Below are 288,358 nucleotides of genomic sequence, written 5' to 3' on the forward strand. Positions count from 1 at the left end.
TTCTTGATATATTTATTTCAAAACTGAACACAGTAGTTCTGTAGTGCTCACAGTCATCCCAGATACAGAAGAAATGTACTGTTCACTGGTAAAACAAAAACCTGTCTGGTTGGCTAGACCCAAGGATTGTTGTGAGTGGAGTTAAATCTGCCTGACGACCAGTCACAAGTTGTGTTCCCCAAGGCTCATTACTGGGGACAGTTTTGTTTAACATTTTTACCAGCAATCTTGATGAGAGGATTGAGTGCACCCTCAGTCACTATGCATAGGAGTATTGATCTTCTTGAGGGTAGGAAGACTCTGCAGAGGGATCTGGATAGGCTGTACTGATGAGGCATATCCAACTGTATGGCATTCAACAAGGCTAAATGCTGAGTGCTACATTTGGGTCACAACAACCCCATGCAGTGATATAGGTCTGGAGCAGAGTGGCTGGAAAGTTGCCCTGCAGAAAAAGGACCTGTGGGTGCTGGTCAACAACTGGCTGAACTTGAGCCAACGGTGTACCCTGGTGGCCAAGAAGGCTAATGCCACCCTAAGCTGCATCAGAAATAGTGTGGCCAGCAAGACTAGAGAAGTGATTCTCCCTATGTATGTGCCACTGAGGAGACCACACCTCAAATATTGTGTCATCTTTTGGACCCCTCACTGTAAGAAGGCTACCGAATTGCTTAAGCATTTGCAGAGAAGAGCAATGTATGTGTTTGTGATGCAGAGATGCCTGACAGGCTGCACCAGTGATACCATGGAATGAGTTCTGAGACAGCTGCTTGAGGTCTAGAACACCTCTGAGCCTGTGTGATACTGAATGTGAATTAAGGAACCCCCAAAGCTGTTACAAGGGTTGGGGCAGGGCTCTTATTTTGTGTTGTGTGAACATGGGTAGACTGCTTCCAGGCTTGAGCTGACCTATCTACCTACATCTAACGCATGCTCTTTGGACCCATGAGGCTGGGGACTTGGTATTTCAGTCCCAGCATGGATATGTGCATCAGTCTTTGCAGCACAGGATGAAGGCTGTCAGTATCACCCCCTGAAACAGGCTGTGGTGCAGCCTGAAATCACAGGCTCCAAGATTTCTTCTGAACACCTGAGGCCATGTTGCAGCAGCCCCAACACAGCTGTCTGTGGAGTGTCAGAGGGTGTGAAGAAGGGAGTGAAACTTCATGTTCCCCAAGGGAACTTGGATATCTTTTTAGAGGAAACACAGCAAACAGTGGTAACACCTGCTGTTGTTATGTCTCCATACAGAAAGAGATACCTACAAGGGGCTGAGCTGCTCTGGAGGTGTGGTGTGCTGTGCGTTCACTGTTCAGAACAGGATGTCCCAAGAGGCCCAATTCCAAATGAAATGGGGCTGACTCCTGGAGGCCTTCCTCACCTTTTCCTCCTTGGGTGTACAGGAAACACTCAGAGTCATTTCCTTCAGAAATGGGAACGAGCACTGGCTCGATACAGACCTGAGGACTTGGCACAGTTTGGTTTCAGTTGGATTTGAAAGTGGAAACATTGCGTTTGCTAACTCCTGTCTAAAACCTTAAATTAACATCTGTTATCTCAGTAGTGAAGTTCCTTCCCCTGCCATTTATGCAACATAAATGCATCCATCTCTCCTCTCATCTGTACTTTGTTGGTTTGTACAGTCATGCGACCACACGCAGAGCCTACAAGCGATCCCTACTCGCAGGGTTTCCACACAAAGGTAAAATGGGGAGAAAGAAAGGCTAACAAACGAATCCTGACAAGCACTCAATATGCCCTTATTGCTAGGACATATTGGCTGTTGTTATCTGGCACTTTTTTTGTCTGAGTCTCCTGAGCAGCTTTTCCAGTGGAGAAATGGAGACTCAAGGAAGCTAACTGGAAGCACGATAGATTGGGTGCTGTGGAGTAGCTCCACTGCTCTGTGGCTTGTATGGAAGTGGCCCAGAGCCTGCTTTTGTCCTAGCTAAATCCTACCCTTTACAGAGCAACTGCGAAGTGATTCATAGTTGCTCTAAGCATACCAGTCTCTGCTGGAGCAGCCTTAGTGCTCTTCAGACTGAGAGGCCATGCATGTCATGCAGTCCAGGAGTATCTGCCCCATTGCCTAAGTCCCTTAGGCTCTCCTGAAAAACCATGTCAGCGTGGGCATAAGGCAATGCCTGGATTTCTGTGTCCTCCTTATCTAAGGTATCAAAGCACATGTGTGGGACTGCTGTGAGGCTGCAAAGGAACATAAAAAAATAACCTAGAAAGGTTAGAAAGAGCACAGTGAATTTTATTAGAATATTCAAACAGATCTTGTCTTCCTGGAACCTTGCCTTCAATAAGGCATGAGTTGTTGCTTACCTAAAGGTGAGTTGCTGAAATTTAATAAACTAAATTATTAAACCCAAATGTTGCCTAAAATGATCTAAGGTACCAGCCCCTTCTGCCTTGAACAGCTGTTCGCTGAGATGGCCATCAAACATCCACAATTGCATTTTATACCTTATTGTAAAGCAAGCAAAGAGGAGAGCGAAAACTGTTCTTCAAATGCAGCATCCTAGCACTGAGCTTGGGGAGGTGATGGACTGGAAAATCTTCAGCTCATTCTGTCCAAACACCCCCAGGCCTCGGCCGTGTTGGAGCGTACATCCTGTTGGAGCCACGCGTGGTTAACCCTGCCAGACCTGTGGACTCCTCTTTGCCTGGGGTTGCTGGAGCAATGATTACATCTGCTCACCCGAGCCCCGGGCTCTTGGCGTGCCCCTGACAAGGGGCATAGCTTTCGTGGCACATCACCTGTGTGCTCATGCACATCTATTTTCTTCCGTTTCCTTTTGCCTTTGCTGCATTCCAGCCTGGAAGGATAAATTGCTATTATATAACCTTAATGGGAGAAAAATAAACAGGTGCTGATGCTTTCTATCGGGGGCAGATGACACATGAAATATGAACCGGTGTGTTGGCAGTTGTGCCAGTGCCTCAGCAGGTACTTGCCCTATGTTCAGAATCAGAAATGTCTTTGAAGTCCTCTAGGAGTCTGTGTTGTTTTCAGATAACTGGCAATTTCAGACATGGCTGGTTTTCCCTTGTCTTGGGGTTTTGACTGTCAGGTGGGTGTCCACTCAACATCGATTTCCCTATGGGATGTGTGGCACCCTTACTAGTTACAAAAGGGACAACAGCACTGGTTTATCTCAGCTGACATAAAACTCTGTGTTCTCCTAATTTTCTGGTTCTGCAAGGCATCTTAAGAGGAATCTAATTTGGAAGCCAATATTGAAACGAATCTAAAGCAGACTCCAACAGACGGTGTAGAAGACAGTTCTTACAGTGTTGCCTCAGAGGTTAAATGAGTGAGATATTATGACTTTAGAGGAGGAAGCAAGGTGTGTGACAAAGTGAGATTAAGTTCAGTAAACAGTGTCTGGGGCCTTTCCCTTAGGTTGTAAATTCTTGGATCCTCTCGAGCCCCTATAGGTTTGAATGCCAAGGAATGTATGTTGCTCTGAGCTTCCGTAGTGTAAATGATGGAGGGTGAGCTTCTGGAACTGTCTTACAGAAAGCCTCAGCAGAAACACCTTCAAACAGATAACTCATTGACCAGCCCAGGCAGTTCTGCCTGTGCTTATGTCAAACTGCAGTGAAAGATAACTCTTGGGCTGGCAATGCCTACCTCCTGCCAGAAATCCAAGCTTCTTCAGAAATGATCTGGAACATCTTGAAAACCTGAAGAGAGAACTGATTCGACTGTCCCTATCCTGTTTCCTCCTGTTTCCTCAGATGCTTAAAAAAAAAAAGAATGAAATATTGAAAAAAAAAAAAAAAAAGAAACATTCATCTTGAAAGGCAGGTGTAATCTGAAGACTGATGGGTGAACTCCCAGGTACCTTTACATTTCATAGAGTCAATATTTGTTCTTTCTCCATTTATAACCCCATTACTCTCTCAAGGTGGGCAGGAGCTTTCAAAGGGAGACCATTTGTTTCTCCTGATGAATGCATTAATGCAGCGGTTTGTCACAGTAAATTAAACCTACTATCACAACCTTCTCATGCAGGGGAAATAGGAAGCCAAAAATTTATGATCAAATAACAGCTTTTCATTATTTTAAACCAAGCCAACCTCTGCTCTTCATTACTGTGCAAGCAGTGAGCAAGCTTAGGAGAAAATTTGATACCAAATCCTTTGATTTGCAAAACTCCTTTAGAAATCATGACATTATTTTCCACTACGCTGGTTCAACTTCATGCCATGTTATTCCAGAAAGATAGGTGAGGAAGAGAAACTGAGACTTCATCTTACGTCTCACTTAGCATCCACTGAATTCGTAGAAAAGCTTCCACCTGAGAACTGTGCTTTACAAGCTTCACACCTCTGCCTCTTCCTCCATAAAGGTGGCAGCAACTATAGACACCGGCTTCCTAACCCAGCTGAAGAAGCCCTCCACTCTTCTAGGTGATTATAACACCATTTGTGGCAGTTGTTTTTCACTGAAAACTCCTCAAATCAGTGCTCAGGTCACCCTGGGACTCTTTGTATTGAACAGAGTTGTTTTCTTCTCATGTCAGAAGGTGCATTTTGTGGAGGGAGGGTTATGGGGATGCTAGCTGGTGTGCTGTCTCAGGGAAGATTTGGTGAGCTGAAAATAACTAATTCTACCTGTTGTTGCAGGAAAGAAGAAGAAGATGTTTTGGCTCGTGGGGCTAGCAGGTGAAGCAAGAAATTGTCAACAGTGTAGTAATGAATAGAAAAGATTCTCCTCTGCAAAGGGCTGGTCCAGCAAAAATTGAAAAGGGATTGGAAGCTCCAGTCCCTTTTTCCCTCACCTGCTACAAACAGACCAGTGCTTCCGTCATTCACCAGAGGATGAGTCTCTGTTTTTGAGGTATAATCTGCATATGGAAATGCCACCTTTTATACTAGTATTATGCAATTCCTTGTTGTTTACAAGCACTAATCATTAGCTTAGTGCTTGTGAGCAGCTCTGCACATAACAGTGCTGTCAGTCCAGGCAGCCCCTAACCAGGTGAACTCGGACATCTCCTGTAATCTCCCCAAATCTCCTGCAAGCCAGCTGCGTAGCCTGCTTCCTTCCTCTGTGCTCTTTGTAGCTGGTCCAGCAAGTAACGTTACTGCAGTAAGTACCAGGGAGGGCTCTTCCAGCCAGGTGTCCCGAGACAATGAAGGCAGCGATATTTTGGTATGGGATTTCTGCAGTGGGAAGTGTCTCTTGTTTAGAAGTTAACTAGAGTTCCCTAATGCCACTGTTGGGGCTACAGAGTGCAAAGGTTTGAATGGCCTGAACTTCCATGCCATTGTAAGCTCCTCGGTCTGTTTGAGATGACATAATCCAGCTCTGTCTGCAATGCCCAGCACACCTGGGCTTTGTCACTGGATAGTCTCCTGAGACCATTGTAAGATAAATAACTGGCAATAGGATTGTCCTGAGCACTTAAATGCACGTGGAAGTGTACAGTTACTTTTGAAACACTCCCTTCAAATAGAAAAAAATAAAATAAGGGAAAAGAAATTGTACTCTAAGTAATATTTCTCCTTTTAAGTACATGTGAAAGGAGAACATTTCTGTTCTGCTTCCTGCAAATGGCAGACCGAGTCTATTGTTGAATTTGCACTCACGCTAGTGAAATTACACTTGGGATTAATGTTGCCCATTCAGCAGAAAGGCATTTCCTTTATTTCCCTTTGATTTCTTACCAGTTTCTGATTTGTGAGCCAGCATTTTTTTTTGGTGAAATTTGCTATCTGCACGAAAACAGAGAAATACCCTGTGCCTGTAGGCAATGATAAGCCTGAGGCGAAAGTTGATGTCCAGGTTATGCAGGGAAGAGATTTGCTCCCTATACATTCCTCATGTGCTCTTGGGCTCTGCCTTCAACTAGACATGCCCTCCAATAAAGAGAATTTTAGAAAGTGATAAGCTTCAGTGAAACTGCTTTCCTGCAATCTGGAGTTGTTCAAATTTGCTGATGATCAAAGGACTTGAGGATGTGAGGGACTCAGAGAGCTGTATTGTCAGTTCACTCTCGTGCGAGAAGAAAGTCCTGGTGTTGAACCAGAAAAGTCTGTAAGGACTTTTTCACTGACTTCAGTCTTGAGCCCAGCCTCTGCTGAATGCCCCTGTAAGAATGATCTATCTATAAGGATGTTGGAGCATGGCAGGCAGCAGCCTGGGCTGTGTCTGTGCTGGAGGCTGGAGGTGCGATTGCAGAATGCAGCTTTTCCTGGGCAGCTCTGATCAGGCCTGCCTGAGGGACCAGGGATATTTGATCTGTTCTTAGCCCATGCCACTGCATCTTCATTGCAGAACTTCTGAAACACCAACCGGGGGTTTAGCACACACCTGGCTGTGCTCTTACAGTCTTTGAGCACAAGCTAGCTCACTTTAGATCTTTAGCTCATAAAAAAGAAAGGTCCCAATCCTATTAATACTGACACACATGCTGAACTCTCTGCATAATTTCACTGGCTTCTTTCAGACCTGTACACTAACCAGGATTAAGACTCATTCCTTGGCCCTGAACCAGCTGTCACCATCTGGCCACGTTCATACAATCAAACTCCAATGCAGGATTCCTCCCTGCCTGTTGGGAATGGATGAATTCCCTTTTAGGCCCCAAACCATGCTCAGGAGTTGCCTGGACGCTGGGTGGCTTGGGTCAAAAGCGTGCCAAGAAGAGGTCTAACAGGTAGCTGTAACCAGAAGAGCTGCAGTGCCTGTGTCCAGACCATTGCTTCCTTCAGCTTGTTGCTATAGATGTAGATGTGATGCAAGGGCTTCACGGTCATGTTTGGAAACAGTCATTTTGGTGGGAAAAAAGGTCTCTGGCAACTAAATGGCTTTCCCATGTAAGTGTCCTATGCAAGATATAACATTAGTTGTAATAAGGATGGGATGCAACCGTGTGTAGATGTGTTGGGACAGGAGGATCTGGGGGAGTACTGAAAGACTCTTCTGTTATTCTTGGTGCTACCACACTCACATGCCTTCAGGCAGAGTCCACAGTGCCCAAGAGGTTTGGGATAGGTGCTGGGGCATCATTTTAGGTGTCATTTGAAGGCTGAATGTTGAGATGATTCCTACTTTTTATCAATGGACATCATGGCATGTTTCTCCCACAAGACAAGCAGAGAACTTCCAGACAAGTAAATCTGAGGAAGAATTCTGGTGTCTATGGAAATTAATGACAATGTAAGTTATGTGGGAGGGTTGGTAGGAAATGTGTGAAAATGTTAACAAAATAAATATTTGGAGACTACAAAAGGATTCACAAAAAGAAAACAGAAAACTAAAACCTTTCTCCTCATGTCACACCCCTTATTTGAGTGTACATGGCTGCTTGAGAAAGCAGATACCATCAGGGGTAGATATTTTCAGGTGTAAAATTCATCCTTTTTCTATAATAAGCAGTTCAAGAGTGCTATTGAATATATTGAAGGAAAGATAGCGATAGTAGTGAAAAAGCCAATATGTACTATCATCCAAGTGACTGAGAAACCCTCACAGAAAAGCCATTAAGAGAGGACTAATGAGCCAGGTCAAGTGGGAGGAAAGTTTCATGTTAAAGGTATAAGGAAACAGTGTAAGTCGTCTTAGAGGTCTTGGAGGACTTCATGGTCTCAGCTGGGTGCCATATGCCCACATATCAAGAAATGTCAGGAAGCAACATCTAAAGAGTCAAGACAGATGAAGCATGGGGAAAAAGAAGAATTCATGTCTGAGAAACTCTGATCACTGAAATCCTTGTTTCTGGAAATCCTTATGTTACTTGTGATGGCGTACGAAGATGAAGTACGGAGATGACTCCAGTTCTCTGTAGTTCTAGTGTGGTGATTAATCTAAGAGCACCCCCCACACAAGGCAGCAACTGAGTCTAATTGGACATGCAGGTCCAAAATTGGACATGGGGTAATGGCTTTAAACTAATAAAGGGTAGATTTAGAGGATGTAAGGAGGAAATTCTTTACTGTGAGGGTGGTGAGGCACTGGCACAGGCTGCCCAGAGAAGCTGTGGATGCCCCATCCCTGGAGGTGCTCAAGGCCAGGTTGGATTGGGCTTCGGGCAGCCTGGGCTGGTGGTAGGTGTCCCTGCCCATGGCAGGGTCTTGAACTGGATGATCTTTAAAGTCCCTTCCAACCCAACCATCCTATGACTATGAAATAAAGCACCAGGCTGTACCGTATGCCGTACCATAGAACATGTCATTACTGTGAGGAAAATGCCAGTTGAGAGCAGTTTCAACAACATTTACTTAGGGCAGCCATGAGAAGAAAGGTTTTAGCTTTGTTGTGAATTCCTTTGTAGTCCCCAAATATTTATTTTTGCAACATTTTCACACATTTGAAAATTTTGCTTCACTCAGTATAACATTTCTCAATGTTTCTGTGAGATAAATGCATCCTTTGGGGCCTTTGCTATACACAGAATTAGCAACACTCCCACTCCAAACCTGTCCCAGCATGGAACAAGTCCCCCAGGATTTATATTTGTTTTGTAAACTGGGTTGATGGAGTGACACAAAGTGTGAAAACTTCCAAGGCTCATCGGTTTGAATATTCTGCATAGCTGTTTAATGTTGAATACAGAGACAGGAAAAGATTTTTACTCCTGAGATTCTTGGTGTTTTATTGCAAAACTGCAATATATGAACTCCTGTGCCTTCATACTGATGAAAGCAAACTGTGCTCACTTCCATGAGTAACCCCATCTGTTTCCATAAGACACTCCTAGGGGAAAGATCAAGGAAAAAAAAAAAAAAAAAAAAAGAGTACAAAGAGCCATACTATGCTGGCAAGCTTTGCTAGGTTATTTTTGATACTCTCTCCACCTAGTTTAGACAGTATTCTATAGGTATAAATGCATGTATATTTATGCATGTATATTTTGTTATTAATTGTTATTCATTTACAAGGAGGCAGTGTGGCAAGTGGACAGAGCTCTAACTGGGCTCAAGAATGTATTTAATCTTTTTTTGTGATACAGCTGCTCCTAGCTGACCCTGAAATATGGGTGACCTCTGAGAAATGACTGCTTTACTTCTACTGTGTGTGAAATGAAAGAATACAACAGTGCTCTCAAGGAGAATGTGTTGAGACATCATAGAAAACAGTAAGAAGTAAGTAATATTACTCTGGCTCAGAAAGCAAGATTAGTCCTAGCACATTTGGACAAATACACCTGTTTGTGACTGTGTAAATAAACACGACTTCAGCCTTACAGATGATTCTCTAGCTGAAACCTGAACCTGGTCCAGCACTTCTAATGACCAGCCCTTCTTCAAGCTGATGGTGCTTTAGCCTAGCAAAGCAGAGGTTCGCAGTGCAGGGTGAGAGAAAAATAGGAAAGCATTGCCAAATATCAGCCCTCAAGGCAGCAAGATCAGCACATACAGCATTAAACTAGGAATTCAGCTGTCTGGGGCCTGACTGTCATTCATAAACTGGGTGATACTGGGGTGAGCAAACTGGGTGATGAAGTTCTTAACTTCTCAGTGCCTCAGTTTTCCTAGTTGCAGTAGCAGTTAACTGCATTTAAAGCACACTGGGGACATGAACATTTCAGATATTACAGTTTTATGTAGCAGGAGAGGGATGGGACCTGCAAAAGAGCAGAAAGACCAATGCTCTTAAATTCATGGTGATAAAAGAGGACTGAGGTACAGTTGTTAAGCATGGAGGAGAGAAAGAATGCAATCTTTCCTCCAAGCTAAGACATAATGCTGAACTGCATCTCATTTCTGACCTATTCTCCCTTCTGTGTGGCCTTGGGGACAAGGGATCCAAGAGATTGTGCATGATCACATGCATTATTACCTATCCCCGGGAGACAACTTCGAAGGCATGGTTGGATTTCAAGGGCTGTTAACCCCAAAAACAAAGGCCCACACTGGCGTTCCCATGATTCATGTTTACCCCATAAGACTATCCATGAGAGAAAGACCTTCCTTTGTCTGTGCTGCTGTTGGGACAGGTGGCCTCTTCCCATTTGAAACACACAGCTGATGATCCCCTAAGGAATAAGGGTATTATGGAAATGGACTTTAACAGAATTGCCTGTTTCTCAAAGGATGATATATATATATATATATATGTATATAATTAATATTATTATTTTTAGCAAGAGCTATTTTCACCTTTGCTCTTGGAAGGCATCTTTACAGTCTTGTTTAAAAACAAAGTCCTCATGTGACATTGATGTAAGCTCCCAAACCTCTGGTTCATGTTATTAACAATAACATAAAGGGCTGCTCAAGCACACTTCCCATGTTTAGCCTTAAACCCCTTGTCATCAGAGTTCTTTTTCATTCCCGTATACTGAGTCAGCCAAACCTAATTACCCTTTAATCAGTAAAATCAACACCTGCTAACAGGGTGGGCTTTTTTCTGCAAATACAGCTTCCCTTTTCCAGAGTGCTGATAAATTTCCAGGGGCCCTATTACCACTTTATCCCACTGATAAGGAGCTTTGGCTGATAATCTGGTAATAGGCACAGTTATCTCACACCTCTGAGGCTGTAGTGGTGAATCTTCCTCTTGGCAAGGGCAGCAGAGCTAGGTGAGAGAGGTGTTATGTGCAGATGCAGGGAGCCAAATGTCCTGATCTTTTCTATTTAAAGCTTAGGCCGACTTTTGGCAGGTGGGATTAAAGTCTTGGGTGAAACAAAACAGCCTGCAGAGGTTCCTGATTGTTGATCTTGCTTAGGTGGCCCTCTGCAAAGTGCCACAGTGGCAGGGGCATCTGTGAGGAGCAGGAGTGTCGGGGTCACTGCTGTCCTTGGGAGCTGGCTCCTCTGTCCTCTTGCTGTAGATCCTTGGGGTGTGAGGAGCTGCTTGTGGGACAGAGGGTTGCTTTTAGGTGTCATTTAGACCAGACCAGCTCCTTGCTCATGTGGTCTCACGCTCAGGATATCCCACACTACCCTCATCCTCAGTGAAGCTGGGTGGAACTCAAGCAAGTGGTTGTATGGACAGAAGGCAAACAGGGCCACAGCCTGACAGCTCCCTTTCAGTTTGCTTTTAGTGCACAGGCCAGGGTGGGTTTCTGGTGGAAATAATGAATGTGGTATTCATGGTAGTGCTCTTGAAAATGTCTTTCACATATAACCTGACAGCCGGTCTGATTCTCGTCTGAGAACAGCCGAAACATTGTTTGAAACTTCAGCATAAGAAGCTCTTTACAAGGGCACTCAGCTTTGAAAAAAAAATAAAATAAAATAGAGGTGTTTGGGCTGAAGCCCCTTATGCTTTTCAGTTCTGAGGTGAAAGTTTTTGGAAAGTTTGGCTTATTTCCATGTGGGTGAGCAGGACAGAAGAGTAAAAACCAGTTGTGGCTTTTCCTTGGATGTTCCCACTCTGGTTATTTCTGGTGGGGAGAAGGTGCAGCTTTGTCCAGGAGCTGTGTGCCTGCCTCCACCTTCCCTGGCAGCCCCACACCGTGCTGCTCTTTGGGTTTGGGTGTGCACCCCCAGACTGCTAAGGGGTGTTGGCTTTGCCCGTCAAAACCATCCGCCTGTTCTCTGCACCATGACTCTGTTCTAGCCTAGATATATCAGTTATGTCCATTATTTATACACAAAGCCTGAAATGCTGCTAATGCTGATGAGCAAGGCCAGGATCTCTCTCCTGTACCCGAGGAGTACATGTGTATGGATGTATGTGTGTAGATCGTGTGTATGGATGGAGATCAGGTAAAATAAAGTACTGAATGTGCTTCCAGGTGATCTGAAGCCTTCTTTTGGCTCTGAAGTGTGAGCAGAGCTTGGGTTAGCAGCTAAGCCTGTGCTGGTTGGAGGTTAAAGCAATGGCTATAGCAGGAGACAGCTCTCCTGGTCTGAAGAGGTTATGAACTGCACGAAAATCCTCTGTTGAGCTTGGTGGAGGGAAGAGGTGTGCAGGGGGATAGATGAAGTCTGGCCTGGCTGGCTTCTTTCAAAAGGAAGGAGGATTTTGGATGTGTGGACTGACACCAGCCCCAGTCTGGCACTGAGATCCAGGAGGGTTTGATCCCAGTGATACTAGTCCAAAATCTCTTCCACTGTGAGATCAGCTGTAAGGCTGGGCATTGCTGAAGAGTTGTCCTGTCACCGGTCTGGCAGGACACCACTTCTCACCCTGACTGCAGCAGCAAGTGCCCATCCTTCCAAAAATCCACACAAATTCAGATGCTTTGTCCCGGGGTCCCTCCTTTGAAAACACTGCCCATCCTTCTGTCTGTCTGCACCAGAGAGGAAAGATCCCAGGGTGCCTGAAATAACAGCGACTTCTCTAAAACAACCCCCAGGGAGCCCCCCCATCTCTTTCACCCCCCTGCCCTGCCGGTGCTGGACAGCTGCACGCGAGGAGCCCGCAGCAAATTTGGGCGAAAAAGCGATGGCTTTTAGGACCCTGGGACCTCCGCCAAGGCTCAGGTAGGTCTGTCTCATTCGTCAGCCTCACTCAGTCGGATTCATTCACTCCAAGGGATGTGTGTGTGTGTGTGTGAGTGGTTTTCCTTCCTGGCTGCTGGCTGCGATCCTTCCAAGCTATGGGACTAAGAGTTTTCTCCGGGCGATGAGTGTCGGGCTGGGGCAGAGAGCGCTTTCCTTCTCTCTGGAAGAAAACAAGCCGTGAGGATACCTAAGGATGTGCTGCCCAGATGTGTTTCCTACCTCCGCCTTTCTCCTGGGACTGATGTGCTTGACAGCTTGCAGCAACTTTGCTAGGACTTCGGCAGACTTCTCAGGTAGGGGAGAAGTGCTGACCCAGCCGGGAGCTCTTTTTACGGTGTGCAGGGACGGCACAAGGAAAGTGGATGGGGAGCAGATCTGGGAGAGTTGCGCTGGGAGTGATTTTAATCCTTTTAAAGTAATCTGATGGAAAGGATCCTTCTGTAAGAGGATTTTGAGTTTGTTAAAAGCCTGCCTCAATAACCCTGAGCAAAACTGTTTCAGTGGAGTAGGATCTGAGTAACTTTGGGAACAGGGATGGGAAATGTTTTAACTTCTGTTTGTAGCTGGGTTTGTGCTGCCCTTCTCTGAGGAGTGAGTGAAAGGAGCTAGGTTAGGAGACTGGGATGGCTGAGGATGTAAGAGAAAGCTAACATAGAAATTTTAAGTGTTTTGTAATGGGCCAGATTCCTTTGCTCTTATATACATCTCCTGACTGTTTCAGAAGTCCCAAACTCAGATAAAGGAAGCATTAGGTGCAGATTATGAATTATACTCAGCCTGTGATTGCTTAAAGCAGGATAAGATGTGTCTCATTTCTAAATATGTTGTAAAATAGGAAACTAAAACTATTCACAGCACTTGTTTTGAGTTGTGCACAGCAGTTAAATACACAGTGCTTTGAAGGTGGGGAGTCCTGTATAAGTTTTATAACTATGTGCAGCTGCTTCAGCTACTTTAAAATTAGCTTTCTGCATCTGTTCTTTGTGGATATGTGTATGAGTCAATGAAAACATACCAGGTCTCCTTTTGCAGTTGGGCAGGGTGATTATTTTGCTCAGGAATGGCTAGTGGGGTCGCTTTGCTTTTGGGATATCTGCCCTAACTTTGTGACCTAATGTGAAGTCTAGCCTGGCATGTCTTTTAGGTGAGTGTTGCAAAAGGAGCAGATAAGAGCTGCCAATTGCAGTTTGCTAATGGAAAAAGCGTCCTTAGCAAGAGCTGAATCTCACTGGTTTCAACACATCACAACACTGCTGCTTGCTTTCTGGGAGTGTGTGTGTCTGTGTGCTGTGAGATTTGTGTTAGAAAGGAGGAGCTTGTGGCAGAGGGTGGGGGGAAGTATAGATAGTAGCTTGAAGTCTTTTAATGGGAAGCTGAAGGGGGCTGACTTGCTTGTGATTCAGTCTCCTTTGGAGGCAGGACAGTCCTGGGGGCTGCCATTCAAGGCAGATCTGCCTCTGAATGGGAAGAACTGAGAGTGTTTTATCTCCTCCCTTCTTGGCAATGAGCTTTCTCTGTGCTCCTCATTGCAACCACCTTAATGCAAAAGGGGTGCGTGGAGTGGGCACGACGGGGACAAGAGCTATGATGGGAAAAGCACTGGTCCTTCTACAGTGCAGATACAGTTCCTCCCAGCCAGGCCAACTGATAAGCATTAAAAAAACATGTACAGAGGTGTCCCATAGCAAGGATGCTTCACGCTGTGCCTACACCACACAGCCGGAGCAGCAGGCACAAATTCCTTAGGTTTGGTGATGCCGGCACTGGGGGCAGATGCTGTCATTTAAAAATAAAAACAAACCACTGAAAACAAAACCAAATTTTCTGCAGCATTCAACTGTTCTGCCATGCCCTGGGACAAGAGGGGTGGTTTATAACCCTGTGTACCTGCACTGCAAGGTTGTACAAAGTTGATGCAGGGTCTGTAACCCCAACAATGCAATCTTCTGTGTTCCCACAAGTACCAAAATCTTCCACCAGGTCCAAGCCGTGTTTCCTAACAGCAGGCTTGGCAAGTGTCCCCAGTCATGTTGGACTGACTGTACCTTATGGGACAGGAAACATAATTTGCTGCAGGAAAGGGCTGTGCCCACTGTGTAGCAGCTCTAATAACGTCTTGCACGCTCAGGAGCTGTGTAGCCACAAGAAGAAAGTGGGTAGGGAAAGGAACAGCATGTACCAAATCACACGTTATGCTTCCCCAAAATATTTTACAAATGTCGGTGCTGAGAGCTCACACAGTAGTGGTGGTACAGCCCTGTTAACTCTTCCTACATGGTAGAGCTTTTTTTTTGCTACTGTCACCCCTATAAATGAATTGTCAGCTGGTATAAGGAATAGAAAGGGGTAGCATACTTTGACCAGAATGGTTTCTAGCCATTTATTTGCTTTTTCTGTACTTTCGGATGTTCAGGGTTGTTCTCTGATATGGTTGGAGTTGAGCAGGTGAAGGTTTTGGGGGAACCTTATAACCTTACTTTATAACCTTACCATATGCCCACCTAAAGATGGAGCACATGAAACACAAATTGCATCCCAAGGAGATGAATGCATATCTATTGATTGCTGCTGAGGAACACAAGGCTTGATGTGATCCTTTGGAAGGTTTTGGCAGCAGTTTGGCTGCTGCCAACTTATGGGAAGGAAATGACACAGCTCATGGGGATGGAAGGGTTTTTTCAGGTTGCAAATAGCAGTGGTGTCCCCAAAGAGAAACTGATGCTCTCCGGAGAATAATGTTTTTTAAACCCTGTAGACCTCATTCAGCCACACAACTTCCCTGGCTTCTCAGCTTGGTTTGGCTCAGCATGGCTGGGAGCTGCTGCTGGGGTAGGAAGAGTCTACGTAGCTCCAGTCCTGGAAAGAAACAGTTTAGGGTCTTCAAGGTAAGCACCTCTTGGCTGCAGGAGGATTTCATAGGTCATGGACAGGCCTCCCAGGGGGGTACGCAGAGGCCCAGCAAGGTGAATTGTGTTGACCACAGGAAAGCACAAGCAGAAAAGGCAGAAATCTCCCTCACTGGGGCTCCCAGACCTGTGAGTGCATGGTCTCACTCTGCAGCTCCATCCCTCCTGTTTGCACAGCTCAAACACTGCAACGTGAACGCGAGTGCGTGTCGTGCTGGGGACTGCTGCAATCCGAGATGTAAGAATTAAAATTCCTTTTAAGTGAAGTATTTGAACTATGTGGAGAGTTTTGGAGTTGTTTTCTTTAATAGTTCTTTAAACATTGACGTTTGCAGGAGGTTGTGGGGGTAGGAAGCAGGTCTTCGGGGAGCGAGTGGAGTAACCAGGCACCTTGCAGTCACTTCTTAAAAAAAAAAATAATAAAGTAAAAGGCCTGGACTTTCTCTCTGTGGCTGCTTGTAGTATGGGCTCTTGATCTAATCTCATTGTGATTGCTTCTTGTGCTCAGGACTCAGTGTCATGGTGTGTCATGTACCCCTTATGTTCAAGGTGACGCTTGAAGACTCTGATGGGGTATGGGCAAGAGGCTGGTCTTTCAGCTCCCTGTGCTTTAACTGCAAAACACTTCATCCTAATCTCAGCCCTGGAAATGAACTCCCTGAAATCCCTGCTGGTTGATTAAACCTTTATTTTGGCCCTCTTCAATTCATGGTGGGAGTCCAAGACAAAGCAGTGGCTTCCTGTGCCATTGCCACTCTGCGTAGGCCCTGGGAGCTGGTAAGCACAAAGCTCACTCCTTAGACGTGTAGGATTAAAGAAAACAGGGCCCAAACTAGTCTTTGGTGCTAACTGAAAATGCAAGTGTTGAAAGTTTAGCCAACAGCTATTGCTCATACCCCATGTGCTGTCTCTAGCTCCAGCCATGGGGTTCCTTTTGCTGCCCTGCAGATAAATCATGCAAACACACGGTGACTTCTGCTCTGGCCACCACCAGCTACGGTGGCTGTTTAATTTCCAGTTGCATACCTGCAGGGATTTAGACATTATGGTGCCATGGCTGCTCCACTTCTTTCACCTCCTGCAGTAACTTTCCTGTTCATTAGCTAATTTCTGGATAGGACAGCAGTGGCATCAGATCTGTTCGATTGCCACGAATCTCATCGTAGTGGGGCCAGATCCTTTCACTACCACTGCAGAGCAGAAAAGGCTGTTCTGTGAACTCTACTCTTTGCAGATATCAGAGGATCCGCTGCAGGGAGCCACGCCAAAAACTTAGGGTTTCTAGGCATGGAAATAGCTTTGGTTGGGACTCGTGCCTTTTCTGACACAGGGGAACCCAGCTGCAGGACATAAAGCTGTAGGAAAAAACAGCCCCGGTAGAGTTGCTCCCCCCGGGCCCACTTTAATATTTATGTTCTTTGCATTATATTTGGCACGAGCAGGATCTGAGCAGCACTTTGCTTAAGGGAGCTGACCCGGCACAGAGCCAGATGAATCCTGATAACTCCATCCACGCCCTGCAGGTGAGCCCTGGGTAGCTTTCGGGAGCTTTCCCTGGAGGCTCTTCCTGGCTTTGAAAGCACAAAGATTTTTTTGTTGGTGATGTTTTTTTTTTTTTTTTTTTTTTCTTTTCTTTTCTTTTCCTTTTTTTTTTTTTTCCCCCCAAGAATGGCAGGTTTCAAGTGAAAGCTGCTTTTGCCACTTCCCTGCTAATTGGCTCAGGGTGTTTGTTGGAGCTGCTGAGGGCTGGAGTTGGGAGGGGAAAGGCTCTTCTCCCTGATTGCGTTTAATCAGCCCACAATAAAGGCAATTTGTTTGACAAGCCCATTCACCAAATTATCACCCAAATCTACATGCTAACAGCTTCTGAATGGCTTTAGTCAGACTTTGATATTGGTTTTGGAGTGCTGAATGGGTCGATAGTGTCAAGAGGGGGGGGCATGGGGACAGGATTTCCACGTGTTGAAAGCTGCACGCTGCAAACGGGGGATTTTCGAGAGAAAGGCAGATACAATTTCTCTTTCAGTGCAGTGGTGTAACTCAGTAATGAGGTCTGTGCTTTTGACCCTAAGGGCAAACAGACGCATTTTGGACTTTGTTTAAAGGCTGGGCTGAACCCAGACCACCTCTGTACCTTCTCCTTATGAAGGGCCCTGGAGAATGAGGTTGGAAGGACCTCAGGCTGCTGCTCGGAGAGGTTTTTGCCCCAGGCAATGTTTTCCTCCTCAGCTGGAGGCCCTATAATCCAGCCCATCCATCACAGCTGTGTGGGCTGAGGGAGGCCTGTGCTGGGACAAAGAAATTCTCCTTTTGCAGAGGTGACAAATTCCAAAACCTCATGGAAGCCACTTAAAAAACAGCTTGGGCCTCTTCTGATGACATCCTGAAGACATGGCTTCATGGTGCACTGTGTCAGCAAGGCCTGGGGAGCTGAAGGAGGGTGCCAGGCTCTGGCAGCAGGAGCTGAGCAGCTCTCCCGAGGGGAAGGTGCGTTGGGTTTTGTCTGCAGCTCTGCCTGTCAATGGGCAGAGAGCTGAGCAGTGCTGGAGGAGGAAATCAATGGGAGGATGTCAATTGGAAGCACAAACCTGGGGCTGTCTCAGTGCCTCAGGCTTGTCCCAGTTTGTCAGCAGGGATGCTGCTTTGTGAGCATCTACAGACTTTGTTAGGCCAGGGTTTATGTGCTCTGTGCCCCTGTCCTGAGGCACACTGTAGAAAACAGCAGGGATTTCCCAATGCTTATAATGTTGTGAGGGGGAACTGACTCTCACAATGTTCAGATTAGTTTTCCTCACAGCTAAAGGGGGCCAAACTGAATTTCGGGAATAGAAACGTGCTTCTGATTGTCTTTGTGGTCCTGGGCTGTGCTGAGAGGTGCAGCTGCCACACAGCAGTGGCAGATCTGTGTTTGTGCCCCCAGCAGGAGGAGGCACCACAGGGGAAAGGAAGATGGGGTTGCTGTGGGTGCCAGGGTGTCTCGTGAGGGGTCTGTGTGAAACCTCGTGTCTGCAATGACTTCCAGCCTTGGTGAGCCATATTCAAGAGCCACATGCATGCATCTGGCTCGCATCATGTGGAAATCCACGGTTCCTGCCATCAGGGCTGTCAGCAGGGGCCAAGGGTCCCCAGGGATCCCAAGTGGCAGTGTTTAAACAGCACCTGCTAAATGCTGTGGCCCAGAAACTGATCCACTGATGGAAACTTTTGTCAGTACTGGGAACACTTCAGTTAATTTGTATTATTAAAACAAACAAACAAACAAACAAACAAAAAACACAAATCACTATGGTAATTTTAACCATACACTTTTAATAAATGTCTCAGGTTATCTGTACCCAGGGGAAGCTGTTTTGTGTACAGTCTATTCCAGCAAAATGCCCTTGCAGCATTCATCCCACGTCTGTGTGTTGTTAGGGATACGAATGCTGAAGAATTAAAGAAAGCAAATGTTTATGTCCTCAGGTAAAATGTGTTCCCTGATTTAAGTCTCTGTGAAAGCAGATTTCATAAATCACAAATCGTTTGTTCAATTCAAAAAATAAATAGTGGGAATTTTAATGTATCACCTTCTCAACTGAGATACTTTGGTGCTAAAGTAATAATTTTAGCTGCGGGGGACAGAATAAGCTTGGTCTCTGGGCAGAGAACGTACATTTTTACATTTGGCACTTCTTCTGATCCTTTTGGTGATGCTAATTTAAGTCTGGCCTGCTCTCCCAAACTGCCTGGTGTTCAGAACTGAGAACTGAAGTGTGCTGCACTTAGGTGGCCAACACCAGGGCTGTTTACGTGCTGTACTTGCTGCTCGTGCTTGGCATGTATGTGCACGTAGAGATTGAACTTTCTGCTTTCTGATCCAAGACAGCAATCCCAGTCCCTGTGGGGGACTGTTTGAAGTAACTGCCCTGGTGTGGCGTGATGTGTGGTAGTGTTTTCTTTTTTTCCATTTTTTTTTTTTCTCCCTGTCATTCCTTTTTATTTAGGTGCCCAAGACCTTCACAGACTCAGTCCCTTTCTGACTTATGAGAAATATAAGGCTGTGTGCAGGAACAGACCCAATGTGCCGCTCAAAGTAGTGTAGAGTATTTTTGGTCAGGTTGGTTTGTGATACTACAAAGTTCCTTGTGCCCTTGCCAGTCTGTGCCTCATCGATAAGGTACTGCTGTTGTCCCTTGGAAAAAGCACAAAAATCCTAGACAAGCAAGGGCCAAATTCTGCTCGGCTGTGAGGCAACTTTGCTGACTTGCTTTGTAGGGTGCACAGAAGTTAATCCCAACTCATCTTCTTGCTGATTAAATCTGATATAGAGGTAATAATTGAGAAGATTTTTAAGAGAACTGCTTGACTTAAGAGAACTGCTTGGAAGACGTACGAAGAATGGCTGAGGTCACTGGGCCTGTTCAGCCTGGAGAAGAGGAGGCTGAGGGGAGACCTCATCACAGTCTACAACTTCCTCGTAAGGGGGTGTTGAGAGGCAGGAGACCTTTTCTCCATTAACGCCAGTGACAGGACCCGTGGGAACGGGGTTAAGCTGAGGCAGGGGAAATTTAGGCTTGACATCAGGAGGGGGTTCTTCACAGAGAGGGTGGTTGCACACTGGAACAGGCTCCCCAGGGAAGTGGTCACTGCACCGAGCCTGTCTGAATTTAAGAAGAGATTGGACTGTGAACTAAGGCACATGGTCTGAACTTTTGGGTAGACCTGTGCGGTGTCAAGAGTTGGACTTGATGATCCTTAAGGGTCCCTTCCAACTCAGGATATTCTATGATTCTATGATTCTATGACTTACCTGTTATTATTAGTTACCTAGCTGTTCTTTTTGCCTGAGGAAAGATAGAGAGTTGTGTCTCCCTCAGTTTGGGTTTGGGCTGATTCAAGTATGCCTAGCTCAGCTCACTAACAAGATATGAGCTTGTTCGTAGTAATTAATATATGTATATCTGCTCTTTCGGGGGTGCTTAATGTTTGGCTGCCTGGAACCCACTGCGTGTCTTTTCATGTCAGAAAGGCAATGATGGCTTGGCTGTTCTGAGATGCATGGTAAAATAAACCTTGAGTGGGGCTTTTCAAATATACCTTGTGCCCTTGAATGGAATTAATGGATGCTGTGGTATCGGTTTTGATGGGGTTCCCTTGGATGTTAAGGCTTGGTGTACAATAATCACTCTTGGCACCATCTGGATCCTGGCATGAAGACGGAGCAGCATGTATGGGATTTGCAGCTGGGGAACTCTGAGTGGTAGGGTTTCAGAAGTGAACATGAACTAACAGATGGATTTAGCATACTGCAGAAGAATTTGCAGTAGACGTTGTCCCAGTACTTTAGTTGTGGTGGGCAGGGACGATCACATACACCTGCGGGTGAAGTATCCCACATCAGTTGAAAGATTTAAGCAAAGACTCTCCTTTTTTAATAGCAATTTCAGAGAAAGCCTAGAGACCTGGAGCCCAAGAAGCTTTATCAGCCACCTACAACCTAAGAACTTCCATAACTACATTCGTGTGTCACCTTTTGACATGGTAGTGACATACTAGGTGCTAGCAGAAACACTCGTCACTCCTTCAGCAGCCCACAAAAGCATCAAAATGTCAAGGGTGTGAACGTGGGCTGTCTTCAGATGTGTTTTGCTGTCCTACGACAGACCAGGTACCTGATGGTGGTATTAAGGACCATTCAGACCACCTACTTGGAGACCCCCTATGTGATCATGTTTTATTTTCATCTGCTATCAGATTGTTTCTGCTTGTGGTTTTGCTGCTGGATTTTATCAACATGTGTTGTATCAGCCTTGAGGGTTTAAAATGGGCTTTTGCTCCTACAAGTAAATATAAAAACAAACATAGAAGTGGGGAGATTTTTCCTGTGTTTTTTTTTTTTTTTTTTTGGTATTGTTTTGTGGGCTGGGGTGACCTGCATCCTGTGCCTGGGACCTGTGAGCTCAGCTGTGATCCTTTATTGCTTGCTCCTCTGCATTGCTACTAAGGGTGCTCCATGGCAGATGCTATTTCTGGCATTAATTTCCCATGTTTGCTGTGTTTTTGCAAAGGCTTTTGGCTCGCGTGTTTTCCCTTGAAGCTGTGTTGGGGCCAAGAGCACAGACTGCCAGTGCAATTAGGCTGATAGGTGGTAACTTGAGCTGCTGTAGATGGATTGTGTTCAGTTTTGGGCCCCAGTCTTTGGGAAACCTCTTACCTCTGTGGTCTGTGTGGGGCCTGTGAGTGCAATGCTCCCGTGGCCCCGCCAATGTCTGTAAGATGCTACAGGACAAAAATCTCTCCTTTGGTTTTGGAAAAGTTTATCATTTCTGCTTAATATTCAAAAACTGCATTAAAGATGTAAGTTAAGAAATACTAAAATTAAGGTAGCTACTTGAACAACCTTTAGGTTGTTTGAATTTTATTATTTACACTGAGTTACTCTTTAATGAGTGTGTATTACTGTTCCTCCACTTCCTGTCCCCTGTGGACATCTTGCCCAGTGCACAATCCAGCTGCCTCCAACTTGATCATTTGTTTTACCTTCAGGTTTCTTATGGCCCCAGAGCCTTATTTACCATGTGCTATTTAAACCCGATTCTGCTTGCTGTGAGTGCTGGCAAACAGGGATGTAGTTACCTGTCCAGCCCTCCTGGAAGGAGAAGCTGGGGTGTTATCTGCATTGCACAGATGAGGCTCTAAGAGGTTAGCGTCAAGACCTCTAACTTCTCAATTTGGGGCACTAGGAACTGGCAAATTTTTCAGAGGTTGTTCAGGATCTATTTTTTTGCCTCCAGGAGCAGCCGGTGCCCCTTATCCACCCTCTCAAGCTGTGACAGGCAGGAAGAAATACATGGTTGCTGGTGCTTGATCCACAGTTCCATCTCCAGCACTGTAATGAGCATCTGCAAAAAACAAAAACAAAAAAAAAAAAAAAAAAAAAAAAAGCTTAAGATGAGCATTACGGTTGCACATACCTAAGTGTTTGGGTTTAGACCTGGTAGACATCTAAATGCCATGTAGCTCCTTGCCCACTTCCCCCTCCAGTGGGATGGGGAAGAGGAAAGGAAGAGTAAAAGACAGAAAGCTCATGTGCTATGATAAAAATAATTGAACAAGTGAAGGAGAAGTGGAAGAAGAGAGAAAGAAAACAAAATAAGTTTTTACAGAGGCAAAAGGCAGAGGCAATTTGTTGCTACCTCTCATGGGCAGACTGATGTCCCTGAGCAGTTCTTGAGCAAAATTTGGTTGACCTCCCTGAACTACCCTCCTATCCATTTATTGCTGAGTATGACATTATATGGCATGGGATATCTTTTTAGTAAGTTTGGGTCATTTACCTGGTTGTGTCCCCTCCCAGCATCTTGTGCATCCCCAGTCTATTCACTGGGGCATGGAACAAGGTGAGAAATGGGGGAGGCTTTAATGCAGTGCAAACACTGCTCAGCAACAGCTAAAACATTGGTGTGTTTGGGTCACTAATCAAAACCACAACACCATACAGGCAGCCATTTAAAAAACAAAACAAAACCAAATAAAAACAAACAAAAAACTTAATTCCATCCCAGCCCAACCCTGTACAGTAAGGAAGGGGCAACGTTACACCTAGGTTTCATAGGCAATATAAACTAGGGGTGGATATGATAACAAGCTTCTAGTTGTTGGTGGGTACAGTCTGAACCCATGAAGTGCAGTTGTAAGAAAGGTCTGGTTTTGAATAACTTTATTTATTTATTTATTTATTTATTTATTTACTTTTATTTTAGAGCAGTCGCACTTTGGGGGTTGCTTCATTTAGGATGAGCTAACAGTACTTAAAGTTGGGTAACAAATGTGGGGTCAGTCCCTAGAACATGCTCCTTCTAAATGAGGTTTGAAGACATTATCCCTCCATGTTTTTGTTTGTTTCTTTTCACAGGCGAAAAATGTAAATGTGCCTATTCAAAGGCACAAATACAGATCCTCTGGTGCAGGTGATATCGCTAAAATGGAGCCCCTGGGATTTGTCCGGTTTAATTTATCTCTGGATTTTCATTGTGTGGGTAACCCCTTGGAAAGTGAGGTTGTTTATCTGCCTGCTTCCAAAGCACGTCAATCTCTTCATGCATCCTTTGTAAAGGGGCTGCTTCTGTTGTGTTAACACTGTTTGCTTCCTGGTTTATGTGCTCAAGCTGAATTCCAGCTCAAAGAGGTTAAAGCTTTATAAAAGTGAGTTGAGCAGGGAAGTGGCTCCACAGTTGATGATGAAGCACACACATCTGTGACCCACGCTGTGCTCACATGTTAGTTTATTGTTAGCCTCACAATAATGGATAGTGCTGGGTTTTGTTCAGCTAAACAACTTTGATGGAATGAATTGTATAGAAAAAAAGAATAGATGAAGCCTGGCTGTTATTTGCCAAAACATTCTTTGTTTTAGCTGTGTTGTGTGGGACACAGAACTCCCAGAAGAGGACAGTCTCTCTTCTATTGCAGCCAAGGGAAGCTGGTTGGCTGAGCAGGGAGGCAGAGAAAGAAGTTCAGTAAGAAGGGGTGAAAATAAATAATGTGATTCTTCCTGCCCTTTGGGTTTGCTTGTCCCTAGCTGTTAGTCCAGTCTTTCTCTTTGGCTGTAGGAGTAGAGGCTCTGCTACACCACCGAGTTGCCCTGCAATGTGATTGGTGCCATTTGGCTGGGATTTGGTTCAGCTTTATGTACTCAGGTAGCTGTTGATACATTTTGGCAATAGAAAATGCCTCCTTCTAGCTGATGGAGTGTAAAGGTCTAGCAGGAAGCTGTATGTGTGGTGGCAGACAATCAATTTTTCTTGCTGGTTAAGTGCAAGTCACTTCTTACTTCTCTCTCTAACATCCATATATGTCCATATAATTGGAGGGCAGGGTTCAAGTTCAAACCGATAAGATTATTTTGCCTCCCTAAGCTGCATGACAATAGCAAATTAAGTCATGGACCTCCTTTTTCTGTAATGGGAAGCAATCTCATTAGAAACAGAGCTGGATTAATGGAGAGCCCAATCTACCGTACAGATACGCTTTCTGACCCCAGCAGGCCTGAAGTGCCTTTTGTTCACTCCAGGCTTCTCTACATTTTCCCATCGCCTACACATCACCGAGGTGGAGCTGGTGGTGATTGTTCCTCCTCAAGTAAAGCCTGCTGGGGGTGAAAAGGAAGATGATTGGCCAGCGCGGTATCACAATTTGAATGACAAAGTGATTTTTAAAAAATATTTCCCTTAATTTAAACTATTGGAGTACAAAACTGATGAAGGTGCCTGTTGCAGGGTATTGGAGATAAAGAGCTCTTCTTTGCTGGTTTGACCTGTGAGACAGAAGTTCCTCTTCTGCTTCTCAGCATTGCCCTCTACTACAGATCAAAACGTCTCGGACCCTTTTACATCAACCTCTCCAATATCTGGTCACAGGAAGCTAGCTCCTTCTATTGGGGGAAGAAAAAGACAAACTTTTCCACCCATGACCTGAGTTGCTTCTCTGTCCTTCCTGGTTCAGTTCCATGCTGGTGTAGCATGTGCTGCTGTTATTTGCTTGCTTCCCTTCTTTACATCCTTAAGTTCTTCTTTTGGGATCCACTCTGTCTGTCTGTCTATCTACTTATTTATATTACACATATTTATTCCCCTTCTGAGATCACTCTACTCTGGGGGATTAGATATACAGTCCTGGCTGGTTCCAGCTGCTCCCATGAAATGCAACCACATTACATATGCAGAGGGAATAATCCCAACAGCTTCCTGGGTTGAGAGCTTTTCCTGATCCTTAAGGAACTCCTTGTGCCCTGGCATCTCTCCTGCATCCTATTTCTTTGACTGATATTGGAGGTCTTGCCTGGAGCTTGACTCCTGGCTGGAAGTCCAAACCTTGCAGCACACTGGCAGGCTGGGCAGATTGGACAGTGTTGGAAAATGACACCAGGGAAAGAATGAGCCTGGCCAGATACTGTAATAATTTGCTGTTGATCAGCCTGGAGGCTAATGATTAATTTGTGAGGAGCCCTTACTTGTGTGTAATTCCATTTAAAGCAGCATGACTATTCACATAAGGCAGGGTTGACTTCTCTTTATGCCCACTCCTCATTAATCAGATTTATTTATTTATTTTAATGAGTCATTAGCAAAAACAAGGGTTAATCAGGATAATTAATACTTCTAAACTGTAGTATTTCACCAGCCAGTCTGCAAATAGGGCATTGCAGCTGAAGAAACCAATCTGTTTTCTGTGCATGTTAAAATTCTGGATGTATTTTAAGGTTTCTCAGAAAGGCCAGAACAATGCAACACCCTTTGACAATAGCAATCTCTTCATGGTGGAGTCTGAGCAAGCATTCAGTCCCTTTCCTTCTGGGATTACTCATTTCCTTTTTTTTTTCTTTCTCCTGAAATGAAAACAATGTTCCCCCAAAAGCACAACTTCTGCCGTGCTGACAGAGCCAGGCCCTGTCACTGTCAGTCAGGCGTTGGGTGGGACATTGTCTTCTCATTTCCCCCCTCTAAGCTGCAGCTCAGAGAGGAAAAAAAAAGAAATAGAAAGCAACAAAGAAACCCTTTTCAGACATTGTTTTATTGCTGTCAGAAATAACTAATGCCCACCCTGAATTTCACTCGGTGTTTTTTTTTTTTTTTTTTTTTCCAAAGGCTTCCATCCTTTATATGCACAGGGGAGAGCAAGACACATGAGAAAGAAATCATGTTCAATGAAATGAAATGCCATCAAGCAAACTAGAGGCACAAACCACGGGTCTCCTGGTGTCTGGGGCTGTAGCCCCAGGCCTGGTTCAAGTGTGAGGAGAGCCCGTGATTAAAGAGACTGTTCCAGGCCTCCTGTGTGTTCCGGCCCCAAAGCTTGCTGTGAGAGCCTGGCTGTAGGCCTGAGCCTCTGTTTTCCTGCCTGTCCCAATTGATTACTGCTCCCAAGTGTCTCCATGTGTTTTTTTGCTACAGCTTGATTCCTTGTAGTTATTTTCACTATGAGGGTGGATGCCCAGGCTGCCCCAATGAGCTGTGGGTGCCCCATCCCTGGCAGTGCCCGAGGCCAGGCTGGACGGGGCTGGGGGCAGCCTGGGCTGGTGGGAGGTGTCCCTGCCATGGCAGGGATTGGGACTGGATGGCCTTTAAGGTCCCTTCTAACCTAAACCATTCTGTGATCCTTTGATTTTTGGAGCTCAGCTCCCATAATTAGATTTTTGTGACTTCCAAGGAGCTTTGGTGCTGGGAAGTTGTGGAGCTACTACCCCATGTATGTTCTCCCACACTTCTCACAGTGCAAAAGTAGGACTATATATATAAAAAAAAAGTAAAAAAAAAGTGGATGAGCAGCTTAATAGGCCTGAACCTGCTTATTTCTCTTGTACGAGGGGGTTAACACAGCATGAGACAGCTCCAGCTTTGGGCTGGGGAGAGGCTGCAGGTGGAGCTGGCAGGGGGCAGGTGCAGCTGACAGGAGGCATTTGATAAGCAGTGGTAGCTCATGAAGGTTAAAAGCAAGCTCAAATGGAGCAGACAGTGGATTTATCCACATTTATGAGGTTTGCCAGCAAATGCTTTTGGTGAGACACTGCTTCAGCAAGTTGCTCACGTGTAAGACACCATGGTGGCTGCCTGAATATCTGGAGAAAAGTAAAAGTGCAGCTGGGGCTGGCGGGATCCTTTCCTTTGGCAGCTGGGCCTGATGACAGAGGTCTCTGATGTTACCTCCACTAGCATCCCTTCTTGCAGAGGTGATAGAGTGAAACACTTCTACTTCCTCACTGTGTCCAGTCCTGTCCTGTCCTCTCCTCTCCCCAGTAAGAAGTCAGGATGTGCTTGGTCCAAATTTTACCCGTTGTCTTTAAAAGCACCAAATCAGATGGACTCATCTTGATTATAAGAGATTTAAGATTTGTCTTTCAACTCAGGCCTGTCCCTTTGTTCAAAATTCTTCTGCTGGGTGAAAACTAGTTTTCTGCTGTGGGGTTAGTGAGGGCTGGAGGATGCTGTTAGTACCCTGAGAGGGATGCTGTCCAAGTATCCATGCCTGCTGGATGCAGAGTTGCCTTTTCAAGCCCCTCTCAGCTTTATCAGTGTTGGGGGATCAGTAAGGAAGAACATTTTGGGGTCTGCTTGCCAAAGGGGCCCAAGCAACGAAATGGTGGATATGGAAGGAGCCTGGCTAGATGCATGGCCCCTTGGGACTTTCTAGCCCATTTCCTAGCATTGCTTTCTTGCAGAGCCTGAAGCTGCCTCCATCCCAGCCCTATATCATTAGCTTAATGGCAGCACTGATGGATGTGGAGAGGGTCTGATGCTTTTTCCCTGAACACTTGGCCTGGTGGTGTTGGGGCGAGAGTGAGGTCAAAACCCTTTTCTGCTCTTGAAGGAGTGACTATCAAAGGGCAATAACTTTCCATTTAGGGCTTTTTCCATTGGTGACAATGGGCCTGATTTGCATTGTAGAAAAGCTGTCATGTAAATAGTGCCTGCTCATGCGATAACAAAGCTCAGCTGTGCTCAATCCCCCATGGGATGTGCAGTTTAGATATGAGGGATGTGGAAGGCACACATCACGAAACGTGGTGGGGAGAGGCATGGAAATGTCTGCCTGATGGTGTATTTAAACTGAGATTGAGCATACGGGAAATTGGTGGGTAGGGATGGAAATTTGCTCTTCCAGACTGCTGTCCATCTGAGTCTTGCTTGGGGAGCATCCAGCTTTCTGGATGCCCAGGCATGCGTAAAGCTCTGTGCAGTCTGAGTGCTCTGGTGAAGGCTGTCTTGTTCTCACTCTGATGGCTTGTTTGTGCTAGTGCTTCAGTGATAAATCATTACTGGTGTTTCTAACGAGGCTTTTCAGACAGCTCTGGAAACTTTAAAACGCGCAGTAGTAAGGTAGAGGTGGAGGTAAAACACCTCGGAGGCTTGGTTTGCCTCCAAGGCAGGAAGGGCCAGGTGCTTTTTTGTTCATGACTTAACTCTAAAGTTTCTAGCTTTATAGAAAGCCATTTCTATAAATGGCTTTCCTCCCATTTCTCCCTCTAGTTTTGAATTTACTACAGGTCTCCAAGTAACACGTTCAAGCACACTCAATAAATCTATCAAATAATTCACAGCTGCATGGCATTGATCATTCATAGCTGTACAGGCATTTCACCATAATAAATACCAACAGTATTTTGCAGATGGAGAAACTGAGTCTCAGACTGTGGGATTTGGTTTCATTTAACTGTACGAAAGACACCTTCATCCCACCTAAGCTTTTCCTTTGGACTTCTAGCACATACACCATCTGAGTTGCATTACATCTACATCTGGAGATGAGGGGCATCCCAGGATTTCTGGTTCCTCTCCATTGACCTACAGAAGGTCCAGACAGCTGGCTCAGACCAGACAGGTCCTGCTCAAAATCACTGAACTGGAGAGCAGCAAAGCTGAAATCCTAAATTCCAGACCATCTCCTGAGCCATAGTTAGTTAATAGCACTTTGCTGATATGCAGCAGACATTCAGTGATTTTTTAAGTCCTTCTTTCTGTCTTTTTATGACACTTTTTGAAGTGCCACCTACCAGGGTGGCAAGGTAGGGAGCTGGAATACCACTTTGTGTCCGTGTCCTTTCAAGTAATGCTTATGTAGTAGACTGCTATCCTCGCAACCATTCCCTTACTGTGAGGAACGCTAGATAGTACTCCTTGAGCTCTTCTGACAGCACCAAACAAACCCCAGGACTGAGGAGACTGACCTCAATGGTTTGAGATTACTGCATTTGTGTTTATATTTTCTGCATTTCACTTTGCTGCCTAAGTACATTCATTAATTGTTCTGATGTATGTGCCCATCTCCTGTTCTAAATGCAGTGCTTGTTCTAAGAGCAGAATTACATTCATTCGCTCTGAAACAACCTAGGGATTTGTTTTCTTGGGTGTTGTAAAACACACTAGGTATAAATGCTGCAATTAGGAGGTGATGGGCTAATCTCATTAGTCAATGGAAGGAAACATTGGGGTCAGTGGGTTGGATAATGAAATCTGAAGATAAATTTTGATGTGCCAGATGGCCTGGCATAGTGCTTCCACTCATGTGGGAGGAAGGAGAGCCAATAGTGGCTTGCAAGAACAAAAGCTTTAGCAAGAGGCATGGCATGTGATTTCTCTGAGCTAGAAACCTGCTTATATGATGTTTCAGTTGTGTGCAGGCCTGTGGGATTCTTTTTTTCTTTTTCTTTTTTGTTTTTGAGCCAATTTTGGACAGTGAGAGACAGGCCTCAAGCACAAGTTAATGAGACACCGGCAGTGTTTTGCTGTGTTTGTATGATCAGTGGTTCAGCAAGAAGAAATAACTCTTTCAGAAGGGGCTGATAATTTAAGTATGTTCATTCTGAAGGGCAGGTTGTCTTTATAGTGTCCCGTTTGCAGCAAATATTTAAGAGTTGATGTTTAAATCCTGAAATTTGTTTTGGGGAAAAGATTGTAGGCTCTTTCACTGTAACACTTTTCTCTGGGCTCAGCTCTTCATTTTCTGGGATCAGTTCTTTCATCATTAGTTATGTCAAGAAAAAAAAAAAAAAAAAAAAAAAAAGCAGGGCTGGAAAATATGTCTTAAAAAAAGGGCAGTTTTCAAGAATAACCCCTGAGATGGGAACACATCTGTTTTAGCTTGGTCCAACTGGAAAGCTGCCTGGTGGAAACCTGGGGGTATTGGTCAATAGTGAATGTGAGGCAGCAGAGTGCTCAGGTGTCCAAGAAGGCCAATAGCATCCTGGCTTGTATCAGAAATAGCGGGGCCAGCAGGACCAGGGAAGTGATTGTCCTACTGTACTCAGCTCTGGTGAGGCTGCACCTCAAGTACTGTGGTAGTTCTGGGACCCTCACTACAAGAAGGACATTGAGGTGCTGGAGTGAGTTCAGAAAAGGGCAGAAGCTGGTGAAAGGTCTGGAGAACACATCTTATGAGCTGAGGGAACTGGGGTTATTTAGCCTGGAGAAAAGGAGGCTCAGGGGAGACCTTATTGCTCTCTCCAACTACCTGAAAGGAGGCTGTAGCAGGGTAGGGGTCAGTCTCTTCTCCCAAGCAACAGGACAAGAAGAAATGACCTCAAGTTGTGCCAGGGGAGGTTGAGGTTGGAAATTAGGAGACATTTCTTCACAGAAGTGGTTGTGAGGCATCGGAACAGGCTGCCCAGGGCAGTGGTTGAGTCACTATCCCTGGGAGTATTTGAAGGCTGTGTGGATGTGGTGCTTAGGGACATGGCTTAGTGGTAGGCTTGGCAGTGATGGCTTACAGGTTAATGGTTGGGCTTGATGATCTTGGGGGTCTTTTCCAACTTACCACTTTCCAACTTTTCCAAATGATGTAATTCTGTGATTCTTCTTCTACCAGATTCTCCTTTTGACGAGGAACCCCCTGGCTCCTTTTCAATTCTAGTCTGCTGGTGCACACTGTAAGGTGCAATCAGGCCATTCCCATCCTTGGTTTCTCTGCAGGGTTGTAGCCCAGAAGTTTCCCCAAAGATGAATGGGAAGAAGTTGGGTGCAGTCCTCCTTCTTTCTGCCTAGCTCCACTCATTTCTTACCTGTCTTACCCACCCACACCACCATTTTCCCAGGAAACAGTGAGTAGGGTTTGCCAAGCTTGGCTGTATTGCCTAAAACAAGAGTGGAGGAAATCCAATTGCATGCTCTGGCCACCTTACCTGGCAGCACCCTAGTGCTATTTTCTTTTAGCGAGCATTAGGTGCAGGCAAAGGCTTATCCTGGGCTCTGGGCCATCACAGCAACTCTCCTGATTAGTGCCCAGGCTTGAAACAGTCTGATAAAAGCTCTTAGTCTTTAAAGCAGTGTCCAGAATGGTAGCCAGACTTCATCTGGCTGTGAAATAATGAAAAGTGTGTTTACAATAAGAAGCTTATTGAAAAATGTGCTTGTAACTGGGATGCAGCCAGTCAGCGCTCGGTGTCTCCTGGCAGAAGGGAAAGGAGGAACTTTTTCTTGGTAGTTTACTGTGTTTAGTATTATGAAAGTTAATGGACTGGATCTTCAAGGGTGAAGTAGCGTAGTTCTGACAGCAGTGAGGCTGCATTGATAACAATCTTTATACCACCTAGGAGTAGCCCACGAGCATAAATTGCTGCTTAAACATAGCTGGACTGTTCCCCTAGGAACCTTTACCATTCCCATACAGTAATATAGGATGTAGTTTCTTAGCCCTTATCTGGAGTCCTATTTATGTCAACATTATCATGGGTCAAAACCAACAGCATTTTTGCCCTTAAATGCTTTACACACTGCAGCACTTTGAAACAATAGACGTAGTTCAGCCACATCTAACCCGATGTCTTCCAGCTCAAAGTGTGCTCTTAGGAAATAAAATTTAATGTGAAAATGTCAGTCTGGCAAGTGTCCTCCTTCTCCTCCTGCAAAGAGGATAGATTCTGTCACTGAAATGGTCCCAAGAAGGAGACCCAAAGCCCAAAAAGTGGAGGCACTTAGTGGCAGAGAAAGTCCCAGAGGAGATGCAGCTGTGGGGGAGGCTGCTGTAAATCACGGTGGCCCCAGCTGTCAGGCAGGGCAGAGCTGAGATTGATGGGGTGGGTGGGGAAGCTGAGGCAAGGAGAGTTCAAGCATCACCCTGACCCGCATGAGGGGAAAATAACTCCAACCCTCGGCAACATTTGATTGAAGCCTGCTGTTCCTCTGAAGGGGAAAGGTCAGGCTCTGCTTTGTTGGGTGCCCTCAAACAAAAAACCTGTTTATACAGGACCCACCCTTGTACCTTGGGAGTTGGAGGGTGAATGGGCTTGGAGACATTCACCACTCTTCTCTCCGGTAACGTTTCTGTTGATCACCAGTAGAAATTCAGATTGGGCTGGCAGTAAAAGCCTGGAAGCAAGAGGGCAGGTTAAGATCCCACATAAACTAACTGGAGTCAGCCTCTGTAAGTGTTGTAGCAGTGATCCAGGGAAAATGCTGCTCAGTACCTTGAATTCTGCACCGAAGGGATGGGATGAATTGGCAGGTGATGGTTCTTGCCAGCAGGTCCTTGAAATTAAAGCTGAAGCAGGGCACCTCTGTACGTACCCCTGCACCAGGGTGCTGCTGGGGAGATGAGAGTTTCCAAACTTCATTGTTATCTCTGTGCTGCAAGTGCTCCCAATGACCTGACATAAGGTTTTACCAACCTCAGTGGTTCAGCTGGAAGTGAGGTTTAAATATGCTGTGTCTCTGGGGACCTGCAGTTAGGGGGGCAGTCTTACAGCATATTCCCAGTGCTGGAGGTGTCTGCCAGAAAAATTCACCTCCTCTGCTTCCAGGCATCCTCTTTTTGAAGCTCCCCAGCCTATGGACAGAAAACAATTTCTGGCCATCTGAATTGTTATGGTGACCTGCTTCCTGTCATGGGTTTTTGTTGAGACCTCCTTGGTCCCCTGTAATGCGATGGATGCTTGTCCGAGTATCCCATGATACAAACAAAAATTCCTCTGTCACAATTACATACATAACAGAAATATAGATTTGGGGATTGGTTTCCACATCCTGTGCTGCGTCTGGTTTCTGTCCATACTTCAAATAGAGCTGTTTGAGATGGGGGACTGAAGAGGGGAGCCCTGTGTGGTTTGCCCTACCCGAAGGCTGAGCACCCATTCTGTTAACCATAGTAAGAACTAGCAACTAAGGAGCTGATTTGTGTACAAATCAAGTGTTTCTATCAAAGGAGAGGAGGCATGAAAACAGCTTCAGCCATTTGATTTCAATGTACCACCATACTTCCAACAGCACCCTCCCAGCAGCTTTCCAACCTCTCCCTTTGCCTTCTGCCCTCACGTGGGAGAAGCTGAACCGAGTACAGCTCAGCCAAGCATGGGCAAACTGGCATCTCTGCTCCAGTCCTGCATGGCTTTTATCTATTTGAATGTTATCAGCATAGAATACATTGATTAATGGCCCAGGAAATTAATTGGCAGCCTCTGTGGGCTGCTTTGCAGCTAATGGCTGCAAAGAGCTGTTGGAGTAGAAAAGCACAGCAAAGTGCCAACTTATTAGGCTGTGACTGTGCCTGCTGTAGGCCAGGCATTTTCCTAACAGGAAAGGAAACAAAGGCAGCTCACTGAGGAATTTTGTGGGCAGAGAGTGACTCACAAGCAGGGTGGGGGAAAAGGATTGTTAAAAGTCCAAAACCAGGGGAGAAAATCCCAAATGTGTAGTTCAAGCATGAACTCAGTGCTCTTGAGATAAACAGCATCTTTGCCACAGGATTGTAGCTCTAATGGTGTTTGATTGGATATTACAACACTTGATAATATGGTATTTCATTTGTTGCAGTGAAGATCTGGTTCTGCCCAGATCTCAGCCTGTGAAGATCTCTCTTCTTTTTTCCCTTTCCAAGGCAGCATAGACATAAATGAAGAGCTAAGGCACCTGCATTTTCCAGCTCTCAGGAGTCACTTTTAGATTAGTAAGCAAAGCAACAATTGGCAAATATGGCTTAAAGTGCTCCCTATATATGCCAAACAAATTACTGATGTTAAATATCAAAAGCAAAAGGCTTCTTCTAAAAAGTCAAGGTTCTGGTCTGTGTGGGGAGCATGAAGTGCCATCAAGAAATAAATTGAATTAGATGAGTTGGTTACACATTGCATGAAATAGAAGAAACGACATGGTTTAAAATGTCACAAAGAGGATCCCCTCATCTTTCTGTGCATCCATTCATCTCTTTTATGTGAGACCAATTATTTTGTTTCTCCAGTTTTGTAAAAGAAATTTATCAGTGTTGTCTAGACATTACAAGAAATACAACAAAACACCTTGCTCTCCCCAGGTCTGAGGTTGCTGAATGTGTGAAAACCTGCAAACTCCTTTCCTTAGCTGGGGGACCAGAATTTGGTTCCCCCTACCTTCAAGTGCTGTTATGGTTCCCTTACAGGGATGGAGATGCAGCTCCATAAATCGGTTCTTCCGAATAGGCTTTGAAACACCAAGACTTAAGTAGAATTTAACTAAGTAGGATCTTAGTGCTTATTCAGACTCCTGGTCTCTCACTTGATTTCTGGTGGGAAGTAAGGATTTTAGGCACTACTCAAGCACTGAATATTTTATTGGATGTGGGTCTGAGCCCATGTAACTTAAAGTCACAGGATGTTTTCCTTCCAAATAACTAAGGATACAAAACTTTGTTGTGGGAGTCTAATTTTACCAAAAAGAAAACCTATTTTTAGGGCTTCTGTGATCAAAAATGCTGCAGCATTGTAATGCAAGAACTTCCTTGGCTGGTTCAAAGCTGTTAAAACAGAGTTAGATGTGTTTAATTTCATATTCACCCAAAGGCATGGTCTTGTTCTGCAGGCATGGGTAGGGGAACATGCATAGACGAGGTGTTGAATGGGCTGTAGCAGAGAGCAGATTTCCAGCTGCTTGCCTGCCTGGCACTGTGGCTATTTCCGCACCACTTAATTGTCATTCTGCCCACCATGGCATGGAGAGAATATCTGCCTTTGTGTGGAAAGGACAATTGATGGGGATGTAAGAGTGGTCTGATCAAAATTAGATGGAGTGGATGGTTTGGAGGTGACAGTCAGAGGCAGTAGGGCAAGTGCCTGCTTGCTTGCTTGATGTGAGGGATTCTTCAAAGAATGATGAAAGACCAGGCTTATTTCACCTGGAAGACCTCATTGTAACTTTCCACACACTTTATATCTCCATGGCTGTTGGTCCACAGAAAAATAATGTAAAATTTACTGTTATGTTTGGTGTGACAGGTTAGTGGCATCAGACTAGAGGATTTGCTTGGTTATCTGGCCCCAAAGAGCTTCAAGTGGAAGACTGGGAGTGTGTCAGCTCAGAGGTGGAGTGCGTTGGCAGGGCTGATAAAAGCTACTTGCTCTACCCATGGGCTTGCTTCCTCTGTACCCACACACTGTCCTAACAGCTAGTAAAAACTGCAGTGTGAATGCATTCAAACCCCAGTGGTTCCAGTAGAAAATAACTAACAGGAATCCTTCTCTCAGACTGGAGGAATGTTGAATTCAGCCCTCAGTTCATCGTCCCCATATGCTCAGTCCTTTAGCATTACCCCTAAAAGATTAAACACCACAATTATGCTTCTGAGGCTAGGGGAATGAAATACCCATGGAAAAAGGAGCACGTTAGTGCCTAACCCAGCAGATCTTTACTTAAACACACTCCTGCCTCACACCAGGTTGTGTGAATACAAGCCTGCAACTCTTGTGTTTTGCCTTGTCCTTGCATAATGAGACACCAAAGTATTGCTTGTCTTGGCTAAACAACAGAAATTGGCTGTGATGAATCACATTTTTGCCTGTTTCTGACTGGTTTAAGGTGCCTGTTTCAAGTGGCAAGGAAGAAAGATGAGTGTTTATGTTTCTTTTAAATGGCTGCTGCAGGCTCTGTGCCCCTAAGTAGTCCAGCTTAGCACATAGCCAAGAGTTCTGGCGTAGGGCCACGAGGACAGATTATTCACTGTACTCTGAAAGGGTGTAGGGTTTCTGTATCTGACCTTTGGGATGGATAAATGGGAGGATTAGCTGCTAAGGAAGCAATTATCCACTCTCTATAATTAATATCTCCTTCTTATTCTCTGGTGTTACTTGACCTGGAACCAGGACCTGTTTGTGTTGCCAGTTTTGTGTAATTACCACCTTAAAACAAGGACTCGAGTACCAGACCTTTAGAAGTCACTGCAGTGGAAGTGTGGAGTAAGAGCACAAGGCTGAAGTTATTGAGTCAAGCTCCCGTGTCCAAAGCAATGAAGAACAGGATGATTAAAGACTACTTTTGTCCCTGAGGTAACTTTCTGCCCTTTAATGCCACTGTGTCTTTTGACATGAAGATTAAATATACTTGCTATTCTTCTGAAACAAAGCCCGCCCTGTCAATAAAGCAAACAGGTGTCTAATGCTTCTGCACACGCCTTTTTAAAGGTTGCCTTTCCCATCAATTCTGCTGTGTTTTCAGCTGTCACTGTTTAAAATGCCACCATGATCAGGTGTAGCTAGAGATTGTCATTCTGCACTCACATCTCCCATTTACAAACCCAGAAAGATGTGTCTAGATGTTGACAGCATCTGACTGTTGTAGGAGAAGAACATATTCTTTTTACACTCTATTTTTAAAAGTAATCCCGAATTCCTTATTTATCTCTGTCTCTTTTGAGATATTTATACTCCCTGTTGTCATTGTAGAGGAGGATGAGACTAAAAATATTTAACGATTCTCTGGAGATGTCCAATTTGGGTGTGTGTCTGGATGTTTTTTAATGGGCTATGATTTTAAGATCAGAGCAGTAGTTTGGCCAAAACAAATTAGATTTCCATATTTGAGTTCATTTCTTGTTAAAATTTCACACATGAAAATCACTTCTGGAATCAAAGGAAGCCAAAGGAAACTAAACTTATAAAACTTGTAGATATAAAGTTAAATATTAACTTTTTAAGCTTCTAACAGGATTAAATGGAGCTTTTAAAGTGTTCTTGTAAATTAGACAGTTTTCTCCAGACACTGTTGCTGAAGTGGCACCACAGGTGGGAGTTGTTTCTCCCTTGCACCGTATTTTGAGATAAAGGGAAATCACAGTTAATAAATTTAGAACAATTAAACCTTTTATAGGATACATATTTGATAGCAAGCAGCAACAGACTTAGACTATGCTACTTGAATACCAGGGATTATCGGGGGGATTGTCAGTTGAGTGAAGAGTCTCTGGGGAAATGCCGCAGGCTTTCAGGGAGTGATGAGGTTTGAGCAGGGAAGGTGGGACTTTGTAGAGCACATAAGTAAATGGGGAAATCACACGAATAGAGAGTTAGATCATGCCCTACAACCCAGACAGAGGATTATTTTCCTGCCTACCACAAGCTCAAAGCAAAAACAAACAAGAAGGGTTAAGCACGTACCGTGAAGAACAGCAGCATTTTGCTCAGGGGAGAAGACCTCCGAAGTTGTTGGGGACAACATCTAACGAAGAGCTAATCTATCAAGTGGTCTTCTGTTGAGCGCCAGCTCCAGTAAAACAGCACCAAGGATCTCTTTACCAGGCCTTTAGTGGATAGATTTTTTTTACTGAATAGTCAAAAATATAGCAGAAATTTGCTGGTTGTGAACTGAGATCTGTCTTTGACTGAGCAAAGGAGGCTGAGTTCCTGGAGAAAAAACCTTCCATGGTTACTGCAGATACTAGAAAATGTCCTTTTTGTGATAGAAGAGGGTCTCAACTGCTACTAATACTATGGAGTCGTTCTCAGTTGAAGGTTTCCCCCTGCTTAGGAGGGATATGTGGGCTTGTTTGGCTGAGCTCAGTGGGAGACAGATTGAATTAGCCTGGCTTAACCCTGTGCAGTATGAGAACCTGGGGACTGCTGTATTATCCTTAGGGCAAACTGAACTTGGAGACAAACATTGACAGTGAAGATTAAGAAGTAGAAAAACATGTGGGGAATGTGAAAGCCGAACATCCTGTATGCTCTTGCAGATTAGTGTGGTGCTGCCTTTTATTAAAACAAGGAGGTCACTTTGTGTTATTGTAAAAGCTGTTTGTCTTGGTTTCACAATAGACGAGGACCAGTCTCCAGGAAAACTTCAATTAGTTCTCGGTTGTATTCAGTTAAACTTACTAATTCAATTCAAATAATACATTATAATAATACAGTAATACAATCTTAAATTAGCTAATCAGCACTGAACAACGGTAGTGGTAGTTCATATTAGTCATAATTTCTGAATTGCTGTGTAGACTGTGCAGGTCTTGGGCCAACAGTTGTTCTTTCATATCAGGACAACTCCAGGAGTCGCATCTACCATGGTGTGCTCAGATAAGGAGCATGATCCACAAGTGAGTTTTCTGTGTCTCAGTTCATATTATTTATATGTATCTTTGTAGGTCTTGGGCATAGACAATTTCTATTGGTAAAGAAAACTGGACTTTTCCAGTGATGAGAGTTGATACTTGATCTCTCAATGTTACCAGCAAAGCCGACATGAGCAACTTTGGTGCATGCACCGTTTCTGCTGGCGATGATTGTCCAAACCTCAAAGCTCATCTATTTTTCTCTCAGATCCCTGAGGAGGACTCTAGGATTTCTTTTGATGTTTTCGTACTTGTCTCAGAGCTAACTCTCCCATCAAATGTTCCCCAGTTGCAAGTCATGAAATCTGCAATAACAATAATAATTAATCTTAATGACAAGTAAGTAAAGTTAGAGTTATCACTCTGTTATAGTTTCTACCCATACATCTATTAGGGGTACTCAAGGCACTTATAGATTTTTGCACAGGGTCTAAAATGTACTTTTAAAGTAACTAAAGTAGGCATTCTCCCATAATCACCTGTCTCCAGGAGATGGAGCTCCAAGAAAAACACTAATTACTGTTGGGTTTGTAATTTAAATTATGAAGGTTAGCAACACAAATTCTATGTCCCTGGCTTGGAAGATTTGTCAATAGCTCAACTGCCAGTAGTGAATCTCATTTTGTATTCCAGAAGTGTAGTGAAAAGAACGGAGAGGAGAAAAATACGCTCATTTACCTCTGTTAGAGGCTGGGCGTGTATCCAGTTGTGAGTAATTCTTGCTGGAAACAAGACATGAGCATTTAACAAGGATGGTAATTAACTGTTAGTGTAGCTTATGAAGATATGCCATGGATTTTTGCTTGTTTGGAGCTTTTAAATGTGAGATGCAGGAGTTTACTCAGTGAATACTTCTTTTTGAAGTTATTGAGCTTTTGAGTTATTGAGTGAAAGCTTTGTCGTGTGAACACCTAAGACCTGTGTTATGGTGGAGATTTGGCTAAACAGGCTTAATAGCACCGCTCGGCTTTGAAATCTCAGTAATTGGGTTGCGCACATGGATGTGAGGCTCAAGTTTGGTCTTTATTGATTAAGAAAATTTACACTGAAGAGACCCTGTGCATTTGGGATTTGAATAGGCCATTCTCTTTTGGCTCTGACAGCTTTCAAAAGAAAGTTCTGAAAGAGATGAAGCCCTTCACGAGGCAAGGAGCTGCCATGCAGCTGTTCCACCAGCAGCAGAGCCTTTGCACCCTGCTGTTCCCCCTGCCCTGACTACTTCTCTTCCCTCCCTGGTTTGCTTGAATGTGTTCTCCTGCAGTGTTTGGGAAAGTGGGGATTTACAGGGAAAATGCTCTCCTTCCCAAGGGAGAGCTTGCTGTGCATGTATTCAGTTTAATGGATCCTGGGTGAGATTTGAGGAGGAGAAATTCAGCCAAAGTATGTGCATGCATACACTGACATCTTCCTTTCACTACTAGGAGGGAGGAAAGAAAATCAGTATGAGTGGTGCACTCTGAAATATCTCAGAATGGAAATACATCAGTGACAAATGCTGTACTTCTGGGTTGGTCTTCTTTGCAAAGGGATTCATGAAAAATGTTGTTTCTTGACACAGACTGTGACTTCACCTCAGCTTTAAGAATCTACCAAATGGTTCAAAGCTATTTAGCAAATGGCTAGTCAAAAATGTAAATTATTTTTTTCCTATGGTGGAGGTAAAACACCAAGAAACATCTACATGTTTATGTTAAAACGTAGCACCAAGAAACATCCACAGTTTTTATTTTACATAAAAATAAAAACCAGTTCTAGTACTTAGAACTCTAGTTGAGCAGAGTTAGTCTCTATTTCTTTTTCTATGAAATATTTTTATTTTCCCAGTTTTTAAACCTGGAAATTCCAAGTAAGATGAGAAGTTCCAAAGAAAAAACAACATGAATTGTTTTGTTCAAAAAGTTAAAAAAAAAAAAATCTGGAGGAAAAGCGATGAGAAAAATCAATAGTGAGGTACAAAGTTGTGTTTTTTCATTGCTTTCATTTCTAATAGTCTAAGACAGGTAGGGGCTTTTGGTCACATACAACTTTTAAGTCATTTAGGAGCTTTTTACCTGACACTAAAATCAATAGTGAAGATTATAGAAGATGGCATTTCAGGCTGAAAAATAACTGTTGCTTGTGCAGGCAGAAATGTTCAGATATATTCTGCTAGAGCCCTGAATTTGTTTTTATGAGTTTAGACCAAACAGCTACCTCAATAATAATCCATCTAGGGAATGAAATCATATTAACACACAGCTTCATGTTGTTGGAAGTGCTTAGAGTCCCCCCCTTTTTTTTTTTCTGAAGATGAGTAATACAGAAATCAAGATGTGCTTTTGCCTTCGGACAAAAGAGACCTGCTTTTGTTAGTGCCAATATCACTGTTTTTTAATGTTACTTTCTGACATGTGGGAATGCTTTAGTATGCAGGTGATGCTTTGAAGTTCTGAGTTCTGTCTTTCTAAGCTGTAACCCTCCCTGACTTTTATTATTCACCATAGTTTTTTTTTGGGAATAATATGCTCCCATGATTTTTAGGCTCTGCATGAAGTGCAACAGTGACTGAGTGTATCCCTGAGAGGTTGCTGGTGTGCCATGGTTTTTGTATGGGCTACATTCTTTCTCTGGCTTCTTTTTCCTTATGATTTATAGAAGGATTGTGATTATGGATAGTGGTTATAGTTGGATATTAAACAGCACCAGGGTGTTTTGATATTCTGTCATTGTGACAGACCAGTCCTCTGTCACTTTCCCAAAGAGTTTGTGCACAGTTCCTGGAGTTAGGGATGGGCACATGGGGTGCAGCAGTCTCACTGTGGAGGCTATGAGGGATTAACAGCATAGCCAAAGCCAGGCTATGCCAGGCCAGAGAACGGAATCTGCCACTAGTTATTATTTTTAAAGGTGTACCAGAAAAATGGGTGATCATGACAGCCCCTCTTGTCTTCTGATAAAATGGGTGAAGCCCAAAGAAGACAGAAAATCAGTTGGGTTTGCTGAGTCGCTGACATGGCCCATATATACCTGAGCTGGGTGACTGCATGGTGTGGCACCTGGAGTATGTGTTTCTGTGGTGGATATGCTGAAATCATGGTGACTACAGATCTCACCATTCTTGCAGGAGGCAGTGGCAGCTCCCTTTTAGGAAGGTCTCCTTCCAGGCATTATCAGCCATACGACATTACAGCAAAGGTAAAGGATAAAAGTGGCAGTAGATATCCCCTGGTGGTGTCACTCAGAGCCAGACTACTCAGGAGGCAATTCAGTGCCACACCAAAAGCATGGAACAGCAGTCTCCAGAGGGTTAGAGGCCCTAAGAGGTGCTGTCCTTAACCCCGTGGTGCCAATGCTTGCTAGTGCCAGCTTTTCTTTCTGTTCTTTTCATGGTTGGCAAAAAGGTGGCTTACTTTGTTCTAATTCAGCTAGTTCTTGGCTCCTCCTGAATCACTGGTCCACTGTTTATTACGGGGGAGGACTGTCAAAGGCTTGGGGATCTGGAAAATGTGGTTGAAGTGCCTTGCCTTTCTCCTTGATTTCAGGCTGGCTGTGCCTGAAGGAAATAGGAGATGTTTTTGCATGCAGATTTTCCTGGGATATTTCAGGGGTGATTCGATGAATCATGCAGGGGTTTCATTCCTCTCCCCACTGGACTCATTTCCCTATTACTCCTACCGAAGCAGCAGAGCTGCTGCTAATTGGCCTGACAAGTGGAACAGCTCTTTTCTGAGGGAACCCCATACTTCATCTCAGAGAGGAATTTCCTTTGAAGTCCCTTCCTTGCTTTGCTTTGTCTATACACCTTGCTTTGCAGGAGTGAGATAAATGGAAATCAAACAGTCCGAGACCTAGGAAACAACTGCTAAGTCCTGCCTGTCATTGTGAGGCATTTGACATGTTTATAATAAAGCTGTCAGGGTGGCAATGAGAAGCCAGAATCAAAGCTGCCAAATACTGCTTTTTTTTTTTTTTTTTTTTTTTTTTTTTTTTTTTTTTTCACATGCACACTTGATTCATTTCTTTTGGCTAAGAACATATTGAAGCTGATGGCAGTGGGTTGAGCTGAGCTTGTTATTACTACAGTCCATGCACGACATAGTGTCAGAAACATTGTGACACATCGTGGCCATGCCACTCCAGTAAAAAACCCAGTACAACTTTTGTAATTAGGATGCTCCAATGGATTATTCCCCCAGTGTTATTAGTGCTTGGAGCCCTAAACATTCCTCAGTCATGTAAAAGGTGGAGCACTTAAAAAAAAAAAAAAAAACAACAAAAAAAAAACAAAACAGAACAAATTGGTGCAGATTTTCAGCTGCTGCTCAAAACAGCTAAAGTCACTTTGTATGGTTTGAGAGGGAACCCGGGATGGAAGGGGAAAGACACCATTTTTCAAAGAAATAGGGCTGTTCCATGTTCCTCAGGCTGTGGGGCTAACCCTTGGCAGCTGTGTGGTTGAACCAGCCAAGGGAAAAGTAGAAGAACCTTTGCATCCTGGCTGTGCTCAGGGATGCTGGATTATTGCCAGAGTGATCGGGGGGATGGATCCCAGTGGATTCAACCACGCTGTGGTATTCTGGCTTCCTGTGCAAACCGTTTGCAAAGAAGGACTCGTGCCAGGATGACGTGCTTAGCAGTCTTAAAGATCTGGGGGAGACAGGGATTTATTAGTCTTTTAGTGATTACTTAGAGCAGCCTGAACCCAGTGCTTGTTGCAGGTGTTGATCAGCTCACGCATAGGGTGTGATTGCAACATGCTTCCTATGCAACGTGACATGAGGTGAGGGGAAACTAAAATTACTGTGAAGACCTCAGATTATCGTATATCAGGGACCATATACATAGCAGGTCCCTCTTCCCTATGGAAACACCCAAGGCTTGACTGCAATGCAAGGGGACTCTGCACCTCCACTGAGTGGCTGGCAGTTGTGAAATTCAACATGGCAAATAAGATATGCCAACCGAGCAAGGTTATACTTGTTTGGAAGAGTTTTAGCTGCTCACCCACAGGATTTCTCTTTCCCACTGCAGAAATAAAAGATGTAAGCGGGGCAGGGAAGGAGAACACGTAGCTGTTCAGTCTGTCCCACTCAGGAGGTGGCACTGGCTGGAGGGCTTTTCCCCACCGAAGAGCTGAGCTGCGTGGGGAGGGGTGCAGTGGCTCTGAATGCCAGCAGGAATAGCTGTGTAATCCAAACTTTCTTGTTTCCTGAATAACCCAGCCTCCAAGAACAATTGGGCTTCAGTAGTGTGGGGGGAATCTTATTAGGAGACTGCAATGAGGAGAGCAGACTGGCTTTTGTAAGTAGTAAATGAAGTAGTTATTAAAAAGAAAGGACAAAGCTACCAAAGGCCTCATTCATGTTACAGGTTCGGGCATGGGACAGAGGAGAAATCCACAAAAATCTGCCTTTCAGCTTTTTCTATTGCTTGTGTTTGAATGGGAAATTGAATATCCCCAGGATCCTGGGAGACAGCACAGATGAAAACAGAACCAAATTCCTTCAGGGGTGTGCAAAGAGGAAGTGACATCTGTTTTGCATCCAAACATTACTTGAAGTCTAGTTAAAACTGTTGTTGTGCTGGGGAGGAGAAAACACAGGGAAAATTCTCCTTCCCTTTTGGATGGGAATCTGTGCAGTCAGGCAGAGGGAATACTAATGGAGTTCTCTGATCTCTTCACTTACAAATCAATGCCATCCCCATTTCAAAAAAGCCACTTAGTCACCCTTGGTCAACTCTTCAGTAAATGTTACACAACTTGTTAGTGATAGGGTCATTCACATTGGGCTATCCTGGATTCTGCGTTTGTGCTGGTTTTACCCAGCTGGGCAGCCGAGCTCCACCACAGCCGCTCTCTCACTGCCCCTCCTCAAAGGGAAGGGAAGAAAATACGATGGAACAGGTTCAAGGGTTGAGATAAGGACAGGGAGATCACTCAATAATTATTGTCATGGCCAAAACAGATTCAGAGTAGGGAGATTAATGACATTTATTACCTATTACTAACAGGCTAGAGCAGTGAGAACTAAAGTCAAACTAAAATCAACTTCCCCCCATCCACCGTCTTCCACCTCCTCCCCCTGAGCAGTGCAGGGGAATGGGGAATGGGGGCTGTGGCTAGTCCCTGATGCTTTGTCTCCACTGCTCCTTCAGGGTCACTCTGCCCCTGCTCCACGTGGGGTCCCTCCCACGGGATGTCGTCCTTCCCCAGCTGAGCCTGTGGGGGCTCCCCACAGGCAGCAGCTCTTCAAGATCTGTTCCCACATGGCTCCATAGCATGGGGTCCATCCATCAGGCCTTGTGTTGGGCCTGGAAGATCTTCAGGCATTTTTCAGAATCAGAGACACCAACTCTTCCCCCTCCCTCCTCCATTTTCTAGAATACTCTTACTGTTTTTATGCCCACCTGGGAGCTGGAAGACCCATGTTCAAATATAGAGTCTGTCTCTCTCTGAATCCCCCAAAGTGAAGGTTTTCCATCCTCCGGAGTCTTCTTTAGGTGAATGAGATGCTAGCTTATCTCTACCATAGCAGTGCAGCTGTTAGGTGATTGCCTGAGACGGGGAATTCATGGGTAAGTATCTGTCCCATGTAGGGCAGCCCAGGGACTTCCCTAGCAGCTCATTTATCTGCCCCAACTTCTCAGCTTGTCCTTTCTCTGAGTCTTGCTCTGGGAGCTGGGAAACATCCCCACATAAAACTAAATCAAGATGGAAAGGAGTTTGAAAATGTGGAAATTTTGCATTTTTCTTTGGGTCCTTACCCCCAGAAACACCTTTCTTCTTCTTAAATTCATTCTGTGTCTCTCAGTTCATAGCCAGGCAGGTACGCTGCCCTGCCATACAAAATATCCCTGCATCTGGCTTGTGCCCTATGTTGTGGTTGCCTTTGAGCCTATGTGGAAGACTAGGGTGAAACAAGAGAACGGCCGAACTACTACATTTGAATGGCTCCCAAGTTAAATTGCACCAGAGATGACATTTTGTGGCAGCCAGGGCAGCCCATCTTTCACCCTGCTTGTGAGGGGGGACTTGGGCTGCTACTGTCTGAAGGCAGATGCTTTTAGGCACCCGTGTAAACAAGGCTGAAAGCTGAATTGTTTCATTTTGTTAGGCAGAAGGATCAGGCAGGCAAGTTTGGGCTAAAGATTGCTCTGCTTTATCGAGACCACACAGCCAATCTCACCTGCTCTCTGCTAGACAAAACACAGAGCCTGGAGGTGGGAATAAATGCTGGAGGAGGCCAGCATGGGGAGGAACTGCTGAGATTTAGGCAGGGAGATTTTACCTGTGTGGTGTGATAAGCAAGACAGCTGTGCTGGGTTTCTGCGTTTTCATATATGGATATGAATAATCAGCAAGTTGCTGTCTATCATTTTTCCTAGTTCATTTTCCCAGTTTTTTAATATGATTCTAGTTAGCAGAAGACTGAAACAACCTCAAACTATGTGTCTAATCATGGGAGCTGATGCAAATTCCCTGTTGGTCTGTGCCTAGGATGGTTTGTGGGTTTGTCTGGGTTTAATGGGTGACATTGGTGGTAGGGGGATGGTTGGACCAGATGATCTTGGAGGTCTTTTCCAACCTTAATGATTTCATGATTCTATGATTTTAAATGGACCTAACCGCTCTAGGTCCTGACTGAGATAGTGTTCAACGTCAGGAAAAACAGCAGGTCTTGAATTCAACACTTGATCAGTCTTTGAATGTCCCTTTAGTCCAGCTATTACTATTAGAATTGAATAGCTCTGTTCAGTTTTAGATCTCTGAGCTGCTGCTCTGCTGTGGTTTTGTTCTGCCAGGGTGACTGAGGGGGGCTGATGTACTCCAGCGGTTGCTCTTGCACAGGGCGGGATTACAAAAACATCTCTTGATTCTTCCCTTGTCAGAAGCTTGTGGTTTGTGAGGTTAGAAACCTTTCTGGATTAAGCTTTCACTTCGTGACGGTAAGCTGTTTTACAAGAGTGCAATGAATTTCTTTGAAGTTAATTTCAACTAAAGGGCTCTTTTCACTGCACCTATAGCAGAAGAGACCATCTTTGGGGTTTTGAAAGAAAACCTTGCAAGTCAACAAGTCAAATACAAAGAGTGGGTAGCTGTACCAGCATGAAAAAGCGGTGGAAGTTTACTGAAATGAGACTTCTCTGTTGGGCTGGAGAGACTGTTTGAACTAGGAATTCATTTTTTCCCCAGCTGGATGCCCTTACCTGAGAAAGAAATGCCTGACACAGCCTTCCTGCAAAGAGTGGATGGGTAGTGAGACTGGATTCCTTTGGGCAACTCCCTTAGCTCATGTATTGTCCAAAATCTACCTAATAACGTTCAGTATCTAAGTGTTGGTCTTTCATGTTTGTCCTACAGCCAGTAAGAGCAACTGCAGCTAACAGTGGGCTCAAAAGTGGTGGATATTGTTACTGAGGCATAGGTACTCCAAAGCTAAGGGTAAAATAGGGACTATAGGAGCTCTTGGTGACTGAGAGACTTCCAGCGACTAAATTTGGGGTGTACAGGGAGAGGACAAAAATGGAGAGAAAAGTGACATGTAATGAGGAAGATCGCCAGGCTCTACAGAGCAGTTCACTGACTTGGTTGGAACCCCAGCAATCCAGTCTAGTGCATTGCACTGTCATGGTTTTCTTAAGGTTGTAGTCGTTGTGTTTTACTTAACATAAAAGCACTATGTGTGATAAGGTGGGGAGTGAGCTGTGTCACAGGTGGAGCTGGGACAATGTGCCTTGTGCTCCCAGGGGCTCTCTGATGACCATATTTCAGGGCCCATGTCCACATCCCTGCACACAAGTTGTGCAGGCCTGTCTTCATTTCTTCCTTGGCCTCAAAGTTTTCTTACCCTGGGAGTGACCCAGAACTATTCCCTACCCTTTGGATTCCTGCCTAGATGGCTGCATGGGAACACTCACAGAGCATTTTTATTTTTTTCCCAGCCATGAGGTCCTGTTGGCTGCAGAAGGTCTGGCTTCTTACTTCTGTCTCTGTAGCATGCTCTAAAGTTTGACAGTGAAAGATATGAGCAATAGCAAGCCAAATAATTAGCTATCCCAGTCCTAATTCCCTGGGCAGAAGTTCACTTTTCAGTAACTGAGACTGGCTTAATCCTAATCCCCTGCAAATTCCCCTTCCTAAGAGTCTTTGTGAGGCTCTCTGGTGAAAGCTTCCAAAAAGACCAGTGCTACTGTTACAGTGATTTTTTTTCCTAAGGACAGGGGCTCTGAAGCCACAAGCCCCTTAACATATGAGTGGGATTATTAATGTATAAAACAAAGAGTGCTCATGTTGCAGCCACAAGTCTTTTCCCCTCCATTATCCATCTAAACCTCATTTCTTGCCTCTTATGCAAGTTGCCTGTTTTTGGGGAGAAGCCTCTGTCAGAAACAGCTTCCACTGCCTTTTCTGCTTTGTTGACTGGCAGTGGTGGGTCTGAAGACTTGCATGGGGAGTCTTTGCTGCCTAATTTAGCCAGTGGAGAGAAGTTGTCACAACTGATAAATTTGGCATTTGCTTCTGATGATCTGAGTAGTGGACTCTGCTTCTCTTTGTGTTGTCTGTGCAAGAAGTGAGAGCCTGATTGCCCACGTCAGCTCCCTGGGCTCTGGGCCTTAGATGACTCACTGAGTTAGATTGTCTGCAAGCAGGCCAATTTCCTATCTTCTCACATCCCTCGTTTACCTCTTAGTTCTCTTTTCTGTTTGCTGTTCCAGTTTTCATCCTGGAAAAGGCTTGGTTAAAAGTCTCTGCAGTTAGAGGTACAGGCACCTAACCTGAGGCAAAAAGGACAATTATTTATCATCACAACTTGGTTGGTAATATGAACTACAATTTTAAGGATTATAGATTAAAACTAATTCTCAGTTGTTCAACAGATCAGACTTTGAATGATTATTAGTCTTCTGGGCTGCATGAAGATGAGGAGATAACATGTTATCTTGTGTGCAGGGTGGAGAAATTACTCTAGTATTTAATTCTAAGGCTTTAATTCTCCAAATTATTCAAATGACACTTAATAAAACAGTCTGGTTTTGGACTGGAGAAACTTTAATCAGCATTGGTTGGGAAGGTAAAAGAATAGGATCCTGAGCCAGGTCACTGATTCTGTTCAGTGGAAGCAGTTGTGCTACATGCCTATATCTGTCCTAGAAAATTTCACACTTTAAAGGGACACCAAGGGACTGGAAGACAATCACAGAATCATAAATAGATTTAGGTTGAAAGGGACCATAGGAAATCTAGTTGCAAACCCCTGTTTAAAGCAAAGTGGACCTCAAGGTTGTGTCAGGCTTTTGTCACAAGTTTGCTTGTGACCTTGCCCAGCTGAGCCTGAAACTCTCAAGGACGGAGCTTCCGCAGGCTCTCTGTAACCTGTACTTAACCTCCCTCCCTGTGGGGGAAAATTAAGTTTGGTTGGATTTTCCCTTGTTGCCTCTTGGATGGGGGAAGAGGAGGAGTAGGAAGAAGAGTGTGGGTAAACTTTGTATCATCCACATTAGAAGTGGATAAATTCTGTTTTCCCATATTTACTCTGGAGTACACTGATTTTCTGATGTGTGGATGTTTCACCAGGTGACTGAAATTGTTTTAGAGGATTTTGAGGAGCGTAACACTATGCCACTGGCTGGGGATTTTTGTTTTTTTTCAAAGCTTAGGTTCACCTGAGAACCTCAAACTGGGTTTGAACTCTAAATGTCTCCTAGCATCAGGATTGAATTTAGGATAAAGAGAGCAAAAAGACAGCTATGCCATTTTGAGCACCCTGGTTGGTCAAAGTCCCCAGGCACTGGTTTTGTGAGAAGACACACTCCTCTTGGTTTTGTTTCTCCTGTGAAACCTGCTATATCTTTTCATCCTCTGTTCACAGGGTTAATGTGGACAGACACTCTTAAAGAAGCAAATGAGAACCAACCAAAAGGAATCAGATAATTCATCTCCTGTCCATGCAAATTTGTGTAAGACATACTTAGTAAGGAGACTGACCTTGCTTCTCCAGGTGCTTGGATCCATTCCCAAGGTGTGAAAAGCTCATGCTTAATGTGTAGACTCACTAGTGAAACCTGGACAGCATAAACCTTCCTTCTGCCTTTGGAAGGGTTGCTGTAGGCCACCTATCTCCAGTAGTCCTGTGGAAGACTGTGCCTTTTTATCATCCCTTATGATTTTGGTTGAGAATTAGGTGAGGGATTGACATGACCATGAGAACCTGATGGCAGATATGTGTCTTTTCTGCACAAGAGCTATGCTGAGACTGCCAAAACCCACTCATACCCGAATGTTAATCATCTCATCCACATCGCACTTGTGAAAAACATCTTGATATGCAGCTGTGTCAAGCATAAGCAAATTGTATCTCCATTGCACTGTTGGCAAGTCTAGTGCCTTGATAGAAAGAAACACACATAAAAATTTCTTCCAACTAGCCCTTTTGCCTGTGGTTGGACAGGCTGTTGAAAGACTCTTCAAATTACTTCAAATTTTGGAAGTCCCCAGATCAATGAGCTGTATATGAGGGTCAAAGCAGCAAATTGGTCTCTTTCAGCTGGATGAATCTGCTGAGTTAAATATTCCAGGAGCTGCCAATTTTTTCTTTTTCTGGTGGGGAACAAGAAGTGCTACTAGGAATTCTTGTGAGATCTTATAGCCACTAAGTTCTGAAAGCTGCTCCTTGGATTTTTATTTTATTTTATTTTTTATTTTTTTTTGCAATTTGTTCTTGCTACCCTACCCTACCCTATCCAGTCCTGTGGAACGTTTCTATCCTGCCTCGATGCTCTGTTTTTCTTTGGAGAATAATTCTGCTTGACCCCTCTGCCTTTACAAACAACATGTAGGAGACCATTGGTGTTGCTTCCCATTGCTTAGCCAAGATATAACAGATCTGTTGTTTCTGGGTGCAGGGAAAGTAATGTCTACGCTGAAATTGTATCCAAGAAATTTCTCTCCTTTCTAAGGTGCTGGTAGTGGAAACCCTAGCTTTATGCCCTTGTTTTATCCTCTGGGAGGGACAGTTCTGCTTCACAGAGCCCGAGGCATTCTGCCAATTCCCCACTGTTGTTATTATCCCCTGACCTTTCTCCTGGTTTACCCCCCTCCCACCTCTAGGGTGAAGGGAAGATGGAGTTACAGCTTCCTAGACATTTGTCTGTTTTCTCTTTTGTATATCACATTGTGGCTGACAGGACTTTTTTTTTTTTTTATCTTTTTATTTTTGGCAGAAAATACCTTGCATGCTAATCCCTGTGCATTAGCTGATCACAACCTAAATGCTTGTCCATTAATCCAATGCCTTCCTGTGTGTCTTTCATCTCTGTGCTCTCTAGTGCTCTCCCATTTCACTTCTCCCTCCTTTGTCTTTTACTCTGCTTAACACAGTCCACCTTAGGACCACGGCTCCAGGCTATGGAAACAGGGACAGATACTGTAAGGAGGGTGATAGGCTCAGTTAATAAACGTGCCACCTGATGCTGAAGGTTACATGTATGCTCTCTGCAAAGGCCAGTCATCGTGTGATTTTGATAGGCAAGTTCCCTTCCACTGTTTCTTTACCTGCTAGTAAGAGCAGCTTACTGACTTTTCTGCTCTACTAATGTGTTGCCTAAGATGCATCAGCATATTTCCAGATAATTCAAATACTATCTTTATTGGTGCTCTTTTGCCTTGTGACAAATTGAGTGGCTGTAGAGCCAAACACAGTACAGGAAGGGCTGAGATGACACTTTTCTATCTTCTGAGTTTACCATGCAGATTTCTAACCTGAGACACTCATCCCAGGCTCCTTTATAGTCCCTGCAGAGACGTAGGCACTCTGAAAATAACCCCAAAATACCTATATCAGCATGAACCAAAGGACAACCTTATGAGGTTTCTCTGTGACCAATTTTTGGAAGAATGAAGGATCAAGGCAAGCAGTATTGTTATTATCCCTACATCAGGGAAATACCAAATTGAGGGAAATTCCAGTATCAGGGAAATACCTAGTGATTTGCAGTTTAGAGAATCATGGAGGCTGGAAGACTCCTTTGCAGATTTTGTCACTGCTCAGAGCAGATTGCTGAGAACAACCATTTGGGTTTTGGGTGTTTCCAGTAACGGAGGCTCCATAATACCTCTGGGCAGCCCATTCTAGTTTGATCACCCTCACAGCTCAGGGACTTCTTCAATCAAGATTTGCGTGTGAGTTCACTGGTTCTTGATGGATTTGTCTCATATTCTTTGGTCTTGTGGCTTTTTTTTTTTTTTTTTTTTTTTTTTTTAACTCCATGTATATACATATCAGGGCAGGTGGCAGTAAGTGCCATTGCTCAGCTTCATAGGGTAACTTTTGTTTACCTCACTTGATTCCCCTACATTTTTTAAAATTTATTTTAAATTGAGAGGAACAATATTTTCTATCCCTTTGCCTCCCTTCCAGCTTCTGTATGATCTGTTGTACCTCTCAGCTCTCACTCTGCCAGCTAGAAGAGGGCTAGCTGCAAATTCCCACCTTTCTCTAAACTGTTTCTAATTCTACTGCATGATTTCTGATTTGGTGTGGGGAGAAAGAAAGGAGGAGGATCCTCTTCACTAACTTCTCTTCACTAGCTTCACTAGCAGAACATGTTCCTCACATACAGTTAGATTTTTTCAGCCAGTGTGTGAGGATAGGTCTCAAACTGCTTAGTTTGCTGCCAGCACAGCACGTGTACATGTTCAGAAGTCCTTAATTTTGGCATGTCCTGGGGAAAAAATGGGTGTCAGGATGACTTGCATCTGCCAGTATATTTTCTGTAACCCCATTGACATGGCCTTTTCTCCTGGACATGGAAAGCAGCTCCCTGTCTGGAGGGTGGTATTTCTGGTGGGAGCAGCAGCCAGTTTCCAGAGGCTGCTTCACCATCTCCTCACCTGCCGGGTGACCTCTTTGCTGAGAGATTGCTTGTGATCATCTGTGAATTGGAGAACAAACTTCAGAAAGAGCAATCAAGCAGGCTACGAGGGAGTGTTATTGGCTGTGTAAATCTAGAGACTGTCATTGCGTACAGTATATAATAAAATTTTCAAATGTCGTTACCTAAGTCTCTGTTCCTGCAGCACTTGCATTTTTTACATCACAGTAAATCAAATTAATAAACACAGATGTAAAGACCAAACAAATCCTGAAAGGTGATCTTGTTACAGCACTTACTCAGCAGATGCAGAGTGCCAAGTGCCATTTCCATTGTCTGAAGCAGCAGTTTTACTGAATGATAATGCTGTTTATAAAGGTCAGTGATGCTGCTCATCCAGGAGATGTTCCTGGGAATGCCTTTTCTTCGCTGAACTCTGTTGCAGTACAGTCTGAATCCAAATAAAAGGTGAACAGAGCTGAGATGATGCTGAAATGCTGCCTGGGGCCATAAGAAGCAGAGCTCCAAATATGAAGGTTTTCTTCCAGAATGTTTTAAAGGAGACCTGGGCTTGCCAATGTGTGCTGAGAAGTGGTTTGATATCACAGAATAGCTGAGGTTGGAAGGGACTTTTGAGATTTTCTAGTCCAACCTGTCTCCTTAGAGCAGTGTTACCTACATCATCTGACATGACATATAATTTTAGATTCAGCTAGAGAATACCTGGGTACAGTTCCATGTCCAGTCCCAAAGCAGAATAACATAGGAGGGGATATTCATCAAACTAAGTTTTCTGAGGATAATAATAAAAAAAGTCATGTTGGGGTGCCTCGTTTTAAACTATATATCTTAGGTTATCACCCCTTAGGAGGGATGGTGTGTTTATTTCCAGTTGGGATGCGCATTCATATACAGAGATTCGGAAATGCTCCCAGGTCTTGTGGTTTAATCACAGCCTTTGCCTGTAATGAGAAATGCTGCCCATATACGTGCACAATCCTCACTGAGTTTAGCAGCAGCTGATCCTGGAACTGTTTTGGCCTGCGATGTGTTTTGGTATGTAATACAATAGGCTCGAGGAAAACGTGTGGTGTGGATGTAGTTGCTGTTACAGCTGCGAGGCTAAGAGCCCTTCAAAGTGTTACTCTGCAAAAGAAATCCCCTTCTCCAGCCTATTAGTCAAAACAACTGCTCTGTGTCAAATCAACACAAATAGCTTTTAGCCAAAAAGCCTTTCCAACTGCTGTTGCTCTGAGGCCATTCTGCTCTGCCTGATTGCTGTCCCTATACAAGGGGTTAGTGTAGTATGCGGCTTAATAAATTCCACGGCTGGATTTCTATTGTCTCTTTGTTCTTCGTTGCCAGGGAAGCCAAATATTATTTCTGTCCTTGAAAGAAGCTGAAAATATGGGGAACGGCTTCAGTGAGAGGTGGGGGAGAAAAGGGACCCTGTGGAAAAATACCTTTTGTGTTTTCACTTATTGCCTTTTTAGAGATGATTGTGGTGATGTGGTAGAACGGGGCTGTTCTGTCTTTTCTCTGTTAGTCGGACGTCTTTATTAATGTTATTAACTTATATGCCAGGCTAAGTGATTCCCTTTCTTTACGTATCCTTTCATACCCTTTGGTGTGTCCTGAAGTGCTCCTGAGTGCTCCTGGTTAAAAACCAGTACACATTTCTATCTCTCTATCCCCAGTCTTTCTGCAGCCCCTGTTACTTCACTTTCATACGTCCTTGTTTTTCCCTGTCTTTGGATATAGAAATGGGGTCATCTCCAGTTAATATTTGGGAAACTGAGGTGCAGGGATGATACCAAATGAAGTGTACTGGGAACTTTTGTCTTGCTCTGAGTCTGGTGGCCAGAGTTGACCTTCGTTGTTGGTACAAGGGAGGAGATGGAAGCTGTCCGTGCCTTTTGGTCCCGAGAAGCTAAACTAGTATGGCTAAACCTCTGTACTAGTAAGAAAAACAGAGCTGGGGGAAGTGCTGACTGCTGCCACACAGTTGTCCTGCTTAAGCTTTTGCACACTCAAGGTCACTAATTTGACCTTCACTAGGCAGCAATTTCCCAGTCACTGCCAGAGCATGGCTCAAGGGAACACACAAGCTGTCTAAATAGAAAAGTTCACCTCATTTTGGGGGAAAGGATAAGAATTCCATCGTTCTAGCTGATCTGTCAAGCTAGTGGTGTTTGGTCCCTCTCCCTTAGGGATATGCATTGTCCCTGGGCTTATTTTATGTACATAAATGCAGTCTTCTTTGTTTGGTCTTCTGTAGGATTCACTTTAAGATGTAGGCACTAAAGACAAAAGTTATGGTGGAAGTGACTACAGGAATAGCAAAGGCTGAGAGCACCAGGGTCTCTCCAAAGACCATGTTCTAGCACTAACAACTGCTGTACTGCTGTAAGAGAAACCTCTGTAGGACCCCAAAGGGATCACCTCTGTAGTGTTGCCACCCTGCTGACCTTCCATACCCAAGAGGATCTCCACACTGGGGCAACCCTTGTTGGAAGAATGTCATGAAGCCATTGATCAGTGCTATGATGCATAATGACCACGTTAGCTCATCTTTCTTTTGATGCCTCTAATGAAAATATGCTTCAGCTAATTAGATGAGGCTCCCTTCACAGTCAGTGGTAAACTGGTCCAGACATGGTTTGTCTGACCTCTACTCCTGTTCTCTGTTGGACATCTACTTTAGAATAAAATGTTTTACATCTGATACTGCTTGCTTTCCTCTACTAACTGTATGGAGAGAGCTCAAATAGTAGCTAAACCCCATGCCAGGTGGCTAACAGGTCTTGATAATGAAGCTTAAACCAGAATAAACTAATTAGGCCAGTGATTTTAAAAGCCATACCAAGGAGACTACAAGTTCTGTTAGTGAGTGATGTGATTCTTCAGGAAAAAAATAAAACTACAGTTAAATTGGAGCAGTATTTTGAGACAGGCAAGGTTTTTCACTTGAGTACTGGGAAACTATGTCTTGTTTAGCAGGCAGATCACAATCTCCTGCTTCAGTTCTTGATCTTCAGCCCGAAGTATGGAGACCATCCTACCTTTACTCCCAGTGCTAATTACCTGTCCTTTCCTGCAATGCCTTTCCCAAGAGGAGTATGTGGGAAGTGGGGATTAGCTTTGAGCTGGTTGGGCAGCCTGACAGCTTGAACTAGTAATGCTCAGGATGCCTGTCTCTTGTTAGTGTTGTTTATATCAAACTAAAAAACCAGTTTACGTGTGAAATCATCCCTCCTGGTACCCTGACAGCATTTATTGTTGCTTGAAGTTGTCCAGTTACTGGTGAACAGTAAATCCCCTCTTGGCTGAAATTAATGACTAAAGCAGAAGATGCTGATTTGGCAGTTTTGCCTGGCTGTTGCATACACAACACACTGCACGTTGTATCAAGACAGTATTTGAGTTTGTAACCAAGCCATTGGAGATAGGACACATCAGAAATTAGATAACATTCATACAAACCTACTCTTCAATCTTATTTTTTTCTCTTTTCACAGCCACTCTGAGCTCCCTTTTCTCCTGGGTAATTTTTATCTCTGCATAACACAATCCTTTTTGCCAGCAGGTATGGTGTTGAGATCCAGAAGCTCAACCACAGGGTCACTTACAAATGGATATTCCTGCTCAAAATATTTCTCTTTTCCCCCTTTTTAGTATTTTAAAGCTGCTCCCTTTCTGTTTCTGTAGTTTCCCTACATTTCCCTACTTTGGCTCAAGTGATCTAGCACCCATGATGTTTTCCTGGGATCACACTTCTGACAAATTAGAAAGAGATTTTTTTGCCCTCCTCCTGCACCCTTTGTCTCCTTTTGTTTTCCCCTTTTCATTTCCTTCTTTATCCCTTACTCTGCTTCTTCCTTTCACTGTTTAGCCTTTTCTATCTTGTCTCAGTCTCTCCTCATTTCCTTTCCTCTCTTGGGGTTCATAAAGCTGCCAAGGCCTGGCCAAAGCAAAGAGAAATATGTATTTCACAGGCCAGGGTCATGCAGAGGGCAACTCATGGTTCTTATTGCAGGTCCTGGGGAAAAGGATGCAGGTTTGTGTCAGAGCTGTTGCTCTCATTAAGTTAGTCAAATCTACCATAAATACGAATAAATAAATAAAATAAGGAATGTAAAGCAGGAGGAAAAGGGAGATGTTAAAATACCAGTGATGGAAACAGGCTAAGTATTTATATTTTCTTATATATTTTCTATATTTTTTTTGCCTAACTGTTATATTTTCTCAGGTAGTGAGTTCTAGGAGAATTAAGCTCAAGGTCTCTGGTCTGGAGGGGAACCACAAGTGTGGGTTCTCTACTGTGTCTCAGCAGAGCTCACAATATTTGTCTGTGAGCTCTGTGCCTTCCACAGACACCAATCTGTCATTGTCCTGAAAAATTTCCTGCTTCTACAGTGGAAAAATTGTTAGGTGCAAAGCAATCTAGACTGATTTGACCTAGTTGAGCATGAAAATTGCCTATCCCCTAAGCTTATTACACAACATAAATGAGAGAGTTTCACAGTCAAAAAAAAAATCATAAAAATGACCATCACAGTGTTGAATTGCTCATTAAAACCAGTGAGAGGGACTAAAAGCTGATGGGAAATGTTTTTTTTGTAGCAGAACTTTGCCCTGCCAAGATGGTATTTGCACATGTAAGTCACGCTGTATTATTTCATGCAAGGTAACAGGATTTCAAATTTGCTCTCTAGGATCACAAGAATCGTTCAACATTTTGACCTGCTGGTTGAAATCTACATTTTTCAGGGATATGCAGGCTGCTCTGAGGGCCCCAGAGCTGCCTTCTGGTCCAGACTGCAAGGAGCATACGTCTGCTTGTGATCGCTTTAGCAGCAGCTCCTGCAGGGTTATGCACTTTTGCCTTCACTCCTGCCATTTGTCCTAGTCTGAACAAGGCTACCGTCTCTCTGTACTCATAGTCTTGACAGAAATAAGTTCTTCTGAATGGTCAGAAGGCTGTTTATTCAGTGTTGGTGTTTCTTAGCCCTTGTCAGATTGTCTTAGATCTTGATTTGCTTACAGAATTGGTCAGTGCACATATTTTGTCTGTCACTCGTGTGGTCCAATAGCAATTTTCATTGTCCCAGTGTGCTGTGCTGTGCAAAAGCTTTCTTTTAATTTGGGTGGTAACAGTGTTAAGTCACCAACTTTCCTGGGCTGATGCTCTGACATGCAGCAGCTGGTTTCATGACAGATGCTGGATATTTCCTATTGCCAGAATATTTAGGAAATAATTTTCTTTGGTATGTGGTGAACTGTCAAACTGGGGGCCTCCAAAATATTGGAATAAAAAACAAAAGGTGCATTTATCAGGTGTAAGGGTGCACCAGAAGACTGCTATTGCTCACTGTCCTCACCAGCCTTGACTACAGGTGACATGACTAAGAAGAGCCTAAGAAGGAATCTGATGGAGTGGCAGTGATGGTTTGCAGACTGGTTACACAAACCATGAAACTGCAGATCATGGCTTAGGTGGAGGTGAGCTAAGAGGTTGATCACCATAAAGTGTTCTTGGCCTGTTGAATAAGTAGTAAGACATTCAGTGAACGCAGAGCATGTCCCAAGGCAGGTGCACGAATCCATTCCCTGTTATATAAGCACTGTATTGGGTAATCGCTTTAGCAACACATGAATAAGCTGGCCCTTGAAAAACTGCACAAATTTGATTTCAGCAATTTTAGTGACTGGTCCAGAAGACACAAAAGGGCTGCCAGTCTCTTGCCATAAAGTTGAGCATCAGCATGCCCTGGGAGCAGGCTGATGTTTGGGGACTGGTCTTGTTTGGACACCTGAACTTAGCTGCAGTCAGTGCTGCCAAAAGACACCAAGCTTTGGGTTTGTTTTTTTAGCTGGCATTTTTCCTTTTGCATGTTAGATTTGTAATATTGATTTCCAAGTTCAAATACTGTTTTCCAAGGTTAAATTGTCAGAGGTTGGACTCTATGATCTTGAGGTCTCTTCCAACCTAGAAATTCTGTGATTCTGTGAAATTTGTTTTCTGTAAGAATTGTCACAGGAAGGGAAGGGATCAAGAGAACTTTATTGTGGAACTGGAAGTCAAAATGAACAGCAGTGGAACTTGTCTATGTGAGGTGGTTTACCAGCAAAGATGCACTGGTAGTTAAGCAAGTGTCCCCTCAGAATACATTTACTGTGGAAAGCTATACAGGTATCATCACAGCAGCCTAATTGTACCACTGCAGTTTTTCTGTTAAAAATCCCTTGTACATAAACCATCTAGAAAATCTTTCCTTTCCATAAAATAAACCAGTTGCAACTTAATTTAGAAGAGCTACATGACCCCTGTGGTGTGAGCTCTTTATCACTAGTTAGAATGCAGGACAAAAGGCACAGTGGGTGGTACTGTGATTTATTTGTGTGATGGTTGTGTTGGGAGGGGACTTGGTTGAAAGCCAAGAAGAAAGCCAACTTCTTCTTCAACAGGAAGCATCATCCATGTAGTTCCTTCACATATAAGGCAATAATCTTACTGTGGCTGTATCTCTAGAATGAAGTAATGACTACCTGGTCTACAGGGCACAGAGCTGTCCTTTTCAAGCTGTAGGAAGTATACACTGAATCTCTCCCCAAATTACAGCTCTCATTCTCTGAGTACTGAGCAAAACTCACGGAGCTTCTCAAGGTGACCTATTAACTATCTTTAGGTTATAGTAAAAGATATATCTTATAAATATGATGGTGTTATGTGCAATGTACTGTATATAACTATCACATAATACATACTAATGCATGTTAAGTTACAGTTTTTGCAATTAAAGTAATACATTACATATTAATATTTATAATATTATAACATTTTTTATGAAGTGTTCTGAGAAATTTTATGCTGCAAAAAATGAACTCCACAATTATACCAGAGTTCAAGATTCTCCTGTAAATATTCTGTAAGTTTTTTAAGGTAAAATATTCTGTAAGTTTTTTTTTTTTTTTTTTACATATGTGTATGTGTGTGTATGCATATAAATACATATATATGTATGCACCCATGGAATTTTAAGAATTTGAAGTGAAAAGTTTTAGGAGTTGCTAAATCTGGTAGCCTGATAGGGTCTAAACTGATACAACTTTCCATTTCATGTCCAGGCAGTAGTGAGGCTGAGCATCTACTCCTGATAGACATGTATGTGTCTCTGGCCACACAGATCTACACAGGCAGAAACACTCAGCATTCATGCAAACACAAACATCATAGAATCATAGAATCATAAAAGTTGGAAAAGCCCTCCAAGATCACCTGGTCCAACCATCCCACTACCACCAACATCACCCACTGAACCATGTCCCCAAGCACTACGTCCAACCTTTCCTTGAACACCCCCAGGGACGGTGACTCCATCACCTCCCTGGGAAACCCATCCCAATGCCTGCCTGCTCTTTCTGAGAAGAAATGTCTCCTCATTTCCAACCTGAACCTCCCCTGGTGCAGCTTGAGGCCATTCCCTCTGGTCCTATCACTGGTTACCTGTGAGAAGAGGCCGACCCCCAACTCCCCACACCTTCCTTTCAGGCAGTTGCAGAGAGCAATAAGGTCTGTCCTGAGTCTCCTCTTCTCCAGACCAAATACCCCCAGTGCCCTCAGCCGCTCTTCACAGGACTTGTGCTCCAGGCCCTTCACCAGCTCCATAGCCCTGCTCTGGACATGTTCCAGGGCCTCGATGTCCTTCTTGTAGTGAGGGGCCCAAAACTGAACACAGTACTCAAGGTGTCATCACAAACATCACCAACAGCCACATCCTGCTCTATTCTCTGGCTGATCAGGATAAAAGCCTGTCAGTAGAAAGTACTCATGTATGCATACAATGTGGATTCCCCCTTAGTAGGCCTGTGTGGCCTTAGTCTATGTAATAGCTGGCTCATGTATTCTCTTGCCTCCAGTTGAATCACACACAACCATGTTCTTTCAGGCAGGTCTTTCAGTGGACTTTCTGACCCAAAGTCTTCCCCTAGTTGTCCTGGACCTCCTGGTCCCTCCAGCAGCCATCTCACAGGCTCTTTGCTCTCAACACGGCCCAGACTTATGATCATCTACATCTGGATTCCAAAACTCTTAAAAACTTCACTGAGAGCTGTTGCCATGTAGTAATGTGCCATTTACCATTGCTCTTGACTAACCCAACTAAGTAGGGAACACCTTCATCTTCACTGTCTCATGCATGTTACTTGTACAGTATCTGTCATTGCCTGCTCCAAGTCTGGAGCATAGCCTTGCCACTTGTCACTTACAACATAAGTAGCATGGAAGGAAGTTTTTTCCTTCCTGCAAAATTTGATCTCATCAGCATTTATGTTTCTGGCTGTTACTGTGACTTTTTGTTTTCTGTCCAGGAGAATACTTGTTTCTTTCTGAATTAACATTTTGAAATGTTGGGAAGGTGCGGATAGGAGGCTGGAAGGCTGGGTGGTCAGCAGGCTGTCTTTCTTCAAGGTGAGTTTAATGCTCTGGAAAGACACAAAGATGTAAATACTGAAGAGAGAGTCCCTTCGGTTACAGGGTAGGTAGTAAGATGCATGGATCCTTGAAGTGCCCTTGCCATGGGTCTGGACTTCCATTTAGCGAACCACCCATGATTCATCTCTTCTGTCTCATCCTTGTGCTCTCTTTTGGTAGGATGTTGGTAGGGTAAGAAAGACAGTGTGGCAATCCTTGGAAATCAGATGGGACTGCCAGCTGATTGTTTTGCTGCAGGCTGTTGCAGAAACATAAATGGCATCACTTTTTTTTGTCCCTCACATAGATGAAAGGGTCTCAGCCTAGGACTGATGGGCTTCTACAGCTTAATCCAGAGCCCTAACTAGCAAAGGGATTCCAGCTGGATCCTCTCCTTCTGCAGGGAGTGTTTTGACGAACTGACTAAAGTCTGTATTTATTTCGTAGTAATCAACAGTATCATACTCATTTCTGCCTACAAATGAAGAGATGCGGCTTTGGTTGTTGGGTGGCTTAAATTTGGATTTAACTTTGGATTTGTTTCAAGATCTGTGCACTGCTTAATGAGCAACTTGTACACTTTCTAGGCAGGTTGGATGATGGTTGGCAAATGTTTCATCAGCTGTTCCATGCTAAACCAGTTCTTATTACTCCTTGGAGTTCTCTGTTTCTCAGAAACTGTAGAGCTGTGGTGACACATAGTGTTTGTAGGATGCAGTTCAGCAGATATATCTCATGCAGTGCTACTCTGTTATCTCAGGGAACAGTGCTCTTCATTGTCTGGCAAAAGTTTTTGTGGGATTCTGATGTGAACTAGATTGGTGAGCTACATTTGAGTTAAATCAACCTGAAGAAAAAGGAAGAAGACAAGTTTCTAAACCCATTTCAGTTCCATGATTTAGTTCATTGCATATCTCTCCAAATCTGTGTGTTGGCACAATAGACAAGGCTTTGATCTGAAATATAGGAGCAGGAATAAACAGCTGGAGAGGGTTGGAAGTTGGCAAAGTCCTCATACAGCTCTTTACATTCAAAGTCTCTGTACTATCAAATTTCCTTCAACATCATGGCTGCATGCCTGCACCCATTCAGCTAGTAAAATAAGAGTTTTTAAAGAAATACTGAAATGAAATGGAATTGGATGGACAACCCCTCAAATTAAAGATCATGATACTGGTGCAAGATTATAAAAGTGATAAATTGGATGGAGTCAAGTGGAGGGCCAGTAGGAAGGGGCTGGAGCACGTGGCATGGGAAGGGAGGCCAGAGAAGAGAAGGCTGAGTTCTTTCCTTCTGTTTCATAAAAATGGTTGTAGATAAGACAAAACTAGACTCCTAGAAGTGCACAATGAAAAGGCGACAGACAGGCACTGAGGAACCTGCTTTGGCAGGGGGGTTGGACCCGATGATCTTTCGAGGTCCCTTCCAACCCCTACAGTTCTGTGATTCTGTGATTCTGTGATTCTGTGATTCTGTGATTCTGTGATTCTGTGATTCTGTGATTCTGTGATATGAGTTAGAACAGGGTAAATTCTAAGCAGTTATATGAAAAAGTTTCTTATCACAAGGGTGGAGAGGCACTGGCATGGGTTCTTCAGAGGCTGGAGGATTCCTGTTCATAGTAGTTTTCAAAACTCAGCAGAAAAAGGCCATGAGCAACTTAATCTCCGTTTGAGATAGCCCCTACTCTGAGCAGAACTTTTGACTAAGATGACCCACAGAAGGCCCTTACAGCTTAAATTTCCCTATTATTCTAGAAAGATTAGAGTAAAAAATAATATATTTTTAACTCTATTTATTTGCCTTTACAACACTTAAAAGATTAGAAAATAATAATAATAAAAAACCTTCATAACCATATCTGCTTAAAAAGATATTTTTACAAAAGTAAGTTCTCAAACAACCATAGACTTGCAGGAGACTCAAAGAAAATAATCTAAGATGAAGTTCACATAGTAAACAAGATTTCTGCATTGAATTTTTAGAGGAATTCTTTAAAGTTCTAAACCCCAAAAGTTGCTTGTTAAATTGTCTGGAGTTCTTCCAAGAGCCTGTGAATGGGCTGTGTAGTACTTTATTAAATTCTATATGAGTTTTCAGTTAGAAAGTTTAAGGGAATAAATAGGAATAATATTTACTAGTATCTGTTTTAGATTCAAGCCTGTGGAGTTTAAAACCACGTTTTAATTCCAGTCACCCCTCGTCCTCCCCAATCTACTTTCCACTACCTTCTCATCCTTATGCAAACCCAAGGAGACCTATGAAATACTGTTCAGCATTTACAAAGTGTTACCTTGTTTAGCCTTGAAATACTGGCACTTAGCCGCGGTTCTAAATTCACTCTTGCTTTAAAGCAGTTTTTCTAAGTTAACACCGGATACTGTTTGGAGCTGCAGTTGCCATACAGAAGATCAGATAGTGTGCAAGGAAGTGTTGACTTCAAATGAAAATATTTTCCCAAGTATGCTTACAAGACGTTCAAACTTTTCTTGTGCTGTGTGGTATCTGAAAGGTGAAAGGGCTGGGGGAAGTAGCCGAAATGAAAGCAAATCTCTCTGTAGAAGGTTTGTAATAGCAAGTTTTAATCTCCAGTATTATGAACAAAGCAAAACAAACCCTACTTGTCCATACTAGGCTTCCCTGTGATTTGAGAGAGTTGCTGTTACTGCTGCAACGACGGGATTATCAGTAATGCCTGGTATGAAATGCACTCATTGAGTTACTCGTTCTGGCTTCAAACCTCGACAGGGGTCACATTTCAGCCCTGTTTGCCTATCCTAGTGGTGTGTTATTCTATTCCACTGGTTTCGCACTGTTTCAGTGAGATGTTAGCAGTATTGGTGTTCTGCATATAAAGAATAAGGTGAAATTCTACAGTCCATATTTATCTGAAAAAAGCCTGGTGTAGGGGCAGCCTGAGCTCCAGAAAGCTATCTGATTAAGGCTTCTGGAAGAAAGTTCTGTTTCATATTCAGTCACAAAAAGATCCACAGGGAAGCTGAGGAAACTAGAAGAAAATCACATTAGGTAGTTAAAAAGCAATATAGATATTAATAATAATGAAAAAGAAACTAAAATCACTGTACACCACAAACAAAGAAATATTTTGTTAATGAACACAGTTAATTGTGTCAACTTCATTTGTTTCAGATAATGGGAAATCACTTCTAAGGATAAAGATATTTGTTCATGTCATTTATTTTTCTTAATTATATGTATACAATTCTTTATTCATAACTACAAATGCTCAAAATTGGGTATTTTAAAAAGACATTATTGTAGCCGAGATATGGCTTGATGCACAAAGTTCTCTGGGTTGAATTATGTGTGATAGTTCATTTAGTCATTAAAATCCTTTAAATTTCCTTGTTATTTATTAAAAGATTTTAATCATATCAAAAGTGTACAAAGAATAAATTTTATTGTGGTTGGGTCCATTCCTGTGACACACACAGACTGAGATATTCCCTGGGGAAAGTGAAGTTTGTCTTTTGATGACTGGTGAGATGATGTGTTGCTATGGACCTTGTCAAGCAAAACTATTTTAGTAGAAGCAGCAGAAGAGGTCTTACCATTTTTAAACAACCATGGTTAATTAAGATATATGTATAAGTACATCTGGTTTGCAGGAAAGTTCTTGTATCTATGCTTTTGTGAACTGCTCCATCAGTTGCTTTGGTTTCAAAAAGGCAGGATTGTAGCTCTGTAAGAGTAAGTGAAGGATGATATTTAGATTTGCAGTACCTATATAATTCTTTATGAAACTGTTCTTCTGTAGTCCATATATGTATTAAGGCTTAGAAGTGGCTCTTGGATGAGAACTGAGCAACAATTCCCTGAAGAGGCAATGGTGAAAATGTTTCTTGGGAACTGACGTTACTGGGTGAGATAGAGTTACAGTCAGCGCTAAGGGCTGTGTTTGGTGAGTACTGGAGAGTAATTGCTGATGACTGATAGGAATCAAACTTTGGTCTTAGAAAAAACAAATTGCAAGCAGTGTTTGAAAGAAACATTTCCTTCTTGTCAGAGGAAAATATGATCTATCATTTTTGTGATATAAAACACACTGTCCTCAGAGTGTAAATCTCTGCTTTAGTAATGACATTGGCCTTTTAAATCGAGAAGTTTAGCACGACTCCTCCAGATTGCTTTACTTTGGGAGTATGAAAGCCTACCAGCAAAGATTCCATGTCCTCGTCACAGTCCTTAAAAAAAAAAAAGAGAAGTACTAAACCCAAAGGATTTTGACATCTGTTTTTCGTTATCTCAGATTTTAAAAATGTATAGCATTTTGGAAAGTTTTGTTTGGCCTAATGCTTTAGTTGTCTTCTATGTTTTTAGCATGCTTTCAGGATGAAATATATATTTTAAAGAAAAGTTCAAATTGCTGCCTGCTCTAACATTGTCCTCCCTAGACAGGCTAATGAGTGAATCACCAGAAAATTTCCTGATAAAATCATGAGAATTAATGTCACTTTCACCCCAAGACGAACCATGAAAAAAAAAACAGAGTAGATTTTACTGTGGCCATACAGCTGAAATGTTGCTTGCCTTCACGTCCTAGATACAGCAATGGTGATTTCACATCCCAGAATTTGAGGATGAAGAAAGGACCCATTTTCAGTAAAAGCCTGCTGTATCTGTGTCTGAAGTGGACACTTGGAAGGCTGTAGCTTCTATTCCAGATAATAATGCAGGGAAATTTACTTGATGGGGAATTATAACATCATTCAATAATACCTTTTTCATCTCAGTTTCTCGACTGTCATTCTGTGGTCTGTGAATAGCTGATTGGTGATCTGCTGTATCATTTTACTAAACAAAAATACGCTCTTGCAGCCATCAAAAAAGATTTTTTGCATGCTTGCCAGGAAAGAGTCAGAGCTCTGTAAGCTATTCCTTTTGTATTTATGAAGTGCTTCTTGCTTTGGTATACAAGTGCCATTGAAGTCTTCAAACACCTGCCCTTGGCTACATGTTTATGCACTTCACTCAGTAAAGAGCCTTCCTGTAGTTCCCTCCCTGGTACCACATGTTGGTCACTGGATACCTGTCACCTAAAACCCAGCAGGAATGCTGAAAACAACTTAGATTTTGGTTTACTGAAACATGAATCGATGGATAAAGAAATGCCAACATTTTCAAAAGAACTGCCAATGAATATAGTGCAAATTTGGCATTTAAAGAGAAAAACACAGAGCATTAACTCTCTACAGCCTGTTCCTTTTGCTCTTTGAAGGACATGGTGTCATCCCTGATCATGTCCGTTTCTAATCCAGTATCTTCTCATAGTGGTCAGTGCCAGATGTTTCAGGCATTGTCCTTTGTTTATCATTACTCAGTCACCATCAAAGCATTCAAGCCATTCAATATCTTGAGCCTGAATGAGCTCAAGTTATTTTGAGATTGCTGATGGAAAAGGAGAGGAAGGAGTTGTTTCAACAATTGATCTGCACTAATTGCAGGGGTTGAAACTTTCCCTGATCCTGAATTGGTACTATGAAAGGCGTGGTGTAGGATAGCACTTCTCACAGAATAATTGAATATTTAGAGGAGCCAGTGCTGTCTTGCCTGCGCTTTGGCTGTATTTCTAACAGGGAGGTCAGCTTTGGGGAAAAGTTCTAATGCACTGGAGTAATGTGAAAAGTGAGAGCTACTTTTATATATACATGTATATATATATATATATATATATATATATGTGTATATATATATATATATATATATATATATTTGTTTGCTTTTCCTGTTGCCCAACTTGTATGGTTACCTCACTTGTAAGGGAGCAGAGCTGATCTGACTCCAGGACTAGGTGTACAGCATCACACAGAGTTTGTATTCTACCAACTGGGAAAGGAAATGCATTCCAGTAGTTTATTTTATCCCCAGAGCACTTCTTTGATCAAATGATATAATTGCACTAAAGTAGTGCTTTTTCCTGATCTGATGCTGCTCTGTCACTTACTCTAATTATTAGGACTGTGTCAGTCTTCTTATAAGCAAATGCTGCCCTAGGGACTTTTAAATTAGTATGTGATTTGTATAAATAGCTATTTGGTACACACCTTAAGGCATTGCAGCAGCAAAATTGCTAAATGAGAACTACAGGCTAAAATTTAGAGAAAGCAGAGAATCTAGCCTTCATAAGCAAAACTTAAACGTCTCAGTTAAATTACTGTGTGTTGATTATCGCTAAGAACAATTATTATAGTTGCTCCAGGCAACTCAAAATTCCCTTGGACCAGTATTCTCTCACACGACTCCTAGGCAAGGTTTCAGTGTTTAGTATGAATAAAAAACTGTTCCTGATAAGAGATCTGGATGAGGTTATACTATTTTGGAACATTAGAGGAATTTGCTGGTTATGGCCTTGGGGCCAGAGAAAAGGCCCTGGGAGTGTTTAATTTAGTGAAGTAAAGATAGCCTTCAGATGCATATACAAGGATAGCTCAAGTTGACATTGAAATGATTCTCAGGAAGCCACGTGAATTCTCTCAAACCACATGAATTGTGCTTCCCTGTCTGCATAGTCATGACAGTCCTGGAGAACATGCTGGCAAACGTGAGTAAGCAGTGCACCTTACAGCAAGGAAAGGTAACTGCATACCAAGCTGGCCTCTTGGTATAACAAAGACATTGACAATCAGGAGAGAGTCTCTCTAGCTGCTAAGAAGGCTAGGGTACTGGAGCATGTGATAGGCAATAAGAGACTGAGGGAGTTCGTCTGTTCATCTTGGAGAACTAAAGCATAAAGAGAGTGGAATCTAATTACTGTTTGCCAAGATCTAAAGGGGTTGTAGAAGAAATGAAACCAGACTTTTCTCTGAAATGCATAATGACAGAACCAGAGGCAATAAGTAATCGTTATGACTGATTAATCTTGACTGTTAGGCGTTGGCACAGGTTACCCAGAGAGGCTGTGGAAGCCCCATCCTCGGAGATATTCAGAACTTCACTGGACTAGGCACTGGGCAGCCTGGTATAAAGTGGCCCTGCATTGAGCAGAAGGTAGGACAAAATTACTTGCAGAGGTACCAGCCCAAGTTATTGTATGGTTATGGGCCACCAAGATGAGAATCACATTTCTGCCATTTTCTTAGAAAACAAGTCTAAGATATATGTCAGGTTCCATTTTAGGACTCTGTCCAAGTATTATGTGTTTCTCTTGATGGCCTTGTCATTACTCTTTACTCTACCTTTGAAAAAAGAGGTACAGGAAGACAGAGACAGGGTATTGTGTGATTGCTGCTGGTAGACTTGTGTTAGTGGCCAGTGGTGGGAAGGGAATTCCAAACTCAGTGTAGAGAGGAAAAAACCTTTGGGGTTGAGGGGACTGTAGCTGGTGCTGCACTTGAACATGCTGCAGAGTTCCCTGCACAGATGTCTTTATATCAACACCACAGAGATTTCCCCTCAGGCTTGAGTGCGGCAAAATCAGGAGCTATTTGGCAGTTGCCATGGAAACCTGACAGTAATCAGCTTTTAGCTCATCATAACTTTAATGAGGCTTTGTCACCATGCTTTATTTTCATTAACAACTTTATTATTGTTGATAATGCCATCCTGTGCAAACAGAAGAGATTTGGTTCTGCGTAAGGTTTTTCTTCTAACTTTATTGTACTTTTGCAGAACTGGGGAGAAGGAAAAGGTTTTGTGTCAAAAGGCCTAGAATAGAAGATGTAACCAGAAAATTAAAACAGTATATTATGAAGAGAGATCAGAGGTATGACTGGTGTGCTGTGATGGCAATGGCCCTCATACAACCAACTGTAAGTGCTCACACCAAATGTTCCCCTTAGTGGCTCTAGGTCTGGGACTTTCTTGCCCATTGTCATAGGATCCCAGGAAAATCGAGGTTGGAAGAGACTTTGATTGTCTAACTTCCTACTCAAAGCAGGGTCAACTAAGAGGTCAGACCAATTTGCTCGGAGCTTTATCAAGTAAAGTCTTGAAAACCTCTAAGGAAGGAGACTGTGTAGCCTTTCTGGTAACCTGCTCCACTGATGGACTGTTCTGACAGTGAAAAAGTTGCTCTGTATACCCAGACTGAAACATTCTTGTTTTGATTTGTTCTTGATGTTCTTCCACCATATGCCCCTGTGGAGGGTTTGGCTCCATCTCCTTGCTAACCTCTCTGTAGATATTGGCAGGTTGCTATTAGTTTTCCTTCTTCAGAGGCTGAACCAGCTTCTTCTTACAGGGCTAGTGCTCCAGCTCCCGACCATCTCAGTGACCCATGGCTGAACTCCCTCTAGTTTATTGATGTCTGTCTTGCACTGGGGGACCAGAAATCACATGCAGTATCTAGATGTGGTCTAAATGATGAGTCTGGCTTAGCTGCATTTCCTGTAAACTTGATATCTGTATCAATATAAATAAGTAGTATGAGCAGGCGAAGAGTTTGGAGCATCTGAATATTTCTTCCTCTAAGGATATATAACATGGCTGAAGGCCAAATCATCCAGCCTCTCTCTTTCTCTCTCTGTGTCACTGTCTATCTTCTTTTCCCATGTGTGAGATGAGTAATAAATTCTACATCCCTCATGGGTTTAGTTGTGTGTTTGTTAGACTGCATTATTGTAAATCATCTAAAAATTAACTGTCACTAATGATGTTTTTTGTCATGTTCTTTTGCAGGTTACATATCACAAGTACTAAAGAATTACACTGACCATGCCTGTGATGGAGAATACATCTCCCTGAGATGTCCTCACAGAACCACCATCAGCATCCAGTCTTCTTTTTATGGCCGAATTGTACCAAGTCATCAGATGTGTCCCTCTCGCTATCCCCACTCCTATGCAACTTTAATTAAGGAAGACGTTGACTGTTCAGTTGGCACTTCCCTTCAGGTATTGCATGATAAATTGCATCTGTTCATTTTGGATTTTTTTTTTTTTTCTCAGGCCAGGCAGCAGCTGTCTCTGTTGGTCCTGCATAGCTCTGCATTGAGCAGTGCTACCCAGCACGGGAACAATGACATCCCACTGAGCTTGGTGGGTGATTCATCTTTGTAGTTTAGACAGAATTGAATTAGATTTTGTTGCTAATGCATTTCTTAATTTTCCGACAGTCCTAGTCAATAACAGTTCAGAAATGAGGTTGAAAAACAAATACACTGCAAGACCAAATTATGTTTGGACTGTGTTTAAAGATTTATTTTTTATAGTTCTCCTGCCCAATGGGTAGCTTTTTTAACATATTTAGATTTTTTTTTCTTAAGTTCAGAAATGATTCTGTTTCAAAAGGCTTTTACTTTAGTAACTTGAAACCCAGTGAGAGTCCTTAACTTTACTTCTTCTCCTGACTCATTTGGCTCTTAGGCCACCATAAGTGATCACACATCACTTAAGCTTGTAATCTCCCAAGCATCTGTAGTAGTTAATCACCTCTGTCCATTTGTGTAGGGGTTGTTGGCAATATGTATCCTCCCAAGAGCATACGTGACTTCAGCAATTCAAAGTATTATTTGGAAGGTGCCAGTGTTAGTCAACTGTCAATAAGGGCAACTAAAATTAGAAGCATAAACTGGCTGATGTTGAGATGAGTAGAGTCTGCTCCCAGATGTATAAGAAAGCCCAACTCTTTCCAAGTGCAGGACTTGGGACTGTGAAAATCTTTGGGCAAAGACCTCAACTTTTCTTAAGCACCCTGTGTGTTTATGGCTATGAATCAATAATAACTCATAATAAAAATTTACGGCAGAACTAGATTAGTGAACGTACAGGGCTAGTGAATCATTTCTTTTATAATTTGGCTAAAGGCCAGTGTTTCCCACATCACTTTTCCCTCTTGCATCCAGGACTTTTTAAGAAGAGTTTACAGCATTTTTTAAAGTAGATATGAGTGCTTTGGCTTCCAAATGTTGGTGGTAAATTCTTAAGAAATTGCACAGGGTTGGAGTTTGCCTGTAATGTAACCCTTGAGCTGACTGATTTGCAGCTGCCCTCTTAATAGTTCCACTGCACATCAAATGTCTGAGTTGTAGTATGGGAAGATGTCATCCTTATCAGTGGGAAGTTTTCCCAGATATGATAATGAAAGCTTTTAATACAACAGATGAGGCAGTCATGTTGTTTAAGGTGGGAGAACATGGACTGAAGACTTTGGCAGAGGCCAACCTTCCCTTCTTTCTTTTATTTATTTACTGATAAATTTGCTTGAAACATTTAATTTGATAGCATGATTGATACCTGTGTATATAGACTCATCCTTTGTGGGTGAGTGACCCACTTAAGACATCTGGAAGAACTAGAGAAAAAGGAAGATGTAGTCTTTGGCTTCTCATGCCATAGTTTTATATGCAGGAGGGATTTAAGCGACCTTTATCTACATAGCTTCTTATGTCCTCAGAGCTGTTACCCATTAGCTTTGCATAGGTTCTTAAGGTGCTTGTAAGTACAGCTCCCCCTATTTATCAGAGTGAGAGTTGTGTTTCCTGTAGGCATTCTTGCAGCAGATCTTTGTACGATAAGTTTGTTACTTGACTAAGACCAGGACATGCCTATTTGCCCATTTTGGGGGGATGCATACCTGCTAGAAGAACATTCTCTGCTCTGCCACAAGTTTGTTAGGGGACCACTGGCAACCTCCTGAGTCTCTTTGGAAAATATTCACAGTGCCTCTCTGGTGCTTCTAAATCCGGCTTTGATACCTCAGTATGCGGTGTCTGGCCAGGGTAGGATGAGTCCAAATGCCAGAGCTGGATCTTGTCTTCTTTCCTAGTCCTGGAGGGGGTGATGCCTCTCTGAATGTAAAGCCAAAAACTCCACAAGCTGAATGGCAAGCTGCCTGCAGCTAGCTGGTAGGAAATGCATGTATGTAGGAAAATTGGACATAGACAAGAAAATTGTAGACAAGAAAATTGCATGTATTCTTGTGGTTTTGAAACTCACTTATATGGCTGCTATAAAGAGGACCATTGTATATGTGTTCTGATTGGCACTAATTTAAAAAGCCAGCTAAACTAAACACTTCCAAAATTAAGTATATAAAATTACGATGTCTAATCGAGCCCATGACTGTATAAATTTATTGCTGTTCTGTATTGTTGGCCTGGGGGATTGTGAAGGACAGTTTCAAATACTATTCCCTGCAAGCACTACCTGTAAATAACAGTTAATTCTCATTTAGAAGCTCTGTCCCCTCTAAATGTCCAGTTCAGACATACTTTCTATGTTAAAAAGGGAAAAGAAAGAGTTGATTACTCTGAGACAACCACTGCTAATTCAGCCTTAGCAGGCTGGCTGCCAGGATCCCTTGCTTTAGTCACTTGTTTTTATTTGAAATGAAATGCAGACCACTTGGGAGAGTGTGTCCAAGACATGAAGGCAGTGACCCCAAACTGTGCATATTTCTATGATTCTAACACCATAATGTTGGATTCAGTGGGAGATTTTCAAACGCACAAAGAATTTGGACATTCAGTCTGGGGTTTCAGTTTTAATGTGGTTTGTCTCCTGTTAGCTTTTAGATCAAGTCACACATATGGAGAGATCAGAACAACAAAATAAAGTTGTGTTGAAAGTCAGACATTATTTGCTTTATAAACATCCTCCTAACCCTATTCCACTCTGTTAAACAGGGGAACCCAGAATTAGCACAAGTCACATGAGATATATTGCAGGAAGAAAAGAGAGATTTCTGCTGTATTAATGAAGCATCTTTGAGATAATTTAAAGATGGGAGTGTAGAAAACTCCTACACACCCTTTAATATTAGGAGCTTATTTTGTGCTCTAATGCTGTTATCTACAGTCTGGGCTGGTATGTTCTCTTCTGTACTTTGCCTGTAGAGTCCTGCTGAAGTTATTCGTCGCTGGGAGGCAAAAGAGAAAAGTGTCCTAATCCCAGCCAGGAGGGCAGGATGGGGTAACAGAAGAGGAACATCTGAAGCTCTGCCTTGGTGGATTTGAAAAAAGAGCTGCATTGACATGGTCCTATTTGTGTTGGTGTCATTGCAATGAGTTGTGACTCACACATACCTTGATCCCTTTTGAGCAATTGTGCAGGTGCAATTGGTCTGAGCATGCAACCTAATCAGAGAGCTTGAAGGTTTTTGGCAGATCAATGCATTGGGCTTTCACAGTGGAGTTTTCTCCTGCCCCGTAATCCCATGTCACACAGGTAGAGCTGAGCAAGCCCATTTTTAATCCATGAAATGTCTGATTTTTTGGTGTGTGAGGGTATAGAGAAGGAGCTACGTTAAATTGCTGCACAGCTGGGGAACATCTGGAGAGAGCTTTTATTCCAAGGAGATTTGGAGATCTGTGGTTTTCTCATCTGTCACACTACCACACGTATTTGCACTTTGCTTCTGTGGGGGCATCTGGCCCATAGATTAATTCTATGGGGATCCTATGAGATCTTGCCTTTTGCGTAAATCTGGAAGCTAATAAACAGATACAGTGGCAGTTATGTTTATTCAGACAAACACATAAAAGTTGGCACAGAGAAGAAAGAGGAGTGTTACTGCTCTGTATTCTGCATCGTCTGCTGATAAGTGTCTACTGATAAGTGAATCTGTTTGGTGAGATACCTAAACACAACTTGTGCCTGCAAACATACACGGGGCACAGGTATGTTTGAAGCTATATTTGAAGCTGCTCACCTGAAGAGGAGGAGGTTGGGAGTGCCTTGTTTATAAAGCTTTCCACAGCTTCTCATTTCTGGATTCATGTATCCTGGGTTTCAGCAATACACAACTCAGGGAGAATGTTTAATGATTGGCTTAAAATTATTGCTTATTACCAGAAAACTAGATTACACTTTGCAGCAGATTATCTGCAAGATTTTCATTTTGGTAAATTATCATAAAAGTACAACCAAAGCTTATGTAGAAGGAAAAGAGAAAGCCCTGGAGCAAAGCTTATTGAGGAGGAAAATAAAAAGCCGTGGAGATGCATTTTTCTATTGTTTCAGCTTCCAGATATTTATCAGAGACATTGAAAGTTAGCTTCTGCCTTCACAGATACATGTCCTGGAATCAGCAGGAAATGTTTTACCGTGCAACTTGTGTCTCCAAGAGGGCTGTGCTTAGAAGGTGCTCTGGAGCCAAGCCCTGCATCTTGTTATAAAGATTAAGTGGGCTGGGGAGGGAGTTTAGGCACAGCCTGTGGCCTGGGTCTCTTTCAACACTCTCCAGGACAACCAGCTGCTGGTGACAAGAATCACTAGTGCTGCTGATGTGGTATTTCCTTTTGTGCTTTAAGCCAGACACACGACACCTTTGCTGCCACCATCTCCCACTGTCACTCTAGCAGCCTGTGAGACAGCCCTACAAAAGGGAGCAGATTCCTTGCATGCTAACCACGAGTCCCGAAGCCCTTCTTACCCCTTCTTTTTTAAAGAATAGGGATGTTTCTGTTATAGAAATCAAAGGGAGCTGACCTCTTTGGTGATGAAAAGATGAGATAAACTTTCCAGTAGCTGCATGACTTTCAAAGCATGGGCCTGTTGTTGGTCACAAAGTGATGGAGCTGGAAGGTGTGTGAGTTACTGAAGAGGGTTTTATTTTCCTGTAGTATTCTGGCTTAACAGCATGGGAAATTAAAATACAAAGTGGAGGAAAATGATTTAAGTGCTCTGGCTTTTTTTGGAAGACAACAATGGTGTTGCTGGTCATGTCCTGCCCCAGGACACAGTACAGTCCCATGGATGTACCAGCCCTAAGAGTCCTTAACAGGAATCAGGGTCCTGCTGTAGCAGCACTACATAGACTCAGAGAAAGGGTCCTTCCCCATGTCTCTGAATCTATAAGATGACGATGGTCAAGGGGAAAGAGGAGGAAACGTAACAGAATAGAAGAATAATTTACACCAGACCACATGGCCATCAGTACCACTGGGAAGAAAACCCAGTGTTCCTCCTCATACTGCACATTAGAAGATCTCCAGGACTTACAGACAATCTGAAAAAATAAAGTTTCAGTTTTAGAAATACCAGAATTGAAGAGCAGTTTGGGCAACTCTAAATCAGACTATGCTGGTTGTTTTGCAGAGGCTCATGAGCAGTGAGTTTAGGGTCCAGAAGAAGTTAATGTGGTGCCAAAGTTGCTCTTAAAAATCACAGAATGAGTGAAGCTTCGTTCATGAAGCTTACACTGGCTGAAATACAGCTGTCTGGCAAGCATCCCCCCCAGCTAATTATTTGCAAACAGAAGACAAGCTTGATGCAGAGGTCATAGATAATCTCTAAATTGCTGTATCTTTGAAATCTTTGGCTTGACTGAAATAGCTCGTCAGAGCAGCGTGATTACGTGCCGCAGAAGGAGGGGCACTGAAGGCAGAGGTGGCCGATGCAGCCTGTCTCCCTGATGAGGCAGGACTGCTCCCTGGGGTGTAAGCCTCCTAATGCTTTGTTTACTCTAAATTTAAACTTTCCAAGTCACGGAGCTTCCATCATTGCTACTAAGACCCTGCTTGACAGTGTAATGGTTTGCTCTCAATGATTTTTCTCCACTCTGTTTTAAGCTTTCACTTTTTTTAATCCCGTGACTTTTGGTTATGCATCCTTTTGGATTTCTTAAACTTAGACCTCCTCTCCCTTTGAAGTTGACCCCACATACAGATTAAGTTTCCCACTGTTAGGAAATGTAGGTAGTGGTTAATTAGGTAATATTTGTAATGCAGCTTTTATCAGGTCATTTTATCTGCTAGACATAGTTCTGCTCCTTGTGAATTGCTATCTCTGGGCTCTTTCAAGGCTCTACCACAGGAAATCTGGTGAATCTTGAGGTTGTCTTTTGCCATCCCAATCCCACTGCTGCCTGTCCTACTGCCCTTGTTGGTGTTTACTACTGCCATAGCAGAGCTGGTGGAACAGAATGTGTGCCCAATTTTCAGCTCTGTTTCAGTCTGGTGTGTTAGAGTAAGTCACCAAATGCATGGGCATAGTTCCCTTCTGCTGACTCCCATGTAGGTGCTGGAAGGTCTATGGGAGAGTGATAAGAGATAGCTAGCAGAGCACTAAAACCACCCATAGGTCAGTGGTCAAGATTCAGGGCCTTTGTTATCTTCTTCATTTGGTGCACAGATTGAATGTGGTAATTTGGGTAAACCTGAATTACTTTCCAGTAGAGCAGGCTGGGAAATTGTTTGATAAAGCCATAGGCATATAACCTGTATATCATCAATTTCACTTCCTCACGTACTCTTTCTTCCCTGTTCCTGTTCCTTCAAAAACCCTCTTGCTCTATGGACTTCAATAATTTACACACATGAATAGAGATGAATGTGCAACCTGCAGATAATTAGAAGGCCCTGTAAATAAGTTTGCAACTTAAAAGTGCTAAGTTTGTAGTATGTTTTAAGGTAATATCAACATGCAGGGTTATATAGAACTGTATCAAAATTCAAAGAAAATGAGATATAAAGCAATCACAAACACATCATGCTGTGTGGCTTTGTAGGGACAACTAATGCTACTTTATTTGTTGTATTTACTTCTTCTTTTTGCAAAACTCACAGAGATGCACCAATATAAGTGTTGGTCTAGCTCCACCATAATAGTAATACCTGCACTAAACGTGACCTATAAATGCTTTATCATATATATATGATTACTGGTATCTCCTTGTGTAGAATTCTTCATACAAATCTCTGCCCATCTTCATTTGACTGCACACAGCTCTGATCCACTCATGCAGCTTGCTCCCTGAATTACTCTGCTCAGCAACATACAATTTGGGCAATCATTTAGTAGGGTTCCTCTGTGTAATTTCATGCCTGACTGACATGCCCTGAAGTCATCCTTATGTTCCTTTGATGATGGAGGCTGTACAGAGAGCAGCCCTCTGGCAAAATCCCAGCTCCCATTGAGTTTCACTGTTGGCTGCTATGGGTCCAAAGTTTCACCCTATGTGTGTTAAATCTATGAACTGCTACAAGGCACTAAGAACTGAGATAAGCTTAATTGCCTTGGGTGTTAAGCTCAGTTGTGGTTTATTTTAAGTGTGTAGGGGAAGCACTTCTTGAGTGATTTGAAGAGACAGAATAAAAATGAATGCACCCTTGGGAATGGCTGAGGACAGCCTTGTTGCAGAGTTCCCATCCAGTTCCAGATTTAAAGGGTTGTTATCTAATAAGAACAAGAAATTACTTAGCTAATGAGCACAACAGTATGAGCATGAGAAATGTGTTTCATCTGCAATGCCCACTAGTGGTTTTGAGCTTGAGGCTGCCCTTGCTTTAAGACCCGGGTCACTGCAGTGAGATTAATCCTGGGCATAAATCACAGGGGTTAGATTAGTGTTTGTTTTACTTGAATTCACATTTCTTTCTCTCTTATCTCCTCTAAATCTTGCAGATTCTTAGCTCAGTCATGAGCCATAGGATGGAATGGGTTTAAACAGCCACAGCTTCCCTCCTGAGCACTGGCTGTCAGCCCTCAGGCTTGATTTACCACTGAAATGTAATTATAAAACGGCATAATGCAATTAATGTGTCTTCCCTCCTCTCTCATGCCAGACAGGAATTCCTCCTCCACCTTCTCCCGTTGGAGTGATTTTTATAACATAATATCCAATGTGACTTTATTTTGTGTTACTCGGGTGTCTACCAGATGACATTGACCCAAACAGATGATTGTATATACCAGTTAGGGACAATTTTGTGTGTCTATAACTTCTTCTATGCAAGATCAGTTTGCTCATGGACCTCTTTTTATTTAGTTGTTTTTGTGGTTGTGTTTTCCCATCTCTACAACTGACAGTGAGAAAAGGATAAATTGCCAAATTTTTTCCAGCCATTCATCACACCCATGTGAGCTCAGGACATTCACTACCAAGAAAACCCACAGCCTTCCTGGTGTCAGCCTGGCTGATCAGCTGCAAATACTTCAGAAACGACATCTGGTATCTGCCAAAGCTCTGATCTTGCTTGGAAGTGTGGTTCTGTGAGTAGGACCAGAAAGCTAAAAGTCTTGGTTTGTAAGCTAGTGTGAATCTCATCTCGTCACACGTGTTCTGCAGGGTCGCTGTGTTGCATGGTGTTTAAGAAGACTGACAAAAGCAATGGGGAAGAAGTTTTCTGTGTATGCCAGGATAGGTGAAAATTGTATACACCAGTTTTTAGTTTAATGTTAGGGCTGGTGTAACTTGGTTTTTGATCCTTCCCTTCCCTTCCCTTCCCTTCCCTTCCCTTCCCTTCCCTTCCCTTCCCTTCCCTTCCCTTCCCTTCCCTTCCCTTCCCTTCCCTTCCCTTCCCTTCCCTTCCCTTCCCTTCCCTTCCCTTCCCTTCCCTTCCCTTCCCTTCCCTTCCCTTCCCTTCCCTTCCCTTCCCTTCCCTTCCCTTCCCTTCCCTTCCCTTCCCTTCCCTTCCCTTCCCTTCCCTTCCCTTCCCTTCCCTTCCCTTCCCTTCCCTTCCCTTCCCTTCCCTTCCCTTCCCTTTCTCCTTCTCTCTTTCTGATTAAAGAGGAACAAATGCTGCTTAGGCATTGGAGACAAAATTTGCAAAGAGGCTTCTTGTTGACCTCAGTCTCTGCTGAAATCTGGGGTGGTTTTCCCACAGGTTTTAGTGACACCTACTACATAATGTTGAAGTCTTTTGAAAATCCCAGCCACACAGTATGAAGAGGTTTGCTGACCAAAAACCTGAGTCTGCTGCCTTTAAGGAGAGAACGCTTCCCTGTGGGAAAGAAAACTTTCAGGATGTTCCTTCCTTCCCTTTGCTACATATTCATAGCAGTGCCTAGGTGTAAACACAGTCATGGCTGTGCGGTAGGAGCAAATCCTTCCGGGTCCGCAGTGATTTGGAGAGGATTTCTCGCCCTATATGAAGCACTCGAGAGTTGCTCCAATTGTTCCTTGCCTTGTGACATAAAAAGAGGTGTCTGCATAGAGATCTTACTTGAATTCTTTTGCAACTCATTGGCTTTTGCATTAAATTAAATTCCATATGCTGAGTGAGCAGTCAACCCTATGAGCCTAGAGGAAGGAATATGCTGGTTTTATGCATTCTAACATGGTGGTCAAGCTACGGCTAATGCTCCCAGGCGTCTCCTACACTGTTCACTTTTCAGCCTTTCCATTCTAAGCCCTGTATTTTGGAATGAGATGCTTGCATTTTATTAAATTTGTGAGTGAAAAATAACAGCACATGTTCTCTGCTCTCTAGAAAAGGCCTGAATCATCTTGGTTTCAACTTTAAAATAAAGGTCAGGCCTGAGGTAGGCACAAATTCTCGCATGTGTCAGTCCCAAAAGTGAAAGCTTTAGGAAGTTGCAAGGAACCGTGGAATAGGGCAATTTAAAATTGCACTTGAAACCGGAGCAGCTGTTGTTGAGAGGGTGACATTCAGAGTTATAATGCTAAAGATAATATAGTTATGTCCAGGGAGAACTCAAAAATGAATAGAGAGTCACTGAGGAAGATAGAAATTTGGGTGGCATGTGGTGGCATTTATGCAAATGGCACAGGGATGAGATTGTGGGAAAGTCCAAATACTGCGGTGGGTACAAGAAAGGGAAATAGGGAGGTGTCTGAGGGAGTTTCTGAGGGAGGATTTTCCAGCAACTCATTGCAAGTGAAGAATTAATTGTTTTGGGACTGGAATTCACTGCTCTGTATTGCAGGGACTTAGTGAGGCTGCTGGATTACCTCGCTCTGTGGTCTCAAAATGCTCTGACAGGTTCATGTGTGTCAGGCAAACATTATGGTAATTTTAGCGCTGTAGGGGCTCTACAGGAGTATACCTAAGTCATCCAGCTGAATTTAAAACTTAATTACTGCCCCACTTAACAATATTCCCTCCCCACACTTCTGCTCTGGAGGATCATAGGGTTAAAAAAAATCATTAATCTTTCTTAATGAAGCTATTTTCTAGCAGGAGACAGAATGTCTTGCCCCTGTGGATTCTGAGACAGAGTTTTTATGAGTGTTATGAATGGGCAAGTGGGAAGCGAGAGCCAGAGGAAAAGCAGTGTGAAAAAACAGGACCAGGGCCCAAAATACCGGTGGTGGGAGGACCCTCCAACTCACAGACCCTTGCTGAGTTGAGCTAAAAGGAAAGCAAAAGGCATGGGGAAGAGGAGCGAGCCTTATTAAAAACTGACTCAGTTGGCTATGTAACAGCATTCCCACCACAACGACTAATTATTGGAATACCAGCTATTGCCAGAACTTTCATATAACCAAGAAGAGAGCTCCTTTGAAACCTGTGGTTGAAACTGTGATTCTCTAGAGGAATCTAAAGCAGAACGGTGTGGGCAGAGCTTGGGCCTCTGTTTTTAATTGTCACGCTTTTCCTGGGACATGCTGCTGGTACTGCCTTAAACTACAATTAAATTGCATGCGAATGTTTCAAAATCTCTGTGACCGGCTCCTTTTGCATGCATTAAAGGAAAAGAAATGACAGTCATTAAAACAGTGCAAGCTTTACTCCTCTCTTTTATCGCTTGGTTCCGTTAGTACCCGTCACGTTAAACTGGGTAATACAATTATTGCTGGAGCCAGTTAAGGAGGCAGGGATTGCCATGCCCTTCTCCGGCTTGTCTGCATTTGACGATCCTTTTGGGAGATACTGAAGTGCTTTCATTTTTCTGTCTCTTGTGCGCATCTGTGTGCATCCCCTGCTGCAGAAGATGCTGGACGAGTGCCAGGACAGACGGAGCTGCCAGTTCCTTGTCAATAGCCGGCTGTTTGGCGCAGATCCGTGCCCTGGAACCGGCAAATACCTCCTCGTGTGGTACAAGTGCAGGCCAAGTGAGTATCTCTCCATCAAATCTGTTTGCTCTGGCAAGACCAAAACAATTTTGTGCTTCATCCTTGCCAGCGAGACCTTCTGGGACTTTTTGTTCCCTTCCACCTTTATTTTCAGTGTAACATAACCCCTGGGTGCTGTGCATTTCCCTTCTCCCCCTCACTTGTTGCACTGCTCTTATGCTACTGCTCCATCTCTTCCCATCCTGCTGGCAGCCTGTGGTGCAGATTGTTTTTGCAGGTGCCAGTGGAAACCTTTGCCAAGGCTTAGCTCATGCTGCCCTGCAACGCTGTCGGCAGTGAGGGGGCTGCTTCAGCTCCTATCCGGTTCCAGGCATAGGAACAGGCTGCCCAGAGAAGCTGTGGGTGCCCCTGGAAGTGTTCAAGGCCAAGTTGGATGGGATTTGGGCAACCTGGGCTGGTGGGAGGTGTCCCTGCCCATGGCAGGGGGCTGGAACTGGATGGGCTTTAAGGTCCTCTCCAACCCAAAGCATTCTGTGATCTGGGATGCCCCTCCTGTCCCACTGGGACTTATCCCCTCTCTGCCTGTAGTGGCAGCCTTGGTGGTTGAAGATTTTGGATTCAGGTGCCTGAGGCAGACAGTTAAGAGAGCTGAGCAATGAGAAACTCACCTGCCCACACCATGCCACAATCCAGCTTTTAATTGCTTCCAGATCAGGCTGGGTGACATTAACCTGTATTTTGTGGGATCTCATTAGCTGTGTTTAAATTAAATGGGGCCAGTGTCTGGGTACTGGGAGTGCAATTGTGCATGCTGCGGAGGAGTGTGGTTTCAGAGTGGGACAACCAACAGTTTCTTGGCCAATTCCTGGCTCTGCTGGGGGATTCAGCATGATTCCTTGAGCAATTTGGAAGCAGGCACATTAGTTTGGAGACAGATCGGGTCTATTGGTGAAAACTGATTTCATACAGAGAATAGACCCTGACACTATTATTAGTCCAGACATTTCAGACCAAGCCCTTTCAATGACATAAATAATGTGGTTCCAGCATCACATCAGCAAATTATTTTTTTTGGGGGGAAAAATATATAAAAAAAGTTTGCACAGGGAAGAAAAACATATCTGATTTCTGAAAGGCTTTGAAACAACAGCAAAAACGTCCAAAAACTGAGCTGCAGAGACTTTTTGCCCCAGCACGTAGAGACCTGTGCGAATGAAATGAAGGGATCTGGCAGGATCTGTGAGGAATTCAAATGAAAAGTAGGTAATGAAGCACCTGCACTTACTGTGGGGTTTTCGTGAGTGATTGGAACATCCCTTGTTAGTTGAGAAGCGCATCTCTGTGAAGCAGGAGCGATTAGCAGGGTGTTCTGACAAGTCCTCATAAACCTGGAGGTTTTGTATCAAAGCTCACTTGAGAAATCTGACTATTGAGGCCCATGCTGAACTTCTGAAGGCACTTCAGGATCCCATCTGTGCATAAATATTTATGGCTTGGCATTCTTTGCTAATTACAGCTATGCTAGAAAAGAAAGAGTTTGTGTGTGTGCTGGGTAAGTGATTTTCCTGAAAGAGAGCAGGGGAAGTTGCTTGAAAACATTTCCCCAAGACATTATTTTTTTCAGACAGCTCCAATTTTGTAGGGTAAAACAGGGTAACCTGACAGAAACTGTTATTCACTGAGCAAACTTTTAATCAGAACCCACTGGATTAATAACAAAGTTTGAAATACGTGAGGATTAGCCTTGCACAGAGATACCAGGACACATTCAACCTTTCCTTGATGATTCAGTGCTTTAATTTTAAGTCTCAGAAAAAGAGCCCAGTGCTTGTTTGAGTCTGATAATCATGTCTTTCCACCCTTCTGCTAGGAGAATGTTAATGAGAAGACTGGTAAGGATGGGTCCACAGAATGAAAAACACAGAGAGATTTTGGTTGTCTCTTTTGAGTATTGAGTACTTGAGTATTGTTTATGAGCTATAAATAAATTCAGTGGTAGGTCTTCATGCTTAAGAATTGATCCCCAAAGCTGTGGTCTCATGAAGCGTTGCTCCAGAAAGCCTGAGCACCCATAACTGTAACTGAAGACTACCTGAGGGTCATTTTCAGGAGCTCACTGCCTGCCACATGCTTTGATCCATTATTTTATCAAAAGATGTGTGCAATTTTTTGGACTATGCCTCTGTTCCTTGCTTTGTCATTCTTAACATTATACATGACTGAAGTGCTGTAATAAGAAGCCACTTCAAGTCTGAATTGTCCTCTAAATATATTTGTTTTCTTTGCCTATTGAGGGAGCCTGATGTGACCATGCTAATGAAGCATGGCAAAATGCCCACCTAGGAAGAAGGAATGTGAGTTTTCCTACATACAGGTATGAAAGACACTTTGGGAAGAGGCCTCCAGAGTTTGGACAGGACATCTTTAATATAAATAAAGGATGCCCAAGCCCTCCCAGTTTCAGATTCATTCTGGAGCCTCAAAAGGCCCCTGAATAGATTCAGTTACCTAAAAAGAAAGCCTTTCTTGAAAGAAAGCAAAATTGAAGTTAGTGGCCTTTACTTGTACCTTTGCTGAAGAATAACTACATGGTGCAGTTATCCCCTCCAGCCACTGTCACTGCAGTTATGCCTCTGATGTTACATTGCATTTGAAATTTAATGGTTTCAATGCTCACTGGCTGTATGGGGTTCATTCACAAGGCAAGGTGCTATTTTGGTTCCTCATGGGCAGAATTCCAAGGAGATGAAGAACAGTATATCATGCTGAAACGGAAAGCCACACATTTTCCAAATGGCGGAGACTGCTTTCCAAAGGTTGGAAACTTTAAGCGGTGCTTGCTTAACCAGAAACAGTAAGAAATTCAATAGCTTGTGTGTTTTGGGAAGTGTTGAGTTAATCCTGGTCCCTTGTGATCCAATGGCTGGAGCTGGGGTCTAGGGAGCACTCATCTGCATGTACAGGACTCAGATATGTGCCTGGGACTGCTTTTAAATGGCAGAAGTTTGGCAGTCCTGTGTATTCTCTCTGCTTGTAAATAAATACACTCTGTGTGTATACTTTTAACTCTAAGGTACAGGATTGTTAACGAGATCAGAAATGATCAATGCAATCCCCTGTCAGCTTGGGGTAAATGAGACGTATTTTTTGCTTCTATGTGGCTTGAGGGCCAAGGTTCAACAAAGTATATAGGGGCCTAGCTTTTTGTTTCTTTTCCCACTGCATGTGGGCTTTAGTTTCAAATGTGCACCAGCCTTTTGGGAAGATGCTCATAAGTACAGTACAGGTCTCAGCAGAGCACATCTATGACTTGTGCCTCTAATCTTGGAGGTTCCTTTGTAAATCATCCCGGTACCTACAGGCCCAACAGAGCCCTCCCAAGGAGTCCCTGCAGGACAAGGCTGGGAGATGTTACTGTCGGCAGCGAAACCTGAAGCTGTGCTTTGCTAGTGTTGACAGATCCTCAAAGAGTGCCAGAGAGCTGCTGCGGGCACAGGATTTCCATCACTCATGTTATTAAACCTCTGTTGAGGGCCAGACCAAGCAGGCCAACCCAACTCCCAGGCCCAATCTGGGCTTTAGCGCTGGCCAGGAATAGTTTCCAATTGAAAGTTTGGATGTGGCCACCTTGTTTTAGAGGCTAACAAAATTCGTGAGAATGGCTGCAGGCTCTTCCATGCCAGTTGGCCTTAGTGCCAGAGAGCTGGCACATTTAATTTATCAGGGCTGAGGCAGCCTGAGATCTATGTCCAAAGCACACCAAAGCCTAGGATCAGGCCCTGAGCACACAGAGGATTTCATTCTCCAGGGTACCTTTCAGGATCATTAAAAAATTGCACACAAATCCAATTATTTCTCAGGTAACATGCTGATTTGATTTAGACCCATTAAGTATAATTACCGGGCAGGCTGCAGGAACATATAATTAGAGGGAATTGACATACTATTTAATTGGTCTAACATGAATTCCCTCTAACTGAAATCTGGATTCACCAATATTATTTAAACAATTCAGTGCTTGTTCATCCCCCTACTTCAGAGACAGATTGCATGTTATTGTAAGCTAGGAAATATTTGCTATGTGCCTGATTTTCCAGAGGGACTGCAAGATCTGATTCTGGCTGGGAAGAGAATCATTGGGGCTGCCCAAATCATGCTAAAGAAATAATGTCATCTCACTGTGCCTCAGCAATGACATTGCAGCTTTTTACCAGGTTGGTTGCTGCTCTGGCTGTTGTAGGAGCAGGGATCAAACTGTCCCTGCAGAGCATCTGTTTGCCCATGGTGACTTTTGTGGTTGTTTCTTTTTGGCCTTCTATTTCAAAAGTGTCAGTGCTCCTGGACAAAATGAAGACATAAATGCATGCTTCTCTCTGCTAAAGGATTATTTAGGATGAGATCTGTTTGGGTGGCCATTCACTGACAATGCTACGGAGAGAAGAGAGGGCTTCAACGCTGCTTTTGTGACTTTCCCTCTGAGTTCCCCTCATGTTACCTTTTCCTGGTCTCCTTTGCACCCACGAGATGCCACTGCCACACTGTCCTTGATGCACTGTCCCCTTCTCAGCTCTGAATGGCCTGAGCTGCAGCCTCCTGTGACACTCTAGTGACATTTCCCTCTTTCCTATCAGGCGGTTACTATTTTAGCATATGAATTCAAGGACTCTGGTAGACAGACCCTCCATCCATTTATTCATTTATTTTTAATTATTATTGTCTTTATTTAATTTTAAAGTGCTGGCTGGAGCAGCTGGGTGTGATAATGGGAGGCCAATGGGTGTGAGGCTTCCCTGTGTTCATCGTCATGTAGCAAAGTGTAAATCCAAGCTTTGCTGCTCTCCCTTCTATTCACAAATACAAGCTTAAAACCTTTTGAAGTTTCAGAAAGCCTAGATTGTGACCCGGTCTCCAATTGCAGCTCAAATCCCTCTGTAACAATGCAAGAACATATTTGTGAAAGGCACAAGGCTCTGAGAAATGCATCTGGGAAGCCTGCATTTGTTGGCAAAGGGTAAAGTGCCAAAAGTTTTTATGGGGTAGGAGGAGGGAAGGGCTTGGGGGGAGGTCATTTTGTTCTAGTTCAGGGCATGTAGCTTTGATTTATGGGGAAACTTTTGTGCTGAAAATTGACCTGGGCAAACGTTTATAACAGAGCAGGCATTTATTCTCTCCACCATAGATTTAATTCTAATTTAAGAAGTCCAGTTAATTCTTGTGAACTGCAATGACTGTTTCAAACTTGGAAATGCCCATCCTGATGTTCTTGCCAAAATCTTACTCAGAAAACTCTTTTTTTTTTTTTAACAGCACGAGTCAATTCTAATTAGAAGGCAATTGAATTTTGAAATCGATTAGGAATTAATTCTAACTAGATCTTCTGATAAAAATTCTGATAAAAATAAATGTTGTCTTCAAGTTTGCAGCCTATCAGATGGGCTGTCCTCCATGGTGGTGATTCCCAGTTGCTGGTGAAGTTGAAGCTGCCTTTTATGTCCTGGCTAATTGGTTGGGTCTGCTCTCACCTTTCAAATGGATTAACTGAAAAGTTTGGGAAGGACGTTATGGGAGGAAGATGTAGGACTGCAGTGAATGCATCTTGTGTGCTTTTTAATTTCTGTGTGATCTTTTCCTACAATACTGACTTCAGTGTGAGCTTTGCCACTGACTTTTCTGGGCTGAGGATTATCTTTTCTGATAAATTCGGTGACTTCCTGGTCTTGTTACACATCCTTAAAGCTTTCACTCTCTGAGCAGAATTTGCAAATGCTGTGAGCAAGAACAGCATGCCATGGAAAGACAGAGTCTTTGTAGAAATTGCAGATGAGAGCAAAGAGGGACCTGAATACATCCTTGGTCCCTTTAACACTGGTGATTGATTTTAGTGCTGGCGTAGATTGGTAATTCAGTAGTTATCAACCCTTTCAGAAAAGCATTAATCTCCTTCATAAGACAGCTTTATTGGTGGCAGGAGAAGTTCACTGTATTGTTCGCTGCCTGGCTTTTTGGTGGGCCAGGCTTTCTAAAGCAGCGCGGCGGAGTGTGGGCTGTTAAAATGGCACATCCTTCTGGCCCAGCCACTGAGGCAGTAAAATAGGTCTTTTACCTCCTGCATTCATCAGCTTGCTCTCGCTTATTTGTATTAGTTCAAAACTGTTAAGGTGGTGCAGGGAGGGTAAATTTATAAGGGCAATAAAACTTCAGGCAGCAAACTCCGTAGTGATGAAAAGGTGTAAATAAAGGAATGCTATAAATAACAGCGGACAGATCCATCAGTGATCTGGGTCAGAGAAATGTTAATGCTAACGATTACTATTGTTTTAAGCCGTTGATGCACAGAGATTTTCAGTGGCTGTCCAATAGCCCTGTCTCTGTAGCACAGCAATCCTTTGACTGTCAGGAGCAGGAGTAAGAGGACCGTGTGATTTCATTGTCAGTGAGTGCTGAGATTATTGTCAGTTGCTGCCCCCAAAGTGTGTGAGTAGAGGAAAGAGAAGGAAACCGCTGCTGACCTGGGAGAGTTAAAAAAAATAAATAAAAAAAAATAAAGATCCTAGTTCTCCTTCAAACTCCTAAGTCAGGCCTGATAAAAACGAGAACAGAGAGGTGGTGATGAGCAGGATGTGAATATAAAGTTTGCTGGGTCAGGCCTCCAGTATCCAGATGTGGACCACTGAAAAATACATTCTCATGGCTCCCCCCTTGCATTCTGCCTGAACTGTATACATCATAGGCTGTGACTTTTACAGATGTCTTTTGTTCATTGGCATTGAAGTTTTCTGAGAGGTTGGAGGTGGAAAAAAGAAAAAAAAAGAAAGAAAAATGAAAACCCTTTAAACCCTTTTAAGCTGTGGATTTTCAGCGAAGGACAAGAAAAGGATACTCTGTCATTTTTCTTTGCAGAGATGGGTGAGTAGATGGCATTGCCAAAAGGACCTGGTAGCCTTTGCCCTGAGGCACAACAGGTTTCAGGAAATGCAGCCCATCCTTGGGCATTCTTACTGCCAGTGATACCTTCCTGGGCAGAGGATGGAGGCTGCGATGTGGACAGTGCTTCAGATGTGACATTGTGTGAAACAAAGTGATCTGGGAGCCTTCTCCTCACAAAAGCAAGGCTGGGCCCTTGGAGTGTTTAAACATGGGGGAACCAGGGCCCAGGTTTTTGAGAATGAAAGCCCTAAATCCAAGTCTCAGCACGGTCCAATTGTGATAGAAGTTGTCAAGCTTTGGATGGTAGATTTCAAGATTTTCTGGTGAGTTTTATGGCACACGGGACAAGGAAAGCATATCCCAGTAACAATATGCTTAATAAATCCAACTGAAATGCTGCAAACATTTACTTTTATGAAAGTCTGGATCTGTTATATTGAAGCCACAGTTTAAACCATGTGTTTTGGTCTCACAGAGCAAGAAGCAGAACAGAGAGGTAAATTCATGCAGGCCTTCTGCAGGGAGTCCTGTATATGGAGTTATTCAAGACAGAAAATATAAATCAGTTGCTCTACTCAAGTAAAAAAATGGAAAAAAATACAGGGAAAAGTAAATCTGAAAAATACTGGGATAGACACATGGTAATGAATTCTTTCCAATATTGTGAATATTTTTTCCATATCAGTCCCACATTTGGTTTTCAGATTTATGATACGTTTTTAAAACAGGAATTTACTGCTATTTTCAACTTTTTATCATACTACTGGCACATCAAGCTCTTCACAGTTACTTTTGCTTTTCTGACTACTTAAATAGCACCAGAGGTTGTCACCTAATCATGTCTCCAAGAGCTGGGATATCCAAGAGCTAAGATATCTGTGGCATTGAGACTTACAGGAATTTGGGAGATTTGGTAACTGTGCATTTCTTCCAGCTACATTTTTCCTTCTTAGACAAAGCCATTGAGGGAATGCTGTGTGTTTAATTATTTAGGAAACCAGCAGACCAGCTTTTAATCTAGTAGGCCTCATTTTCCCTTGTTTTATGCTCTAGGCAACCCCATGGATTTTATGCAAAAGTATAAATCAGTTATCCTTTTAATGTTCCCATGTTAGAATTATTAGCACCATTATTTTGACATTTGGAGAAGACTTTTTATGATATAAAAGACTAAATTCTCCCTTCCAGCTATTTTAATAGTAATATTTACACCATCACTGGAAAAGACGAACAAAAGTGCCGCAAGCAGTTGAACTAATGAAGTTTTTTTATTTACATATTCAAGTAATTTTTTTCCTTGGTGCATCCCTTCCATCTTTTCATTGCAGTAGCAAAAGTTTTCACAATGCTTTCTATTTTACCTCCTATGGTGTAGCTCTCCAGATCTATAGCCATGGGTATTACATACATACATGTACATAGCCAAGCTGAGTATTACATCCATGCAGGTTGTTTGGTGGGACAGTGCAACAATAACCAACAGCTTTGGCACTAATTAGGCTCTCCTCTGTATCTGTCTACCAGTTTTTACAAAACATATAGGGCCTTAAACTGCCTCTGTCACCTCATTTTTTTCTGGCACATTTTGCTGAAGTTTAGCCAGTGGGTTCTCAAGTCATTCGAATGGGGACTAATAAATGGCAGGACAGAGGGTCAGACAGAAGAAAAGCCATTTGACTGAATGCTTACTTCAGAGAATTAGCCCAAATTTATTAGTGGGAGAAGTGGGACAAGAATTAAATTCATCCCTGGCTCCCAAGGGTTTTGTTTAACTCTCATCTCGCAGCCTAGTGTATATACTTCAATAATGCTCTGTTCTTCTTTAGATAACCATACACTTCTGTCCAGCAGGAAAGTGCAGCTAGGTGCATCAGAACTCAACTTTGGAAATGAAATGTAGCAGTTAATTTGCAACACTGCCAGACTTTGTGGAGCAGAATACAAAAAGACAACTACTTCAGACTAATGAAAGTGACAGTGGGGAAAGGCTCCTCTTAAACACTGCAAATTGGATGGGTGCATCAGACTTGTAATTTTAAAGGAATCTGACAAGGTCGTTTACAAAGAACAATCTTCTTACTTGTCGAAACAGTTTCAGACCTCCAGAACTTAGCAGTTTTGAGTTTTCAGGATACTTCTGAAGTTGGCAAACAGCCTATTTGGTATAACTGGACTGTCATCCACGCTGCACCTTTCTGAGTTTCAGATTAGCTTCTGCAGAAGTAAGTGGTGTGCTCCAGGCCATTGAGGGCAGCAAACTTCAATATTTAAAAGTTATATTAGAGCATCTTCAAAACAAGTTTCTCAAAGGGAAGTTCAAACTTAAATGATGTTAAAAGATATTTATTTGAAAATGTATCAGTTTGTGATATTCTCACGTACTTATGCTCCAAATTAAAGGGTCCAAATAACAAAGACTGTGAATGTTGAAATGAGGGAATGACCAGATCATCCACAGTTTAAATGTTTGTGGGGGAGTCAGAGGAGAGTCTGTACCTGAGGACTATAGAAATCTTAGCTGTCTTGGAAAGATCTTCTCCAGCCAAATCTGCCTAAGGAAATACTGACTTGGTTGATATGGATTTCTTCAAATCCTGACATGAATGAAAAGTTCTCATTAGTAGCAGGTTGACACAGATGCAGGGGAAGTCCTGAAACCCAGGATATGAGGTGCATCTCTCATGAATGAAAGGAAACCAGAAGAAAACTAAAAGCAAGGAGCCAGAGCAATGTGCCATGCTCCAAACAATAGGCAGTTGCAGCTGTTAGGATTTTCTGATCCATGTTGACCTATTTACATCTGGGGACTTAGAGGCCAGAATCTGCTTGTATCTTTAAAGAGTAAGAAAGGCTCAGGAAACAAATGCTTACATAAAATGAACAGTAAATAAATACAAGAACACTGTAATAAGAGAGAGGGGAAAAGGTGTGAAGGGGAGCACCAACGGGCAGATACCCTTTTAGTCCAACTGCCTTCGTCACAGAGTACAGGAGTCAGTGGAAGCTGTCCAACACACCTTTGCCTGCTCTGAGATGAGCTTATCTATTTTAATTTTGGGAGGATCAACTTAGATCTACATGCACTCAAAGAATTCTCTTTCTTACAGAAGACGTACCACAGATCCTGGAAATTTGCTGATTATGGGGGAAAACAGGAATATATACAAGTAGAAATGAGTTTCACATGTTATGAGGAAGGGTACTGAATGGGTATCTGCAAGCTGAATGGTTCACAGGCAGTCTGGTTGCACAGGCAGTCTTGTTCACGGATGCTGCTTAGAGACATCTGTCATGTTTCTTTTCTTGGAGACTTATCACTTTGATTCTCCCAGAAGAGATATTAACAGATACTAGCTATACTCATCTTTCAGATGGTCAACAAGATTACTGGAACTGGTTGCCCAAGCAGATTGTGTAGTTTCAGTCCTTGGAGATATTAAAAACTTGACTGGACATGGCCCTAAGCAACTTGCTTTAGCTGACGGTGGTTCAAGCACTGATAGGTGCAGGTAGAGATGTGGGTAGGAAGAGTGACACAGTGCACGGGAGATGTACCTGCTCTTAACACTGTTCTTGTGGGGGGAGTGGCTGTGTGAAAAAGAGAGCTGTCCCTATGCTGTCCTGTCCCTATTCATAGACCAATGCTAACCACTGCTTAAAGTTCATTGATCATTAAAGGAAAATAGAACTAGTGTTGGTGGATTAGTTGGATGTCCTGAAGACAGGGAGGTCACTCATGATTACCATCTGTGGTGGTTGCTAAAAGGCAACAGAAAAGGTACAGAGAAAATAATACATTCCCCTTTGGTCACTAATCAGGAGGCAGGGAGAGGAAAAACGGACCCCAAAAGGTATTGAATGCTAGAAGCAGTGCGGTGGTTTCACACCGATGAGCACCACCACGCTGCTCTCTCACTCTCCCTCCTCAACAGAACAAGGGGAGAAAATACAATGAAAAAAAAGAAAAGCTGGTAGGTTGAGATAAGGACAGGGAGATCACACACTAATTACCATCATAGGCAAAAAAGACTCAGCATAAAGGAGATTAATGTACTTTATTGTCCACCAGTAACAGAGTAGAGCAGTGAGAACTAACAGCAAACTGAAACCATGTCCCCCCCATCCACCCTTTTCCATCTCCCTATGTGTGGTGCAGGGAATGGGGGCTGTGGTCAGTCCCTGACACTTTGTCTCCACCGCTCCTTCAGGGTCCCTCTCTGCCCCTGCTCCACCTGGGGTCCCTCCCATGGGATGCCGGCCTTCCTGAACTGAGCCTGCGGGGGCTGCTCACAGGCAGCAGCTCTTCAAGAACTGCTCCCATATGGGTCCATACCACAGGGTCCATCCCCCAGGAGCAAACTGCTCCAGCACAGATCCCCCACGGGCAGCAGCTCCAGCCCGGGGCCTGCTCCTGGGGGGGCTCTCCATGGGCCGCAGCCTCCTCCAGGCCACATCCACCTGCTCCACTGGGGGCTCCTCCACGGGCTGCAGCGTGGAGATCTGCTCCATGTGGGACCCCTGGGCTGCAGGGGGACAGCCTGCTCCACCAGGGGCCCCTCCACAGGCTGCAGGGGAACTGCTGCTGCATGCCTGGAGCACCTCCTGCCCTCCTGCTGCACTGACCTGGGGGGCTGCAGGGCTGCTTCTCTCACATTTTCTCACTCCTCTCTTCCAGCTGCTGTTGCACAGCATTTCTTGTTTGTTTGTTTGTTTTTTCCCTTTCTTAAACCTGTTCTCCCAGAGGTCCACATAGGTTGCTCATTGGTCAGTTGTGGCCAGCAGCAGATCCCTTTTGAAGGGACTTTTGGAGGGACTCCCTTTTGTTCCTTCTGATCTGACATGGGGCAGCTGCTGGGCTCTGCTCACAGAGGCCACACCTGTAGCCAAATCTTTGCCATGTAAGCCCAATACAAGCAGTTCGGTTCTGAAGTGGCGTCTTGGGTACAGTTTCACTAATTTAGCAGTTATAAACTAAGTAGGAGACTCTTCTATAAAAAACAATCCTGAGCTGAAAGAAATGGGGAAGAACATCTATATTTCCTACAGAATGTCTGTTCAAATTCCTAATTCTGAGATTTAAATCCTTTAGGAGTTTGTAAGGAAGACAAATTTTCCATGTCTTTCCAGCTCTTTGATCTGGGAAATAGGTCAACTATTATGCACTGATTATGTGAACCATGCGTATGTTAATTAGCAAAATTTCCTAAAATTTTTCCACTACTAGTTCTGTTTAAAAATATAATTTTAGACAAGGCATTCCATCAGCTTGTTAGATACAAAATGGTTTTAGAAACTTTTATTTCTAAGATCTTTCAGAGACCGAGCCAAATGAATTTAGTTTTGAGCTTCCCAATCATGATCATTCAGAAAATTTTCATGGACCATAGATGAAAATGTCATTAAGTCACTGGGTAAATTTATTTACTACAGGTCAATATTTTAGTATTCTTGCACACATCCTGTAATTACAATGGGTCTTGTTCTCTTTGCTATTTGAGAGAGCCAATTTTTCCATTAGAAACATTTATAATTGTTTTCCCTCGATTGTTCTAGCTATGTTATAATCATGTCATATATTGACCTTTAAAATGTGTCTAGAAAAGCCTGCAGCTGTTCCCTCCTTGGTTTCTCACTGTCGAGTTATATTTAAGCCAGTGTCTCTGAAAACAGGCAGTAATAAAAGGGATATTATCCTTAGCAAATATCTTAATCATGGTAAATCTCTGTTGCCCTACAAATGACTGCACGGGGGATTAGAGTTGAGTAAGCCATTTGCTGAATATCACTGCCACCTTTCCTAGGCCATTTAAGCGTGTTTAATTTTTCAGGGTGAAACATGAAACCCACTAATACAAATGTTTGCATTTGGACTGAATTATATCCAGACTGTAACAGTTAGAGCAGGCTTAGGACCAGATTGTGACTGATCTGTAGGAGGCCAGTCCTGCTTGGGAGAGTGAGAGAGAAAAATGCAGATTCATTCCCAGTCCCAGATCTCTTCTGTCACTTACGCTGCCTCGATTCTTTTCAATATTTATATAAGGCTATTATGGGCTGAAGTACCAGTAAATGTATGGGTGATGCTTAGTTCTCTATTTTCTTTGCATCAATCACAGTCCTTACCACTGCCCAATGCCTGGGAGCCATCAGTGTCTGGATGAAAGACAGCTGGCTTTAGTTCATCCTGGCTAAGATGGAGGTGGCAATGCTATGAAGCAGAAAATGCTTTCAGAGGCTTGTGTCCTCTGTAACATCACTTTCTATCGGTTTGTTTATCCAGATTTCTATCAGGTTGCCCTGAAACACTGAGAGCGTCTGTTCTCCAGTGATCAAGCTTATGGGAAATTTTGGGGAGTCTGAAATACCACTGGGTACTTCATCCTTTATTTTTTCTTCTTTCATTCTAACTTTTAAGAAAGCTGTGTTTTTCATCAGTGACAGCCCAGGCAACTGCACTTCTAACCTGCCTAGACTCATCCAGAACCAAGTATTCATGACCCTGGTGACCAGCAGCTCCACTAGGTGTTTCCTAAGGCCGAAGTCAGTGCCCACGAGGAGGTGGCATCTCTTTCAGATGTCACGGCCCTCTGACTCCACATAGCATCATGCCAACAGCACATCACCCATAAACTACGCTAGTCCCCATGGAGTGCACGGTCAGACTCACTGCCCCGGCTTCGTATTTTGAGCCATCCATCAGGCAGCTCCCCCCACCAGCTCTGAACATGATTTCCTGGAGCAGCTCCAAGGGTAGGAACTACAGATGTGAGAGGCAGAGCTTTGGTGCTGGCTGTCAGCAGAGATGCGAATGGCTGTGCATCCCAGTGACTTCTGCATGGAACTCCAGTGAAATTTCCAAACTCTGACTTTGAACAGTCAACAGCATTTAATCGGTATTTTAGGGACCTTATGTGGGTCCACAGGACATGTGGTAAAGCAATCACTTATACTTGATAATTGGGAGAAGTAGCTAATAATAACTGAATCAGAAGAGGAAATTGAGTTACTGCCTTGTAAGAAATAAGACCCTCACAGGAGACCATGGCACGTGCTCTTTAGAGATGTCAAAATCGATCTTTTTCTAAAGTTAATCAACTATTTCGTATTTCAGCTGCTTCAGCCATGTAGTTTGTCCTATTGCACTGTTTTATGCCCTTTTTACTTTTATCCACACTAAAGCTCTGGTCCCATTTCCCTCCCAGAAGAAACAAAAGTCCTATGGAAGACAACTAGAAATGAAGTTAACTCAGTATATTCATTATATTATTCAGATCTCCTTGTGGTGATAGTGGCTGAAATACCTACACAGATACTATGGGCTGACTGATTCTTTCCATCTGTATGAGGTATCCCCTTTCTGAGCTTACTCTGATGTTAAAAAGAGCTTCTGTTCCTGCCCTGTCTCTGTTCTATACACTGACCTGGTTGTGGATTTGTCACTGCTGAGGGATCTGTGTTCTTCAAACAGTCATATTCTCTCCATGAGATAGGTCTTTAGTCTGTCTTCATCTACAGGGAGTAGAGCTGGATGAGAAAGTGTTTTCCCATCCTTAAATATTTTGGAGGTTTGAAAGTTTTTCTGCAGTGGGATGAAAACTATTCTTTTTTTAAGAGATTTTTTTACAAAGCTGATGAGGGAGAAGGAAGATTGCATACCCAAATAACCAGTGTCTAGGGTTAAGATTGTCACCTGGTCTGTGAGTGGTTTCCATGCTCTGGTGGATGCTCTGACCACCAGGTAATAGGATATTTTGAGGGGGCTGTTTTTTAGCTTGTAGTAGGAATTTCCCAGCTGAGCATAAGGAGTCATTTATTCTCAGACGTTTATTTTAAATCATCGTATGTCTGTTTTGGTATAATATGTGTTTCCTTCATGTCATTTCTTCTGAAAAAAATAATCAAATGCAGAAATTAGCCCTGCTGTTAGCAGGAGTTAAACCAGATGGTGTCCTGAGGAGTCTTCCAACCTAAATTCTTCTGTGATTCAACTTTGGTGGAACATTTCTGTCCAGCTCCCATTAGGAAGAAATGATTCTTGGACCTATAGTTACAATACAGACAAAAATGTCCCATTATGTCACAGCTGCCATGGTGTAAACACTTAAGCATTAAACTGCAATGTAATTATTATCTTGTGTTCTCAGTTACTAAGTGGTTTGATATGTATGGATTTTGCAGAAATCTTCACACACACACACATATGTAAATATATATGTTTATATTTAATAGTGGTGATATCAGGCCTAGAGAAACAGTGACACGGAGAGACAAAACTCGTGTCTATGCTAAATACAGGGCCAGGGGCAGCTGCAAGCACTGGCTGATGATTACCTACACTGTTAGTCATTAGCATGCTTTGTGGCACTGTTTTGACCTGGGACAACCAGCAGCATTTCAGATGATGACTGATCATGCCAGGGAGGTTGCCACGGGTCAGGGATCCTTCCCATTAGGTGATTTGGATGCAGCACCTTGCAGTGGGGAGGAATGGAGGAGTTTAGCTTTGTGAATGCAAGGTGAGCTATACCAGCTGGCCTTGGGGCTCGAGAGCAGTCTTTGGCCTGTTGTGGCTACATTTCTAGTGGTAAATAATGTAATCAAATGGAAAGACACTACCGAGACTGGGGAGGTTGAAGTTATATTCGTGGCTGTGCCCTGGGTCAGCTGGGGTGACCTTAGACATGCCACATCAGTTTTCTTTGTCTTTTTTGTTTTTTTTTTGCCCGTTTGTAGGTCTCTAGCTATTAAGACTCAGCTCTTCAAACTAGTGTTTATCTTCTGTGGTGTGTTGGCAGACATACGTGGGGAGGACCTATTCTAGGTTGGGACCTCTAGGGGTTCCCATAATACAGATAATAATAGTAAAGAGAAGGGAATGTTGTGATTTCTTGTGAAATAATCGCCTAGTCTCTTTGACAGATGTAAACTGAGTGACTGCTCTGTGTGCACCAGGCTTACGAAAGCAAGAGTGGATTTTGTGGTTTGGATTGTCCATTTCAAGAAGGATTTGGGAGGCAGAATGCAGAATGAACACTTGGCACACGAAGTGCTGATCTGTGGATGAGTAAAGTGCCTAAAATTGTGCCTTTACCTTCCCATGCCACAGACTTCTAGTATCACCACAGGGAAATCACTCAGTTGCCATGCCTCACTTACATGCCTGCAAAATGAAATTATTGGCAATTTACTGGAACTCACATGGGGTAGATTAAACAGCATTCATTAAAGGTGCTGATAATGCCAGAGAGAGAATGCGTAATGCAAATGATCCCTGCTACTCTAGCAAACGCAGTCGTAAGGCTGGGCTTCTGGCAGCTGATGTGCACCTCTGGACGCATGCACAAAATCACTGCTGCCTCTGACAAGCTCACGCCATGGGGAGGTGATAAGGCTCCCTTTGTGCTGGGTGCCTGCCTCTGGATCAGCTGAGTAATTAAGTGTTTGTTTCCTTCCAGACGAGTACAAGAGTAAAGTAGCCTGTGAAGACGACAAGCTGCGGCTGAGCTGCAAGAAGAGCATGGTGATAGCCATTTACTCTGCTGTCTTTGGAAGGACACAAGGAGGCAGCCTGGAGTGCCCGTACCAAAACCTAGGGATGCCCATGATTGGTAAGCAGGGGAATGGCTCGGCAGAGCCCACTGAGCTGGGCAGGGTGGTTTCATTTATTGCCATCATGTGCTGCTGGCACAGAACCCATGCAGGAAATGCAGGACTGGTACATGCAACCTGCCACTGCGGTGCTCCTGATGTGTGGTGCTTCGTTAGCCAGGGGTGAGCTTCATCATGAGCACCAAACTGAGGTTCAGATAGATGCCATAGCCAAGTTAGCAGGCTGCAGACTTTTGGCAAAATCATTGGGCTATACACTTGAGTTTCTTGTTCAATTTTCTGCCCTCCGGGTGGTCCATACCCTCTATCTATACTATGGAGGTGTGTATTAGCAGCAGATGTGGCTAAGTCTTGACATCATGTTTAAATGTTAATAAAAGTTAAATCAAGGGGTGAGAATTCAAAAAGCAAGCTGTTAAGTTGCATCATGTTACGGTTGACTTACAGTGCCTTCAAGGAGCTTCTTTACTCCCAGGCTATCATAGTCTCTCACATTCATATGTTAAAGATTGATAAACTTCAAAACATTCACTAGAACTGTCTGTTCTTGAGCCAACGTGAAATGAGCTTTAGTGTTTCGGGCAGTGTCAGAGAGACCATGTGTCCGCAGTGAAGAATCCTGTGGTCAGCATTCCTCACCGTCTTTTCCTGCAGGGTTAAGAGGGGATTAACCCCTTTCCCGAAGGAATTGCCTCTTGAGGGGGAAGGACTTCAGAAGGGAAGCTTGAGGGGCTGCTATTGCCTGTGCTGGTATCTGTTCAGCTGTATCTGGAGATCTTTGGCTTCCCAGCTGCTAATCCTGTGCCCTTAAGGAGTTAAAAGTTATTCACATGGAAGCATGTGAAGTGGCTGCTTGGAAATATGATACGCAGATTATGGGTGTCAATAGGAGACCACAGGTGGAGTCAGGCCAGTCGAGTTATTTGTGCAGTAGGATGAGTGCCTTAGTTGTGTAACTGCCAAAATCTGAGCATTGCAGCATAGTGGAGTAGTTCGGGGTCTTCTGCTCTTTGCCATGGTTCAGTCATGTCAGGAGAGTCATGGTCCTTTAACAAGCTACCTCCCATCTCCTGAAGTGACATATGTCTCTGGATGTGCTCCTGTTGTCCCCCAGTTTCCAGAGAGCAGAAGCCAAAGCAGATACGTTTGACAGGTTAGCCTAGACCTCCTTCTTGTGGTTTTTGGGATGGCCTAGGGGTGCACACACTGGTGTGATGGTGGTTCTGTTGCTGGATGATAAGTCAGCGAAACTTGATGGGTTTCTACTGTACACCTGAGCACACCACCCCTCCTTTGTCCTTGCTGAGAGTGCAGAAAGAGGCACACGCTGGTGATGAAGTATGAGCATTGGGACCTGCTCTTGAGTGTCAGCATGAAGCAAAACTTTTCATTTTGAATCAAAGTCACAAAAGGTAACGTTTTCCTCTTCTCTGCCCAAGCGTGAAGTCCTGAAACTTGTAATGGCTGAGAAACTAGAAAATGGGATGGAAGACAGTGTTGCTCAGAGAGCAAAGCTGTAGCAAAGAGAACAAGCAGTGAGGTATGAAGCAGAATTGCACGGCTACTCTACAAAGTGTGATGTTTTCCCAAGGAAATAAGGTGTTGGATCCTAAAGTGCAACATGCAGCCTGCTACTGAGATGTGTGCTCGTCCCAGTACTGCTACTTCTTTCAGCATCAGCTTTTAAATGGAAACCAGTGCAGGGTTTTAAGCTGTGGGCTTACTCTAAAAATAATTAGGTTGTTGGAGAGGAGCAACTCCGTGTGTTTGTAGTTGCTGCAGTCTTGGATATCGGCTAAGCCAGCCTGGTGCTGCTGGGGGAGCTGGTGGAGGATGGACAGGTATGGCTTGGATGGGAAATGTTTCTGGGATAGGGGCTGGCTGCATGCCCTGCCAGGCTGGGGATGAGAGGTGTAGGGTGTGTGTGTGTGAGGTAAATCACTACAAGTGAGCTGGTGGTCTTTCAACTCTCCATACTCCATTTCTCAAATCCCAGCCACATCTGAGGGTGTTTGTCCAGGTCTGCTAAGAGTGTTCATCAGTAGCTCACCGATTCCCTCGGGATGACATTGCCAGTGCTGCAAGCAGTCTCTGCTTGTCGTCAGCTTGCCCTACCTTCATCTATCTTTTGGGAGCTGCCCCAACGGGACAGAGCTCTAGCGATGCAGGGGAGGTGGCTGCGATTATCACTCCTCTATTGGCCCCACAGGAGGAACCGGTGTAGGATCCATCTGCAACCCAAATCAGTAAAAAGCACATTCACACTGCGCTTCCCCACGGTGCGCTGCAAGAAATAATAGGCATGCATACATTTGCAGCTCCAGAGTGAGGGGGCTGCACTCCCAGCTGCCACTAGCAGTTGTGGGAGCGGCGTGCAGAGTCCCCCAACCTGCTCCAGAAATCGTGCTCCTGCCACGGGCTTGCCTAGCCCAGCAGGCAACTCTGTTCCTTCAGGAGTAGGTGAAAGCATCACAGCTTATAAATCAAAGCTTTCCCCAGCAAGAGAACATTTCTCTGCACGTTTCCACAGCCCTGAGATACGGAGAGGGTTGCTCCGTGACAGCCTTTGATCCCAAACATTTGTGAGGAGCTGATCTTACAAACACGGCTGTGATTCAGACTCTGTGGCAGCATCCAGTTCCCGTAAGGCAGAACCCAGCCACGTTCTGCACAGGGAAGATTTATTCTGTTTGAATTTCATGGGACTGATGATTTGTGTCACTCCTGAGCCTTGGCAAAGTGCCTTTCCCTGGGAAGTAGGTCCTGGACAAGTTTACAGTGTTTAGTTTTATTCAGGCAGCACAAAGTATGGATGAGTGGAGAACTCGTACTCGCTCCAGAGGTGAGGAAGGCTATCTTCCTCTCCTGATGAAAAACAGTTCAAAAAATGTAATTCCTTTTTTTTTTTTTTTTTTTTTTTTTTCCTGAACAAAATGCACATTTGGGTTGAATTTAGAAATCCACGTCTTCTACAGATGAGACTTAACAAACGGAGAGATGGGGAGAAGGGTTGGCCTAACACAGCAGTGTATATATTTCTGACTCTGTCACGAGAAAATGGGACAAATAATTTAATTTTTGTTGCTTCTGCCTTGAAAAACAAGATCACGTACCCGTGTAGGAGTGTTGAGGAGATAAAGTCCACTTCAAAGTGAGCTTCTTGGATTCTGCAGAGACATGAGGTACGTTGGGTACTCGGCTGGAGTGGTTTGAGGCATTAAGGCACTGCAGCCCTTTAACACCTGCACAGCCCAGCCACCCTTGTGCTGCTTTTGAGTAGTGTGGGATCCCCGAGCCAGACATCCCACACCATGCCCTGCCAAATGCATGCTTTCTGTCCATGTCTACATGAATGTGCTTAGCATCTGAGAAGGGAACGTTATTGTGAAGGACTCCATCCTATCCCTGTCATGTTAAAGAGAAAAACTGCCAGGATCCCTTTTTAATCGGAAACGTGCTGAAACTTGTGTCTCTGACCATAATGGGAAACCCCTGCAAACAGCTGGACCCCTCCTTGAGTGCCTTGGGAACTCTGAGAAGCTCCTAAAGGAATGTGACCTTGTTTGTAACTCTTTTAATAAACCCTCCACTTTGCTGCCAGCTTGTGCGGAGACAATACGCAGAGCATAGGGAGGACTCTGGGGAAAGGGTTATTTGCAAGCAACAAGCCATTAATATCCAGCGAGCCCTCTGCCCCTTTATCATGCTGTTTGCAGCTGCCTCTGCCTGCATCTCTGACTTGTTTATACCACGGGAAGCTGATTTAAAAATGGACTTTTCCTACTTGTATCTGAGTGCAAGGTAATGATCTAATTAGGAGACTGAGGAGGAAGAACTCGGATGTAAAACAATTACCCTTTCTGTGATTTAGTGGAGCAATATCCTTCATCATATTCAGTGCACCTGACATGTCCACTTGTATTTTCATAGTAACTAGCCCCCGAATCACAGGGAATAAGATGGATGTGTCCAGATCACCTCTAACATCAGGATCCAGGTCTCCTTCTCACAAATGCTGTCTCTCCATCAGCTGTACGAAGAGCCCACAGCAATCTCACTCCTCATCTGGATAGAAGGAAGCTGGGCTTGGCACAAGACTGCAGGAACTGTAGCTCCAAAGCCCAGCTTGAGGTCGTGGTGTGTGGGTTAAACTGAGAAGTGCTGAGAAATGAAATACCTTTGTCACCTAACACACAGGTTCTCTCCTGTGCCTCTGTAGAGAGAAAATGGATGTGTTTACAAAGCCCTGAGGAAACTCAGATGGAAGTGGCTTTCTCTAACTCATTGGATCTGATAAGGAAAGAGCAGAGAAATGATTTCAGTGAATAAGCCTGTGCTTTAGGTGCTCATTCCCTGGCGTTTTTCATTTTAATGCAGCGACAGAAGGTGATTAAACCCAGTTTGTTTTGATTTCCTCCTCTTAAGGCAGATGTATATATGACTTGAACCGGAGCTTTCACAGAACATCATGTAAATATTTATTACACCATATAAATAATAGATCCTTCTAGTTTGTTTACCTGTGATCAGATCTAGCCTGTAAGTATGAAATACATACAATAAAAAAATCATTTTAATCCATGGTACATGTTACATTTTTGCCAACACTAGAGCTAGTTTTAAGAGACTACTGCCCCTCCAGCCATGCATTTTTGTCTCTCTTCCTCTTTACCAAGACATATTCGACCCTATATTTCTGTCAGTACAAGTCCGTGGCTGTGGTCTAAACTTGGTCTTAAGTGAAATGCTTAAAAATAAAAGGCCTCCAAGCTGTGGAGATGAGGTGATGAGGAATCGAGACCACTGATACTGATGGGGAAGGCAGTGGGGGATTGGCATGGCAGAAGACTGAGGTATCTACTTAAGCAGAAACTGCTTAATTATGTGTACAGCTGATGATTAAGAACATGTTTTTAGAGGCGAATCTGTTTGTATGCAATAAAACTCACAAGTACCCAAATTTGAAGACTAAATAAATATCAGTTGCTGTTTAATTCACATATAATACCTAATTAAATCTAAAACGAAATAAAAAATCCATTTAGAATGCAAAGTTAAAGTGAGACAAAACCTGCTTTCAGAAACTTATTTTTCATATTTTGGATAGTCTGAGTGTTTCACTTTTTGTTTCAAAACACCAGGAGGTAATTAAAATTACTTTACAACTGCTTCTAAACTTAAACTATTGTTGGGTTCCATAGTCATAAAAATTATTTATATGGAGTTGTTTTTTATTTGCACACAATTACTATTAAAAAAAAAAAAAAAGAAAAGAAAAGAAAAAGAAAGCCATTCAAATTTGCTTCTGGGCAAGTTCTTTCTCAAAGCCAAGGTTCAACTTGGTTTTAAAAAATATTTACAGTGGAGTATATGACTCCATGCAATGATTGTAAATAACAATTCTGAAAGCTGTAATTTAAATAGCACTAGCAGGCTCTGTTTTGGTATTCATATAATATTTGGGGAATTAAAGTGGGTATTTCTAACACCTTCAGAATGATAAACTTATTTAGTAACCAATCTTACAAAAGACATCTGTTGCCCTAGCATTAGCTAAAAGCAAATTCAGAATATACTCCTAAAAATAAAAGGCAAGAACTTAGGAGATACAAATCTGTAACATTTCAATGTATTTCCATGGAGCTACCCTGAATGAAAACCAGTGTAACTTGTTCAGAACTGATGCAGTTCCTTTTACAATAATTCAGATGTCAATCAAGAATATGACAAAATTACCATGATGGTGAATGCTGAGCCTGAGAAACAAAGGTAATGCGAAACCCGTGAGGCTGCAGGCACGCTGTGCTTTATTTTAGGAAGCAAGGGCAAGAAATGACTTGCAGATTGTGTCAGCTGGATAGTCTTTTAAAAAGATGGGCCAGTCCCACAGCTTCCGAAGTTTAGCTCTTGCTTCAGCACAGATGGAGGCACTTTTTGAAGTGTGCCCATATTCAGGAAGATTGTTGGGCAGTAATAAATAGGAAGGACAGATAAACTGAGGATCTTCACGGAGCAGTAGCTGTATTGAATACATCAACCCTATCTTCTACTGGCTGAAGCAAGAGCTGTTAGCTTTTTTTGCTTTGTATCTTGAATGGCTTATGGACCACAATCAACTGTTTTCTGCTGCAAATTAAATAATAAAATTTTACTGTCGTTGCCAGACCCAAACTTCTTTGTTCTCTGAGACTTCTTGGAGCCAAGTTTGTTGCTGTCCTCTGATTCTCACTTTAACTCAGAAACCTGAAAAACTTTATTAATTTGCTCAACTTCACACACTCTGAGTCAGTCTTTGCAAGACTGGAGTCTCATATGTTTTATATGGGTGCTTCCAGCTACAAATTGATAAGACGGTTTGAGATCACTTTTATAAACCAAATGCTTCTAAATGTAATAATGGCATCTGTAATTAAGCCTGCAATGGATAATGGATCTTTCAGTTGCAGTCTGTAGATGTAATTAAAGTTCTTTTTTTTTTTTTTTTTTAAGATAATTTTTCTTTTCTGGCCTATTGCTTGTTTCCAAAGTTTTATGAAGTGTGTGGTGAGTAATTTTTCTCCCTCTTTCATTAAAATGCATTTTTTATTGTAAAAATGGCCTTGTTAGCACATCCTTCTAATGTTTGGATGTAGATCTTTTTAGCCAGCTGTTTTCAGTGACATTGTGCAAGACATAGATATTATATCCAGCTGCACCAATGTGAATTTCCCTACTACTATTTGTAATAACGATGATGGCAATGTATATCAGAAACCCAGTTCAACGTGCTACCAAAGTACCAAATACCACAAGAACAGGAACAGAAATGAAATAAAAAGTATCTGAAACTTATAAAAGCTCACAGAAGAGGAGATGTCAGGCTGGGCTTGATGCTGTTGAGGAGTTAGACTCTCCTTGGCCTTTGTGCGGACCATGTGATTCTGGAGCATCTCTCTGACTCTGTTCTGTACCACATCAGATGGTGCTCAGACCACAGCTGGGCAGCAGGGACCTTGGAAGCCAGAACTAATATGTGGGCCAAAACCCTTGTGTTACTTCCCCAGCAATCCTGTCTGCAAACCCTCTTCCACATTCCAGTGCCCTATCCAGCAAAAAAATCTTGAGCCCCTCCTTACAGCTCAGAAATGCTTTTAACCATCTCTTCTAACAAATTGTTCTCTTTTATTTCCTACTTGAAGAGGGTTTTCTTTTGTTTGGAACAGATTTACTGTCCATATTTTCTGAAATCTATTGTTCTGTCTTCCAAAACAACAGCCTCCTAATTGTTTTGAATCTCCACTTCCTGAGCTTTCCTCTTTAGACATCTACTTCTGCTTCTTTTCTCCTTCAGGGCAGTCTTTTGTTTCTACTGGTCTTGACATTGGTTGGTCCTAAGGTCTGGTACCTGTGGCTTGGTTTTCTCCCCCTGTTTTCCTACATGATAAACAAATCAGCCTCCCAGGCTGCTTCCTCTAGATGGACAAAGCTCATCTTTATTAACCATTTTCTGCACTGGATTTTAAAAAGAACATCAAACTTATTGGACTTGGGCTAAGCTGAAAATGCCTGGGAGTTGATATACAGCACATGGTGTGGGCTGGTTCATCAGTACTCCATGAAGACATCCTTTACTGCCTGCCCTGGTGGCTAATTTGGCAGCTGAAGCAGAGGCATCATCATCTCCAGAAACTGTTGTTTTATGAAGGGGATGAACTTTGAATTAACACAGCTGATGGAACATCTTTCAAATAAGTGAGAAACTCCAAAAGCAGAAGGGAAGCTTCCTTCCTGGCTGCTTATGACAGGGATTCTCTTGCAGAATGAGGCAGTTCTGAGTTGTTTATTGGTTTTCCAGGAAGCAGTCTAGGCAGCAGCTTCACCTGCAAGATTGGAGTTACTTTCCTCCTACTTACATCCTTCTTTCCCATCCACTGAAGTTCGTTTTATCTTTTGGCAGATAAGTGTGTAACCACAGTGCTGATTCAGACCTCTGTCAGTATTTTTTTTTTTTTTTTTCAGGAATCAGATTTCTCTCTTTAGTTATTTGACCTCCTCGTCTTCCATCTTTCATTCTGTCCTCCCTGCTTCAGAGCTCTCAGCACGTAACTTTTCCTGTTTTATCCTTTAGCAAGAAATCTTACTGCATGTTTCAGAGAGAAATCACGTCCTTTGCTTGGGAGGAATTTCCTTCTAGATCTGTCACTTGCCTGTGAATGAGTTCCCTCAAGGGAATATATGCCTTAGCTCATTCCTTTCACCTGCTCCTCAAAAGACAGTGAGGACAGCTAGGGTTCTGCTGACTGTTTTAATTCCAGCTGCAGGTCTGCTCCCAAGGCAGACAGAGCATCACTGAGCCTGAGTGTGCTGCAGAATTCGTCTCTTGATTAGGCACCACTAGTCATGTTCCAGTTCCTCATCACTTCACATGTACTCCTGGAAATAGTATCTTGGGCAGTGAGTCTCTTTCTGAAGACTTCATTTATAGCTAGCTCATCATTTGGTCCGATACTTCAAGATCTTATACTGTGTTTTATTTGTTGAAAAAGTTTAAAATCTGTGCCCAGTTCTGCGCTCCCTGGTACAAAAAAGACAGGGATCTCCTGGAAAGAGTCCAGTGGAGGGCCAAAAAGATGATACGGGGCCTGGAGCATCTTCCCTATGAGGAAAGGCTGAGAGACCTGGGTCTGTTCAGCCTGGAGAAGAGAAGACTGAGAGGGGATCTCATCAGTGTGTATAAATACCTGAAGTGTGGGAGACAGAGGGATTTGGCCAACCTCTTTTCAGTGGTTTGTTGGGACAGGACAAGGGGCAATGGCCACAAAATGGAGCACAGGAAGTTGTGCACCAACATGCGAAAGCACTTCTTCACAGTGAGGGTGACGGAGCACTGGGACAGGCTGCCCAGGAAGGTTGTGGAGTCTCCTTCTCTGGAGATATTCAAGGCCCGTCTGGATGCCTACCCGGGCAGCCTGCTCTAGGGAACCTGCTTTGGCAGGGGGTTGGACCTGATGAACTCTTGAGATCCCTTCCAACCCCTACAGTTCTGTGATTCTGTGATTCTGTGATTCTGTGATTCTGTGAAAGTAGAATGAGTGCTTCTATTTTTGTGCTAAATTCACAGACTCAGATAATGCTTCCTATGACAAGTGGGTAGAGGTTTCTTCTCAGGCTCAATTCTTTTTTTCAAGTGCACACATGTCATTCTTACATGAAATGAGGACATACAGGACCAATATGCAATCAGGGCTATCAAGATGTGAAGCTGATATGATGCTGAGGTGAAAGAGTAATTATTGTAGCGAGCAGTGAAAGATTGAAAATGTTGTGTTAGCCCATGATCCTCAGGTCTGTGAAGAATTATTTACTCTTTATTCTGACAGAAGAGTCAATGGAGGTGTGTTCCATTCCCGGCTGCCTTTCTAGGCCCTTGGGCAGCCTGTGGGAAAAACCCACTGCCTTCAGCCTTACAGCATGCTAATTTATTAACACATTCAGGTGTACATGATTCTTGCTCTGGAAAGCTTGCTTCATCAGCTCATTGCCTTTGCAGGCTGCACGTGGATGTGTCAGGTGAGTCTGATCATGAGGTTAACAAAGGCACAGATGTTCTTGGGCATCTGGCACATGCCCAACTTTGCTGCACAATTAGTCACACATCTCAAAACAAGGTGTCTACATCTGGGGATCCATCTGTGATGACTGCTGCCTTGGAAGAGGCCCTGATCTCCACCACAGCATCTAAGAGTTACCATAGTGCAAAAATTAAACTGTTTGGAAACATTATTTTGAACCCAGATAGATTTTGCAATCAAAAGCAGCAATGTATGGCTTGGCTTTCAGATTTGGATGTGTCACCCTTGCTGGAGAAAAACAAGTAACTGTGAGTAACCAAAGTAACGGATGTGATTAATAGGCATTGGCTCCAATTTATTTTTGTCACCAGGAAGAGGTAATAAAGAAATACTCATGCTGGGAAGCAGCCTTAAACTGACTAAAACTCATTCATTGTGGTGAGCTTGATGATATGGACATTACATCACTGAGATTGATTCTAGTATTAAAGCCAGTGCTGTGTGCAAGTTGCAGCTGGTGAAATCCTCCAGCGTGGGTCTGGTGCTATCTGATTTTGGTTTTACCCTGTCAGAGGTCGAGCTGATAAGGATGAGGGAGTAATATCAGCCTAGCAGTCCTGGAATACTAAATTGAAGTGGTAAGATGAATTGCCTATCGAGGGCTTAGACTAACAGTTGTGAAATGAAGCTGCCCAGCAGTGTGCTTTTGTGGAGCGATGCTGTGCAAGGGAATTCACTCGGACCTTGCAGCAGTAGCGAGGCTGGAGGGACGTGCAACTTTTAGAAAGTGGGGCCAGGAGTAGAGAGGATAAAGTGAGCCGATCCCGCTGTCCCCCAGACACAAACTTTGGTTTGAAATACCAGATGCCAAAAGCACAGCTGATATCTTTAAACACTTTCACATGTGGAAGCTTCACCATAGCCAGGAATTGTATTTCTTCTTAGGCAGTGTACTGGAGCAATCCAAGACTAACGAAAGCAGAGGGTAACTCTGGTCCAACCTGTGTAAGTGGGTTCTGTATTGCCTGTGAGGACTTAGAGTAGTTTTATTGCTATGCTGTGGGATTTGAGCTTTGTGGGCTTTAAAAGGTTCTTGGCAGGGACCTTTCTCTGCTTAGCAGTACTTACTTCAGACTTACTGTTACTGTCACAGAATCACAGAATTTCTAGGTTGGAAGAGACCTCAAGATCCTCGAGTCCAACCTCTGACCTAACACTAACAGTCCCCACGGTGTTGGCATTTGTGAGTATCCTTTGCTGTGACACATGGGATCAGGATAGTATTTAATATAACATGCACAGTTTGCACTTAGCAAACAAACAAGCAGGAAAAGAAAGGAAACGTTGCCCTAAATGAGCATGCCATCAAGTGCAATGAGAGTGCCGCATCAAGTCTTCCACTTCTGAAGGTCTGGAAAACATGACTCGCGACCATGACCCAACTCTGCTCTACCACATTGCTGGGCTTGGCTCCCCTGCATCATTTTGAGTGGCTAACTGCTTCATTTTATTCTCCATTTTATTCCCTCTCTGAGCTCTGGGAATCGGTAATTGGAGGTGAAGCCTTCTGACCTGGAATCACTTCCTGAAAAGGTACCAATATACTTGGAGATCTCTTCAACCCAGCTCCCTAAGGATTTGTTTACATTCAGAAGTTAAGTTACCTACATGCATGTCAAAACAGCTAGCATGAGTGATGCTGAGTGTGTTTATAGCCCTGAGACATGGGGAGGGAGGTGGAGTAAGGGGTGGTGGTGGCGGGTGTAAAAGAAAAGACCAGGTTTTCACTTCTAGAGCTTTGCATGACATGGTGGTGACTGTGATTTATGAGGATGCTGTAGCCTCATCTATCATTCAGCCATCTCTCAGATGTATTATTGATATCTTCGATGCTAGTTAATGAGGGAATACGGTTTCTAGAATATGGCATTTTGGCTTCCAACTGAATGACCTCCTCATCACAAATCCTTTTGAAGTGTATGAGGGAGATGGTCCCATTTGGAGGTTATGATGATGCTGTTACATTTTTCAGTACAATGTGTTATGTGAAGGATAGACAAGTTGACAGGTCAAAATAAAAGAGGGGAGACCAAGCTAATTTCAATATAGGTATAATCCTCCCTCAGAGTACTGCTGGCTGCTTGCTCTGGTGTTTCTGGAAATCACAAGACTTTTGTGCTTAAAAGTTGTATGCAGGGAAAATTCTCTGTTGTGAACAAAGGGAAGTTTTCAAAGTGAATACTTTGCCAATTTTTGTGCTGTAGGGTCTTTTTTGAGTACTGTAAGAGAACAGTCATGGATTTGTCATGTAGGACCCTGGTTGAGCTGGCTCTTGTAGCCTGTGTTTATGAGATGACTTTTTAACATTTTTGCACTCACCAGATTTTGGTGCTCATTAGGGTTTGGAGTTCAGTGCCAACAGTAAAGACCTGACTAGATTGTGACTGTTTGCTACAAGAGCCAAGAAAATTGAGTTCTACCAGAAACCTCCACAATGCTCTGCTGAAGTCCAACTGGTAGCCAGTTACAATAAGTCAATAATAACCACACACAGACCAATATTGCTTAAGATGTTTGGTAATGGCTTGAATCATGGGATGGAGTTTGTGGGTGGCATCAAATTGAATGGCAATTGTTACAGCAAGTGGTAGGGATCTCAGAGGAAAAACCTTGTGAAACCTTGTGAAGTTAAGCAAAGGCAAATTGCACCTGAATGCAATTTGTACTCTGCAACAGTACAGGCTGGGTGTCAGAAAGTAGCTCTGCAGAAAAAAAAAGACCAGGGTGTCCTGGAGGGCAAGCAGTTCGGTGTGAGTCAGGGTGAGGTCTCATGGCAATAGTGGCTAAATGGGTACTGAACTGTATTAGTAAGAACATAGCAAGCACATCAAGGAGAGGGTTTATCCATTCTATTTGGCCCTCCAGTACTTCATTTATGTGCAGTACTGGAGTGTTCAGTTTGGAGCTCCCAAGACAAAGACAGGTGTTGAAAAACTGCAGTGAATCTAGCAAAGAGCCACTAAGATAGTCAGGGGGCTGGAGCACATGGCATATGTGGAGATGCTAAAAGACTTGAGTTTCTTCAGTCTCTCTGCTTAGGCAGGGATGTCATTGCTGGTTTTTCTACTCCCTAATTGTTAGCTAGATACAAGACTTTTTGGAAATGAATAGGAAAAAAAAAGAACAATGGAAAAAAGAAAAAAAAAACAAAAACAAAAAACCAACACAAGTTACAGCAATGGAAATCTGATTAGATATAAGGAAAAAATTCTTCACCTGGAGATTGGTTTAGCCCTGGAACAGGTGCCCAGGGAAGTTGGGCAATATTCATCTGCGGAGATTTTCAAAACTTGCCTGGGCAAATTATTGAGTAACCTGATGTAACTTCAAAGCTGTCCCTGCTTTGAGCAGGAGGTTGGACTGGATGAGCTCCAGATATTGCTTCCAACTAAACTGTTGGATGGTTTATGTGCTACAGTCCTAACAGGTGACTCTTGCACTGTATATATATTCAATATTAAGGTTTCTAAAAAGCCCATAAAAAAGAGGCTTTTAAAATCTTTTTAAATCTACTTTCGATGTTAGGGATTTTCATCACTATCTGTAATTGAAGCATGTAGAGTTTATTCTGCTTTCCACTCATTTTGGCTAATGCAGGTGGAGCTGGAGCAGTCTGGCATTTGGAGAGTCAAACATTACATTACTGGTGATAGTTAAGTGAATAAGGATGGCTGGTCTGTGCCGTAAGAAGCTGGCTGTCTAGGTCTACCTGTGTGCTGGTAAACTAGCACTGCCAGGGCCTGGACACTGGAAATACATCCTTTGTGTTGTTAAGTTGTAGCATGGTCCATACCGTAGTTTGTTGTCTTGGCCCTAAAAACATTCTCCTAGGCAGTCCAGAAGACTGTTGGAGATTGTATACAGAGCAGGGACAGCTCCCATTGTGTTTTACCACCCCATTTTGGAGGGTATTTAATAACATGGATGTGGGTTGTTCCAACACAGCTGGCCTCAGGGCTGGGGAATGGGCCAGGGTCGGTTTCCATTTACCAGCAAACATGTTAGCCAAACAGTGTAGGCTGGACCTGGGCACTGTTAAAATACAAATAGGAATTGCAATGTCAGGGCCTGCTCTGGCAGATGGCTCTCTGCTTGGATATTATAACTCAGGCTACATCTGCATTGGTAGGTGGGGCTGGGGAACACTTGTGATGACTAGAAAAGCCAGTGATGTTAGCATGAGGGCATATGGCAAATAAAGCTGTTAGCAGCATTTTCAGTGTGCTAAATCTACAGATCCAGCACCTACAGAGTCAGTCGAGCTTATTATAGTGGAAGGTAAAGCCTGTAGCTTGTAGCAGCTAATTCTCACAGGAGGAGAACCCAAAGACTGACCATTTCTGGTGATGGTTGCAGAAGACTTGTGATGCCCCTCTCAGGACCTGTAGAAGCTGTATGGGTAATTCTCCAGCCTCCCATGGAGGTGGTATGCTCCTGTGCTGGGGGTGAGGCCCCTGTGCAGACAGCCCTGTGGAGTCCGTGAGAACAATAACATAAAAAAAGAACAAGCACCCTCCGTGAAATCCTCTGCAGTGCTTAGATTTGATGAGTTTCTCTAACTGGACATTTGACAAAAGACAATATAGCAGGATTGCTGCATGCCAGATGTTTCCACTGGAATTTCTGACACTCAATGGATCAAAAATCCCCTAAGGAAGTTTGGGTGTTTCAGTATGAAAATGCTCACACGGGGCCCTGTTCTTTTGTCATTTGCAGCATGTGAAATAAAAAGCTGCCTTTCATTTGAGAAAAAGACATGTTGCCCTCTGCGCTTAGTTTTCTGTGACCTTCCTGTGTCTGTCATTGCTTCGTTGTTGTGCTGCTGTATTGCGATATTGGGACAAGGCTTTGGTAGGGGTCTGCAGAGGTGGCCTCTGCAAGTAGAGGCCAGCAGCTGCCCCATGTCAGATCAGAGCCAGCTCCAGATGGCTCCAAAACAGACCCGCTGCTGGCCAGAGCTGAGCCATGAGCAACGCTAGTTGAGACTCTGGGAGAATAGATTTAAGAAAGGGGAAAAAAAAACTGCTGTGCAACAGCAGCTGGAAGAGAGGAGTGAGAAAATGTGAGAGAAGCAGCCCTGCAGTCCACCGGGTCAGTGCAGAAGGAGGGCAGGAGGTGCTCCAGGAGAGGCCCCTGGTGGAGCAGGCTGTCCCCCTGCAGCCCGTGGGTCCCACATGGAGCAGATCTCCATGCTGCAGCCCATGGAGGAGCCCCCGGTGGAGCAGGTGGATGTGGCCTGGAGGAGACTGCGGCCCATGGAGAGCCCCCCCAGGAGCAGGCCCCGGGCTGGAGCTGCTGCCCGTGGGGGATCTGTGCTGGAGCAGTTTGCTCCTGGGGGATGGACCCTGTGGTATGGACCCATATGGGAGCAGTTCTTGAAGAGCTGCTGCCTGTGAGCAGCCCCCGCAGGCTCAGTTCAGGAAGGCCGGCATCCCATGGGAGGGACCCCAGGTGGAGCAGGGGCAGAGAGGGACCCTGAAGGAGTGGTGGAGACAAAGCGTCAGGGACTGACCGCAGCCCCCATTCCCCGAGCCACACAAAGGGAGGAGATGGAAGAGGGTGGATGGGGGGGACGTGGTTTCAGTTTGCTGTTAGTTCTCATTGCTCTAGTCTGTTACTGGTGGACAATAAAGTACATTAATCTCCTTTATGCTGAGTCTTTTTTGCCTATGATGGTAATTAGTGTGTGATCTCCCTGTCCTTATCTCAACCTGCCAGCTTTTTTTTTTTTTTTTTTTTTTTTCCCGTTGTGTTTTCTCCCCCTGTTCTGTCGAGGAGGGGTGTGAGAGAGCAGTGTGGTGGTGCTCAGCTTCCCATCAGTGTGAAACCACCACACTGCTTCTAGCATTCAGTACAGTTTAGGGTTCATTTTTCCTCTCCCTGCCTCCTGATTAGTGACCAAATGGGATCATATTATTTTCTCTGTACATTTTTTCTGTTGCTTTTGGCAACTGCTGATGTTGAAGAAGTATCACCTTGCCAAATTCCCATGGTGGCTGGCCTGCTTGGACAGTGAAAGCAAACTATCAAGGCTAGCACCAAAAAGGTGGAGAGCATGTCTGTACAAAACCTCTGTCTTACATGAGAAAACAGTAGCTAACAGTCTGGTATAAGATAATACTTGAGTAAATATTTACATATGGAGCTTTGCATATTCTGAAGTCCTGATCTGACAAACATTTATTCTTGCATGGAATAAACAAAATTAACATAATATTTCTACTTGCACGGTAGATGGTAAAATTGTAAATATTTGACCTCACAGTAACCCTCCTTATGCTTGGAAATACAGCATCTGCCAAGAGTAGACAGGGATGCTAACCACCTCTGTCTGCAGAAGGGGGGGCGGAGGTGGTGACTGAAGAGTTGAGACAGCTCTCTTGGACATAACATAGGCTAAAAAAGCCTACGAACAAGTACAACATGGAAAAAAATCTATTTACACAAATCAGACTGGGGTTTTATCCTTTCCTGAACGAGATCACAATGTCCATATTCCTTACGCTCACGAGGTGGAAATTTGCTAATAATTTTGCATGTTGCTATGATCAGTTGCATTATCAGCTAAATAAATCTACATGAATTCCATATGAATATTGTAACTGTTATAGCCACATATTTTCTGTTCCTATGACAGTTTCTTAGTTTATGGGGAAGCTTGTAGCGTGTCTGGATAAATGGATTGGAATGAAACTCCTGAGATCTCAGACTTTTTCCATGCTCTGCAGTGACCTGCTGCTGTAAGTCTCTTCATGTTCAGAGTCATTTTCTGAAACAGTCATTGTCTATGGCTCTGTTTCTCCACCTGTGAAAATGAGGATGACAATGCCTCTCTTAGAGTCTTTTAAGAACTTTATGAAACGAATGCTAGGTAAAGGGGAATTATTTTTATTTTGGATAGGCTTTTCCCTTTGAACACAAGTAATCTTTTATTTACAGCCTTCTTTCTGCTCATGAGGAGAAGTTTTGACACTATTCTTTTTGGTAATTCTCTTTCAATTTACCATCAATTAGATGTGTTTGAGAGTCAGATACAGCTCTTCATGTGAACACAAAGATTTTAAAATATTGTCAGAGAGCTCATATGTATGTGCTCTCACAGTCTACATCTGGTAATTTTTTTCTTAGGGAATTTATGATGTGGATGGGTGAATATTCAAAAATAGATATCCTTTTTCCCTTGTAGATTGTCAGTCGGCTACTGCTCTCCAACTCATGATCAAGCGATGTCATGGGAAAAGAAGTTGTAGCATATATGCCAGCACCTATGAATTTGGAGATCCTTGTTACCCTGGCATCCGAAAGCATCTCAATGTCATCTACACTTGTGGTGAGTTGCAAAAAAGCTCTTTAACTCTCATTGGGGTATGAGTTTAATGAACAGCAGTGTGTGGAAAATGACAAGAGTTGTAATTGTGCATAAAAAGTGGTTGAGCTTCCAGTTGGCTGATGGCTATTTTCATTTGGCCAAAAGGGAAAACCCTGTGGATCACTTGAGTTTAATTATGCCTCTTTTTGTACTTACTGGCTTGACAGAAAAAGCAGAAAATGTGGAAATCGTTTTTTTTTTTTTTTTTTTTTAACCTATTCAACACTGCCACAGCAAGGCAGCACAATCTGTCGGTGAAATCAACCCATTCATTGAATGCTTACATCCCAAATGTTAGCATCTTGCTGTTTTATTTCCCTGCAGCAAAGTTGTGGTTATCAGTAGAATCCTTTTTACTTGGTTCTGTACTTCATTTTGTACCAAAGAATAAGACAATCACTTATCCATAATTTTCCAGGACATTAGAACAAAATAGCATGCAAAATCTCCAGGTGAACATAGCAATATTTTCCTAACAAAAAATTGTTATTTGAAAAAAAAAATGTCTTCAGTGGGGATCATAAGTCATATTGTTGAGCAGATACTGTACTCCTAACTGACTAGTCATCTTTGCAACAGAGAAAAAAATTCTTCCTCTCTGAGCTATGTGGTATGAAAACAACATCAGGTCTGTCTTCTTCCAGCAAAAAAAATTTGGTCATTTGTAGCTGATATATTTGAAAATATTTGCTTAAGGGTTTTGTTTGTATAGTTGTTGCTAGGATCAGCTCTGTCTCTCTGTTTCTTTACACATCTACCTGGAAGAGAAATTCTGGTGCTATTTTGAATCTGCTAAGTAGATGGCTGAACCATCTGATATGCTGGCCGTGTCATCAGACAACAACAGATCTGTGGGTCAATCTCCAGCAGCATGCCAAACAGCAGCATGCCAAATCTGCTATATGATTTTTGAGATGGAGTCACTATAGAATTTGTATAATTGCTATAATGTGGTTGATGTGTAACATGTTGAAGAGCAGAGAGAGAGATTTGGGAGCATGAAGCTCTGGGCTCCTGCCTGGCTGTTGTTTCATTTGGCAAGAGTTGCGGGAATGTCATTTTTTTTTTCTTTCTCTTTGCTTCTTTGTTTTTGTTTGAAATGATTTAGCAAGAAATAGCAAGAATATTTATCAAAGCCTTGTGAATTTTCTAGCCATGAAGGTGATATTGTTATGCCAGTTTTATTACACAAGGACTGGAGAGAAGCTCATGCTCATGGGGATATGACAGAAACCAAGGCAACACAGCAAAACAGGAGCTCCATAATTCAAAATGCAGGGACAAACCAAACAAAGCCCCACGATAAATTTCCAAGAAGATACCTCCTTCAAAGGTCTATGCAACCTCCTTCTGGCATTGTGGTCCTTGTCCCAAAGTCCACTACAGAAGGCATTAATCATCTCTTAAGCTGACCTTAGCTTTCCTAGTCATAGCCTAACTGCATCAGGAAATGAGTCATACCTGAGAGCAAAAAATGGCATGTTTGGCTTTTTAGTGGGTGAAACCTGCCTCATCCTTTGAGGTTGTCTATGGCTCCTTTTCAAAACCATGATCTCAGATGTGTCTCAGCTGGATTTTGTGATCGTTCAGACATATTTCTCCCCTCAAATGGCAAAATCCTTCAAAATACAACCCCCAAATTAACTAGAAATCAAATTCCAGTTCCATGGGCTCACGCTGGACAGAAGAAAATTCTGTCATTCTCTTAAAAGAAATGATATAAACAAGGAACTCGATGTTCTTACGGTTTAGAGAACAATTGCGGTTTAGAGAATCTCCTGTTGGATATCTCTTTGTTTCAGGTTTCAATAAAGCTGCATACATTATTGCTCCTGCTATGGTATTCTCCTCTGTTCACAAAACCCATGGGAATGAAAGAGGACAGGCTTTGTCTGATTGGTAAAATGACTCTTTTACCTTTTGGTTTGGGCTTTCTTTTCTATGACCTACATCTTGATACACGTCCCTGTTCCCCACCTCTATCAGTTGTAGATACTGGGTGCATGGAGTGTGGGTTGTGGCTTTGATGGTTTCACTGAAGAGTAGTGAAAGATGCAGGGTAATATTGACATAGCTTGGAAACATGATGGATGTACATTGAGGTTTCTCTGAGCATCACTTCACCCTTTCTCCTGGCTGCCTCACAGAGGTGATTTCATTGCTCTGAGACCAGTCTGCTCACCCTTCTCACTTCTCAGCTGCCAAGCTGTGGCAGAAATGTCCAGCCATGGTTCTGCAGTTTGGACCATGTCACTTGTCCTACCCATGACAAGAACAGACGTGTCCTTGACCAGTGTTACTGAGCTCCTGTGCTGCTTCAGAAGAGGAAGTGAGAGCAAGCCTACTGATGAACATGGTACTGTGGGTAGGAGGATCTTTAAAAAGACATTTCCCATTTGAGAAACTTTACTAGTTATGTGTTCAGGGCAGCTGAACTCTGCTCTGGGGTAGGCTGGAAAGAGAAAAATATGTCTCCTGCTGACAGCAATTTCTAGAAAAAGAAAAATCCATTGAGGGATTAATTTGTGAGGTGACAAAAGGTGATATTAATTCAAAACACATGTGTTGTTAGCAGAAATCATGTCTCTTTTGCTGATGTGGACTTATGACAGGCACTAATATTGGTGTAGGCTGTGTAGAGCAATGGCTAGTGAACAGCAAGTGAGGTGACTTATCTCCAAGTCCTGGTAGGAGAACATCTGCAAAAATCTCTCAGGTCAGCCTTTACAGACTGTCCTTCTCTGACTTGTCAGCAGGAGCTGAGCCCTATCCCTGATCTCCAAGGAGTAAATAGGTAAGGCAACAGCTTTGGTTTCTTTAAACTATTTCCAAATTTCTTGGAGGTTCATTCCTCCATCCCCAATGTTTCATTGGATATAAAAAATCCTGCCAGACATACACAATTTTGTTGATGAATCTGATTTTAAGGAAAGGTGTCATCTAACTTTTTGTCCAGCTTTAGGTTTTTGAATGATTTGTTGTAATTACTCCAGTCACTGGGAATGCTTGTCTCAAGTCAGTATGGCAGGATCAGAACTCCATATTATATCATATCCCTTTGCATTTTTCATTAAACACCGATTGATATCACTTAGCTGAGATGGAAATGCTACGAGCTAGAGTGTATGTACAAGATAATTGAAACAAGCAAGAAACTGGCAGCCCGATGAGATAGCGATCTCGCGTGTGCATTAAGGTCCCATTAGCCCAGCCAAGGAAACAGATGAAAATCCTCCAACATAAAACATTCCAAACCTGAACCTTGGCAGGAGCTGAAATGCTAACGTTTGGTCCAAAGCCAAATTTAGCTAATGGGATGGTGGAGGAGGTGGGATTTTCCAGTATGCGGGTCCCATTGCTGCATTAATAAATGCATTAATTGTTATTTAAATAGGAAAAGGCAAGCTAATTCTAGGAAAGCACGTAACATGTGGTGAGCTTGCTTTCTGAGCATGGAAGCTGTAACTAGAGGAAAATACAAAAATTTTGGCTCTGCTTTTCCTTTAAAATACCCTGAAACTCATAGAGGGTAACAGCCAATAAAGGCAATAATGCAACTTAGAAATATAGTGCAACAAAGACTTCAGAAATCTTTCTCTCTTTCTTTATTATTATTATTATTATTATTATTATTATTATTATTATTATTATTATTATTATTATTATTATTATTATTATTATTATTGGCTGTTAGGTTTCATTTTGTTTGGTTGGCTTAGTTTGTTTTTCCCCTCATCTTCTCTCTGTCCTAGTCTCCGTCACTCTGTCTCTATCTATGTCTTTCTTTGGTATAAAACACCATGCTTGCAAGATCTGCAGGTAGCTTCCTAGTGTCATTATTGCTGTGATTTTTTACTTACTGATGGAAGTTACTGTACTCCCAACCTTTCCCTTTTTCTTAATTGTCCACTTATTACCTTCAAAGATTCCCTTTAATTCTCTAGACATATTTCCTCTCTAGTGTACTGAACTCATAACTCAGCAATGAATTTGAAGACTAGATGAATTTTTTTGCACATGCGTAATACAACTTGCATTCAAAGAAGTGTTTAAGTGTGTGCTTTACTTTAAGTCCCATGCATAAATGGAATGAAAGTTAAACATTTTCTTAAATACTTCCTTGAGTGGGACTTGACTGTATGTAAAGAGAAACCATACTCATAGCACTGTAAGTCAAGAGAAGGGAGCAATCCAGAGTGCCTGCTGCCCTGACTGCCAGACCTGCCACCATGCAGGCAATGGAGACTGCAAATGTGAGTCCTCTGCCAAGTACCTCCTATTCTTTAAAAGCATGCATTGATCAGAAATGCCGTGTTGAGAAAAAAAAAAAAAAAAAGAATAGAAAAGAAAATGAAAGAAAAAAGATAGAAAAGAAAAGATGGGGATTGTAAATTTCTTTGTGTTAGGCATGTTTCAGTGGATTGGTTGTAGGTCCTGGATAAGTGCTGAGTTTTTTGTGCCTTTGTTAGATGCAGGTTTTGCAAAATGGAGCAAATGTGGCCTTGGATATGAGTATCCATCATGTGTTTAGATGTGTGTGTGTCTCCTTGATTCATGCTCAATAGAAAGGGGTCATTGGGCTGAGAGCTAATGAACTGCCATGGAAACTCATAAATTGCTTGAAAATCCTGCAGTTCTGCCGCATTAATAATCCTGCCATCCTGCTTTATGAGGCAATAAGCTGAGTCCCAGAAGCCTCACCCTTTACATCCTGATGAGAGAACTGGGCGGGTTAAAAATAAAACATGACTGCAGAGACAGCAGCTAATGCTGTTTTGCGGTGAGTGGTGCTACTGGGAGACCAAACGTGGCTGATGGGAGGTGGTAGAGATGCTCTGGGGTGATGGGAGTGTGCTGACCTTTGCTTTCTCTGGGTACTTGGAAAAGTAGGCTGGCTTCATTCAAAATGTTGTGTTTAATCAAATACCCTATCAAGTACATTGGACTAGAGGCAGGCTCTGTGTTAGATGAGAGCTCTGAGGTGGTTGCCCTCATGATGATGATGAGGAGAGAGGCTGAAGAGGCACACAAATTCTCTCCTGTCACCTCAAAGGGACAATCCCCTAGTCCATTAACTCCTGTGCAGTAAATCTGTCAATGCCTCAGGCTGGGTGAATATAATAGTCCCTTTTGCTCTTAAAATTTATGAATTCACAAATGTAGAAAATGTATTTTTATCACTGTAAAAATGCTTTTGTTGCTATTAAAAGCAGTGCCCAAGACCTGAAAAAAAGAAAAAACAAAACCCAAACCAAACAAAACAGAAAGAGCAATTCCAAACTTCAAAGAAGAAACAACCCCCTTCCAGACCCTCTTAGAAACAAGGCAACACAGTCAAGGTCTTGCTAGAGAAAGACAGACACAGAATATAAAAAACAGACTTCTTTTATTCAGAAGTTATAAAACTGATATTTACCAGCAAACAAACATTTTAGAAAACCTAATTCTAGGGATATTAAACTGGATGAACAATGTTTGATAATGCCTGTTTAACTGGGATTCTTTTGTCGTACTGTAAAGCAGAACTTGGAGGTGTAGATTTTACATTCATGGCCACATAGTTTGATCTAACAAATAGATAAAGAAAAGAATAATAGTTTAATATAATCAAAAGATATGGTTACTTTCAATGACATGAGTCTGGGTTCAGAGATGGTTTGGGACATCTTTTCAAATCCTGTCTTATTTTCCTAATGTCATAGAAGTTTCTCCAGTATTTTTTGTAGCAAGCCTATGCTTCTGTTCAAGTTACAGTGTTCTTTCGAAAAGCTATCCAGTCTCATGTAATGACTGCAAATAATGAAAAATTCATAAAGTGGAATTCATCTGACCAAGTGTAGACACATAAGCCATGGAGATTTATAGTGTAGACATTCCCATCTGAGAAAAATTCCTTTTACAGGTAATGGAGAGAAACAGCTGCTTCTAAGGCACAAATCATCTCATCCTAAAGTAGATGCCTGAAAGAGATGAACTGCGTATCTGAAGTGACAGTTCCCCTGTACTGGCTATCATGCAGCTTCTGGTAGCTAGCTGAGATATTGTTATCAAGACATAGGACCCCTGCAGTGCAGATATCTACATCTGGTTAGATGGCTTTCAATCACTGTGTTCTTGGGCAAATGTTTCTTTTAGTCAAAATTATCACTGCCATATAATTATAGTGCTTATCTTTTCTTCTTATGTTTATTGGTTCCCACTCCCACTGCATTACTAGATCATAGTAATCATAGTTATCATAGACTTGTCCCAGTAAAAGATGAACTTGTTGCTTGTGTGTTCATAGGGGGATTTCTTCCTCTGTATCATGAGTGCCTTGCACCCCAGCTCAGGGTTACTTCAGTCTCCAGGACTGGGGTTGGAGGAGGATTTTCCTGATAACTGGATTTGCACAGGGTTGAAGTCCACTCTCTACATTTCATCTTTGCAAATTTCCCTGACGTTTCAAAGATGGGGTTGATAGCTTTGCTGTCTTCTTTGAGTGCCTTGCAGGTTTTGATTTTTCCATGCTTTTGTTCTTAGCTTTGTTACAGACTGTTGAGGACTGCAGTTGCTGGTATGGGAGAAGGAGCAGAGTAGGTTTTCATTGGTCTTGTAGCATCTGTTGCCTGTTCCTACAGGCGAATGGATGTGTTGAACCTCTTTTTACACATTTCCATATAGGAAGGGAAAAGCAAGAAGCCTGTTACTCCTTTTAGAACCTCAGACCTTACTTTCAGAAATACTCAGACTTCACACAACCTGTCAAAAAAGCATGTAGTGGTGTAACTAAAAACTGCATTGTGATAGGTCAGACATGTCAGTTTAAGGATGACATTTTCCAGATTCTGAGGCTTTGAATTTTTCATCTTTAGTGATGTTCTGGTAACAGTTTTTGTGGATGCAGTTTCCTGGATCTTAGAGAAGCAAGGAAGGAAACTGCTGGGTCAGCAAGGCTTGTGTAATTTGGATCAATGGCACAGATCTGTTGGAGATCAAGGATTACCGGAGGGCAAAGGCAAGATGCCATCACTTTTGCTGACCAGTGCTAGAGTGGGACACACACTCTAATAATGGTCTTGGAGGTACCTGCTAAGAGCAGAGGCTTTCTGCAGTGGCTCTGTTATCATACATCAAGGAGGAATATGCTGTAGAGGCAAAGAACTGTTTAGGTTTAAGGTTAGGGATTGCACAAGAACGTGGAATTTGAGTGACACGGCCAGGAGCAAACTTAGCTGGGAATTAGAAAAGGCACAAACACCCTAACTAGTTTGAAGATGAAGTTTGGTAAATGAGGTAATGGGAAGCTGTCAGTATGCTGCTCCCGTTTGTCTTTGCTTACTCTACAGCTCACTGTAGCTTGATCTGAATCGTACATCCAGAAGAGTCCGAACATGTCTGGCCTGGCTGGCCCAGGCACAGCAACTCTTCATTACCAGGGCAGAATGAGTCTGTCTGACATAGATTAGGGTAAATAAATATTCTGAGGAAGCAGAGCTCTGCATCTCAAGTGGAGGAGGAGCAGGTAATGCTGTCACCTCAAGGGAAAGACTTGAAAGTCCTTTGATTCTTGCAGAGAAGAAATGGAGATAAAAATCATTGCCTTGGGGATGGGGAGGAAGGAAGATGAGGCTGGAGGAAGCTGAGAGGGAGTTCAAAGGACGTCTTTACGATGATCCTAAGCAGAATGAACAGTGAGACAAATGCTGCCTTAAAATTAGGCAAGATTTGCAAGCCTGCTGCTGTGGTCCTCCATCTTGACCATTATTGAGAAGTATCTATGGAGAAAAAGTGTCCCACAGAGAGTTAAAGTACTCAGAAACCCCTGACCCCCACTGATCAAAAGGTGTGTGCACCTCAAGCCTTTATTACTTTTATCTCTATGTTTTGCTTTGTCTTGTTTTACTTGATAAAGACCGCTGCAAAAGTCATGGGTGAGTGGACAGGGGGCTTGTTGCAAGGTTCCCGTTGGGTTGAGGAAGGGGCTGCTCCAGGGTTGCTTTGCCCAGGGTCTGTTGTGCTCCTGGCTATGGGCTGCTGGAGGTACAGCCAAGGAAAAGCAGATGGATGGCTGTGGTGGAGTGACTGATGGCAAGGATGGCCAGAAGGCAGGTGCTTTGTTTTGTTTTCTTTTCATTCAATTTTAGAAATATTTTAGAACGGACCCAGAATTTGTACTGCAATAATGGCAATGCTAAACTGTAATGTAATCAAGGTCAACAAATCTTTAAAGTTTCTAGACAGATTTGCTTATTGAATGATTTCCTCTGGCATACATATGCACATCCTGGGGCCTGAACAGCAATCTGAACACCAACTGGAGAACCAGGCTGGGGGTGGCTCGGGGGTCTGCCTGCCTCTCCTGAGACCTCCTGCTCTAATGAGGAGGACACACTTTGAAAGCCACTGTGATCCACCCTTAATTTCACCCTGGAAAAGCAGACCTACCTGAGAATGATTGAGCAAGGTGACATTTGAATGTAATATATTTAAAGGAAAACTTTCAGGAAGTATGGAGAGAGATAAGTGGAGCAGAGGTACAATTACATGGACTATTTATATCTTGGTTATTATTATTATTATTATTATTTTTCTGGAAGCATAACCCTGCTGCCCAGACTTTCTATTCTTTAATATAGTTTCTCCCTTAACCATATTCTGTTAAAAGTTCTGACCATTAATAGATTATAGATATTTATTGTTTTATGGTAACAGGCTAGTTTTTCACCTGGGAACCTCATTGAATACCTTCATTAAATAGGGTTCCTGTTGACTCTCCACACGTGTCAAGACCTGCACAGGTTTCAAATGTAGTAATTAACATTAATGTTGCCACATACGAGGTTTTACCGAGGCGGCAGTAGGCAGCCAGTCTGCCAGCCCCTTTCATGCAGGAGACTGCAGGCTACAGGCAGAGGAATGCCTCAGCAATGAAGGGCTGACCCTTCATTCAGCGATCACCCTAACTCCTCCTAATTGAGGTTAATGCCAGAAGCATTGACACCTTGATGCTAACTCATTAGTGCCTGGAGGCTACTGGTGATTGCTGACAGCTCAGCGAAATGCTCATCAGATTAAATTTAAAGGCAGCGTTTGACACCATGACCAATTAAGATATATTTGCATGGCTCACTTATATGTTTGCTTTCCCTTTTTTTGTTGAAAATCTATCAAGGCTATGCCATTTTCTTCTACCGTTTTTAGAAGGATTCACGGCTGGTGTCTTGCTGCGAGCACGTGCACATTTCTCTGCTGTGCACGTACCACTGCCCTGCTGTTTACTGGCCGCCTTCTCGTCTCCTTCTCCACTTCACTGCAAAGCAAACAGGAAATTCTCTGGGATTTGGAAAATCCTTGTTCCTGAACATGAAAAGAGAACTGGAAGATTGGGATGGGGAGGGGAAATAAATAGTGATTTTATGAAAACCACCGAAGATGCAAATGTATGTGGCCTCCGTGATGGGGTCCTTTGGTACAATTGGGGTTGTGAGCTGAAATAGAGTAACACAGAAACGAGCCACTCAGTGGCTCATCAACAGTCTGTGGCCTGTTGATGAAAGGTACGTGGGCATAAGATGTGTATTCAATTTCTGGGAAGTGCACTAATGATTTATATCATGTTGCCTTGCCTCCAGGCCTCAGCAAGGACTGTCCCGTTATGCAAGGCACTCTCTTATTAAGAAGTGGTCACTGCTATGAGTAATTCTGTGGTTACATAGGCAGGGCCAGGCAGACTTTGGGAGAAAGTGTTGCTTTCAGTTTATGTGTGGAGATAAAATTTACACAAGGGTTTGTATCATAGGAGCTAAATCTAAGATCTTTCAACATAATGCCTTACCCATGCATGCCTCCTCCTTCCCCAGTAGCTTATTGATGGTGGTGACTTTCTTAGATGAGTAGATCCACGCTTAGTTCTGCAGGTGGACTTTTCACCATGCACTATTTCCTGCCCAATCCTTTCTTGCACGAGATGATGAGAAAGCAGCAGGATGTGGCAAGTACATTTCCATTTCTTTCTTCACCTGCCAGGAACCTGAGCTGTGGCTTTCCAAGGCCAAAACAACCAGGGGAGCAGCTCCATGGCGCTAACACCCTCTGCCCTGCATGGGCTAGGCAGGGAGGGAGGATGGTGCTGTGCCTCATTTGCGTGACATACATGTGACTTACATGGCTTGTATGACTTACCTGATTTAACATGGCTCAGTGATGGACATGTAACAATCAAGAGGATTTCTTTTGTTCCAGTCCATTCTCAGCTGGGAGAAGCAAAGTGTTGATAGGGCACAGAGGGTGTTGTTTCCATTTCTTCCCTCTACCTGTGAACATGCTCTGTCCCATTTGACCCTTCAGAGGCATGGGAAGAGTACAGAGAGCCACTCTTTTCTCCCTCTCTGGACATTTTATTCTCTTCCTGCCGGTTCTCTGAGCCCTGAGGTATAGAAATTTTATCTTCTGGCTGTATGGAGGCATTAGGGTAGGCTTAAACACTCCTGGTATCTTGTCATCCCCTGCACTACTGCTTATGGTTGGGAAGATCCAGTTAGGCATTTTAAGAGTAGAAGCCCCCAAAAGGCTCTTTGGGTGATGTCTGCTCAGTTCAGATGACCTTGCAGGATATCCCTCAAATTACGGCAGGGAGGAGATTGCTGTGGCAGCTACACCCCAGCAGCCTCAATCTTCTGGAAACTTCCCTAAACATTCATCTACTTTTCCTACTTCTATTTCATGACCTCAGTTTATTCAAAGTGTACACGCCCAAATGGTTAATGCCCCTTGAGACAGACACTTCAAATACTGTTGACAGTGGCTACTTTTCGGGTCCTGTTTTCGTCATTGTTTAGCTAAGCCATTCATGTTCAACTCCTTTAATCTTGCCTCATAAATCAACCTGTCCAGTCTCTCAAATGTCTTTTTGTTGCTCTTTTCCACAATTACCTATATCTTTTAATGAACTCTGAGCAGGCTTATGACTATTTTTTCCTGGGGGCCAGCAGAGACTTGCAATTTCTTTGCCATATATTAACAATGGATGCTGTTTGGGCTTCATGCAGTACCAGCACTGCTACCTGGCAGCAACAGCCAACTCTCTCCGGAGTTTCACTCTCAGGTATCCTGGTGCTCAGTATTTCACTTATTTCCCCTCGCTTAGGCGAACAAGGAAAGCACCAGCTTCTGAATGCTGGAGTAGGAAAGGATTTCTGCACAGGGAAAACAGGGTTATGGGGGACAGCATCAGCATCCCTTCTGGCTGGTTGTTTTCCCAGCTTTATAATACAAAGGCCCGAGGCCTGAAGGATGACTGATACTGCATAATATAAACAGTGCAGCAAATCCTACTAAATCCCTTTAGAAGATATTTAACTAAATTCCTAACCCATGAGGCCACCCTGGGCCATCTCTTATCTTTAAAAGCCATCTCACAGCTGCCTGCAAAGACTCTGGAGGCTGGCTAATCCGAGCAGCTGGACCCTTGGTGCCTTCAGGGAAGGAGTGAAGGAGGGAGGGCAAAGATGACTTGGAGATCTTGTTCTCTGGATGGTGTCACTCCATTGTGGTCCAAGCTACAGCCTTAAAGAGACAAAGATACCTGGTATGCAGCTCCATCTGGAGTATAACAGACTTATTCCCTAGTTGGCCAAAAGTTGCCTCAACCTGGATGCTCTCAGTGGCCTAAGGAGTGTGTATCAGGCACCGCGTAGTAGGTGGGACTTGCTCTGTCTAGTCCCTAGATCATATTTATTTTCTTCAAGCTTTGATGAAATTGTAGCATTTCTTTTCAAAGAAGGAAAAAAAAAGCTCTTAGGATATAAAGGAAATCCATTTTTTAATGAAGGTACAGGGAAAATTAGAAGGAAAATGGATCAGTTCATAAAAGGGCAAAAAACCTAGCACCTTCCTTCCCCTTTCTCTTTCTTGACAAGAATTGACATTTTTTTCCCCCGTTTTTTTTTTGGACAGGCATAGCTCAGTGGATAAGCACTGGCCTTAGACCAAGGAGCTTTCTTTTTCACCCTGATTTGTCACCAGCTTTTTGGCAGTGGGCAATCACTTGGCTTCCTCCTGCCTCGTGTAGTTAGACTTCAGGTCCTAGGGCTGTTTGCTCAGCATCTGGCACAAGAGAAACAGAAGCCTCACCACCTCCTGTGGGCTTTCAGTTTATTCACCTAGTGCAGACATGATCACACAGATGTGGTGAGTCTCTGCTTTCAGTGCTTACGGTTCCTGTTGAACTTTATTGACATGAAGCTTTGGAAAGCTCAGGTGTTAAGCTTCTGCCTGACATTTCCATTGTTGTCACAATAATTCACTCAGCCATGAACTCAATGACTGTCTCACATTCCTCCTTTATGTTTTGTTTCTCCTGGAGTATTATTATAATTATTGTTACTATGAAAAATGACAAATATTTAATTCCATTCTCCCTTGTTTTTTCAGTAAAAAACCCAAACCATTCAGTGTTTATCCCAGGATTACATACTAATACACATTTCTTGATGTGCTCTATCTTCATCAAAGAGTCCAACTTCTGCTATGTGAAAGTTGTACCTTATTTCCCAAAAGTTAAGAAAGGCAAATTTTCTCCTTTGTGCTATTAAAGATCATCAAAACCTTCTGCAGATGCCTTGGGTATCAGTGAAGAATGCAGAGAGCATCAGCCCTGCGCTGTGGCTCTCAGTCAAGAGGAGCGAGCCACCTAGTAAACTGGAGTTGGAATGTGTGTAATGGAAATTTTTTGTTGGATATTTCTTAGCCTTTAACCCTATTAATAAACAATGAATTTGCTTTCCTTCCTCACCGTATAATTCTTTCTCCCCTAAATTACCTTTAAGTAAAAATTAGGGTGCCTCTGACAGTTGGAAAATGAAACAGTGAAGGTATAGATACTGGTTTGTATTTTTGTTTTTTCTTTCCTTCCCATTCCCATTCAGTGTTGTCAGGGCAGTGATTTTCTCCTAAGTAACACTTAGGCTTATGCATATGTTTGCATTTAATTTCCAGATGGAGACGCAGGCTTCTAATAACAGTACAAGTTGCTGCTTTATAGATCTGGATGACTGACTGACCTTTGTTTTTGCAGCTGGCCAAGAGACTCTGCCCCATACTCTGGGATGCCAACACACTCATGGTTGAGCCAGGCTTTTTGACTTTCAAGCTAGACTGGTGCAAGAAATGGCTTACCTCTCTCAGACTACAAAAGGGTTCAACAGCTCTCTACATATGTGAGGCTGGCTCACTCCTGAATTCAGGATCGTATGAACTGCTTCACTTTTTGGCATTATGGCTCTTCATAAATGTGTTTCCTGAAGTCTTGAGTGGATAGGTTTTATTCAAGGAAATGTATTTAATCATTAGCACTGACATTTTGGTTAGGGTGAAAATATTTTCTTAAGTGAAGGGACTTGTAATGATTCCTCTTTGTTGCCCTGGAAATGCTCCTCTGCAGACCTCTTGGAGGGAATGCTGTGTCTCTAGCTGCATCTCAGGTGTCTTGTCCTGGCGTGGCCATTTGTGTTTCCTGATGGAACTTACCAAGCAAGTCGTAGATCTCAGTGCAGCCAGATCCAGCCCACAGATGCTTTTGAAGTTCAAGACTAAAGGTTTGGACTAGCAGTGGATGCAATCTTGAGTGTAGGTGGAGGGATGGAGTACTGAGTGCGTGGACATATTGATCTGAGTAGGAATGCAGTTGCAAATAGGTATGTTATTAAACACAGTCTAATGCTGACCAGATGTAGTCGTCTACATTATAATCAGCTACATATGGACTAGATGCCCTGGCCTCCCTTTGTAGTCAGTATATGAAAAGAAACGGGCATTTCTAGGCTGCAGTTCATCTCATTTTTATGTAGACATCGCAGGCACCTTACAAGTGCTTATTTCTCTCTGTGGTTTACTGAAGGAAATCATGGTGACTAAATCAAGTGTGAGTTTCTGCATTGCTAACGTCTAAAGCTAGATCAGATAAGTCTCACCTTGAATATGTTTTCTAAAAAGTTACGTATTCTCAACAATTGTCATTATTTTCCTTAAAGAGTTTTCAAACCTCACAATACTTAAGTCCAGATCTATCGTCTTGTTGGTTGTGTTTGCTAACTTGCTTCAGATCTTTTTATTAACTTACAATTCTTTAATGGCTTTGTGTCTTATTGCCAGAAAATTCAAAAATTAGGTATGTAATACCTGCTTTCAGGAAATCTGTCTCTCCTGACAGGTTCTTATTCTTTGGTGGGTTTGTACCCAGTTTCCTTGGATGTGATTCAGTTTCTGATACCAAATGTAGTTGCCTAGAGGTAGATGAAATATCAAAGTTCGTGTTGTAGCCAGTGAGCCTAGGAAACTTCTGATACTGACTGCTGTACCTAGAGTTCATTTCCCTCTGTATATGTTCACGGAGATGTTTTAGACAATCTGTTTTGTTTATAGGTTCTACCTAATATTTGCAAACCCTGCCTTTGATGTTTCAGCCCAGGGCCTTTCAAAAGCACTGTGCACTCAAGTTTAACTGGATGGTGGATATTTGCCGAGCTGAATTGTTCTCAGACTGTAAAGACGTGATCAGTCCTGACATCAGTGGGAGCTCACACACCTAATACCCTTGTGGATGTTTACACTGCAGACATATAAATACAGGTGTCTGAATCCTGGGCTGACTCCCACCCTTCTTGTCACAATGCAAGGAGGAAAACCTGGGAAGTGTTTATCTTTTTTTCTAAGGGTTGTACTAGTCCTAATATAGTTTCATTGCTCTGGCAGCCATCCCTGTGGAGGACAGCAAGAATGCATGAGAGAGAAGGCTATTTATGTTGCTATTTCTTTCTTATTTTTACCCATCTTTGAAAACAACAGATCCCAAAAATGGACATGGTACTGTTATCCCACTTATGGCACAGAAGAGCAAAGAGCTTCATCTCTATTTTAAGACATCAAAGGAATCCATGTCCTTCTGAAGGGCATTTCCTTTTCTCAGTCAGTGATAAGAGAAAAACTTTCCCATTCTTTTCATTTCAGCTGAAACTTACCCAGCTCAGAAGCAAGGGTTTGGAGTTAGGACTAGGGTCTGTAACATTGAAAACATGCTAATTTCCAACAAGTAATACTTTGAACCAACCCAAGAACAGCAACTTGTCCTGTAGTTAAAAGCTCCTGGAGGTGTTTATGCCCTGTAGTGTATAACAATAATGTGTAGTGCTCTGAAGGGTCTGTGTATTGCACACCAGCTTTTTGGGAGATTCGGCCCCATGGAAGCAGCTGGGGTGACTCCAGTTGTCCTGTTCCTGGAGCTATGTTGCCCCAACAGCCTTATTCAAGCATGGGAGGTCTTGCCTGATTTAAGGGACATACTCTGGCCAAGCCTGCAAGGAGCTGCTTGCTTGGACAACTTGTGTCACCTGGAGAAATGTCAAGAAAGGGGGAATAAATATCCCCATCAACACTGGGAAACTCTTCTCTCCAGCAAAGCAGAGCATTTAGTGCATGCAGCTTCCAGTTAGGCACAGACAGCATCCTGGGAGGCTCTCAAGGGACTTTGCAGCCCTGAACTTGGCAGAAACCAGCAGAGCCTGGCTAGAACTTTCTCCAGTTGGCTCCGAGCCCTTCAGCACCATCTGCTAGCAGACGTGTTGCAGTGTGCCACCCCTTTGCCACTCCACTATCCCTGCCCTGATGTGCTCTCCACATACCAGGCAAGGGACTTGGGAGCTATGGGGGTTGGTTCGGTGCCCACTGATAGGAAACCCCTGTGCTGGGGGGAATCCCTCCAATGGTCAAGCCCTTTAGTATATTAATGTAGGTATATGCTGGATTTGACCTCCAGATCAACAAGTTTTATTGGTCATTATTCTTCCAGTCCCTCTTTGTTCACTCTTCAGTATGTCTGGGTTAACAAGCTATTGCATTCATCAGGCTGGCATGCTTAGAAAGGATCCCTGCTCTAGATCAGCACAGTTTTCCTGCTGTAAAGGACAATGGTGCTGCAGAAGAATCTCTTGCAGGAAAAATGTTGAGACAGCCCAGACCTTGTGTGATGCAGAGTGAGACTTGATTTGGCCAGGGAATGGGCAGCAAACTTTGCACTGGGGAGGGTTTTCCCATCTTGGCTCCTGTCACAGTGGGAGAGCAAGAGTGGGATATAGGAGGGGGCTGCCCTGCCCCCAAAATATGCCCCATTTTTGCTCTAAATCTGTTCTCATATATTTTCATCTAGTTCTTTATCTTGTTTTTGTTGCCACAAGGTTGCAAAGCAAATCCTGCTAATGCCAGTTAGCACATCCAGGGCACAAGGATGTCTTCTCTCTGATACTAATGACTTTGCCCATGATTTCTGAGCCTATCTGGATGGAAAAATAAGTTGTTGGACAAAATCCACCATTATTTAGATTGGCAATGGAAATAAAGCTGGTCTAGTTTGATAACTTCAAAACTACAGACTCCTCAGTGTTTCTTTTGGACATTCACATTCAATTACCATTTATTTCTTTAATAAAAAAAATCTAACACTTTTTATTAAATGTTCCCAGTTCAGTTTGAACTCTGATTTGCTTTGAAGGTGCCTGGAACCAGATCCTGTAGCCAGAAGAAACTGCAGCATTTCTAGTCATTAACAAAGAATGAGCCTGAAAGAGGCTTTGGGTCTCAGAAATGAGGTGCTGGAGATAATCTTTCTAATCAAGGTTTGAATCCCTTCTTAGACACGAGCTATTGCAGCAAAAAAGGCCAAACTCCCCAGGTGTGCTGAGCAAAGTAAGTCAGTGAGGGGGTGATGTCTTGTCTGAGTGGTTTGTAGGACCTGCTGCAAAATCTTTCAGTGAAGTCAATAGGCTTTGAGTCAGGTCTTAAATGATTCTATCCTGCAATAAACACAGGGGAACAGCAGTAATTGTAGATCACAGTGTCCATTTTGGTCACTATGATGTTATTATAACTGATTCCCAGTCCACAAACACACCCTGTTTTGTTAGCTTGCCTAGCAGCTCTCATGAACCAAACATACTGTTGAAAGGGAGCTACAGATAATGTGGTTTTCTGAGCCTTTCAAACATGTTATAAAACCAGTAGAGCCAAAATAATCATTATTAGTAAGCAGGCAGTCTCGAAGCCTGAGTCTTAATCCACTGTGAGTATAAACAACCTGCCTTTGTGCGCATCCTCCCTGCTTTTAGTGACTAAGGTTTTGCTGTGAGATTAGGGGCTGAAGGTTCCAAGATGATAATTTCAATTGTGTGCCTCTTGGTGTTATAAAGCCCATAGACCAGAAAATTTATTGCTGAGATTTAATTGCAAACTCCCTGGAGTAGACAAGGGTTGTGGACCTCGTGATAAATAGCACGTGCTAATATTTAACAAATGATAATATAGACCACAGGAAAATACAAAAAGAGGAAAATGTATTCCCAAGGACTGATAACTAATGCAAAGAGCCAAGGAACAGTTAGGGAAAGGAGGGAATGTCTCCAGCTTCCCTCTTGCATAGGTAAGTCACTGCTGTCCTGATACACTGCACAGGGCCCTGTATTGATCCCTCCAGAACCAAAGGCACTCTTGGCAATAGTGCAGGATACACAGACTCCCAGTCTGATATTTTCCAGCCCCAGCTGGAAGGTGATGGAGGCTATATTTGAAGCAGCTGAAATGGCCTGTCGCTAGAGCTTGACTGGTTGTTTACAAGGTTTCTCTGATGCTTTTGTGCCATCCGCTCCTCCTTCTGCTCCGTCCACAGGGTGGGTATTTTATAAGACCATTTTCCTGTCACCATCTCCCAGCTAAGAAAGAGAGCTAAAAAATCCTCCTTCTTCTTGCATCCAACCAGCAAATCCATATCCCCTCTACAAAGCTCCCTTTACCTGGGATATGCCTTCCTGGAAGACTGTAAACACCAACAAGTGTGCATACAGATGGGACCATTCTGGTGAGCACGGTGCCAAGACATGTCAGGCCTTGAGGCATGAGGGTTTGCACAGCTGGGAGGTGGTTGTAGTAAGCCAGGGGCTGGGGTGACCTCCAGCCTCTTTTTTTTTCTTGTTGTGGCCTTAAACGGAGGCAGCTGGGAGGTGGATGATGCCGACCAGCTGTGTCTGCTGCCTGCGGTCTGGCACGGGGATGGGGCCAGGCATGGTGAATTCCTGGTGGACAAGCAGGAGGAGGTGAGAGGGAGGAATGAGAGGGAGGAATGAGAGGGGCAAGTCTCATCCTAGAGCTGTGATGGGTCTGCAGAGGATGGGGCTATTTCTCCCTTTTTTGGCTGCAAAAGTCCATACGTACTTCAGGACCATATTCTGACCCATATTCTGGGCTTTTCACCTAAAATATTATTTGCAGAGAAGCTGTTTATTCACCCCCAACCCTGGCACAGTGCAACACAAGCTGGCAGTGTGCTGTGGGTCATTGAAGAGCTGGTGTGTGCCTTTGCACTGTAGCTTTGTGCCACAGCAGTGATAGAAAATGCCCACTTTGTGCATTGCTATTCTGCTTAATCCACAGCTGAAAAGAGAGCTCAGAGTTGGAAGAAGCAATTGCTTAATGACTTTAGGTGTTACTTTGGGATAGGAGGTATAAAATGGCACACATAAACGAGCACGAAGGGCAAGGCTTTTCTTGAAATGAAATTTGCAGCTTGGATATTTCTCTGTTTGTTATGAGAAATGCATCCTGTCAGTGATCGGAGATACAGCCTTGACACTTCTGAAAGAGAAGGATTAGAAGTGCAGTCTGTGTCCAGCGTGATGTGTTTGTGCTTGGCCTCATAAGGTGAGAATTAAAGTTTCCTGTGTGATTATGTGGAAACTGTAGTAAAACATACATAAAACTAAATTGTGGGTCATGCGTTTCAGATGCTGGAAAGGGAAAAATGATAGATAGCCTGTGGCAAAATCCGATATATACACGTGTGACTGCAAAAGATCAGAAGAAGGCATAAGCATCTGATTTAAAATACTTGTAGTGCAGAGGCAGATTCATAGCATATGTTGAGAGCTTATAGGGAACAGACCGTGCAGAATCTGATACCACACGCAGAGAGAGCGAGCACACTGGAAACTTCACTCTCCTGGGAAAAAGATCATGGAGCAACATTTATATTTAAGAGGCACCCTCATGTTTTATTTATTCATGCTTTCTGCCCTGGTATTCAATAGCAGTGCATTTCATCACTTGCAGACATTCTGCTTGGGAAGGCAGGCTTGGAGAATACCTGCCTTCTATTCAAATCCATTTTCCTGCTGTTGCATACCATACTGTTCCCATTATTTGACGGTTCTGCATCCTGAAAGCAAGTTGCATGGAGCTAGGTTTAGCTAATAAGGTATATCCTGGGAGAGATGCACTGGAGAAGGATGTCATAGATTAATAGACCCAAGGAGCGGGTCAGTGATGTGCTCACAAATAGAAAGTCCAGCCTTTCCTCCTGAGTTTAAAAATAAATTAACATGAAAGCTGCACGCTTTCAAACCCCTCTGTGCTCAAGTCAGAGCAGCAGCACCATAAATAATCCTTCTCCTCATCCTAGTCCCTTCCTCATGACACCAGAGAGCTGGTTATCCTGCTCGTGTTCTCCCTCTGCTCCACCTGGCAGCCCTGTTTACAAGCAGACCAAAGTGCTGTGCATTCACCCTCTGGCTAAGGGAAAGCAGGAGTCTCGGACAGGTGCCTACTCTCATGCTGGATCTGTGGCGGAGGCACATCCCCACAGGCCAAGAATTTCTCATCGGAGGTGACACAGCCCCTTCTGTCAATGTTTCATTCGTGCTGAATGACATATCATTGGGGTGAGGCCAAGAGGGGCAACCTTTCTCCTTCAGATCCCTTCTCCAGTGACTCGAGGCTGCTTGCAGGTTACTGAACAGGCAGCCAAGGCCTGTTACTGCTCTGTGCTGCCATCGTCACTCAGCATCCTCCTGCAGCACAGGCAGAGGGGGTCTGCTGGCTTCTTTCCAGCCACCAACAACTGCATGTTCCCCTCCTGAGAGGCAGCTCTGGTCCAAAGCAAGATGGCCTGAGTATGACTACAGTGAAATTTAGGGAAAGACCTGAGGCGAGGTTGAAGAACTGGAAAGAAGGGAACATTTCTGGAAAGGGACAGCAGGAAAGACTACAGGAATGGGGCTGACAATAGCAAAGTGAGCAGTGATGGCAATCAGAGGAAGGTGGGGCTATGGAGAAAGAATGGAAGAGAAAACTCCGAGAGGACAAGTGATTCAATTATTCTGTAGATAATAGTTGATATTTGAGCCAGGATTCCTTTTTTTATTATTTTTTTTTATTTTTATTTTTTATTCCAGCTCTGATTTGTGAGTGACTGCAGAAGAATTGTTTTATTGTTTTGTGCCTGACTTTCCCCGTTTCTGAAATACAGATAAGGGCCATTAGCAACCCTATCACAGATGAGGGCATCTTAAGATCCTAGCGTGGAAGTGTTGACACTTGAGAATTATTGATAGACTTGTGGAGACAGGCTGTCTCTGTGAATACCTCTGCAAAAATCTTCTTGAGTGTCTTTAAATTTGGCAGCTCCTAGAGCACATGCACCAAACCTGAAGCACCTTCACAAGGTCTGACGCTGGTACTTACGTCCTTCACTTTTCTGCCTCCTCGTGATAGGTTTTGTAATGTCTGGAGATGGAGAATGTATTGTGAGGGGAGGGAGCAGCAGAGCTCTGAGCACATCCTTAAGGACCAACAAGCCATAAGATTTGGCTGCGGCCCCAAAAGTGCAAGTGATGGATGTCTCTGCCTGCACCAGTGATGGAGAATTGGGCAGGCCTGTGAGACCTTAGACAAGTCATTTATTCTCTCCCTTTTTCATCTGTCCATTTAAAAACAACCAACCAACCAAAAAACAATTTCCAGGAGAGCGAAGAAGGTAAGTAAGGTAAAGGGTAGGAGGTGGTGAGGTGTAGTCAGAGTGTCCGTGGAAGTATAGAGGTAGAAGTTCATCTGAAAAGTGGATGTTTGTCCTCTGCCATTCGTTACATCATTCTCCTTGCTGCACTCCACCCTCAGTCATTAACATCACTCAGAGACTCAAAGGGATTTTCATAAAATGCCTGAGATGTGCTGTTTCTCATTTTAATAGGTCTTAGTTAAGACAACAGAGGGAAACAATTCAGTGTTGCAATGCTGATAGCAAAAGAGTCACAGATGCTGATATCAAGAGACTTATCTAGTCCATTTTGATCTTTATTGTCTTGCTTTTCTCATCTCATCAAACAATCACCACTGGACTTTACAATTAGGTTTCCTTTGAGATGTCTTAGGATCCAGAGCTCAAGCCTGAAGCTCCCTAAAGCAATGGTAATTTGGAAGATCTTAGCTGTAGCAGCCTGTCTTCAGTTATGCTCAGTTCTCTTTTCAGAACCTGAAGTCAATGATGAAGTTTTTCAGATAAAAATATTTCAGATACAGGTTTACCATTAGGCTCATATTTGCCTATGCTCATCCCTGCAGTTGTGCTCAGTTGTAGATGTGTGTTGTGGATATGTTGACTGCTTGGACAAAGCACGAAGCGCAATAAGCATGAGGAGTCCAATAGCTTGGTGTTAGTTGCCTGAAATCTTCTCTTAGCCCACACATTTTCTGAACCAAGGCAGAACTTGGCCTTTACTTTTTTCCCACCTTTGCTGTCACAGAACTGCCCAGCTAATTGCTGCACTCACCAATCTGCGTCACGGTGCAGCTGGCACATGCTGTTCTCTTCATTGTTTTTGGAGAAGTCTTCCTGCTTTAACAGGGTAGGGCCCCTTGCAGGGGACATTTACACAATTTTCCTGCTCTGAGGTTTGGCTTTTCTTTGTTACTGTTGTGTCTCTAAACTTCAGGAACTCTGTTGAAACTGCCATTTTGTTTCTGCTAATGGAAATTCACATTTATGTTTGTTCAGTGAAATGACACAAAGCAATGGAGAGCTCTTTTTTTTTTCATGACCCTGACCACAAAATCTTGATGATTTGGGTGTTAAACTGATCCAGAATCCTGTTCTTATCACCTGATTATGGGGGTGACCTGCATTACGTGTGGTGGAAAGAGTTCTGAGCTCTGCAAAGAGTGACTCTAGGCACTGAGTTCTTCATGTGCCAAGCTACCTTGCTGCTGTTCCTGTGGGTTAGCTGACTTTCACCAAGTTGGGAAACATTCATAAGCAGAGCTGTGAATGGAAGTGACATATTTACCTCGCCTTGTCTCCTTTCATCCCGTTTTAGACCTCAAACTGTCTAACAGCATTAGGAAGCCCCACAGAATGAGAACTTGAAGTCAGTACTGCTGGGTTTACCAAAGCACTGTGATATCTCCTGACACTAACATTAACTGAATACATTGGGAACAGGGCAGAATGAGGCAAATTTCAGGGATATGGGAGACAGGAATATCCTAGAAATAAAGTTTGGGAAAATGTATGCCACCTTATTGCAATTATCCAGTAAGGTGACTGGCCAACAAACAGTTACCTCTTTTCAGTCTGTTTTTAGACGACAGAGAAAAAATATCTTGCATTAATCTTTAAGATCTTTACAAATTGTACTGACGTTTAAGAATAACCAGCAGTCAGTAAAAGAGCTAGTAACTATCCCAAAAGTCTGGCTTCCATCTCTAGTAAAATAATCTAAGTAAGGAAAGAAGAATTTACTGTGCCATGCAGTCACATGGAGGCATGTGCATCTTAGCTAACCCTCAAGATAGTTGCCAGAACAGACTGTAAATGACGGGAAAAGAGAGGAGTGAATTTTGTAACAGAATAATGGAGAAAATACTAAACAAAGAAAATCTGTAAGCAGTTAAAGCAAACCTCATCCCCGGTGAAGAATAATTTATTGACTTTTCTGTGTGACTCAGAGCACAGTTTAGTTATTAATTCAATTCCTTTAGTGGCATGTAGGAAGAATGCAGACCCCTCTACGCATGTTAACTTCCCCCTTGAAAAATAAAAGAACATGAGTAGCACATGCATAAATTTCTCAGAAACAAATCCTGCCAGACATAACTTAATCACTTAGTATGGTCCAACTGCAGTCCAAATAGATGAAAAGAATGTGGTCTTTTAATCTGCATAAATAAGATGTCTGCTCATATATTAAGGCACTTACTGTATTGTCTTGTGAAGGCTGAGCTGAAAAATTAATTTAGATTGACTGGAGATGAAGATTATAAAACAGACTGAAAACAGGCTGGAGGGACCAGAAACACATAGTGATGAATAAATGCCAACACTTGGTGGGAGATTCCTTGGGGAAGCAGTAGGGAACAATGTTAAACTGGTTTTGCTTAAGATCCTAATTAATGATTTAGAAGGAGTGTTGGCTGTGATGTAAACTCAGTGCTAGGACAGTACTCATCTTGGGAGGGATCATGCTTTTCAAAACACTCATGCTAACAAGTTTTGATCTGATGAATTTTGGATAAATCAGAATCACAAACAAGTTCAGTCTAGGGGCTGTGACCAAAGTCCTAATTGCACTTGTCAGTAGTTAATTTGAAGTCTAGGTCTACCATTTGGAGCAAACAAGATCTCTTGATTCAGCCTCTCCCACTTATTTTATCTATTGTTTGTCCAACTTTGTGCACATCGAAGTCTCCACACGAGAACTGAGAACCTCCCGGCTGACTCCATAAACATGCTGTTTTGTTCTACTGATATTTGAACATGTATCATAATTCCAGCAAGTATCTTGCAAGTATCTGCACCAAACTTTTTCAGGCAGATGGCTGGTGTAATAACAGGGATTTATAGGGCCTTTGTTTCCTCATTAAATTTACTGTCCTCCAACCTGTTTCCAGGGGCCTGGAACCTCTCCATCAATTATTTTATTTTATTTTATTTTATTTTATTTTATTTTATTTTATTTTATTTTATTTTATTTTATTTTATTTTATTTTATTTTATTTTATTTTATTTTATTTTATTTATTTATTTATTTTCAGTTAAAGTCGTATGTCAAGATGATCCTGGGGGGACTCTTACCGTTGCTTTGAATTTGGAGATTCAGATTGGGTCATCTGTCTCCTCTTGCCTTTGATGGTCCATGTTTAGCAGTCCTACTGAGAGAAGGGCTTGGTGCTGGCTGGGAAAAGGGATGGGATGTGCATCTTTCCTTGCTGCTTGCCCTTGAGAAAAAGAAGCTGCAAAAGCAACCCCATCACATATCTAGAAAGAAAAGCAGGGAGAGAGATATAGTGGAGCCAGGAAAGGCAGAGCAATTTTGCTAACATTTAGCAGTGCATTTGTTGGCACTGTCCATCACTAGCTGTAAGGCCCAGCAGAGGTTATTAATTTGTTAGGCATTTCCCAGTGCTACCCCCATAACCACCTCATGACCATGAACGTCTCCTCCAAGCCTCAGGAAGAAATATGATGGGATTGTGTGTGCTGGGTCGGGTTTGCAGGCCACCAGTTCAACAAGGCTGGGTTATATTCTATGTTGTGAGCTCCCTGGGGCAGGGAATGCCTTAATGGGTTTCGTTTTCACAGTGGAGTTGCTTCTTTGTGGTTTTAGGGAAACATGCACAATACTTAAACAGTGGATAGCAAGATTGAGATCAGGAGGCAAATGAAAGCATGAATGACAAAAGGAACAAGCACAAGCCAAAAAAAAACAGGTGATAATGGAGAGAGAGAGTGTGTGATAGCCACAGGATCATGTTTATCTCAGCTTCTGTAAGAATCTGATATTTTTTTCTGTGGAATCTTCTGGCGTGGGTAGAGATACCATAAAATATGTCAGTCTGAGCGTCATAAATACCCAAATTCCTTCTTCCCCTTATCCAGTGCTTGTCTGAAGGAAACGTTTGCATATTCCTCTTTTTAAGTGAACATTGATTTCAGGACTTGAGTGGGAGGAAGGAATAAGAACTAAGGATTAATTGCTTGATTCATTCTCTGATTATCCTCTTCAAGTATCAGAAAAGGTATTATTATCTATTATTGCTGAAAGATCATTATTTTAATTGTTCTTTGATGGGAGTAGAAAACAAGGGAATTGGTCACTCTGTGTGGTCCATTAGTAGTGTGCTAAAGAATAAAGGAGAATCCCGTGAAGCTTTTCTCAAGAGAAGACATTTATTAGGTTGTAAAATAGCCTCCCACAGAAGCACTCAAAGCCCTGTCACTTAATTGATAAGTTACTGAGACCAACAAGGCCTAAGACTTCTCTGAATTAGTTGCTGTTTGCACTGAAGTGAAATGTTAAAAAAGTTGATTTGAAGATTCCGAGTGACTGCAAGTATCCCCCACACATAGCAAAATTGTCAAAGAAACTGGATTTATTTCTGTTCTGAATGTCTAGATTCAACTTTTAGCTATTGGTCATTGCTAGAGCGTTTACTCTTAAGGCTGAAGAACCCTCATTAGGTAACTTTTATTCTGTTTTTACATACTTATAGTCTGTGATTAGGAAAACCTCTTAGGCTTTTCTTTGTGAAATTAATGAGGTAGAGCACCTCGTCTTTCTCCAGAATAAAGTTTCCCAATTCCTAATTCATTCTTGTGGCTTATCCCTGAATTCATTTGCATTTCTTAGTATTTGCAGCCTCTGAAATAGGCTCTGTATATCAGTAACAGTTGCACAAATGCCAAATTAGTATGACGTACAATTTCTTTGCTTCTTCTACTTGATATTACATCCCCAGCGCATGCCTTACTGTTGAAGATGTCAGACTTGTTGTCCTTAAACTAATTAGACTCCATAACTTGCTAGGCTTTTTCCAGCTTACTGCTTCTGGCCTCCTGTCTCATGCCTGAGAACCAAGGTCTCCCGTGTTCAGTCTTACATCCGGGAGTCTGCATATGTCTGTACTGAAATTCATACTCCTGGCTTGTGTGCAGTTTTCTGGATTGCTCTCTGGATTGCCTTGCTTTATTGTCCTCTTCATACCACCTTTGCAAACTTTCACAAACTTGCTATATAATAATAATTTAACTTTTTCTGCCATCTCAGAAGTAAACATATTAAATGACAACTGGTGAGGCAGGATCTAATGGGACCAAAAATTTACTCAATGACCACTTGCAGATTACTACTACAAAGATATCAATTAGCTAATCTCCAATTCATCTATACTATGCTGATTTTAAACCAGTTGAATTTAGTAGTCAATAATTCAAGCCTGGAGTTTTCCAGAAGCCTTTTACATCCATCCTATTACTTTTATCAACCTCATTTGTAGGCTTATCAAAAAGTGAGACTGGATTAATTTCATGGGATTCCTTCTCTGCTAACCATTATTGATGGACTATTGCCTATTTGTCTGTAGCTGTCTTATGATTTTGCTTGGGATTGATGTGAAACAGACAAGCCAGAGATGATAGGCCTATTTACCCCTTTCTAATGTATGCAGTGTGTGGGGAGCATCAAGCCATTTACCACCTTCTGAAACCTTTTAGGAGTTTTAGGAGGAAAAGCATTGCATTGCAGTGAGCAGTGTACACACAAGCAGCTCCTGGATTTCACTTAAGAGTTTTTAATTTTTAAAATTATTATAGATGTGACTGTTGGTTTTTATCATCGTATCATACTCCTTTCTGGGTAGCTTATAGAATGGGTAGCTTCTGGGTAGATCATAGAATCTCATGGGTTTTGTGCTTCTTCAGAAAATGGATAGGAAGAATCTTTCAGAAAATCACCTGGCCTGAACTGAACTATATATTTTTTTTCTGTTCTATTCCTGCACTCATCAGATGAATTTTTGAGCATCTTCCAGTAGTGCATTAAGCATAATGCTTATACATCTTTCAAGTATTGTTTTCTCAACCTCCCCTCTTGGGAGGAGTGTTTGAAGTGTAGCATATTATTTTGATAGGATTTTAAGGTGGTTTGGTTCTTATGAACTGTGTGTGTTCTCTCATGTGTTTTATTTCACATAGGCAATGCTAAAGAATTGCATCATATAATTGTAGTGAAAGTAGGTGAGATCTGAAGTAGTCTGTGGCTCGTAAAGGAATCATTTTACTATTTTAATGAGACCCTGATTTCTCTTTTCATGGAGCCAGAGGATCAGAGTTTTTAACCACTGTGTTCTTCTAGAACTTTTATATGTCTTGGAGATATCGTGGATTCAGAAGACAAAAATGAGCATAAAGGACCAGAAGTAATTTCAGAAATCTTCAGGAAACTGGGCTAGATGGTGGAGGGGAGGTTTGTCCTGCAGCGGGTGATGGAGGAGAGGTGTGACCTGCAGTGATGCTCTTTAGCTGCCTGGGTTTCCTGTATTATGAAATCTCCATGCCCTATATCCATCCCACAGTTCTATTGATTTAGCCAGCTCAATCTTTAAGGCTTTGTTCAAAAATAGCACCATAGAGGAGCTCAGCATCAGCATTCCTTGTAAGCTGTACAACTGCATGTGGGAAAGAAAGATTTCTTCTCAGAGGCACTGGGAATTTCAGGTTGAAGTGTTACCATGGCACAAGTCAGGAAGAAGAGATGTTTGGTTCAGAAATCTTAGCATTGCTTCAGGATGTTCAGAGCATGACTGACTGCTGGGAATGCAGCTAGGCCCATGGCTAATGGGTAAAAACCAAAGTGAAACGTGCTGTTAAGAGAGAGAGATGACACTTTTCAGACCCTGACCATCTTTCTTTGCAATGACCAGTTTTGATGTATACTGCAGTTACTGAGGGTTTGAGAAGGGTTTGCCATCAGGTAAAAAGTTTGGGCAGAAGTTATAAGCTCTGGGGAGGTCAGATAGGTTTTATGTGTCCTGTTTTGTTTTGTTTTGTTTTTCTTCTTTCTGACAACTTGCTTACATGTTAATCCTCTTGCTTGAATTCATCACCTTCCTAAGGGTAGAAATGCAATGCTGAGTTATTGAATGCAGTCAATTCACCCTTAGCAAGACATGAATACACGCAGTTAACTAAGACCCTTAAGAGCAGTAGTTCCAAAAGTTCCCTATTCGTGAAGCCATTTTTGGTGCCAAGGCACAAGTTTCCTGCACACTTGCAGGACCATTAGCATTTCTAGTTCCAGGCTGGGGATGCAGCCCAATTTGGCAACCCCTGCTCTTGCCCCGTGGAGTCCCAGCAAAGCAAACACTCCTTGCTGAGCCTCTTGAGTCATGAAATCTGCAGTTTCAATTGGACTTTCATTTCCTCTGTAATCACTGTTAGATATGAGACAGCATCAGCAGTGCTGTGCAACTGGGATGAAGGCTTTCATGGCTCCTCTCTGTATTACTTTTAATTTTTAAGAAGACGATTCCTGAGCTCAAGTTTTCTTCTTTAACACATGGGATATACTTGTGGATAAGTAGCTACTGAGTGGTTTTGGTTCTGGGAATAGTTCTTTGGCCTCAAGAACATGAAGGTTTCCCCAGAGACTTTCCTAGGAGGTTGTGTGCTTTAACTGAAATGACTGTTCATTGTAAATTTATATCACTTTCACCAACTTAGTGCAGCAAAGATAGTGTTGGAGGCAATGGTTCAAACTGCAAAATGTTGCAGTGTTCACATTGTGGTGACTGCAACCACCATGGAGTTTTACTGTGTTTAAAAAATCACCTAATGTTGGCTTGCTGTGGAAAAATGATGCCTGATGGAGTGTTTCTGCCTCTGACCATCTTTTGACTGTGCCCCAGCGTGAACTCACTTATGTAATGCTTCCTAGCGGCAGTGCTGCTGCAGGAGACGTGGCTGTTTCTGCAAGCAGAGGTAGCCCCACCTCCGCTTTTACAGGTCTTCCCAGCCATGAAATTCAACAAATGCCATGCAGGGGAGCAGGGGGTTTGTTCACAATCAACACAATGGTGGCACTGCACGGTGGGGCTTCATCCACACCTACTGTGCCTGGTGAGCTTGCTGAGAAGGGCTGTGTGCTCATTTCATCTCATAGTGCATTGCCAAAGACTCTTTCTTTTCTCCTGCTGCAATTTCCCTCCCACCCCCGCCCCTTCCCTCCCCGCAGGTAAGGGAAGGCAGCTGAGTATCACAGTGAGGTGTCTCTTGGTTGATATGTGTAATTTTTTGCTCTTGTTCCAAATGCAGAACGGCCATGTCGTTTGGGAATATGTTAGCATGTTAGCTCAGGGCTGGATTTTCAAAGAGTTGACTTCACAAGAACATGTCAGTCCAAGGCTTTGCTGCTGACACTTCTTGGCTGTGTTATCAGCAGCTTTTAAGGAGTCAGTCTCAATGTAACATAACAAACAATAATAAATAGTTTTAGGAATCTTCTCCATTATCTATGATATTTGTGGAAGTCATGATTTCTTGGTTGTGGCACAAATCTAATGTATGCAAGAATAGGCACTTCCAGATGTGCTTCCAGGCCTGAATTCAGAATCACAGAATTTCTAGGTTGGAAGAGACCTCAAGATCATCGAGTCCAACCTCTGACCTAACGCTAACAGTCCCCACTAAACCATATCCCTAAGCTCTACATCTAAACGTTTTTTGAAGACTTCCAGGGATGGTGACTCCTCCACTTCCCTGGGCAGCCTGTTCCAATGCCTCACAACCCTTTTGGTAAAGAAGTTCTTCCCAACATCCAACCTAAAACTCCCCTGGCGCAACTTAAGCCCATTCCCCCTCGTCCTGTCACCAGGCACGTGGGAGAACAGACCAACCCCCACCTCGCTACAGCCTCCCTTGAGGTACCCATAGAGAGCGATAAGGTCGCCCCTGAGCCTCCTCTTCTCCAGGCTGAACAAGCCCAGCTCCCTCAGCCGCTCCTCGTAGGACTTGTTCTCCAGGCCCCTCACCAGCTTCGTCGCCCTTCTCTGCACCCGCTCAAGCACCTCGATGTCCTTCTTGTAGCGAGGGGCCCAAAACTGAACACAGTACTCGAGGTGCGGCCTCACCAGAGCCGAGTACAGGGGGACGATCACCTCCCTAGCCCTGCTGGTCACACTGTTCCTGATACAAGCCAGGATGCCGCTGGCCTTCTTGGCCACCTGAGCACACTGCTGGCTCATATTCAGCCGACTATCCACCATCACTCCCAGGTCCTTCTCTGCCTGGCAGCTCTCCAACCATCCCTCTCCCAGCCTATAGCTCTGCTTGGGGTTATTGCGCCCCAGGTGCAGTACCCGGCACTTGGCCTTGTTGAACTTCATGCAGTTAAAAATCTGTTGCACTTAAAAATCTGAACTTCAGAGCCAAAAATCTGTACCATTCTCCATTCAAGAGCACTCAGGAGAGAGCCTGGATACCCCTTTATTTATTGGAGTTGCCTCCATATTTCATGAGCAGAGACTTTGTAGCATGAAGATGTAATTTAAGATCATCCCGAATCTGATCACAAGCACTCAATTATTTGCATTTTACAATTTAACTGCTCTTGGGGCAGAAGCAAATTGTCTCAGCTGAAGCGTGGGCATTGTAAGGTAGTCTGCTAGCGATCAGTTGTCTGCAGCCAGACATCTGGCAGGAATCATATCTGTAGGACTTCCGTACTCCCCCAAGGTAAGCTGGGCTGCTCCAGAGGACTGTGTTCCCTGGGACAATAATTCTGACTCGTTTCCATGCCTCATGTTCTTGCATCCATTCACAGCAGAACTCAAATTGCAATGCTGCACATTAGGTATTCTGATTGCTTTATCTCAGGTGCTAGAGCTTATTTGTAGGATTTTTTTCTTTTGCCTTTTGTTCTTCCTTTTTCCTGTTTCCCCACTCTTCCAGTTTCTGTATGTGTAAAATTACACGCCAGCTTAGCATTTATGTACTTGTCTCCTGTTCTTGCTCATGCTGACTTAGAAAGCCTGGAGGAAAATGCTCTAATTGAATGTCCATTCATGTGTGTTTTCTGTACTTCCCTTGGAACACAGCTACACGTGGAAACCTTGTCAAGATCAGAAACAACAGAAATACAAGCCCCACTATTCCACAGAGCACAGAACAGTCATAACAGAGACGAATCATCCTTATTTTCTGTGGGAAAGTCTCATCACTTCAAAGCCTGTCCCCTTGACTCCCCTGCTGATCGCCCTGTTAGCTGCCTCCATCTAAATTGGGAATGTTGTGGGTAGATGGTGCCAGAGACACCACAGTGAGGGAAGCTCTGAGGGCTGTAGTGAAAGTCATCTGTAACCCCCAGTCTAAATCACTGCAGAGTGCAGTACAGTAGGGAGTTGGAGCTGGCTCCACATGAATAGAAACAATATCCACAGTGCACCCAAGCTAATGTGCTCTGTCAGTAGGGCTTATCAGTTCAAGAAGCAAAATCCCTTGCATAGCTTTGTTTCATCTGGTCCAAGCCAAGGCATTCATCCACCAAATGCCATCCTGCAATGCGAGGTAGCACTGCCAGCTTGGTAGGACATCAGCTTGGAGATCTCACTGTGTTGGGGCAAAACTGATTAAAGAATACATAGGAAGCCACACAGATTTGTATTTCACTTGAAAGCATCCTCCCAGGCATCCAGTGCACTTCTGTCCTTTCTCTCCCAGGTGTCTGGTAAGCCTCTGGCTTTCGTTGCTCAAAGGAAATTTTGCCTTATTGGCAAACTGCCTGGTTTTAATAACCTCCAGTCCAGAAATTGCAGTAGCTTCGGTTTGCTTTGGACAACCAGAGCTGTCTTCCATCTAATTAAATCCACTAGTGGAGGACAAAGAGTGGAAGGGAACTGATTCATCAGCAATAGTGTCTCAAATCCATTTGTTTACCTCTGTAGTGCTCTGGGAAATGTTTTCCTTAAAAACCGCAAACTGCGATACATGGAGATTGGCAGCTGAGTGGTTCTGCTGAATATAGTACTCTGTACAGACTAATTAGAGACACACAGATCTTGCTGACACCTCTGCGACATCCGATCATTCACACAGGATAAGGTCATGCTGGAAAACTTGCAGGAATCTCAAAGCAGAATCTGACAAACCTTGGAAGTTTAAAACCATCACAGTCTTGCCTGGTGCTTCCTTTGCTGCTGCTTCCTCCAAGAAAGGTTAAAAGAAGAAAGGTACTTTTAAGTTCCTCTTTGTAAACGAAATCATAATTGCTGGAAAAATAAAGCAATAGATGTAATGTAAACCTCCTGGAGTAACTAGAGAAGGTGCTATAGAGGCTTCCCAGCAGTTATACACTGAGAAACATTCTTAATCTCCTAGATAATGTAGAAAAGGAATGACATTTATTAGCTACAAGTCCTCACAAGCTGAGGATGCAGTTTTTAAAACTGTATTTGGCTCCCCCTCCTTTTCCTCCTTTATTGTGATCCTTCACCATGGATCATTTTATGTCCAAACTCACCTTCATCTGTTATCATACTTCAGTGATTTATCGACATCACAAACTTCTGATTAATAAGGCTAGACGAACATCCATCAGAAGAGCTGAGAATGTGTGATCATTTCCTCTCGGGCTCTCATTAGCTGTAGCTCTCCTTTTGGGAGCTTTATTTTCTATTTCCAGACTAAAACATATGATGTTTAAAAATAATTTCCTACAATTAATCTTTTGTTTCTCTCTCTCTTTTTTTTTCTTTACATTCAGTTGAGATCCTTTATGATCTCTATACTGACAGCTAAAATAAGTAAAAAATAATCCAACCTATCTCTGTGTACGCTCAATGAATAAGCAGGCAAGTCCAAATTAATAAATAGCTTGTTTCAGTTTCCTTCATTCAAGGTGGAGAATGTAGGCTCTACAGATAATCCTATGATTGTTTAAAATGGTTGTGGGATAGGTAGGAATTACACTCAGTGTCTTTTCTGAAAGAATATCCTTTTTTTTTCTTTACATTGCCAGAGTTTTAAATGACATAGGTTGTTCTCAAATGCACCTCTGGTATTTTCAAATTATTACGCCAACTAAGGTGAAGAGGGTTTTGTTTTAGAGTTTCCATACCAAGTTCTCCTTTTAATGAGACACTCCTAGGTTAAAAATACCTTCCAAAAGTGAATTCCCACGTCTTTTCTACATTAGTGACAGATTGGAGAAGAAAATGTGGAGTAAGCCTGAAAGTGATAAGTTGAGGTTAGAGGTCTAGCCAAAGTCAAGTGCTAGGGAGTTTCAGCTGTAGAGAGCTGATGCTTTGAATTATAATCAAGTGATTAATGTTTCTAACATAAGTGGGTTTGGGAGTTACAAGGACTTGCAGCAACAGCTTCATAAGTATGGTGAAACCTGCTTTGAGAGATATTTTATTTATAGCACATTCATTAGGTTGGATAGAATGGACAACATGTACTTATGTGGTTAATGATAAATCCATCTGAGGACTAAACCAGTCTGCTGAGTTATGAGAGAGCCATTTGTAGGTCAGATTTTTCTGAAGAGGGAAAGACTTGAGAGAAACAATTCTTATTTGTTTGGGGGGGGGGGGGGGGGGGGGCAGGGAGAGAATGGCAGTTGAAATCAGCTTTATTCCTGATGTAAAGTGTGCAGGATTTAAATGTTACAGATCTTCTTCCATTTCTAAAGGTCTCTTGCCTGTGAAGTCTGTGTAGCCGGCTTCTTAAATACCAAAAGTAAAATGGGAAGGAGCAGGCATGTTTGGAAATGAACAGAATATTTTTATAAAGTAGCTGGTCATCTAATGGTGATGTGTGAAAACTGCAGTGATCTCTGTGAAACTGCAAATGTCAGGAAAGGCTTCATCTCTCTAGCATTATAGTTTCACTTGTGGAATTCAGAAGTGTTATCATGAAATGAAAGGAATTGAACAAACAAACAAAAATGTAATCGTGCCTGTTTGTTCCTTCTGTTTGAATTCAAGAGACCTGAATCCTGTCTCCCTAAGTGGTTTAGAATAAAGAGTCTTTCAACTAGACATAGTTTCCCCTGAATGATAAAACAAAGTGAAAGCATAGCTAATAAAAACAATGCTTTGGTACCTTGTTATTGTTGTGGTTTTAGGGATAGATCTACCAACAGGATGAAATGGATTGATTCCCCTCTTATAGCCTTATTCAGGGTGGTGCAGGTCATTCATCCACAAGTCCTACTGGTTTCCACCATGGGCCATGCTGCCATTGGATTTCAAAGTGAGTTCTGGACAGGTCTCATTAAAAAAAAAAAATAATAATAAAATAATTAAAAAGGAATTTTAAAAAGGAATTAAAACAAACCCCTTATTCATTCCTTTTATATAGCAGACAAATGCAAAGGTGTGTTATTTCTCCCAAGAGTCTCATTAGCTGCTTGTCTGGATAGGACAGCTGAGGCTGGTAGAACCAAAAACCTCACAGGTAAATGTCTATCAGAAGGGGACTGCACTTTGCACATCCTCAAAAACAAACAGGCAAAACCTGTCCACTTGAGACACGCCTTTTCCCTGCTGCTAGTCTGATTTTTAGGTAAAAATGGAAATGTGTTCATTGTCAAGGAAGCTAATTGCAAAGTGCCTGCTGTCAGATATGTTGCCAGTACCTTTTCCAGGTGTTGCTGCAGGTGCTATGTGAGGGTGAGCTTAGTTTATCAGGAGCCTGAAAGCTGACTGATTATACCCAGTAAGTATTCTTAGAGTGAGAAAACAACAGCTCATAAAAAGATACTTAATTCTATATATAACTTTGCAACAAAGCAAAGTACAGGAAGCTGCCTTAGATTAATTCACACTGAAAACTAATTTATGACACTCAGGATTATGAGATAATGAAAGACACAGTGGCTTCTCCCTCTCTTGACATCTTTCAATTCAGAGTGGATGTCCTGCTGAGAAGATACACTTTAGTGACACACAGTTTGTTGGGCTCAAGCAGTAACTGTGTGAAACCTAATGGCCTAGTCAGAGTCTACCTCATTCAGAGGCTATCCTGATCACTTGTTTCCAGCATCAAAAGGCATGAGGACACCATTATCATACTTATTTTATAGATGAGGAAGAATCTGTGCACTGTTATGTCAGGCAAACACATCTTGCTTTTGGTCCCCATGTTAGACACTGGAAAAATTAGGTGTTGAGATTGAGAGAATTACCTAGGCTCCCTCCATGGTCCCTGAAAAAGAAGGGGCAGCTCTTGAGGTGATTCATCTCACTTGTCTTAAACTGGGTTTGGATAAGATGAATTATGCTCTGCAATCTCCATTTAGTACCTACAGAGAGGTGGCACAGGAATTAAGTTCAGACCTAACAGGGAGATGGCTGGGATGAGGGGAGATGTCCCATGGGTTTGAGGAGCTGCACTTGTGCATTGGCCAAGCTCCAGGGGTGGATGTGCTCCTCAGCATACAGACAAACATCTGAGCCTGCAAAATGCAAGAAATAAGGGTGTTAAAGCTGTGTGGAAAACTCTGGGACTCACAGGGGTGAGCCTGCATTTCTGCAAGGCCTTCAGATGAAGAGTTTTGTGGAGCTTTTGGGTCACTTGTCATTCTGAGACTATTTACGCGCTGCTATATTGTAGTTATTTAGTTAAATTAATTAAATAGTTAATTAAATAGCACAAGTCCTGTATATCTGTTATCCATGGTGTTAAATTCTGTTGTGGTCCCCAGCACAATGGTTATCCCAGTCCAGTGACAGCACTGGCATGGCTTGGACATTAGCATTTGCCAGAGCTCATTCCCTACAGGTGGTTTGGGTACAGCCATTCACTTTTGGAGGTTAAGGGCATTTAACCTCTCATGTACGTGTGGCTGGACTGTGCCTGCTGGCCCCAGGGCCAGAGACCCCTGACCCCACCGAGTTCATTAATATGGATATGTCTAAAGCAATGTAATGTAATTTCCATTGGGTGAGGCGTCACAAGGTTCATCAACATTTTTTACAGTCTTTTCATCTTCTGTTTCTATGATTTTAAATATACTATTAATAAATATTCTTTATTATTTTAATTCCCCTTATGTTATTATCCTTGTCAGGATCAGACCTGTGGGGAAACAGGTGTGGTACCTTGGGCTTGATGCAGGGCATTGCAAATAGTGTGGCACTGTCTAATCCCCCTTCCGCTGTTCTCTCTAAACTATAATGACTTTAGAAATCTGATTTTGGCCTGAATGCTTTACTCTGCATCATGGGCTGCCCCTCTCAGTGACTTCCATGGGCTGCACTGGAGTGTGTCAGGGTTTGGAGCTGAGGGTGGTGTTTGGAGCTGGTTGACAAAACAGATCTGCGAGGCCTCTTCCTGACAGTACACCAGCTCTGATCTGAAATGTGACACAGCCTCAGACATCTGTTTTAAGGGCATAACTGCTCTGAGCTTATTTGAACTCAATACGGGGCTCTGTTTATATTTCTCTGATTAATTGAAAATAACCTCTTGTTAAGGGAGTGACAACCGATAGCTTAAATTGTGCTCAAGTCATTCACAAGAGAGAAAAAAATACACCAAAGGTTAGGCAGGTCAAAGCCCTTGTTTGGATCAAAGCATATGTTGAACACTGTATAAATGCCAAATCTTAAAGTGTTTTGTATTTAAGGTTGAAGTTTGGAGTAAAATGATACTATACCAATAAATCCCTAATTCATCTTGTTAACACACTACCAAATTCACAAAAGCACGGTGAGAAGGGATGCTTCTGTTGGGCTGACTGGATCTAAGTGTCTTAAAAATTTACAGCAGAGGTGAGGTCATTGCTGTAACACCACATCCAGTTCTGGTAGGCACATTTAAAAAAAAAAAAAAAGACTTTAACACAGTGGAAATGGATCTCAAGAGTGACAGGCACAGTTTGTGGTCTGCCCATAAAATCTACCTTACTGTGAGAGACTAAAAAAGCTCAGCTAATTTTATTCATTCAGGACAAGGTTACGAGATAACTTGGCTGTGGTTTTGTAAGGTCAAGCCTATATGGCGAGGGAACAATGGGCTCCAGTTTCCACTTGGGGCTGAATGGTGTGGGTACTTTCCACCAGAAAACTTGGAGGAACCACAGCTATAGCTGGGCTTAAAATACTCTTGCTGTGCTGAGAGTGAACTGAGGTTGGGCTATGTCCTGGTGGGCTGTAGCTCTTCTTTGTCCATGCTGAATCTGTGGCTTATGGAGCAGATCAATGGGCGATGGACAGGGTGGAGAGTGAGGCCAGGCAGGTACCGATTAAAAGGGCAGCCTTTCTTCTTCACAGGGTGATAGGCACTGAAATAACTTATCTGGGTTGGATTGTCCTTCATGGATAGTCTCTGATTCAGGGTGGGATGTGTCCCCGAAAGATGTGCTGTAATTCATAGTGGTCCTGGTGTTCATTCAGGACACCGCTCTGTGGCTTCAGCTATAAAGAAAATCAGACCAAGTGATCGTAATGATCAGAGAAGTGTCCTCACCTGGCCTTAAGATATTTCTATTCAGCAGGAATATTTAAAATTCTTATTTTAATAGGCCTGGCTTCCAGCTGTCTCGATGGCTTAATGTATCTGTTGGGACATCTTGGGGCAGAACGAAGGGAACTCATCAACTTCCAAGTAGAAAATTTCTATCTGACCCATACCTCAGTCTATAGCGAGCTGTTGTGTGGGTGGACTGGCACCCATCTCGTCCACCCTATAACAGCATCAGGAAGACTAAAGGATCCCTTATGAAGTCCCATGGGACCCTACCAAAGGGTTTTGGGCACTGCCTGCTGCAAGGGCAGGTGGTATTTGCCAACAGCCTGAAACCTGGGGTGCCTACAAGGGATCACGCACCCACAGTGTTAGGTCCAAATGATGCTTTAAATAACGCCACCCAGCTGGGTTGTCTTGTCCCCTTGTACCCAGCACTCAGGGAAGCATTGAGGGATTTGCCTCGCTGGAAGATATCCACCAGCTTTGTTCAATTACAGCAATGAATCTCATCCAGCAAGGCGAAGGCTTGACCGCACACCCAGTGTGACTGTGCTTTGGTGGGTCCTGTCGGTGTCACGCAGTGCCAAAACCACGTCTCCTGGCTTGCCAGCGCTCGGACTGCTGCCTGCCTTGTCCCTGAGGCGCGCAGGGCAGCATGAATCTTGTGGGGCTGGGAATGAGACTCCTGCCCCATACCCTCTACCATCTCCACGGGCTGGCAGCTGGCAGCGCTGTGTTTTGGAGCAGCTCACTTGCAAACCTGGGCAGAATTAGCTGGGCTCCCGCGGGCAGCGGCTGACGCACGGGGGGATCTCGTATCCTGCCCGCAGCCCTCTTACACAACCTGCAGCCTGCGAGGGGCTTAGAAAAGCCATAAAGCTGCTGCAAACTGTGTTTCGCTCTCAGTGTCTAACACCATCACACAGCTCTTGCTCAAATAAATAAACTCTGATGGGAACCTCCCCCCCACCACACACTTCATTCCCTGCTTTAATAAAACTTGTCACAGCGCTGCTTTTTTTTTTTTTTTTTTTTTTTTTTTTTTCTTTCCCCAAGTCAGCAGATTTTTAGGCTGGCTAATGAGGGGGAAAAATTTCTTCTCCCCCCGCACCCCATCCAACTGCCTCCCCCTTCTTTCGCGTCGGGGGCCAAGTTTGGATTGGAGCCTGGTGAAGTTTCTGTGTCATTTCCTGTTGCTGCCCTCGACACTCGCTCCCGCGCTGCTCTCCTCCCGCAGACGCTCACTCGTCCTCACTCCCGGCTCGCTGCTTTTTGGGGAGGATGTGAGCAAGCACGGGAACACCCCACGCTCTCCCTTGTCACACCGCCTGCCTGCCGCTGTCCCCACAGGCTCAGCTCCTGGCCAAGCAGAACAGCCGAACGGTAAAACAACTTTCTTCTTTTCCCAACAGCTCAGCGATACTTTTTTTTTTCTTCTTTCCCCAGGCAGCTGGGAATTTAAGGCGGCGAGAGCCAAAGCAGCCTTTTTTCTCGCAAACTTTCTTCGCCAGGGGGACGCAGCTGGTGGCTGTGGTGGTCCCAGTGGGGATGGATGGGGACAGAGGTGGGGAGCCAGGGGCTGTGGATGCGGAGCCCAAGCGTGGCGATGCGGGAGTGCGGTGTGGGGCTCTGGAGAGGGGAGAGGTCAGCATCCACGAGGGCTCGCATCGGTGCTCTTCTGCAAACACTGATGGCTTGATGTGAAAGGGAAAAAAGGAGGAATAAACCTGGCTGTGGGGAAGCCAGTGGAGGGAGGTGAAGGAAAAAGCAGGGGGTGTGCAGTGTTTTCTCTTACATGTCCATCTTTCAGCTTCAGCCTAGCGTTTACCCTGGTGAAAGGTTTTACCTAAGGCTTGCTTGCTGTGGAGTTCAGGGCTTTGTGATCCTGGGGACTGCTATCAGACAGAACTGATACTTACTAGAATGTGAATTGCACTCGCTCAGGGGAGTGGGGACAAATCAGCTGGCATCTGTAAAAACCTGCCTGTAATGCCGTTCCTCTGACATTTCCTTATTTGCTCGCTAAAGGCAGATATATTTATTTATTTGGTGAGAAAAAGACACAAATGTTTGTGCTTTAAAGCAGAGCGCCTGTGACTTCATGTGCTATTTCTGTCAATCCCGACTCGTTCTGTCTTGACTGTTTCTTGGACAAACAAGGCGTAACAAAGTGATGGCTAAATCCTGAAGCATGTGCTGGAGCTAGTTCCCGGAGCTTTCCGAGTTAAAAGGCTTGCTTGAACTCACTGACACAGGACAGTAAATTTCAACATGTCAGTAAGTGAGGGGAAAAAAGAGCTTGCAGAGCATAAAACACCGGCAGATAGGCAGCGGCAGAGAGTCGGTGCTGCACAACCCCAGGGTCTTCACGGGCAGGATTAGTTCCCAACACCCCCAGCTACTCGGCAGCATCTAGAAAGGTCAATTATATGTGTAGTGGTTACCGGCTAATTAGAAGTGGGGGAAAATGCCTTGGAGTTGGCCCTGGGAAAAATGATCTTAACACTTTGTGTACAGTGTGTTTACCTCCAAGTCATTGATCGATTCATATTTCTCTCTCAGCTCACCCTCATTTTATGTTATTTTCACACTGAAGTCCTGCCTGGCCCCCATCCCCATGATGGGAGTGTAGGTACAAGATGGGAAACATAGGCAGGGGGTTTTGGGCACACCCTGAGCACATCCATCCTTCACCCCAGCCTCCAGCTCAGCTCCACATCCCATGGCTGGGGAAAGTTCAAGCTCCCTGCCCAGCCTTGGCATCCCTTGTCTTGTGTCCATAAGCCATGAGGGACCCAGGAGACGTTACTGACATCTTTGCCTGGAGTTCATTTCTAGGCAAAAGCTCAAAATCTGTTTCATAGTTCCTATACAAAAGTGTTTTTTTTTTTTTTTTTTCCCCCCAAAAAAAATTGGGCTGTGTAGGTAATGCTTTTTTTGGGTCTTCCCATCTCTCAGACTCTTTCTGACTATCTTGCTTCTCCTTACTGATTATTCTATAAACATTCTTCCCTTTCAGCTCACTCAGCTTCTGTCTGTATGAGTAACCTGTTCTTGATGGTCTTTGCTGGCACCTTGTTGATAACCACGGTCCTTGACATAGGATGGCCTGGGATAACTTCTGTGTGTTGCTGGGAGCTTGGATGGGCCAGGACACTCCAGAAAGGCATCTTGGATGTGGCCACCTTGTTTTAGAGGGTAGGAGAGTTTATTAATACGTAGGCGGCAGGCTGTGCCAGTTGGCTTCAGGGTTGAAGAATGGGCTCTGGCACTGTTCAGTTTACTAGCAGAGACGTAGCCAAGAGGTTAACGAGCTCGTTTAACAGAGGGAGGGGAGAAGCTGTAGCAGGAGTTACTCCTGGCACCTCTGAGGAGCTGAAGAAATAGTATTTACCTGGAACTATGCTTTGCATTTCTAGGTATGAGAGGAAATGGAGCAACAGAAAGATGTTTTTGCAGGAGTCCAACAAGCAATTTAACTTGCAGCTGAATTGAGCAATTGCACGTGCAAGGGGGCTGGAGGACTAAGCAGCTTCAGGTGCTGCTTAAAGGGTTGTTAGAACCTGAGGTTCTTTAGAAATTCATCTCTGTATTTACGTGTTGAGAGAAAAACCTCTGTTTCAAATGCAATTTGGGGTAATCCGATTCTAAACTATCCTACAACTTAGCCTGTGGGTGCCACAGTGGCTTTAGATAAGAACAATGCAATTTCACCCTTAACTATTTTGGATCTAAACGTGAACCCACTTCATTTTAAGCTAACATCACTCCATGATTTCAGTGGAGTTACTCCTGATTTACAGCAGTTGAGGGCAGATGAAAGTCAGTCCCTTCATATTTGTTTTTGTGTATGATTTGCAAGGGAGAAAGCAAGACAAGAGAAACCTGCTCAGGGTGAGATCACGGTGGGAGCTGAAGCGGCTTGGGTACCACTAGCACCTTTCTGGCTTTTTTTGGCTTTTGTGGCTTTCTCTCTTGCCCAAATCTCATCTTTATGTTCTGTTAATGGAACCTTGCTCTCTATAAAAGCAAATGCTGGAAACAGGGTCCTGGTCCTGTCTCTCCCCTTGTGCGAGCATGTTCTCCACACCATGCTTTTAGTGTTGATGTGGCCTTGACAGATGAGTCAAGGGATGGAGATTCCAGTTCTGCTGCTTGCCTTGGGAAAGTGCTCTGGAGCCCAACAGACTTTACTGTCTGGAAATATTTCCTGTTGCACAACATAAATTGTCTGTTTCAGTTTAATCCTGTTGTCTTAAATTACATCACTAAAGTATTACCTTGAGTGAAGCCTCTCTTCTGGGCCACTTCACTGCAGTGGGGGAACCAGTATTGTAAGAGGCCTCAGGTTGTGAAGTCTCTGCAAGAAGGTGGAGTGAGCACGAATTTCCCTTCCCCCTTCCTCCGTCTTGCACAAGCGCAGGATGAACAAGTCTTGCTTTGTAGCAGCTTAGAGGTGCGGGTCTGTGCTTCTTCTAAGCCCTGAGCTTCAGCAGCCACCCTTCAGTCCAACGGTGGCTGCTGAGATCTCCAGGAGACATCTCCCATTACTGGTGGCTTCTGATGACTCTGGTGGTCCTTTCCTTTGTGCTGCTTTTTTGTGCTTAAGTTAGCAATACTCCCTCTCCTATCCTGCCTGAGGTTGCTCCAAGGATGCGCTGGTGCTGCCTGGCCTCACGTCACCTGCGGTCTGCTTCTTTCTGCTGGGTTTTGCCTGGAGCCCCAGATCTTGTGACATTTAAGTGCTGATGCACAAATGAAGGTAACATTCACACGCTCTAGTGAGTCTCTGGCTCGCCTGCACAAATCTCTTGTTTCCATTCTTCTAGAGCAGCGTCACTACCTGAGGACAGCCCTCGCCTCGGTGCTGCAGGGAGCTGTTGATCACTGCTCTGTTTATGGGATATTGCCATAGCAATCAGGATGTGTAGTGGAGATAATAAGGAGATGAAGAGGTACATGCCTCCTTCCCTCTCCCCCCTCCTTCCCCAGCCAGCATCTTGTTTGCATTGGCTATTTTTAAACATATTTGCTACCAGAGGCTGAAGATCGCTATCAGTCTGAGCCTTGCCACCGTGCAACTCACAGCTGTTTCAAGTGGATTTGTGCTGAGGGTGGAAGGGTGGTTTTTGCTCTTCCAGCTGCTGGCTTAGGGCTCCTGATATAGCTGCTGATGATTGTGGCTCCCCAGGAAATCAGTGAAGGGTACCAGCCACTTTGACACGGACCACCAGACAGCTTAAAGCCAGAGCTTTTCCTCCTTCCTCCTGACCGCTCCTGGAGTCGAACTGGTGAACGCAAGGTGAGAGGCTTTTGAGTCCCATCAGCAGTCCCCTCAGTCATCCTCTCCCTCCCTGAAAGTGTTGTTTTTGGTTAATTTGTACAAGACTGGGCCTCCATGCTCTATCCTGTGGGAGGAGGCTCGAAGCTGGAATTTTGTAATAAATGCCAGATTGTTCTCTTGAGGCACAATGGAGAAGGCCACTCCTGTTGCTTCTCCAGTCCTTGTAGGCTCTTGTTAGCTTAATCTGCTAACTGTGAAAGGTTTTCTTTCCCCATTGAGAATAAACCTGACCTCTGCAGAAGGTCAGCATCAGGGGTGTTTGTTCTGAGATTCATGCTTTCCATGGAGCCATGGTGGGAATCCCAGACCACATCTTCCTGATGCAGGTTCCCAGCAGTTTGCTGGGGCTGAGTCACTCTGAACGCACCCCCAGGCCATCTGCAGCATTGCTGAACCACAGCATTGCTGAATCTGAGGACTTTTGCTTCCCTGTCCTTGGCCAGTCTCTTTGGTGCTACCCAAGGAGCGCAGAACAATCTGTCCCTGTGCACGCCAGAGGCAGCTGGTTTGTGCTGGAGTGAGCGTGGGCTTGTACCTGCAGCTCAGGACAAAAAGTTCTGCACTCCTTAAAGGCTTTCTGTAGTCAGGAAAGAAAAAGAATCTGGCCATCTGATTTTGGCACTGTCACTGATTCCCCATGTGACCACATTGTTTCAACTTTCTTCTCCTGACTGTCAGCAATAAAAAGACCACCACTCCCTGCTCTCTCCTCCTGGCCACCTCACTTTGAGATGGCCATAACATAAATAAGCATGTACAACCATAACTGAAATGTACGCAAAGAACATGCTATATAAATATGATTTTGCTTCTTGGCCATCAGTCATCCTACTAAGGACAGAGATAACAACGGGTGAAACCCGTATCTCATCCTCAGTGGTACCTGGCACTCACACTACCTGCAGCTCTTCTGGAGTTTCCCAGTTGGACTTAATTTCACTAGCTTAATAATATACATCTTGTACTCCTTTTATTTGAGTACTCACCATTATTGCCCTCTGACATAGTCTAAAATTATGTAAATTATGCTTGGATTCCTTTTTTTTTTTTTCTTTTTTTTTTTTTTTTTTTCTTCTTCTTTATTAATGCATACATGGACTGTATGAGATTTAGAGATTTCAGAGATTTATTTTTCTTTAATGAAATCAACCTCCTTTTCCTGGCTAGTGTACTGCACAAATGTCACATTTAAATACGTGCTTTCAAGTTCAGTCCTCTCCCTCAGACATATTACTTTACACTACATTTGGCTGGGTTAAATTGCACTGCTGATTTACTACATCAGTGGCCACAAAAGACTCGAATTCCTCTGACTCCTGTTTTGTTGTTTCTCTCTATTTACTATACGCAGTGCTCTGGTTTTGGAATGGTTGGCAGACTGTAAGCTTACGTTTCTTATTTCTTGTCTTCCCTTGATATAATGTTTACAATTGGATTCATATATTTAGCACACTCAGAGTCAAGTAAATTGCAGAGCAAGTACAAAAAGCTCTTCTGAGAGCAGTATGAATGCCACAGTCCTGTGCTGTGCCAGGCACCAGCTATACAGAGGAGGGAAAGGGGTAAAGATGTGCCCAAAGTTCAGGGAAGCTCCCTTGTCTGTCTTCTACAAGCAGGAGCTGGAAGCAGGAGGATGCTCTTCAACCAGCTAAGGAGGCTTGAACAGCACCAGGAGCACAAGGAGGCTTCTCTATCCTCCTAAGTTTTGTATCCAGAAGATTGCCACCTCTCTTCTCTGTCCAAAACCTGCCTGAATGGAAGATCTGGGTATGAGATTCGAGTCTAAATACCTTTCACTAATTGGGTTTTATTGTCTAAAAAGCAAACTAGTGCAGCTTTGGGAATTCCCTTCTTTTTGTTTGCTTACTTGGAGAAGCCCTGGCTAAGCAAACCTGCCGGGCATGCTGGCTCTTCCTGACCAAAGGTTTTAAAACGGGTTAAAGCATGTAGTGACAGCAACAGTGGCAGCAAAAACCTTCCCTGGAGAGGAAGGAGGCACCCCAAAGGCAGTCAAGCCAAGCTCCACCTTCTGATTTTACCTCCCTGCGTGGGGCTGCGTCACCTCTCCTTCATGTGGAAGCTGCCAGGTGGTGAAGGTCTCATGCACTGCAGGTGAGAATTTTCAGCTGATACTTAGGAAAGGCTTCTCCGATGTCAGCCAGTTTCTGAGAGGAGCTAGCCAGGAGGTAGGTGCCTGTTCAGATATATCCCAGCCAGCTGGCTAGCTCTCAGCTTGGCAGGCAGGAGCACCTAATTGCCCTGCACAGACACCCTGTCTCCGTGGACAATACACGAATGCTTACAGGTTCTGAGTCATTCCTCAGAAATTCAGCACTCTGTTAGATACCTCAACACTCACGATAGGTGCTCTGGGTTATGCTGGTGGGCAGGATGTCTTTAGGTTCGTATTGTTCATGCAAGGCACTGCCCGTTGTTACTAAGAGAAATTGTGCGTGTTAGGACCCCATGGCTATCATGCCACACAATCTCACTTTATTTTCTAGTAGCACTAAACACTTACTGATTCTGTCCAGACCTTGCCTGTTCTGTAATTTTCTAGAGTTGTCTCTACCAGGCAGAAGCTTGCCTGCAAAAACATAACAAAACAAACAAAAACCCAAACCAAACCAAAAAACGAATAGTATCCATCCAGGGTGCTGGTTTGTTCTGCACAGCTTTTAGTGTGCAGCTAGCTCACTGCCAAGCATCACACAGCACAGCAGAGAGCGAGGCAGAGAAGTGCCTGTGAATCACCATGGAACAACAGCAGGCGAGCCAAGTGGCCCCATGTGATTTTAGGCAGGGCTCAAGAATTTCATTCCTTTAGCTTCAACCCAGGGGGCAAATTTGTTCATTTCTCTGGCATCGCAACAATGATAAAGACTGTGCACCCATTTGCCCTGAACTGGTGTGTTTTTTACTGTGAATCACTTGCTGTTCCCATTGTGTGAGATCACAGCAGTTAAAGGAAAGGTGGAGATTCACTGGAACCAACTCTCATGTCTACTAAGCTGCCTTTCCCCTCTCCTGAGTGTAGAAGGTAGCTTTAAAGCAAAAGTAAATGGTGTAGTCAGAGTAAGTGGGTTCTAGAATCAGACAAGTTCACTGCTCTGAAGTGTGTTTTGCAGATGTGTTAGGAGATGGGTGCCAAGCTGTGAGCTGTCTCTTATCTCCACAACAAATGACAGAGAGAAATTTTAGGAAGGTTGAGGTACCTGTGTCTGCAAAAACTCCAGTGGTTCTTTTGCATGTGTTTGGTACATGCTGGTTCTTGAGTCTTTTCTTGGAATTATTTTGGAGAGTACTACTTGGCTTGGACTAAAAGTTTGTGAGATCACTGTGTAATAGCATAGACAGTCAAGTTCCAGCACCCATGCTTGCATCCTGAACTAGGAGGGAATAATTCTGGGAAAGACAGGAATACAGGCAAAGATATGAAGAGCACCACCTGCTTGAGAGAAACAACCTCAAGAGGTAGACGTATAACTTTCAACCTTGCCTTTCCATGTCTTCTGAACAGCCTGGAGTTATTTCACAAGAGCACAGCTCAAAGCAGGCACCCTAAATTATAGCTCTGTTGCAGTGGTTCTTCAGGGTATAATGTTCCCCTACAGCCCTTAGGACTGTTATCGATCTGAGGGGGGTGGGGGAGGGACTAAGTGCAGCTTGAGGAGCTAGGACACTTGTGTCCTTCACCATTCATGACAGTAGGAAGGTCATCTTACCCAACTGCAAAATCTGCTATCTTGCACCCATCTGCCTGAGATTTAATTCTTTCTTGCCTGCAACTTGCTTGAAAAACGAAAAGCTCCATGTGACTGCTGTGTGTTATTAATGAGGGAAGGTTGGAAAAAAATCCCCAAGACTTTCTGTCATATAAGTTGCTTGAGAAAAGACATGCTATCCGTAGCGAGACCTCACAGCATGCAAATTCTCAAAGCATATATGTAAAAGATTGAAACTGGAGGTTTTGTTGACCCTGGAAGAAAAAGCAGATTCCAAACTGGGGCTCAGAAAAAAAATAAAAAGTCTCCTGTTTCAACAATATTTATTCTTGCTTTATTGATGAATAGATGCAGCTTGCCTGTGTTGTGGTTTTGCCCTGTTTATCTTCTGTGTTTGCATACATTCTCTTGCTGGGCAATTACAATTTCAAGAGCTGGCCTCAAGGTAGGCAGCAAAAGAGCCACATCATCTCTTCCTTCTTCTCTTTCATTGAATTTCTGAGCTTGGGGTCCTGCTTTTGAGCAGAATTTTTGTGATGGGGACTGTAGGGACTAGATTACCATAGAGAAAATGTGAACCTCCGTCGAGGTTTGAACTTTGGTCTGCAGAAAAGAACCTGATATTTCATTCTGAAAACCTTCTTAGGGTCATAAGGACCTACAGATTAAAAACACACAGTATAGGAAAGCTTAACGAAATAAAATCTCCATGGCTTTGGAGGGAAATAGTTCTACCTTGTTGTTTTCATTGAACCGTGTGACTTGGAGAAGGATGAAGTGAACCTGCTCAGAAATCCTCAGGAAGAGATGTGGACTGCTCGAGGGTGTCCGTGGGGGCTTTTCCCCTGTCCAAGGCTGGGTAGTCAGTTCAACTGTTCTGCTGCAATATGCAGTGACAAGTCTTTCCTGTGAGGTTCAAGGCACAAAGAGAAGAAGCCATTGCCAAGGCAGGCTGCATTTTTTTATATATTATTATTATTATTATTATTATTTTATTTTTTATTTTTTTATTTTTTGTGGGGGAAGGGAAGGTCTGTGGTCCCTCACTCCTTCTTCCGAGTGGTTTATCTGCTATGCAGAGGCTGTTACTGTAGGATGACACCAAATTCTTCTATTTGACTTCAATTTAGCTTTTTTTTTTTTTTTTTTTTTGACTATCCCAGTCTGAATGTAGGTTCATTACAGCCCCTGTTTACTGGGAGGCATTGTAGAAAAATCCTAGCATGCATTTATTTAAACATAAATGGAGTAGCTATAGAGCTCTTTCCAAAGAGTTTAAATGGCATCCTTGGCAAGAAAATAGAGAGGAAGCAAATATCTGTTACATGCGCCTGTGTATTGCCCCTAGAATAGGATCAAAGTTACAAAAAGAAACTGTGGTTTTGTTTCTCCACAGTTGTTAGAGTTCACAAACTTCCCAGGATCTATATTTCAAGGCTTTCATCAACCGGATTTTTGTACACATTTACATTCATTCAAAATAGTTTCCAGGCAGTGGGTGATTAGTGGTTAGATGTGGCCTACAGTTTGGTGATAATTTGATTAAGTGAAATCCTTAGGAAAATGAGCATTCCAGGTCTTTCATGTTCCTGTGCTTTACCTATGGACCACATCTCCTTCCCCACCCAGTCTCACAGGAGAAAGCTCCTTTATCTCCTGCATTTCAGAAAGGAACAGATGAATGCTAGGCAGGAAAGACGATGGGATCCTTCCAGCCAGACTGAGCAGCAGGAAAAGACATTAACTCCAAAAAAACACCACTTTTACATTTTTCCAAGAGAATTCAAAAGGCAGTCATTATCTCCCTCTCCCCAAGAACTCCATGTACTCTGGTCCTTTTGCATGAATTCAGCATTAAGGACTGTGGTGTGCTACTAGTAGGGGGCTGAGAGGCTGTGCTGTGGAGTTACAGAGTTTCCAGAGGTGGAGGAAGCACAAGATTCATAACTTCTTGAGAAGATGTGGACCTCCTTGACATACTTAGGAGGGCAACCCCTGTAGCATTCCTTGGAGAAGCATTCCTTTGTCAATGGGCCTGGATGCACGAGGAGGTGGTCTGCAAACAAATGAAGCCAACCTATACCAGCACGTTCCCCTGCTGCCCAGTGAGCCAGCCAGGAAAGCAGATAAAATAAAAACAAGATGTAAACATACAGAGGTTAGCCAATTTTTATTTATATGCGATTGAAATAATTTTATAATGTTGCACAGGCAGGGCCATGGATTTTCTTCACAGGAAGATGAAGTGGTGTAAGAGTGCGGCTCGTCTGTAAGTCCTGGCTAATAGAAGGACCATCCTGTGTCCTGCTCCTTCATTTAGAAACAGGGAGAGTGGAAGGGACAGTCAAGTCCTTAAGTGTCTACTTTATCAACAATCTTTGCTATACTGATTTACTTCAGGAAATTTTGGTTAAAAATATTGATTTAAAAAAGGATGATGTCTTTCCGCCTTCCTGTAAATACTGCGGGTATTCGCCTGCCATGGTCACTGACTCAAGTATTTCCAGTTGGTGAGAAGGGGCTTACAAATGTTTGGATTTACAAACACTCATGGATTTACAAACAGTTGCTTGCAGTGGCTTTGCAGATCTCCTTGTGATAACAGCACACCATTTGTCTCTGAACCATAGGCTTCATATGAGCACAGTGCTGCCTGGGGTGGCAGAAGGAGACAAACAGCCTTGCCTTCTCTGTGTCCTGGAGACCTTTCCAGCAGCTGAGAAGCCAGCACGGCCCTACATGGACTAGCCATGGCTCTGCTGACCATGCAGGGAGGGAAGCATGGGACACGCTGGGCTGAGAAGGATGCTGTGCCCTTGTGAAAGCCCAGCCATGCATCCCAGGGACAGAAGCAACCCCTCCTCTTTTCTCCTTCCTTTGGAGTGAAAAGCAAAAGTGATGGACATTTTGTTTTCCTGCAAGGGAAATTCTCTCCTCCCCCAAGGCAATGAAGTGATCTGTCAGAGGAACATTCACCTGAGAAATTAAAATCCTAGCCTCCTGGCTGCCATCACAAAGTGGGCAAACCCAGCTATTTCCTTAGGTTCCTAAATAAAAGGTGAGAAAAGACCACTGAGACCATTCAGTCCATCTTCCTGGATAAAAGCAGCCATAGATTTTCCCTGAATTAATTCTCATTTCAGTTACAGCAAGCATCCCACCATTGTTCTGCAGGTGGTACCATCCTTGTCAGGGGTTGTTCCACTATCACCAGCAGCTGAAGTGGGCACAGCCATTACTTTCCCTCTCCTTGGCCCTAAATCCTTTTGTGTGTGTGCCATTAGTGGTCCACGTGCCCTCATTTGGGACACCTTGAGCCATAGCAGCATCTCTCAGGGAGGGCAGCCACCTTCATTTGCAGGTTTCACACGTGGAGAACACATGAGAAAATCTGAGTATGATTTTCAGCCTAAATCTATTTAAAACTTTATATGGAAAAAGAAAGGTCTGGAAGGCCACACTCCAACATGCATGGGACTCGGTTAATTCACCTTGAAGAGGCCTTTCAGAGAACTCTAAAAATGCACGCTGCATTAGGGATAGGACATGGGTGAGTGCACCAGAGAGAGCAGCACCAGACAAACAGCAAACACTGCAGCAACCCAGCGAGGAGGTCATGGGAGCTGCGGGGCTGGCAGCATCGCTGAGCAGATCTGTTTGCGCTGCGGCCGTTTTTTTCTCACAGATGGGATAAAAATAAGATAGATTAAGTATATCCAAGAAAAAATAGTTTTGCTAAGGCTTGAGCAAGCTGCCAATGTCAGCAAAGGGAGCAAGTAATGTAAGCAAACTTCAGAGAAGGAAAGCTGCAGAGTCTCCTGCCGGAGAGAGCAAAGGGGGCTGGCTCCATGCACTGGCTGGATGTGGGGTGAGGGGTTGGCCGGGCAATTAGGTTGATTTGTGTCTTCTATGTTTACCCGGGCAGATCCCAATGGAGAGGGAGGTTTTTCTCTTAGCTAATAAATATTCCTGCCCCTAGTTTCAAATGTTTTTCTTCCTGCTGTGGCCCTTTGGAGTTAACCTCAGCTGAGGCAAGTCACTCAGGCTGCTATGTAAGTGTTGAGGGTCCTACAGAAATCTGGAGCCCTTTGTCATGGCTGTTAATGGCTGTGCTGCTTTTCCAGGGTTAGGTCTACATGTGGATGTGATTTTGCACCCAGCTTTCCAGCAGCTCCTTGTGAATGGCCGATTTAGGCAAGGTGAAGAACTGCTCCCTAAAACCAGACCTTCTATCAGCAGAGTGAGCAGCAGCAACTCTTCTGCCGTCTGTGCAGGAGGATGCTCCCCAACGAGCATGAAACTGCTGTTAGGATGTGTGATGGAGCAAAAGCAGATGGTGTATCAGGGCTTTGGTGGGCTCAGATGAGCAATAGTGCTTCTCGGTTGCTTTTCACTAACTGGCTGTGAGCTTGGTCTTAGGCAGTGGCAGATCATCTGCCTTCATTTAGTGGGTTGTGAAAGCAGAAGCTTCCTGTTGATTTCTGGTCTTTCTTTCCTTTTTTTTTTTTTTTGAGAGTTACAGCTCCAAGTTACAGCTTCATATGTTAAGTCTTTAGGGATGCTGATGTACAGAAAACCCCTGCTCCAGGTGAAAACATCATTCAGAGAATTATTTCCTAAGCATCCAGGCTCCATTTCTCTTACCCCGCTTCCTGGTTAAGACAGGGGAGGCCACATCTGAGATGGCGCTGCTCTGATTTGGGAGTTCTTACTCCACTTTGGTGAGGTGCAAATGGTGAGGGGCATGACCAGAAGGATCGAGGATATCATTCTCCACTATGTCATGGTTATTTGTTGCTTTCTTGAGTGGTTACTTTTGTTTTTTAAATGCACTTAATTCAGACAGAGGTAACCTCAGGAAAAGGGGGTTTGGGATTGTGTAGGGAACCTTTCTGTGACGAACGTCTGCCTCTTTTTGGTTAACAACCGTATTTGTTACATTAAAACAAATGCCACTATGTGACCCAGAGAGCTTGTGGAAGAGGGCCAGAAAGTAAACTGTTGCTACTGACGAGATAATGGATTAAAAAGAAAAAGATAGCAGTACTAAAAAAGAAAACTCAGGCAAAAAGCTGGTTTTCATTTATTTAACTTTGCCCTGAAAATGAAGACAAACGTGGTTTTGCAGCTCAGTCTCACTTTGTAGAGTTGTTGGGTTGGACACTCGGGGGATAAAGAATCCTAACTTTCCTTTCCTGTGTTGTTTGAGAACCGCACCAGAAATGTGTCTGAGTAGCAAAGTTCGCTCCCTGCCATGTGTGAAGATGGTTAGGGTCAGGGTTTTGATTCACTTTGCATGAGAAATAATAACCAGACACAAAAACTGAGTCAAGACTCTAGGGTGGTGGCCAAGAGGGAGCTGGATTCACTTTGGCTTCTTCTCTGTAACTGGTGTCTGTCTGTCTGGATCTGTGAAAGTGATGCCATTAATGCCAACGCACCGATCCCTCCGTCTGTCTGGCAAGCCAACATCAGTCTCCCATCTGGGTATGATGCAATTTCCTTTGCTTCTTTATTAGGAGATTAAAGGAGCTGCCTCTTCTCCCTTTTCCTTGTAGATAATTTATTGTTTCTGGAATTAATAGCTTTTAGTATTTGAAAGTTTCCTGCAGATGGATCAGGAGCAGAAAAGAACATTGCAATGACAGCATTTTATAGGCAGATACCTACAGAATGGGCTACCTGTTTCCTGCCCTCCCTATTGTGTATAGATCGAGACTTAAGTGTTTACCTGAGCTGTCACTGTAGGCTTTTTAGGGCCCTGTTTCATTCTTGACACTTGGAACTTGCCATGTGATGTGGTCATTCTTTTAGGACAGTACTTACTAAAGCCATTTATGTTTTTATCAGTAAGCACAGGAGTAGCAGAAGGAGATACAGATGTCCATCAGCTTTGCACCAGGTTGCAGAGACCACTTCATGGCAAATACTCCAAAGAGAAAGTTCTCCTACGTCTGTGAGAAATCTCTCTTGCCCAGGGCCAAGACACGCTGGAGTAGAAGCTGACACAGCCTCCACTGCTCTGCTTATCTTGTGTGTTCCCATTGAAGGCTGAGGTTTGGCCAAGTGTGTCTTCTGTTTCTGTGCAGACACTGCTGTGACTGCCCAGGCATGCACTTGGGCTAGGAGGAAGCAGGTAACAGTTCTGTGATATGGCCGAGGCTGCAGCCTGCCTGAGAAGATGCTCTCCTCTTGTATCATATTACCAGCAGGTGCTGGGATGTGATGCTGGAGGAAAGCAGACTTTCTGGGGCTTTCCTCCCTCCTTGGCTCCTGGGAAGAAGCGTACAGTTCTAATCGTGTTACAGGTGGCTTCAAACTATGACTTGTCCTGACCTACCTCTTTGTAGCAGGTCTAGGAGGATGCTTGTCTCAGGGTCAGGTGATTACCAACATGCTTGGGCAGTGGATTAGGGCTTTGAGCCCATATTTATGTCCTCAGCCTAGTGCGTGGCGTAGTCTTGCAGCACTCCTCTTTTGCAACTGAACCAAAGCCGTTCAGAATATATCAGAGGCATGTTTGTAGGTTTAAAGGTCTGTAAAGCAATCTGGATCTTGTGACCCAAGGGAGAGGGACAGTCTTTCTGACCTACCTGCAGGTATTTCCAGTGCTTCGTGCGTCAGCATATTCCCATTCCACGTTCTGTCTGTTGTAACTGAATGACGAGTGACTCTCCCTGTGAGAAACCCCAAATCTCTCTCTTTTGCTGGCCGTCTGATGAGTGGTAATAACCAAGGAGCAATGAGCAGCTGGTAGCACTTATCAGAGGCAGCTCAGCGGCTGGTAGCTATCTCCTCTGGGGGAAGCTCTGCAGGGGAAGTTCCCACCTCACCGCTTCTTTGCTTCACTGGAAATCATTTTGGTTGTATATCTTGGCTCAATATGCCTCCAATCCTTTGCCTGGTATGAAGATTCACAGCTGGAGTCTCTGTCTGCAGGGCCTTGCACAGCCCTTTTCTTTGGATGCGGAGATGCCTTCTCCATTTCGAAGGGTAATGAAGGATATGCAGGGGTTACCACTCATGATAAGCCCCTGGACAGAGTGGGAATACATGTGGACCATGATGCCCAGAGGATTTTAGTGCTTCTGAGTGATTGAAAAGGTGGAGCCATCTCTAATGACTGTTCACTGCCCTGCAATGAACGCAATATATATCCTTTGTAATGACACTTTCTTCTTTCTTTCCAAATAAAGGGTTGCTTTACTTACCTGGATTTACAACTCCAACAGCCAAGCTCTTTTAATAAATTGCCCAATAAAGACATCATTAATCTCTGCCAGAAGGTTTTTTTTGCCCATGTAGTTTTTACTCTACTGCTTGGAAGGAGAAGCTATAGCAGGAAACAGGGTTCCTGGCCCTTGCATGAGGTGCTTTGTTTGTATAGCCATGTCAGATGCAGGTGTGTGATTTTCCACACTTCTCACTGACACAGTGTTACTGGCAAAATGTTTATGTATAAAATGAGCCAATGTCACGTACTTTCTCCATCCACTGGAGAAGGTCCAGTCCCAAGCTCTTGTTTTTTACCAAGAGCTTAATGGAGAGAATGGTAGAGCTGGTGGCACAGTGAGAAAAGAATTAAAGGCTGAGTTTTATTGCAGGGCTTTTCATCATCACTGCTGGGAACTGTGAAAACACAGGTCTGAATAAATGGGTCCTATGATGCTGGGCTGTGAACAGGATTTGAACCCCCAGGCACTGGCACTTAGCTCTCAGTCTCCTGAGTTGTACAACACTACATGGCCCTCTTAAATGGGGCCATTTTTCCGTGATTCAAGGCTGACTCAAAGAGATTTTCCTATCTGTTGATTATGAAATATATATATATATTTCATTTTCTTCAAGAAAGACCAATTTATTTGCCATTTGAGTGAAATCAATATTCTGAAATGTCATTTCAATGAAATCAAGGTTGTAAAGTAAACAGGGTAATGAGAAGACAAGCGCTGTACATAGATTTTCAAATGTCAGACAGTTGATAGATTTTTTCAAACATACAGCTTGATTTCTCCATGATAAATAGTGGAGATGGATAGCATAGGAACCAGAACTACAGAAGGAGATGTGAAAGTGCCTGTGTTTTCCTCCTGAGCTAGTGGCAACCTGTAGACATGGATGGGACTTCCAAGGGCTGAAGATTGAGGAGATGCTGGCTTTCTGCATGGATGTGGCTAGAAAAAAAGCAATTTTAAACCTTGAGCCTCTAGTGCTGAAACAAGTCATGTCCTGGGTGTTTTGCCTCAACAGTGGGATGCCCAAGGGAGCATCCCACTAAAGGAGGAAGGGTGGCAGGGGATCACTGCATGAGCCAGGATTGTGCTGATGCCCAAGCCCATGGTGCTGGAATCTCCATCTCTGCTCTGCCTGCACAAATCCCCCAGCTTTGTGTAAATTTCACATGTTGCACAAATGACTCCCTCTTGATTTTCCCGGGATCCGCAGTGTGTTTCTGCTCTGCTAAGCACTGGCCACGGTCCAAGCAGCAGCGGCTGCAGTTTTATGCTCCTGGATCGGAACAGGGCTCGCGTAGTTTGAATCATCGCTCACAGTCACCCACAACAGAAATGTTTGCGATTAGAAACCCGTGAGATCATCCCCGTAGCTCACAAAGAAAGTTTGACATCTTGCATGGGAGAAAGGCAACTGGAAGGCTGAAACAATTATATGCCACTTTACCCCAAAACTGCTTTGAGGTGGTGGATGAACAACATGCAATGCTATATATATATTTTATATTTTCTTAATCTCAGTATCCTTCCCCAAAATGTAGTCCTGATTTCCCAAGTTATAGCAAGAGTCAAAACTGTTTGGTCTGCAGACCATTTATATTGCTAGAGAGAGAGGTAAATAGCCAAAACTCACCTAAGAAGGAAGCTAATTCCTAAGGTAATTGCTATTATTTTGGTTGGAAAGGAACTCTGGGAACATTTTACCATGAAATGAAAGCTTACAAGAAGGTAATTGAAGTAATGAGCTGTTTGAGGGAAGAATGGAGTAATGATTTTGAAAAGGTAATTAAAAAAATAAAATAGAAGAAGGTTGAGAGTTAATACTACCGGGATCTTGTATCTTTGCAGAGCTGGTGAGGAGGACAGTGATATTTGGCAGATCAAGAGAGCACTGCTTTGGATTCAATAAAAGGAATGTTTTATCTCTAAAAAATATGGGTACTGATGAGTGATAACAGCCTGGAGTTCTCCGTGCTGGTTCATTTTTCAGGCTTGTCACCACCCATGCATTTATTTTTGAGGGTGGGAGAAGGTGCTGGAAGTGGTGTGGGGTCAAGGGTTGTTGCTGAGTGGGTGTGATAGGGTGGGTGGTGGGGTGCAAGGAGTGGTGACAGCCCTTTCCACCCCCTCTCTCCCCCAACTCAGCCTCCCCAGCAAAAGGCTCAAAAGCCTAAAAGCTGTCTTTGGTGTTTTCTTTGACAGATGTGGTGCTGTGCCCACATTTGTTGCTCCTTGCTACCCTCTGCTTTGCCCTTTCTTCTTGCCCAGGCTCACCAAAGGCTGGTGAGCTACCTGCTAGTGCTGGAGGTGCAAACAGCTCCATTTGTGCCTGCAACATGTAGGATTTGTACCCTAACAAAAGCAAAAGGCTCTCCTTGCCCCCAGGCATTAAGGAGGGGAGAGGCTGGAGCGCTGTGCTGCCAGGAATCCAAGGTAAGACTCCGACCTCCCAAACTTCCCGTTGTTTCATCCTAACCCAGAAATTACTCTGGCATCTTTCGTATTCCTGCTGGTTAGAGAGTCTTAGAGCTTTCATTAAATGCTGGATTTGGATCTTGGCTAATGAAAAAAAAAATCATGCGCACAGTCTGGCAGGGGAATGGAATATCTGGGCAGTGTGAAAGCTCCTCTCAGGTGCAGGCAGCGCTGTATGGGCTGTGCAGTGCTCAGCAAGCCTCGTCACTGCCTGGGGTTTCCTGTTGCTCACAGCATTCCTTTACTATTACTTCTTCTTTTCGTCTTGCTTTGTAGAATTTGATCTCTGCTTTAAATTAAGTCCCCAGTACCTGATTATTGCAGTATGCCTCACTGAATAGGGATCATTCCCTTTCTCACTCTCAATTCACTTCACCTTGGCTTATAGCTTTACTCTCTGGAGAAAGGCAAGGTTGATGTTCCTTTGGGATTGACAGAGATGATGGTCTTTGATTTCTGTGTCTGTGGCCTGAAATCTTTCTCAAATCCAGCCTGTCATATTGAAGTGATTTACTTCTTTCATTGTTTGAATCTCCCCATTATTTCTTGCCAATTTTCTGCGAGTGAACACTCATTCCTGCATTTACCAGGGCTTTCTGCATCTGGCCCAACTGGCAGGTTCACATATGTCTTTCATAAAGAGGATTTTGCAGACAAGAACTCCCTGGAAAAGGATTAAGCCTTTTTGTTGTTGATGATAACGAGTTTGTCGCTGCTGAGTGGATGACAAATGCTGTGCACGAGGCACACCATGATGAGGACACATCCCTTGCAGGGGATGGATGTCATTGTCTCTTTGCATGTTGTCACCTGTAGTACAATTACAAAGGTAGTGTAAATATTCGATAAGTACATTTCCCTGCCTGGCACGGCTGTAGTGTCTAAGCCAGAGCTCTGAGTAGTTATTGTCAGTGCTTACGTGGGATCTGCAGGCAGATTATGTCTGGACACCTTGAATGGGTTTGTCCCCCAGAAGCAGAGAAGCCCTGTTCCCCCAAACTTACACATCCTATGGACCTGGGATCACACAGGCAGCTGTGGGACATCTTGGCTGCCTTTAGTATACTCTGACATCGATTTGCCTTGTTGGCCTTGGGCAAATCAATTGACTCTCAAGGTTTAATTTTGTCACTTGTGAAAGGTAAATGCTTTGTTGGTTTTACAACACAGGTGGTGTTTTTAAGGGTTAATTAGTTGGTGTTTGAGGCACAATAGTGTTATATAGGGGTTATTCAGAGTGAAGGCACATGTAGGTGAGTGTGTGATTAACACAGTGAGCCTGGAGGTGAGCAGATTTCCCCAGGCGAGAAACTGAGCTGTTGTTGGCCGCTGGCTATCCCTTTGGCATGTGTTCCTGCAAAGGCTGCAGCTTGGGGAGCATCCCATGATGACTCCATGCTCATCCTGGGTCTTGCAGGGCTGCTTTCAGGGCTCCTCACTCGCATTCAGAGCTGCTCAGCCACATAAGGGCAGGAAGGAGCTGAAATTGCCTCCTCCTCCTGTCTGTGTGGCCAGGTGAGGAAGTCAAGAATGTCATTTCATGCACCATAAATACTAATAATTCCAGGTACTTATGATTTGAGCATGCACATTAATGTGGTGCGAGCTCTCTCCCCTGGCTGGACTTGGTGTAATCACACTTTGGACCTGTTTGTCTTGGCGGAGCTGCCCTTGTGAATGAGGTAACTTAGGAAAAGACATTCCTTCACTCGTAGCAAGCAGCTAAAAATATCTGAACTTCCACATCCCTAGGGAGGAGAGCAGGAGCCAGGGTAAAGCTCAGAGCATGGACCTCTGGGGATGCAAAACTGTGCTCTTTATCAGAGCTGGGCAGGGGCTGCTGATCCCTATCAGAGCATCTTTGTTGGACGGGGCTTTACCATGGAGTGTTTCCTGGGACTCGAAATGCTTTACTTGTAAGCTGCAGCTTGCAAGCTTCAGCAAGAGAGCTCTGTTCTTTGCTGCATACCTTGGTTTGATTCCCAGTGACATGCACGTTGAGTTTACATGGGTGATGTAAGAGCTGCTGCTCTACTAATAGCTGTGAGAGCATCTTGGACAATGACTGCTGCTTTGGGACAAGGTACACAGCACTATTGTTAAGTAAAGATAGGATGAAGATTAATATGCTTTCCTCCTACCCTTTAAAATAAAAATTACACAGCCTTCCTCTTTGATGATAAGAGGGGCTTGTAAAGGCTTAAAGCTGGGGCTGTTAAGCTATTCGGACATGCAGGGATGGCAATTTAAAATGATCAAAACCTGATAGTTGTCTTTCATTGTGTGTGTGTATGTTTAAAAAAAACTTTCGAAACTAAACAACCAAAAAACAACACTTCAAAACCAGAATGAAGCTAATGAAGCAATGCAGTTACGCCTCTTCCTGAAGATCTGACTGCAAGCTTCTGCAGACAAAGAAAAGGGTTTGCTCAGGTAGATTTTATTATGTAGTGAGAGTTCCTGTTGCTGCTTTCCCGTACAGCTGGAACCACAGCCCTCTGTGTTTTTATGTGTACATGCATGCGCTTACTTAGAGGCACTTCATAAATCACGTTTGAAAAGTGCATTTTTTTTTTTCCTTTAGGAATTTGGCAATAAACAAGTCAACTGAGAGAAAAATCAAACCTGAGACTGGTTCAGTTACCAGCTGTGGGGATGGAAGGGGGCTCTGGAGATCAGCGTATTTATAAGTGTGCGGTAGCTGGAGTGGGTGGATAGGCTACTTTTTTGGCAAGGCTGCAGTTGCTCGATTATTAAGAATTATTCCTTATTATTTATGTCACCCATTCTGGGGCTGCTGTCTCTCTGCAGATGTGTCCTAAAGCAGGGAAGTGAAGTGCAGGCAGCACAGCCAGGCCTCTTCAGTTTTATTGCAAAGTGCTGCCTTTGCTGCGAGAATGGCTTTTTACAGCCAGCCTGGCCTTGCTTTGCTTTCCGGAATGCAAAGGGGGGGAGAATGAAAAGCAGGGAAATGCAATTTTGATTGAAACTCCAGGGGACCATGAAAGAGGGCAGAAAGAAAAGCAAGAAAACCATAAAAACACCACAATGGGGGCCAGCAAAAGCGTGGCACGGTCCTGCGAGAGCAGTATGGCAGCAGTTCTGTAGCACCTCTTTCCCCAGGATGATTTTTGATGCGTGCTATGAAAAGCCCAGCAGTTTGTAACCTCCACTTCAGAGGACGGATCAAGATTTGGTTCTTTCTGAAGTCCGAGGGCATGTGGATGTGTTTTAATTCCTCTTGCAGTGCCTGTTGTAATGGAAAAGGCCATGCCTGTCTATGAGGGCCACTTATGGGGCCTGCTCACTGTCACTCATAATCTTTGTGTTCACCTTTGGGTGCTGGGAAATAACTTTTTTCCTGCTTTTATGGAAAACTGGGACAAAGAAGGACGTAAATCCTGATCCATGTGAGCACTGAGGTGCTTGGGTGTGCCCAAATTTCTTGGGCTGCCCCCTCACAAAGCACGTGCAATTTGGGCCTGGGTTCAGACACAGGATATGGGTGAGGGAAAGCCTGGGTTCTCATCCCTGCTTCCTGAGGTGCACATGAATTTGGCATTCAGGGCCTAAAAGCAGAACTCGACCAGGACTCAGGACTTCTCCCATTCTCAGCTCGAAGGCTGCAGGAGCTGTGTTGCCAGCTCTTTTTCCGCCTCTGTGACCAGGCCTTGCTTGAGATGTCATGTGGGTGTTTGCCTCGTGCGGCTGGTGACTGAAACAATAAAATGGCTGTGGGCTTTTCTTGGACAGCTGGCCAGGTTTTGGTCAATACTGCTGCTGAGAGAAAATCAGCTGTGTGGACCATCAGAGCTGCTGTCATGGATACAGTCCTTGCTCACTTGGGCTGCAAAACTCACATCTGCTCATCTGGGGGTGAGGCTTTGAGTAACAGCAGAGACTCTGCCCTACAGCTTTTGGGCTCAGCTGATCAGCTTCCCCAAGGGAGGACATTTTCTTCATCTGGACTCTCTTGTCCTTTCAGGACTTGGAAATGATTAACTTTGGGTGTAGCCCTCATCAGGCTGAGCTGGGCTTTGGATGGGAATCCCTTGTTTCCTTAGCTCCACTGACAAGGTTGCAGAAGGTGGTTGCATGCTTTATTTTTTTTTTGAGGCAAAGCACCTGTGAGTGCTGATCTTTGTGCAAGAGGCCACTGCATGATATGGGACCTTAAGGGATGCTTTGCTGACCTGGTGACATTCCCAGGCACACACAGCTGATGCTAACCTGGCATGGGTTTAGTGAGGTACCTGGGCAATACTTTATTTATTTATTTATTTATTTATTTATTTTTATTATTTTGACTGGTTTTGTTAATGTTAAGCAGTTACCTTCTCCCTGAAGTGAAATTTGTGTGCCTGATTGCTCTGTCGTAAATCCTACCTGAAGTGGTATGCCCAGAGTGAGAAATAAAACAGTGCATAAAAAAGCAGGCAGAGAACATTCTGCTGCACCAAGGGTTTCCTTCTCCTGGACAACTGGGAACAACCTTACGGCTTTTTCTTTTCTAAGGCTGATGTGGTAACACCAGCAAAATCCTTCATGCCAGTGGTCACAACTCTGACGCACTCTTCTCTCTGTGGTGTTGATTGTAGAGAAAGGCTGGCTTGTCTGAATCTTTTCTTATTCTCGTTGCTTTGCCAGGATGATGCATTTATTTGGGTTAGGTGTCAAGCAACATCTACTGCGAGAACAACACTGCTGACTGCCAGAATCAGGTCACTGCTGGTCACTTGCTGACTGCTTGGTTATTTTCGGCTTTGGCACTCTGAAACATTTAGGTGATGATTTACAAATGTTGCACTGTGAAAGCTCCCATCCAAATTACGCTCTGCTTGATAAACTGCATTGGATGAGCATTGGGCTGGGGTGAGACAAAGCAGGATGCATTGCTCAGTAATTGGATGTGTAGATGTGCTTCTCTGAAACAAATAGCAAGAAGAAGGGAAAGGAAATACAATTTGATTAGCTGTTTATCTGAGTAGCTCCCAAGGAACAGAATGAAGATATGGAGGTGGGTGTTGGGGTCACTTGATCCTACTATGAGGAGATAACAATTCATTGTTCCAAGGCAGAAATGCAAAAGGTGAATATAAATGCCTTCTTTCTTCATGGATGAAACCTGTGAGCCTGCTGGCTACTTGTTTTTATACCGGTTGAAAATAGCAATCAAACAATTTAACTCTCACAAGTAAGAGATGCTAATTAGAAGTTATCTGTTTAAAATCAGAGTCCTTATTAATTTAGGAAAGGGAGGTAGGACAGGATGGGACTTGTGACAAGGCAAAGGTAATTCATGGCATTGCCTTCCTCATGTCGAGTATCTGGGAGGTCTAATCCTGCTGAGGTATGTTTTGGGGTACAGAAATGCTCTGTACAATCCTCTGAATATGTGCACTGCCAAAATCCCCAGTAGTACTTGGAGAGTGCTTCTGGTGGTTCTTGCTTTTTTTCTCTGTCATGCTGTAGGTTTGAAACATCCTCTGTTTTTTGGGATTGGTTTGCTGCATGGGGAAGTATGAAGGAAATCCATTTAGACATAGTTTCTTGTGCACATTTAACATGTCTGTAAGGAGTTGAAAACCGAAATGACCTCTTCCAGTCCTTTGCTCACTGAATCTTGTTTGGCTGAGCTGCGTTGATGAGCTAGAGTTTCACCTTTTAAAGTAGCTCCCTCTATACAGATTTGTTTTCCACTTGCTTCCCTAACTTAAATGCTTTTCTGCCATTCTTATAAGGTTAAAAACTATTTAAGTAAGAGCTCCTAGTCAGCTGGCAGCATGATACCTTGGTGAATTAACATAGACCTTATCATTGCCAACTGGGAGAACAGAGACAATCAAAGCTGAGTCATTTTATCAGACAAGTGAATGTGATGAGCAAGCAGGCAGCTGGGACTGAATTAGGTTAGACTGATTTGGAAGACTCTGGAGGTCTGGGGAAAATGACTGGGAAACTGAGAATGATGCATCATAATGATGTATCAGTGGCCAGCAGGCAATTTAAAGTTGCCAACACAAGCCGGCTTTGTCAGTATCTTCTTGTACAAGTGGAGGAGCAACTGCTTCACTCTGAGTCAGACAACTGTAAGCTCCTTTCAGAAACTCATCTAGTCTACCTTTGTGTCAGCAAGCAGGATGGGCACTGACCAATTCTGACAGAAATTCTCTGTCAGGAGACTCTTGTGGCAGTGTATTTCCAATGCCCTCCTTCCCATTAGAAGTGTTTGCCTAATGACTAACCTAAATTTTCCTGCTGCAGTTTCTCTTAGCCCATTATTTTTAATGTTTCCAAGTGAACACAAAAACCATTATTTCTTTCTGCTGTCTAGCAACCTTCATAGTTCTGAAGCCAGTTTTTGTGTCTCCCACATTCCTTCTCAGTCTTCTGCTGTGTGGTGAGTGTGTCAACATTGTCTAATCCATTATATTCTTTTTTGAAGGTCCATGTTTCACGTGCAAGTGAGGGACCCAGACCAGGCACAGTACTTCAGCTGAGGTCTTATCAATGCTGAGCAGGAGGAAAGGGTTCAGACATTCTGGTCTGAGGTCCATTAGCTGCTTGACATCACTGGCTGATGTTCACCCTTGTTACCTGCACGACTGCCATGTGAGCAGCTCTCCTGTATGTATGTAGTGGATTGTTCCTGCCTGACTTTGGTATCTTGGACTTGTCTGTATCTCCAACCTGTCATGAGCACGTGGAATTCTTTCCTTTTATTACAGTCTTTCCTCACTTGGTATCATCTGCAAATGTAATAAACATTATCTGTATTCCAGCATCCTGGTCATCATCCAGGTACTCTGTGTCCGGGAACATACAAATATTTTTCATTAGGACTGGATCTAGGACTGACCTCTGCAAAACCCCACTTGATGTATCCTTTCCCTGTGAAAATGAATCATTGATAACTACAGTCTAAACTCTTTTCCAGCTAGTTTAGTTCCTGCCCTAATAGCACACCATGTTTCTGTAGTTTGATTATGAGAAAGTCCTGGGAGACACTATTCTTTCCAAGACACTGCTGATGTGTAGTCTCTGAATAGGGAGTGTTCAGATTAACAGCAAATTAATCCTCTGGTGAAGGCAAACCGTAAATGAAATGCTAGAACACACAATGGTCACTCTGAAAGCTACTGCTCATTTTTCTTTTCTCGTTTTCTGAGAAGCAGCACAGCTCTGTTTCTCAAGACCACACAGCATTTGACTCTAATGCTGCAAAGTGAACAGTGCATCTTTCAAGAATATTTCATTTTGACTTTCATGCTAGAGGCACATGGAGCCTTCCTTCCCGCAGACACCTTTCCCAGGACAGGGGAATACTGTGTAGAATGAATGTTGGGTGTTCCCACAGCTTTCTGAATAGCTGCACGGTAGGAAACCAACTTTGCTCTGAAAATAAGTTTTATTTGCAAAATTGGTTGATGATGACGTTTGAATAGATTCAAATTTAGGAGTCAGCTTACTTATCAACAATAAGTGAGAAATATGTGATAGTGCATATAAATAGGTGCTAAATAAGAATATGCTGTTACAGTACTTTCATAATGTAACCTCATTAACTGGAAGGAAGGCAGAACTTTAATTTTATTTCTAGAGTGTTGGCATCCCAGAATCTGACTTTAGCCCACCCCTGATCAAACTCTGTTTATATTAAATAAACAGCCACGTGACTTCTTGTCTGAATCTCTTGCTGCATCCATACTAGCAAGCTGCAAAGGTCCAAGGTGTTGACTCAAGCATTGGAGCTGTTGCTGTGCTTTTTGCCATGGCTTTGCCCTGTGCTCTCTAAGCCTTGTCCAGGCTTGGGAGTGAATGTGGGCCAGCAGCTCTTCCCTGTAAGCATTATGAATGAAACCATGCTGTGTGGGAGCATGCAAGGGAGAAAATTTAGCCATATGGACACAAGCTGTGCTGAGAGTATTGCCCCAAGGGTCAGAGAATGAGCCCTGACCAGTCTTATTTATAAGCATAGGCATAGCAGCCATGGCACCCTTACAATTGTAAGAAAAGGTGCCAAATACTTAGATGTGCATTTTAAATGATTTTGAAAGTTCTCCTTCCCCTTGTGATAGGAAGTGGGTCCATGAGGGTTGCTTTTAAGGCCAGTTGTTCATACTTGCACATAGGTGAGTTTTAATGCTGTTCAACATGTGTCAGAATTTGTTGGAATAAAGGTTCTTTTGTGCTTTAGGCTTACAACCTCATGAGCCATAGGTTTGTCTTCAAAATAGTCTTTTCATGAATATTATTAACAATTTATGGTGTGGAGGAAGAGAAAGGAAAGTTTGTTATTTAGACTTTTTGCTCATTAACCAAAATTTTTCATCCTTCTGTTATCTGGGTTGATATTTGTTATCTTGAACTGAACAAAAACTGATTAATGAAAGCATTGATGTTAAAACCCATTGGTCACCACATACCCTGGTGTGGAACCTGCTACGTCACACCAGCACATTTAAACAGGTAATTCAGCTCCCATGGTAATTAAATAATGGGGCAGAGTAGAAGTTTTTGCCACAGGATACTTCTAAAAGTTCACGGACAGGTCTCTCTTAAGTTCCTAATTCAATCATTGCCTATGGACAAACCTTCTGAAATGTCTTTAATAGCTCCAGTAGCAACTGGATTTACTGGATTGAGATTTACCAACTCAATGATGTTTATTAGGAGTTGATTTTTTTCATGCTTCTGATTGACTGGCAATTATGAGGTCAGCCTGCTATGGCTTTCCAGTGTAGAACCAGTGATTATTTTTCTTCATTGACGGTGTTACAAGCCAAGCTCTCAGCCTTTGGCAGTTGCTCATCATCATCTTGAATTTAGATTTCATGATAATTAGGGTGCCTGAGTTGTACAGTAAGAAGAGGCAATCTGATCTAACCCTGCATCACGTAAGTTTCTACTTTCAAGCCATCTGCATGCTGTGAAAGCTGACTGTGAAACTCCTCAAATTGTTAAAGCTGAAGGGATAAGAATAAGCTTTATTTAATAAACCACTTTGGAGTGGCTTGCAAGCTGCATCACGAGTGTCAGCAGGACATAGGTGTGTGCGCACCCTCACTTAATGCTATAAACAGGGATTAAACAAGGTGTGTTTTGTGGCTGGATGTTGCTGCCTCTTGCTCTCTGCTTGCTTTTATGGCAAGACTCAAGCCCAGCTCCAGTGCACCATGGGCTGGTTTGCTCCCTATGTCATGTTTGGTCCTCGGTGTTTTCAGACACCAGGGGAGAAAAGGAACCTCAAACCAAAATGGGGCACTAGTCACAACCAGATGTTGGGCTGCCTTGTGTGCCAGGAAGTGGAGGGCTATAAATCACAGGCAGGCATGTGTTGGGGTGTGACAACCTACGCACATGTGATTGCCATTAACAATTTGCTTTGCAAGTGCAAGCGAGAGTGAATGAAAATAACAAGGCAGTAAACAAAGAGGGGCTCGGCGTCTGCGGGGCTGCATGCCGATTTTCAAAGACACCAGGGTAAGGCACATGAAGTTACACAACGTCTCTGTGGGACAAATAAGAGGGCAGAAAGTTTGTAACTAGGCTTCAGAAATCAGGGATTAGGAGAAAAGAGCATCATCATGAAATATACATGCCTTTTTTATTTTTTAATTTAGGTTAAAGAGTCTTATTAAGTAGTCTTAGAGAGGCTATGATGAGAGATGATGACTGATGAGAGACTATATTACATCTATTACTAGATGAAATATAGTAATACATCTATTACTAGATGTAATAGATTCCATTGCCTGCTTAATATACTACATGTATGCTCAGGTGAATGTAGCCTATTTTTATCTCTTTCATGTTTCCTTTTTTCTTCCAAGTGTATGATCTACAATGTTGAGAGCACCCACAGCCGAACAAGGTAGAAAGCCAGGTGCAATGAAACCATGCTTCTTGCAAGGTGCTTCATGCGAAACTCATCACAGACATGCAGCAAAATGGGATCATAGGGCATAGAGGAGTTCAGGTTGAGAGGGAGCTCTGGAGGTCTATAATCAGACTGCCTGCTCAATGCTGGGTCAGCTATGAGGGTTCAGGGCTCTAAGGTAGGTAGAGGACAAGGTGTTGGAAAATGGGACAAATGCTGACATAGTGTGTATAGCTCATGTGCTTCCTGCTACTTTCAGTTTATGGAGGAAAGGAACCTAATGTTTTTACTCTTTGAATTGTCCCTGGCATGGGGGCAGTTTTGGCTCCCTCTTAATGGGAATGCATTTGAAAGCATATGTTGAGTGATCTCAGAGAATCGCTGATCACAAAGACAGGCCACGCTGAAACTATAGCAGTATGGACAATGTTTATGACAATATGAGGTTAAGTCTTAGAAACAGAGTTGAAGATGCCTGCGTTAGCATAATGGGAAACTCATTACACATACTTTTAAATATCTTTTCCAGTGCAGTGCAGCCAATGTTTTATAAAGGTCATAGGTTTATTCATTCACGGAATTTAAAAGCCATAAGGGACCACTGGATCATCCAATGTGATCTAATACACCTTATTATATTTTATCCAGTTCCTTTTATACTAAGCTCATTACAATAAACACATCCCACCTTGGGGTAGAGGCCTCATTTGGAGAATCCATAAGGACAAGTGACCCACGGCAGTGACGGTAACGATGAGCAACCCAGACTGTTAAAGACTTGCACCATTTCTCTAATCTGGGATGTATCCAGCCAGTGGTTCTTGTTATGAGTCCCTCTGCTAGGCTGAAGCATTCACTGGAAGCTGATGGTTTCTTTCTCAAAATACATCAGGTCAAATCATCTTTCACAGAGCACATCATGCTCTTCCCATTTTCTAGCATAAAGCTTTTCTTCAGGTCTTAAATCATTCCACTGCTTCTTCTCTGCTTCTGCTTTTATTTATTTATTTATTTATTGATTTATTTAATTTTTTATTTATTTATTTATTTTCAAGCTAAAACAAATGGACTGCCTGAATTATACACAATATTCCAGTTACAGTCTCTGCCATGCCACACAAGAGAGTAACATCCTCTGTCCCTACAACACTCCTCCCCTTTATACCTCTAAATAGCATACTACAGTCAGAGCATCACACCGCATAATTTTATCCACAGTGACCTCTGTTTTTTCAATGCTGCTGCTTCCAACACAAGACAGCCCTGTCCTCCTCCCTGTGCCCTAGTTCTGCCTACTGCAAAAGCAATTTGACTTGACTCCTGCCCTGCTGACGGATGGTTTGCTGCCGTAGTTCTGTGTCCACCAGTGGACTGAGGACATCAACCTGAGTGTGCTGAGGCAATCAGTGTATATGACTGCCCCCAAACAGATTTCTGGTTGGATGATAGGTTTTATACCTGAACAATTCAAGATTATTGCTTCCCCGAGGTTGTTTTAGGACAAAATTTTTTCATAAAATTGTTTGTCTAATTCCTTTCTCACATGCAATTTCTCACCCTGACACAAAATCACTCTGTGTAATGTTTACATTTTATTTAAAGATGTTTTGTCTTTGAATTGTTTTAGTTCATTAGCATTATCTTTGCATTTATTACACTGTATTCAGGGTCCACTAACTCAGTAATATAGTCCTCGAGACCTGCATAATCTGGTTCATATGCTGGAACTATGCTTGCCTCTGCTGCGTGAATTATTTTAAATGTCAGTGCAGTGCATGAAAAATGCTGCAAAAGCATAGCATTGCAAGAAGCAGAGAATTTGTGTGTGCGCTAATGTCAAAAGGAATGAATTAAAATGGTGAAGGAATGTTCAGTGAAGCCTATGGGTGATCAGTAATGCACATGCTAATTCAGAAGACATTTTTAGAAAATCCTAAATTTGACCATTCAGGCAATTAATAATGGCTCTGTCTTAAGGAAATTTGCAAGTACAGTAAATTTGATGTGCAGAATCCTTTAAACTTGTATTTATTGTTTAGATTTTCCCTGCAAGGAAGGGTGCATGTACCTGTTTCAAGCAAGTGATGATCATTTTGTCTCAAGCTCCTGTAGAAAAATATGATCTACGGAGAACTTTGAAAATATCATTAATCATTACTACGTCCCCTACAAGGAAGAATGGTTTTGAGATTAGGGCTTTGGAGGAGGACTTGGAGGATCTGCTTTGTGTTTCCCAGCTCTGTAAAAAAACAGTCATACATCTGCATCATCATGCATCATACAATCATACATCAAACTATTTCAGAATAGTTTATCTAGCAGCTCAGTAGAAGCAGAAATAGCCATATTTTCAAATGCAATGATTTTGTTAGGTACTAAGCCCCTTGTAATCTCCTTTGCAGCTATGGGAGTTCTTGAAAAGAATAAGCTTGAGTTCTTACCTTTAAAAGATGAATTACCTCTTTCTGCGATCATTTTACTATCCTTTTCCCTTTTTGTGTCAAATATGAGCATTTTGGAGCAGGGACACTCAGACTGAGTTTGCATGGCTCTAGGAAGGACTTCAGCTGTGTTTCTGCCTTTGGGTACAACTGTAATATGAATCCTAATTAGAATTGGTTTAGCCTAAAGAAAGGAAGACTAGGATGAGAGTAGGTTAGTAGTTTTCAGGGACATAGGCTGTGGCAGAGATGGAGAGAACTACGTGTTCTTAACCTAGTTGCTGGAGAAGATAAGAACATAAACTGTAACAAAGGAAATTTGGGTTATACATTCAGAAAAATATCACAGTCATGAAAAGAGAAAGGTACAGGAAGACACCAAATGGTAATAGTGGGGTCTCCATTACTGGGAGTCTTTACAAGCAAGCTAGCTTGCATCCTGCTACAGAGCCAGGAGAGACTAGACAACCCTGCAAAGTGATTTGCAACCCTATTGCTATGCTCTACACTCAAGTTTATTTTGCAGTTGCTTCAGGTTGATCCCGTGACTTGCCTAAAACCACATAACGTGTTGTTTTTAGAGCCAGAATTTGCCATGCTTCTTCTCTGACTATTTGCCAGTAGACCTCTCCTTAGACTTTTCTGTAGCACTGCCAGGAGCTAACGCTGTGCTTTCACTTCAGGATATTTTTTTCCTGAAGCACAAAACTCTACCTTGAAATATGAGTTTTCCAACTGTGAAGGCCATCGTTTGTTTTCACACAAAACTTGAGGGAGGACAGGAAAAGGTGTTTGGTTTTTGGCGATGTTACCCACATGTGATTTTTGGCTGTGGATGCAGAGCGTGGAGTGGAAAGCCTTACGTTCCAGCTGGCTTCACTTTGCAAAGCAGGACTCCTTGCCAGATTTCTCAGGCTGATTTAAATCAGCTTAGGCTCTGGCTTTCTCCCTCTTGTGCAAATAGAAAGGTACGGTGATGTGCACTGGGGGCCTTACTCCTTACCAAAACCTCTTGAGCTAGATGTTAAAGAATGGTTGTGACAGGGCACAGCACAGAGTGCAGAGGCTGCACCAATACAGTGAAATGAAATATGGCAAAGCCACTCTGATCTTGGGAGCAAGTGGCACAGCAGGACTTGCATCTAGACAGATGTTTTTTCTCCAAAACAGGTCAATGGCATGTATCCCAGCTTCCTGAGAGCAGTGGTCCAGGCTGTTGCCAGCCCTGGTCCAGGGAGTGCTGGTTGGCGTGGTCCAAGACTCTACTGAGGACTATGTGAGCATTTAAAGAGTACAGCTGATCATTTTGTAGTGCTTGGACCAATGCCCTGGGCCTCTAGAGCACAAGAGGAGAAATGTAGCTTATAGACCTACAGCACCAGTGTTGGGAGGGCTTCCTAGCTCAGCTCTGTAGGATGCTCTGGAGTCAAATCCTGGGGAGAGGGCACGTCACCCAAATGAAGCCTGTACTGATGCAGCAATTCATGATTTGCACAGGAAATCTGTAGGTGTTCAAACCTTCTTCTAAACTCATGATGTAAGCTCCCTGGAGTGCTTCATGGTCTTTGACTAGATATCCAGTCACTCAGTTTGGAGAATTGAGACAGACTGTATGCCAGCTCTAAGCCCACCTCTCTTGTGTTTTGTTCTCTGAGAGCTGGCAGGACTCGTCGTGTGAGCCTAGTGCACCCCTAAGGCCTGGTGGCTGGGCTCAACATGCCCATGTACTCACTGTATTGTGCTGCTTGGGAAACGTTTTGGTTGGGTTCACTTTTGAGGAGAAACAGATGGCAATAGTCAGCTATGGATGAGGCTATTTGAAGACTTTAAAAGGAAATGTTTTCTCCTTGACAGAGGATTGCTTCCATTCAATCAGATTTGATGATAATACTTGTATGGCATTGGAATATTTGAACCTAATATGATTTTTAAAATTTATTTATTTATTATTATTATTTTTTTTTGTGGTCACTGGGTTCTATTCTTGGCTATACTATTCAGGTCTGCTGCAGACAGACACAGAAGACTGGTTTCTAAACAGTATATTGCCTTCAGCATTTGGCACATGTGGCTTCTCTGCTCCTTCCTTTACAAGTAGGTACTGCTGAGGGTGGTGAAACTGACAACCATGTAGCCTGGGATGAATGTACTCTGGTTACCTGCTGAAATGATGCAGGGCAGGCCATGTAAGCTTCCTGCACGTCACCTGCCTGTCATGAGCTTGTTTTGGAAGAACCACCTCGGGTATGAGAGTTGTGCCGTCCTAGGATAGAGGTATCATTCATTATGTGTCTGGCAAGTAAACTGACAGCCAACAAGTCTTCCCATTAATGTCGTTCATAATTATGACTTTTGCTACTGAGTACTGAAACAAGGCTAGCACATTCATTTCACACAATTCATCACCCAGACATCATCTTTTTCCTCTTCTGCATAATATTTATCTGACATCTGTGCAGTGCTTGAATCCCAGACTCCCTTTTAATGTCTGTTATATGGCCAGCTGACTGGCTGTGTCCATCCAGGGAAAATAGCAATTCCTCTGTCCAGCCATTCCTCCCAGGAGGCCAGGACATGGTCTGGCTCACGCTGGGCTGGCAGTGAGAAACCTCAGCTAACTGTGCTCAGATTCCACGGTGGTTACTTCCACACTATGAATGCAGAAGGTCGCAACTGTTTTTAATTTTCTCTGTATTCGCAAAAAGAAAATGATTCTTAATCAAATAATTATGAGGGCTTTGTTTGACTAAGCCCCACGTTTATTGGCAGCATTTTGCAGATATTTTCTGCAATTAGTGTTAAGGACGAAGCACAGAACAAAGGAGGTAGAAGGCTGGGTTCAGGATGAATTGCACAGCCAGCTTTTAATCCCTCTCCTTACAGTCTGTCTTTCATGGCAGCTTGTGTCCATCTGTGTGAATGTGCCAGCAGTGGCAGAAATCAGTGGAAGACCTCCTATTGAGCTCTACATCAAGGTGTCTTGGGGCAAAACTTCCATTAATAATTATTTCTATGAGGAGTTTGTACTCCCCAGAGTCAGAGCTGGGCCTGGGAGGACAGCCCTGGTAGGGAAATACCTGGTTTTAAATTGGGTGGAAGGTTTCTGTCCCAAGAGAGATGGAGTGCTTGTAAATCTCTGGCTGTTGATTTCTTCAGTTGAAATAGGGAGATGCAGTTCACCCCTTCTGTGGGTGATCAGCTTTTTAGGACTGTCTCTGGCTCCACGTGCTCAGCACTGATACGGAATTTTTTTCTCTTGGACAGTTTCTCCTGATGTTTTTCCTGGTAGTGCAGTTCGTGTCTTTCTTGTTGGAAAACAAAACAAAACAAAACTTGATAAATACCAGTAGAAGAACAAGAAAATAAATAAATGCAAAACATGCCTGTAGAAGATGTTCCCCTTTAAACAGATGGAGGTACTGGTCTCAGAGAACGCCATCAGAAATCTGACTTGTTTTTCAGTTGGTTAAACTGAGAAGGAAAAAGCAGTTTTAATGTCAGACTATACCATAATACTTTTGCAAAAATATAATCATGATTAATTGTGTAAAAGCACGTCTGTAAAGCCTTGCTTAAATGTACGTGGATGGAATATGGGAGTTTCCACATAGAAAGCTGTCTTACATCTGTGCTGTTAGCTCTAGCACAGCCACAACTGGAGAGGGGCACCGATGGGAAACAGCCCTTGAATAGCTCATTAAATCAAATGATTGATACAAGTGTGGCTTAAGACTAAATTCCACTGTAACTTTACACAGTGGTTGTAATGGTATTTAAGAGAGAAATCTTAGGAACCCAAAAACATGGGGGAGGTTCGCTGCACATCTATCATCTATTTTAGCTCTGTCATTTGCATCATTTAATTGAAATATGGAAAGATTAAAAGTCAAAGACTTCCCTTTGACATAAAAAGGAGCAACATTTATGGCTTGAATTTGACCCAGGAGACTATTTTATCTTACCATCTCTCCCCTGAACCCTGCCGGTCTCTTTGATGGATGAAGTGCCCAGTATAACATCCTTGCACAATCACAGGAGCCTGCTGGACTCCCTAACACAACCTTTTTGTTCTTTGTGTTTAAAGGGAAAGGAGGAGTATTAGGGAAAGATACGGTAATATGTTTCCTTCCTGTTTCTGGGCAGTAGCAGCTCTACGCTGTGCTAATAAATTACTTTGATAAGAGTGTTTAGCTAGGGCCAACTGAGTTCATTCTCTTTTATGGTGGAGGCTGAGTGCTGCTGTATGTGTTGCCCTGACAAGTTGAGGGGATGAGTATAGTTCCATGGGGGCAGATGGTGCATCACAGATGGTCTACTAGAGACAGGTAGCTCTGTATACAAGAGGTTTTTTTTTTCTTTTTTGTGTTACAAACATGCCTGGAACACATGAGCAGGGACAGGTCAGGGAGGCCAAGTGAATATTTTCAACTGTTTTTCCCCATGGAGCATTTTGCTCCTTCTAGTGTTTCTAAAGGGCTGTCCATTCGTACCATGCATAGCTGGTAACATCCCCGAGCTGAGTATATGTCACGGCCCTGGGTCTGGCTACTGTCCTGCAGGGCTGTCCCAGGTCCCTTCACCGGGGACAGACAGCAGATCCAGCTCCTCTCTTGGCCTGACACATCTCCAGGTCACCAACTTCATGTCTGTTATAATGCTATGGACCTGTGAGTCCATGTCCCAGGTGCTTTGAGTCCTGAGGAACAGTACTGACCTCCCAAACTAGCCCAGCTGCTTAGTCTGCTGTGTTTGACCTCTGGAGTTAATGAGGTTTGTACTGATGAACAGAATCGTGCCAAAGCCCAGGAGCTCTTGCCACTGGAACTCAATGAATGGTCTTGCTTAGTTTCAGGTGCAGTATTTGGTGTTTGTTGCCCATTCCTGACACAGCTTAGAAGTTAGCATGGACTATATGCTGTTCCCAGTGGGCATTTTGGATGGAGCCACTCTTTTGAGTGCTAAGAGCGCACAAAAGTTGTCAGGATGTACCAGGTAAATGGTGTGTTTAATTTCCTAGCATCACTGCAACCACAGTTTACTTCTTCCATAACATGTAAACAAAGCCCAATGCTCTTTGTGTCTTTTTTAATGGTTCCAAAAATCAGTTGATCTTTATTTTATCTATCAGAAAATCTTCATGGCTCTAAACAGAACACTTGAAGGACCACACGCATTTCCCTTCCTGGGTTTCTTCATCACTTTGGGTACCTTTGCATGAAGGTCAGGACCTGCCAATGATGCTAAGGTCATTCCTCCTACGCTTCGATCTGTCTCCAGATCACAGCTTCCCTCTTCCTCTGTGGCCAGGTGTTCATTGCCTGCAGATAGCTGTGGATGTTGTATATTTAGTCTCCGACCTTTCAGAAGAAAGTAAACAAAAGAAACCTTTAGACAACATCAGACCCCTGTTGAGAAAAAAAAAAATCCTTTCTCCTTTTGAAGATGATCAGCAGAGATATGAAATTTAAGGGAAGCCCTTGTCTCAGTGCACAGCAAGCACCAGTCCTGGGAGAGTAGATTTACAGTGTGGTAAGAAATGCATCAGGAGTGTTGCAAGATCCTGATATGCAAACTACTGTGATTCCACTTGAAAGAGGCATTCTATGGATGATATTTCAGAGTTACCACTGATACGTTTCATTAAATGCCTGAGTTTGAATAATGCTATAGCTGTTTCATCTGTTTTGTCAGCCAGTTATATGGAGACTAGACTGATGATAGTTTTTGATTTCCAGCTCTGTGAAACTTGGCATCAAAGCAGTACTTAGGTGCCTCCAAAGCCTATGCTGCTCTTGGGAAATTGTGAAGGCAGTTCTTTGCACCAACTGTTGTACAAGCACAAAGATAGCATTTCTTCTACACGCTGTGTTTTTAATTAGAGCGTGCCTCTTTCACAACGTGCCCGACTTTGAACTCTATTTGTCTTAGACTTTCCATTACCTGGGATGTAATTGGAAGTGAATTATTTGCTCAAGGGTGAAGAAAATAGTTTTTATGCAAGATTATTTTTTTAAATACAGATTGCGTTTCAGATAGGTTCTCCATTTTTTCACAGAGAAAAGTCTGAAGCAACTCAAAGACAGAAAGCTCAGACTAAGCAGAATACTGGGCCAATTCTCACCCTCCACCAGAGCAATAATTTTAATGGGATGGTACAGGAGTAAACAAGGTAGCAACATAACAGAATTCTATATTGGATTTGCTGAAGTTCTTGCTCAACTAGGAGAAAGCTAGGAAGGAGTTTTACCAGAAAGTAAACCAGAGGGGAGTCTCTTGCCTTATTCCAGTGAAACATCTAATGCTTTCATCTTTGTTCAATTATTTGTTTGCATTCCCACACTGCCTAGGAGTCATGGGCATGAATCACAGCCCTCTCCTGCCAGGCTGAGGTCAGTTTTAATACTTTAATATCGGATAAATCTCCTATCAGCAGTCTGTATCTGGCAGTCAACAAGTTAACAAGTATTTTTCTCCTACAACTGTTATGATCCCAACCAGTTATTAGCATTAGGGTAATTAAGGTGGATACTTCAGATTTGAAGTAACGTGGATGGTTACTGGAACTGCAATTAATAACAGCTTGTCACTATATCCTGAGCAGGTTGTGAGGTAGATTTTATCCCATGCAGTTGAAATGATAAGGATTCATTTTCGTTTGGAGGACCTGCCACTTTTATTTGTGCACCGAGTGAATCCTGCAACGTGTCTTTAGAGAGAAGGGCAGACTCTCTGTTGGTATAAACCACAGTCATCCCAGCATGGAACAGAAATATTTTGATGGACTATATGAGTTTCTTTGCTATTTATATGGTCTCGTAAACCATCCCTGTCTATACCACCTCCTGAAATGTGCTTGTTAAAGGTTTAGTTAGTTAAAGATGCTCACAGGCTCTTTGTGTTCGATTAATCCTTTCATCTGATGATAAGGTATCAGGGTTGGTGGGCTCAAGATAGCCAGTAGAGGGAACAAATACACTGTGCAATACAGAGCATTATATTCCTCTTGAAAGAAGTGGCAACTTAAATTGAGTGCATGCCAGATAAAGGGTCTGCATTGAGTTCAAGTTACTAGCAGCAAAGGTATGTGTTAAAGTCTTAAAAAGATTTTAAGAGTCCCCTAAAGAAAGCTTGAAAATAAAGGTACCACATCATGGAGTGTGTACTAGAGGCCCTATAGATCTTTGGCTGTGAGTTAGCAATCTGTATTTCCTAGGGAATATGTAATTTCCTATGTAATAAGAAGCACTTTTAAACACATACATGTAGCAGATGAAGATACATCTCCATTTGCTCTTTTAAATGGATTGAATTCAGTCATTTTGAAAGGTGAAGTAGGAGAGATGGCAATTAACAGGCCTTGCTACCCAAATAGGCAGAAACTGGACCATGCTTGGCAATGGCCAATAAAAAAAGCAGTGTTGCTGACCTTCCCAGAATGACTGCGCTGGGGCTTGGCTAGGGTGGCAACGTGGTAAAGATTTTCCAGTGAATCAAGTATTATGAGTAGCTGGGATGTGTCAGACCTGCTATTCTCTTCAAGAGGTGTCAAGGGAGTCCCAAATAGTCCTGAAATAATTTTTCCATTTATTGGCGGGTAAGATTCAATTCAGCATTATTTAGCTCAATTAACAATGGAATAAATGAGATAAGTCTTTTCTCCAGTGATGTCTTCCACATCAATATCTCTATATAGGTGTATATATATACATATGTTTATAACTTTTGTACTTGCAGCTCAGTCTTGCAAAGCTTTAATCGCACTAATACTGGTATTTAACTAAAGTGGTTAAACTGGGAGACCAATCAGCTTACCTGTATAGTTGATGGAGGAGTAAATTAATCACCCATCCCATCTTAGTAAGTGCCTTCAACTAGGTGGAGCAAGTCCAGGTATCATCTGAGAAAGAGACTTCCATGTAAATGAATCTTAGTTACTTTTGTGAAGGGTAGAAAAGCACACAGTAGAGTGCTCGAAATACTGTCGTCACTGAACATTTCATAAAGCCTAATAGAAACAAACATTTAGCTTTTGAAACCTCAAGTTCTTTTAAAAAATCATTATTAAGTACTGGAAAGCTGCCACAACCATCCAGCGCTGCATATTCCCACAGTTTTTTCCCGTGCTCGCAGATTGTGCTTGGTGGAAGTAACTGCAGGGCAAGTTGCATAAGAGCATAGGGTAGGTGCTTAGTGACATCCTCGCTATGCTAAAACAAAACCCTGACATTGTTTTCCATGGTGTGTGTCTGCTTTTATGTGGTGGCAAGAAAGTGACTATAATTTGCTGTTCCAGAGAACTGGCAGTTACTTGCAGTAGCAACTGTAGTAACGCTCAAGCTCATAGTCCTTACTGCTCCCTCAGGATATGCATGGAAGCAAGATGATGCATGCTACGTGTTTTTCTACCAGGAAAAAAAAATACAAAAAACACACAAAGAACTTTTCACAGTCTACAAGCCAGATAACTTAAGGCCAATGGTGTGTGTTAGAGAGGCTCTGCAACTTAAATGTACTTATTGAAAAAAACAGAGGAGGTTTAATACTCTCATAATTCAAAAACATCTGTAGGGTTTATCCTCAAACTTTTCACTGGGCTCAGGAAGTCTCATCCCCAGAGGAGGATGTCTCACAGGTTATAACCATACAAATAGGAGGATTTATATTAAAAACAGTTTTGCCACTTTGTTCAAAGATCTTTGGATTTCAAGTTTGTTATTGTAGTCTGGCTTCTCTCATAAGCCAAGTCCTGTACAACAGAAGCTGCATCATGCTCTGTATCTTAAACTGCATTGTACTTTGGTTCAATAAATATTAATTTACATTAATCTGTGTATAACTGAAGGGCATATAGCACTGTAGCCACTTTATAAGGTTTTGTTCACTTTTAATCCTTATTCCAATGCTCTTGCTAAGCTTTCCTTGTGCAAGGTTTCCAGCCTGGGCATCCTGTGGGATCCTGAGAACTGTCACACTGAATCAGACATCTGACCAGACAAAGTCATTGCCTTTAACGGCAGAGGTTACCAGCTGCTCGCTGGACATTTCTCAGCCCTTGTTATCAAGGCTCTGCTATCTTTCTGGAAAAAAAAAAAATAATCCAGCCCATTGTGTAGTTCTCTGTTGTTTGATTACTGGGAAAAAAAGCTGATGACATGATAAAGAACTAGCACACACTGTTGGGTAAGTAGTGCTTAGTTAAAAAGAAAATATTTTTTTAGAGCATAGCTTTACTGCTGTAATTACAAACATTTTTAATTAGACAAGAGGAACAAATGGGAAGCATCTCCTGCCTATGCCTGCCAGCAGACACGGAGACAAACCATGTGGGAATGTCTGGGGAAATGCTGGTTGGGTATTTTGTTGTTGTTTGCTTAGGGTTTGTTGTTGTTGTTTGTTTTGGTTTGTTCTGTTTTGTTTTGTTTCTTAATTAGTTCTTTTCTGTATCATTTCTCTGATGCCTTACAGGTCTAGGTGGATTACAGGATGGGTAATGCTGCATAAGAGATGGGCACAGACAATTCCCTAAATGTCCATCTCATTGAGTAGACTCAGAGGAGAAGTTATACTCCTAACTCTTGGAATTTAATGGTTGGATTGTATCAGGCTAGTGATTGGCTCAGGTGCTGAAGCATGAGGCTTCTTACACTTTCTTTGGGGTAGGCCAGTGTAGCTGTGGATGTCCTTACTATCCCTGGTACCTTTTCTTCTTTGACTCCTGCTTCCCTGCCTTCCTTGTGTTCCTGGTGGAGGCTGGAATGGCTTTTCATCAGCTCTAGACTGTTTCAGGGCCTCTATTCCTTTACTCCATGCCATTCCCCTTACTTTATCTTGGATATCCTTGTATCCTTGGTTCCTGGAAACCTGCTGAGCTGCAACCACTTGTGTATGTGTTGGCATCCTGAGCACGGAGACTCTCCTCCACCACTGGCAAGCAGTTCTTCACATGAACAACGCCCTGGCTCTGAATCAGCCACACTTGAACACACAATGCTTCTGTCAGCGTCCTTCTGTGAGCCACACATTGTGTCACATATTTTCCTGAAAAATAGATATGCTGCACAAAAGACTTTTCTGCCAAGGCCAAAGCCTAAATAAGCCAAAGACAATGGTTCTGTACTATAAAAGTAATTTACAATAGTAAAGTCTTTCATACAGTATTAAAAGATTGTTTAAAATGACTGAGCATGATGATAACTAGTCCCTAGTGAGGTTCTGCAGGGCTCCATTTTAGGGACAGTTCTCTTTGATGTTTTCATTAATGACTTGGAGGCAGGCCTTGAAGGTGTGCTGAGGTAGTTTGTGGGTGACACTAAATTGGAGCTGTTGACTCCCCTGAGGGTAGAGAGGCCTTGCAGACAGATCTTGCTGAATTAGAGGGCTTGGCAGTCACCATCTGCATGAATTTTAACAAGTGCAAGTGGTGGATTCTGCAGCTGGGATGGGGCAGCCCTGGCTGTATGTACAGATTTGGGGATGAGAGGCTGGACAGCAGCCCTGCCAAAACGGATCTGGGGTTCTGGTTGACAACAAGTTGGACCTGAGCCAGCAGTGTGACCTGGTAGCTAAAAGGGCCAGCTGTACCCTGGGTACATCAGGCATGGCATTGCTGGCTGGTTGAGGGAAGGGATTGTTCTGTTCTGCTCTGCACTGGTGCGGCCTCATCTCAAACACTATGCGCAGTTTTGGGCACCACAATTTAAGAAGGACATAAAACTATTAGAGAGCGTCCAAAGGAGGGCTATAAAGACAGTGAAAGGTCTAGACGGGAAGGTGTATGAGGAGTGGCTGAGGTCCCTTGGTTTGCTCAGCCCAGAGCAGAGCAGGCTGAGGGGAAGCCTCGTGGTGGCCTGCAGCTCCCTCATGAGGGGAGCGGAGGGGCAGGCGCTGAGCTCTGCTCTCTGGGGACAGCGACAGGACCCGAGGGGACGGCATGGAGCTGGGCAGGGCAGGGTCAGGCTGGGGGTTAGGGAAAGGTTCTGCACCCAGAGGTGGTCGGGCACTGGGACAGGCTCCCCAGGGCAGTGGTCACAGCACCGAGCTGCAGGAGTTCAAGAAGTGTTTGGATAATGCTCTCAGACATACGGTTTTGGGTGGTCCTGTGTGGAGCCAGGAGTTGGACTCCATGATCCTTGTGGGTCCCTTCCAACCCAGGATATTTTATGAATCTATATAAAGAAAAAAAAAAAGAAATTTGTCAAAATTTGAAATTTAGCATCACCGTGATCCAAAGTGGAGTGGATTTACTTACATCATTGCATAAAACTACAGTCTGTAATAAAATTATCCTCTGAAGAGACCAACTGACTGGTATTCTCTATAAAACATAAGAAATCCATACATGAGCAGGCTAGTTTGCAAAGTATCAGTGCAAGCATGTGCTAGATGCAGTTCAAATGGGAGAACAGAGAAAGCCAGAAGAATGCTGTCATTTGTGGAATTAAGGGTACATAATTGAATGGCCAGATTCTGAATGTGCTTGGCACGTAAATAAGGAGAAGATTGCCTAATTCTGCAGGGTTGCCTCCATATGTGAGTGCTGAGCCAGTCTTCTGTTCCCACAGTGACCTTGCTGATGGTAGGTACCCCATGCTTCTAGCAGTAGTTGCTGGAGGTGACGTTGAGTTTGATTTTCCCTAAAATATACAGCTGCTGCTTCAGAGTGTAAAGTTGCTGTTGTGGTCTCCTCTGGGTCTGGTGGAGATTTGATGCAGCTGGACCGCCAGAGAGGTCTTACAGCTACACCTGGCAGAAGGTCCTATGGGGGGTGTAGCTGAATACAGTGGAATTTGGACAAGTCTCAGCTTGAGTCTTGTCCTCCTAAAGACGTATTATCTAGTGAAAATGCAGAACTCTACTGACTTCAGCAGCAAGCAGAAATCTACCAGATGAAAGTAGCTCTTTGTATCTGCAGATATCTCTTACAAGGCTTTCTTCCTTTTGATCCATTTTTCTCTCCAAATAGAACATGTAGGGAGCAGCCTGGTGCATGCGATGCTTTCCACTGTGCCCTTTGGAGACAAAAAGCCACATCAAGCAAGAGATTTATGAGTTCCTGGCAATAGATGCTTCGTATTCTGTTATTACATTTAAGATGATGAAAGAAGAACAACTAACTTTCATGACTATGAAAGCAGAAGGAAAAGTGCCTGTGGATAGATCAAGCACATGCATCATTGGCTAGAAATTAAGGTGTTTGTAGCTTCAAATCCTGATTTGAAAAGTTCAAGATAGAAGAAAAATATCTGAGTAAAAGATGTGAAGCAGTTTGTAAGATTTTAACTTAGATACACCCAGGAGAATAAATCCACAGGTAACATTATGATTCATTAACTACCCCTAATTAGGCTCCTAAATTTAAGTAGACAGAATCTCCCCTGGAGGGTTTCAAGGCACCCACCTTTCACTGTTGTGACTATACAGAGAACTTAGGAATGTAGCTTCTTTAAGGAGGACTTCTTTAGGGCACACATATGTTGAATGCCCAAATGAGGTGAACTAGTTCTTTTGATAAGATTATTGCATTTCTGGAAATAGGAGAAAACAGGGGGAGAGGTGTCTTGCAAGTCATGTGCAAGAGAAGGGAGAAACCTGGAGGGAGCAGTGCCTGTGCATGTCTCTACGCCATGAAGAGCCTCAGTCAGATGTGCCCTGTGGTACACTAATCTCCTAAAACCTCTCACATACATCACAGACACATCACAGTCCCAGCTGACTGCAGGAGAATCCACTGGGAGAAACGATGAGATAGAGAGATTTTTTTTTGTGGGGGCTTTGTTTTCTGGAGCAGAAATGCTTTCACTTCTGAAGTCACTTCTCTGATCTCAGCTTCGTGAGAAAAGGATGAACGTCTTTTCTGTAGAAAGCAAACAAGATAAGAGGTTGTCTGCCTTGTATTTATACCATTATTGCACAACCTTTCTGTAGTGAGCTGCTGTCAGAAGATGCAGCAAAGAGCAAAGTGACTGGGCTGCCTCAGGAGTGGTCTTGGCAGAGATCTCCAAAGGTTTATATGAGCTGTGCCAGGCATCCCAGCTTGTACCGTTTCTCACCAGCCCCAAAATCACTAGAACAGACATGGATTTCTGCTTTGGGCAGTGTCTGAGGGGAGGGGCAGGGGAGGAGGGCCCTGGTGCAGGCTTTGGGCTCAGAGAGGTGTGTGTGGGTTGGTTATGGCAGGGCTATTTTCCAAGACAGTCTCACTTGATTTCCACGTGGTGCTTGGAAGTGGACTTACTGTAATTGGCATGAGTCATTTCCTTGTTATTGGTGGTTTGGAACCACCGTGCTCAGAGAGCATGCCTGCAGTAGGCTGAGTAACTCTCTCTTTCTCTGGGATGTTGCATTCAGTTTCAGGATTACAGCCCATACCAGTGCTGGCTGAAAAATCTCCCTTTTTAAAGTGAATGAAGGAGAGGGAAAGGTCCTGAGTACTTATGTTTGATAAATATCTGCTTTTTTATTTTTTTTCTCTTTTTTTTTTTTTTTTTTTTTTTTTTTTTCGGGGGGGGGGGGGGGAAGGGGACTGAGGGTTTTACATGGCAATGTGTTGATCAAATTCCAACTTTTAGGCGTATGTTCTGTTGCACAAAGCACCCTTCACATCTCCTGCTGTCTCCTGTGTCACTTTACACTTTTTGTGTAAACTGTACCATACTTTAAATGTGATATAGGCTGCCCAAAGGTATAATATGGCTTTGCAGCCAAGGCATGGAGCTGACGTCCAGTGCACTCAGCCTGTCTTATGGGAGTGCCCATGTAGCCACTCATGGAGACATTTGAGAACTGTGCGATCTGATGGTCTCCCATCTAGTATTATAGTTATACCTGACCAAAAAGCAACAGTTCCCCTGTCAGATGAAGGGGAAATGTCTGATCATGGGGCAGGATTTAAAGGTAAGCTTTGGATGTCTGATGTGACAGAGGAGACTATGACAAAATGAAAACTCTTGCCACATGATGCTAACACTTGAATGGGCTACAAGTGGCCACAGACAGCTGGAAGAAATTTCAACCTGCACCTTGGCTATGCCTGAGACCCTTGGGAAGGAGACAGAGGGTTAGGCTATGCCTTAATTTAATTTTGTTGATCAAATTAGCATCTTCAATTCCCATGTTCCACTCTACATAGCGGTGTTACTTTTGTCATCAGGCTCAGAGTGTTTTCATATATGTGAATTTTCCTTTTTGCTCTGTGATTATATTGTGATGCAGTCAAAATCCACTATTTTAATATAAATTGTTGACTGATTGCGTAGTGAATTCAGGTTTTACAGCACATAAAACACTTCCGGTTCTGCAATTTTAGAGAGGCATGTACCTTACATATGTGCTAAAGAATTGCTTTATTTTAGAAGTTCAGAAACATGAATGATCCCATTTCTGGACAGATGCTGTTTACTTTCAAGTCTCAAACAACAACCACTTAGAGCTCCTAGCTCTAAAAACCTACAATGGTTTGTACTGGGTGTTTACTCACAGTATTTTTTTTTTTTTTTAATTTTATAAATATGTTGAGTGTCAACAGTTCCTGGCCCCAACCTGCCCGGATAAAAGGTTTGCTTGTAATTTTCACTGGTGAGGGAATCACGTTTTGTTCAAACTGCACACTGCTTCAGTCATTCACAGCAGGATTTGCTGAAGGTCCTGCAGATCTGCTTTAATTTTACTGACCTCATGGACTGGAAATGCACAAGTGAATATATAGTGGAGGACTGAAGAATGACAAAGCCCCCGTCTGTATGTTTTTAAGAGTGAGCTTTCACTGATCTCCCCTCCAGTTGACTGACTTGTGTATATAATGGAGGTCAGGGAGTGGAAGTCTTTAAACGTGTTTAGGCCCAGATCAAACATCAGGAAACACCAAATGATGAAATTATCAGAGTTTAAGTGAGGCTGGACTACAGGGAGTTTGAATTAGTTTCCTTTCTTTGGCACAGATTCCTTCCATGAGATTGGACAAATTATTTTGATATTTAAACACTTTCAAAACTGTCCCTAAGCCAGTTCCCCATCTGCAAAATCTGGGGCTATAACAGTTAAATGTTTTGTTTAGGGGAATAATATATGCACTTCAATTGAAACACTCAGCAGCATATTGGAGTAGAGTTCCTGAGAAAGAGCCATATTCCTCTTCGAAATAATCCCATGTGGCAAGGAGCCGAACCCCCAGAACTGGAGTGTTTAAAACTAGACAGATCAACATAGTAGACAAAATATAGCAAACCATCTTGGTTAACAAAGAGGCGAGGTGTTGGCTGGCATTTTCCATCTCTTAGCACTGCAATTCATAATTTTGCTGCTTGTAGGCATAGCAACTCTGTTTCCTGGCCACACAAGAGAGTGCTTGTGTGAAAATCCCAGCAGAAGTAGGCTCCACCATGTACAAATAAGGATGCTGTCAGCAGCAGCAGCACGTGCCTCTTCACGCTGTCCTGCCAGTTGCCTGTACTCAAGTCTGATGGGTCTGCTGTACCAGCCAGAGCACGCTTTGGCTTTGATTTTCATTTGCTGCCGCTTCTGCAGGGGGAAGGTGGCAGACAGTGGTGGTGAGGATGTGTTGTGGGGTTGGTACCACTAATTCATCGTAAATGGGTAATGCAAGTCTGGGTTTGGGAACTGGAATAAATTATTGCCAGCACGATGTTGATTCAGACAGATGAGCAGTCTTCCAGTAGGAGCAGTGGGAGCAAGGAGCCTGAACTACTTTTAAAACAGACACAGAGGGATGATATAAAGATTGTAAGCCCCACTCAGCTGCCTGGGCCACGTTATCTGAGAATTTCATCATTTGGATAAATGCCCACGTCTCAACGCTGATTGCTACCCTTTGAAAGACTGAAGATCCCCAGAAGTCCCCCAAGCATCTCCCCTCTTCCAACTCATCCCAACTCATTTCTCATCCATATTTCAAGGTGCAAGGCTCCTGACTATTGGACGTGTTAGCATTTTGATCGAGGGCCCTGTTTCATTCCCACTTGTCCTCATATTTCACTTGTTCTGCTGACTGAGTTGTGTTAACTTCTCTGCTTGATTGAATGGAGCAGGCTGGGTGCCAGCCCTTCCCTGCCAGGATTTCTGTGCTTAATGCTGAGATAAGACTAAAATCCCAGGTACTTTTTTTCTGGTGGGTTTAATTACAAATAACTTTTCTTGACACCTTGCTTCAGTTCATGCCATGCTTAATGTCAGATGTACTCCTCTCTGGAGAATTTAAAGAGGGTATTTCAAAGGAACCAGATGTTTAATCTTTCTTGTGGAGTTGGCTGCCACACAGAAGCTAACTGGAAATTGTGAGGTGTTTTGCACTTGAAAAAGCCTTTCCATTTTACTTTCTAAATCAAGCTATCTAAGCTGTGTATGGGTTTAGTGTCGTATAAACTAGAAAAAGAACAGACTTGCCGTGTACTGTCACTCTATTTACTCTTTGCCAAGATAGTCTTGTCCTGGCAAAATGTCCTCAAGATGTTTATGGAGTCCACAGAGAAAAATGGTACCTTCAAATGAAAAAGTCCTAAGTTCATCTGCTGTAGACAGCCCGTTTTGCACTAAGTTGCTTCCAGATCTTTAAAGGCGTTTAGTTGCTGAGATAAAGACAAGAACTGCCTAGGGTTTTTAAAAGTACCAAAGCACATGCTAATCACAGATGTTAAATGTCTGCCTGCTTTTGGGAATCTCTCTACATAGCCACCTGCATTTTTAGACACCAAATGCCCACTTGGTGTTATTCTTTATGCCTTACGTTCTCAGCCATCCCCAAAGGATGAAAGCACAACCATAGCCCATTAAGGTGCTGTGACACTTTGTGAGTGAATCCCTCCGAATACATCTCCATCTCCACCCTTCCTTGGGATGCCGCTGACTTGTTGCTGTGTGATTTATGATGCTTTGTTTTACTCTCTCTCTTCTTGTGGTCCTGCAGGTAGCATTTATAGTGTCTGTGGCACAGCTGCCAAAAGAAAAGATGTAGTTCAATTTCCTAAGTGTGCTTAGGAGAAGATTTATTATTATTATTTTTTCCCGTTTGGCTTGAAGTAGCTGGTGGTGCCACCTGTTCAAAGAAAGACATGGCTCCACCCAGCCTGTGTTCTGCCCTAGAGATGGACATGAATACTGGGAGGTGAAAATGGATGTTTATGATTAAAAGGCAGTCTGAAATGTGAAAGACTAGCTCAAAATATGCTAAAAATGTGTCTCTGTGTTTCTTTTGCCTCATTTTCTTCATCAGACATATATCAACAGCTTACCTGGGTTGCAATTTGGAAGAAGGGTGTTTAAGGGCATATTGACTTGAGTCCTTTAGATGCCTTTCAGGTCCTCAGCCTGAGATGCAGCAAAAAAAAATATATTTTTTTTCTTTTTATTTCTGGAGGATGCTGAGCCCTCTGAATATCAGGTTTCCCTTTGGTGTCTCAAATTAGTCACCCAGAATTGTGATTCTCCCTGGCTGTGTGGATGGTCTCTGTTCTACCCACCTCCTCCCCAGACTTTCTGATATTTCTCTGGCACAGGTATCCCCCTTGCTTCTGTTTAGTTCTTAGCAGGGGATATGTTTCATTTGCTGCCTTCCCATCAGAAGACAGTTGCCAATTCTGGTTTCACTAGAAACTGCTGTGCCAGCTTTTTGCTATTCAGGAGCTGTAGGTTTTTTATGTCTGTTTCCTGACCTAGCATGACTCTACTAATAATGTGAGAACTTCAATGCTGATATCTTGGCAGCCTCATACAGGTCAGTCAGTAAATATAGTTACAATTCTCTTTGCCTCAGCAAAGACAGTAAGTCAAACACAATGTAAACAAGGCGGTTGGATTGCTTCCCCCACCAGTAATATTTGTAGTTATGCAGGCAAATTTAGTGGGCACGATTAAATCTCATGCTCCAGCTTTGCAGCTGATTAGCTGCAGGGGGCAGGCAGGAATTTCCTTTCTGTTCCAGGGCTGCACGCTTTCCAAGTCCTCCTCCGAGCCTTTGCCAAGGATCTCAAAGTGCTTTACTTCTTTAATTATGCTACATCACACCCCTGTGAAGAGTGTAGATGAGAGAATGATCTGCAACAGAGCAGTGGGGAAACTGAGGCACCAGGAGGTGGCAGCCAGCTTGGGACATGAGAGGTGGTGGCCATTAGACTTGGAGGAAGGAGAGCTGAGCATCCCAGCAGCAGCCCTCCCTTGGGGTTTCTGTAGGTCTAATGAACTTGCACCTCATTCTCAGCAGTCTGTGTCTTTAACACAGTAAAGTCGTGGCTCTCTGAAGGGACAAAGTGGTGCTTTGATGTATGTATTAGAGTACAGTCAGTGGAGGAGAACATATATTTCTCCTCTGGAAATTTAAATTTATTTATTTTGTCCTTAATTTCTCTACTTCTCTGATTTCTGAGCTGAACGACCCGTCTATGTGTTTTTTCTCTTTGTATGGAAAGGCGCTTTTATCGGAAATAGCCTCAGGCGTTGGCCTCGGCTGAGGCAGAGAACTGGTTCAGCTCCACAGGTGACATGCTTCAGTGTCTCCACAGGGCTTGATCAGTGAATTTACGGTGTGGATTCACTTTCAGTGGGTGTACACTGGTGTAGTCACACCGGCTTTGATTGCTTTGCTTGGAGGTACAGCTGAAGAGCTGGCCTTGCAACATCGAGGAGGGGAAAATAGTCTTACTGAGGCATGCTTTGGTTCAATGTAAAGGCCAAAGATGCTCAGACACAGCTCTTGTAGACATATCAACCTACCTTACCTGTGTATTGGATGAAAAATGAAGCCAAAGGGTTTAGCTGAGCCTTCACCCTCTTCCTCGGGGTGGCAGGAATAGAGAAGGGGTCCTTCCCAGCTTAGCTGATGCCTAAAGCCCAATGAGGAGTATTTTCAACCCCACAGGGTGGGGAGGATTTCTTATAGGCAGGGTTTCTTATTCTGTGGTGGATGTTTTAAGCTTTATGCATTTTTGTGGATAGCATCTTCCAAAGGTTGGTTTTGGGATTCCAAAGTGGACAGAAATATCTGCTGTGCAGTTCTGAGCCAGCAACCTGATGGCTGGGGAGAGGCAGGGATTCAGGCATACCCGACAGTCCCTCCCCTTTGCTATGGGCTCCCTGCCCAACCCTACACCATAGTAGGAATGGGGCTGTCCAGCTGGAGGACTCCAAACCTCAGGGCTGAGACCAAAGACCAGCTTACCAGGCATTTCAGTGCCTTAGATGGGTGTCTAAATAAGCTGTTTGAATCTGACCCTTTGTCTAGTCTCAACCCTTAATTATAAGTAAACAATATCTTATTCACTTTATAGTTTCTAGCATTTTCCCATTGAATGTCTCTGTGCTGGCATTTGGAGAGCATTCATCAAGTGGTAAATGAGTGTCTGTTTGGTCTGCACATAGTATAATTAAGTATCAGCTGAGCCCATAGCATAATGTGATAATTCTCATCCTGACCAGCTGAAATAACTCGCTCTAACAACTGTGCTTTTCTTACTCTTCTCTTTCAGTTCCCAGGAAGCTTCTGCATGAAACCCAGCCAGGACCAACCAATTACCAAGGATTTCAGAAGCCACATTTTCCACTGTGGCCAAGGGTGTTTGATCCCAATGTTATAGGGGACGGCGTGTTCCTTTCTGATGTCTCTCCTTCCAATATAGGACGTGCTCTCCCAGGTAGCTATAACTATTGCAATGCTGTCTCAAACCTAACTGTGATGTGGTAGCCGTTCCCTTCCATCTCCCCTTACAGACGCTATATACATTACCTGGGTTTCTATATTGTACCCTATATGTCAAAATAGGGTACATATATGTCTATATGTCAAAGTCACAAAGAGAGGTTTCGAGGCACGACCACCTACTGACTAAAGTGAACTGTGAAACTCACTCTGGGTTTCTTGAAGTAGCAGTAATGGCCATGCATGTCAAAACTCATCACAGAAATTCTTTGCAGACCCGTCTAACACAGTGGCAAATCAAAACCAGGGCGGACATAGCAGGAGATCTGCCTCAGAGGGGACAGAGAAGCATTCAGCTGAGCTTTGAAATATGATGCTATTTTCATAAAATGCAAAGCGAAGATATATGAATGAAGTCAAATCTTTGCTATCTAGGGACAGGTGAGTAGGAGGAAGGGATGGTGTAGGAATAAAGGAAGAGCACAGGTGAGCATTTACTGGGTTAGGCAGTGTTTTTGCATTATGTTTCCCAACATGCTGGAGACGGTGATGACATTACTTCTGAAATTCCCACCCTGTGCTCCCAGAGCTTTAGGGAGTATATGGACAGAGCTACCTTGTCTTTGTCTGCAGTCTTGGTAAAGTTAACCCACAGCCTGGATAATCAATCTGCAGGTAACTAAAAGTCAGCAAGAACAGATTTGTCAGTTTAGAGGATTTACTGAAAATTTGTCAAGGAGAAGAATTTTAGGTCAGACTGAAATAAATGTTGTGACCCTGATGATTCTTTTAAATGCACAAAAAAGTGCTGAACTCATTTTCATTCATCTAAACATTTCACTTCTAAAAATGACACCTTTTTATTTAGCTTTCTTATTGTTTATTCATTCATTTTGAAAATACACACAACTTTTCAAACAAAGATGTCGTCTTGAAATTAAAAGCTGTAAGACCGTTTCAAAAATAGCAAAAACAATATTTGGACATTTCTGCAATCTCCTTTCCTGTTTTATTTCTTTTGTTAAAACTATTTGCTAAAGTCTGCCTGATATCATGGATAACCTCTGCTATGCTTAAATTGTGTCACTGGCCAAATTTACTGCTAGCTGCAATAATTTCATTCAACTTCGGTGTAAAGTCACTGGGAAACTGCTTGAGTGAGTGGAAACAGCTGGGAAAGGGTGAACATGGTGAAGAGAAAACCAGGGAGGGATTAGGTGAAGACAAAGTCTGCAAAGCTAGCAAAGAAAAAGAGGTTCCTTTTAGTACGATCCTGGATTAAATGACACAGGGAACTGCGTAGCATAGCAACACATGACCCTTATGAAATTATGTTTGTTTGTTTTTTTTTTCCCCCTCCTGCATAACCCCAGTCATTTTCTGTCTTCCCTGTCTGTGCTTGTACAGTCCTGCAGATGACAGAACCAGTTCTGTGGTTTTGTGGTGTTCTTTGCCAGAGTATAGTGTATGCAGATGAGTATTAATTTAAAAACTTGTTTGATTGCATCTGTTCTTTGGATGTGTCAGAGAAAAAAAAAAAAAGATTCTTCTTACATTTCACATAAGAGGAGTTATGCATTAGTCTCTCCTAAAAGACACCATTTTTGCACAGCTTGGTTTCCAAGGGATGTCCAAACCCAGGCAGAAGTGGTGCCCATCTCAGTCTTTCCTGGCTGATCTAGTACCTGAACACGGAGAAGCCCCTACAGGTAGTATAATTTAAACCTTAGTCCTAGTAAGATCCTGTGAATGCATTGGCAGTGAGGGGAAGGTAGATTGTCACTAACCCAGAGCTGGACAAGTGAGAGAACATGATGCAGAGGTCCCAGGTTCATATCCTACCAGCTAATCTACGTTAGCTAGACTTCAATGCTGTGTTGTAGAAACCTCTCAAAGACCTCATAGGAACCTGGAGCCACCTAACTCAGTGGTCCTCTTTAGGATCAGATGTATAGTTAGTAGATCATCTGATGATTCTCTTCCTTTTCATTGATTGTAAAGGGATTTTAGATTAATTAGTTCAGAGCTAGACCTCAGCATGTCGACATCCTGGGCAGGATACAGTTGCTTCCACATATATATCTCATTTGAGATGACCTGGGATGTTCACCTGGCTTCTGGATGCTGCTCTAAAAGGGTGAGAGTTTTCCCTACATCTCTTCTCATATCTGGCAGCATTGCATGGATGTCCTTCTAACCCTGAGGTTTCTTAAATGTCTGTGTATGGGCAAATAACATCAAGCTTTAAGTATCAGCCATGGCGAGAGCTGAATCACTCTTAAGGTCTGTCAACTAACAGCAGGATTCAATTGCCTCAGTTTAGATACATAGTGATATGTGATATGCTTTGAAGTATGCAGGACATCTTCAGGAGAGTAGTGGTTCAGTTTGTGGACATGAAAAATTTACCCTTCTTTCAGTGGATTTCTTTGCAGGAACAGTAGTTGAGAAAAACTCAACCAGTTGTACAGATGTGGATTTACTGGGTAAAGAGAATAAAAAGAAAGATTAGAGATCATGTTAATATTTCTGGTGCTTACATCTGAATTAAAATATTTTCCAAGGCTTTCCTGTTAATTTCCTGCTGGCTGTGCCTTTACCCCTCTGTGCCCCAGTGGCTCCATTGCATAACTAGTCTGCAGCAATCACTGTTCTTCCAGAGCAAGAAGCTCTTTGGATATTTTTCTCTTTTGCATTTGCCAGCCATGCACCCACATTTGAAAACTTTGCTCGGGGGCCAGTCATTAACACCTTGGTAGCTTGTAAAGTGTGGCTTTCCCAAGGCCATGCAGCTTTTCAGTGGCAGAGATACAACTGTGACCACATTCCTTGGGGCTGATCCCTTACAGCTTCACCTGGACATCCATTCCCGCTGCTTCTCCTGTGAGGCAGATTAGGACTTGACACTACTGCATGCATGTTCGTGCACTCAGTGCCTCTCCACCCAGTATTACCTGTTCTCTTTGACAGCCCTCGATTTCTGTCATTGCTTCCCTGGGCTGTGCCTCTTCACAGTGCACACAGCGCGAGGGTGAAGGTGATGTCTCATTTTGGCAGGTTTTCAGGGAACAGAGGCAGATGAGGTGAGCACAGACCACCTCATGTTGTGGCTGTGGTCAGAGTGCCTTTTCTTGCATGGCACTGGTTGTATTGTAGGAGATGGACCTGGCAGTTTCCTGAATTTAATACCTGCAGGTAAATGGGAGCCAGGTGCAAGTCTGTGATTTTACCTTGTGCTGCTTGGAACCAGACACATGGGGAAAGGAGCCTGGAAATCTGTAACAGCTACTGTTAAACAGTCACATGGATGATGGAACTGGGTCCTGTGCACTGACTTTTTTTTGTGTGTTTAAAACAATTAGTGTTTTATAACTGGTGGGGGTGTCTGCCAGCAGATCAAGGTGCAGGGAGTACTCAGCAGTGAGCTGATAAGGTCTGAAAGGGTCGCTTTGAGCCTCCTGGAATTAGCTGTATTCTTAGCTCCGGTCTTCAACAAATAAAATCAAATCATAAACCCAAGTTCACTCACCTCTCCGAAGGGGAAATGATGTCTGGGTGAAACACAGTGCAAGCAGGCTTCTGAAGGAAGTCATAAACTCAAATCTGCCCTTCCCCGAAAAAGCTGGAGAAAAAGTGCGTCTGTTTGCCAGGTGTGGATGGATCGCTGCAGCATGACACTGGCGGAGGGTTGCCAACTCTGCCGGTGTTTTCTGAGCCAGTGTGCTGGCTTATAACAAGCTTAGCTGATAAAGGCCCCTTTGATTTACATAAGAGAAAAGAAACCTGATTACATATTTGCTGTAACGTAGGTGGGTGTGTTTAAGTGGTGACATGAAAGAGCAGGAGACGGGGGAGAGAAGATGCTGTCTGGATGCAGACAGGGCATGGACTCAACTGAAGGTAACTGCAAAGGTTTAGTTGACCCCCAAAAGAGGAGCAAATTTGGGTGGCTTGCTGCTGAGCAGCTCTGGATTTCTGAATGCAGATGCTGACCTTGTGAGGCTAGGGCAGGACAGCGCTGGTACACTTGCCTGGTTCCTCATTCCCTTTCTGTTTCAAAAGCAGAGAAGAAGAAAGGGAGATCGGCCACGTTCTACCCTCTGGACAACACCCCCTTCCTGCTTCCTGTGGATGAGACACAACCGCCGGTGTTCACCAGCAGCATGGAGCCCGTGGGCGTTAGCACAGAGATGGCACTGCTCAGCAACATCCTAGCAGCATACGCCTTCATCACAGGTAGGTCTGGTGGCCACCACCTCTCTGGGCTCTTTGTAGACCCTCAAACAAGCCTATGTTTCATAGCCACCTAGGGCTAAATCCGCTTCTTTGAACTGTTGGTGTTTTTCATTCATCTCTCAGCAAATTCTCCCTTGAAAGACCTGACGAGGGCAGCTCTAGCTGACAGTATACAAGAGGGTTTATTGTGCTCTGCGCTTCCCTGGATTTGCTCTCATCTGAAGTTGAATACAATGTAATCTTACATGCTGTATTATTCCTAATGCTCCATTTTCCTGGAGATCAAAGCCTGGCACATTAGGAAGGCAAGCTTGTTGTCCTGTAATTTGGAAAATAAGCAACACTCAGATCATTACCCTGCTTAAGAGAATTTGGCTTATCTTCAGTAGAAGTGTGAAGATGAAGTAGCTTGAGAGTCTGCTTAATTGTATATTTAAATGTAGTTTAGAGCAAGATTTCCTTGGATCACAGTTTATCTTTCACCCACATGCAGCTTTCAAGTAGCAGAGGAACCATCTGCCTTTAAGATTGGTGTTAAAAAGTTGCTCTTGAGATAGAGACTGTGTGCTCTGTTCATTGCTTGGGGTCAGTACCACTGATAGCAAAAAGTCCAGCAAAGGCAGGAGACGTAGTGCAAATGTTTTCCATCTTGTGAGGTGCCTTGTCAAAGTAGAGGTTGACTACAGAGTTGGATAAGCCATGCCCAGAATAGGAGGAGCACTGTCTGGGTAACATCAGATGCACTAATTCAACACATTTTAGGGCAAACTACTGCTTTCCACAGAAGGAAGTTTCTTATGGGATTGCAGATTGTTCTCCATTTGAATGAAATATTTGTATGCACCTTGTTAGTAATACTAACGTGTTGCTCTTTCACTGCACACTGTTAATAATTCTGTGTACTGCAACTGGTCTGCTCACAGTTAGGCTGGGGTCTATATAACTAAAACTCCTGTATTCACGAGCAACAATTATTCATGTCTTTGTGCCATTCAGCCTTGCCGATTCACTAAATACTAATGCATTCTTGGTGCAATGCTCTTGGTTTTGCTGAGATACCACCATGCTGCTACAGACAAGTATTTGGATTTGAAACAACTAACTAGAGCTTTGCATTTTGGAATCACTGAGTAGCTTAAGAAGAGTTTTTCTGCACACTTAGTGGACAGTCCTTCTAAAAGGACCACGAATAGTGAATGCAAAGTTCTGACTTTCTAGTCATTGAATGGTGGCATTGGGTCCTGTTTTTTCATGACACCTTGAAGAAGCAGGCAGATTAAGTGGAAGTAGTAATGTTCTTCACAAAAGATGGCTGAAAGGGATATATTTTCATTGTATGGACTTCCCTAAGGAAAGATTAGGAAAAGCAAACATTAAATGAATCTTCTACGTATCACACTTCTCCCCTCTTTTACCTACATCTGCCATTTTTGACATGAAAAAAATACCTTCATTCCCAACTTTACTATAAAATAAAATCCTGTTAATATTATTTTCCCCATCTGAATGGTAATGGGTAGCAGAAGGTTGTAGGATTTATGGTAGGGGCCAGTTGGTACTAGGATTCAGGACTGCTGACTATGCCCCAAGGACTTAGCTTCCATTTACCACAGCAGAACTCTTTGACTCTGCATTCCTTTTATGGGGCACAAGGCCTCGATTCATCCCCTTCCCAGGGTGTCACTCTTGGCAGGAGCCTCTAAAACTTACTCCAGCACCAGTAATAAATAATGACAGCTTTAACTGTCATGTTGCTGTGGAACTTGCTTGTCCTCTCACAATGTGGTCTCCTTGTGATGTGTTTGGATTCACTGGATGTCAAATAGGCAAAACCGACACCTCACAACTTTGGTTTACAGTGAGGAGTTGAGGAGCTTGTTGCACCATGACTGTTAGGTGAATTTTGATCTCAATGGTATGGATGTTCAGTTTGTTATTTATCACAAAAATAATTGATGGCTGCCCTGTGGATTGAAACAGCAGATGTCCTAAGCCATTTTTATTTGCTACATGTAATTTAGCTCTTTGATTTTAGCAGGGAGGATAGAATTGGCATGATTTATTTTGATATATGTGAGAATGTGGAGGTTTTAGATTATATTTTCAAAGACAAGCTGTGTCACAGGGCACAAATGTCATTTGCATAAAACTAAAGCACTGCAAAGCCACCCCCGTTCATCCTGCAGACATTGAGCAGCAAAATAGTTGGAAATTTTCATGCTTCCCTGAGTTTTGAGCCCTGAAGTAAGCTTAAGCCACAGCAACTGTTGATGTTCATAGAGGAGCCACAGAAGTGTCTCAGGAGAGACAGGGTGCCGGACAGCCAGGAAGACTTTGGTTCTGCTTCACACAATTTTCACCACTCTTAACCACAGCTTCTGTGCCATAGGGAGACATTAATGCAAGAACTGCAATGTTTCCTGACACTAAAAACGTCCCTCAGGTACACTTTGCAAACTGAAATTTCTGTATTCAGGTTTTGCTTGTGCTGGTGAGTTGGCTCATAACAGGACTTCGCAAGAGTAAACTGTAAAAGGCAGAGGTGATATATAAAGAAAATTTTTGGTTTTGGTGCAGGGGATGCTGTAAACCCTCAAATCCACTCCAGGAAAAGGCAGTTACGGGCACTTGGTATTGCATGGGTCAAGAGTAAGGACAATCCACTCTATTACTTGTAAGGACAATCTATTATTTTCCTGCCTCCTGGCAGTGGGGTGTCTCTTGGCTTGGGGAGAATACCAAAATCATGTGCTCACTGGTGTTTACTTTTTCTTCACAAGATGATAAGTTTTGTTGGGAAGCTGCAATAAAGAGCTGCAGGCTCTGTCATTTGCATCATTGGTACATGCAGGGTCTTGCAATCCACAGAGGGGAAAAGTACCAATGCTAGTGAAATCTGTGCTCATTTCTATCATCTTTTTGGCTGAAGTTGTCGTATAAAAGTTGGGAACATTCCTATTGACAAACGAGGGTTGAAAAGTCACAGCACAGCAGGAAGCAAAGGCTCTTTGCAGGAGTGTTGGTTCTCACTGTCAATTCTGTTTGCAGCTATCACCATGGTTAGGAGTATCACAGCCAGTTTGGTGTTAGTCTTGTCCCAGCTTCAAGAACCTTGAACACAATTTCTCAGAAACAGGGAGAAAGAGTCAACAATATCTATGACAAGTGAATTTACAAGCTGATCAGACAAATATGTCTTGCTCAGAGTTCAGTCCTGCAAAAGGCTCAGGGATGCCCCTAATTTGAAAGCTGATTTTTGTTACAGAGTTAGGTTTTTAATTATATGCAATCCCTGCCTGTAAACCTCAGACCTGTTATTTGTCATGGACTTGATCCAAAACCTGTCTGAGTGCTTGGGAAGATTTCACCACTCTTGGTGACAGCTGGAACTGGCTCTGCAGTCACAGTCTGTCACCAAGACCAGAACCATCCCTTGTGATTACATAAATATTAAATGTCCCAATTGTATCAGAGCACTCCCAATGCCTTCCTTCGGACAGGTGACTTACTCCAGTTTTGTAGCCCCATTCAGATTGAAGTTGTTAGAGGGAAACCTACATAAATCCATGTTTTATTCTTCTTCCATAAGCAGAGAGCAATGCTGCCAAGTTATTAACAAGGAGCTTCCAAAAAACAACCCAGGGGAGATCATTCCAACTTCTGGACTGCTTGGCCTGAGCCTTATTAATAAGGGGCTCCTGGAGAGCTTTCTCTGTTCTACCAAGGGAGTTCAGCAGCCTGTGGGGCTAACTGTAAATTCCCTAGAAGATATTGCTCCTACTGTTCATCTGGCTATGCTTAATGCCGAACCTTTTATTGGGGCCCTCTCAAATTCTCCTCCCCACTGAGGTTTCTGAATGTATGAAGCCATCACAGGAAGCCAGCAGTGTTAATGCCTAGATTGGTTTTTATTTATTGAAACAATTTATTATAATAGCAATAACAACCTTGGCCCGGGGCATTTCCTGGGGAATTAATGGCAGTCTGGGTTGATGCTCCCAGCAGATTGTTAGCCCTCAGGAAACAGGCTCCATAATTGCTGCTGGTTTGGTTGGAAAAACAAAATAAAATGTGTTTCTAATTTTTGGTCAGTTTGAGCACATAGAAAATGGTGGCTTTTGTATAAAGGGCTGTAAAGAGCATATATCTTTTGTCTGCATTGATTAAGTTCAGGCTTGAATCAATGACATTTTCATCAATGCTTTCAGTCCAGAAAGAGAAATACCAGGGAGGAGGGAAGGAAACGCCAACTAGAGAGATTGACAGCAACTGGGTCCTGCTAAAAGTTTAGGAGAAAAACATAGCTCTGAGCTGTCATCCACAGCTCAGGGGAAGGAAAAGCTGCTCTGGTCAAAATCCATGTGTTAAAGGGTGTAGTAGGGCACACACATACACACACTTGAATGCATACCAAAATTATGTTAACTCCTGCCACTGATATCCATACACTTTTAAAGAGTTTTTCATATACAGTAAGTGTTTTGAGGTGTCAGTGTTTGCATGATGAATCTGAGCCTCTCTTGAGTTTTTGGAAGATGCTGAGAATACATTTACTGAAGAAGTTTGCCCCTTTTTGGACTTAGCAAGGAGAACATGTATGGGGGGAGGTTCTCAAGATCACTAATCATCTGTCAGCCCCCCAAATTTAGGCTGTTGCTGACTTGGCTACTCCAACAGAGAAAAAGCACAGCCCCTGGTTTTTAGCTTAATTTGCTCTTTCTGCTGTGAAAAGAGAGATGTTGCTGTGCAAGTGGATTGTATGCATGATAAATGCCAAGACTGCAGTTGAACATAGGGTTACAGCTGAGTGAGGAAGTCCAGACAGTGTCTCAGATGTTGACAGAGTAGCTGTAGGAGCTCATAAATGCCAGTGGAGCCCAAAGATTCAATTACAGCCTCGCACTGCATGAAGGGCTATACACACAAGGACAAGCAGGGGATGAAAAATGGTTGCTTAAGTAGTAATTGAGGTGCAGTTTGCTCATGAGCTGGATACAGTAGCATGGAAAAAGGAGCGTGGAGGAGAATGGAAAAGCAGGACGTGGACAAAAATGGGAGAAGAGAAACCACATGTCTGTGTCTCAGGCTCAAATCTATGTTTTTTTTATGAGTTGCTTTAAAAGAGCAAGCAGTGGAACTAATGCAACCAAATCAAGCCCATGTGTGTGCAGGAATGTGGTGTGCAGGAAAGTGTGCCTGGCATCTTGTCAGCCAGAGACAGAACAGAAGCAGACTGGACCAAGTGTCTTCCAGGACAAACAGAGCACTCCTGCTCATTTGTTCTTTGCTGCCTGGGTGTCCTTGGAGCCTTCCTTACACCTACTTGCAAGGGAAGCTGTGCAACTGCTGTCCTGACTTATACTGCAGATGGAGGTAAAAGCAGTATCAGTCATGGTTCTGCTTTTCCTGGGGTTGTCAAATGTCTGAAATTAAGACCACTTCTTTGGTGTTCACACTGTAGCAGATGGGCAATGGCTTTGCTACAGCACAAGCAGGGCTTAAGCTTTAATTTAATTTGAGTTCTGTCCCTTGAGTTCAGGGTTGCTGTTAACTTCATTGAAGCCAACATTTCACTTAGCCAGACTGCTACAAGAGCTGCCAGCACATCCTCTCATACCTTTCTGCTATATTCTCATTTACCTTCAGCTTTTTGCTGGCTCACTCTTGTCAAAATATTTTAGTTTAAAACCTCTGGTTTTGATCCCTTGCCGCTTGAACTATTGATGCATTTCCTTCCTCTTCTGCATTGCTGAATGCATCTTTTGCAGTTCTCTTTTCCTGCTTTTGTAGTCTCTATTCAGTCTCTTTTTCTCTCTCCACACCATCCACATGAGCCCCTCTAGCAAGTCTCAAGTTTTATTAGCCAGTTTTCAGGTTATCATGACATCTTCCTCTTCCTTAGTTTGTCAGTCATCTTTGGATGCTTTTGGTAGAAGAGAAATGCAGAGCACAAAGTCATCTCTTTCCTGTAACTGTTCCATGAGCATCTCCATACACTGAACCACACATTGCCCTGAACCACACACAAGCCAGTGTCCAGGTTCTGAGCACAGAATCAGAATAATTTAGGTTGGATGGGGCCTCCAGAGGTCACCTGGTCCAAGCCCCTGCACAGAATGTAGTCAGCATTGAAGTTAGAGCAGGTTGCTCAGCATCTTGTCCTGTTGAGTTTTGAGTATCTCCAAATGTTTTCCAGTTCATCTTTCCTTAAGGAAATCAGTTTCTAAAAGCACAGTGTGGGGAGGTGAAGGTAGGGCCGAGCCTTTTAGTCACTGAGATCTTCCAGGGATTCAGTGTCAGGCTCTCAGCTGGGGGAACTGTTACAGCTCTGTCACCGAATTCAAAGGAGTAGGATTCATCTGAGGAGCTGACTCCATCCCTCAACTCAGGACTCCCAACAGACACAGCAGAGTAGAGCTGGTCTTGACACTTCTGCTTGGTTCATCTTCACCCATTCAGTCTATCTATAAACCCAGAATATGCTCAGATGATTCAGCCCAGGGGAATCACAGTAACAACATTTATCATAATTACACTTCTAAGTAGTCCCACGAACCAAAAAAAAACTGTAGTAAGTAAACAAGATAACCTAGTTTAAAAGGCACTGTGGGTCCTTTGGAGTCTTGTTATATCACCTGTGAAATGCGGCCATGCAGGATTCATCCTGTTAGTGCACTAACTCCAGCTCTGCTTCTGCAGCACAGGTATACTTTTTGGTGGTCTGGGCAGAAAGCCAGCACACTTGCCTTAGATAAGCAAATGAAACCTATGAATAAGTAATACACATTTTTCCGTGCTGTAAGGCTTGCCATTTCTGCTGGGCCACAGCACAGGGAGTGTATAAAGCTTTATAATAATCTTTATTCCTTGTGTGAAGATAATGGATGTGACAGAGAGTTGCACTCAGCTGCTGCTTGGTGTGCAGCTCCCTGGTCTCAGCCCCACTCCCACAGCCACTGGAATTAGCATTTAATTCTGTGGGCTGCTCCTACCCCTTCCAGATAACTCCAAGATGCAACTGCAGCTAACCCACATTCTGCATGTGGGTAAATGCCTTGGCAAAAATCCACCATTTAAATTCCCCTCCCTAGCTTCCCTGGGGAGAGGTGGCAAAGGACATTTGGAAGCAAAAAACCCATCAGAAACTTTGCTCCTCCAGAGAGTATTACTGGTATTTGCACAGAGGAGCAAACTGTGCGTTCTGTTCTTTTAAGGGTTGTTCTCAAGCGTTGTTTCCTTTCCCCTTCCAGAAAACCCTGAGCGGGCTGCTCTGTATTTTGTCTCCGGAGTGTGCATTGGACTCGTCTTGACACTGCTGGCCTTGGTGCTCAGGGTGTCCTGCCGAACGGACTGCAAACGCTCCTCTGCCAAAAAACCTCCACGGGAGCGGGAGAGCGACAGTGACAGCAGCGACAGCGACGACGATTCGGACACCACTTCCGACCTGTCTGCCCGCAGGCATCGCAGGTTCGAGAGGACTTTGAACATGAACGTCTTCACGTCGGCGGAGGAGCTGGAGCGAGCTCAGAGGCTGGAGGAACGGGAGCGCATCATCCGGGAGATCTGGATGAACGGCCAGCCGGACATCCCAGGGACCAGGAGCCTCAACCGCTACTACTAGGTGGTGGGGAGCCCAACCATCCCGCACTGCTCCTCCACACCTGGTAGAGGGGAGAGGGAGGGGAGCAGTTTCACCTGGATGTCTCCTCTTTTCCTTCCAGGAGTACTACCTGGGGCAGTATGGATGGACAGCAATAAAGCTTTCCCCCTCTCCTTTTCCCTGACATATTGCTATCACCCCTCTTCATGGACACTTTCTGGTTACATCAGAGGTGGTTGCCAACTTTGTTTCTTAGTAGCCGTCAGGAAGCCGGCGATTAGAGTCCTCCCATGTGGGGCATGGAGCTTGGCACGCTGCGGTACAAGCGCTCCCCTCTTGGCTGGGGAGAGGAGTCATCTAGGTTTTGGTTTTCATTTAGAATTTTGGGGTTTCTCTTTCCTGAGGACTTTGGGAGAATTGTGAACGAAACTATAAGTCTGGAAAGATGATTTGGGAAGGGAGGGGGAGGTAAATCCCGACCGATTGTCTTGTGACTTCAGAAGCCATGAGATTAACCTAATTAAAACCCAACGGCAAATGACTTGTTAAGAACTGGGGGATGGGGGGGAGGGGGGGATTCTTCCATCGTGAAATCATCTCGGTGCTTGGATGTTTGCCATAGTGTATTCAGTTATTTATGGCTGTCTTTTCATCTTCCTTTTCAATGGGAGCATTTTTATTTTTTTTTTTTTACTGACACCTCAGGGATAAAATCCTATTTTTTTTTGAGTCTGTTCTCCCTGCTGGCCCCTGTCAAACACAACCCAACCCACCTCCGACAGTGAAATTATGGTAATATAAGAGATGTGTCAGTGATTGGTGAGATGTTAACAACCTCAAAGAGGTTGAAAAGGGTTTTCTTTTTGTTTGTTTTGTTTTAAATATATATATATATATATATATTTGAAGATGCTGCACAGGAATGTGCCTTATTCTTTTTTTTTTGTTGTTAAACTACAGTTTTCCTATGGATAGCAATGCACAATGTTTTATATATTTTATTAAAAAAATAAAAAAGGAAAAGGTCTATGTTTACCAGAGGAAAATGGAGACAGAAGAAGACATGTATAACAGCAGAATGGGTAATAAATGCTAAATAAACTCTGGTTTGCTTCAATGCATTTGAATTTGCATCCTCACTTTTGGCACTTTGGTTGCTCGAGGGAACTGCTTTGGAAGAGGAGCACACCTCTGCAGGCAATCAAGGCTGACGTCCTCTGCATGCAGGAACCTGGAGGCACTTTTTCCTTTGGCCTCAGCCCAAAGTCTGCTTCTGCAGGGCACACAAGCAGGAGCAGCTGAGCAGTGCATTGGTTCCCAATGGCCATCCCAAAGCCTACCTGCACCAGGTGAAAGAGTACCAGTGGTTTCACGGTGCTTTGAGCTTGTTCTCCAGTCCCAAATCATACCTGGGCCAACAAATACTCAATGGACCAAAAAAATAAATTAAAAAAAAAAGTGAAATGTATTGTAGTACAAGATTGGTTTAGGGTTTGATCCTCAGTCGCTTAGGCATGCTTGTGTCTTAAGAGTTTGCCAAATACTGGCAATGCAAGTTACAACCAAAGGCTCTGGATGCCCAGAGCTTTTCCCTAGCATCAGGGAGAGATGCGGATGGGTAGACCTGCCCACAAGATAACCGGGGACATTAGAACAGGGCTGAAAGGGTTCATATGTTATGCCAAACAGTTGTGTGGTGGGACAGCCCTGCAGACCAAGGGCCTTCTTAGAATCGTAGGATATCCTGAGTTGGAAGAAACCCACGGGGATCATCGAGTCCAGCTGCATTTGAAGTGCTCACAAGTGTTTTCTCCTGTCTCTTGGCTCTTGGAAGGTGAGAACAAAGTTGAATAACTGCAACAGGTCTTGCTGGTAACATCAGCAATGAGTTTGGCCAGCAAGAAGTGGCTTAACCACAGAGTGGTTCCTGTTTCTGGCCCTGTGCAGGTTCAAATGGAAAGATTCGTTATCGACCTGGGATGTAATTTTACAGCTGATATTCAGAAATAAAGCAGAAAGGAAAGTCCTAAACCCTGGCTGAGACACCAGGTGCTGCGCTTTAGCTGGTGTGTATAATTTGCTGTGTATGCTGTACTGAGAGAAGCAAAATGACAGCATAAGGTCAGGGGATCAGTTTTGTTGGCCATTTGTTTTCTTCCACAATAAGATACAGTCCCTCAACATCGGTGATTAGGGGATAGCAAATTTTTAGATTTAGAGTGCTGTTTCCTGAGAAGTAGATTGCAAAATTGATTAAAATAAATGCTATAAGTGAATGGATTTACATATACGGTTTTCCCAACTGAATTCTTTTGACCAGAGGAAAAAGCAAATGTAGTAAGTCTGAGTGTACTTTATATGCAACTAAGGGATTCCAGTGTAAATCACAATGAAGTCCATGTTACAGACTGATGAACAATCCTCCCTGAGCATTGCTAGTGCTGCTGTAAATCTTCCAGCTGAAGCTTGCAAGGCAAAGCAGCAGGTTGTGCACACTGCTGCTCAGAGCTGAGCAGACAAGCCCAGGTCAGCCTTGCCCAATGTATCAGGAGGTAACAGAAGTAGACTTTCCATCTTCCCAGCATGTGCAGTGCTTCCTTGTACCTTTTAGCTCCTCTTGTCTCAGGGCCATGCATTTCTAATAAAGCTTTGACTCAAGAAAAAGAAAAGTACAATCCTTTGAGCTACCCCAAGTAAAAGACTTCAAGTCATTCTATAACTATTTCTGGATTTGACCCAAAACTGTTGCATAGTTTAGAGGAAAAGAAAAAACAAAAACAAACAAACAAACAAACAAAAAAACACAAAAACACAAGATTCATGGGGAAGGAGCTGGTGGTTTGCCTTTACCTCTATAAACCAACAGAGGAAAAACACGTGCTTGGAGTACAAAAAAGCTGGATTCCCTGCAGAATGGGGTCAAATCCATATTCCTCACCCCAAAAAAGAGTATGAAAAGAATATCCTCGTATCCTCTCAAGCTTCTGTGTTGCACTTACCATGCCATGTAGAACATTTGAACGCTTCTGGAGCCAGAGAGCAGAAAACAAACACTTTTTTACTAGGCTAACGTGAATTGCTCTTGCAGGAGGCTATGCACAGCTCTGGCTGCACTTTCATGGTTATTTAATTTTCTACATCAAAGTGAGATACTGTTATAACAATAACATTATCCAAATTCCTCAAGACAGATAAAGCAGTCAAAACCAACATTTCCTGTTTCATGAATGCATTTCCTATCAGTGACCTTTTGGATAACAAGGCGCTGAGGTCGTTGTGTGCATGAATCTAGTCTTTATGCCTCAGTTTGCCTTTATAATTTTAAAACAGAGAATAACAGAAACATCCTGGACTCTGATTTACTTGAACAGTTGGCAAAGAAGGGAGCTGTGTGGTACAGTATTTAAAGGAGAGGGACAGATAGATAGGATTGCAGTTACTGTGTGCTCTCTGGTGGGGATGCAGGTGACCCTCAGGAGGTGAAATGTCTGCCCTATGTACCTGGACACGTTCAAGCTTCTACAAATTGCAGGACACTTGCATTGGGAACCAGAGAGTCATTAAATTACATATCAATATCTTGTACCATGTTAGCTTTGTAAATGAAAACGATGGGTTGGAAAATGGAGGGTGGTACTCCTGGGAGAAACTAAATGCATGGAAATGGGTGATGTTTTCAAGAGCCAACCGCACACTTGTTATCCTTCTTTCTGTTGGGAATGGTGGGCCAGTTTCAGAAGTCACAGCCGTGTATGGAGAGGCTGCATAGAGGTGAGTTTCTCCTGTTAAATACCCGCTGTGCTCTCCCGACTCCCTCTGCATTGCCCTTGATTTCTCAGGGCCATTTTCACCTCCTGCTATCATCTGCTCCATCAGCACTGACCTCTTTCGCCGACCTGTGTTCAATGTACCTTGAAAACCTTGGTAATATGGTGTTTGCTGCCTTTCCCATGTCCACCCTGGTGCTCATATCCTCCACTAATTCCAGCCAGTTAATGAGGCATGCCTTTCCCTTCCAGAAACCACAATGCCACTACTTAACCCCTTGCCTGCCATCATTCCCAGCACCCCGGGGGCTGCACAAATAAAGCAAATTCGCTTAGCTGTTGTGCTGCCAGGATGCAAAGCATATGCTCACGGCGCTGTGGGGAATCTGAATTTCATCTCGTGCTGCATGGACTCTCTCGAGTTTCTGGAGGCATCACAAGCAATTAATCATCTTAGACTGGCCCAGAGATCCTTCTGCTCGCAATCATTACTGAGGTCTCAATCACAGTAGGTTTTAATAATGTGATCTGAGATTCTAGTGTCCTTAGATAGCCGAAAAAAAAAAAAAAGATATTTCTGAAAGCACTCTTCGCCTTCCCTTGTCCACTCATTAAAATTAGTACAGCTTGCATCTTCACATAATTTCCTTGCCTTTATCTTTTTCTGTTAGTCTATTTCTGTGGTTGTCTTAAGAACAGCCACAGCTCAGTATAACTCACCAAAAAGTCAGTAATGGTTTTGATTCATTACACAACAGCTCACCTTTATGGTGCAACAAATATGCCTAGTCTGAAGGTGCTCACTTTGGTGGTTTAGTAGAATTTAAGTAAATCATTTGCTTTGGGGATTTCAAATTACCCATCACTGGATGGACCTGTTCCAGCGGTGGTCATGTAATTGTCACCATTTGGAGTCTCGGGTTACTGGTGCTCCACCCTTGCGAGTTACGTGTGGGATAAACCATGGCCAACTGAACGCTGTTCAGAAGTGTGTGTGTGATGGGTGCTCTGAGAAGTGCACTGTGGTGTTTGCCTACCAGTTCCTTTTGTGGGACTCTCCAGAAGAAGACTGAAGGGCAGAAAGGAGAGCAGACTTGGCTCTGTCCTTCTCAAGACTAGAAGTGTGTGTGCAACGGACCCATGGTTCCCCTTGAGAAGTGTCTACTTGCTGAGGGGAGGTGCATGACACATTCTTCAGTCAAATGCCTGGAAATGTGGCCAACACCTCTCCAGAGGCAGGTTTGACGGGTGGCATCACTGATTATTCCCTCTCCATGTGGAAGTCAGGAAGGTACCCAGATGGAGAGGGAACTGGACCACTGTGCTTCATGCTGAACCTCTGAGCAGATCCTTCCATGGTTTGGGGATGGGGACCCAAGCATTTTTTGTTTTTCCCTTTATACAATGACAGCATATAATTAGAATGCTTTGCAAAAATTGTCATTTGGAGATTTTATTTTTTTTTCCCAAGAAATTAATTTAAAAGGTGAGTTCTCCAAAGAAAATGTTACCTTTTCTTATCAGCCTTATAACCTTCCTAGAAGAGATCCTAATGAATGGAGGAGGTGTTTCTTTGTGCTAATGCCCAACCTTGTTATTTTTTTTGAAGCATTTTTATTTGAGATGTCCCAATCCCTCCTCTCTACTTTGCTGAATGACTTCTTACAGCCCTCCTCGTGGTTCCTCTGTTGACTGCCCAGCTATGGCTAGGATTATAAATGGTGGCAGACCACATTCCCATGGCTGATCTTTTCTCCTCTCTTTCCTAGCTGGTGGGGCCAGTGCCAGACACTCTTTCCCCATCTACCGCTGAGAAAAGGTCACATTTTTCGTGACAGTGGAATAGATCTTGGCTTTCACTAGTTCATCAGTCCTCAGGATGAGGGGTAATGGTTTTAAACTAAAAGAGGATAGATTTTGATTAGCTGTTAGGAGGAAATTCTTCAGTCTGAGGGTGGTGAGGCACTGGAACAGGTTGCTCAGAGAAGCTGTGGATGTCCCATCCCTGGAAGTGTTCAAGACCAGGTTGGATGGGGCTTTGAGTAACCTGGTCTGGTGGGAGGTGTCCCTGCCTATGGCAGGGGAGTTGGAACAAGATAATCTTTAAGGTCCCTGCCAACCCAAACCATCCTGTGATTCTTTGATTTTCCTGTTGAACAAAAAATACATGTAGATGTGGAGTGAAAGAAGAAATCAAAACCTGGCTTTGGATTTTTTTTTTGTTGTTGTTCATTTTTCCTGCTGAAGGACATCTGGGCAAAGATGAGTGACTGCAAAACAAAGCAAATCCTCAGTCTGTGGCTGAGCTTGAACAGGAAAAACTCAGTTTTGAGGGGGAACTACTTCTGCCAAGGGTTTGCATCCTTTGCCAAATGCAAACATTGCCACTCCTGAGGACTACAAGAATTTCTCCTGTGTAATAAGCTTTTGTTTTTGGAACATGCACTTTCTGAGAACAGATAGTGACAGCAGATGGGAACAAAGTCAAGTTTGTTTGTTTAAGCTAAGAGAAAACACCTTTCCCTTTCCATTATGACTTTATGAAGAAATACAAGCTATAAAGATGTGATGGAAACTGGCATTAAAAAAAGAAAAAAGAAAAAAAGTAAACAAACCTGAAATGGCATAGCTAACTGAAAAGGCAGCTTTCTTTACAGTTTCTAGTGGGGCACTGACTTAGCTTGTTTATTTTCTGGTTGTGTTTGGACTCTGATGTTATTCTGTGTTGTGAGTAAAATATAAGCTCCCTGCGGCACTTTTCTGTGCAAGCGGTGCCATGCTGGAAAAACATCCTCTGGCTTTTAAAAAGGCAGTAATTTGTGCATTCCAATTCTTGCAAAGGTCTTTAACCCCTCCTTTAATGTGGGATAGTCCTTGCCTCATTCTTGGGGTAAGGGTACATTTGTTTAAGTGAAGGAATCATTTAGAAGGGACAGAAGTTTTTCTCCTTCCTCCAGCTCCTGCGTTTTTTGGAGCCTCCAGACCACCCACTAACAGCAGAGCTCCGAGTCGTCCAAAGCTTTTTCTAAACCGTGCTTTATAGGAATTGCTTTCTTTTCTGGAAATCACACTGTTATTTCCAAAGTAACAGGCCTAGCAAAAGCTGTGAGTGTTGCTGTTTCAGCCCATAGCTGTCCTAGGTGTCTGAGCTCCCAGGGCGATTACAGTACCAGTAAAGCATCTGTATATTTCTGGCATCTTTTGAAAGGACAATTTCAGGGAACAAGTTCAAGAGGGCTCAAGCAAATCAGCGTGAGTCAGAATCGATGACTTTGCTTCTGCACACAGTGTGGGATTTTTCTCCTGGAACTGGAAGTGATCTGGCAATGACCAAGTTTGCTTCTGAGAACTGATAAAAAACAGCCGAAAAAGCAATTGTTAGTGATACTGCCTGAAGACTAAGGAGCTTGTGTGTTTTTGTGCTTACAGAACAGTACTAATAGAGGCAGAATTTCCTGTGAAGAGAGGTTGAAGGCTGCCTGCCAAGACACTGGAAGGTGCCACCTGTAATCCTGGTGTACTTCTGAGACTTTTCCCTTTCTGTTTTGTCTGCTACAGAAGTACTTCAGCAGGCTTCCCTATCCAGATCTACACTGGGGGTTGCAGTACCAGTGATGCAGGTTCCCATAGCCGATTGTCTTGTAGTCCAGAGGAGGGTGAACAACAGTGGCAGGACAAACAGGGTTGAGGCTGGTGAAGCTGAGGCTCTTCCCTTCTTCTTGGGGGCTGAGGTCCACCAGGGAACGAGATGCTTCTCCTTGGTGACCATCCTGCCCCAGATACAGCTGTCTACAGCCCTTATGTCCCTCCCTGCCCCAAACATGGATGGCGGCTAGGAGAGCAAATCTTCCTCTCCTTCAGAGATTGGCCTCTTTCTTCCTATCCTGCCTTCTGCCTCATGGCAGGATCATGATTCCCTGCATGGGGGGACCCTCTCAGGGAGGATGAGTGCTGACTGCAGCAAGTAGACATGGGAGAGCTGGGGGGATATAGCTTGGGATATCATCTGGGGTTCCTAGTGTAGTGCTGTGGCAAGGAAAGGGGAGGAGAGAAGAAGATGTAAAGAACAGGGGGTCTGTGAAACACAGATCCTTGACTCCAAGCACTCTGCTCTCCAGATCCCTCTCCCCAACACCAAGGTCTTCCTAAAGCCCTCCTGGCAGCTGGTTTGCCTGGAGGACCTGGGCCAGGACACACTCTTCAATAGGCTATATAGTCCTTCTGGATGAGAGCTTGAGCCTTCTGAGATGTAGTTTTATTTGCAGAACATGACCTGATTCCAGCAGTGAAAACTGGTGAGGGATAACTCTTCTCTATCTTCCGCAAAAGAAATATCTAATTTCTTCTCGTAAACAGCATAGTGTGTCCGGTGCTGTACGGTCAGCTCAGTTCACTAGTGGGTTGTGATTTACAGCAGGCATATTTATACATTGGTTTTAAAATATACTCAGTTTTCCAGGATGAAGAAGTGCCATTTGAATGTGAAATAATTATATTTACTTCTTTATTGTAAAGTACCTTTCAAAAGCAAAAGCAGCAGTGAAAGCATTTGAAGTTTATGTCTCAAACACCCACACAGACTTCTTGCAGGGAAAGGATGAAGGAGTAAATAATTTCTGTCTGTGTCATTTTGATTTGGGCTATTTCTATTTCATGTCAAGCTATTAAGGTGCAAGGACAAAACATATTTTTTGATTGGTAATCTGAAAAGTTTCAGCTAAAAATTGCCCAACAGGGAGGAGTTGAGAAACCCCATTGCAACTAAACCTTTTCCACAATTAAAAAAAAATAGTATATGTTTTGGTGAAAACTTCTCAGCTACTTCTACTAACAAGAGCCAATGAAGCTGAAGCTAAGTCAGACTAGACATAAAGCAGACTTTTTTAATAATGACAATAATTTGGGTTTGGAAAAAATTAGCAAGTGGTGGATTGTACGTGACTGTACAAAATTGCAATCAGGACAGTGGGGTTCTGAATGACATACTGCATTCCGAATCAGAGAAGAATTCAGGGAAAGCCTCAACACATGTGATACTGAAATAATATTAGATAGTCAAAACAGCTCCTGCCAACTCTTTAACCCATGGCACTGAGAACTTATCCTACAGACTCTGCTTTCAGATAAATTCAGGGCAGAGCTATGGCCTTCAGAATGGCAATAGAGCAACCCAGAAATTGCACAGAACTACTCAACACCACCTTCTAGGCAGTGATCCTGCCTATAGGGGAAAACTTTGTCCCTGGGCAAATTGGGCCTTGAGCTGGCCCAATTAAGGGAAACTGGCTTTTTATAGAAGTAGTCACTGGAGATTTTCCTTTTACTGAAGTGGTTGAGGAGCCAAGCTCTGGGTCTTAGCATCATGTTGGCTTGCTCACTGGGGACCCCTGATATGCCTTGGGTCTCATCAGTCTTGCGGGTGCTTGCCAGGGTTTGCAGCCAGCATTTGCGTAGCAAAAAATGACATTTCATATTTGAAGCATGTCTTAGGGCTGAGAGAGGAGGGAGGGAGAGAAACTGGTGTGTGTGAGGCACTTCCTCTGCCATCAGTCATATTTGCTAAGGCCTCTCGAGACTTTCTTCTCCCGTGAAGACTAATGGTGTGGGAGAGGCAGGTTGTTAGCAAGCACATATCCCCTCTCCACCAGCCTTTTGCAAAACCCCTCCAGGCTGTTGGGATCCGTCACACATAAACTAAGCAAAAGCCAGCATGAAGAATGACAGGCACCATTAGGTCCTTCTGGGAACAATATCATTATTAATAACCCATTAATAAAGTGGTTCAGTATCATGAGTGGAGTGGGTTATGATGAAGTACTTTTATGCAGATACTGTTCCCTCGGGCCTACTTTCCAGGCCTTGTGTGCCAACGCCCTGCGATGTGAAACAACTCCTCCACCCTCTCTGTGGGCTCATGGAATCTGGGGTGCTTTGCAGACAGCACATTCAACGTGTTTGTGAGGATAAAAGGGTGCTGTTTGATTAACATGCCCATCTCAGAGCTGGGTGAAAAAGCAAAGCCCAAGATATCTCTCAGTGGTGAGAAACCGGAGTTTGGACATGGTAGTATTGTGGCTAGTGCTTGACCATCATCTGGGGAAGCTGACCGTTTCTGGCTTTCTACCTAATTCAGAAGACAAGACATGCTTAAAAATATACACAATAAGAGTGTGAGATCTGCACTGCTTCTTGGATGTTGGACATGCAGCTTCTGAGATAGATAATATTCCCTGATGTTAAGCCCCTCTGAGATTTATAGGTGAGGTCTTTTCTCCCAGTTTTACTTGGGTGAAAAAGCATTGTCTACAGCTCAGGAAGGAAGAAATCCATAATGATTTCAAGAAGATATAAACTGAGTCCCCTTGTGATGAGTGTAAGCTATTTCCTGAATGTATTGGTGATGTGGAAAAATGACATTTTTTGATTTCTGTGCAGAGATCTGAACCTGTTGCTGATCCTATGGGACAAACAGAAGCACAGGTGCAGTCATATAAAATAAAACTACTTAGGGCAAAACTAAAATGCTAATAGGGCTTCCATTTGTATGTATGAAATATTAATGAACTCAAGGTCTGGGGAAGAGACTTACATTGATTAGCTCAGTTCAGGGTACTAAACATTCCTTTAGAGTAATTCCTCTCAAAACCAAGTATCTCTTCTGAGAGAGAAACCTTTGAAATGTGATTTATAATTGCAAACTGCTGAAGACAGGGTTGCCTTGGTTGGGAATTTTTTCATCCTTCAGCCTCAGTTCTGTATGCCTTGTGGTTCTAACATCATATTTTATCTTTGGGTTTATTCATAGTATGGCTGTATCAGTAAAATATTTCCTTGCTGACCTATCAGTGTATTCATTTTGTATCAAAGAGCACATTATCCTTTGTTGCCTTATGACTGCAAGAGGCAAAATAACTTAATGGTGGTATGTGCTCTAAGCAATCATTGGGCCTGTGGCAAATGCTTTATAAACATGACACAGTGCAGAGTGCAGTTAAGCACTGTGCCTTGAACTAATGAGCATCTGCATTTTTTAAGACTGCAAATTATCTTCTGATTTATTCCAGGAAGACCTCCCTGAGAATTAAAAAAGTTTGTGTTGCCTTTCATCTCCAAAGTCCTCATCTTGATCACCTCTACACAAGTTACTGTCTTTTTGCATATGAATCTTTCTTACATTTATTTTTACCAGCCTTTGTTAGAGCTCATAGCCTGACAGTCGTTCTTCCTTTTCTGAAAGAGAGCTAAGGTGATTATTAAATTTAAGGTTCTGGGGGTCAGAAGGGCACAACCCAGCTCTTGCTATAGATGCTCGAGTCTTTCATTCACAAAAGTGAGAAATATTTTCAAGATCACTCCTGGTTTCTATCCCAGAGAGTACTTTGTTGCCCTATGCAGAAAGGAAAACTTCAGCCAGAAAACTGGGAGCAGATGAAGGTGTACATGTATGTACTCACAAACACACACACACATGAACACAGGCCTCCTGTATCCTGATTTTTAGATACTCCTTTGGAAAATGGCCCATGTAAGTTCAACAGCAATAATATCTTAATTTTACTTTATGGGCAAACACCTCAAAGAATCTGTGAGATTTTATTATTTTATTTTATTTTATTTTATTTTATTTTATTTTATTTTATTTTATTTTATTTTATTTTATTTTATTTATTTATTTTTTTTTTAATTTGTATTTCAATTTAAACTGTATTTAAGAATTTTGTAGTGCTGAAAATGTGCAAAGTTTGACAAGAAACTGTTTAGCTTCAGAACTAAGAACAACAGTTATTTTGGGTAGGGTAATTCTGGTGGTGCTGGACTGTGTGTGTCAGCATCCTGCCGGGCAACAGTGAGCACCAACTCTCCTCTCATACCAACTGAGCAGTATTTGGCCACAGAAAGCTGCAGCTTTTGGGAACGTGACCCCATGTCATAGAAAAGAAAAGTTTATCCAAATCAGGGCCTGATTGCTCATCTCTGTGAGCTGCCTACATTTAACATCAATGTATCCCCAATGACTTTTTTTTTGTCATTGATTACCGAATTGTCATTGTTGTTTGCTCATGAATTTAAGGCTTAACCCTCCTGATGTGTATGCTGGTGTATGCAAACACTTCTTCATTCAGGCAAAGCAGATGTGTATGCAGTAGATCTTCCTTTTGAATACCGAATAATTAGTAGAACAGATGGCAAGGGGGCTGACTTTCACTTCATGCTGCTTTTTTACATCACATTATTAATGGTTGATGTTTCATGTGTTTTGTGAATGTACACACGAGAGGTGAAAAAGGTTCCTGCAATGTATTTCTTAATGAAAAAATGAACTATAGGTATGTTATGAGACGCAACTTCACTGGCTTCAGTAGACTTCTGCTGTTTGATGTTGTTTTAGAGAGAAGGAAGCCCACAAATGCATCAGTGAAATTAGCCAAAACTTCCTTGCTATTAATGAATCTGCAGGACTGAAAAGTGTAGTATTTTGGTTTTCTGAAGAAAAACCCATGTCTGTGTCTGAAGCAGATCTGGTCTTCTCATGGATACCTCATGTCCAGAATAACAATATGGGTCTACTAGACCTACCTATGGCTTTGCAAACAGAAAGCAGACAGCTGGGACTTGACAAGCGCCCCACCAATGTGTGGGTAGTGCTCTCTGACTATGCCAGCCTTTGGGAGCAGCTGCTGTAGCACAGCTGTAGCTCAATCCTCATCAGATAATTTTATTGGTAGCAAGAGAGAGAATCAGTGCTAAACAGGAGAATATTTAGCAGAGTATTCCAGAGTTGGTATTCAGTGCTTAAAATAACAGTTATGCTCTATATTTTCCTTTGCAGTGTCCCGTTAAAGATGCAAGATGAGTACAGATGATATCCAAGACTCAGTAGTTGTGATTCTGGGATCAATTCATTTGGGAAATGATTGCTGGGTTGTGGAAGTGGCTGAAATACATCCTCCTAGTCTCACTCTGGAGGAGCAAGCTGATCTCCAGATGTCATCACTATGTTCCTGCAGCTCTGTACCACATCTGGGCTCTGTCTGCCCTCGACTGCTGTCAGCTCGGTATCACTGGCTTCTTACAATGAAGCTTGAAGCTGGGCAGGCTGCATTCCAGTAATGGGCTGCTGAAAAATTAATCCACTCTGACAAATTAACAGAAAGAAGCTTTGGATCCTTCCCAGATCTACACTGGAAACACCATTTGAGCTAAGAAATGTCAGCTCTCTGGTGTTAGTCATAACCAGAAAAACATGGCATGGCCATCAGTACGTAGGCTGGCTTCCTGAGAGTTTTCTCATAAACCCTGTTCCAGCTTATCCAAAGGCAGAGCCATGTATACAACTTAGTTCTCATTTCCTTGTGTGGAGCAAGCAATTTATAATGTTCATCCTGAGCTTTGTGGGGAAAAAAAAATTAGAGGCAGAAGTGTAAAAACAGAACTAAGGAATGATGAACACTATTTAGGAGATCAGTGCTTTTGTTTAGGCTGAAAGAAGTGAAGTGTTCTGAATAATAACCTTGAAAATGAGTTCGTGCAGGGAAATTAATTTAAAGGGTCTACTCTGACTTTATACATAGCCAGAGTATTTCACAATCAAGCTTCTGCTTGGAGCAATGTGTTGGAAAGTTATCATTGTTTTTTCTGCTGTGCTGTTGTGATGGGTCTGGAAGATGTGTCCAAGAAGTGTTTTAGGTATTACAACGCCTAAACCTCAGCTATCATATAATGTAGGCAACCTCACTGTCCTGAGTAGAACTCCAGGTCTCTAATACAATACTGCAGCACTCCCTCTTCATCTCCGACTTGCTACCTTAGAACAAATGCAAGGTGCTACCAAACACAACCTGATGTCACGAGACCACTACGTGAGATGGCCCTAGAGTTGTGGATAATGGATATACCACTCCCAAAAGAGCAGAATGAGGCTTTGAAAACAAAACTCCCATCTTGTAGACAGGTATGCTTGACAAAATTATCTAGTGCTGTGGGTTGGATTGTATAGAAGGCCCAATATGGTAGGTATGCTCAGAAAATATATTGACTTGGGTCACATTGATAAAATAAGGAAATGCATTGTTAAAGATGTTGTTGGGTTTTAGGCAGGAGCTGATACTTCAGGCATCTTGTCAGTAACGAGACATAGGTGGTCGTGTGTGTTCATTTTGGGAGAACCATAGACACTATATAGTCTTTGGATATTTCATCCAAGGAGTCACGGAAGCTCAGCAGAGTGTTGTGAAGGAAATGTCTCACTGTTACATGTGGCATACCTATGGGCTGGAGTCCTCTGCCCTAAATTAGACCAACAATAATACATTTAATTGAGCTAGTCTTTGCTAGCTGCATAAAGATATGGAAGTCAGAACCTCTGGAAGGTGATTCAGCTCATCCTGAGAAAGATATCTGAGAAAATAATAATAATATAAAAAAAAAGATTAATTGTTCTCTGGGGACTTTTCTGGGAACCATCAAGACCCTTTGCTTAATTCCCACAAGGTGCTGGAGTGAATCCCTTCTCTGGACTTGCACCAACAGGTCCTTGTCCTTCTTGCCCTGGGAACCCCAGAGTTGAACACAGTACTCTAGGCTTATATCCATGCTCATACCTTTCGTAATCAGACTTTCCCTCGCACACCTTCCAGGTCCATATCCTAAACTAGTAGGGTGTAATAACGTTCTTTTCTCATGCATCCATCTATGTTCATAAACTGAGCTCTAAGTATATCAGAAACTATGGTGCAGCATAGCTGACTTACAGAGCTGTCAGGGGACACTCATGCCTTTTCCCATCCTTTTAACCCACTATCTTTGTCTCTCTGGCCTGTGGGATCTCACAGAATCACATCTGGAACAATGTATTTCCCATGTGCTTCATGGTTGCACTGAGAATTAAATACATCTCTGTTGGATGTATGTTTTTCTGAGCCTTCAGGGTCTGGTTTGCCCCAATTGCAACTACTGGAAGTCAATGCAATGTCACAGAGGTTTGGTTTAGGACCAGCAAGAGGGTGGAGGAGTGACAAACAGACATTCAGAGACAGCTCTGGTGGATCCCAAGGATTGTAGCAGAGTTAAATGTTCTAATTAGGAACCTAATTCCAGCTCTAGAAGCTCTTTACATCAAATTTTGTAGTCTGTTACCCCAGAGGACATTGAACTCAATGCCTTTGGCAAATGCAACATATACATTAATATTTTAGTAAGTAAAAGGGAGAAAAAACTTCATAATTGTTTCATTGAATCATCAGGCTGGGGTAGCAACACAGAATTTTGATATAAGTCCCATGTTTTATTTAGAGTAAATTAAACTACATTTCTGTTTAAATTTGGTTTTCTCTTTACCTCACCTTGCAGGGGCTTTTGGAGCAAGACACCATCATTAAGTGCTAAGGGAATCTTGCTCCTGCAGGAAAGGCTCAGACTGTGCTCTCTTCTCAAGACACATTTTGTGTTCTTTTCTGCTTTTAGTTAAAAAAAAATGTTGTTATCTAATTACAAAGGCAAACAAACAAACAAACAAAACAGTAAAACCAAAAAATAATGAAAGCACAAGTGTCTGTATGAGAGAGCAGAACTTGTGTGTCTGCACTGAGGAGCAGTTTGAGGTTAGACATCTGCCTTGTAATAGGTGGCGTCTGGACACAAAATGCCAGTTTTCACCAGCAAGCCTCTAGGAATGCAAAGATGCAGAGTATAAATATTTTAAAGTCTAGTATAAATCAAGCATGTTATTTCCAGGTGCTTTCAGTCCTAAAAACAGATCTTCCCCCTTCCTTTGGGAAAGAAAGAAAACAAGACAAAGCAAAGACCCAGAACATTCCTACAGAGATTAAAAAACAAAATAATGGACTAACTATTTCTGATGAGCTCTGGCACTGGAAATTCACAGCACATTTTATCTAATGGACAGAAAATATTTCAGCTTTGGTGGAGGACTTCTTGGTTAACAACTGTAGTTCGTTCTCCCAGTATAATAGGTGTGCATTGCAACATATGGTGTAAAACGAGATAATTTTATTTATTTATTTATTTATTTATTTTTTCTGACAGATTCTTTCTTTGTGGCAAACAAGGAGGTGAAACACCTAGCATGGCTTCCCTGCAGCATTGACTGTTTCTCAGCAACATCACCAAACCTTCCCCAGCATCTGTTTCCTCGTTGAAGAAGCCCTTTGTATTCTCAGATAAAATAGTTGTGGAGCCTTCTTTGGTTCTAAGGCTAATCTGTACAATTTATGCATATATTCTTTAATCCCTCTAATCCACAAACCAGGATGGCTGGATCCAAGTTGCCTCCTGGGCCTGGAGCTAACCTGTGAGTCATGCCCGTGCATTTCAAGTTGGCCGAGGTCTACACAGTGACATGGGGGATGCAAATAATGCAACAGCATGGGTGACTGTATGACTTTTTTTGGGCCCATGCCCTCATTTTTTTTCAATTTGCTAATGTACCCATAGACAATGAGTCCAAACAGGTCCAGAGGCAAGGCTAAATCAGCAGAATGGCTCCAGGTGTCCATATATAATTCAAGGACAGATTCTTATTATGGGGTAGTCTCTAAGCGGAGAGGTGGATGCTGATCCCCCCATCCCCTTGAAGGATTTCTATGCCAGTCTAAGGCAGCAGCTGCATGGTTGAATCTCCATGCTGGGCTTCATTGAATCTTGATTGAATTTTGGTTGAATCTTGAACGCTGGGCTTCTTCAGTGACCTGGCAAATGGTGTGCAACTCAGATAATCTTTTTTTTTTTTTTTTTTTTTTTTTTTTTTTCCACCAGATAAAGGGGAAGGAATTCACAAGATGGGAATGGATGGGGAGAAATTCCCACATATTTCTTTCTCCAGTCCCTTACAGTGAATGGAAGGAAATAGGTGTTATGATGAGTCTGTCTGCAGAGCAGGCAGATATGGAGAAGGACAGGAGAAACCCCAGCTGAGATTCAGTGTAATCCCCAAAGTGTAGAACTCCTACAGCTTGGGGCATTGGGAATACATTTAGTGGTGAAAGTATTTAAATGAGTTAATCGTGGCTAAGCTGCTTGTTTAGGATTCCGAATCTTTTCACTAAAAAGCAGATCAAGTTAATCCAAATCAATTTCTCAAATCCATTTTTATTCAGATTATCAAACTTTAGGGCACATTAACCATTCTCTAGTGCATATGTCCAGGCTACATGGCAGCTCTCCCCTTAAATCTTTTAAGCATCTGGATTGAGGGATAAACCAGTGTTTGGATTAACCTGACATTTATCTCTCTCTTCTCCCTCCTCCACACTCCCTCTTTTTTGGGGTTGTTTTATAGTCCAGTTATGAGGAAGTCTCTGGCACTGATTTTTTAGACATAAATTTACAATTTACTCCAATTTACATCTAATTCAAACTTCATTTTTATGATCAGAGCTGAGACCAGGCAATCAAACCCAAATTACTTTAGATCTGATTCTGAACCAGAGCAGGTATAAAACTTGCAAGAGCTTAACATTGTGACAAAATGTCTTTTGTAGTTGGAAGAATGAACTGATTAATTGTTTTTTTGAAGTGAATTTCATATTGGTTAGAAGTACTAGTTTGGCTTCTCTTGACACTCGAATCCTGCAGACTAGATGTGAAGGATTAAATATTTCCTTACTAGCTAATAGGCTTTAACCATCTTATTTAAAAGCTAGCATGTTCGGACATGCTAGGAAGTAGTGCAATGTGCTTGTCCAAAGCTTCTCTGTTCCTGGGGCCCAAACGAATAATATTAAAACAATCAATAAGTTTAAAGTTATTGCCAGTAAATTAACAAATGTGGTTGTCAGTGCTGGTTTGGGAACTGAATTATTCCTGGACTCCAAGTGAAGTGAATCGTGCACACTCATATCCTGAAATAAACATCTGCAAAATGTCTGCATTAGCATTGCCATTGTGGTTTTGACCTGAAGAAATTTTCAAGCCAGAGGGGACTACTAGATCATTCACTTGACTATCCGCATAGCACAGGGCATAGAATTATGCTGAATAATTGCTGTCTTGAGCCTTCAGGTCCTGGTTAAGCCAAAGCAAGAGGAGGGGGAAAAGAAAAAAGAAATATTTGTTTAGGTGAAGGTAGAGAAAGGAAAACTTGAACAGTGAAGAAAGATGAAAGGCAAGGCTCCAGATCACCAATGGTCAGTCACCATGTGTCTGTTTAAGGTCTAAGGTGCAACAATTGACCTGCAAAACAATGAGGGAAGTGTTTCTGTCTGTGGCCACTGTTCATATTGTTCAGGCAACTCTTTCTTCCAATCTTTGACTTACTGCTGCAGAGGCAGTGCCTTTCCCAGTGAGTCATCAACTGGGAGCAGTAAATCTGAATTGTTTCTGGGATCAATTGATAGCCATGTGCTGGGAGAGGGAAATCCTCTTCATTTCCGTTTTCCTAAATTTGCGTAGTCCAGATGACTAGACGTTAAAAGTAGCAATGGGACTATGCCAGAGAGTTCAGAGTTGTTCCTGAGTCCCTCCAAAAAATGGGAATGTTTGCTGGCAGGCTGAACCAGAGGTGTGAACACATCAGGAAGAATACCCTGGATGGCTGCTTTGGAGAAATGGCCACTAGCACTGCAAAGGGTTAGGCTGGACAAAAGCCTGGTGGTTTCCCAGGATAGTCCTGCAAACACTTCTTAGAAATGCCCCATCAGTTTTTCATTTTCCATGGGTTTTCCTCTCCTGTTCCCTTCCCCACAGTCTCTGAAGACAGATGGGAACAGAAGGGAACTTACTGTGTTGTGGCTACCAGTCTTGGACCAGAATGTCAAACCATTCAACTAAATCATCCAGTAGTTGAAAATCATGAAAGAAAATTTGAGATTTTTTTAAAAAAAGAAGGCATGAAATAGTATAAGTGATCCAAAAGAGATCCAGACTCCAGCTGTTACTGGTTCCAGATTGGCATTCTGATGAGTTTTCTTCCTGCCTGAGTGAAGAAAGGGTCTGCCAGCTCTGGTATAGCTACCACAGTACTCCTGCCCCCCCCTTAAGGGCCCAGGAGTATTGTGGTAGCTATTACTACATGGTCTGCACAGGACCCTGCAGTGGGGACATTCTTCCCCCAGGAAGACCCACAACCTAGATCACTAAGGCAGGGAGGAGATCTGGAGGCCTATTATCACTGTGGATATCACAAGTAGAGACCCAAAACTAAAATATAAAGCACCCAAATGACTCAAAAAAGCAAAGACTCGCATACCAATTGAAAATGGACACTTGGTTCCCCACTGGTATTCGTGGAATTTGGTGCCTAGGACTAAATGTGCCAAAATATGCCCTGACCTGAGCCAGCCTGCGGAGTGCTGGCTCAGCACTCTACCGATGGGGTCTCTGTCTGTCGTGTCGTTGAGAATCACTTTGCTGTGTACTCAAACTCATTGCCAATGTCACTCAGACACAGGCATGCTGATATGCAGGTGCATTTCTGCTTAAACCTTTCACCCCCACTTGGCTTTAGCCTCTTGTACTACTAAACCTCCTCAAGGCCCTTTTTATTTTTTTACTGTAAAAAAACGTTCTGTTCAGTGTTTGGTCTTCTGGAGCTGCCTTCCTGCAGCACTGATTCTGTTTCATTTCAAAAGCCAGCTAAGAAATATTTCCCTGGTCTCCTGTTTATACCTATGACAATTTATTAAGCTATGCTGCAAACATTTCAGATCACAGTCGGGCAAGGAGACATTGCATAAAATAGGAACTTTTTGCTCGCTGAGTGCACAAGATGTTTCTTTGCTTTTGGGATTCTTTGTGATGTTTGGTGTGTCTCTCATTTGGTTTATACTGATGGGAAAATATCCTGGGTCTTTAATTCTGATGTATATTGCTTCCTGGACCAACCCCATATTTTAACTCCATAGCTGGAGAGTGGGTGGAAGCAGAGAAGCTGATAAAATCTCCCTTTGCTCTTGTTGCATTTCTGAGATGTTTTCTTCATCTTAAGGTTTCTTTTTTCTTTCTTTTTTTCTTGTTTTCTTTTTGGATGCTGTGGTTAGGAAACCAGACTGAATGCTGAGGGCAAACAACCACACCATCTGATGCCTTACTGGGTGCTGGGTTGGTTACAGAATGGAGGAGGCCTCAGCAGGGCTTTTACTGTAGTTCATGACTATGTCCGTTCATTTATACCAAAACACTTGAATGTCCTGAAACTCACAAGTACCTGTAAATTACCCATTTTTTGGTTTGTGTTGGGATTTGGAGGATCCTTCCCCAGGAGAACTGTGATGGCTGAAGATGATTTGTCTGTGCTGTGGCCTCTTTGCACATATGTCTTGGCTGCTCATCTGGCAGTGCTTGAACATCCCCAGATCCAGCATCACCAAATCCGAGCTTTTAGGGTAAAACAACACCAAACTCAGCCTGCTTTAAATGTAAAGCTGTGATGATACAGAGGCAGCTTGGCTGTACAGAGAGACAGGACAGGCAGCATGGGGTAGCATCTGTGTCAGCACACCTCGGTCATACTTCTTTGGCTTGGGTTGCTCCATGGTAAACTGCAGGATGGAAACAAAAACACGCACAATTTCTGGAGGTTGTCCTCAAGATTAGGTGCACCACATGCTTGCAAACATCTGCCGTGGATGCAGGCAACACGCATTCCCCAAAACTTGAAGGATGTTGCATTGCCCACGCAGGCTCAGAGGGCCATAGGCTGCTTTTCCAGAGCTGGTGAGGTTCACAAAGCTCTTCTTGGAGGAAGCAGAAGGGAGTTGGAGGCAAGCTGGGCTGCCATATGGGCTGTGTAATCCCAAACATGTGCACCGCTTCTTCCAGCTATTCACTGGAGAGCAGAAGTGTCGTGCTCCTTGTGCGCCGGGGCAGGAGGGGCCCCACGGCTGAACTGGAAGCGGAGCCAGGGCCCGTAATGGAGTCCAGAAGACAAACTTCCGTGAATCAAAGGCCTGCGTGTTTATTTACAGTACAGTCAGCAGTGGGGAAGCCGCCCCAACAAGCTCATAAACATATTTACAGGGATTTCACAGCAAGGTTTGTAAGAAACAATAAAGCAATCACTCAGCACCTCTCCTTAAGAGCTCTTTATAGCGTGGAGTCTTACCCAGAATTGCTAGACGCTGGCTGAGTCACTCTTTAAAAGGCCTCAGTCTGCTTCGTTGAGGTTTATGGCTTTTCTCTCCCAAAAGTTTTCCCAATTCCCTCTCCTCCTGTAAGGCTCTGATCTGTTCTTTAACCCCCCTGGGCCTGGACAACTCAGCTGAGATGTGGACAAGTAGCCACCACCTCCACACAAAGTCTTTGATGTCCCTTGTTTCTACAGATGTTTGGGCACCGCATCCAGCCTAGGTGCCAACATTCCTGTCACCAGCTGTTTTCCAAACACCAGCACCCACCGAGGAAGCCTGAGAAAATCCCATCTGTCCTCCCAAAGCCTATAAATTTGAGGCCCTCGGGGTTTGTTTTGATGCTTCATCAAGCATGTTACACCCATAGTGCGTTACCCCCACTTCTGGGCCCAGCAAAGGAGCCAGCATTGACTATTCTAGTCAGTTTTCCAGTTCAAGGGATGTTTTCTCTCTCCATAAATTATTTTTTTTTCTGTCTCTGAGAACAGCTTTTAAGGGGGAGACTATGCCGGATGCAGACACAGAGAAGGAACCAGACAGCAGAGCTGTGTCTGCTGCAAGGGAGGCCCTGGTGAGGAGCTGGGAGGTGGGATGCTTGCAGCCCATGAAACTGTGTCAGTGCCAGGCAGATGATGCTCCTCTTCCCACTAGCACAGGCTGGTGGTGAGGCACCCTCCAGCATCTCTTATGACCATTTCATGTGGCTCCACATCCAATCTGTAGATTCACTGGAGCTTTTTTTGAAGCTCTTGCCATCTCCAGCCCCAGTGCTGGAAGCCTTACCACCTACACCAGATCTTACAGAGACTGAAGGCTTGATGGGAAGAGCAGCTGAATGAGCAGAGATGTCGTTTTGCATCTGAAGGATTCTTTGAAAGTTTCCAAGTAGTTGCAAGTTTGTAAATTTGCAAGGAAATTGCAGAGCTGCACAAGCTAGGGTTGTCACCCCATATACTCCTGGTGCTCCTCGGGAAAGGGAACCGGCAATGTCCTTTGAAATACTGCAGAAAAATTCCCAGGATTCAGTATCATGGTTACAAATAGGGCTAGAAAGTGTGGATAAAAACAGTGCAGTAGCATGAAGGAAGGTAAGGAGAACAAAAGCAGAGACCTGCCTTTCTCCTTGACCACCTCTGAGCTACTGGCCACTGAAGCATGCCCTGTGCTCTCCTCTGGGCTCAGCAACTGCAGAATCCCCCTACAAAACTGGGACTAGAGCTCCTCTCTCTGAGAGGGCATGTGGGTTGGAATGGACCGTGGTATTTTTAGTAAAGAGCACAAACGTATTTGGGAAGGGTCATGACACAAGCCGGCCTGTGAAAGATCAGCTGTTTCTCAAGACATCGTGTAGGAGGGCTGATGGTCAGCAGGAGGAACACTGCCAGGCTCTGGTGTGGAGGAACCCCCTGGGGAAGGGCTGGTCTCTCTGCTCTCTACGAGGATAAAGTGTTTAGAAAAGAAAGAAGCTGAAGGGCTGATCTTAGGCAAATGGCAAGCCAGGCACATTGCACGTGTGATCTCTTTTATGGAAGTAACTCAGTTCCCCATTTTATTTCATTTGCTTTCTCCAGCTAGGAGGATGAACTTCCTAGACCTTTAAAAACAGAGCTTGAGTGTGGAGAGGGAAAAAGTATTTTGGTCAAATTTCATATTTTGACTAGGCAGAGAGGACAACGTATGAGTCAAGAACAGGACAGCATACAGCTCTCCCTCACATAGGGAGAGGTAACTTAATGTCTCAATGCAACAATGCATCTTCTGTCTTGTTAACCTTCAGGATGCATTGCTTCCAGTCACCCTGAGGTCATATACAACCCTCAAGATCCACAGCCTCTGCTGTTTCGAAGCAAGAGGTTGCAGTCTGGATGGACAAGGTTTGGGGTCATTTGACTCTCTTTCTGTGCAACTGCAGCTCTTTGGGGCTCAGCAGACGGGACAACAAAGCTACCCAAATTCAACTGTAACATTCAGAGTTTTTTAAGCCACATCTTATTGCAGGTCACTGGACCACCTATCTGGATGAGAGTGGCAGCAAGCTTGATTTCCAAACACAGCTGGTGGCTCTTGCTCTTCATGTGTTTTGGTGAGGGTTTGTTTATTTATGTATGTATGTATTTATTTATTTATTCATGCTGCATATTTCATAGAGTCATAGAATGGCTTTGGTTGGAAGGGACCCTAAGGATCATCTAACTTCTAGTTTCCAGCTAACAGTTCTTGTTCACTGACAACTAACATGCTTGCAGCTGAGTAAGGAGAATTTTGGGAAACGTAAAAAGATGCACTGTGCAGAAGGTCCTTGTCTATCTTGCCTTAGGGGTTTGAGGACATCTGTGGTGTTGTGTGTGATTCCCACTTTCCAAGTATCGAAGCAATCTGAGCAAGCTCATTGTAAATCATTTTTAAAATTATATTGGAGGCAAAAATCTTTAGTAACATTCTACTGGAGGCACATCTCTTTCCCAGAGTTGAATTCAGATGCCCTTAGATAAGGTAAATGTGCTGGGAGTTCTCATTTGGATATTAATTACAAGGAAATATCCAACATGTCATGAATCTTCAGGAAAGGTATTTCTTATTAAATCCTCCCGAAGCTTTCAGAAGGATTACCAGTATTAAGAAATGATACAATCATATTTGGAAGAATGGCCTGAAATCCAGCTATTTTTTAAAATGCTGTCCTTATTTTGAATTATTGGTGGTGTGTTTGTTTTGAGGGTTTTGTTTCTATTCCCCTGTTAGTGTTCCCCATGTTTTACTGCCTGAAATTTCATTGTTTGCCAGTGAAGCGAGGAGTTAGGAAAACCAAACCCTATATGAGATGCTTCTGTGTTACTGATGGAAAGTGTATTGGAGAGTATTAGCTTTAAAACCATTCAAAGGGAAGAAATTTGGGTAATTTCTATTCCAGTATGAAATTTAGGACTTTATATTATCAACCCAGAAGTGACTGAAAAAGAAAGGAAATTGAGAGGGTTTTTTTGGGAGAAAAATGATGTTTTGTTGGATGCTCCACATTCTCCTGGTGTTTGATTCAGTTCTAAATAAATAAACTTACGTTGTTGAGTGTCCCAGTCAAGGATTTCCTTGGAGGCTGTCCATGCTTCTTTGTTTGAGACCTGCTTAAAAGACAGTTCTGTGGATATTATGAATTGGAGATTCACATCTTGCAAACTTTTTTTTTTTTTTTTTTTTTTTTAACAGTCCCTTTTCTCACTCTGTGAACACTTGCAAATATTTTAGGAGCAAGAAGACATTTGGCTAAGCAGCCAGAAACACATGGCTGCACGGAGGCTGTGACCATTCAGGTAACAGCTCATTCGCTCCAGGGTTGTATGAACTGTGATTTAAATGAAAAAATAGCAACTTGCTTCCTGAGCTCTGCTGAGGCACAGATATGCCCTCTCTCCTCCCTTGGAAGGAGAATTCAAGACAGACAAAGGTGAGAAAATACAGTCCCTCCCTGTGTGGCTCTTTGGCAGAGGAAAAGAATAATTGTTACCTAAATTCAGTTTAATCTGCACTCTGTCCCTTGGTCCCAGGCTTTCCTCTGTATCAGCCAACCATAAAACCTAACAGAACAGAATACAGGGAAATAAGTTATTTTTGGCTTCTGAGTCGCATAATCTTTTAGGTGAGACATTTAGCAGATGATGGTGTAGTAAGAGAATGTGGTGGATTTGGCTGTTGTAGCTCATTGCCACTATGGGGCTGAATGTGTCGAGGACTGGAGAGGAGTGGTGTTAATGGGCTGTAGCACATGGGAAGTGAGCAGGGTGAGTGATAAGGTCTGGCTCTGGGGTTTGACGATTCCCTCTGGTGTCTGAAAGAGCCAGAGTTTCTGCATGAGCTGTTAAAAGGTCTACTGCAGAAGACGGACTGCATGATGAATAAAACCATCTGTGCCTTTTGTTCTTGCCACAGCAAATTCAATATTAAGGAGCCACAGGGGTTCCAGTTGGGTCCAAAACACCATGTTTGCTAATGCATACCACAAGTGGTAGCCATATCTAACCAGGCTCCTCTGGCAGCCAGTTGGTGGCTTTGGAGACATACCAGACAAGAAGGAATCGAATGCTCCCCACCAGTATGTGAAAAGCCACCAAAATAGGGCCAGTATGCTGTGCAAGCCCTGGAGAAGTTTTGGGTAGCATAGACTTACACAAATTCACTACATTCTTTGGCTAATATAACTTATGGCTGGAGCTCTTCCTGCTTATTTCCATCACAAGAGGGAGCCCATGGTATATTACTTGCTCATGGCCAAGGAAACGAGGTGCCACACAAGGAAATCCATATCCACCTTTGTTTAGAAAGATGGGAAAGGGCCCTCCAGTGGCTCCCATGGATGTGGCACAGGAGAAGACACACGGCAGTGGGGACATGGGTACTTAGGGAGAAGGAATGTACCCATTCCCTTTTTGCTGCTAGCAAAACCTTGAAAGTAAGGTCATTAGGACTAAGCATATAAAAGATATCCTTACCAGGGTAGTAGACCCTCCAGAGAAAAACCTGGATTATCAGGAGTCCAGGGGGAATAAAGAGCTGTAGCATCACAGCAACACCTGCAGAAGCTGTCCTGGACACCCAGAGGTCCAAAGCATGGATGGAAAACACCACTGCAGTAAAATGGTGCCAAGCAGATTAGAAGTTATCCCAAACTATCAAAATCCATTGCTTAAAGGCAGGCATGGAGACATATGCAGACATCTAAATAAACGTGATCTGACACTAAAAGGTATTGAGCATCCAAAGTGGCCGTGAAAGATGAGGATATAAAACTGATGTACAGACTGAAACAGACCTGTATACCTACTAGATGTGCTCTTATCTGTTAAACCACAACTTCTGTTACAAGAAAATTATTGTCCCTCTACTTAATGCATGTTAATCAACACAGCAAATTACTCAGTTCCCCCAGGTCTTGTTAAGAGCTAACAGCAATTTTCATCAAGTTACCAGATTGCAAAGGCTGCAACAAAATGCATGAGAAACCATTTCCCAGCTTATATAGAATATTTCCCATGATTTTAATTATTAAATTGTATCTGCTGCATTAGCTTGTACAGTTCAGTAGTTTGAAAACAGACATATTCCCCTGTTTGATGACCCAAGCTGGGCACTGAGAAGTGGGTAGGATTGCAAATATGTGAGCTCTAGTTAAATGTGAGCATCCTGCATCTGGTCCTGGGTTTTTTGCTAACTCACTGGTTTCAGAAAGTCAGTCATTCACAGCAGATTTTAGATTCTGCAGGAGTTACTGACAGCACTCCTAAAGCAATTTATTAAAATATATCTTTAGGGACAGCAAATGGCTCTAATTTTCCAGGAAAATAGGATTTTCCCAGTCTACCTTTTTTTCTGCTCAGCTGCTTTGAATTAGAGCCAGCTCTTCAAGGGCCCATTTTTCTCTCACTTGTACCAATGTAAATCAAAAGCTAACCGTGTTAATGTCACTGGTGTAAAATTGGAGGAAATGAGAGAAGAATTATCCTGGGTAAAATCTAATTTGCTTTTTTTTTTTTTTTATTTTTATTTTTTTTTCCAACTTACAATCTAGATTCAAAATATTTACCAACATATTCGAATGGGAAACTGGCACAGCACACCATCTATCCAGGAGAAGAAAATTAAGGATTTTTTTCCTGAATTCCCTTTCTTCAAAGCAAATGAAAATGGACAAGGCCCCTCACCAGGTTCATACTAACAAAATACAAGAGGAAAGCTGCACAATACCCACTGATTGCAAGTCATGGCTGCTGGTATAAGTCAGACCCTGGAATGTGAGCAAAGCCCTGGACACGCAGGGTTAATGTGTGTTTACACAAGCACCACAGGCTGTCATTTCAGTTCTCTCCCATCCATATTTGCCATGGCTCACACTTACAATAGAGCTCTTTTCAGAGATGACATAACGTAATGTTTCAAAAAAAAAAAAAAAAAAGGGGGTGAAAGTTTTCTTTTCATCCTGCCAATGGGAAATGCGTCTTATGTGCTTCAGCAAATTACTGCCTTGAGGCAGAAAAAGCTCTTTGTAATACTTTGGTCCTAAAACAGGTACCTAGTCATCTATCCAGCAGGGCCTAACATAGCTGTATCCTCCGGAGAGAGCTGGATGCCTTTGAACGCACTTTCCCAGCAGTGCTGCTACGTTTTCAGATGCCATTCGTCTCTAAGGAGGTCTGCTGCAGCTGCAGCACACATTTTGTGGGTTCTGCAGAAAGAAATGGTCCCTCAGAAAACACAGTAGCTACATTCAGGTGTGCATTTTGCTAGTCTGTCTATTCTTCAGGCAGCCACTGACAAATGTAAATGCCCCACTTATAGTGTGGCATGCCTGGGGCATCTTTCTCCTTACGGAAACTCAAGGCAGTCTGGCTGGAGTAGGTCAAATTTTCAGTGTTTTGGGCAAGAGAAGGACAACTGTCATAAAGAGTCTGATGTCTTCTACCAAGTTAAATGGAGGGGATGTTGAGAGCTGGTGTTTTTCAGCTGACCAAGTGCTAAGGTTGGTAAAAAGAGGTGAGCTTTGTGCTCATCTCATCAAACTCTGAAGAAGTAAGTGCCTGAGCATCCAACTATTTCCAGCTATAGTACTTGATCTAATAAAAGATGTTACCTCTCCCCACAAGCCTTGTCTCCCTCAAAAATGACAGCACTCAACATTCCCATCAGCAAAGCAGTCCTGCTATCTCATTTCTGCCTCAAAACATGGGAAGGAAAATCTTTTCATCTTGCAATGGCTAAATTTGATTTCCTGACTTTCTGGTGGACTGCTGAAGTGACCAAACATGCGACTAGGTTTAATGATTTCCACCAGCCTTCCCTCTGTAGCACCAGTTTAATTAAAAATTATTTTCACTGAGAACAGTTACTGGCTAACCTGGGTTTCTCTTGTCCCACTGCTTCCTACAGCAGAAAGTATTCCTCAGGGATGGAGAGTTGGCATCTCTTTGTTTCCTTTAAAGCTGTCTAGATTTGAGTGTGGGTTATTTAAGGCCAGGGTGATTTTTAGCTCTTTAATCTGACCTTTGCTATCCCCAGCCTTTACGTTTCAACCTGCGGGGCTGACAGCGAGATTGGAGCACACCTGTGACTTGTGTTTGGCTGAGGCATAGGGCACCCAAGCTCACTTGGGATCACATTTATTGCTTTCCCATGTAAATAAACGTGGCATATCACCGCTGGGTGACAAGCAATTTCCTCCCACTTCCTTGTTTATAAAGGCAGAGAAACGTTACAAATGTTGTTGCTTCAGAAAGACATAAAAGCCAACAACTCATGCATTTCCTGGCAAAAGGAAGCAGAGAAACATTACAGATGATTTTGTGTCAGAATAGCATAGACAACAACTCTTCATGTATTTCCCAGGAAGAGTGCAGAGAAGACTCCCAGTTAGAACCAGCTGCAGGTTGCCAGTGCAATGCCACACTTTCAAATCCTTTCTTGGAAAGGTGTATTCATTTTTATTGCCCCACGACACCTACAGAAGGAAGGGAGAGGCAAAAATATGGTGGCAAATTGCTCCTCTTAGTGGGACTTGTTGCAAAACTCAGCCTTGATTCTCTGTTGCCTTCTCTTCCTCCATGTAATAACGTGCTGGAACAGAACAAGTGGACACAGGAATAAATGTGGGGATCGAAATAGGAGGCCTGAGGATCTCAATGGGGTTACAGCTCAGGCCAGCAAAGATAGACTTGATCGCTGAAATCTGACTCTGATCCACACCTGAACCATCTCCAGGTCAGGATTAGTTCAGCTCTGAATTAATCAGCTTTTCATAACTAAAACAAATGTACTGCTCCTGTGTGCTGGGAATAAGACATCCTTCAGGGTTTACTGCATCAAAGTGGTGCCACTCATTTCTGTCTGTGTTTTGCCTGTGTTGTGCCTGGTACTTAGAGCAAATAGAATCACAAAATCACAGAATCATTTTGTTGCTATGGAAATTAAAAAATAAGTTATTCTTCCCATCCTTTTTCAGGTGTAAACCATGCAGGCACTCACAACTGAACTATTTACCTGGGGCTGCCTTTCCAGTCCAGGGGGACAATTGGGACATTTCTCATGGTGGCACTGCCCTGTTTCACATACCTACCTTAGGCTCTCCTTTGGGAGATTTAGTTCTATTTCCTTCTGCTGACTATAAAAACTCTTTGATTAGTTCAGATAACATTATCTACAGATGAAACCTGCTCCCTGGGTCTCAAAGGTCAGTTTAACGCTCTCACATAGTTTGTTTTTACGTTCCATTGAGAGTGGCCACTCTGGGCAATAAAGAAAGGGTGGTGAGAAAGTGAAAGGCAGTGAAAAAATGAGGGAAGAGATCAAAGATCTTGCAACAGAAAAGGGCATCTGTGGTTACCCCAGACTGCTCACTTTAAAAAAAAAAGAAGGGGGAGGGGGAAGGGGAAAAATAGATTAAGCCTTCCGTTATTTTTTTTCTGTCCATATACCCTCCCTCAGCCATAATGTAACCTCTGCCCAGTGCAGCCACTGAGGCGTACATGCAGAATCCTGCTGCACCAGAACCCTGAGTTTTGGAGGTCCCTGGTAACTCAGGGAAAACCCATGGCACCACCTAGAGGGAGGAAGGAAATACTGTAGCTGCTGGGTTATGGTGTCTTCTGAGAGGAGTGCTGTCACCCGAAAGGGATCAGATAGATGTGGAGGCAGGCTAGAGGGAAATCAGAAGAGGTACATGTTGAGGTAGAAGTGGGGGAGAGAAGACTGTGAGAGGAATAAGATAGAGCCAATTACTTTCTCTGTGGCTGCCTGCGATCAATACTGCAGCGGTCCAAGGATTAGATTTAAAACAATCTGTCTGGAGATGATGGAAATGTCACAGGCAAGAAAGCATTTAGGAAAGTCAATCTCTAAAGACATGTCAACTTTTTGCAAAGTTTGGAAAGCCACTCTGTTTTGTCTAGCTCTTTCACCTCAAAAAACTCACTCAAAGACAAATGATTTCCTCCAGCAGTCCTTCCCGCATCCCCAGCCAGTGATTCCCCCATCCTGCTTTGGCCCTTTTCCTGCTGTGTGTGCGCTCCAGGGTATGAAACACAAGAAGTTCTGCAGAAGTTTAGTAACTGAATACTGTCATCAACAGAACAAATGCAGTGTTGGGAATTTGAGAGTATGGAAGTCAATAACATTATCAACACAGGAGATATTTTGTGTTTATGCCTAGTTTTCAAACAAATAGTAGTCATCTGAGTTTGGCTGCACTTGTGCATTCCAAAGGTTGTTACTGAGTTATCCTTCTGTTAGTAGGTTGCGACATCAGTCATCCTCAGAGCCCCAACTTGTTTGTTGGCTGCCCTTAAATTGCTGTGAGGAGTAGTGTATCCATGTGTCAGTTCTTCCTGCAGCCCTCTCCGCGTGGCAATGTCCCTGCTCTGCCATGGCCTTAAGCACAAGGAGAAGCACAGGTCAGGCAGGGGGAAGCCATGCGTGGGGAACCTCAGGGCACTTCAGCCCTCACCCACAGCCAAAACAAGCCTCTACCTGGCAAAATGCACTTTGCCAAGATCCTCTCAGTAGAACCACGATGGTGAAGTTGGCATCTCCCATGTCCATGATGCCCGAGACATCACAAAGGGCCGATGAGGAGGACTTCTCTGCATCAGAGGGGACAAAGTTACATTTGCATGGCAGCACCCCAGCCTTCATCCTTCAATTCATTATTTTATTTTTTATTTTATGTTATTTTATATTTTATTTTATTTTATTTTATTTTATTTTATTTTATTTTATTTTATTTTATTTTATTTTATTTTATTTTTATTTTATTTCGTTTTATTTTATTTATTTTATTTTATTTTATTTTACTTTATTTTATTTTATTTTATTTTATTTTATTTTATTTTATTTTATTTTATTTTATTTTATTTTATTTTATTTTATTTTATTTTATTTTATTTTATTTTATTTTATTTTATTTTATTATTTATTTTGCCAGTAAGGGCCTCCAAAACTTCTGGGTAAAATGGAGCAATACTAGAGACACACAAAAAAGCTTAAAACGTCCTTGAGTAGATCAGAGAGAACAGGGAAATCGGAAGGATCCGGAGGTTCCCCCCTCATCGTACAGTTATCACCAGTTACATCTGATACGGTGGTGAAAGATTGCACCGATGTAGTGAGGTTGTACCGCCACACGATGGCATGTTCCCTCTTCAGCAGGGGTTGGGCTGGCATGTTGCAGCAAGGGTGCTGGACGTATCCTTCCTCCGGTCCAGCAGCCCTGAGCATTCACCTGTCTCTTGAAAAGCAAGGATGAACTTTTGGAAGACACAGGAGGCTGCTAATTCTCGTCAGAAATTGCTGCTTCATTTAAACAGGACTTCAGAGGACGGCAGAGACTCCAGCTGGAAGAAACTGCTGAAAACCACAGAAATACTGCTGAGCTGGCATGAAACATGCTGGTGTATCTGTACAGTCACATCCTTCTAGCACCTGGTAGTCAATGATAGGTTAAGTATTAGGAGAATTACGAATACACTCATTCCAACCCTACATTCATTTGTTTTGGTTTCATTCTCCTATTATCCTGCTGACACAGGCAAAAGAATGTCTTTTGAATGTGTATTACACAGTGCTTTGCACAAAGGATTTTTGGCTAGTTTGGTCCCACTGCATCGTATGTGCTAAAGGAAAAGAAAGAAGCTGAAGCACAAGCTACTAAAGGATATTGTAAAAATTTTGATGCTGCAAATAGCACTGATATTTCCTATTGCCTGTGGGGTGGGAAGATGATTTACAGATAATCTTATCTATCACTTTATTTTGGGATGGTGCAAAAACTCAACTCCATGTGCTCAGGATTAGAGCTGGCTTATATATAAGTATAATGAGAAAGTGCAGATTCATCAATACAAAAACTTTCTATAGGAACATGTCAGTTCCACTACATTCAGAAAAAAAGTACATCAAAGTACTTTGAAGTGCCAGTGTTCTCAATTCCAGCCCAATGTTCTTGAAATGGAACACTGTAATTTTTTGTTTTTTTTTTTTTTTTTTTTTTTTTTTTCTCCCTGTTTCAAAATGTTTTTTTTTTTTTTTTTTCTCAATAGATTTCATTTAGTGGTTAAGTTCTAGATTTTAACAATAGCACCTGATTATCTTTCTAGGTAGACTAGTATGAAAAAATATGATTTTTAAAGGTCTGATTAATAAACAGAAAGTGGGAGAAATATTTTATTTATTTATTTATTTATTTATTTATTTATTTATTTTTTGTGGGGGAGGGAAGAGGTAGTTCTACAGGTAGTTTGTATACTGAAAATTAAATTGTCTTGAAAAGCATTTTCTGGAGAGCAGATATGTATTACAGGGCCTCAGAAAACAAATCACTCTGCTAGCCTAACTCAACAGCAGCTGAATGAAACACAACAGATCTGAAGACTGTGACCATGCACCATGTCTTGCTGCAAGCAAAGGCAGTCTCAGCAGGTATTGTAACTTGAAAGGACCCTATTTTTCTAAGTATGTAGCCTCAAGGGATGTTTAACCAGAGTTGTTCTTAGTTTCATTAGGAAGTATCTGGTTCTTTTCTACTTTTACAGCAGCTGTGATCTTGAATCTGAGTCCAGCTAGCCATCATCATCTTCCTCCCCGTACTCTTTCAAAGCTTCATCATGCAAAAAAAAATCTGAAAAAAAAAAGCGTATTTGCTGACTCTCCAGAAAAGAGAGCATGGATAAAACTGCCCACAGGTGAGTAGACTGAAAAGAAACAATTAAAATGCAGTTTGGTGACACTGCAGAAGTACTTCCAAGTGTCATTCATCCTGCATACAAAGCCTGTGATAGAAGAGATGTTGTCATAATCCATAATGAGTAATAATGACAGGTTAGTGGTCATCTGTGGAGTGGCTTTGGTGACACTGTCTTGCCTTGGAACAAGTAGATAGTAGGTAACACATAAGAATCCATTTCACCCCTATTTTTCATGGTTCTATGGACTTGCACAAAAATGTAAGAACAACCATTCTGGGACAAGCCAAATACCTAACTTTTTGTCATAATTGAAAGATTGCTTTCCTCATTACTGAGACCTATTGGTTGGGTGTCGTTTTTGCTACTTGTCCTTCTATCATGTCTGGCCAAGTTTGCATCTTACATACTCCAGATGTTTTCCTTGGCAGAACTGCTGTCCAAACTGCCACCGCAGCTTGTCAAGATTGCTGTATTATGCTTGTCCAGGAAGCCCTAATACAACTGCACCATTTCAGTTCTATTCAAAGAGGTATTGTAAAGATATATATTTTTTTCCTGTCTATTATTTCTGTAACAACACTTGATTTCTCCTTGAGATCCTCCACTTAGTCCAGGTCTTTCTTTCCCTGTAATGTGTTACGCATATTGGACAATGAAGGAACACAGGAATTTTGCTCACAACTACATAAAAACCAAATACAGAAAAGAGAACAGAATCACTGAGTTTAGAGGTCTACTGCCGCTGTTTTTACATACATCAGTTCCCTGTATAGTGGAAAGTAACACAGACACTTCAGACTGGATGCAACACCTAGCATGTTGATGGAAGAGGTATTTAGCAGGAACTATTGAAGGAAGTATTTAAAATCCTTCTTTCCTCTTAGCATTAGGAACCTACAAAAAAAAATTAGATATGGGCACCTGATTTGTACTTTTGGCTACAGAAAGCTGGCTAATTTTCCTTTGCAATAGAGAAGTCAAATACAGGAGACTGCTTCTTATATAAGAACTGCAGTAGTTATTGTGTTTGACAAGGATGGGGGACACTTGAGCTCCTCTCAGCCTGAAGTTCTTCAGGCTCATCACTCATTTCTCCAGCAGAAGGGCCTGAACAAGCCATCTATTAACTCAGTTCCTATGCAGGAACACTCTGCTTCCTTCCAGTTGAGACTGTGAAGACACCTCCACCCCTAGACTTATGGGGACAGAGGGAGAAAATTCAAGAAGAAATTTGGATCTCTCGCCAAGTCATGAGGCATGACTGGGGGTATCCCAGGATCTTCTCCCTGTTCTTGGGCTGTTGCATTAAACAATCCTGAATAAAACTCAAGAATCTTCTAGAGGTTCATGAGCAAAGCTTGCTCAGGCTACCAACACTGGCAGCAGTTTGCACAACAATCTGCTTTGGGAGCTTCTGGATTGTCTGAGGACAATGGCCAGGATCTTTGGGATTTGCCTGGGAACCCTCTGAGAAACTTGAGGGTGCCTGGTGCTGCCAGGTAAGGCCAATGTAAGGGGAACCACCCTTTGAGTTGCTGCTTTCTCTAGGATGTACTATTTCAGTGCATTCAGATCCACATACAGAAACCATCTTCCATGCGATAGAAATCATCAGACTGGGAGAAAAATCATGGGCTGTGCAAGTCCTAGTCATGCATGAAATCCTAATTGTCTTGTCCTTGCTCATAATCAGCTCCTGACTCTTACAGAACCATGGGCACAGACAGTTCAACATATGCCTCCATCTGTACACAGACTCCGTCTGTAACATCTTTAATATCTTCTTACAAAATGAGAAGACTTTTTGATTTGCTCTGTTTATTCCTAGCTGACCATCAAATGCTCAAATGCTCTGCTTTTCAGTGAGAAAGAGCATTATAAGTGTCTACAGAATGACACTGTTGACTTTAGCAGATGTGCATGCTTTGTAGTTGGTCCGGAGATGGCATTTCTCATATTCAGAAGAACTCAGTTCATATCATGAATTAGTGATGCTTTATATTATACATAATTAAACGTGACAATGCCATTTGATATGGACAATTAATCTCATATTTGTGAGCAAACTACAATTAACAGTATAGACTGTGCCATTTTGGAATTTGCTTTCAGTGAGCTGAATAACATTGTGTAGCTAAAATGCAATTGAAAGTTTATCTTTAATTTAGTTCTCTCCCTTGCAATTAATCTTTTTTAAGACAGCCAGATTAGAAACAGGATGTTCAAACAGGATGACTTCAACTAGGCTGCATATCCAAGCCATCCCAGTTTTCAGGCTATTTCAGTAACAAATATTGTAAAGAAATGATGCTAATGACAAAAAAATATATGTCATTTTATGTCTTTATAGATAAATATTATCTTTGGAAGATCCTTGGGAAATTAAATTCTTGTTATAGATTCTATACCTCTGACTTCTCTGTACGTGCAAGATTTCATTTGAAATTATTGAAAGATATAGATTGAAATGTATGCCAAGATTTGCCTTTGTAACAGCAAAGAAAATGGAAGCTATGCATATCTTGTTACATTTTATTTTATTTTATTTTTTTTTCCTTTTTCTTTTTCCTTTTCATTGTTCCTGGCAAGTCACAGAGCTTCTCTGTGTCTGCAATGATAATTCATGCAGAAAAATTTAGTGTATTTTACATATATATATGGAGTGTTATATTAAATAGTGCAGGGGGCTGGGCATTGGAACTTGATTGTCCAAAGCTTTTTCTTCGTGTGGACCCCCTAACTTTTTTTTCACATTCCTATGTATTCCGACGCATTGACATATATCACAGATGATTCCTAATAAGAAGTATGGGTGCCTTTGTCCACTATTTTAATTAAATGGGAATTGAGAACCATGGCTCTGGTCATACTGGGCCAGTTAAGGCAATATTTCTAATTAGTTCACCAATACAACTGTCAGCTGCCTCTCACAAAAGAAAAATCCATTATATAGTCAGCTGATGCCGTAGGATTTGAAATAGCCATAGGTTGAAATACCAGGCTGTGCCAGGCATTATAGAACTATTGCATTAACTCTGCTTTTACTTTTAGTCTCTATTTCTAAGTTAGAGAATAGATGGGAATAGCAGTAAAATGTTAATTAACCATTGCTTTTATCCTGATGTAATATTATTGAAATTTATAGATCAGAATCTTTCAAATAACATTGGTCTTAAGTGGTGGATCAGACAGTTAGATTACTGCTTCTCCATAAACTGCTCAAAACAATGCATGTAGGAGTCTTCTAATAAAAATTAAGACATCTTTTATTTTAATGCCTTATATATGAGCTGATTTTCTAGACTTTTTTTATAGCCAATGCAGAAAAGTAAGTGCTTTTAGGTTCCTTCCTTACAACCTAGATGTCCAAGACAGGTTATATGAGTCACAAACCTCTAAGTGAATATTTATGAGGAAAAAAAAAATGATAAAAAATTAGACTGGAACTGACTTCTGGCTGCCATCTAGACCAGCCCTCTGCTCAAAGCCAGACTAGCTGCAATGTTAGAATGAGCAAGCTGATCTGGTGGAAGGGTTGGACTAGACAGTCTTTAAAGCTCCTCACAACCCAAATCTTTCTCTATGATATCTATGATTTAATGATCTCTATGAACTGTTTCTCTCTGGTTTAGAAAGGCCAGATTAGGATTAACTCGTTAGAAAGGATTAACTTGAATGTGGATGACTATATTGAATGTGTCCACAGATAGGGACAGGAGCCTTTTACTTTCTTTTTTCCATACAATCTTTTTTTCTGTATGTTTGATGAGTGTTCAGATTGCAACTTCTTCTGACAGCTGTTAGGAACATCTGGAGTACAATTTCACCATTTAAAACTAAAAGAAAAACTATGGTGCTTAATGAAGGAAAACTAAATATCATACCACCAGAAACATGGACCAAGATGAACTAATTCCATGGTCATTGCCAAAGAAACCCCTTTCTCTAGAGAAGTCATATTAAGACCTTTAACAAATTCAGATGACATGTAAAATGAAATCATTTTTATAAGAACATGTATCTTCATTAGGCGTGAGGTGCAAGTACAGAGTGACAGCTCTCATTGACTTGATGGGTGGGATTCAGTTTGAAATTTAAACTGGATTTATACAGTTTGAAGTTTAGCACTTAAATTTAGCTGCTTACGTTTATAAAGGCTTTCTAGGTATCTTAGCTGTGCTGTGGTCAGTGGAGAGCTAGCCAGTGGAGTAAACAGGGCCTAGAGAGATTTGGGTAACCATGGGCTGGGGCTGTGGTACAGGTGTCTAATGCAGATGTCTTGTGCCTTTTAGGATGCCCTTAGTGTACCCTATCTGCCCCGTCTGCTGTCACAGAATGAGCAATCTTGTAGGTCTTGCCTTGTACCACATCTGCCAAGCCTGCATTAGTTGGTCTCTTGCATGCCCTTGTGGGGTGCCTTTGAATGCCACCCAAGGCACCTAAATCTCCAATGGTATTCATTTCTACCTATCTGCCAGGCTTCTTGGGCAGCATCTTCCATAAGTACTGTCCTCTCTCTGAAAAATGGAAAAACATGTTATCTGAATTATCCACAATCCTTGTACAAAGACTCTCCCCTGAGAGCATCACAGCTAAGAGGGCCTGTCATAACATCATAGCTAACGTCCTTAGGGGCTATCTACTATTCCCTGGGAATTTTTTAAAAATGAAATATTTATTGGAAGTGTACTTGCAATGAAATATAACAGATCTGGCTGCCATTGCTGACTGTCACTGACCTGGGTGGTGTGGGTTCACTTACTTGAGTGTTTTGTGTCTCTATTTGCCTGTAAATTAAACCGAGATGATACAATTTCTAAAGGCTTTGTGCTTCTTGAATGACAGTGGTATAAAAGAGCTGAGCAAAATTATTTAATGCTTAAAACAATGAAGGTACGTTTTGATTCTAATTGCTGCTGAATCTTTCAAGCCCCTAAGAAAGAAATAAGAAAGAGGTGAAAGAAAATTGCATTACAACAGTCTTAGGAAAAGAATAATTACAAAATCCTCAAAGAAACAGGAGAGCAGAGATGGTTATATTAATCCAAGTAAATTATTCATGCATTCAACTCAAAAAAAAAAAAAAAAAAAAAAAGCTTATATTGCTTTTCTGATAAATAAATAATGTCTTATATTGTATGACAATACTGTCAACAATTGGTTGCAGAAATGACATTCCAGTGGTAATTCCTTGTGGCAACAGTTATGAGTGTCCAAAACACAGCCTGCAGTTTCATAAATTCAGATCAACAAGGCCAGGCATGAATTTTAGTCTGGTAAGTTCATAATGTATAGATCATATCTGATCTTTTGATAACTTGTTATGAGCAATTGCTTGACTACAGGGCTCTCAGATAAGATGGGATAGTATTTAATGAAATGTAACTAAATAGTATCATAAATCTGAGATTACACATAATAAAATGCAAGGCTGCAATAAGGCAAGGCATAATAAAATAAGAGGCTGCATCAACTGGGGTTTAGTATGAAGGAGGCTGAGGGGAGACGTCATGGCTCTCTACAGCTACCTGAGAGGAGGCTACAGCAATGAAAGTGTCGGTCTCTTTTCTCAGGTGACAAGTGATAGGAAAATACGAGATACGAGATAATGGTACAAGAAAATGGTTTCAAATTGTGCCAGGGAGGTTTAGATTGGACATTAGGAAGAATTTCTTCATGGAGAGGGTGGCCAAACATTGGCGTGGGCTGCCCAAGGATGTAGCAGAGTCCCCATCCCTGGAGGATTTTAAGAAACATGTGGACATAGCAGTTAGGGAAATTAGTAATGACACAGCATCGTCTATGCTTGAACTTCACAGCTTTGCTGCAAATTAAGACAGCTGCAAGTTGTGACACAATAGAAAAGCAGCTGGAGTGGTATTACTCAAAAGGAAAGATTGTTGCCTGAGAGCAAGAGACTGAGAATGTGTTGCTTATTTATTCATGAAAGACTTGAGTGATATCCAGAACTATTAGGAGAAGATAAGGAATTGTTGTTTTTAAATCAGTTTCCTGGCCTAAATAATAATGCTTAATAATACTGAGAAATGGCAAGAATATCTTCTCAAGTGTGATGGTAGCAGGTTTTTATAATGTCACGAAGATTGTGAATAGCAAGATGGAAATAAATTGATATGAAGTATAAACAGAGGTAAAATAAGGTCCTTGATAAAATGTGGAATTATGGTCCACAGACAAAAAAGTTGGTGATGGTGATTTTGTCTTATTTTCAACAAAGCATTTCAGTACACTTATAATTGTAAACATATAAAGAATTCTACTCTAATCGGTGCATATTCCTCAGTATTTAATATCAGACAAATGTTTAAGAGTTTTGGATGAAAGAAGATTTCCAGATTAGGCGTAGATATATCTCAATTATACAGTGGAATTCACTTGGACAGAATGAGGGAAAAATACCTAAAGAATCGATTGTGGAATGGAATATACTAGAATATCTGAATAAGGAAAACAAAGTTCATAGCTGTCTTGCAATTTGAGGCTGCTTATGAAATTCTAAAAAAAAAAAAGGACATTTGAAATGCATTCATTTTCTTTCTTTAATTGCATACCAGGAAGTAAGTTTTGCTGAAAATGAGCCAGCTATTGACGTGTTCCTTCAGCAAGCTGTGACAGCTTTACAACTTTATTTTCTTTTACAGCACAACATATAAAAAGAAAGAAGATACACTGAGTCCTCTTCAGTACGTGCCAGAGACTCCAAGGTAAACATCCACTTTTGAGTAGGGGTCACAGCTATGATCTTGTGGGACTGGTATAGATCACAGTCCATCTCAAGGGCATATCTATATTAGAAAATTAAAAGGCTTCAGGGCAGCAATGTGTGATAGTCTATACTGCTCAATTGTTCAAAGGGTTTCTGACTCACTTCCAGTCTGGGCTAAAAATTCACCTTTCAAAATTACTCCTAGATAGGAAACTGGGCTGACCTGGATCTCAGTCAAAATAGGTAGTTTGGGGATGACTTCCTGACAGTGGAATTAAGATAATGTAGTAGTGGTTTGGTATTTCATAGTACTGTTTAATGTGTTTAACATTGCATGATGAAGATGTGTCATAAGCAGAGTAAGGGACAGGCTTTGCTTAGTTTATGTGGGCTTGAGGGAATATCAGTGAATGCAACTGATGTAAACCAGGATGAACAGATGATCTGTTGAGTGGGGCTAGTCTCACTGAAATTTAGGAGAGACCTCACTTAAATTCAACTATTTGAGGGCTGAATTCCTAAGGTTTGGTTATATTGGTTGTATTGGGCTTAGGTGGCAGGGGGTCTGCAGGGGTGGCCTCTGTGAGCAGAGCCCAGCAGCTGCCCCATGTCAGATCAGAGCCAGCTCCAGATGGCTCCAAAAGGGACCCGTCGCTGGCCAGAGCTGAGCCATGAGTGATGCTGGTTGGGCCTCTATGAGAGCAGATTGAAGAAAGGGGAAAAAAACACCTGCTGTGCTACAGCAGCTGGGAGAGAAGGGTGAGAAACTGTGAGAGAAGCAGCCCTGCAGCCCCCAGATCAGTGCAGCAGGAGGGCAGAAGGTGCTCCAGGCACATCTCCTGGTGAAGGCGCCAATACTGTATGCTTACATGTGAGCAACTGTGCTAGAGACTTGTCTTAGCTTCCCACACAGCAGTTCTGAGGGCAAGAGGAGAGTCTCCAGATGGGCTCCAGTCTTCTGCAGGTCTTTTCACATGTCTATCAGACCTGTGGGGAAGTCTTGGATATCCTTGCGTGTCTCAGATTGCACTAGACAGCTAAGTTTAAGCATCTGAGCTGAGATCTTCCCTGACAACAAAAGGAGCTTAGACACTTCGCACAAGAGTAAACACCTAGCTATAGACACCTCCACAGAGGTGTCAGACTTCCCACCCTAGCTAGCCTTCAAAATAAGCAACTGCTTTGAGCTTAGCAGAGAAGGTAAGAGTGCTTAGGATTTAGTTGCACTGTTCCAACAAATTTTCAAAGAGATCCCCTGAGTCTCTGTGTCCAAATCTTCATGTCAATAGAAGCTAATTCATTTGCAAGAATTCAGGGAGGGATGTTTCAAAAGCATTTTTTTTTTTTTTGAGCATCTGCGATTTCAGGAGCAGATTTTCAGTTGTTACAAGTGTCTAGAAAGCTTGAACTGTCTGGAGTTATGTGTTTTTTCCAGCAGCTCATCCCCTCTGGGGATTAGAAAATTTGAAGTTACATTGCAATATTTCTGAAGAAAAGTTCAGGTTTCACTCCTTGACTTTGGTTACTTGTACCAGTCATCCATCTCTGATTGCACTTATCTGGTCCTTCCTCTTGTAATACTTATTTCCTCATTTAAAACTTGGTGAAGTTTTCTATGACAAGTCCTACTTTAGAATTACAACATTACATCCTGTAAATGGAACTAGGTCATGGAGTTTGTCAATTTTTTAAGCATGTTAAGACGCGAAGGGATTAACGTATTAAATAAAAGCCTTACAAACAAGACATACAAGAGCACAGTAAATTACAATAAACTTACACTAAAATACAATTTGCTTAAAAATGTGCTTCTTAACATCTAAAATACATGTAGATTTGAAGAGAAACAAATTCATTCGCTGATTTATTTATTTATTTATTTATTTATTTATTTATTTTCTGAGGTAACCCATTCAATTGCAAAAGAAATTATTTATTTGAAAGTCTCTATCAAATATGCTTTACCTATGGGCATAAACAGTGAGATTTTCACACTACTGAGGCCAGTTATATTTCTATAGGAATGGAGATCCAGAAGGCCATACTCTCCTGTCAAGTGAACTTTGCAGTTAACTTATTTGCTTTTTTTCTGTAACTGTGCTTCTCCATGGTAAAGAGAAATAGAAAGAGTGATCAGAATACAAGAGTGGTGTGAACAGTACAGGTGAATGCAAAAATTCTCCACCATTGCTTCAGATTCCTCAGTCCTTCAGCACTGCGTAAAATGAAAGGTGTAATCCAGAGCAGGAAGGTCATCTTCTAGACATAACAATGCAGATGCCCTAGTACAAACATGCTACTTTCTTGAGGAATTTTTGTGTTGGCTTTTTTTCATTATCACATCAGTTGTTAGGAGCATACCTTGACACAAGAATAAATTGTTAGTGAAAAGGCTGAAAATGGTATTTTGTCCCATCCTATGCTGCTTCCTCCACGTGCCATCCTATGCTGCTTCCTCCATTCCTATCAATGTAATAAAGATTGCATTTGAATGACTGCTTTTTTTCTGTGTAACTTCCATAGGTGAAATTCATATATTCTTCCTTGGAATGTGTAAGTAAAGTCTGAGTTATGAACTCCCTTTTCTGCTTGATTTCCTGGGCAGCCCTCTACCAATGTGTGCTGGGGTTTTTCCAGTGACAATACCGTCCCTGGGGATGCAAGGATGGTATTTCCATTTCAGGAACAAGTCTGATAAGTGCCTTCCTCTTGTTCACAGAATTCTAGCTCCATTTAAGTCAATATTATAGAATAGAAGATGTGAATCAGTCTTCTTTTCATGGAATCATTGAGTTTGGAAAAGATCGTCTGGTCCAACCATTACCCTACTACCAATGTCATTCACTAAACCATGTTCCTACTGGGACAGAACTTTATTCTTCACTATCAGCAATGTGAAGACATCTCAGTGTGTCTGTCTTAGTCCTGCTTATTATTATATTTTTTAGCACCAGGGGAATGGAAAACAGTTTATACTTAAACTGGCAACCTTCTTCTGGAATTAAAATAAAGGCCCTATTCCAAAAACTGTTCCAAAAAAATATTCCAAAAACTATTCTAGGTGACAACAGAGAAGCCACAAATTTATATAATTTTGGTGAAGAATCTAGAGACAGCAATGGTAGTTTGTGCCCTAATGCTTTATTTCAGTGTGTGTGTGTGTGTGCATAGGTGACTTGGCATGAGGGAGCATTAGAGCTTGGCTTTGGCTTTGGGTAGTAGAAAAACCCTGTATTGCAGGAAACATTTTGCACTTGGCATTTAACTTTGTCTTTTTACTGTTCAAAGAAGCTTTTAGCTGCTCTCTGTGTACCACTGAGACATGTTGCTAATAAAAATGCTTTTTAACTTTCCTGTTGATGCATAATAGAAAGACAAAATTTCTAAAGGGTTCATTGTGCTGTGAAAATGATAACGTTGTGAAAGACATGATGAGCAAGGCCTCCTTTGCTGCTTGCTTTATTTTGCTCCCTTTCTCCTGGTCTGCTACTATTCTCACTGACCTCAGGCCATTTAGACAGTTTTGCAACTTCACCTCTCTAAGCACTTTTTTTTTTTTTTTTTTTTTTTTTGGTCTGTATTACTTTTATCTTTTAAAAGAACTACCTAAAACCCACAATATTTTTCAGATCATTTTTGGATGTCTGAAGATGAAGATGGAAGAACACTAACATTTATTTACCCGGATTGGTGTTTACTCCTGTTGGATGAAATTATCAGAAAGCTCAAGATGTATTAAAATATCTGCAGTGACATATCATGTTCCCTATTCTGCACAGACACTATATGAGTAGGCTTCAATTTGCTCCTTAAAAAGGCTTTCTGGGTACAGTTTGATAGGACCATAGGACTTTTAGTATTCCCCTGATGGATTTGAATCTTCACTGGCCATGCTGAGTTCAAAGCTGACTAATCTCACTTTGCTTGCAAAATGAACAAAAGATATAAACTGTTACATGTGCAGGCTGTATGGAAAGAAGATTTATAAACCCCTGAGTGTTAAAACATTGGGATTAATCTAACCCAACTTCAGCTACCTAAAAATCAGCTGGTCCAAGCTAGGCTGCCTCTATAGCAGATGGAGAGAGGGAGGCACTGGCACAGGGGTTATTAATGTCATATAAAGTGAGGCTGTAAGCTAGATGTTATAATCCTCAGTATGGAAGGTTACTTGCTGAGACTAGCTATTTAAGTTTGAGACCAGTGAAAGTACATGAGAATCTCATGCAAAACCACTATTTCATAGCTGACCTATGGTTACTTGCCAGAAGAGCATGCTTGGAAATCTCCTATAAAATGGGAAATATAAGGCAGGGAGTTCAGTAGAAGCCAGACAATCAGAAAGAAGAGAACTGAGGTTATAAACAGGATAGCTGAGTTTTTATGATCTGCATACATATAACCTGAGTTTGCAGAAACAGACTGTGAATATGAACAAATCCCATTTTTCTTCTGTGCTCTTCTGACATGTTAATAACTGGTCCCTTTTGGAGCTGTTATTTGCTTTGATGGAGGTTATCACTCTTTCACTACAGAAGAAATGATTATATGCCTCCCCTCATATGTTATTATGGTTTATTAATACCTATCCACATGCATAAGGCTGAAATCTGTGAACAGGACTCTGAAGATAAAGCTAACCCCCAAATTAGCCAATCCATGATACAGTGAGATGAGCACAGCTTTGTTTCTCCACTGGTGAGCTCACGAAGCTCATTTCTGCCTTATAGGACCTCGTTCTAGTCTAAAATTTCCCTGGAGCAAGAACAAGCTGAATTATATCAGAATCTGGGGGAAAAGCATCTTCAAGCAGGAAAGGAAAGACTGTGCTAAAAGCTCTTGCAGTCATCAGGAGAATCACAGAAAGGATGAGGTTGAAAGAGGACTGTGGAGGTCATCTGGTCCAAACCCCCTGCTCAGTCAAGACCACCTACTGCTAGTTGCTCAGGATCATATCCAGATGTTTTTTGAATATTTGGCTTACTTTGCAGAATAATTTGGAAATCTATCAGATAATGGTCCCCATCCTGCTCCAACAGAACATAAGATCTTTGTCATTGATTTCAAGTACAGCAAATTTAGACTGTGATGTTTAAACACTTTGAAGATGAAAAATGCTGCTGTGCAGCTCAGCATTTATTTTCACTTTGGAGAATAGACCATGGGAATTGTTCACAGTCTGTCCAAAGCCAACATCCTGTCTCCAACAATTGCTCAGAGTCAATTTGGAAGTTAGAATGTTTGGCTATAATTGCACATGCTTCATATTCATCTCAACTCCTTATAGCTAGAGCTGAAGTACTGAAGCATGATCCTTTATATTCCAAATTTTTGCATCAAAGTGGGTGAATTCCAATGATCTCCAGCCTCACTGGCCTGGCTGCTGAAGATGACTTGACCTGACGTGTTGATGTACTGATGGATTGATCAAGAAAACGTCTATTTTCTTTTCTTTTACAACCTCTAGCACTATTCATTACCTCATATGGTCAGCCAGAACCTTGCTCTGAACATAGCTCATAATTTGCCTCCTTCCTCTTGTCGAGAATAAAAGAATGACCATTATCACTCTCCAGAAGTTCAGTTCTGACCTGTGTATTATTATTATAACTGTTCAAAGCCATATCCTACAACAATTCCCATCCTGACAGTACTCATTACTGATAAAAAGCATCCTACTCCTGCATGGTAAAGCTAAAAGCCTAGAGATTTATGGTGAACTGAGACACTGCACAGCATAGCAAAGTCTGGCAAACTCCAAAGTGATTTCCATACACATGCAAGAGAAACTCATTCTAGACAGTGTGTATCTGTTATTTTCAGAAACTGGAATAGAAAGAGATTGCTTATCTAGGCAGCATTGACTTTGAGGAGTTCAAAGCAAATTCAAGAAGGGATGTTAGAATTAAATGTGCAGTTCTCAGAGGTAACAGAATGGATTTAAAGTTTAGGCAGGAAGTAAAAGCCTTTAAGTGAAAGGGTCATGAATTTAGTATTTGTGAATAGCAAGGCATCAAGCCAAGTAACACAGAAGCATTTCTCTGCATTTCTTAAAATGACATTGCAGAATTGTTAATCCAATAAATATATAGCCCAATACATTGACCTTCTCGGTCCTTACCTACTGATCTAGGAAGTCAAGTGTCGTTCCTTGCATTTGTGGAATGGAATGAGTGTGTGCCAAGTTCAGGCCAGAAGTATGAAATCTCTGCTGCTGAGACTTACATTAGGATATTAAGATAATAAGTAGTGGCGTTGCTGACCTGACAGCTCCCAAATACGGTAGCTATTTCAATCCCACATCTATCAATTATACTTAATACTAACAATTCAGTGGAATTTTGTGTCCATAGCAGGCTCCAACATGAGCTAAAGTGATAGCAATGTATTTTCATATAAATTACATTCTCTTTTTGTTTTCTGATTTAGAAGCGAACTTAATATTTCTGATCAGGGCCAAACTGAAGATACAAAGATGGCGATCCGCTGTTGATCTGATCCGCTGTTGTGCAAAGTCTTATGCACAAAAAGCTGTGATGGTGAAAGATTCCCTTACCATATTTTGCCCATGACCATTACATTGTCACCGAAACATCTCTGTTGTAGAATCAGCCCCTTAGACCTGACAACTGACAAAGATAAGAATGATATAATTTTCTTCTAAATAAAACAGTCTTTTATAGTGGCATAGAAATGAATTGTGTTGTCCATTTGTTATCCCTGGTAGCACCTCGCCAATATTAATATATAAATATATTTATGGTCTCATTAAGGGCTTAGACAGCTAGGGAGGAGGAATATGCAGAATTTTCTGTGAAATAACTCACTCAAACACATTCACCTGCTTATATTTTTATAAACAGAGGAAGATACCTTTGGACCATATAAAGGGGAATTTCATCTGCCTGAGTTAGGTGCTTTAATTTAGTCAGACAGATTACTGCTATGTAGATGTCGAAGTCAGCCAAGGTTTATATCATCTGGTTTGCTATGTTATTGCTCAATGAGTCGCAGCTCTTTGAAGTCCAGACAGTTTCACACGCTCAGTACTGTACCATGAACGCTCTGTCTCTGCCCATGACTTCTAGCACCTCGCTAATGCAGGTGATAAGGACATGCGTACTTCTTGACAGAATTCATTGAGGTCAAATAACTTGGACTGTGTGTAACAGATCTGGAAAGTGGAAGTGAAAATAAGTATATCCCAAGTATGTGTGCTTGTGGGTAAGTGTAGTTACTTTACTTACTTACCAAATCAGCCTTTTGCAGATTTTTCAGATCAAGTAATGACAATATTAATACACACGTACTATTCTAAAGCTCGTTCTTATAATACATAATTTTCTTGAAGCTCACACTTTCACTAAGATATATTAACATCTTAAAACATACATTCAATGAGGGAAGATGAAACGTTTTCATTGCTCATACAAGTGTTATTTTTAATTTAACTTGTCTCTCACCCTTCCTCAAAAATCTCACCTTCTTCTGCTGATCTGTTCCAGTGAAGCTGCCAGCAAATGCCAATCAACAGCTAAATGGGAACAGTGCATGTTGTGAAGAAATAGCTAAAATGGAATGAGTGGGAAGCTCCAGGCCCACTCACTTAAGTGATCTTTCATGAGGATTTCAGCTTTGCTCTTCAGTGGATGGGCTACAATCTGCCTTCTGGCCTCTATTTTTGATTAGACATGACAAGTTAATTGGCCAGGTTGTACACTGAATAGCAATACCACAGATGTGATTTATATATTCTGAAAAAGTACAGTTTTGATCTGTTATTGATGCAAGCAATAAGCTCTTCCTTTGGAAATCTGTTCCTCCTGTACAGGTTAAATCAGATCTGAAAATTGGAATTGCAATATTTGGGTTTGTTGGCAACAAAACCACTAAAAGTATAATGAATGAATGGAAGGTCAAATTGAAAAGTTCAGTAAACAGAAAAAAAAAAAAAAAGATAAATTGGATGAGGTCTGATAACATTTTGTTTGATTTGTAGCAAAAGTTTCATCTGTATTTAGCATGACTTTGGGTTTTGTTGGTTTGAAAACATCAATGAGATTTCAATTAAATATAAAACAGAAATGTTTTGCATTGAAAAAAAACAAACCAAAACAAAACAACAGTTAAAGTGGCTTGATGTTTTCAGACAACTTCCTTTTGCCATGGGCAGTAGACAGTTCCAGTGGTGGCAGGTGGCACTCACTGAGTTTCACAGCTTACAGGACAGGCTGTATGGTTTGGGTAGCAGCACAAAACCAGCACAGTATTGTAGTTGTGGTTGGGCTTACCCATTGCCTGGGGCTGAATGGTCTCTGCAGGGCTTGGTGTCTTTGGTCAGATGTTAAAGCTGGCAGAGAGGAACAGAGAGGCAGAAAGGTTGAAGACTGCTAGGCTGAGAGAAGGTCACACTTGTACCTCTAGGTATGACTGAATCCTGTAACACCTAATGGGTCTTTGAAGTTAAACAAGGGACATGCTAATGCAGTTCTTCTACTCAAATGCATTCTCCTCCTGACTATTACTTACCATATTTAGACTATTACTTACCAAATTTATTACCTTCATCAGGGAAAAGCTAAAAGTGTCCCACAGGAAACCTTTCAGAACCCATAGTTTCTGTTATGGGAAAATTTATAGCTCAATAACATAGTGCTTTAAAATTGACTACTAAGAGAACCACACAGGCACCAGTTAATATATATTTGTAATGTCCTTCATGAATCCATGCACAGTAATCACAAACAAGAGAGTTCATTTAAAAAGTATGGTTTATATGCATAATAACTTAGAATTAATACAGAACTTGCAGACAAGTACAATCAATGTTAAAAAAAAAAAGATACAACATATTTCATGTTAAACACTATTTCTGGCAGAAGCCTATGTTAAAAGCATCTTATAATAACCTTTCAGTGCTGTGATATCTCTTAGCAATCTTTGGCTGTATGGCAGTACTGAAAATAGGAACTCTGCTAACATTAAATCAATGTGTTGCTTAATGGTTCATATTAACATCTCCATCAGGAAGTAATGGACCTGTAGTATTTCCTATAATTGCTATATATAGTTATTTTCTGTATTAAGTATTGTATTTGTCCCCATTAGTCCAGAAATGTTCCCTGCTTCCAAAAGTAACACTACAGAACTTAAATGCAAGCTCTGCAGAAAACCTACCGGTTCAAACCCAGACAGACAACAGAGATCAAAAATTGTTTTCATTCAGGCAAGCTTTGAATTGCCACTTCTCAGAGGAGAAAAGGCTAGTGCAATTTTTATTTATTTCAGGCTGCATCCTTTGATCAGACATCTCCCTTGAATTTGCTCTAATACATGCTGTCATATGGAAGTGGAGAACACTTTACCCGCTGAAACCAGAGCACAGTTTGGCTTCTGATTTTTATTGCTTTTCAGCATCCCAGACCGTGACCTCTGGGGCTATTGTGCAGGTCCTGCAAATGTAAAGCACTCCTTCTTTCTCCAGAATAAAAGGGCAGTGAGAGAGAATCTTGCATTTATTTTTTTGCAGGCAAAATTTCTGAAGAGACTTTTTTTTGGAAGTGTGTTGGTTTATGTGCCCTTTGGAAGCTGTCCACTGCAGCGCTGATGTCGACACTGACTTGCAAAGAAGAGAATCATATTAGAGTTTTCTTGAGTCACTGTGTGAATTGACATAAATATGAGTTATCTGTTAATATTGTTGTTATTGCTGCCTGGCCTAATGACTGCGCTGCCCATCTCCAGTGCTGGCCGAAATATTCAATCAAGGGAACTGTGTTTTACCCCTTTGGACAATAAAAGGTGCTGATAATCATTTTCTGAGTCAGTTGATTCAGTTTTATCACCATTTTTTTTTTTATTTTTTTTATTTTTTTCTGTGCTGATATTTCTGAAGCATTTCCTTGATTCCAGAAAAAAAAACAAAACTGTTTGAAATTAATGTAATTCACTTTTATTTTTTTGTAGTGAAAAACATATTGTGACTGAATTCAGAATGAATTTGCAAAAGTTAGGACAGTTTTTGTTTAAGTTAAGATTGTTCTTGATGGCTATTTGCTAAAAGAGGATTTCTTAAATATATTAAACATATTTTAGTAGCTGATTCATGATTTTGTTTTAAAAATTCTTTGTCATTACAAAAACTTATATTCTTTATCTGTTTCTTGCTGTAGGCAATGTAGAATTTTTAATTTTCTTACAGGATAACCACTGTTTTGGGTGTACATAACTGTTTTTAAAAGATTGCACAATTTAATGTCATCACTGCCAAAACTCCAAATGAAAACGCTTAAGTGCTTTTAACAGGTTTTTTTCTTCCTTTTTTTTTTTCTTTTTTCTTTTTTCTTTCCCAAGCCTGCTATTTATTCTATTTTTGAGTTCAGTGAAGAAACTGAGTTTCCATTGAACTAATTTTTCTACATTAGAGCTGCAGCTCTACATCCTAAAATTGATCTTACTTCTCTCTTCTGGTTTATTGTGATTTTTTTGCATGACTGTCAACCACGAGATGCCTGCTGAGACCACAGCCCCACATTGCTGGATGCTGTATGAATGCTCAATGTAAGGCAACCAGTGTTCTGAAAATCTGATCTCAATCTTCCAGGCAAGATCTGGTCCTTGTTTTATGGCTCAGGTACTGAGACATGTTGGAGAATAATGACAAATTTAACATGGCAGTTGTAGGAAGAGAAACACCTCACTAGCTGTAGGTATATTTACCTACAAATGTGGGCTCACCAGTCCCAGGGTGCCAGGGGAGCCTCCTGCTGTGACTGTCCCCTAAACCACATATCAGGAACTGTAGATTTTTGGGCACAGAAAATAGTGCCTTGAATTAGTGCAGCAGCGCACCTCCCTTCACAGCTTATAACATCAGGGGGTGTTAATCGTGCATCCTTCGTCTGCCTGCAGGTGTAGTTGCAGACCTGGGTCATTCAGTCTCCTCCAAGGCTTCATCAGATCGCCCTGGCTTTGCGTCCTCATCATTTGCTCTCCTGCCTCAGGCTTGTAGCTCTGAAAACACATTATTTTAGTTCCAGTTTAAACAAGGGCTTCAGGCTTTTCAGCCTGAGGAGATCTGAAGCAGGCTTACCTGGCATTTACCTAAACACTAAAAGTTTAGAAACCAGATAATGCTATTTAAAAGGGGCTCTGGCATTCACCACAGCCCTGTTGCCTCTCTCACCCACCCTCTCCTACCTCTTGCTCCAGGTTTCCAATCTCACCAGGATGAGACTCCTTCTCAGTGCAGAGAGGACAGAGGGTGTAACAAGAACAAGATCCTTCTGCCATGGGCAGGCTTTGGGGGCCCTCCACTGCAGTGGTGGGCAAGTATGACAGAAGAAAGTAGTGATTAGGAAGAAATTCTTTACTCAGGGGGTGGTGAGGCCCTGGCGCAGGCTGCCCCAAGGAGCTTTGGGTGCCCCATCCCTGGCAGAGCCCAAGGCCAGGCTGGATGGGGCTGTTGGCAGCTTGGGCTGGTGGGAGGTGTCCCTGCCATGGCAGGGGTCTGGAACCAGACAGGCTTAAAGGTCCTCTCCAACCCAAACCATTCTATGACTCTATGATTCTATGACAGGACTGCTCTTATGCCTTAGAAATTGTACTTCCTACACTGTAAGGCTTTCCAGTGCCAGGTTAGTCCTGGATAAACAGGTATGAAGCCATGGCCTTATAGGTTTTGTATCAAGATGATTTCTCTGCTTGCTTCTGCTACTGTGATAGATTAAAACAAGGCACTGAGGAAGAAAACAAATTGTCAGTGATAAACATTTGTATTATCACATACATTACATGTATCACCTGCATTAAAACATATTGAAACTTATATTTGCTATTAATTTAAGTGCTTACCTTCACATGCCATGTGATATCTAAAAGCATTAGTGTTATGTAATATTCTCTTAAGTACTCAAGAAGCATCATTAGTTTTCTGTGTCTCCTCCCCAGACACTTTTAACTCTTTAATGGCCTGACACTTGCCTCAGTACACTTCTAAAGTCCAGCACATTTCTAAAGGAAAGCTGGATGACTGCTGCAAACACCTGCACTCCAGATATTTGCTGGGAAGTTAAGAACAAACTGTCACCACTGCAACCATGCTGACTTATTTCAGTATAAGAAAAGGGCACTGCCTCCTTGATTAGACCAGATGGCATGCTGAGGAATAAATCTCAGCATCACAGAATATTTGAGGTTGGAAGGGACCTTTGGAGCTCATGTGGTCAAGCTCCCTGCTCAGGCAGGGTGCCCAGCGCTATACCCAGGAAGCTTTTGAAGATCTCCAAGGAGGGAAACTTTACAACCTCAACCTTTCTCTGGCTGAGAAAGCTATTAACCCCATGGGAGCGGGGACAGGTGGCAGCAGTTATTATTTTACCTGTTACACATAAGATCAGGCAGTATATATGTACCTGTGCTTGCCATGAGAAGTTTCTAGCACAGCTTTTGATGAAGCACGCCAGGGAGAGGTAGCAATCCAGCTGTGGCATCCCAGAGCTCAGGGAGGTTAATTTACCCATCTTCTCAGCAGGCTAAATTAAACCTAGTCAAGCTCCGTATGGCTAAACCTCTTTTTGTTTCTCAAGTATTTCTAATTTGTTTTGCAGCTTTTAGTAACAGGCACACCTCAAGTTGCTTGATTCAATTTGTTTTCATTGGCAAGTGATATCCACCAGGTGTGAGAAACCCACCTGTGTTTGTCAAATCAGTGCCTTTATTGCCTCTGCATGTGAGACAGGGATCAGAAATGCTATCTTTGTTTTCTTTTAGGCAGAATATCTGAATCACTTTGTTTTTCTTACTTTCTTCATAGTTATCCTGCTTTGAAAGTGAACGTTTCAGTAATGCCAGCAGAAATTCCTGCAGGATACCTGACATTTTTCTTGAGGCTGGAAATCTGAATTCATGCAGTGTTTGGATGGGATAGCTGGATATTTCTGCGTAGAATCTACAGCTCTGATGATTCCTTGGCTTCATGCTTTTTAATCCCTTTGGATGTTTGAGTGTAAGATTTGCTAAGCAGGAGGGAAGGGAGGTGATCAATCACCTTGTGTGTTTGCTGCCTTTCTCCTTTTTATGAGTACTTCCGTAGTACTGCTGAAAGCAGAATGGAAATGGAAGCATGTGGCATTTTGGGATATGAAGGTTTTATTTCTGACCTGCAAGTTAGTGACAGCGCATTAGTTTCCTGGAGGTCTTAATATCCTGGTGATCCAGAAGAAGATAGTAACCTATTTAGTGGGGTTAGGATTTAACTTGTGGGCCAGGCAGTTCTGCTGGTTTTGTAGACAATAAATTTGTAATGATGGCTGCAGGCACTGCTGAAAAGTACCCTCTGGAGAACCCAGGACTTGGAGCAACTGCATTGAAAAAAGCTTTTCAGGCTTGCTCAGCCAGGCAGCACATAGTGGTCTGCAAGCTGGTTCTGAGATATCCATGCATATTGACAAGGACTGATGATGGAATGAGTCTGGATATGGTACCTCTTTTGCCTGCTTTTACTTTGGAAACCAAGCCTTGAGGTAGCAAAGACACTTTTGTTGCAAGTTGTAACTGGGTATCTACAAAGCATGTTATGCACCAAGTCCAGTAATTACATCTAGAAGGGAGTATAATTTCATACTACTCTGTTACCAGGTCCTTCATTTCCATTATCTTGGACTCTCTGTTATATTAAGTCCTAGGAGTTGTATTCTACACCACACTACTGCTGCTGGACATTTATTGCTTCCTCCAGGGATACCAAGCCTCTACTGTGAAAGGTTTGTGGAGAGTGGTGCTCTTGAGATTGTTGCTTCAGGATAGCTTCCTCCTGACATTTGGAATGAAACTGCAAAGCAGCTGATTCAGCTCTTAGAAATAGCCTAGAAGTTCACTTTCAAAGCAGGTATTGCTGATCCAGTGATATTGTGGGTGTATCATTGACTTCCAGAGAAACAGAGCAGAAGGTTACTCCATTAAATTTGGCATAAATAATGCAAAGAGAATATTATTTTCCTGCATGTTACAGAGCTACAGAGCAGCTGGTTGTGTCTCTCCTTTTCAGCAAACTCTGAGCACAGGATTTTCTTGGGTTTGTGAGGTGATTAACGTTGGTAGGCAGCTCAGCACCACACAGCTGCTTGCTCACTCCCCATCAGTGGGACGGGGGAGAGAATTGGAAAAGTAGTGTGAGAACTCATGGGCTGACGTAGAGACAGTTTACTAAGGAAAGCAAAAGCTGAATGTGCAAGCAAAACAAAACAAATAATTCACTCAGTACTTCCCTTTGTCAGGCAGGAGCTCAGCCACCTCCAGGACAGCAAGGCTTTGGGGAAACCAGGGATTGGCACAGGAGAGCCTTTGGGCATTAAGGTCTCAATTTTAAAAGGTATTTTAGTACACATAGATGTCAGCTGGAAGTCTTAAAAGCCTTAGGGGACCTTCTTTCCAAGTTTTGAAGGTGGGATTTTTCTGCATAATTACAGATATCTATCTGACCAAATGCCTACACCCTCTTAATGACAAAGGAGAGAATTACATGCTTTTAGAGAAAGATTCATCTGCCTGCAGAATAGATGAGGTGAGAAATGGATCAGAAATAGATGAGGTGAGAAATGGACTCATTCAGTAATGACACTCATTTCTCTCTGCTGACTGCGGAGAAAGCTTTCATGACTAGATTAGGTATAGACACTTCTAAAGTACATATATGAAGTTATGGATCTGACAGTATGCAGTGAAATGACCCCAGATATCAGGCCCTTGGTGAGTTGAGGCCGTCTTTGGACTAAAGCAAGCAGGGAGTTACTGGCAAATGGATGTGATTACAGAAGGACAGTGTCTCTGCTTCTGCATCTTCTTTCTATAGGCAATTTCAATATGCTTTCTGGATTCTAGTGAGTCCTGACAACTCCCACCTGGTGTGTATTAGGGCTCCCATTCCAGATGGGTCACTGAGAAGTGCAGCAATGGTATTTCCATACCATATGGGATAAGAATCCTCCCATCCTCCTAGGAGCACCCTGAATGACTTCTGATGAGGTTACATAGAACTGGATGTTCTCAAAGACATAACTGAATTTCAGTGAGATAGAATTAAAAACAGTTCCCCTCAGCTCCCCCTGCCATAGCTTTCTATGTGAAAAATGGGAATAGTTTCGCTGTTGATAGCCTTTACATTTTTACTCATGTGTGTTGTAAATTCTTAAGAATGGGTATTATCTCTTGCCACTTGTCTGTACAAGGGCTTAATCTCAGCTAGACCCTGTGGGTTTTAGAGCAATTCAAGTAACATAGTATGTGATTTATGTATAAGGAAACAGCTCATCTGATCTTGTTCTAGAATTAAAAAAGGCCATGTACTCTGTACTCTGTCCACCGTAATAATGACCATAAAAATTCCCAAATGTACCTTAGAAAAAGGTTAGATTTATGAGAGTGTCTGGTTCTTTTTGGATTCAGTTCTCACAAATGCTCCAACAATAACTCAATCCAACTTTTTCTGTACCCCCACCAAACTTCAACAAACCTTGTTGTGTTGGAAAGGCAAACTATTTCTGAGATATATAGCTCTAAGGTAGCTATTCCAAGTAGTATGCTTTTTATAAACTTTTTTAAGTATAAAATCAGAATTCCAGAGTTCTGTTATTACTAGCTTGTAGCCAAAGAGCATCATATATCTTTTAAAGTGTTATCATAAAGAATATAGACATGGGACCTCTGCATATTGATGTTAATCAAAATCAAAAGTAAATCAAAAAGTCAATTATAAGGGTTAATTGATTCAAAGGAAGACACATACAAATGCAGATTGAAAAGATGATTTTAGAATGAAGCAATAGATCCTTAAAATATATCTTAACAAAGTGCCAGGAAGAGAACATCACAAGCGTCTGACAGTCAATTTGGACTCCAAGTGAGAAGTCAGCAGCTGCCCAGTGTCATGGTGAGGCTCTGCTCGCTACCAGCAGCAGAAGCTGGCTGTAGCTCTCCCTTGCTCCTCAAACTTTTGCAGATTTGCTCTGTGGATTGGCAGTGGCACCATGTCCCCTGGGAGCTGCTTGTCACCTTTTCAAGGTAATGGTCGAGCTGCTGCCAACGGGGAGATGATGGGGTCCTTGGGCTGGCGCTGTCTGGCATTAAATCCTCTTGGATTTATCTAATCCATTGAGGACTTACCATCAAAACAGCCCTTTTTGCTGGATGCTGTCTTGCTTGGTGGGCATCTGGAAGACGTCCCAAGCTGGGATTTAACACCCTGTGCCTGCTGGCAGGTGCAAATAGGCCATAAAGAGATTGCAAGTGAATTTTGGAGGTCTTCCCTAACCCTGAAAATGCATCCTTCCCTCCTTGTGTATTGGGAAAGAGATACTGCAGGCATACCTGTGATGGGATGAAACATGACGGTATCACTCCAACAACTGGCTGTAATGTGGCTGAAGTGCAAAAATTATCAGTCCTGTGGGGATGGATGCAACTCTAGGTACAATTTTAGTGACACGACTCTAAATAAGTGAAGAAATATTAAAGTAATGGAGTTTGGATTTGGAGAGAACGGCTGGGCTCAGTTTTGTTTTCCAAGGTTGTAGGTTTGTCCCATTGGCACTGCTTTCAGTCCCAAGTTTCTCACTTGCAGACCCATTTTTTGCTAATGACACCATCATATGTCTTTGCAAGGAATTGGTCTGGCACTGCTGGGCTGCCTCAGCTCACAGCATCTCAGCTGAGGTCCTGCAAAGTTTAGCTTGTATTTAAACGAAGTTTATGACAGCTTAGCAAAGTAACACTGAGGTTTGGACCTTACAGAGCTGGAAGAGACTCTTAGGAGGCAGTTGGACTCATGAGGGATTTGAGGGTCATAGTACATTTGCAAAATGTGTTGGGAATTGTGTGGATCAGCAGGAGCTGTTTTGTTCTTGTGTAACCAGCTATCACATTATCCTAAATATAAACCTTGCCCTTTCAACTCTGCACACAGTGTGTTGAAAAGCTAGCTTCATTTTTTCATTTAATTACCTGTCTCTGCTTAGTAGGAACTATGGAATTCCACAAACTAATGCAAATACATAAAAAAAACTAACTAGGTAAAACTCCTATGCTTAAAAAAAATCAATCAGTCAATCAAAAAAAAAAAATAAAAATACCCCTACCCAAGCCAGAACTCACACACACCACAAAACCTCCCGTCCTTTTTTATATGCCCATGGCACCAAATATCCTTTTGGGTTTCTGCTATGATGATAGCTTCGTATTAGCAGTAGATGCAGATTGGCAGACAAATAAGAAAGGATTGCAAATGTGCCTTTAATTGATGAAATAGCTAATCTGGAAATTAGAATTCTGCCTCTCTGCAATTTTTAGTCACACATGGTAAGTTTCCAGCTCTTAAAGTACATTTTGCAGATTTTCTGCTGTGCGTAATTTAGTGCGAGTCTCTAAGCACCTGCCTCACAGCCTCATCCTTCCCACAATGAGTGGCAAATTCTGAATCAAAGTGGGAAAGGAAAAAAACTATGCAGCTAAAATGGGCTGAATGACCATCTGGATCAGAAAGGGTTGCTCCTCAGTAGCCCCACAGGATGCAAATGGGCTAGCTCAGCCTTTGCTGATACCAGTTTTATCATGCTGGTTCAAATCACTGAAGAAATTAAAAATGAGACATATTCTCAGCTGGTGTAAATCAATATAATTCCAAAGACTTTAGTAAAACCATGCAGATTTGCACTAACTGCCCTACAGATAGTTCAGATAGAAAAGTTTATGATGTTCATCTAGTCTGACAACACAGGCCATAGACTTTCATTTAGGATATCCTGTGCTGAATCCAATAGGTTATGGATGAAGTAGAGCACATCTTTTAGTAAGACAAGTAAGGCTAGAAGATTTAGGAAACAGTAGAAATTACTCTAAATCCAAGATCTGCCATTATTTCTGTGAGCTGAGGTCCCAGAATCTAACCTAAGGAGAACCTAACTGAGAGAACTGATCTCTCTGTTAACCATAGTTGCCATTACTAATAAAAAAACAATCTGGTGTTTCCAGTTTGAAATTTTCTATGGCTGAGATCTAGCTCTTGGACATGACTAGGTCTTCATTAGTAATATTACAAAGCCCTCTTATACCAGGTATCTTCTCCTTACATAGGGTATTTTTATTCCTGATGAAGACATTCTCTTTCCTTTTCCTTCATTAATATGCTACAGTGAGCCTCTGAAGCCACAGAATACTACTGTCTGCTTGAACCATCATGAGTCAGCCCATCTTCATGTGCGGAAGATGAGCTTTAGGGGTTGTTTCAAAACTCTACACTTGGCTGTGGACAGCCCCCACTTCCCCGTGGGAAACCATTCTGGGGCAAGCACTAGTGGTGGAGCAGGAGCTGTGGAACAAAGTCTGTCTTTTCTTCCTCATATTTCATTAAATTTAAAAGGATCCTGGGCTGGCTACTGGTTGGGTCAAGATGACACTTCTTGTAGCCCCTCGCTACAAGAAGGACATCGAGGTGCTTGAGTGGGTGCAGAGAAGGGCGACGAAGCTGGTGAGGGGCCTGGAGAACAAGTCCTACGAGGAGCGGCTGAGGGAGCTGGGCTTGTTCAGCCTGGAGAAGAGGAGGCTCAGGGGAGACCTTATCACTCTCTATAGGTACCTCAAGGGAGGCTGTAGCGAGGTGGGGGTTGGTTTGTTCTCCCACGTGCCTGGTGACAGGACGAGGGGGAATGGGCTTAAGTTGAGCCAGGGGAGTTTTAGGTTAGATGTTAGGAAGAACTTCTTCACTGAAAGGGTTGTGAGGCATTGGAACAGGCTGCCCAGGGAAGTGGTGGAGTCACCATCCCTGGAAGTCTTCAAAAGATGTTTAGATGTAGAGCTTAGGGATATGGTTTAGTGGGGACTGCTAGCGTTAGGTCAGAGGTTGGACTCGATGATCTTGAGGTCTCTTCCAACCTAGAAATTCTGTGATTCTGTGATGAGAGCTAAAACTTCCTTTAGAGATAGCATCAGTTCAAGGGGATAAGAATACCCTTATCAACTCATGATGGATAATGCTTGTGTAGATTGTGTGTGTGATATACAACTTTGGGGACTTTATGTGATGGGATATGCCTACTGTTGAGGACAGTCCTGAGACCACTGGTGCCTCTGGCTGCTGCACAATATCTCCAGCCTGGTGGCTGGCTCTCCAGGCAAGTGGCAAAGGGATCGATGGGGTCTCTGCCCTTGAAGGTGTTAACAGTGAGCAGTAGTAGAGAGCAGTCAATGAAACACTCATAAGATCCTTATTTTTGACAGGTGCTATATCTATTGTGTTCATTATCCTCGGTGACGTGAGTGGGGTCAGCAGTTGCCTGGGATTTAATAAGGGCATATGGATGATTGTGCAATACTAGATGTTCAAGAGAGGAATACCCTCAGAGTGTAAGGAGCAATAAAGGTGACCAGAACTGGCAAATACAGAGATGAGAAAGCACCTGAGCGCCTGACAGATGTCTCTTTCCATCTGGTGAGAGCAAATCTGATGCCCTACCTTGCTTCTCTTTGCTGTGTCACCAGAAGGTATATCTGTGTGAGAAGGTGATGCTGAGCAAGTCTGTCCCTTGCTTCTAAGTGCTAAAGGTAATGAGAGCTCTAGTGATGGCCACGTTTAGGTAAGAAATGCGCAGAGCTATTTGGATATTAGGGCTGCAAGCAGACCCACAGTTTATGGAAGCTGGCACGGTCTTTATTGTTGGAGAGCTGCACACTGATTTCAGTGGAATCCTGCCAGCCTCCATCACTCAGGGTCTGGCTCTGATCCTCCCTGTCCTCTGCCTCTTGAGTGGTGCCACTTCACACCTGCTTCATATAGGCATCAAAGACTGGCTGAGGGTGCAGGGCAGTGCACAGCCCATGCCAAGCTATTAATTTGTTTATTTAAATTATTTTAATTTTTTGTCTTTCAGAATGGTCTGATTATGAAAAGCGTGATCTGATCAACTACACACAGCTAATACCTGTGCCAACAGACAAGGCTGAATGATAAATCAGCCACCAGTGCAACCAAGATATATTGGGAGCGAGCCTGATGGAGGAGAGATTAATTTAATTGGCTGCTTTGCTCCAGCTTTGCCTCAAGCTACCCATGCTACCATCTGCTCTACGTGCATCATCATCAGGAGCAGCTGATGCAGAGCAGACCGGACACATTCACAAGTCCCAGTTCCTACAGATGAAGTGTTTGCCGATCCAGGCTGTGCTTTGGGCTCTCCAGGATGAGGATGGCACAGCTGGGCATGGAGCCTGACCACATGGCAATGCACGCTGAGGCCCAGAGAGACGCTCTGCTCTGTCTAGTGTTTATTAATGTGGAAGTTAGGTGCTGGGACATGCGAGTACAGGTCATATGTCTCTTCTTTATTCCCAGTTCTTACCCATAAATAGATCTTAGAATCACAGAATCACAAAATCATAGAATATCCTGAGCTGTGGAAAGGTACCATGCATGAGAGATTAATACTTGCTCCACTGTTGTAGAGGTGACAGTGAAATCACAAATACTTAGTGACTTTTACACATGGATTTCTTATAGCCAAGTACATTTTCATGGACTCTCACTGTCTGTTCTGAGCTGTCAACTGCATCGATGTTTTCATGACTGAAAGGTAACTTTTTGTTTCAGTACTAGCCATCCACCCAGTTTCTGCTGGGTTTGAAGTGATTCTAGCAGAAACACACTTTTCTGTCATGTACAGTCTTCCAAACTATTGTAATTATCATAAACATATAATATGCTAAATTTTCTATGGAAAACAATGTGAAAATTCCTTCTTTGCTGTACTAGACCTTGGGCCAGACCTTGTACTAATACTAGTACAGTACTGAAGTTCTGGTATGGTACTGGTAGTTCTGGTACTAGTACAGTATTAGTACTAGTTCAGTACTAGTACTTTCCCAAACTAATCTCTTGCAGAAAGGAGAAGTGTGGATAGAAGCCTTATGGACAAGAATGGATCTCCTAGCCTTCTCTCTCTCTCTTTCTTTTATTTTTTATTTTTATTTTTATTTTTATTTTTATTTTTATTTGTTATTTTTAGCAGTGTAAACATAGCAACAGTATCTGCTACTACAGCAAAAACATGCATATGAATCCTCCAAATGACTAGATGTTGGAAGGCTATTATTATTCTGGGTTGTTTCCTGAGAATAAATCTATTCTATGATTCTATTTACTTTAATTTCCTTTGTATTATCTTTCCTTGTTCTATTTATGTGACTTTTGCACTTGCATTATCTGACCCCTAAAGTGCAGTTTTCTTTGCTGATCAATTGTTTTTATTATCCTCCTAAGTGCCTTTTTTTTTTTTTCTTTTTTCTCTTTCCTTTAAGATGCTACAATAAGCTTACAACACCTTTCCCAGTTATCTGGTCTGAAGGTAAAGCAACACTAGCCACAGTAGTCAGGTACTGGAATGGGTTGCCCAGGGAGGTGGTAGCATCACTGTCCTTAGGGGTGTTCAAGGAAAGGTTGGATGTGGTGCTTAGGGGCATGGTTTAGTGGGTGAAATTGGTGGTAGGGGGGTGGTTGGACCGGATGGTCTTGAAGGTCTCTTCCAACCTTAATGACTCTATGATTCTAGTTGTAATGACTACATACTTAAGAAATTTGTTTGCATCAAGGAATAAGTAAAGTCTGATTCGTTAAGTCTCCAAATTTTCCTTGCGATGTTCTCCCATAATAATTCCACTTCTAGTTACTCACAGGGATCTCAATCTCTGTGCTAAACTCTGTCTTCCCCTTCAAATTTTGTTGACCCAAGAGTATTTTGTTTTTGACCAAATCATGTCTCTTCAGTCTGTTTCATTACTGTATACCATTCTCCTGCTGCTGTCTTCCTCATTCCTATCTTCTGAAGGTGTGTACCTGACTGTCAGTATTTCACCATGACAGATATGTTAAATTTTGCTACATTCCTTATTTCAGGCACATTTCTGAAAGTGGTTTCACATCCTGTAGTATCCTAGTTAGTCTGATGACACTGCTCTGCTTAAGATGAGGACGCATCTTCAAGGTTTCTGATGCTTTGGCTCTGACATGACCCTGGCTGAGTTTTAGGGCAGAGATGAGAAGTGATGCTGGATGGCCGGAGGCAGTGTTAAAATCAATTCCCCTTGCACTTGACAGGTTTACAGATCCTGTTACTGGAGATACTCTTTTATCTCTAGAGCACTTTCGAAAAGAGTCTGATGTTTTCCCTTGCACCTCCTTTTCTTTAGGCCATTAATTTATAGTCTCTGATGTCATGGTGGCTGAAGAGATTTCTGCTTTCAGCCCCCAGCTGCTCATCTCTGCTAGGTGTTGCCATACTCTAAGCGCTGTGTGCCTTTGCTTCCTGTCCTAATGTCCAGCTGAGCCATGCTTGTAATGTCCTCTGCTTAAATCATTTACTCTGGCTGAAACAGATTTGGATGCTCTCGCCTGATAGCCTTAGCCTGCAGACCACTGGGGACAGTAACCTTCAACCCTGTGTGCTGAAAAATGACTGAAATAAGCCTACAGACTGTAGCTTCCTTATCTATACAATGACACCTGGAAGCATCTAGTTTCCTTACTCTTCTGCACCCTCAAATTAAAATTAACCATTGGAAATGTGTGATGTGACCACTCAGTTATAACCCCTTTGTCCAAACACTATGTGACCTAAATTGTTCCGCATTCATCTTTTTCTAACAGAACAAATAAACTTCTCATGTGCTAACACACTATCTTCTTTTGGCACTAACACACATCTAATTCAGGGAAAGGAAATTATTGTTTAGATTTGCCTATTCTAGTACCTTCTGGATTTTACAGTCTGCCAGGCAGCAGGTGCATCATCTGACAAATGCCTCACTGCCTCATCTCCTTTGTATCCCTTTAGGTTGTATTTTTTAATGGATTGATGTATGGCTGAAATACGGCTTCTTGAAAATTTGATCCTTTTCAGTTACTAGTGGGGAAAAAAGTGCAGGAGGAGACTGTTGGATAAGATGAAGAATTTAGCAGATGTATCTGTATATATGGAACGTTCCTCATCTTTAGAGACTTTACCCTTTTATAACTTAATTAGAAAGGTTTTTAAGCAAAGTCTATGTAGGGAAAATGAATTGTTAAATGAGAGGTGTTAAACACTCTTCTATGCATGGCAGAAGGATAGAGGTCTGCATATCAATGTTTTCAATTGGTTGGAAAAAGGGGATGGGAGGGAAGGTAATGTGACTGGTGGAATTGGTGAGGCATAAGGAAGAAAAGAGAAGAAACTATTATTTTCAAACAGAATTAGGAAAACAGGTCATAGAGGATGTAAAATCTGATTTTTGTTCTTTGACTCTCTTTTTTTCCCTTTCTTTATTCTTTCATTTGACCAAACCTTTTTCTTCCCCTCCCCTCCCCTCCCCTCCCCTCCCCTCCCCTCCCCTCCTCTTTTTTCTTGACTTCTGTTACCTTGTTGTCTTCATCTCTTCCACCACTTCTCTCTCTTGGTATTTCATACATCCCTTCTTCTTCCCTTGCATGTTTTATTACTATTTTGTCTTCAGGAGATAAGGAGTACCACACGTTGACCTTCCCACTGGGTAGGAGTTCACAGTTTCAGCTGCCTCTTGCTTGGTCCAGCGTCCTAATTGTTTTCCTCCATGTAGTGAATCATTCATGTGGTGACTCCTCCTCTTCCACTGATTTTTTTGCTTCTTCTCCTTGGATACAAATACACAGATTAGAAAATCAGGCCAAGGCATTTGCTAGGTCTCTGTACCACTGATTTTTCATGCTACTCAACTGCTAGCATATGTCCATGTGTCTGACTGAGGTCAAATGTTCTGCCTCCTGTTTTATTTAGCAGCAGAAACATAGGATATGTCTGTAAGCTTGTGAAAAGGGCCATTGTTGGTTTTGTGATGGGGGTGACCCTACATTATCTCATTTTCTTCTTCTTTTATTTAGTTTTTCTTTTTTTCTCATACTTGAGTGGACAGGTTTTACGGTTATATGGTTCTGCAACTCCCACTGATGTTGACTGGGACTGAGCTTTCAACTACTTGTGCCCCAGTGACTTCTGCTCTAGACAGCAGTCAGGTGAAAGGATAGACTGATGTTTTTAGCAGTTGCTTAAAGTCATCAAACAATTCTGTTTTTCTAGTTGAGGGTTTGATTACGCCATTATTCTCATGTATGGCTGCTTGAATCACTAAGGTGTTCTTTTTTGGAAAGGCTTAGGAAGAGGTAAATCTGTGGCACCGTGCATTGTGGTGCCAGACCCACAACTGGTGTCCATCAGTGACTCAAGGCCAGGTTGAGGGCTGATCCTTGTTAAATGCCAGGACAATCAACGTGAGCAAGCAGAGGTACTGCTTCCTTATTGTGTAGTGCCCTCTCCCATGTGATGCCCCTGGCTTTCTCCTGAAGGTCTGCTTCAGCCACGTGAACATTGCAGCTGGGAAAGACTTGGGTCTTTCCCAGCACATGATGCTCGGAGCTAAGCCATTCATATGGATCTGAAATCAGCATTACAACATGGGAGGTCTTCCAGCAGTGATTTGTCTTGAATCTGGTGAGCTGTTCTGTGCTGTTACCAAAACCATTTGTATGGGGATTTAAACCGCATGCTGAATGGGGAGTGCAATCTGACAGAGCAGAGGTTTAGAGACTGTTCCTTTGCTTGTTATAAGCTACCTCTGTGCTGTTTCATCTGAAAAAAAAAATTAATAAATAAAAAGGAGTACAAGAGTTAAAGCAGCTTGAAGGCCTTATTCCTGGATACAAAAAGAGTTACACAACAAGTTAGTGGTGCTGAGAGGAGGCAGCTGGACTCCAGCGTGCTCCTTGTCCATGGTAAATATAGAAAGATGAGGAGAAATGACACGGAAATGCCGGCTATGGAAATAAAAGCAGTTCTCAGGAAGTGGAACCACATTTTCCCGCTATTAATAAATGAGGGCCCGCTCTTTGGCCTTGAGACCAACTGACATAGTCTGGTAGGGGACCACATAACTCCCTGACATCAAGAAAAGCAGATTTAATATGGAGCTAAACTCATGCTTCTCCTTTGCTGATAAATTCTGTTTGTTTCCTGCTGTTCAGCTGGAACAAATGCTTCCATCTCCCCTGCCCAGATATCAAACGCAGGAAATAGCTGAAACCCTGGCAGGGCATTTTTATTCTCAGTGTATAAAGAAATGCCTTTTATTTTTTGTGTATGTCAGTTAAACTCTTTTAAGACTGTCTGTTTTTCTGGCAAATACTGTTTCATCTGATAATTTCTCCCAGTTTAATGAGTTGTGCAAAAAAAATCAGCTATTTATGATGAGTTTTCACAGTCTCTTGGACTTGGTTTTGCTTTCATCAACAGCAAGAGAATTGGAGAAGCAATTGCATAATGCTTTTCTTTTAGCTGCTTGCACCTGATTAATCAATTAATATTTACAGTGGACAACTAACTCTCATGAGATTTAATTGTGACAGAGTTACAGCTGTTGAAAGCACAGCTGCTGTCATTTATTTGTTTGCCTTCAACAACAAAGATTTTCTTGTAACAGAGAAAAGAGGAAATAATGAGAAGAGAAGGCTAAATATAAACCTAAATACTGACGTATCTATATGTTGCAGTGAAGATATGGGGAAACATCTCCTTGTGAATTTGCTCTGTGATCACACTGGTGATCACTTGCCTCAGATCTCTGCTGCTCTCTGTACACAGCTCTTTAGGGCTGCGTGGTTTAGATTCAAAGCATTGCTCCCTCGCCATGCGGGCAGGCGAAATGAAACTCCACATCCTTATAGCATCCACAGCTCATGTTCCTGACTCAGAGCGACTTCGGATTGAAAGAAAATTAAGAAGGTAAGACTGCAGAACAAGGTGGTTGGCATGTCTGGAAAATATGCTTACGTGTCTGAACAAGGATGGGTTAATCAGCTTAGGTAACATAGCTGACGGAGATACTACCCCTGAACACATGCCAGGCTGGAAACTGCAAAAAGAAGGGAAACTGAAATAGAGGTTGGGTATTCACTGGTACTTTGCTCTTCTCAGACCCAGGCTATGTGATTATTTTAAATCAGGAAAATGTTTACCATTTTCATTTAAAATCTCAGGAGAAAAACCAATTATTAGAAGATGCTCTGTCAAAAAAAGAAAAAAGATGTGGTTATGCTTATCAGCCTGTCAGTTTTTCCATCCTGAAACAAACTGATATTCAGAATGATGCAATTCATACACTGGAAGCAATTCTAATCTCTTGGTGCCAAATCTTCTCACATGAAAGAAATCCCCATCAGACCGTAAATTTCTTTAAAAAGGCAACATGCTCTCTGTAAAATAAACAGTGGATTTTTACAAATGAGTGCTATATTTTTCTGAACAAGCAACCTGCAGTGAAGTCACTGAACACATCTGCAGACAAAATCTGGAAAATCCCAGTGGAATAATTTTACAATGAAGACTTCTTGACTAAGCTGCAGAGTTCTGTCTAGGTTTAGTGTGAACTGAGAAGCTAAGGCCAGGCTCAGTCATGTGAATCACAGCTGATTTCCAGCTATATTAAGTGAAATTCATAACACAGATGAGTATTTTATTTTTTCTGTATGTTGTCTGTTTCTCTATTTGTTTCTGTCCTTGTAAATCAGGTATGATGGTACTAAGGTCATGAAACATTTGGATAATGCTCTCAGATACATGGTCTGATTTTTTGGGTGGTCCTTTGGAGACCCAGGAGTAGGACTCAATGATCCTTGTGTGTTCCTCAGGATATTCTGTGGTTCTGTGATTCTCTGAAGGTCATAGGAATTATATTGCATAAGCTACGTTTGAGAAACGATTTAGTAATTACCTCTTTGACAGCTACAGACACTTGTCTTGCAAAGCTGTATGATGGAGCTAGGTTGTGCTACAGTCCTCACCAGATCCTACAGCAGGCTTCCAAAAATGAGTTGAAAATAGCGAATAAGGTCATCAATTCAACCTGAATAAGGCTCATAGGTGAGGAGAAATTTCCTTCAGCAAGCCTAAGAATCTCATTTTTATATTATAGATATTATTAGATCTCAGAAGAAGCTCTTCCAAGATTTTGAGGCACAGTTTGATGATTATTAGCTCAATTCAGTGACACAATTACTACAGGCCATTTAACACGAATGTATCCCCAGTTGCTATCCATTATACTAGTAGCTTTGATAATGTCAGTGCGTATAGCTGAGAGCACTGTACATCATAAAAAAGAAAAAAAAAGAAAAAAAAAGATTATATGTTAATATCACAGCTCAGCCATATATTTATAATACAAAGCCCATGACAACATCTTACCACTCAAATACTTAGGAAAAGGCTACGTTGCATGCCAGCTGAAGTATACTAAAATCAGACGTCAGGCCAAAATATGATTCTTTTTTTCATTATCATTGGCACTGTTATTCACACATAAAATTGTCCTCTCCTTGTGGATTAGATTCATCTCACCTACCTTACTCACCTAAAAAATCATTGCTTAAGTCTGAGCTAATCACCTTAGACTCTGTAGAGTCAGTAGAAAGAAATATGTATCTCCAGAGGGTGATTTTTCTCACGGTGAAATAGATGTCTGGGAGGGCACTGAAGATTTACCCCTTCACATACAAATAAGTAGGTAAATTTTCTCATCTATCCTTAATTCAATAATCATTTTTGTTTGTCTGTAGTGTGGTCAAATAATTTTTTTTTTTCCTTAAAGGGGATTTACCATCTAGAGCAACCACAGGGTGACTGGAATCCATGGAAGTCCCATTCCCAAGGAAAGGGCACTCAGCAGAGGAGGTACCAGTCAGGTGGAAAAGGGTCTGAGGACCTAATGCTAATTTAGCATAGCTGTCTCTCGATGTCAGATGTTAACAAGTGTGTTTCTGGCAGTAGGAGAGGGAGAAACACACCTTGAACCTGCAACCTCTCTTTGGGATTTTAACAGCAATAGCTTCTTGTTATACAGAAGTCACTTTAAATTTTAAAATGAATATGTTAATTGAGACCTGGAAATAGTCTTTACTGAGGACTTTACCTTGTATAACTTGAAAAGAATGACAAACAGCAGAGCTGGATACCTAACGTCTCTTGTAATTAATGGTAGCAAAGGTGATTGCTCTCTCTAAATACAAAAGGGAGGTAAGGGTGAAAACCTATAATATAATTAGATCTCTTTAAAAGGGCTTTTAGAGATGAGATCCTGTGTAATGATAATGTAGTTACACTCAACAGCAGAAACAAGAAGGTCACTGGAAGCCTTTGCAACACTGCATGCCTACAGTGCCTGCCTGACACTTTGGAGGCCCAGAGTCACAGCACCTAATGCACAAGCCTCCAGCCACGTGCTTCTTGGGGCTGTGGTGCTCTAGAGATTCCCTCACATCTCCTACACAATTCCTTCAATGCAGAACAGGGGATTAGAAGAAAGGCTGATGCCCCCACAATGCCAGTTGACCCAGCAGCCAACAGAGCAAGAAAGTGCCTTAATATTGCATGAGAAAAAAATTAAATGGGGATTTTCAGTGTTTACAGTAGGCTTTGCAAGTCCCAGAGTTAATGAAATTGCCCAGTAACCCCAAGTCACTGCTAAGAAACTGCTGAGGAAGCTCTTGAAGAAATCCCATTTCAATTTGCTTATTTAAGTTACTAGAAAAAAAGACCTCCTTGTTATCTAATTTGTTGATGAGTTCAGACACTTTCTGGAATGATTACTTGCATAATTTACTTTATCGATACATTATTTATAAGTCCTCATTCAATTCCAGGCTCGGGGTTTGGAAGTAAGTCTTACATAATGGGTTGCTGGTGTCACATTGTGTCAGAGGAACCAAAAGTGTTTTTGACAATCCAGGGATTGTCACTAAAGCAGCAATATAATCAGAGGTAATCTTTCATTGCTGATTCATTACAAAATGCTCCCTTGCCATTAACTCATAGGAATCTCATAAATTATAATGTCCTTTATTGCTTGAAGAAGAGTTTCCTGAGGAGGATCAGTTCCAGACTAAACTGTTCCCTAAACTGAAATCCAATATCTGCGACTGGAAGCAGTGCTTTCAAGACTTTCTAAGAGCATAAGTAAAAGATCTATTCAAGTTCAATACAGAAACACTGATATGTGAGGACCCAAACACCATGAGTTTCAAAACACTAATGCTTTGTAAACTGCTCGGTGATACACAATGAGTTTAAAAATTCAGTGAGGCTTTGGCTTGTCCCCAGGAGCTCAGCATTTCCTTTCCCTTCCTGGCAATGTATTTTAAAATATATGTATACTGAGAAAAGTATGTGTATATTGACAGAGAGTATGTATATATTGACAGTTTCCATTCACTGTGGTTGGGAGAAACCCTTTAGACTCAGGCAGATAGTATATTTTGATAGAGAAAGAAGCAATCAGTTGCTTGAGGCAATAAATCCCTTTCTGTTTTAAGAGTCTGATGCTAACTAGCAAAAAAAGACTGCTCAGTCTGTCCTGCTGTGAGCAGAAATATTTTTGTTTCTGCCTCGTTGTTCTCTTTAGCAGAGCAAGAAATAATTTATTACTTCAGGTTTATTCCATGAGAGTTTATTACTTAATATGTCAAGGTTTGAGCCAGGCTGGCCATATTAATGTAAGAATCATCTAATCAGTGTTCCCGGTGAAGTGTGCTAGGCATTTTAGATGGAATAAAATCCCTGTCTATCACAATAAGATCCACTGCAGGAGAATTTGTAACTAACTTCAGACAAACTTAGAGTTTTGTTCCTAGCTGAATTTTAATATCTGTTTAGAAATAAAGACAGAGCTTTGAAATGTCTGTTTTACTATTTCCTTTCAAATCCACCCAAAAAAAAGAAAGAAAAATGAATTGCTGATTCTTTATTTAAAAACCCCTAAATTTTCAGTTCCAATACTCAGAGTGTAATATTCTTAACTGACACTATTTGAACAAATATATGTTAAAGCTCCTATTAATGCCAATGTCTTCTGGTTTATTATTTTTTGAAACAAATTCTTCATTCTTTTTGCCTGCTGACTTTTAAGGGACCAGTGGGCACTATGATGACATTTTAAAAATGCTTTCCACACATTTCAGGACTTTAGATGTTTTTCTGAAGAAAAAGAAATGTGCAAGTGTTCCTTTTCTCTCTCTCTCTCTTTTTTTTTTTTTTTTTCTTTTTCTTTTTCTGATGTTGACTCATTTCAGATAATAATTTTTAGAAGGTTGAATTAGATTGGATGGTCACTCATACTGGAGATCAGAAACAAAATAAAGCCAACTCATAAGCAGTCATCATTAACCAGGTTCAAAGGAGCTGGCAGTAACTCAGCTCCCAAACTTTAATTACCATCCCTTTACTGAATCCCCCTTGGAGTCTGAAGCACATCATTCCCCAGCCCTGTTCATAATCACCCTTCCACGCCATGGCCTAACGGAAATTCATTAAGTGATGTACTTAATTATGTAAATAGTGTGTCTTCTGCCTGCCCTCTCTTTGCACTTGCAAGTGTGCTTGCTTATTGATGGCTGGCTGCATTCAGCTCAGTGCAGGCTGTCTTTGCAAATGCATTGGAAAACAAGCTGTGTGGTGCAAGCCCAGAAATAAGCAAACACTCACTGTTACAGGTCAGTAGGTAACAAAGCAAGCAGACATGTCCTAGTCAGAAATATTCCTTCAGGTGAAGGCAGGCCATGAAGAGAAACTACAGAGTGAGACATGGGGTTGGTGCAGGCACTTTATTTGGAATAGCAGCTCTCATGGACAGTTAAGTGCACAGTTTCAGGTCCACCGTCTCCTGTCATTTAGATGATACACAAACTGCCCAAGTGCAGACCTAAGTAGAATCTGAGAACTTCTTGGTGGGCAGGAGCTTGTGCACCTGCACAGGAGGATGGATGAACCACAACTACAACCACCAGCAGCTGCCCTGCTTCTGCTTATTCCTGGTCATGGTGTAAGATCTGTGCTAACCTCCCACCAGGCTCATTGCCAACACTGCAAACAAGAATTCTGTGGGACATGAGTATATGTAATGCTTTCCAACCATGTTATTGCAGAGGTATGGATACAGAGGTCACCAGAGGGGTCTGCCTCCAGACTGTGCAGATAGAGACTAGGTGCACACCTAGGTATAGATAGGTGTAAGGGGAGTTGGCCTGGCTGGAGGTGGCCAAAAATATTTTAACCACTAGACATTCTAGCACAATGTAAGCTAGAAGGGGATTTGAAGAACACTGTTTAAGGAACTTTAATCATATTTATGGGGAAATTGTCTTCTACACTGATAGTAGCAGGGAAAAAAAAACACAACATATAAAATAACAAACATGGGTGAAAGCTGTAGTGCATTAGACAAAACCACTGGACAATTTACAGGTCTGAGCATGGCGTACAACCCATCCATACTGTGTTCTGGTCAGGGAATGGTGCCCAAGTAAAGGGTCTATAGACAAACTTCAACATATTACAGTGTGAGGAGTCCCCTTAAAAGAATAATTCAACATTAGAATTAGGTATCTGTCCTTCCACATATAGTATCCAGATATGACAGCTGAAAACAGATCAGGTGTAGGTCCCCCCAGATGCTGATCCAGGCTGCCTTGTCCTTGCAGTCTGGGTTTTGAGTGTTACAAACACGTTACGTATAGCTGGAGGAATGTGATCCTTCTTCCACTGGTGCCCGTATCCCATGCAAGCTCATTCCCAGCTCCTGCTTCTCCATTGCCTTTTTGCACATAGGACCTCTTCTCAGCCATTCAGAGGGACAATAATTTTTCAGAGTACCTTGATCACAGCCCAGAATGCTGCAGGTTTACCAAGGATGACTGTGATAAACTCCTTTTTTGTGAAGGGTTATGAATATCTGAAAGGCAGAAAGAGAATGAATTTGAGGACTATGGAATTTAAATTCATGGACATCCATTAGCTGAGTCACCATGACTAATTTCTGTCTCAGGTCACTTTTATAAATGGAGGATTAAAGATATGTGTACAGAGATTTTAAAGATTTTCTTTTTCTCATAAGGCATTTATGCACAGGTTTATCTGCTCCACTGGTCCTACAGGAAGAGAAGACAAAGAATACCCCCATGGCTTGGAGTGAAAGCTTCTTTTAGACATCTGGATGGCAAAAGACTTTGAGGTTCTGAATTTTAGCAATAATTCAATTGCATTAGCTTGCTTAATGACCTGCCCCCCCCCCAAATAAATAAATAAATAAATAAATAAAATAAATAAATAAAGGTGCTGCTGCAGTTACTTTGGTTCAATAGGAAGGGAAAAGAATACACTGGTGCACTGTTTGGTGTTTTGTTCTACAAACCTGCAAGAATCCAGCCAAGTTTGCAGAGTTACATGGCTGTGTTTGTCAGTTAACAGAATTTTGACTCACACTGGAAGCCAAGCAAAAACTATAAGTGCAGTTTTGGAATGTGTACATTCAAACCTTTTGCCTTGGCCTTATCCCTCAGGTGTGTAATCCTTCACATTTTAGAAACACAACCAAAAAGGCACAGATGCATCTTCCTGCACCAGTTTCTACCAGAAGCACATGAATTTTATGATGAGTATAGAACATCATTTATAATCATTTATGATATTTATAGAACAAATATTACAAATATTTGCATTCAAATTGCAATGAAAGGGAAGCAGAAAAAAAACAAGGAGACGCCTCAAAGGAAAAATAGAAAAATAAAAATACACCCACTCTCTCTGTGGTTTCAAACTAGAGCACGACAACAGACATGAAAGGTTCTGCTTTTCTTTTAATCTCACAGCACAGCTGTCTTCTCTATTGTTTGCAATGTGTCGGTGTCACAGATGCAAGTTTCACCTTTCTCCAAAAGCTACATCCTTTTGACAGCAGTGATAAACAGTAGACAGACAGTCAGACTTGCAGGATCTTTGAAAATGCCAACTCCCTGGACCCAACACTCATTTTTTCAGGACAGCTCTAAATCACGCTCCAACTTTTCTGGCTCCCAGGAACCCCAGGGAAACAGAGGAAAGCAAAACAGCCTGCTCTTCCTGGTCCTTCCAGCTGGATCTTTTGTGAGTATCACAGTCTCCAGCCGTGATGGTTTTGGCTTGCTTATTTTGGTATAACAAATGCATTAACTGAAACAGTTTATCCAGGAGGGATGCAGATGTCCTCTCTTTGCTTATGCCTGCAAGGGGAATGCAGGTCCCTCTGGACTCTGACCAATGCCTCTCTTACCCCGTTTTTTAAAATTATTATTATTTTTATTTATTTATTTATTTATTTTTGAGAAAAATGCATCAGAAGACAATTCTCCCTTATCATGTGCTGTGGCCACATTCCCAATGTGATCTGGTGTATCAGTGGGTTAGGAACAACAGTAGAAAGTTAGTGAAAAATCACTTCCTCGTAGCCTGGATAAACTGCACCAAGTGCATATTTAAAGACCATAGCAAAAGCTTAGTTGTGTCAGAGTAAAAATAAAAGGTTTCCTTTTCTTTAAGTTTATGATGAAAAAACAAAAAACGGTTTATTGAAACCTTTTTCTATTTATGACTAGGGCAAAATTAGTACCTGGAGGATACAGTAAATTTATTTAGCCCTGACGGTGACATATTTGATGAAAAGTAAATGAAGCCCACAAATCGTTGGTGATAAACTGGTTAATAATGTATTGATCTCTGAATTGAGGGACACATAAAAAGTACCAATATATCTTTTTGGTGCACACAACTCCATTTTCAGGCATTTTGTTTATTTAGCCCAGACATAAATCTGCATCACTGGGAAGAAAGTCAGCTACACGGTAATAGTGGCTGCTGATCCAAAATTTGTTAGAGAGTGACTTAATCATGTAACTGGCACCAATACATGCAGGAAAAACAAACCACAATATTTTTATGAGTCATATAAAATATAACAGTTAGGTACCAATAAGGTCTAAATCAGTCCTTGCTTGTGCAAACATTGATTTCCACATATATAAATATAGGTGTAAAGATTAATTATAATTAGAAAGCTAAATTACCATAAGCAAGAATTAAGTTTTCCTTTCCAAAGCACTGCCTTGGTGAGCTAACTGGGATGCGAACCTCTTTCCAGTGAAATTATGGACAAAAAAAGTAATTGAAAGGCAAAAATCAGTCTCCTAAGTTTCACCTGAGTTACTTTATAGCTTAAGATGTATGATTGATTTTGTAGTTGCTCCTGGTTTGCCAATATTATACTAATCTTTCCAGATCATGCAAAATCTGCACTGTCTACAATTGAGATATAGTTGCTCATGCTGCCTTTTTTTATCTCGTTAATTATGATGTTACACCACAACAAACTCTATCAGGAACCTTCAAAGATAGTGCCAGCTGTAATCACAGAAAGCAACACTCCAGAGGCTTACATGGACTCAGTGACAGCTGCACAGGTTGGTTTGCTTTGGATCTGTTGAGTCAGTGCTAGACATTAGATTTTGGACAGGCCGCAGATTAGGAAAATATGTAGTGTACTGGCAGAGCATTAACTATTCAGGATAAAACAGCAAAGGAAGGCCCTACTGTTCAACTTCATTTTATTTAAATAATTTAGTATTATAGACTTTGGGAGTTTAAAAAAAAAAAAGCTTGAAACAAGGGAAAGAGAGAATGGTCTACACAGGGAAAACTTGAAAATAACTACATGAAGATAGTTCCTGTGTTGCAAGAATAAATACTACCTGCAGTAGTAGTACTCCTAATTTTCACTTCAATAAAGGATTCTTTACTTGACAGTTGTGCAATTCTCTCATGTAATCAATCACCTAGTACATGGAGAGGAAATAGCAATAATAAAATGTACTTTTCTGTTCCGATGCCAGCACCATGGCAGGAAGCATTGGGAGTGCAGGTCACACCAAGACCTTGGCTGCTGCTCCCAGGCTACATTGTCAAAAGACACTGGTACACTGTTGTCTACTCTCAGGCCAGTCTGGCCACATCCACACTATTTAAATCTTTATCTTCTAAACTAGGAATGGGCTGTGTATGTAGAATAGTCGTTTTCCCAAATTAACCCTCAGGCTAGCCTTTGGAAATTTACTGAGTTACATTAAGTCTACATTAGTAACAAAACAGAGAAAAATTCTGACTGCAGGCACTGGCGTTTGTTTGTCCATGCAACTTGTTGGCTTTAGCATTTTCTCAATGTCTAGACGTGACTTGAAAGATATCATATTCCTTACAGATAATATGGATGAGGCCTTCCTTTATGGTAGAAGAAGAGAACCCAGCAGCATGCAGTTGTGCTATTCTGTACTCCTCATACCTTGGGGCAAGGAAAGAAACCTGACCAGGGTAATTTCCTGGTAGAGATGTAGCATTTGTGTCTGGCTTTGAAATTCAGAAGTGCTGTAAAAGTACTGAAAACACTGCAAAGGCTGAATAAATGCATTTCTGTGGTTAGCAACATATTTATAAAAAGCCCCACAAAAACAGCATGGACTTTAAGAGCTGCTTGTAAAAAATGGAAACAATTATTCTCTCCATGTTTGCAAAGTAGTTTCTATAAAGGGGAACATTTATATTATCAGAAGTGTGTGTGGACTCTGTTTTTCTGTTTCTTGTTACTACTGCAGAGATTTCTGTATTACAGAAGAAGAATTTTTCTAATTCCATGCCTGTTTACTTGATCACAATATGAAATAATAAACATAATTTGGACATCACTGTTTTTTGCCATAAATATGACAGGGATGATGTCTACAATTATCACTTGCAGTATTATATCTGTTCTTTAGTGCTAGGCATTTCTCTTTCCTACCTCTTCCTACATA

At 42.7% G+C, this 288,358-nt stretch overlaps 1 protein-coding gene across 2 annotated transcripts; it reads left to right on the forward strand.

Moving 5' to 3' along the window:
• Positions 1-12,588: 12,588 nt before the first annotated feature.
• Positions 12,589-213,511, forward strand: EVA1A (eva-1 homolog A, regulator of programmed cell death). Of its 2 annotated transcripts, none has more exons than XM_084283590.1 (8): positions 12,589-12,710; positions 69,100-69,314; positions 80,037-80,160; positions 96,504-96,656; positions 113,455-113,598; positions 201,306-201,470; positions 205,538-205,711; positions 212,962-213,511. In XM_084283590.1, exons 1-8 carry the CDS (start codon positions 12,611-12,613, stop codon positions 213,330-213,332), a joined length of 1,446 nt encoding a protein of 481 aa, XP_084139716.1. In that variant the 5' UTR covers positions 12,589-12,610; the 3' UTR covers positions 213,333-213,511. The 2 variants fall into 2 exon arrangements, with proteins under 2 accessions (XP_084139716.1, XP_084139717.1); XM_084283591.1 differs by having other exon boundaries at positions 205,541-205,711.
• The last annotated feature ends 74,847 nt before the right edge of the window (positions 213,512-288,358 follow it).

The sequence above is a fragment of the Netta rufina genome (assembly GCF_964035555.1).
Source record: "Netta rufina genome assembly, chromosome: 3".
Taxonomy (NCBI): Eukaryota; Metazoa; Chordata; class Aves; order Anseriformes; family Anatidae; genus Netta; species Netta rufina.

Coding starts and splice junctions, on each gene's coding strand:
- EVA1A (XM_084283590.1), top strand. CDS start 12,611: ATGTGCTGCCCAGATGTGTTTCCTACCTCCGCCTTTCTCCTGGGACTG. Junction 80,161..96,503: donor GTGGTACAAGTGCAGGCCAA/GTGAGTATCTCT, acceptor GTTTCCTTCCAG/ACGAGTACAAGAGTAAAGTA. Junction 201,471..205,537: donor TATAGGACGTGCTCTCCCAG/GTAGCTATAACT, acceptor CTGTTTCAAAAG/CAGAGAAGAAGAAAGGGAGA.